This window comes from Gallinula chloropus, assembly GCF_964237585.1.
Source record: "Gallinula chloropus genome assembly, chromosome: 4".
Lineage (NCBI taxonomy): Eukaryota > Metazoa > Chordata > Aves > Gruiformes > Rallidae > Gallinula > Gallinula chloropus.
Genome location: NC_140088.1, coordinates 88,141,463 through 88,426,665, shown reverse-complemented (window position 1 = coordinate 88,426,665; position 285,203 = coordinate 88,141,463). Strand labels below are relative to the sequence as shown.

The 285,203-nt window shown below is 47.0% G+C and overlaps 8 protein-coding genes across 17 annotated transcripts; 3 read left to right on the top strand and 5 right to left on the bottom strand.

Annotated features, from left to right (window-relative positions):
- Positions 1-10,627: 10,627 nt before the first annotated feature.
- ST3GAL5 (ST3 beta-galactoside alpha-2,3-sialyltransferase 5) lies at positions 10,628-27,448 on the bottom strand (the record flags this gene model as incomplete). Of its 3 annotated transcripts, none has more annotated exons than XM_084263096.1 (7): positions 10,628-10,891; positions 12,064-12,222; positions 12,892-13,078; positions 14,386-14,729; positions 17,673-17,787; positions 19,357-19,501; positions 27,412-27,448. In XM_084263096.1, the coding sequence occupies 7 exons, from the start codon at positions 27,446-27,448 to the stop codon at positions 10,628-10,630; spliced, it is 1,251 nt and encodes a 416-aa protein (XP_084119222.1). The 3 variants fall into 3 exon arrangements, with proteins under 3 accessions (XP_084119222.1, XP_084119223.1, XP_084119224.1); XM_084263097.1 differs by having other exon boundaries at positions 19,390-19,501; XM_084263098.1 differs by lacking the exon at positions 27,412-27,448 and having other exon boundaries at positions 19,380-19,433.
- A 29,121-nt stretch (positions 27,449-56,569) lies between these two features.
- On the bottom strand, positions 56,570-93,857 carry POLR1A (RNA polymerase I subunit A; the record flags this gene model as incomplete). Its single annotated transcript, XM_084263595.1, has 34 exons — positions 56,570-57,530; positions 60,453-60,617; positions 61,819-61,936; positions 62,661-62,861; positions 65,389-65,664; positions 66,483-66,599; positions 67,694-67,808; positions 68,958-69,115; positions 70,110-70,245; positions 71,036-71,203; positions 71,860-72,074; positions 73,404-73,625; positions 74,272-74,437; positions 75,163-75,245; positions 75,450-75,602; positions 75,902-76,000; positions 77,061-77,219; positions 77,339-77,421; positions 79,578-79,761; positions 80,206-80,349; positions 81,141-81,332; positions 81,755-82,009; positions 82,435-82,662; positions 83,414-83,536; positions 83,734-83,907; positions 85,686-85,848; positions 86,407-86,509; positions 87,613-87,699; positions 89,756-89,865; positions 89,981-90,066; positions 90,862-90,969; positions 91,063-91,212; positions 91,985-92,189; positions 93,781-93,857. The coding sequence occupies 34 exons, from the start codon at positions 93,855-93,857 to the stop codon at positions 57,430-57,432; spliced, it is 5,124 nt and encodes a 1,707-aa protein (XP_084119721.1). The 3' UTR covers positions 56,570-57,429.
- A 211-nt stretch (positions 93,858-94,068) lies between these two features.
- Positions 94,069-117,383, top strand: PTCD3 (pentatricopeptide repeat domain 3). Its single transcript, XM_084262944.1, has 24 exons — positions 94,069-94,166; positions 95,651-95,700; positions 97,537-97,576; positions 98,567-98,612; positions 99,325-99,393; positions 100,203-100,307; positions 100,740-100,863; positions 101,757-101,866; positions 102,567-102,640; positions 102,911-102,998; positions 103,110-103,170; positions 103,757-103,839; positions 104,461-104,605; positions 105,582-105,632; positions 106,521-106,604; positions 108,772-108,800; positions 109,176-109,279; positions 110,326-110,404; positions 110,479-110,569; positions 111,851-111,936; positions 113,203-113,351; positions 114,495-114,536; positions 115,922-116,080; positions 116,750-117,383. The coding sequence occupies exons 1-24, from the start codon at positions 94,072-94,074 to the stop codon at positions 116,829-116,831; spliced, it is 2,046 nt and encodes a 681-aa protein (XP_084119070.1). The 5' UTR covers positions 94,069-94,071; the 3' UTR covers positions 116,832-117,383.
- Positions 117,384-118,218: 835 nt separating this feature from the next.
- Positions 118,219-142,253, bottom strand: IMMT (inner membrane mitochondrial protein). Of its 2 annotated transcripts, XM_084262907.1 has the most exons (15): positions 142,115-142,253; positions 134,793-134,869; positions 134,167-134,356; positions 131,945-132,065; positions 131,229-131,309; positions 129,849-129,950; positions 127,501-127,637; positions 125,745-125,848; positions 124,403-124,538; positions 123,658-123,787; positions 122,939-122,953; positions 121,272-121,495; positions 119,949-120,080; positions 119,449-119,578; positions 118,219-119,157 (listed from the first exon to the last, which is right to left on the bottom strand). In XM_084262907.1, exons 1-15 carry the CDS (start codon positions 142,157-142,159, stop codon positions 118,550-118,552), a joined length of 2,232 nt encoding a protein of 743 aa, XP_084119033.1. In that variant the 5' UTR covers positions 142,160-142,253; the 3' UTR covers positions 118,219-118,549. The 2 variants fall into 2 exon arrangements, with proteins under 2 accessions (XP_084119033.1, XP_084119034.1); XM_084262908.1 differs by lacking the exon at positions 122,939-122,953.
- A 208-nt stretch (positions 142,254-142,461) lies between these two features.
- On the top strand, positions 142,462-145,098 carry MRPL35 (mitochondrial ribosomal protein L35). The gene is made up of 4 exons (XM_084264001.1): positions 142,462-142,641; positions 142,770-142,941; positions 143,946-144,090; positions 144,746-145,098. The coding sequence occupies exons 1-4, from the start codon at positions 142,608-142,610 to the stop codon at positions 144,932-144,934; spliced, it is 540 nt and encodes a 179-aa protein (XP_084120127.1). The 5' UTR covers positions 142,462-142,607; the 3' UTR covers positions 144,935-145,098.
- An 801-nt stretch (positions 145,099-145,899) lies between these two features.
- On the bottom strand, positions 145,900-216,257 carry REEP1 (receptor accessory protein 1). Of its 7 annotated transcripts, XM_084264139.1 has the most exons (11): positions 216,101-216,257; positions 188,354-188,426; positions 185,116-185,192; positions 182,616-182,736; positions 180,899-181,012; positions 173,473-173,523; positions 167,926-168,097; positions 160,959-160,994; positions 151,847-151,986; positions 149,168-149,235; positions 145,900-148,782 (listed from the first exon to the last, which is right to left on the bottom strand). In XM_084264139.1, the coding sequence occupies exons 1-11, from the start codon at positions 216,130-216,132 to the stop codon at positions 148,728-148,730; spliced, it is 939 nt and encodes a 312-aa protein (XP_084120265.1). In that variant the 5' UTR covers positions 216,133-216,257; the 3' UTR covers positions 145,900-148,727. The 7 variants fall into 7 exon arrangements, with proteins under 7 accessions (XP_084120265.1, XP_084120267.1, XP_084120268.1 ...); XM_084264141.1 differs by having other exon boundaries at positions 145,900-149,235; XM_084264142.1 differs by having other exon boundaries at positions 145,900-149,235; positions 151,847-151,911.
- A 16,707-nt stretch (positions 216,258-232,964) lies between these two features.
- KDM3A (lysine demethylase 3A) lies at positions 232,965-265,095 on the top strand (the record flags this gene model as incomplete). Its single annotated transcript, XM_084262859.1, has 25 exons — positions 232,965-233,135; positions 235,868-236,023; positions 238,097-238,207; positions 239,788-239,890; positions 240,760-240,884; positions 241,374-241,446; positions 241,531-241,619; positions 243,764-243,915; positions 245,001-245,563; positions 246,826-247,027; positions 250,706-250,920; positions 254,095-254,247; positions 254,451-254,546; positions 254,848-254,975; positions 256,333-256,519; positions 256,962-257,131; positions 258,470-258,706; positions 259,139-259,310; positions 260,232-260,322; positions 260,881-261,011; positions 261,677-261,796; positions 261,883-262,022; positions 263,448-263,624; positions 263,722-263,856; positions 264,310-265,095. The coding sequence occupies 25 exons, from the start codon at positions 232,965-232,967 to the stop codon at positions 264,388-264,390; spliced, it is 3,978 nt and encodes a 1,325-aa protein (XP_084118985.1). The 3' UTR covers positions 264,391-265,095.
- A 2,295-nt stretch (positions 265,096-267,390) lies between these two features.
- On the bottom strand, positions 267,391-282,615 carry CHMP3 (charged multivesicular body protein 3). The gene is made up of 6 exons (XM_084263319.1): positions 282,524-282,615; positions 277,103-277,163; positions 272,426-272,605; positions 269,947-270,068; positions 268,685-268,799; positions 267,391-267,920 (listed from the first exon to the last, which is right to left on the bottom strand). Exons 1-6 carry the CDS (start codon positions 282,566-282,568, stop codon positions 267,787-267,789), a joined length of 657 nt encoding a protein of 218 aa, XP_084119445.1. The 5' UTR covers positions 282,569-282,615; the 3' UTR covers positions 267,391-267,786.
- Between the last annotated feature and the right edge of the window lie 2,588 nt (positions 282,616-285,203).

The following is a 285,203-nucleotide window of genomic DNA, read 5'->3' as shown; positions in this document are numbered from 1 at the left end:
TGATTTCAAGCATCATCTTTTCAAGCAAAATGAGAAACCCCACGGATCGTGCTTCTGCAACCTTAAAGTCCACCCTAAAATTCTACCTGCAGAGGCCAAAGTTAAAAAGTCTGTGAGCAGCAGCACTGAGCAAGGCTGGATTCCCACCAAGTATCACAGCCAGAGCTGGCTGGACAAAACAGGGTGGGAAATGACCTACCTTTTTCCTCCCTGAGCCAGGCACAGATTTTTACATTGTTTATGAACTCATAATACCTTTTACAACTCTCCCCATGTGTCAAGTGTATTTCAAGTTGTCCATAAGCTACCTGGGGGACCAAGGGGCAGAGGTCATGCTCTGTAAGCTTTATTTCTTCAGCAAACCTATAGGAAAAAGAAAGAAAAAGCAGGGGAATAGTTGTCATTAAAGATACCCACAGCTTGTTCAAAACCCAACTGGAAGCTAGATACAGCCTGGAGCAGAGGCAACACCCTGAAGAGCAGCCAAATCCCCTCTCACTCATCCCACTTGCCTGCAGTGGGCATGACCACCTGAAGGCACATCAGCAAACTGCTCTCCTTTTGGAATTGGGACCCCCATCTAAAGGCCTCCCAGAGATGATGCAAAACCAAACAGCTGACCTGCTAGAACACCCATGGGTTTCAAACTTCCCCTAGTGCTCTCCACGGGCAGCTGGAGGTTTTCCATGGCTCTTCTGCAGGAACTCACTGCCAGACTTGCAGATCCTCCCACAGCCACGTCCATACACATATCAGAGACGGTGGGTGAGGGGCCTCAACACCCAGTTGCATCCTTCTTCCTGTATAAGAAACCAAAACCAGTGTGTCCTCTGTCCTTCCAGGGAGCTGCTACCACAAGGGATGACTGTGGGCAATACCTCTGGCTTTGATTTCCAGCTGCTGTTAGCAGGAGCAGCCCCATGTCATGAGCAGCACGTTCCACCTCCTGTGATGTTCCTACTCCCTTTAATGAGATGATGAATTGAGCATCGTTTTGTTCTCATCCAACAGCTCGTGCAGACAGGAGGAAAAGCCAGAGCCAGAGTAAAACTCTTCCAGGTGTGTTTGCTGCGTTCCTGCACCTCACAGCAGTGTTCCTACCGCTGCTGGTTGAGAAGTGATATGTTCTTGGCTTGCACTTTTCATGGCAGCTTTACACTGGGAAACATCTCTGTCAGGACTGGGAGTCACACAGGAATGTGTTTTATTTGGAGCTCTGTGTGTTGATGATTGTCAGCTGCTGGGTTGAACATTGGGATCCCTTCACAGGTATGTGGGGATGCTCTTGTACTACACCAGGTGTGAACACTTGGTGGCGACTCTGGTTTTTGTGGGCTGTAGAGAGAGATGACAGCCAGACTCTGACCTGGGAAGTGCTGTTTGGAAGAAGAGTGGTGTGATCCTCCCTGTCTCACCCACAGGGGATTGTCCCTCTCTGCTCTGCCCTCGGGAGGCCCCAGCTGGAGTCCTGTGTCCAGAGCTGGGGCCCCAGGACAAGGAAGATGTGGGACTGTTGGAGAGGGGTCAGAGGAGCCACGGAGATGCTCAGAGGGCTGGAGCAGCTCCCCTACGGAGAGAGGCTGAGGGAGCTGGGCTGGGTCAGCCTGGAGAAGAGAAGGCTGTGGGGGGACCTCATTGCAGCCTTCCAGTCCCTGAAGGGAGCAAAGGAACAGGAGGGGAATCAGCTTGTTCAAAGGGCAGATAATGGCAGGACAAGGGGGATGGAGTGAAGCTAAAGCAGGGAAGGGTTAAATTAGATATTAGGGGGAAGTTTTTTCCAGAGAATGGTGAGGGGCTGGAAGGGGCTGCCCAGAGAGGGGGTGGGTGCCCCGTCCCTGGGGGTGCTCAAGGCCAGGTTGGCTGGGGCCCTGGGCAACCTTGTGTAGCTCCAGGCCTGGAGGTTGGTGTCCCTGCCTGTGGCAGGGGGGTTGGAACTCTGTGATCCTTGGGGTCCCTTCCAACCCAGACCAGTCTGGGATTCTATGATTACCTTACCTCCTCTGTGCTGCAGGCTTCATAGGGTGGCTCCTCCTTTGCCTTGCCCAACCACTGTAGGTGCAGGATGCAGCTGAAAGCAAAAAGCCCATCTGAGAGCACAACGAGCTCCAGAGCAAACCCTCTCCAGCCAGGCTTGGGCCAGGCTTTAGCAGGGAAGTGTTTTACAGTGTCAGGGTCCATTGCACCCCTTGGCTCCAGCTGGCTGCTCCAGGTTTCACACATTATTTTCACAGGAGGAGAGAGAAACTAAAGGAAAGTGCAGGGAATTCTCCTGCAGTGTTTGAGCATCCTCTCTGTTTCTGCACAATGCAAAACCTCTTGTGCCCCCTCGTCTCCTAAGCTGACATTCCCAATCACCACTCAAGGAGAGGGGTAAGGCCAAGCACCAGTGCTCAAACATACCCAAAAATGTATCTCCAACTAAATAACAGCTTCTGCAAGCTGATAAGCCATCTTTTCCAGGACTGTGATTTTAAATGAGTCCAAGAGATACTCTAATTTTGGCCATGATAGAGCTCAACACACAGCTCCTTCTGAAGCAAGAGCTTTCAATTCCCTACCCTCTGCTCCGAGCATCCACTTCAGCCACAGGAGTGACTCTGAGCCCAGTTTTATGGCTGGGCTTTACTTTTTCACAACATGTCCTATAAGTAGAGCTAAAAAACACTTCAGGAGGAAGGGTGAGTAACCACAACCCCAGCATCAGTGTCTAATATCATGTATTGAGCTGAAAGAGCAAGGCTGGAAAAAACACTCCCTTCCTCCCTCTGGGGCAGTTAAATCCATCCCCTGCCCACTGTGGGATCAGCTATAGCTGCAACAGTCCTGGCTGGAGCTTATCCAGTTCAGCCTTCAAACTTTCCAGTGCTGGAAGACCTCCCAGCACAATCCATGCCAATGCTTCTCTAATATCATGTGAGAAAAATCTTCTTGCTGGACCTAAACCTCCCAGGATGCTATTTGTGTCCATTACATCTTGTCTTTTCCCCAGGATGATGAAGAGGGAAGAAGGGAATCTCTCCATCACTGAACGTTTGCACTGTCTTCTCCGGGCTGGTTGGTCTCTGTTTGCTCACATCTCCTGGCCAGCCATGTTTTTGGAGATTCCAAGAGTTTGGTTGCCTTTAGACATGAGGCATGGAGGACTGAGTCAGGCTGGACAGACCTTCATGCATTATTAGTCCAACTCTCTGGCAAATGGAGCAACCCACAACGTATGTAGCCACACTCCCCACTAGAGCTGGAGACTGTTCCCTTCCACAAACCACTACACAAGATTTCTGGAGTATATACACATGTCCTTCTGGCTGGCAGAAGAGCTGCTTTTCCCCCAACACACTGTTTTGCTTAAATTTCTGCTCCACGTTCCTGAATGCAGAGTTTGGACTGAAAACAACAGGAAGGTTTTCTCAACCAGAGCACAGGCATCTCTTACGCCTGATGAAACTGCCTTGGAGTCTCTTTGTGCTGCCAAATACAGAAGGGTTAGGGTGAATTAATCAGGCAAACGCCCTGTACCCTCACCTTGGTACAGGTGAAGCCCTACCAAGTGGGAAGGTACACCCCTAAAAGCGACATAACAGGTTTCTGTGTGACACCCTTCACTGTGCCTGTGGGGAGCCCTTTGCTGCTCTGTGAAGTTGGCTCCTCACTGGCTTGGTCCACATCCTGCTGGAGTCAACCAGCCTCTGCATTCTCGTGGGTGAAGTCCCAGGTGACCTCTGAGGCAGCTCACAGCCAGGCACTAGGAACCTCTACTGATTCCAAGTCTTGTCATGAACAGCCCTCACTGCGAGCACCCACCACAGCTGATTCATCCATGACAGGACTGACTCCCCACTACAAACTCCTGGGCTCACAGCATTGCCAGGGCTGCTCTGATCTCCTCCCTGTTTGCCTGTAGCATCTGCTGAAACCACCTCACGCAGCGAGGCAGCACCACTGAGATGAGCTGTGACATCAGCCACTGTCAAGCGAGCTCTGCCTCAGCAATTACCTACTTCAGCACGATTCCTGGGGCCCTGGGTTAAAGCCAGGGCTCCTGAGGAGTTTACTCCCCTCACTATTGCCCTGTTACGGCTGCCCAGCCTTCCCCACGCAGGTAAAGCTCAGCTTCCTGAGATGTGGAGTCTCCATCTCTGGAGAGATTCCAGCCCTGTCTGGACGCCGCCCTGTGTGCCCTGTCCTAGGGAGCTGCTTGGGCAGGGGGTTGGTTGGACTGGATGGGCTCTGGAGGGCCCTTCCAACCCCTGTGATTCCATCATCCTGTGGCTGGGCTGACAACTGGGTTCAATACTCAGCCACGGGATGGATACGAGTCCTGATTTCACGCTCCACTGGTGTGCCAGGGAAGGCGAAGGGCTCCTTCCCGCGGCCTGCTCTCCAGGCCCAGCGCCTTCCTCCTGCCGTGCTGGCGGGAAGCAGCACCCCGCAGCGGGAGGCGGGCTGAGGCCGCAGCCTGCGCCCACCCGCCTTCGCAGCACGACTGACAGCGAAGCGCTAGATGGGGCTACGAGCCCGCTTCTCACCTCCAGCCCTTCTGGAACCGTGAAATGCTTATTGCCTGAGGCTGAGCTGCAAGCCTAAACTGCCCGCAGGGAGCCCTCCTGGGCACTGCTTTCACTGACCCCTTCCCCGCCTGTGCTTTACACCATGGCGGCATCTCTGCTCTGTGTGCCTCCAGAGCTGCTGTCAGGCCTGGGGACATCTCTTTGGGTACAGGGCGAGGTTTCTAGTGCAGCCTGAGCCGTTATAGGGAGTGGTTGGGACCGTCCCCTTGCAGCAGGAGGGTGCAGCCCAGGACACCCCCCCCAAATTCCTCCCCAGGCTGCTGAGGTACAAGCCAACATTCACCCATCAGCTTCTGAGCAGGGAGCAAGCACAAGCTGCTGGTTAGCGGCGTGAGACAGTTCATCTGGGGGGGGAAAGTAGCTTTAGAAAACCAAGCCTGAGAAAGCCTGATAGGAGCAGCAGTGACAGGTTTCAGCCCCTTGTGACCAATGCAGAAGAAAACCCCCTTGGGTTTTGAGCTGAGATCTGTCCTGATTAACTGCTCATAGAAACAGGAAAGAACTTGCTTGAAAACCAACCTCTCCACCCAGCCACAGAAGTAAAGATGTTCACAGTAATCTTGATACTCAACTGTTAGAAGACACCAGCCCTTCTTTCATTCTGAAGATTTTGCATTTAAAAAAGACGTGACATGACAGCTCTGGTAACCTGCAAACTTCTGTCCTGGACAGAGCAGCACAGAGGGGTCATACAACTGCCCTGCACCCATGTCTTGACCTTTTCCTGCAGGTAACCCCACAGAAAATACCTTTGCATCCCTTGGGCACCGTTTCTACCTGAACTTCTGCAGCTGGTCAGCCTCAAGAAGGGGTCAGAGAGGTCCCACAGCCCAGTGGGGTACAGAGGAGTAAGCAAGGTGGTAGCAAGTGAGCCAAACAGCATTAAGAACCTCCCAAACTTATCGATGGCCCCAAATAAAGAAAGCAGAACCAAAGGTGAGGCAAGGGGGGGAAATGCTGAGCAATAACCCAGCTCTTGCAGAGGAAAAACTCTTTTGAGGCTTCTCTCTCAGCTCCATCCTTGACTCAGCCTGAGGTGGTGAAGAAGTAACTCCACCTTGTGCAAAATGTGCCTTTTATTATTATTATTTTAAGCTGAGGTCAGGTAAAAACAGGCTGGACAAAGGGAGAAACCAAGGAAATCTTGGTTTCTGCTTCCCTCTCAGGACTGGTTTGCATACTTAAGGCTCAACCAGGGGCTCAAGACCTCCGTGAGCTACAGAATAATTCTTTCAGCTACAGCAGGAGAGCAAAGATAGCTGTGAAGGAAGGGTGCAGTGCTCAGCACCACAGCTCCTGCCTGTATTTCTAGTTTTTCTATGTCAGAAAGATGGGAAAGGGGAAAAAAAAAAAAAAAGGGGGGGGGTTGTTTTGCTTCAACTTGCCCAAAATATTCCTGTTGACCTTTGGCAGCCCCTTCCACTGAGCAGCTCCAGCACTCAACCGCTGCCAAAGCTGCCCTGTGCAACTAGAAGAACTTCCTTGCAAAGGCCAGGGCTCCTTGCTGCCCCAGGAGGGAGCAGGAGTGGCAGCACTGAACAAAGCAGCTTTCTTCTCCTCAAAGGTCTGCGTAGGAGCGTGGAAACAAGTTGGTTTTGGCCTGAGAACAAAGAGGCAAGGCTGTGAAAATGGATGAGCGGGCAGATGACCCCAGGAGAGAGGTAAAGCCACCTACATTCAAGCCTTGCTCAACCCTCCCAAGCCTGAGCAGGCTCTAATGCTGGTTCACAGGCTGGAAAGTGCAAGTGTGAACTAGTATGAGGATTTCAGTCAAGGTTCAATCACAGATGGGGGTTGTTAAACCACAAAAAGGTGATACACAAGAAGAAAAGGGTTTAATCAGCTGGGACAGGCAGGTAGCTGAAAGGTTAACAAAATCTAGTGGCACTGGCTCTCTGCTCCCACCCTGGTATCAATACAAACCACAGAAGCTGTCACAGCACTGTTGATTTAATGCCTGTTTCCTACCTTCACCAGAGGTGATGGTCAAGAGGAGAGGGCACAGAGAAGAGCAAGGAGTAAAGGTAGAGCTTGAGTAGGATTCTCTCACAGCAGCGTACAGGTTTGTCACCAGTGCTATGTAGTCCAGGAGAGCCAGGAGCCACTGTGGCTTCTTCCCAGGAGCAGCAGGGAGGATGATTTATGTGTAAAACATGGGAAGCTTCAGTCAAGCAGCAGGAGCACTCACCTTGTGTCACCAGCCTCCCTCCCTTTGGCCAGGGACATGCTGATACACAGAGGAACCCTCCATACCCAAGTCTGTGATCCATGCCACCCATGGGCACGTGGGTGGGTGTCTCAGTCCCTGCTCACAGGTCTGTTCCAGCTGCTTCCTCTGCTCCCCTCTCCCATCTCCTGCTGGAGTTTGATTGCAGCACAAGAGCTCAAGCTATTGGCACACACCCACCTGCTGAAGAGGCCGAGCTGCTCTTCAGCTCTTTATCAGCATCTCAACAGAACCCCAGGCTCTGAACATCTGGTTCCCACATCAACCATTCACTGACCACAGCTCACAACCACCTCACCCAGTTTGGTTCTTTCCCCCTCTGCACCCAAGTGGCTCTATGCTTCCTCCTGCAGCTGACACACATCGTGGTACTGTAATGAACTGTAGCCTTGCCCACCTTTTCCAAGGTGAAACAAGTTTGATTCTGGCACAAATAGATCACCTGGGTGCAGGGCTCCTATAAAACTTTGAAAACCAGCACCATAAAGTCATCCTGGGCAATTTAAAGTCCTCATTTGTTTGAGGGGGTTGGATATAGCCAAAATAAAAGTAAGCTGTTCATCTCTTTTGCTGTTCCCTAAGCTGCCATGCCAACCTGAACATACTGAAAGAAGGAAAAAAACTCCAGCACCCTTTCAAAAATTATTCAGATCTTCAAAAGAGTTTCAGAATTGTTCAGTTCTGAACGAATTTCTACTCACCTCACCTGACAGAACACAGTGTAACAGATTGTGCAAGCACTTAACAACATCCTGAAGTCAAGGGAACAAAGCTGAAGCTATGTTCCCTGCACAGGAACCATGAAACAACTTCAGAACCAGACCAGGTCAGAGACAGAACTGTGACAGCTCCTGTGCAGAGAGGAGAAGTACAGAGAGAAATTCTGATGTGGAACACAATGGCTTTATCACAGCTCCCAAATTCTTTGTTGACTTTTTAAACAAACACCCTTCAGGCACATCTACCAGGGATGATGCTGATTCTTTGCAGAGCAGATGATCTGGGACACAGCAACACTGAGACACACATGGCTTTTGTTTTTCTCTCACCCCCAGCCTGAAGCACAGAGCAGAAGCTGCTGTCTGTCCCCACCACCAAAGGAGACACTCCCCTGAATGTAAGGCCAGTGCTGTGACCCAGACCGAAATATGCTCAGTGTGGAGATGGATTCTCTCTTCCAGGTACCAGAGAGATACAACTCCACTGCCAGGGATTCAAAAGGCACAAATGAAAGGAGAAAGAGTCACCACTGGCCACTAGCTCCCATCTTCTTGAGTGCCTGGGATTTCATCAGGACTTTTTCCTCAATGGGCCAGTAAGACATGTAAAATCCTTAACAGATGAGACAGAACAAACTGCAAACTGAGAGACAGATGTGTAAGTAGAAAGTGGTTTCATCAGTTTATTGCTTTTTTGCAACCTGAACTTTGCTGCCATTTCATGGATGGTCAAGTCTGTACAGGTGTAATTCAACACAATATACAGTACCACAGGGAACAATGGTTTATCACAAGCTGTAGAACTGGTGGGGAAACAATCTAATCCTACATCAAAATAATCTGAGAATTGGACAGTGAATACAGCATCTCAAAAAACCCCAAACTATCAGCACTTAACATTAATCAACTGATTAATTTGAAGTTACTGAGCAAAGGAAACTGGTGAGGGCTTGAGTGCTCTGAAACACACAGTCTGAGTGTGTTCAGGATGTCCTCCCAACACACACCTCCTGAAGTCTTCCCAAATTTCACTCATACCAAATGAAACTAAAGTACTTTGTTTCCAGTTTAAATACCAGGAGAAAATAATTAGAGCATCTTAATATATTAACTAAAAAAAGACTATCTGTATAAAACTTCACATATGAAATATTTTAAATTAAATAGAATTATTATACTTACAAGAAAAACAGACTAGAAATTTATTGCTAGTACAAACAACAAAAAATAAATCCATGTGTTTTCACAGAGGAGAAGTTAGATTAATATTATTGCTATATACACAGACAGTGCCAGAGACTAGAATCCCATTTTCAAACTTGCTCACCATCCACAACTGGCTTTCAAGGACATGCAGGTTTAGGGGGCTTGTGAAAGATGAGGTCTACAACTTTCTCCAGAGTTAATTCTTTATGATCTGATGTCATTTTATTGCCTTTTAGTATAACATCCAGGCAGTCTGCTGCTCCTGCCTTCTAGCATTATCGTTCATTAGAACTTCTTGTCATTAAAAAATAGTCTAAAAATAAAAATAACCCCCCAACCACCCTAATCTAGCTTTGCCACATGAGCATTTTGAAATTTAAACCTAGGATGACGTTCATGTCTTAGCCTGTAACAAGAAGCAACATGGGGATGGTCACCATGTGGAGAGTCCATGACTAGGAAGAAGGTGTCTGAAACAAGCTTTGATCAGTTTGCTAACAAGCTTTCCTTCCCAGAGCAAGCATTTCTCACACCCTGCAGAGTGGTAACACTACTCAGTGCAGAGTCCCACAGCAACACCCACTGCTCTGCTAGGAACAAAGAGAAAACGAACACCCAAACCCACGTGCAGAGCTGCACAGCCCAGTTTCTTTGCCATGCACTGGTTTCCAGTCACACAAAGGTACATATACAGCTTTTTCTTTAATCACACTGCTTTCAGCAGCTCTCTAGCTTCCTACTAGATCATACCACCTTCTCAAAGTGATTTTCTTAACCTATATACTCACCCAACTGCTGCCTTGAAAGCTCATCTGGGATAATCAACAACAACCTCTCCCTCAAACAATCAACACTGGAGTTCAGAAGGGTTATCATCATTGTAAACTATTAAAGTTACAAGATCTGTAATAGATTACTAAAGGATCATAAAGTAAACCAAAGGAAACTTTAGCCTGATAGTAGATTCTACTGTTGCTCAATAGAAGATACATATAAACTGGAGTTGGATAGAACCCACAGTTCTTACATCACCTCAAAAAAAAGGGGGGGAAGTGGGAATAGACAGAGATTTTGTGTTAATGTCACTTCTCTAATTGGAGTAGCTGAACTCTGTTGAAAACCAGCTAGTTAGAAACTTAATCTGGGTCTCAACTGACAAAAGATCTGATTCAGTTAAGTCTCCTACCAGCTAAATCATCCTACAGCGTGCCCTGGGCCCAAACATGCCTCATGATAAAGCACAATTCCAACCCAATTCATTAATAGATTATCAGTGATTTGAGTATCAACCATGAAAGCCAAAGGACTTACTATTCAGTTGTTGCCACAACAGTCCTTTTCCCTTCGCCTCCACTCCCACTTTCCTCCTCCACCTCCCAAAAAAATATTAGCACAAAACCCAAAAGAATATAAATATTTGAGGGGGAAACACAACACTCAAGTTGCAAGAAATTAAGAACTCAAGAAGCATATGCCCTTCTTCTCATGTTATGCACAGAAAGGAGTCACACACCAAGTACTGGGTTGACAAAAGGAGTCCAGTGGAAAATACCTCCTGTAATGCTGTTAGACAACACAGGCTAGTGTTGTGCACAGCTGAAAACAAAACAAGGAAACCTGCTTTTCTTCAGACAACTAAAAACATTAAATATTTTAAATGGGATCTCTTTTGAAGTTGTATTTACATACTTATCCACCAAAATGTGCAAAGTAAAAAAAATGACATCAAAATAAACTTTAAAAGTTCCAACAACTTGAACTTGACATTAAAAAACAACCAAAAGGCAGCAGGGATTCCACACCCATTCTATACACACCTTAAAGAACCACTTAAGACAATGAGACAGTTGTTCCAGCTGAACCTCTGGGAATGTTTAACGAGCCCAGAGCATGCCACACTTCCATCACTAGCTGTCTTTGCCACAGAATTCACAATGTATCCCACCAGTGAGGTCCTTGATAACTTTTTCTTTGATGAGTTTCTGCAGGAGCTTTGTTTCACTTGTCACGTTGTGCATGGTTTGTCCCTTCATGGCAGCCATGCAGAGGTTGTTGTAGTAGTGCAAAGGGGCGTCGGGCTGGTCCAGGGCATAGCCAAATCCTGCTAAGCTCACTTCATCACACAGATGGGTGGCCAGGACAACTGCTGTGACCCCAATTGTAGGGACATTCTAAGAAGGGAGGAAAAAGAAGCCTGCTGAATTCAAATACATGCTCCTTTTTAGAAAGAGTTCACAAAATTTAATGGCTTTGGTCTATTCCCTCACTTAGAGCTTTAACCAATTAATCAGTCAATTAGAACTAAAATCAATTGCAACTAAAACTGAAAATAAATGAGTAAAACTAAAGCCTTCAAGGCAAATACAGCTTGAGGTGTTGGTTGCCAGCTCTCAATCTCTTTCTGTGAAGGAAAATGCCCTATTACTATGCAGTTAAACTGCAAGTGAACCCTCAATCCAAACACTCAATTCCTGACACACAGTTAAACTTGACATTTCTTGATGTAGGCTGACTTCAGTCTGAAGCAACAGCCTTTTCCTCCCTGAGTTACCCAGGAATAAGGCAAGAATACTACAATTCAACTGTAAGATATGTAGCTTGGTAAGTTACATTACTTTTTATAAATGAATCTAAGAAGATCCTTCAGACACTTGTGAAATAACACTACCACTAAATGCTTTCACACAAGACAAAAAGATGGTCACTTCATATTTTTTAACCCCAGAGAATTAGCAACATCCAGTTCCTCAAATAATTAAGAGTAACCAAAAAAAGCAGTGATAATTAAACTGGGCATTTCATCCCCCCACACCATTGCTGGATACAGCCCTGAGTTGCTATTGAGCATGCTGGCATACCCAGCAGATCAGACAGGGGGAAGGTTACTTTATGCTGGCCTGGTTTCCATACTCTTCCTTCCATGCAACTAGAGACAAGTCTGTCTTAAGCAGACAGCTGGTCTGACTTAACAAGGCTGCTCTTAACACTAATCAGATGTGTGTTTTGAGTACCTGACACCAGCCACAAGGATGTGTAGGCGAAGACACTTAGTGGAATGAATTTATATCTCGCTGCATCTAACAGTTTGATGAAACAGGCCAGTTCATGTCAGTGTGCAGAGGCAAAACACTGCATCTAAAAACATGAGCTGAATCCTACTTTGATTTTAGACAATAAAATACAAAGAGAGTCTTTCAAGAGCTTGTTAATTTCCCTATTACTTAAGACCAACACTGAAATCATGCAGAGAAACTCTAAGGAAGGAAGAGCCCCAAACTTTTTTCCAGCTTCTTATTATGCTTTTTATTTTATTGTCTCCCTCTCCTAAAAGGGAACTTCTTACCTTATCCCAACCCCAGAATTTGGACCGAGGTTCAGGGAACTGCAGGATGTCCAAAGCTGTCTCTTTGATGATCACTGGGTTCAGAATCCGAAACTGCTTTGATGCAAAAGGAATCTTCTCAGCAACCTCCTTCCAAAAGAAGAGTCGTACCCACAGAGGCTGAGAGAAAGGCAAAGAACAGTTCAGCAAAGGCAAAATTCTGAGGCTGCAAAGTGGGTGGCAGACAGTACACAAGTCACAGAATTCTAAAGAAACTCAGGAAGAATCCCAGCCATAGATACAGACTGGGAGAAGAGCTCCTGGAGAGCAGCCCTGCTGAGAAGGACCTGGGTGTCATGGTGGGTGAGAAACTGAACATGAGCCAGCAGTGGCTCCGGCAGCTCGGAAGGGCGATGGGATCCTGGGCTCCATCAGCAGAGGGGTGGCAGCAGGGACAGGGAGGGGATTGTCCCTCTCTGCTCTGCCCTCAGGAGGCCCCATCTGCTGGAGCCCCAATACAAGAAAGATGTTTCAGTTACATATTAAGGGCAGTTATCCCTATCATAGCAGATATTAAAAAACAAATGGACTGGCATCCAGAAACCTCACTTCTGTTTCAAGTTCTGCAGGCTCAAACAAATCACTTAAACCTAACATAAAACAAATTCCACTGCAGTAAACAGCAGGTATATCCTATAGCTTGGTGCAAACCACTAGTATCCACAGGGAAAAAAGCTTGAATGTGAATGTCTGTACTCCCTGTAACTAGGAGACATAGCTTAAACCCCACAAAGTTAAATAAAAGATGGTCAATCTAATAAAACAGGAAGTAACATTAAGTGTACCTACCAAGGTTTCATTTTTGACCATTGCTTGAAGCCAATTGAAATCAACACTTTTAAACAAAACAGCCACAAACAAGCTATCAGGAGGGTACTCATGTTCTGAGAGGGGGGCTCCTTCGGGGTAAGTCATCCGTATGGTCGTTTTGTTGCCGACATGATCTGTGTATCCTTGAACTGGTGCATCATTCAACCTAACAAAACAACACCCCAGGGAGAAACTGCATTTAACAAACATGGGTTTAAATCTCGTTAAAGCATCAGGCATGAAGCAAAGAACTTGTAGCTGACCCACAGATTTTTATGAGAGGGCAGCGTTTGCTCAGCATCTCAGTGTTCCTCACCTCATCCCTTATCTTTGAGAGGAAGCCAGTTTTATTTCTGTGTTAACTGCTGTAAGTGCAGAAGAGAAACTGGAATAGAAAAGCAACTGAAAACAGCACTGTAGCATTTCATATTCATTGCCTTGTGCCAACTCAGAGAAACTTAAAAGCAGAAGGGAAAGAAAACACACAGAAAGTTACCTGGGTTATCTTTTCTTTATAAACTTATATACATATACACACACACAAAGATGTTCAACTCCCTTTGACACAATGTAATGCATCCTGTGGGTTCAGATCATTCCAACTCCCCAATAACTTCAGGTGCTAGTACTACACCACTGACAAGAACAGCATCACCCAGCTCCATCAATTCTGCAGAATAAGTCCCACAAACCTTCTGCATCAACAGAAATGTCACCTTCACTCTGCCAGCCCTAATTTAAGTTAAATTCAAGCTGTCTGGCCCTCCACACGGGAACAGGAGAGTTTACCTTTGTATAAAAAGACATTGACTCACTGTATTGAGCCTTCCCTTTTAAGGGGATCAAGTCTTAAGTTTACAAAGCAGCTTGGGAAAACGCTTGTATTAATTTATTTGTGACTTCACATCATTCAAAATACAAAGGAGGGTTCAAACAGTAACGTTCAGGAGGCAGAAATCCAGAGCATGTAGGCATTTAATTCAGACCTTAGAAAAGATGTATAATCACAGACAGCATGCACTGATCTTGTAAAGATAAGATAAACATCCCATAGACAGTGTGTAAACAAACTGTAGACTGAAACACCACTTATTTATTATGTTTGAAATAGCTGTTAAAAATAATCCTTCAAATATGCAGGGAAAAAAGGCAGAGCCAAGTCCTAAAGCCTTCCTTTGAAAGCTTAAACATATGAATGGATAAGACCAGGATTATCTACTCATCTGTGATTTCACTTATCTCTCATCTCTGCCCATTTTTCTGTATCTGAACTCCACAAATAATTACACTGAATCCCCATCTTGTGAGCATGCCCATTTTGCTCCTGAGACTTCAAATTCCATCGTCACAAGGCAGGCTCTCAAAAGTGCCTTCGGAAATAGCCTGCAAGTTGCATGAACCTTGGAGACACATTCCCACCAAGCCAGCTGATGAAGTTGAAGTAGTTGGAATCCTTAAATGGAAAATACATACCTGATAACAATATCAAACTGATTCAGTAAGTGACCCAGCTCTGATCCATGAAGAATTCCACCACTGCCAACAACAACACAACGCTTACAGTGTTTTGACTTCAAATCTTCTGGTAAATCATGCTCAGGTAAGAGTTCAAGGAGATTTTTAAGCTTATCAAAGAACTTGTGAAATCCAAAAGGAGGTTCATATTTAAATAACCCTTCATCTTCATGTATATTTTTCCTTACAAAGGGAGTGATGTCCATGCTGTATTTCTCTGCAAATAACTTCCCCATTTCTTTCTTGACGTGGGAAGGCCGGCACTGTTCCTGCAGCGCGGCGCTGGCGTACTGCTGTGCTCTCTGGAACAACACCACACACACATGACTGCAGTTAGGAAAGCTAGCTCCAGGAACATGCAAAACCTTCTTCATGCAACCCACCAGCTGACCCCCAGTAGTTTAGCAAGGACAAGGGTTGATAAAGGAAGCTTAAACATGGAAATAAAAGCCACTTTAAAGCGTTCACACTACTGCGGACACTAACCAGAGCGGGGCGGAAAATCTGCAGAGGGATGTCTCTCCATCCAATCACTTACAACTGGAGAGAAGTTATTCTAAAGAGTAAGTTAAGCTACTAAAAGAGGTAAGTTAAAATGAGCTGTTTGGGAAAATCAGTACTGTCACTTACAAAAACAGATTAAACAAAATCTAGACATCCTTCTACCCACCTAATCCAGCAGCAAGCTTGCAAGTGGGGTTCTACTCTGGTGTACAAATGCATGGCCTGATTTCTACCTGCAGTAGGATTTTACCAGAGATACCTACACTGGGTAAAAGTTGTCTGAAAGAGCAGCCTGAACTTGCTTACTAATCAAAATAAAACAGTATTTCTTCCAGAAGTATTGCTAATGACTAAAACACAACAAGGTAGGTGTGTTTTAGGTCTTCCTTCAAAGACAAGTCACCAAAATAAAAGATCCATACTGAATAAAAAAATTAAGATGTCAGATATAATTACACATTGATCATAGAATCACAGACTGGTCTGGGTTGGAAGGGACCCCAAGGATCACAGAGCTCCAACCCCCCTGGCACAGGCAGGGGCACCAACCTCCAACCTGGATCTACATCCATCTGATCCATCTCACTAAAAAAACCCAACCAAACAAAAACCAACCCCAAACAAATCCTATTCATGTCTGGTTTTTTAGAAATCTGAAGTTGCAAGCCAGAATCTAAAGATAACCACAGTATCTTTGCTGTTTTTCTTCTATCAGCTAAGATTAAATCCTTTCACATGTTCTCTTTCCTGACCTTTCCTGCCCTATAATAAAAGAAACCACGAGCCAAGAAGTGGACCAGAGTCAAGATTCAAACCCAGTGCTAACTCAGTTCCCCTCCTGCACTGCTAAGGAAAGGGAAGCTTGTATCTGGCTACACAAAGAGGAAAGTTGTGCTGCTTTTATATATTTATTTCTTAAACTAGAGCCAATGGGATCCTGGGCTCCATCAGCAGAGGGGTGGCAGCAGGGACAGGGAGGGGATTGTCCCTCTCTGCTCTGCCCTCGGGAGGCCCCAGCTGGAGTCCTGTGTCCAGAGCTGGGGCCCCAGGACAAGGAAGATGTGGGACTGTTGGAGAGGGGTCAGAGGAGCCACGGAGATGATCAGAGGGCTGGAGCAGCTCCCCTATGGAGAGAGGCTGAGGGAGCTGGGCTGGGTCAGCCTGGAGAAGAGAAGGCTGTGGGGGGACCTCATTGCAGCCTTCCAGTCCCTGAAGGGAGCAGAGGAACAGGAGGGGAATCAGCTTCTTCAAAGGGCAGAGACTGGCAGGACAAGGGGGATGGATTAAAGCTGAAGGAAGGAAGGGTTAAATTTGGTATTAGGGGGAAGTTAGTGGTAAGGTGCTGGAACAGGCTGCCCAGAGAGGGGGTGGGTGCCCCATCCCTGAAGGTGTTCAAGACCAGGTTGGATGGGGTCCTGGGCAACCTTGTGTAGCTCCAGGCCTGGAGGTTGGTGTCCCTGCCTGTGGCAGTGGGGTTGGAGCTCTGTGATCCTTGGGGTCCCTTCCAACCCAGACCAGCCTATGATTTTATCACTGTTCCATAGAACTGCCTCTGCCACTGTTTCAAAGGCTTCTGCGAGTCTGGACATAAACACCACACTTCCTCCTGAGCCAGCACAACTGAGCAACTTCATGCTTTGCTTTGCCATCAAGAGCCAGAGCATCTTTCAAAGAGCCTCTTTAAGGATGGCAGTTGTGCATCCTGCATCCTCATCAGTAAAAGTTAGCATCAATCATCTGGCAACTGTCCCAAACAGTTGTCAATCAGCTACTACCCAACTAGACAAAGAGCAATGCTATTTCCTTATCCTTCATCTAGCATATACAAAATTAATCTTGGAGACAGCAATAAACACAGTCTAGGCAGTCTTTATGTTTGCTTGGTTTACAGCAGTGGCTGTTTGGAAGCAAGAATACATTACTGAGAAAAGTAATAAGTGAAATGACAAGAAAAGGGGAAGCAGAGAGGCTCAGAAGAGCAAAAACTTGCACTGAGAAAGGTGGGAAGTGGGAGAAGATCCCAAGACAGTGCAGCAGTGCCAAGTCAAGACTGTCTTAAATCAGCACTTCTGTTTCAAATTGAATGTCTCAATGCTAAGATACAAAGACAGAAACATAACTCTAAGCCAATCATAAAGACCAAGCAGGTTAAGTACCAAAGGCAGAGAAACGTCAGCAAGATTGAAGACAAAGCTTTATTGGTGTCTGCTACACCAGCTGAAAAGCCACATGCAAAGGTAGAGTTGAAGGAGCTGCTCTCTTAAATAAATCAATGAATTAGGAGCTGCACCCTGTCACACATTTGACCTGGGATTCCAAAAACATCTGAGGCAAAGCAGACTAGGAAAGTGGCTTTGGTAAAAACAAACCTTTGGTTTAATGTGTCAGATTTAGTGCTTTTTCTCATGTTACTTTGCATTTGCATCCATTACCAGTGTCACATGCACTGACACAATAGTAAGATGACATGCTGTCCTGTTTTCAAATGTTATTCTTGACAGTCAGAATTACCTCCTTTCACCCATAAAAATCCAGTTTCTCTATGCACTTCAGTTATGTCTCCTCAAGATCAAACCACAGGAGTTCTAATGGCATGAAACAAAGCAAAATCTATTTTCCCATCACAGGATAATTTCAGCATTTTAGCTCTTTGCTATAGATCCTTATAACTTTCATATTCTCCATTAATAACTTCATTTTTTTTAAAGCCAAGTGAAAAAAACCACCAAAAAAATACCAACCCTTACACGATCGAGGTCCACATAGGGCATTTTTGTTCTGTCACATTCTTCAGGGCCAAAATGGAATTTGAGGACATAAACAAAGCTCCCTCCAACCACAAACAGTGCAAGAAGTCTAAAAAACAAACCAGGGGGTGAAAGGGTATGAGAGAGGGGGGAAAAAAACCCAAAACATCTTTTTTTCAGCAATCCACCAACTGTTAAATAAGTATTTTTAAACAATACAGTTGGAGAATTTCATGTTAACATTGCATTTGATTCAAAACAAGAGAAGCTTTGTTCACTGCAAGTCTTTCACAGCTCTGAAGAGCTACCTGCAGGGAAGTATGAACATCTAGAGATGTTTTCATAATGAAAATATTGCATATTGACATTCAGATTTAAGCAGTTCTATGCCTGCCTAATGTACTTTAAATGCATCTCTGATGAGTCTCCTCACAAGGAGGCCAGAAGTGACTTGTTTTCCTACTTGAAGGGGCAACTCTATTTTGAAATATGTATTTTCATGCAAGTTAAAAAAAAGAAGAAACAGGATGGATGTTCAAGTGGCAAAGGTTTGGACCAGTGGCCACCACTCACAAGCAAAACTTCCAACTCTCTGGCAGGCCAGAATGCAGAATTTAGATGCTCAGGTTTATATCAGAGAAGCCCAGTTCAGGCATGTAAATCCCCAAACCATGCAGGGGGGCAGGGGAAGAAGGCAAACAACCAGCCCTTTAAAAACCAGTAACACTGATTAACCATATTTTCGATCTCATTTCTCAATCCTAAGGAATCTCACTGTTGAAGTCCAAATAGTCACCTGGTTCATTTCCTGTCTTAACTGGTTTGTAAAAATTACATCATTATTTGTTTAGAGTTGTGGTGGTTGATCAAGTGTGTAGTTTGTGCTTTACTATTAATTTCCTATGGTTTCCTAAGGACTGGATATTTATTTAAATGTCTTTTAAAAAAATATACAATCTACTAAGTGCTGATTGCTTCCTGAAACTCTTCCACATCAAGTTAATACAGGTTTCTATGATTTTCTAAAAAGCTTGTGCCATATGTGCTAATAGATGCAATCACAGAGTCACAAGGTTGGAAAAGACCTTTAAGATCATCAAGTCCAACCATGCCCATCCCAAGCTAAACCAGATCCCTAAGTACCTCATCTACCCTTTTTTAACCACACCCAGGGAAGCTAACAATTCATGTAGCAGAGGCATCTCATTAGGAGATTTTTAGGTTTAAAACATGGTTCTTGATGTACACTAACACACAATTCCAATTTGATGATCAAAGTACAACAGAGTAATGAAGGTTTTATGATGTAGCATTCTAGAAATCTTCATAAAATGAAGATTCCCTCCCTACTATGAGGGAATACCTCCCCAAAATACCCACCTAACACCCACTACCCTTCAATTTCTTCAATTTCCAGACTATACAAGAGCCTCAACACTGTTATTTCTGTGGATTAGAAAAGATTAGAAATACTTGTGAGCTAAGTAGTGGGATCTCACATTGGCTTGGGAAAGCAAGTACTCCTACAAGAAAGGCTAGGCTAGTCAGGGTGTTTTAAGTGCCCCAGGAAAAGCTGTATGCCTCATCCTCTATTTAGTTCCTGCTGCAAATCTCACCCCTTGGTTTTTGCATCCTTTTGGTAACTGCCCAGGCTAAGGGGACAGACACTGACCTCTACACTGCCATGACAATGACACTTACTTGCGAGTACCTTTTAAAAACCAGCTTGGTCTTCTCATCTTCATATGCAGCCACCTTACACCATTGCACAGGAGGTGAACAATCACTTTTCAGCTTCACAGATTTATTGTCACTCAGCATTGCTGTAAAAAAGGGGAAAGAAAGAAAAAAAAAAAAGAGAGACATTTTACCATATCCTTTTATGACTCAGAAATGTTCCTAGGACATCCCATGACTGTTAACTGACTCTGCTTCCCAGAGAGGACTAGGATTTTCAGTTATCATGTTAGGAATATTGACTCACTCCTGATGTCCTTGTGATCAAGAATATACTCATTTTAGATACATGGCCAGGACATCATTCTGAAAACCCAAGCATCTTGCCTGCCAGGTACATGTCTCTGCATTCTTCATAAGCCTGAATCAGCTACTGTCAAATATTGTTTGATCCTGGTCAAACACCAAGATGTTTGAGCAATTAGACTCCAAATCAGAGGGGAGGAAAGAAAAACTATCTACATAGTATGCTCAGTCCCAAATGAGAATGTCCAAGCACTGTGCTACACTGCAAACCCTGTACAAACCACCTCATCCTCAAAAACAGGAGTCCACATATCAATCAACTCCCTGATTTCCCTGAGGGTAAGCAAACCTCTCTCATCTTCAGTCCAAGTCTACTGCCAAGTTCTTCAGAGGCACCAAGGATGTGGTCAGCAACTTCAGTAGCAAGCACCAAAGAGGGTGTGCAGGAAACTCTGCCTGGCACACAGCAGGACCAGGAGGCTGCCAAGATAAGGACAGTTTCTGTGCACAGCAGCAGAAGGGCAGACAATGGCAGGACAAGGGGGAATGGATTAAAGCTAAAGGAGGGAAGGTTTAAATATGTATTAGGGGAAGTTTTTTCCAGAGAGAGTGGAAAAAATGGAACCACCACTCAAAGCCTACCCCCAAGAGCTTGCTTGTTTTGCCCCTGAATGAGGAAGGGATACAGGGATCGATATTTCCTGCCTCAACAACCTCCTGAAGCAGCACTCCTTTGGATCAGCCAACCAAGGAAAGGTGCAGTCTGACCCTCCACAATGAAGGATTTCAGCCCTACTTGTCCCTTTGATCTCAGTGCTTAACCCACTCTGCTCTCTACTGCAATGACATTCACACTCTTATGTTCTTTTGCCAGAAGCTCCATTACAAGGACTTTAAATCCCACCAAAAAAAAAACACCCCACCACCAAAACACCCCCATAACCCATGTAGGCCTAAGGAAAAGCTTTTATCTAGGGACAGTTTTGTATATTCTCTTTTATTTTGACACCTGTATATAAATTTCAGGGATATCTAATTCAGAAGGTGACTCTCTTTGCACAGCCATCCTTTCCCAGTAACAAATCTGAAACACATGGTGTAAAGTAAAAAGCCACAAACCACCATGGGACAGTGTTGAGGTAAAGGAGCTGGTGTTTATCACTCCTAAAGCCTTTGAAGAGCAGAGTACAGTTAAGCAATGCTTTCTAGAGTCACACACAAGCAGTCATAATGCCCAAAACAGAGCAAGGCCAGAAAAAAAAGAGCCTACTTTTTTTTAACCAGCAGTAAAAACTTCACTACCTATACCACAAACATTAAGTAACTTCTTAAAATACTAGTAAGAACCTCAAATTACCCACCTATAGCAGTATGTGTTAATTGCACAGGCTCTGTCACACCCATCTGTAGGTCTTTGTCACAAAGCAGCAATATCTTACTAAAAGCTTTGTAGTTGTTCTGAAAGCACTGTACAGCTGAGGCCAGTGTTGTTATATGCTTGTCTTGGAAGAGGGTAAATGAAACCTAAGGGGTGACATCCTTAGGTCCCCCAGAATAGCAGCAGTTAAGCTGGAAGTCAAACCCAGCTCCAGTCTTAGAATCCCAGACTGGTCTGGGTTGGAAGGGACCCCAAGGATCACAGAGCTCCAACCCCCCTGCCACAGGCAGGGACACCAACCTCCAGGCCTGGAGCTACACAAGGTTGCCCAAGGGCCCCATCCAACCTGGCCTTGAACACCCCCAGGGACGGGGCACCCACCCCCTCTCTGGTGTGATATTTTCTGTGCCCTGTGGAGATAGCAATTGGCACCTATTGTTCTTTGACAACACAGCATGCAGAGATGCTACCACAGATGGGCTTTCCATGCAGCCTTTCAAAACAAAAGAGGAGGCTGCAAGAGATCCCAGAGGTGAAGAAGGAACTGAAGAGGTGAAGAGTGATGAAGACAGAAAGGGATTAATGACAATGCAATAAACGAGTGCTATCAGAAAGTATTCCCTGCCTCTGGACAAAGTTAGTTCCACTTGTTCCCGAATGGGTCTTTCACTCATCCTGGATGTACAAAAAGGAACAATGAAACAGGCTGCAATTAAACATCTCAGCACATCCTGAGCCCAACTCTTAATATTTAGAATGCTCAATAGTTCTAGTTTGGGTTTTTCTGGGGAGGCTGGTGGGTTTTTTTCTTATAACTGAAATAATGTCACTTGAAATTTCACTTGTTTACTTCAGGTTGACTTTTGTCAGTTGTTTGCTTCAGATTTTTCCTTACCTGATCACATCTATATATAGTGACAGATACATGAAGTCAAAATATATCTGTCCAGCACAGCATTTTTTATAAAGTTTATTCAGGGTTTGATCCTGCACTCTCATTTGAGTCAATAAGCACCTTCCACTTATAGTGATCAAATGAGCAAGGTCAGCAGAGCCCTCCTGTCCCACAGTCTTCCTGAGTTTTAAAAAAACACACCTGAGATTTTAGAGAGAACCATGGCAGTTCAGAAACCAGCACCAAAGACACGCTGTGCCCACACACATAGTTTGTAGTTTGGTGAGTCATTTGCATACAGAAGATGCCTCAGGAGTAGCAGGCTGTACTACAATCACATTTGGCACTGACATCTCCATAGCAACTCACCGTGGTGTAATCAGTGAGGACTCAAGGGACTTAAGCTCAGAAGATGAAAAGCAAATTTAAGTGATCTGTGTAAAGCTGCTGTGAAAGCTCCATGGTCCACCAGTCACAATACACTCCAAGGCTTCTTGTGGTGTTGTTCTTCTCACCTTCATTTGCTTTTGTCTCTTTGTTATTCTTAAGTAGACAAAACTTCCACACTTGGAGTATTTCAGAAGCAATTAATTTATAGGTCTTCAGGATGATTTCTATTTTTTTTCCTGTGGGAATGCTAAAAGCTAAAAAGCAGCATGTGTCAAGTTGAACATGACCCCTGCTGCACCCTGAAACACAGCATTTGGATTTACCCAAAGACAAGGACTCTCAGTCCCCCTTTTCTGAGTGCCAACAAGGTTACCAGGCATGGAGACAGGATCAGACCAGCCTGTATATACCCACATCCCTCAGCATCCTCTCGTTAAGCCACCAGAACCATAACCCCACACTGGGCATCACCCTACCAACTCAAGCACTTAAACACCTTTCCTTCCCCTTCCACAGACCAAAGTTAAGCCAAGCACTTCTCCTCCCCTGTCTCAGTATCCCTTATTTTTGCCACAGGTTACATGAAGCCTGTCCCAACTCCCCTGGGGAGGTGGCAGGCAGTGCAGTAGCTTGGGTTCACATCCATAAAGGTTTCTGTCTGCAGCTCTCCTGTGATTCCCAGTTTTTCTTCTGCTTCTCCATGCTTCTTACCAGCTTACCTGTTCTGACATAGCTGGCCCACAAGTCCCAGATGCTGAATTTGTATTTCAAACCTATGCAAGGATCAGAAAAGGCCTTTTACTCTGGGCCCACAGTGACAAAATACTTGGGGAAAAGTGGGGAAAGAAGAGGAACAGACAAGTTATCCTACATGAACCCCTCCTGGTTGGCGAATCTTTCTGTAACACAATAAACACTGAAATACCTTTAAGACTCTTGTTCAATGGTATGTGATAAAAATTCCTTAAAACCACAAAGAGATTAAAGATTTGAGGCAAATGTATGAGGGGCACACACAGGCATGAGAGACTCTTGTATCTGTAGCAACACATGTCCTGCTGGATATTTATCCTCAAATAATCCCCTGATCATCACCCTACCGCTTCCTAGCAAGACTGGTCACAAGACATGACAACACTGCAACTTAGGAGCTGTTGTGGGCTGGAAGCTGACAACCTCCCAAAGGAAGAAAAATTGGAAATTAATTTAAAAATTAGAAACTCCTGCCAATTATTTCTTCTGTTGCAACAATATAAACCCCACAGTAAAGTTGGTACTTTAAAATTTTCACAATATTAAATATCTTATAAACTTTTCTTTGATTATCATCTTCTTGGACATCTGATACTATTGAAGGAAAGAAACATTTGACAGACACACCTTTTCTGATGAACAGTTGTTGGGCCTATTGTTTTAGCTAATTTAATAAAGTCAACAGAAAGAATAAATAAATAAATCCTTGATGGCAGAATAGTCCAGCCTACAGTGTGGTTATAAGCACCTACAACAGGACATTGATTACATCAGTGTAGAAGGTGTTTTACAAAATGAACTTTGACTGGTAAGGCAAATCTGGCAATAACAAGACAAAAACAAAGTAATCTGTACAAGCTGCAATTCATTGGCTCAAGATCGGCCTCCTCAGCACATGAGAGCCGAGGATTGCATGCTACACTTGTGGGCCCAACTGGGAGAAAGTGAAATCATAGAATCCCAGACTGGTCTGGGTTGGAAGGGACCCCAAGGATCACAGAGCTCCAACCCCCCTGCCACAGGCAGGGACACCAACCTCCAGGCCTGGAGCTACACAAGGTTGCCCAGGGCCCCAGCCAACCTGGCCTTGAACACCCCCAGGGACGGGGCACCCACCCCCTCTCTGGGCAGCCTGTTCCAGCCCCTCACCACTCTCTCTGCAAAGAGCTTCCCCCTAAGATCTAATTTAACCCTTCCCTCCTTCAGCTTTAATCCATCCCCCTTGTCCTGCCATTATCTACCCTTTGAACAAGCTGATTCCCCTCCTGTTCCTCTGCTCCCTTCAGGGACTGGAAGGCTGCAATGAGGTCCCCCCGCAGCCTTCTCTTCTCCAGGCTGAAATGAAATGTTCCAGCACTTAAGGTGGCAGTTTATACTTTGTGACAGATGAAAACAGGACCTGAATTTTTTCTGACTCCTAAATGAGCCACGGAACATCAGCGTTCCAGCCACGAAGGAAGAAAGGAACAAGTTAAAGCACTGCTGTTGCAAACATTCTGGCATTAAAAAGATACGTTTTATTTCTTGCAGAGAGAGATTTTTGAGCCCACATTACTTTTTTTTTAAGAGCAAATCATAGGGTTTTTATGTTACTTGTGTCAGAAACAGTGGGCTGTCTACTCAGGGTGCTCAGAACCTGAGGCCAGCCATGCCTGGCTGTATGGCTAAAGCTAGCACACGCAGAGGCAGGACAAGCTGCAGTGCTCCTCAGACACTGCTCCTGTGCACAGCTTGCATGCTCCTTCCCACAGCACATCCTCCTCCCCAAGCCCACAGACCCCAACTTGCAGAAGCACTGTGCTGTGCCAGCACTCTGAGAAAGAGTCACACACCAAGCCAGGGAAAGAAGTGAGCAGAGTGTTATCATCAGCACATCACCCACAACCAGCTGGGTGAGTTCGTCTAGCAGGAGTGGAAGATCCTTCTGAGCCCCTTGTGAGGAAGCCAAAACAAATCAGGTCTTTCCTCTTACATGGGACACCTGAGGAATAAGTTTTCCCTAAAAGAAATGGCTGGAAATCTTTACTGGGCTAAGGAAACATGCCAGCAGACTTACACAGCCAAGATGTTTCATATTACATCTGAATTATGCAGCAGAATAGCACAGAACAAGTGGTAATTATGGAACAATGTTAATAGTACAGCAGCATTTTTACCACAGTATCTTCCAGTACTCTGAGAGAGCAGGGTAAAAAAAACATAAATAACAAAACACCACACAAGAGGGGAGATGCCAAAAGCCTCTCATGGAGAAATGACTTAAAAGGAAATTTCAGTATAGCTAAGAACATTGCTGGAACCAATTTTAGTGCTTAGCTTCTGAATTCAAGACTTCAAGACCTAAGAGTGTGGTAGGAAGGTGATGGAAGAGCAGCTCCCCAGGAAAACAGAGAGCTCAGCTTATCTAGCTTTGGTGTATCTAGGGGCAAAGATCTCAGTCTGTTTTGGTAAAGACCAATGCTAAAAGCAAACAATTCCACCAAAAGGACAATGTTAACACACTGGAAAAAGTGGACATAAATAAAGGTGGACTACAAGCAAAAGATTCTGAGCAGCAAAGGAACAGCTTTCCCACAGGAGTAACGGAAAATAACAGCCTACATAAGGTCATTCATAAATTATTAAGGGTATTTCTTAACTTAGGGCCTGCTGCAGGTAACTCTCCTATGTCCACATTACCACCATGCAGTTTTGAAGCACTGGATGCACTTGCTGCAGATGCCTTTACTTGGTTTGACTTCAGTTTCGTTTGGACACGCTTGGAGTTTCAATGTTATTCCATGACAACTCTGAAGCACTGGCTGGGTCTTCAGTAATTCCACCTTTATCAAAACTCCAGACCTACTTCAGTTTCCAGGCTCCCTTACGTAAACAAAACCTGCCCTACAAACACCCCAACTCCCCAGCAATCTTGGCACATTCCACATCCATCATCTAAACTGATTTAGGTGAAGCCAACAAAATCAAACACTTTCAAGTCTGTTTTCCTCAGTGAAAGGAAGTTTTTGCTGTTCCACTTTGTCTTCCTACATCCTGCCCTTAACTGCCTATCAATCATTTGGCCTATGGCATCACGACAGAACAGAGGATGCTAAAACCCCAGGAAGTTACAGGAAACCCGAGGCAGGAGGAGCCCATTTCTCATCAGACCCAACAAAGCAAACAAGACACCAAAGCACTTGCACACACGCAAACCCTCCAGCTACATTTTGACCTTTCAATGAATTTCCTTGCATTTGTTGCCTCTTCTCTTATTAGTAGAGGGCTTGGGAGACTGCTCAAGGTTTCCTGCTGCGTGATGCAGGAAGGAGATAGCAACCTTGCTGCAGCAAAACACGTCGAGTAACACTGTCCACAGGAAAACTGCACACCACTTCTCAAGTGCATCTGTACAGCCTCACTGTAAGCTGGGCTGGAAAACAGGTATCCAGTTTAGGAGCATGAAAGGGTATTTATCTCAAGTTTTCTTTAGGGAAAAAAAAAGGAAAGCATCTTTATTTACCCTTTTACCCTCTGAGGAGGAGGCAAGCACAGCCATTTAGCAGCAGCCTTTACCTCCAGCGATTTTACAGGTCTTTCCCATTATTTTCCATAATTAGAACTGCAAAATAAACATCTCTCCTCTACCGGCTTGGTACTCTGATCTTATCTGCTGGAATAGAAAAGAAAGGAAGGAGGGGGGGTAAAACCACCCCAAAAGAAAGCAGCTCTGCACAAAAACCTCTTTTCCCGAGCCGAAGGGAACAAAACGGGTTTGTCAGCAACAGAAGCCACTACTCGCTAGGCTGGAAAAGGCACAACCCCCAGAGAAAAGCTGCTGCAACCCCGTCCGGACGCTGAAACCGATCCGTTTTCTTTCCAAAGACCCGCTGGCGACAGGCAGGCTCCCGGCGGGAGAGGCCCAGGGCAGAGCCGGCTGCCATCATCACCCACCTGCTCAAGCACTGGCTGCTGCCGCCTCAGCGCCCCGCAGACCTCCTGGGCCCGGCCTCGCCTGGCAGCACAGGCGCCGGCGGGCACATCCCCCGCAGCCCCACACCGCACCGCACCGACCCCCCCCGCCTCACTGAGGGAGCGACGGCCCCGCCGCACCGTAACTACTACCTGCGGGGCCCGAAAACGCCCCTCAAAGCCAAACGCTGGCGCCTGCTGCGCGCCTCGGGCGGCACCTCAGCCCCTTTCCCGGCAGCACCGGGGCACAGCGCCCCGGCCGCCCACACCCGCAGACCCCGCGCCGGCCTCCCCCCCCGCCTTAAACACCCTCCCCCCCCCTTCCAAATTACCCCAAGCCGCCGCCTCACACCGCGGGCAGCGGCTTCTCCGCCGCAACCTACCTGCGCCGGGCTGGGTCCGGACGCCTCGCCTCCGCATCGGGGCGGGAGCGGGCGGCGCGGCCCCGCCGCAGGTAACGGCTCCTCGGGAGCCGGTGGAGGGGGCTCGGGAGGGGGGGGGGGGGGCGGAGGAGGGCGGGGGCGCCGCGGCACGTGGCGGAACGCAGCCAATGGGGGCCGAGCTGGCGCCGCAGCGGGGCGGGAGGAGCGGGGCCTGCGCTGCCCGCCACCGGGGGGAGGCAGAAGCGGCTGGGTGGGCGCAGCGGCCTAAAGGGGAGCTGGGTGATGGCGAAAGTGCCTCAGCCTTTTTCCACTCCCCAGGGGGGTTTATTGTGGCTCCGCGTCCCGAGGCGGACGTTTCCCTGGCCTTTCTCCCCTCATGAAATCGTGGTTTTGGGTCTGTTTGGGCTTTCCCGACGCCGCATCCAAGCCCAAGGGGCGTGAGGGGAACGGTGACACACAGACACCCACAGACACACACAGACACCCGGCCCCTCAGCCCGGACGCGTTTCCCCTTGGGGGAAAATGAGCTGGGTCCCAAAAGGACAGCATCTCAGCTGCTCCTGCTGCCCGTTACGCTCCCAGGAGCTCGGCTGCTTGTGGGGGGGGGCTTTCGGGCCGCCCTGCCGCAGCCTTAGGGAGCGGTTGGGGCTTTGAGGAGGGGCGGTACGCCTGGCAGCCTGGCTCAGTGGTGGGCTGGTGGGAAGGGTGGCTTCACTTGTCAGGGATTCAGAGGGACCTTGCAGACCTCCCTGACCATGGGGGGCAAGTCGACGACAAAAAATACCCAACCCACAAACCTGAAAAACCACCGAAGTAGAGCGAGAAAGCCCAGGCACCAGCTGTGGGGGAGAGCGGATCAAGCAAGCAGAGAGATTAAGTCATTACGCGTGGTGCTAGCCAAGGATTTGGGTTATTTATTTGTTTTGTTTTGTTTTAATAGCTGCTTTATTGCCCTGGGATCTTAAAATTGCTCTCCGGCTTAGATGATGGCTGCAAACAGGAACAGCCATTCCCAGACCTTGGTGGCTGCTGATTTACGAGCGCTGGTGTTACGGTGCATAACCCGCTGCAGCAGCCATGTCAGGAGAGCCGAGGGGATTCGCTTCCTCTCAGGCAAGGTGCGGTGCAGCCGGCCCTCCAGCATCAGGCACACTTAGAAAGGAGTGATGCAGTAGATGTCCACATCCCTACGGAGAGAGGCTGAGGGAGCTGGGCTGGGTCAGCCTGGAGAAGAGAAGGCTGCGGGGGGACCTCATTGCAGCCTTCCAGTCCCTGAAGGGAGCAGAGGAACAGGAGGGGAACCAGCTTGTTCAAAGGGCAGAGACTGGCAGGACAAGGGGGATGGATTAAAGCTAAAGGAGGGAAGGGTTAAATTAGATATTAGGGGGAAGTTTTTTCCAGAGAGAGTGGTGAGGGGCTGGAACAGGCTGCCCAGAGAGGGGGTGGGTGCCCCGTCCCTGGGGGTGCTCAAGGCCAGGTTGTCTGGGGCCCTGGGCAACCTTGTGTAGCTCCAGGCCTGGAGGTTGGTGTCCCTGCCTGTGGCAGGGGGGTTGGAGCTCTGTCTTCCTTGGGGTCCCTCCCAACCCAGACCAGTCTGTGATTCTATGATAGCTTGCCTGTGAGACAAGCTGCTCTATAAGGAGATGTGAAAATAACCGTGATTTGCTGGCAGGTACATATGTTCCCATACTGTAAGGGATGGATGAGCATATGTCCTGAACTAGGATGGTTTAAATGCTTTCAAATTTTACAGAAGATTAATGCAGATGTATTTTTATCCATATATTACTCTTTTCTTCGCAGTTCTTCCTAAACTATGTCTCTTGATCTCCACAATAAATAGTATATCACTTTTGTGTTCTGTTGGCTCTTTGGTGACTTGATTTGTAGTCAGTCCTTGATAATTTGATTTGTTGTCAGTCCTTGATAACCTTTTGTACAATTCAAGAGCAAATACACGTCAGAAACAAAGTATTTCCTTCTCCATTCTTTCAGCCCTCCGCATAACTGAGGACAGAAGGTTTAATTAAGATTATCACTTAATGCTAGCACTTAATTGCAAGCAACCATTCATCGACCAAGTTTGGACTCTCAGGTGAAGCCAGAAGAGGTAAATAAAAACCCCAACTATACAGCCTGGTATGCACAAGGGTGTCCCAGGTCCTGTCACATTGGCCTTCATCCAGAAAACAACGAGGTTTGCAAACAGCCTTGAAGCAGCTACAAGAAAAATGCAAAACCAAAGATGAATGCAGGAATGATTTCAGTGGATCAGAAATAAAACCTTAATAAAGCATCACTGCAAATGAAAAATGGCATCCATGGGGAAAAAAGAAATAGCAGAAAGCGTTTCAGAAGAGTTTCATTTCCATCAGAGAGGAAATGAAGTGTTAGAAATAGATTCCTTCAGAGAGGAAATGAAGCGTTAGAAATAGATTCAAATCAGTTTTGACTGCTCTATTTGCATCACTGCAGTAAATATGTTTGGATTTGTGACCTGGCAGAGGTGTGAACTATGCTGCTGCCACTGCCTCCTGCTCCTGCTGCATGATGTGGGCTTTGAAACACTGCCTGCTCTTCTGCAAGGGGAGGTGGTGGACATCAGAGGTGTGCATGGTGGTGTGCACCTAGCTCAAACATTATACAAGAATAGTTCCTCTGATCTGGGAGTTGTAGTTACGGACTCAGAGATCACTTAAACATACAGTTTAGGCATGGAAAGGGGGTTTTAAGTGCACCTGGACATTTCTTTGCTGATTAGGTGGGAGCTAGGTACCAGAACACTTCTGAAAGCCCTGCCACATCCATCCTCAATACCTTAACTGTAAGCAAGCCTGAGAACACCATCCCCTTGGTGTCTGCTAAAAGACAATTTATTGGGGTCTGGTTTTATGTTTGTGTGCATCTGTTCTTTTCTAAGGGTTTGGGTTTTTTTTAGAATTGCCTTATTACCTGTATTCTTGTTCTAATTGTTGTTTACCTGTATTACTGTGAGCTGGTGTCTAGCCACTTCTGTAATCTTTACTCTTCTGTAGGAGAACTGGGATGCCTTTCAGTCTGTGTTGGTGAACAGGAGCGAGCCACTGCTGAATCAGAGACCTCAGAGACCTCAGCTCTGAGCATAATTAGGTCCAGACAAGGGAAATGTTTTTAGGCTCAATCATTCATTTTGCCTTCTAGGAAACAGTCTGAATCATGGACTCTGCTGCTTCCTTGTGCCACTTTGATGGGTGGGGTAAGGTAAGTCATCACTTTAAAAGGATGCTCCATTTAAGTAAATGGCTCTCTCTTATTATCAGTCTTTGTAATTATTTCTGTGGCACAGCTCTAATGGTTTTATTAAGCCATGTTATGTCTTGGTGTTTATTCTGATTGATGAATGAATTGCAGAGTGGTGACACTGCTGCTGTGCTAGAGAAGGAATGCTCAGACTGTCCAGCTGTAGTTCATAGGAGAAGACCTTTCTCTACAGAGTGCTTTTATAACTAGGTGTTTGTTGTTTTTTCCCACAGTAATTTAAAAAAAGGGGAAGTTTCTCCTGTGGTGAGACATAAATTGTGTTCTGAGAACAGTGTATTAAATGATGTCAGTCACCTGTGTAGGTGGGACCTGCCCAGTTTGTGTGGATATTTATCATATGGTGCAATCCCACTCTACCACCTGGAAGATGGCTTCTTCTGCAGCTGGCAATGAAAGATACTTAGTGCCAGCACAGAGAAATGAAAAGACATTCTAGAAACAGCTAAGGATGAAGTAATGGAGATAGGACTCCACAGTTGAAATCCATGCAGCCCAGCTTTGCTAACAGAGGATTATGCAGCGTGCCTACATTGGGATAATTATGCAGTATGCACATACCCCTTTGCCATGTGAAACCATGGGCTGCCTGTCTTCTTTCAAACTGAAACAGGAGCCACAATGTTATTAACCTCAGTGGGAAGACAGCCTCAGGTTTTGAAAGCTAATAGGAAAAGTGAACAGTGGGATTTGTTCTGTATTATTGCACTGTTGAGATGTAAAACTCAAAGGCAGCACAAGGCATGCCAGTGGATGAGTGAAGAATGTTTAGAGGCTCTACCAATTACCAGTGTAACTCTGTCAATAAATAAGACAGTGGATTGAAGTTCCAGAAATAGATGGGGGAAAAGGTAGTACTAGGGCTGATCACCAGGCTAGCAGCCAAGGGGGGGAGATCAGAGAGTCTGCAGGGCAGGAAACACAATCGTGTCTTCAATAATTCAAAGGTAGGTTGGGTAAATGTCAGGGGGAGGGGGTGATACTGTATCTAACTGCCTAGAAACTGCCCATGACCAGGAGTTGGGAAACCAGAAGAGGAAAAGAAATGCCCCTGGCTTGTTCTAAAAAGAGTCATAATATTATTGACAAAGAACCACACTGTGTCAGTAACTGTAACATCTTGGGATTCAACACCCTCATAACACACAAAAATTTGGTAGAATTCTGCTTTCTTTTCAAAAAAAGCACAGGAATATCAAGCAAGACAAGCATTCCATTAAACCAGGACAAACCTCCCAGTAAACCAAGACAAACCTGCCCTTAAAAAGGCCCTAAAAGGAATGCCTGAAAGAGTTAAATCTTCATGGGTGGCATGGAGATGGTTTAAAGCCGCTGTTCTGGAGGCAGAAGAGGTGTAGCAGAAAAGGAGAGTTTCCAAAAGGAAGGCTGTGTGAGTAAAAAAGCATGGTATGTGACATGACCAGATGAAGAAGGCTTCCCTCAGCAAGCACATGTGTGTCCAGGTTAGGAAAGGACTGTAACCTCTGATGGGTTCAGTATGAAAGGCTGATAAGCAGCCAGAAAAAGGAGCTCTGGGGCCAGCTTTAAAGATACAAAAAGGAATCACACAGAATCACAAGGTTGGAAAAGACCTTTAAGGTCATCGAGTCCAACTGTTCCTGTCCTCTACATCAACTGAGAAGATGAAGTCTTTCTCAGAACAGATCAGGAAGCCTGCCAGAGTTTGACTGGCTTGCAAAGCAAGTAGTCTTAAGATGCAGGAGAATCATCTGGAGAAGATAGAGCCATGAAAGAAGAGCTAAGTGGAATTTTGCATTGGTGGATAAACTCCAATACTGGGCAGTTTGTTTAAGGGGAGGATTTGGGAAAACATCTCTCAGGTTTAAGTGGAAGTATAAAAGACAAAGGAACACGTTAACAAAAAGAGCAGTAGCCAACTGCTGAGACCAGATGGTGTTCAACCAAGAGTTTTCAAGCAGCTCAGAGCTGAAGTAGTACAGGTACTGAGTCCTGTCTCTAACTTATCACTTAAAACTACCTCAGCGTCAGGGGGAGCTGGAAACTTGTTCATGTGACACTAGATTTTTGAAGGGATTTCAGCAGAGATTTTGGAAGTTGGACACCCAGAAGCCTGACATCCTTACTAAGCAAAGAAATGGAACAGAAAAGACTTAGTGGGCACTTGAAGGTCACACATTAGAAGTCATCATGGGTTTTGGTGAAGAAAATTCATGTTTCACAGATTTATCAGCTTTCTCTGAAGAAGTAAAAATGCTCATTGACCAGAGAAGATTCACTTCACCATCTGTGATGAGCTCCAAAAGCACTCAGTAAGATTCCTCTCCAAAGGAAGTAAAAGGCTGCTAATGAACATGAAACATGGGCAAGTAACAGATAAAAATGGAAGTGAATAGTGATGTACAGAATGTGCTGATGATACTGAGCGACTGTCATTGACTGGATGTTAATAATAGACTTGGTGATGAAATGACAGGTGAAAATAAAAGAAGCTGGAGCCTGGAGCTACACAAGGTTGCCCAGGGACCCAGCCAACCTGGCCTTGAACACCCCCAGGGACGGGGCACCCACCCCCTCTCTGGGCAGCCTGTTCCAGCCCCTCACCACTCTCTCTGGAAAAAACTTCCCCCTAATATCTAATCTAACCCTTCCTTCCTTTAGCTTGAATCCATCCCCCTTGTCCTGCCATTGTCTACCCTTTGAACAAGCTGATTCCCCTCCTGTTTCTCTGCTCCCTTCAGGGACTGGAAGGCTGCAATGAGGTCCCCCCACAGCCTTCTCTTCTCCAGGCTGACCCAGCCCAGCTCCCTCAGCCTCTCTCCGTAGGGGAGCTGCTCCAGCCCTCTGGATCATCTCTGTGGCTCCTCTGACCCCTCTCTAACAGTTCTACATCTTTCTTGTATTGTTGGCCCCAGCTCTGGACTGCTGTATAATGTTTAAACCCATGTGCATTTTCAGCACTGCCCATTATTAAAAAAAAAAAAAAAGAAAAATCTCATTAAAAGTCTTTAATGTGTTTGCTTAATTAGAAGCAAAGCAATGCCTGTAGGTACACTGCCTTTCTCCCTTCCAGGGGAATGCAGGTTGTCAGTGCAATCCTAAATGTGACCTAGGTGGAAGCAGTGATGTCATACGTATTGTGCAGTCCTAGAGGAAGGTAAAGCACTGTGTTGCAGAAAAGGCAGTGCTCAAAATGGGTGGGTGCAAACCCATTTGTTACTCCTCAGCCATCTGAGCTGGCATTATGAATTAGGGGGTAACAGGACAGCAACATCCATGCTTCCCATTTTCACTGGTGCAGACAGGCTTAGGACTATTGCAGGAATGAAGTATCAATGCCAACATGTGTTTTATAGTGGTGATAGATACAATCCAGATACAACCTCTGCTCTATTGAGCTTCTTTTTCCTAGAAGAAAATATTTTCATGCAGTTCATGTCATTTCAAGTCTATTAATAATTGCACAAAGCCTTTAGAGCAGAGGTTGTAATGTGCATATTAATAATGCATCTGCAGAAAAAAATATATTAATGCCTTCCCAAATGCTCAATTAAGCAATTACCTTATGCCACAAAGCATTTTATGAGGTGATAGATGTCTGTGAGTTATTCTGAGAAGTCTGAGAGTGGATGTGGAGTGAATGGGGATGGAGAACAGGATGTGGAGCAGCCAGAGAGGAGACAAGCATCCAGCCGGCTGTGACAAACGGCTGTCTCCATGGCTCAGCTGGCCAGGAGGTGTGTCTTGGCCACAAGACTGGGGACTGTCACTCCTGGGAATACTAAATATGGTCACATCAGCCTGAGTGTGCTTCCTCCACCCCAGTCTGACCTCTGTTTCCTGTAACCTGCTCAAGAGAGAGCTGCCAGTGGTTGGTGGCAATGGATGAGTCTGGTCCTCAGGGATGCCTCCTGCTCAGGTGGATTTGTAGACAGATAACACAACAGCCAAGGGCTAACAGAGCAGCACACCCACCCACCCACAGTGCTGCTCAGTGTTTGACTCAAGGCAAATCTGGAGGAAATTAACATCTTCAGTCAACGTGCAGATATGTCTCTGAGTCAGTCGTCTTGCCCCATGGATAGTGAGCAGCCCAAGAGCCCTTTGAGCTCTCCTGCCCAGCAGTGGGCTGCACACCAGCATCTCCCCTTGAGCAGGGACACCACTCAAGGTTGCACCTCAAGGTTCAGAGATTCTTTGTCACAACAGGTTCTTGGTACGTGACCAACAGCATGATAACCTTTAAAATCTTGGCTGACTGATATGAAGGATGAATTGTGCATATAAAAACCTTTAGCCATAAACTATCAGTCAAGTCTAGGACTAGGACTGGATCCAGCTGCACCTTGACTCCTCTCTGAGACAGAGTTTAGAGAGCAAGGATGTGCTCTCTGCACCTCATGATGCCACAACAGGAAGGTCTCCCTGATGGTTTCTTCTGACCCTGTCCTCTCTGAGGTGAATAATGGAGTGTACCTTGCCATTGAATCCTGTTAAACCACTGTTGCATTTGCCACTGAACTTTGTTAACTCCTGGTTTGTATCGATAAAAAAGTTACTGCTTCTCTCTTGCAAGTGAAGATAGTGACTCCCTCCCTGACACTGAACCAAAAGGAATTTTCTGGCTTCTTTCTTCCCTTTCTTTACCTCTCCCTCCCCTCGGCCCTTTCAGGGAACATTCATGTTAAAATGGAAACTGCATCAGCCTGAATCAGGAAGCAAAAGGAGCAGGTCTGTAGATTTGTTTAGCAAGCTTTGTATCGAATTTAGGTAATTTTTGCCTATTTTATTCTAGAACATTACTAATTCCTATGCAGCTCCTTTAGCACTTATCTTTAAACCCCAGTAAAAACCCCTAATACAATTGTCTTCTTTCCCCTGAGTTTTGCTTAGGCAGATTGGTAGATTTCTCCAGAGTAAAGCAAAAGCACTTATCACCTGCTGGTTTGAATTTCACCACTGGTTTTGATCAGCCTGTTTACTTAGCATATCTTCTGTACCCTTTGGCATATCTCTGAAGCAGGGACTTAAGAGTGTTTAACGGGAAGTATGTACACACCACAGACCACACTCTTTTGGTGCCACTCAGTTAAGCAAATTTTCAAGTCACCTTCTCTACCATTTTTTACATAAGGTACCCTGCAGATTCACAGAATCACAGGGGTGGGAAGGGACCTCCAGAGCTCATGGGGTCCAACCCCCTGCCAAAGCAGCTCCCCAGCTCATATTGCACAGGGCGGCGTCCAGACGGGGCTGGAATCTCTCCAGAGATGGAGACTCCACACCCCCTGGGCAGCCTGTCCCAGGGCTCCCTCACCCTCACTGGGGAAAAGTTCTTCCCCATGTTGCTGTGGAACTTCCTATGCATGCCCCAAAGCTGCCCTATCCCTGTCCATGCTCAGCTGCACAGGGGAGAGAAAATACAACCGAAGGCTCATGGATCCAGATAAGGACAGGGAGATCACTCAGCATTTACCATCACAGACAAAGCAGACCTGACTTGGGGAAATTAGTTTACTTTTTTACCATTCGAATTGATTAATGAGAAATAAGCCCAAACCTTAAAACCCTTTCACCCCACCCCTCCCTTCTTCCCAGGCTCAGCTTCACTCCCTGTTTCTCTCCCTTCTCCCCACCAGTGGCACAGGTGGATGGGGAATGGGGAATGGGGTTTGGGGTCAGTACATCACACCTTGTCTCTGCTGCTCCTTTCTCCACAGGAGAGGACTCCTCACACTCTGCCCCTGCCCCAGCATGGAGTCCCTCCCACGGGGTGCAGACCCTCAGGACCACACTGCTCCAGCATGGTCTCCCACAAAGTCACAAGTCCTGCCAGCAAACCTGCTCTGGCATGGGCTCCTCTCTCCACTGGGCCACAGGTCCTGCCAGGAACCTGCTCTGGCATGGGCTCCTCTCTCCACTGGGCCACAGGTCCTGCCAGGAGCCTGCTGCAGCATGGGCTTCCCATGGGTCACAGCATTCTTCAGGCATCCACCTGCTCCAGCGTGGGGTCCTCCACAGGCTGCAGGTGGAATCTCTGTTATCATCCTCCATGGGCTGCAGAGGGACAGCCTGTCTCACCATGGTCTTCTCCACAGGCTCTGCTCTGGTGCCTGGAGCAACTCCTGCCCCTCCTTCTGCTCTGACCTGGATGTCTGCAGAGCTGCTCACACAGTTGCTATGAAATTTTGCTGTTTGGGGTTTTTTTGGGGTTTATTTTTGTCCTTCTTAAGTCTGTTATCCAAGAGGCTTTGCCACCATTGCTGATGAGCTCAGCCTTGGCCAGTGTTGTGTCCATCTTGGAGCCAGCTGGGATTGTCTCTGTCAGACACAAGGAGCAGCTTCAGGCAGCTTCTCCCAGCAGCCACCCCTGCAGCTCCCGTTACCAAAACCCTGCCAGGCAAACCTGATGCAGAAATTGTATGGTTTGACATTACTCATATCTGGAGATGAAGTTGGGGTGAGGAGGTTTTATCCTAGAAGTCTCAGGCCATGAGAGTTTCTGAGCATCAACTTAATAAGCTACCACCACCACCAGATCCAGCCTGGCTAAAGAGGGCATTTTAGCACCTTAGAGCAACAATTTCATTGTTTTTAGCCACAAATGACTAGGTTTTTTTGCAGTAAATCTGCAAATAATAGCAAAAGTCATCTAAAACCAAAACAAAGCCCCCTTTTAAGCCCCTTTTTCATCAGCAATGCTCTAAGCCTTGTGTTTTATTATGTGCTTTTAAGTGACATTTCTCCAGCCATCATGTAGCAAACTGTGATAGGATCAGTGTCTTGCTCTTCCAGCTGGAAATCACACTGCCAACAATATTTATAACCACGAGACATTGCTGTGAGGCCAGTTTGATGTCCAATCCTAATGATAATTTCCTTGTTTTATAATAGCTTATATCCAGTGCTGTACGTGCAGCTGGCCAGAGCCTTCTCTCTTCCCCATTTTGAGGGCATGTGAGGTGCTGCATCCCTAAGAACAGTGGGGCTCCTTGTGAAATGCAGCTGCCTTTTTCTTTTTTGCCCTCCCCAACAGTTACTGTGGTTTCTGTGAAAACACTAGTAAAAAATAATTCAAGAATCAGCCTTAATCTTTATCGTTAAGGAAAGAATTCACTTTGTTCAGACCTGCCAGGTAGGGCACATGCAGTTCTCTGATGTTTAATATCTTGGCTTGCCTACAGCCACTTTTCAAGCCCCTGGCAGCACTGGGAGAATTCATACAGAGATTTCAGCACACAACTGAGACAAGAGATCTCACCTTCCTGCAGCTGTTTACTTCCCCAGCACAGTTTGGCAGCATCCCCCTGGTTTTGCTGCCACGTTTGTGTCTCCTGCATTAATCACGCTGCTTCCCAGCCTGCACAGTGCAACGGGCTCTGCTCTGCACAGACCACCATGCGAGCCTGGCCACGGTTCCAGTGGCTTTCTGGATGTGCCTTCTCTTGGCCTTCAGCCTGCTTTGTTTGTCCTGCCATAGGATGGATGCAGAACACAGGTTGGGCAGAAAGTATTTGCTTTCTCCTTTCATGCTTTGGCTGCAGACCAGGTGCACTGAGCAGCCATTCTTGCAGTGACAGTCTTGTGCCTTAAATCCCCCTTCCCCAGACTGCGTTCCTGGGGCTGCTGCAGCAGCAGAGTGACCCCCTGCCATCTCCTCATCCCCAGTTCATTTTGCTCATGAGCATGCTCTTGCAGCTGGGAAGGGCGATGGGATCCTGGGCTCCATCAGCAGAGGGGTGGCAGCAGGGACAGGGAGGGGATTGTCCCTCTCTGCTCTGCCCTCGGGAGGCCCCAGCTGGAGTCCTGTGTCCAGAGCTGGGGCCCCAGGACAAGGAAGATGTGGGACTGTTGGAGAGGGGTCAGAGGAGCCATGGAGATGATCAGAGGGCTGGAGCAGCTCCCCTATGGAGAGAGGCTGAGGGAGCTGGGCTGGGTCAGCCTGGAGAAGAGAAGGCTGTGGGGGGACCTCATTGCAGCCTTCCAGTCCCTGAAGGGAGCAGAGGAACAGGAGGGGAATCAGCTTTTTAGAAGGGCAGACAGTGGCAGGACAAGGGGAAATGGATTAAAGCTAAAGGAGGGAAGGTTTAAATTAGATATTAGGGGGAAGTTTTTTCCAGAGAGAGTGGTGAGGGGCTGGAACAGGCTGCCCAGAGAGGGGGTGGGTGCCCTGTCCCTGGAGGTGTTCAAGGCCACGTTTTGATCTTCCAAAACTCAGACCCAACCCCCAGAAAACATACTCCAGCCCTATATAATTAAGCCTTAGCAGCTTGTAGAGCACTCACTGATCCAGCCTACTCACTGCAGTGTACAGGTAATTTTGTCTTTATTGATTATGTTTAACAACAGCAATTACTGGTCAGGGTTGGCAACATTGGTTATGATGACAAAAAAACCTGACATACCTTCACAGGGAGGGAAACAGAAACCAAAGCAACAAATCCCTCATTAAAGTGCTCTTTAGCACTGTAATGCTAAAGAAAAGGCAGCAGAAGAGCCAGTAAGAGTGAGCTGAAGCCAGACTGATTCAGATGGGTAGCTCAGATCACATCTGCAGCTGTAGCCATGGGCAGCTTGAACCAATGCATTCCCTGTTCTCCTGAGGTCTTCAGATTGAGACAGATGCTGTCTGAAAGGGTTGTTTGTTAATAAACTACCCAGCCCATGGCTTTCAGCTGCCCTCCTGCCCAGAGTCCAGTGGCTTCTCTGACAATGTGTGCCTTGTCATACATTCATCACGTGCTATCACGTCCTTACGATGAGATATTCGCGTCTGATGACTCAACTCGAGCCCACGTGTGCTGTCCACGTGGGATGGGAGGCCATCAGAGCACAATATGGGGCAGAAAATTCTCAGGTTTCTATAGAAGATGCATTCAGTGTGACCAGTTTATTGGCACATGACGTAGTGGCTGCAGTGTAGATGAAATCAATTGAGATGTCATTGGTGATGGCCTGGCAGCAATTGGCCCTTGTAGCTGGAGTTCGTAAACCAATCAAGTGTGTATTATTGGGTGGCATTGGCTGTGGTCTGGCTACATTACAGTGTGCACTAAATGGAGCCTAATTTGCCCTAAGTAATGCACACCTGCACTGCAAGGGCACTTACCCTGTCTTAACTCCTCCTTGAGTTGGTTTAGTTTTTGCCTGCAAATGACTGAATTCTAGTGTAATTGCTTTAAGGAAGGGTTAAATTGGGTTAAGCACATCTCCATTATGGGCTCTCCCAGCTTTAATTAGGTCAATTTAAAATCAATTTGGAAAGCTTGCATTGACTGGTTTAGCTGATGTAGATCAGAATCTGAATATGGTGAAAAAGCTGAATAAGGCATTGAGTCATCAATTCATTGTTTTGTATGGCCAGGCATCAGATTGTCTCATGGGCCTAAATTTACGGGTTTTGGTAAGCCCAGCTCTATGAGAGCATACATATCTCCTGGGGATGAAATCAGCTGAATATGAAAGCAGCTTTTCCCACCATGCTGCTTTAGAGTCAAGTCTGCCTGGGTTTCGACTACTTGTTTCTCACTAGAGCAAGTTACACACTAACCACAGCTGAGTCAGTAGCCTTAGCCTGATGGGAGCTCAACCTGCCAGGAAGGACATGAAGGTGATGGGGGGAAGAAGCTGTGAGGACCACCAGGCAGAAATTCTGGGGCTTTTGGTCCCCAGCCTAGTGGTTTCGACAAGGAAGTCAAGAAAATCATGCTTTATGTTGAAAGGAGCTTCAAAGCCATCTAGTTCCAAACCCCACTGTCATGGGCAGGGACACCCTCCACTAGCCTAGGTTGCCCAAAGCCCCATCCAACCTGGCCTTAAACACTGCCAGGAGCAGGCTGCACTGAACCGTGAGGCGAGGCAAACCCCCAACGGGCATCCATGGCAAGGCTCAGGCAGGAAAACCTCATTGCTGGCTGCAAGGGTCTGAAACATGGCCCAGAGTCAGAAGGGGAGACCAAGGCAGTGCATCATGGCATGGAAACATCCTTCTGAAAAGTCACCTTCCCCCAGAGCTGTAGCCTTTTGGGAAGAAGAACCACAGAGCAAAGACACAGCTCCTTGCATTTCAACAACGCTGCCCACCATGTCAGCCAAGAACTTGGTACGGCAGGAGCAGCTCACTGACACCACTGTAACGCAGACGAGCAGTGCTACAACCTGGAAATCCATTCTGGCTGGTGTTGGCTGAGTTGGCATTGCCTTGAACCAGTTACTCATGTGTGCAGTGTCAAGCAGTTGTAAAACACCCCTGTATCTCACAGCCAGGGGTTGGAATAGCCACAGGCAGCAGGGTCAGGCACAGGCTTCAATCTGGCACCTCCGCTGGGCCAGGCCAGAAATCTCCATAGCTCGGTCCAAATCCCCAACAGTGCCATCAAAAGAAAGGGCAGGGGATGGGTGATCTTTTCTCTGTTGTTATTTCTCAGCTCTTGCCAGCAGTGGTGTAAGGATTTCCCCAAGCAGAGCTGTAAACAGGCCAGCGTGCCCCAGAGCTGCCGAGGGCCCGGCTCCTCTGTGAGCAGGCCTCAGCTCTTCTTAAACCATTTCAGACTTTGCATCACTAATGTATCTTGTGGCGAGGAGTCTGTGTTTTAATGACTGCTGGGGATGAAATTGTTTCCTCTTCTGCAGTTAAAGCTGTTTCCTGCCAACATCCTCCCAAAGGTGAAGCATGGACTGCCTGGGTGAGAGCCATGGCGCTGCCGCTGGGCCAGAGGATGTTCAAAGGGCAGGGGTCAAGTCCCACATGCTCTGCAGCTATTTTTAAAAAAACCCTACAAATCTGGGTGGAAAAAGAATGGGAATTTGGGAATCCATTTACCCAGCACCTGGGCCAAAGGGTAAATAAGCAGGAGGAAGGTGAGGGGCAGGGAATGTCACTGCCATGGCTTCCAGGCTGGGCTTGGAGATGAGGGTTCCATATCAAAGCTGGATTTGGGGTGAAGCCAGAATATCCCAGATCAAACTCTGCCAGATTTTTCAGTGTGTGTTTCCCCACTGAAAGCAGACACACTGGAGGAGGATAGGTATCAGCAGTTAATTTGTTTAAACCAGGATGATGGTGGTTTTTGAATTCTCAGCCAAATAAGTGTTTGGGAAAAAATACTTCTGTGTTATTTTCCTCTCTCCTCTCTTAGTGGTTGGACCAGCTTGTTCTCCACCCGCCCCCAGCCAAGCTTCCCAGCTGCAACATTTAAATCTCTTCATAAATGACGTTTCCCATAGCTTTCCATCACTGGGGTGTGTCTTTTCCATCTCAAGGCTCTGGTTTTCCATCCTTAGAGGAGCCAGAAAACCAACAACGTTAGTTTCTCCAAGGAATTCCTTGCTCTGCCTGTTCATCAAACTGGATGTAAAGACAAAAGGCCTGTGCAGCACCATGAGGACACTGGGCTCTGGTGCTTCACAGCAGCTCATTCACAGCCTCGCAGAGGCACCATGAATAGAACTGTCTTGATGCACACAGTGGCAAAGCAATTGCACTCACAGGTGTTCAGGCAAATTTCAAGGAGATCATTTGCATAAATAGTTATTCTTGCTCTGCAAAGAGATTGTGGCAGTTAGTTAGCTTCTGCACTGCTGGGGAATCAGCTTTTTGAGAGGGTGGACAATGGCAGGACAAGGGGGATGGATTAAAGCTAAAGGAAGGAAGGGTTAAATTAGGTATGAGGGAGAAGTTTTTTTCCAGAGAGAGTGGTGAGGGGCTGGAAGGGGCTGCCGAGAGAGGGGGTGGATGCCCCATCCCTGGGGGTGTTCAAGGCCAGGTTGGATGGGGCCCTGGGCAGCCTTGTGTAGCTCCAGGCCTGGAGGTTGGTGTCCCTGCCTGTGGCAGGGGGTTGGAGCTCTGTGATCCTTGGGGTCCCTTCCAACTCAGCCCAGTCTGTGATTCTATGATTCTATGAATTCATCTCTATGCATTTGTACTTACGTGCATAACTATGCAGACTCACAGCCACACGGTTTGTTTAAAGCCTGATCAATAGGTCCAGCACCTCTGTTCTGATTTGCTCATCAGGAATATTCTTTGCATCTAAATCTTTCATGAAAAGTTGAAGTGATGTATCTATATATCTTTCTCTATAGATCTCTCTCTAGATTGCCATACATCTATGCCATAGCATATATACACATATATATCATTACATGTATATACATCTGAGATAGCAGCTTGGAGATAGCCTGTTACGCTGCTTCTAAACAAGAAGTGGCCATATAATGAATTTAAATATTTAAAAGAGAAAAGAAAAAAGGAAGGACCAGTGAGGAAGCAATCTGTATCTTTCCTAAGGGCCGTAAGGGTAAAGGTTTCACACCTCAGCTCAGAGGCAGGGTGTCTAAAAATAGCATGGTGCCCCACAATCAGCATGTAATTACCCTCACTGTGCTCCAAAGTCTGAGAGGTGACAGTCACAGCTACATGCAAACTGCCTGACACCAGGCAGAAGCCACCCATGAACTGTCACCAGAGACATCCCCAGCTGCTCCCCATCACTCCTACATGCAGCCCCAAGCAAAACGTGGCGGCACAACATGATGGAGAGGGAGTAAACAGGTTGGAATAGGAAAGGAAAGCAATGTCCTAGCTCTAAGCCATTGGGGATGGCTGTGGAGAGGTGAGAAGAGCTCCACATTCTGCCCCCTCCTCTGTAATTAGCTGTCAGCTTTACACACAATGTATAAAACTGCATGTGGGCTCATCGCTGTGTTCCCATTCCAGGAGCTGTGCTGGCAACGGGCAGGTTTGATCTTCCACTGCAGAGCCCCTCTCTCAGCCTGCAGAAACACGTGGGGACACCCCACAGCTGCTGCAGGGACGTGAGCAGCACCAGGGCCCTGTCACCCTGCACACACCTGCAGAGCCATGGAGGGGAAGAGGAACCCTCCTGCTCGTTCTGCTCTGTCAGGCACACGCTGCTTGGCAGGGGCATCGCTCCCCAGCCCATCACAGATGGGTCTAGCAGAGTGAAACCCTGCCAGAAGCATGCCCCACAGACTACTGTTGAATAATACACACACACACATATATATTTGTATACTATTTTATATCTTATATGCATAAAAGTGTTAACAAGGCAGCTGCTCATGTCAGGATCCAGCCCGGCAGTGGAGCAGTGGGAACAGCCAGCCCTTTTCTAAAGGCACCTTCATAGAATCATAGAACCATAGACTGGTCTGGGATGGAAGGGACCCCAAGGGTCACAGAGCTCCAACCCCCCTGCCACAGGCAGGGCCACCAACCTTTTCCAGCTTTCAAGCCCTTTACTACTAAATAAATGAGATGTTTCCTCAGTTTTAATGATCCCTGATATCCCTCACCTGAGGCTACCCAATGACATCTACCCACCCAGTAAGATTTCTTGAGAGTAACACATTTGGAGTTTCCTTATACTTCTGCCCTTACCAATCTGAGTTGGTGTGTTGAAGAGCTTAGCAGTAACCATCACATTAAGGATATTCAGTTCCTGCACTGCCTGCCCATCTGGGGCTAGCTCTGTTTTCACAGGGCTGCCTCAGCTGCACGGGGCCCCTTGGTGAAGGACACAGCCTCTTCAGAGCTCATGGGCTTGTAGAATTACTCCACTGGAGGGTAAAGATGCCCAGTTCACATCTGTACCCAGATTCTCTGCAGGGTAAGTGAAGAGGTGCTGGAAATAATGTACTGTTTCACATTTAAGCATAGCACATTCCTGATGGAAACCCCCAAAACCTCCAAAATCTGGTTTTGGGGTGACCTCCAGCCATGAGTCCTCCCATCTGTAGTGTGCAGCCATCCCCAGGTCCCAGAGATGGAGGATGAGAAGCAGCACTGGGGCTGTGCACAACCACCCACCTCCTTACACACCTCTGAACAAAAAGCAGTCAGAGGGTGCTGAGCGTGGCCTGGCAGGACACAGGACCTGGATATGTCTTGGCAGAGTCCTGGGGACCTGTGCTGTCCCCCATGAGAGCTCTTCAGGGCCACCCTACCACAGCACAGCCAAAACCAGCATCCAGGTTGCTCCTCAGACAGTTCTAGGAGAGACCATGCACTTCCACCTCTTGTCCACAGCAGCCCTGAAGGAACTTCTCAGCATGTTGCCACCACCTCAGCAAATCATCTGCTGGACCCCACTCCCCAAAGCACCCCAGAGAGAAGGAAACACAAGGTGAAGAGAGAGTTTTCAGCACCTGCTGAACATCAAACAGACAGGCTTTAAACACTGTTGTGTTTCCAATGTGACTCCACACGTGTGTGCCCACACAGGAGGCAGCACCACGGTGCAACACCACATGTGTCTGGCTGAAACACCTTGAAAACCCTTTTATTAAACCACATGCAAGAGCCTCAGGGTGCTCTGGGGTCGTGGCAGCAGTTCATCCTATTCACTGGGAAGTACTCAGGCTTAGAGGACACTGCTGCTTCTCCTAATAACGAGAGGCTCCTGAGCTGGCATGGGAGCAGGACCAAAACCTCTCCACAAGTCACTGGGGAGAGAAAAAAATAAAGCCCTGGGCTGTGGAAGAGTGTTCCCTGTGAAGAGGGGGATGAGTTTGCTGGCAGAGATCTAGCAGACATGTGGGATCCATCTCGGAGATCTCCCAGGCTTATTCTGGGAAACCTTTTCCCCAGGGAGATGTCAGCTGTGTCCTCGTGCTTGTGGGCTGCATCAGAGCACTCCCAGGAAAGCATCAGCTGTAGCAGCAGCCTGGCTTCCTGATCATCACCCTGAGTCCTACAAACAACCTCCAAATAAGTGCTGCCACCATGGGGTTTAGTTTTTGGAGGTAGGTGCTTTCCACCACCGACCTTTCCATGCCATACAGGAGTCATCAGCCAACACTGGGAAAAACCCAGATGATCTAAGGCAGCATCTTGGAAGGTGATGCTAAATCAAGCTTGCAGTGCTGGGTATGGATAAGGATCTGCTAGGAATTTAAGCTATTGAGTGATGACACCTAAAACTATTCCCCTGTTCCTTTCCCTCAGGGGCTTGGTTGCTTCCTGAGCATTCTGCTTTCTAAAGGTTTAGTGTGAGGAGTAATTGCCTGTAAAACACTAATGAGACCAAGCCTAATTGATGTCTGGGAATTAAGTTAAACCTCTTCAGTGCATCATGGCACCTCTCTCTCCTGGAAGGGAGATTATCTGGCAGATGGATGGGCTGTTTGCTTGCCAAATACGCTGGTTTTCTGGTCAGAACAGAGCAGAAGATGAGTGCAGTCTGCAGGCCACTAATGTATGTGCTGCCCAAGTCCTCTGCCACCTGCCCAGGGTTTGCAGAAATAGCATCACACACCCTGGAGGCTTTCTGAGCTGACCCACAATTGAATGGCAAACACAAGCAGTGAAGAGGCAGGAGGACCCCAAGCTCTGGGTCTTCCTTGGATCCATTGTCTTGGGGTCTGGGATCATTTTCTCTGCTCCCCTGTGGCTCGTGGGTAGGAAAGCAGCCTGGGAACCCCTGTGCTAAGAGCACAGGCTGCGTGCCACAAGCTGGCCAGAGAGCTGCTGCAGTCAGCAACGTTCCCACAGCAGAGGACTCGTGCAGGATGAAAGCAGAAATGCTTCTGACCTCTTCTGTCTTTAGCAAGACAACACAATAGTCACAGTTTGGACAGGTTGCTTCCTCACTGTCGTTCTTTCCTTGCCACGCTGAGCAAAGCAAAGGGTGGCTGTAGTTTGCTGGGTGCTGAGAGAAGGGCTGACTCAGAGCCACCAGCCAGCTCTGCTGGGTCCCTGCTCAGTTAACAAAACCAGCTTTGAGGCCATCAGAATTGAAGCAGGAAAGGACAGCAAATGCAGTCAGGAAGGATGTTTATCAGCCTTTATTTAAGGCTGGTGGCTTCTGCTGGCCCATCTCACAGCGCCTGCCTTAAAGAAGTATCAACTGTGTCACTGATGAGGATCCCCCATGCCTGGGGGAGGCATTTGTCTGAGATCACAAGACATCTGCTTTTGGGCTGGGAACAGAGCCCAGATCTTGTGAGCATTAAAAACATTCGCTGTAACCACACAGCTTTTCCCTTAGCTGCAGCTTTGAGTTGCTCCTGCTTCAGTGCATTAAACCAACCTGTAACAAGACCAGAGTGGAACAGGCTGCCCAGAGAGGTGGGAGATGCCCCATCCCTGGAGACCTTCAAGGTCAGGCTGGATGGGGCTCTGAGGAACCTGATCTGGGTGAAGATGTCCCTGCTTATGGCACAGGGCTTGGACTAGGTGACTTGTAAAGTTCTCTTCTAACCCAAACTGTTGTATGACTCCATGGGAGTGAAGGCTGAGATGCTCTGCCCTGACCTGATGGCAGGGCAGTGATGAGGTGATGCCTGGTGAAGCAGCTGCTAAACAATGCAGCAAGACAAACAGTGACAGTTCTGCTGCTGAAGCAGAACAGAAGACAACCCAAACCACAGCATGAGAATACCCAAGAGGGCTGAAAGTTCCCCCTGCATTGCCCCTGTGCAGCGCAGCACAGCTGGGTGCTGCAGGCCGTGTTGTATTTTCAGGTCATGTGCTGAGGTGATTCATAGGGGACTACATAGTTTGGGCTGGATCCTAAGTTCCCATCCCCCTGTCATGAAGGGTGGCTGGCAGGCAGCTGCATGGCTGTGAGGAGGCACAGTTCAGAAGTCGTTTTCTCCCCCAGCACACCCAAGGGTCAGCTGCTCATGGTTTTTTCTGGCGTAGAGGAAAAAGCTTGGCAGTGGCACAGCAACCTTCACTCCACCTCAAGGGTATCAAAACCAGCAGACTTTGCTTTAATGGGAATGACAGCTCTTCACCAGTCCATTTTCCTTCTCTCTCTCCCTTGGCACTGGGAGAGATCCTAGGGTGTATCCAGGATTTCTGAGCCTGTCACCCCGAACAGCCAGTGGAAATAAACTCTTTGACAGATGCCCATCTAAATCCATCCCAGGTTCAATGATACCAGGTCTGGCAACTCCTCGTCTTTTAAACCACAGAAAGTTTTGCTAGGAAGCCAGAGACACACCACAGAGCTGATGCTGCTTCTCAGATACATGTAGGATACTTCCAGCTCCAGGAAGGAAAGCAGAGAGGCACTGGGAGAGCTTCCCACACCTCCATGCCCCCCCCAACCCTCGCTTATCCAAGACGGTCCCTGTGTAAATACAGAGGTGATGGCTCAGTTGGCACCAGGCAGCTGCCTTGGGTGGGTGTTTGGCTCTAGCATGGGATTTCCAACTGATCCTGGCAAAGATGGAGCATATCAATTTGCCAGGAGGGACTCTCAGTCTCAGGAAAGGCAAGGTGTAGTTTTCAAAGCCATTTAAGCCCTAGGAGCGTGCGCCCACCCCAAGTTTTCCTTCTATAACTGTAGGTGGATGTTCCTCAGATGGTTTATTAAGCAGTGAATCAACCCTCTCTTACCTACTGGGCTCCTCTGCTAATTTAAGCCAGATTCAGAAAACACATCTTGGGGGAGGAAAAACAAATAAACTAAGAGAGAACTACAGATGTTGAAAACAGTCTGGCTTGTTTTCTTCTGGCACAATCCTCTTTATATCTAAAATCATGTAAAAAAATAGGGGTATCTTAAATAGGTCATCTGAGTAGAGGCCAAGGATAAATCTGCTGGTTGACTGCAAAGAGAACGTTGGGGTTTGTTACAGCAGGAACACTTACCTCTTGGTGTGACATGTCAGGCTCTGGGGGTTGTTTGGGGGCTGTGTGGTGATGCAAGGAGGTAAAAAGCTGAAGTGGAGCTGACTCTTTGGGATGTCTGCATTCCTAGCATCCACGTTTCCCCTTTCTCATCTGTAAAAACCTTGTTTTAAAGGATCTATTTGTCCTGCACAGAAGGCATGGTTCTCAGGAGCCCAGATCCTATTGCACAGCCCTTTCACCGTGGTGAAGACAGCTTTCCTTCCCTGGAACAACTCAGCATTTCTAAGAAAACAACTGAATCCCATTTGAAACACTCCCCTTTTCAAAAATAACCACAAACACCAGGAGGAGAAAACGTTTTTCCTTGTGTGGCCTTGTAGGACAGTGGGGAACAGAGTCCCAGCTGCTGACCTACCTTCACGGTCAGAGAGGCTCTGGGAAGCAGAAATCCCTGTGGTACAGCTGCTGGGCTGTGACATGGGGATTGAGCTGTAATGGGGGAATCCCAGCCTGGTTTTTACACCCCATGGCCTGATCAGGTGGATGTGACATCGGTCCTACAGCCATCCCACCCCAAAAAGGAAGGAGCAGAGACTCATTCCTGTAAATATCTTGGAGTGGAAATGGTTTGGGATGACAGATCTTGGCAAAAGAGAGTTAAAAATAAACTCATTTCAGTTCCCTAAATTTGAAGCATGGGAATTTCCCTGGACAGAAGGGAAAAGAAACCGGTAACCACCCTGCAGCCAAGGTCACAGGCCACTCAGCTGAGGGGAGGGACTGGTTTCAGTACTGATGACACGGAGATGGCACACCCTGACACGGCAAGGGGCCAGCAGCAACTGGAAGCCACTGGGTAGCAAAGGTTTGGGTCAGTGAGACCTCATAAGTCAAGGTGAAAGGGGTAGATCCTGCCCCTGCTCTCACCACTTGCTCCAGGGCACCCAGCATCTGCTGGCCTGTTAAGCAGGAGCACACATGTGGGCACTGGCTCCATCCCCAAGGAAGGCAGATGCTGTGATCTGGCTGTACCAGGGATAACCGAGCAGACCCAAAGCCTGGTGGGTGGAGGAGCAGATGCATCAGCATCTTAAAAGAGCTGAGTCAGCAACCCTTTCCTGTCCAGAGCCCTGGCCCAGCCCCAAAGCATGAGGCAAAGCACCAGAGCTGCTGAAGGAGCTTCAGGTACATAGTGTTGTCCCCAGTGTTGCCCCCAGCAGCGATGTGTGTGGGAGGAAGGGATGAAATGGGCACTCCCTGCCTCCCCTGGCTTGGGAGCATTTGCCCTCACTTGCCTACAGCAGCAGGATGAGAAGTTGGGTCCAGCCCCAAACTCTTGCCCAGGCTGAGGCTGGCAGGAGCAGGAATTGCCTTTCCAGCTCTGTAGCTTTACCCCCAAATTAAAGACCATGAAGTGGCAGCTGATCCCCAAGGGGGGGCCAGGGGCACTGCCCTGTGCTGTAGCATTATGCACAATCACAAGGGTACGCTGGGTCTAACACACCCCTCAAATTCTGCACCTTCCAGAAACAATCCAGGCTCCAGAGCAGAGGAAACACAGCCTAACAGAAAGCAGAGGAACCCTCTCTGCTGAAACATTGATTTTCTTCCAAGGTATGGCCCTGGGATTCTTCTGCAGAGCTGTTGTCCTGTCAGCATTCAGTGTGCTCTCCTGGCCCTCCTGGGTTTAATGCCCCATTAATAATGCAGCTCTGTATTTATTGCAGTTCACGTTAATGTTCCACTGTTACTTCTTGATCCCTCATTATTCTCTCTGGAGCACCAGGCAAGGCTCCAAACCCCAAACAACAGCAGCAGGGTTACTACAGCCCAAGCCACAGCCCCACCAGGCTCACGGCATCCCCGCTGAGGAGGATCATTTATCTTCCCAAAGCTGCACCCAGGAAAACGGGAACAGCTCCACATCCTCTGTGATCAGATCTCAACTCTTCCAGGGCAGTGTTGGACAGTCAGATCTTTCCAGGGATCTGAGCCAAAAACCTGTTATTACATCATTAACAGGCAGCTTGCTTAATCCTGGCTCCGTGGCACCCGGCTCTAACAGGAGCAGGAACAGGCTGTTGGGCTGGAGGAAGCACTAAGGATGCTTCCCTTAATCACCCTGCTGTTGTTCCTGCTGCCCTTGGGCCCTGTGGGCAGCAGAGCTCTGTGGGTACCCTCACTTTTCACCCCACAGCACTCTGAGCACCCCATTATACCCCCCCGCTCCCAGTACAGCTCCAGCTCAGCACCCAGGGGTAGGCAGCATACTACTGGTGCCCACCTCCCACCAGGAGCATCCTCAGGTCTCACCAACACTGCACTGCCCTGAGTGACTCAGACCCCACAGAGAAAAGGCACCACTGATGGAGGTGGGGGGTTGCCTCACCTGGGGGTTACAGTGCTCCAGAAGCCCCTTTTCCCTGAGGGGCTTCCACCCCCCAGCTTCCACATCCCAGGAGAACGCCTTCAGGTCTTGAAAAAAGGATAGTTGGGATCTTGTTTTGAGGCAGGATTCTCCCCACCCTTTTAGATGAGGCTGCTCAAGCACAAGGACAAAAGTTTCTTGGGTTTTCCAAGAAATCCCTGGTTTCCCCTCCCTTCCCCTGGGAAGGGGGAGCTGACCATCCTCCCTTATCCCTACAAACAGCACACTACTTCCAGCAGCAGCCAGCTCTTGCAGGGCAGGAAAACCAAAGCTTCCATGTCCTGAGCTGGTGTTTATGGCACTCCCAATGTGGGCTTGAAGCCCACTGCAGAGTCCAAGGCAGGTCATCTGCATCCTCAACCCTGGGCTCACAGGCATGAGCAGCCATGGTTCACCTCTCTGGGTGTACTTTTGAAAGAAACACCAAACTGGGGGTTTTCAGGGTGAAGCATCACTGGTGCTGGTTAGCATGTGATAAAACAGCAAGGAAAACCAGGGAGAGAAGACATTCCCACTGCTTCCTTCTGGCCAGGTTAGCAGGTTGCCACACAGCAAGCTGTGGGGGGTAAGTCTCTCACCTACAGACTCCAGATCAAGACTGCCACTGAAACCTTCACTATCCTTGTTAGATCTCAACCCTTATGGGCAATGCTCACAAGTTCTCCTGTCTGACCTAATCCCAGAGTTTGCTTTGGTTGGATTTGCCTGGTGACCACGATCTGACCTTGTGTGAGGTGTACCTGAGGTGTCACATGCCCTTGTACTTGCCAAACTCCTTCAGCACATCAGGGAGCTTCCAGATGTGGGTACTTACTGGCAGGTTTCAAGTGGTTTGTCCAGAACAGCCCCAACAATCAAAGAGCTCTTCAGACTGTGATGTTGCCACAGCATTGGGAACCAGGGGCTGCAAAACAAACCTCTCTGCTCCCTGTCTTCTGAAGCTTCACTTCTGGGATGAAAGCAGCCCTGACTCTTGCTGCTATCCATTCTTGTTGCCCAACTTTTGTTGTAGAGTTTGCTGCCAAGCACAACTCTTCTGCAGTGATTTATTAACCTTGAGCAGAGGTTGCTTTCCAACTGCTGCCCAAGCACAAGTTGAGTCCCTGTTTCCACCACGCTGAAGATGTGTTATCCCAACCTCACAGCTCACTGATCCGGAGCAGCAAGTGGGTGTTTCGCACCGTAGGATACAGCCCATAATATACACCCATGTGTGACCAGAAAACAAGGATATCACTGGCTTCTTTCTGGCTAAGTCCTACTATAGCTTCTTAAAAAGCCTCTTCCCCTGCCTTTCCTCCCTGCAGATGCGAACCAGCCCGTGCCTGGGATGAGCCTTCAGTCGAGCTTAGAACCTTCAGCTCTCCAGACAGACCCTTTGCTGGTATTAAAGGAGACAAGTGACACTGTCAGTGACATTCTTGTCTGTAAATTGGGAGACATGTAGATTTGACAGGTGAACCACTCCCTGAATAAGGAAAGCTCTAGACACTGAAGAGTTGAAGTCAGTGGCACGATGCCCAAGTGAAGACCCAGTGGCAAAGTGGTGTTCCTCAGGGACATCTTGGTTGGAGACATGGACAGTGGGCTCTAGTGCACCCTCAGTGAGTTTGCCAACACCACCAAGCTGTGTGGTGGGTTGACATGCTGTAGAGAAGGGACAGCAGAGGGACATGGACACTGTGGAGAGCTGGGCCAGCTATGTGAAGTTCAACAAGGCCAAGTTCAAGGTCCTGCACATGGGCTGGGGCAATACCAAGCAGAGCTACAGGCTGGGTGAAGAATGGATTGAGAGCAGCCCTGAGGAGGAGGACTTGGGGATGTTGGTGGAGGAGAAACTCAACATGACCCCAGCAATGTGCTTGAAGCCCAGAAAGGCACCAGTGTCCTGGGCTGCATCCCAAGCAGCGTGACCAGCAGGAGGAGGGAGGGGATGCTGCTCCTCTGCTCTGCTCTAATGAGACCCCCCTGCAGCGATGTGTCCAGCTCTGGGGTCCCCAGTGCAAGAAGGACATGGAGCTGTTGGAGTGAGTCCAAAGGAGCCCATGAGGATGCTCAGAGGGCTGGAGCACCTCTGCTATAGAGACAGGCTGAGCCTGGAGAAGAAAAGGCTCTGGGGAAACCTTAGAGCAGCCTTCCAGTGCCTGAAGGGGGTACAGAAAAGCTGGAGGGGGACTGTTTCAAAGGACAGGGAGTGACAGGACAAAGGGGAATGGCCTTAAGATGAAAGAGGGGAGATTTACATGAGATATTAGGAAGAAATCCTTCCTTGTGAGGGTGGGGAGACACTGGCCAGAGCAGCTCTGGCTGCTCCTGGATCCCTGGCAGTGTTCAAGGCCAAGTTGGGTTTGGGCACGCTGGGCTGCTGGGAGGGTGTCCCTGCCCATGGCAGGGGGTGGGGAGTAGATGATCTCTGAGGTCCTTGCCAACCCAAACCACTCTAGGATTCTTTCACACATAGAAAGCAGGCAATTTTTGGAGCAACCTTTTCTTCTCTCAGCCCTCTCCTGTTTCTGCAGGCTTTGAGTAGCTTGGCGCCCTGCACTGCAGCAGACAGCTAAGAGAAAGGATCAGAGAAAGGATCACTCCCAGGGTAGAAGCTTTAAGAAAGCAGCCAGTGCCAGCACAGCATCCAACTTCTGCATCTCCTACAAATGCAGGTGCAGCATACATGCACAAGCTGGGGGAAACCACCACAAGATTTGACTGCTCACTACTCACTTTGCATCATTGCTGGTAAGTGTCAAAGGAACAGCAGAGAGGTGTGAAGAAAGGTGCATCCCAGGGTGACCCTAAAGAAACCACCCAAAACCAGCACGAAGAGTTCTCAGTGCTACCTGATGTGTTTCTTCACGACTTCTTACTCATCAAGCTTGGTCTGCTACCACAGAGAACAAGGTCTCCTCAGCAGAAAAAAACACCTAAACCAAGCAAACCAAACCCCACACTGAGTTCTGATTCAGAGCAGTGAAGATACTTGAGGCAAAGAGTTTCTTAAGCTTTCCCATCTTCCTTAAAACCTGCAGAGCTCCATTCTCACATTTTACAAAGGCTTTCTAGCCTGTTCTTTTGGCTTTACCATCACAATTCCCTCCTCTTTGTGAAATCACATCTACTGCCATCTCTCTGGGTTCCTTTATGCCCAAACTGGCACCATTTGTCCATTTTATCTCATTTCCAAGCAGCAAAAGCCCCATCCATTATTGCAGCCTCCCCCCAGGCTCCATGTGAGGGTAGGTAGGCAGTCTGCAGCCTGAGAGAGCTGTGCAGGGACAGGAATCAGTGCAAGGAGAGAGAAATGTTGAAAGGTAGATGATCCAGCTAAACAGAGCTCCATGCTGCATGGGAAGAAGCAGAACTCATCTCGCCACAGCAGCACACCACTTGCACTTCTACTTTCTTCACACATACAAATCTGAAGCAAATCAAAACTCCTCCTGTCTCAGGAGCAGTTTAGGTGATTCCTAAAGCAGGGATTAAGAGCTGCCCCTCCTTCACAGCAGACACCAAGCCCATCTACATGGCAAAACAGGCACAGCTCTCCAGCCTTGGAGACAGGAGATCCTACCATTGTCCCTCCCCTGTGACTTTTGCCCATCACCAGGAGCAGACACTTCCTTTGTTCTCCTAAGCAGGCACGAAGTGAGACCTGAATTGCTACATTAGGGACTTTCCTGCAGCATCGGTTCTTTCCACACCATTTGGAAGAGTTTTTCCCCATACAGGTCTGTGACCATATTTTAAAGGCCACTCAAAACTGAAAGCAGAAGTTGGCTCATCCTGCCACAACCAGAACACATTTTCCAAAAAGCTCTATTTAAAGAATCATCAGTATTAGATCACAGAATCACAGACTGGTCTGGGGTGGAAGGGAGCCCAAGGATCACAGAGCTCCAACCCCCCTGCCACAGGCAGGGACACCAACCTCCAGGCCTGGAGCTACACAAGGTCGCCCAGGGCCCCATCCAACCTGGCCCTGAACACCCCCAGGGATGGGGCACCCACCCCCTCTCTGGGCAACCTGTTCCAGCCCCTCACCACTCTCTCTGGAAAGAACTTCCCCCTAATATCTAATCTAAACCTTCTTTCCTTTAACTTTAATCCATCCCCCTTGTCCTGCCAGTCTCTGCCCTTTTAAAAGATCACCTGGGAGCAGGACCAATGAAACACCTACTGAATTCATCACAGGTTCTGGACTGTTCCACAGGGATTGAGGACTGTCCACACAGCCTGGAGCAGCCAAACAACAGCCACCTCAACACACTTTCTCACACACACACAGGTCTCATTTACAGGCACTGCCCCACCCTGCTCATTTAGCACCCACACCCTTGCTTCCCCCTAAAGCAGCTGCCTGACTGCTGCCCCAGCACCACACAGGGGTTCTCAGCAGCGCAGCAGCAGGCAAGCCTGCCAGGATTGCAACACCAGCCAGGGGAGCTTCAGGCAGCACCAGAACAGCAAGCTGGTGTCTAGAAAAGGACATCCCTCCCCCTCCACGCTCTTCTCAGCTGCAGCACAGAGTGATTCCGTGTCCACACATTTCAAATGATCAGAGTTTGTATTGTGCCAAATGTCTCAAGCCAAAATCTAAGGCTACAAAGTTTGCCTGTGTTTCAGGGCTCTGGAACTGTGAGGGCAGCTCAGAACCAGGAGACAATCAAAGCAAGGGTCACAGAGAAGTCATCTGGACACCTGGATGAATGAGTTAGGTCCAATTCTTCAGTTAAAGGATGCCACATCTCCATACAGAAATGGGGCGCAGATGCTCTTGACCACAAGCCTGTGAATACCCCTTGGGGATTCTTCTCAACAAATGGTCTGTAACAGCAGAGACTGGAGCCTGAAATTAACAGTCTTTCTCTGTTACCACATTTGTTGTTTCCCTTCTAACCATCTGTGAAACTCTATCCAGCCAACTCTGACCCAGCTGTTCAGAGAATGACACGGTTCTTGAGACATACCCAGCAGGTGCTAAGATCAGAGAGAGACACAAGGAAGTCTTTTACAAAAATTTGAGAAATGAAATGGAGAGCTCCCAGCCTGATGGATTTGCTAAGCTTCAGGGCAATTTGCAGCACCTCTGACACAGTTTTAAGAGGCTGAGGGAGAATGGAGGCCATCAAGATACTCCACAGAGGCTCTTTCACAATCCCAAGCTCACTGCCAATGTCTCCTGCTTTCTGACCCGATCTGATCCCCTTTAGTGCTGCTTCACTGGAAGCAGAAGCTCCTCAGCTGGCTAAGTTTCCACTCACTGAGGAGTGCCACCAAGAGGATGGGGGTTTGAAATCTGTTAGAAAACTTGCCTATATGGTAATGAGGAACCACCAAAGAATTTTAACAACTTGCATGTGTTTCATACTCATTAAAATCTAATGTATGCACAAGAAAGTCCCATTTCTAATGAATCACAGAATCCCAAGGTTGGAAAAGACCTTTGAAGATCATCAAGTCCAACCATTCCCATCCTAAGCTAAACCAGATCCCTAAGTGCCTCATCTCCCCTTTTTTAAACACACCCAGGGAAGGTGACTCAGCCCCTCCCTGGGCAGCCTGTGCCACAGCCCCACAACTCTGCCAGGGAAGAGCTTTTCCCTCCCAGCTGAGCTGCCCCTGCCCTGGGGCAGCTTGAGCCCATTGCCCCTTGTCCCATCTCCTGTCCCCTGGCTGAAGAGACCATCACCCGCCTATCTGCACCCTCCTGGCAGGTCAGTGGAGGTGGGGAGAAGGTCAATGAGCAGCTCATGTGATTTTTAATGGTAATTGGAATCAAAGCAATGGCTGTTGGCCACATGACAAAACTCCCTGGGTAACACAGCCACATAATAGAGCCTTCAGAGTATTTCTCTGCAACGTCCTTTATTAAAGAGCCTCTTTGATACAGAATATTTAAGCAAAAATAGTTTAAAAACTCTGCTTTGGTTAATATTTACAGGAGCCTTTTGTGTACACTCTTACAGCAGCTCACAATGCTATTTAAGAAATCAATCTTTATCAAATGTCAGGTTTCTCACTGTGAGTACATCTCACAACCATAAGAGGAGGCAGTGGAAAATGCCTAAAGGAACCAGGAAAACTCTGAATTCTCGTCTTCAGCTTCTGAAAACTGTGTCACAGACACATAGTTCTTAATAAATGAAGTAGCAGAACAGGAAAATGCACCCTCTAAACCTTATGAAAGTCACAGCAGTGCACACAAGTGCAGGAAAAGAAAAGGATCTGCTGCAAGCAGAGTGTTGAAGCTTCAGCACCATGCTGCCTGGCTGTGCTGGAGTCTGAGCACTGTTGCCAGTGCTGGAAATTTATTGTATAATAACTGTGTGGCACCTGGTTCCAGCCACACAGATGGGATTCTGCTCCAAAAAATAAGACAGCATGAATAGATTCTGCTTTAACTTCTGTCTGTCAAGGCTGTTGCACAGTCTGTTTGAAGCCCAGACAGACTCCTTTGTTTTATTCTTTGTAAACCATTAATCTCACTTTATCCATTAATGAACAGCAACTAAATGTTTCTTTGGATCAAAGAATAGCTCCCATGGGTGCTGACATTCTCATCAAACACAGTAGGCTTATCAGGTATCCAGATGAACCAACCTGTTGGCACAGGGAAGGTGGCTGAGGACATGGTACATGCCCTTGCTGCAGAGCACACAGTTCTCCTGCGATGAGCACACTGGTCAGAATCCTTAAGTTATAACCCAAACACTATGTAAGGGGTTGCTTGAGGTCAAACAAACCAGTCCCTCCTTTAACAACTTTCCCAACCACCAGGCACGCAGAAGGGGATCTCAGTTCATCATGGGCACCTGGAAGAGTTCAAATAAAACAGTGTTAGGATGTTTCCAAAGGTTTCCCAGCGCTGAGAAGAAAGCATTTTGGTTTACATGCCACACATCACCTGGTTCAGGCCCTAGTTTCAGAAGGGCACTGTCACCTACCCTTCCAATTGGGTTTGTAATTGAGGGCAGGAGCCCAAAGCTCTTCCTACCCCTGGTTACAAAAACCAGGCTCTCCTCCTGATCTTTTTGTGCAAGCAGAGAATCAGGGCACACAGGACTAAACTCACCATGAAAAGACAACACATTCCAAATTCTAAGAGAACACAGATTTGACCTCCTGGTGAACACATTTTGCTGATTAAATAGATGGCTAAAAAAAAATATGCCAGTGAGGCAGAAGCAAAAAAGATTCCCTTTTCATTGCTGCCCTTCTCTTTTGTTAGAGTGAATCCTTTTGATGTGGATTTTAAACCCTTCTGGCTCAACAGGAAGAGAACTTTTCACTGGAGAGACATTCCAGGAATTCCTCTGATTTTGTGGTTACTCACTGCAGTGAAACAGTGTCACAGCCAGTTGGAAGCTCTCCAGATGACATGTCTGGCTGGGACTGTTTTGCTTTCACTGGTTTTATAAGCATCCAGGCTGGTTTTCATTCAGCCTAACTACCAGGCAAGGTGAAGTTTTGTCATTAGAGCAGCTGGGAGATTAGAAATAAAATTGTTAAACTCTTGATAAGTTTGGTTCATCTTTAGTCTACTGAGCAAATTGTACTGAACCCTCTGTCACACAGAGGCTGGAGGGGAGAGGTGCTGCACCACAGCCCAGGGTATGGCATGTGCCTGCAGTGCTGATCTCAGCTACAGCTGAGTAATTAAATAGCTAAAGAGAGAAAAAACAACCCCCTTCTTTGTTAGTTCATTAAACAAAACAGTGATAACTGCCCTATTTGCTCATATGGTCTTAACAAAGAGTCCTTCTTCCAAGAAACCAGACAAAGGGATCTCACTTCTCATGAAGGCTGAGCCCAGATGGGCAGCCTGCTGGGTCACACCTGCTGCCACCTCTTCTAACCTCAGCTGTGTGCAGTGGTCACAAGCTTCCCTTCTTACTGATCAGGGCCATACACAGGCCCCCTTGCAGTATCTCTCTGAAGTTATCAGTTACATCAAAGCAAATTAGATCCAGACTGCTGCAATCTGCATTCTGACTTTGATTTCCTTTCTCAGGGAAATCAGTAACTCCCTCCACTCGTACTTGGTGTGGTACTTAATCCCCTGTGCCCTTCTGTCAGGCTCACAGAATGAAAGGGGTCAGGAGGGACCTTTGAAGACCATCTAGTCCCTGCTAAAGCAGGATCACCTAGAGCAGGTTGCACAGGATCACGTCCAGGGGAGGTCTGAGTATCTCCAGAGGAGGAGATACAACAGACTCTCTTGGCAACCAAGTATACACTTCCATAAATATAATCACATTTCACTTGGCAAAAACCTTATCTTACTTCTAATTTAATGTGTGTTATAAATCCAGACAGGGAGTGCAGCTGTGCAAGAAACATCCTCTTCTATCCAGTTTCACCCCAGATTTACACTTCCCCTTTCTGATTTTCAGATGAACTAAGTCAAATATAGCCAATACCATTCATTAGAACCCAAATTACCTTCCCAGAAAAGGGATGAAACAGTATTAACAAAAAGGAATTCAGCAGTAACATCTGTGCAAGGCAGTGTAAGATACCAGCTAAGGAGAGAGAGAGCTTTTCCCATTTGTATTAGGTAGCAAAGGCAGCAGCACAGGAGCTTTCAAGAAGGAAAGCATCCAAGAAACCAAGACCATCAGTGAAAGGGAGATGTAATTGGCAACCAAAGCATGAGATCAAGCAAACTGCCTAACAACAGACTTAAAGCCTTTTGCCTAGACTCCTAAATCATAGAATCCCAGACTGGTCTGGGTTGGAAGGGACCCCAAGGATTACAGAGCTCCAACCCCCTGCCACAGGCAGGGACACCAACCTCCAGGCCTGGAGCTACACAAGGCTGCCCAGGGCCCCATCCAACCTGGCCTTGAACACCCCCAGGGACGGGGCACCCACCCCCTCTCTGGGCAGCCTGTTCCAGCCCCTCACCACTCTCTCTGGAAAGAACTTCCCCCTAATATCTAATTTAACCCTTCCTTCCTTCAGCTTTAATCCATCCCCCTTGTCCTGCCAGTCTCTGCTCTTTCACACAGCTGATTCCCCTCCTGTTCTCATGCTCCATTCAGGTATTGCTGCAAACAGCTGCTGCTGTTTCAAATCCCCTAAGTGATCCCTGCAGCCACGTGTTGTTCTCTACACCTTTCAGAGCAGCAACTAGAGGCCAAAAAGGAGACTCTTGGGCACCTCAAATGGCACCAGAAACCTGCCATTACAGACATGAGTCTGACCCTTTGTGTTTGAGGGAAAAAGCAAAGATGGTAAAGTACTATAAAGCAGAAGAAAATCAGAATTGAAGGACCAACCAGGACTGTTCTCACAATAAGATGCTGAATAGTGATGTCAGAGAAGAGATGGAAGTTTTCATAGGGGAGTTTATTCATAGAGAGATGAAAACAAAGTAGAGGTGGCAAGTCTAATGGTAAAAAAAAAGCAGAGTCAGAAGCCCTTTGAAAAACTTTGCTGTAACAAATCTTAATGATATTAAGGTTTGTTATAAAAATGCCTATCCAATTCTTAAAGAAAGGAGTCCCAGACCCCACAGATTGCACGTGGGAGCTGACTCCATTTAAGCTGGCAGAATTTTATTAAAAGCATCTGGAACATTGTCTTAGGCAAGGGTTTAATTAAAAATTTAGCCTCTGGCATTTTTTTTTTCCCTAATGCAATTATGCATTCCTCAGACTAGGGGAAAGTTATGAAGGAAACAAAGAGTAAGTGAAAGGGTGCAGCAACAGAGTTCAGACCAAATCTTTTACCCATCATTGTTGCTTCCTTCAAGAATTTGTAGCTGGTTTCAAATGTCATCTGTTGCAGAGGGGAGGAGTTGGACTGGATTCCAAAACGATTCAGTGGCTTGTAAAACCCTTCAAAGCACATGTAGTCTGCCACAAGTGAAAGGTGCCGAGGGTCAACCACAATGCCTAAGAAGACAAGAAAGAGCAATCAGAGACCATTCATGGGTTAAGGTTTGATTTTGGGGTTTTATTCTTTCAATAAATCAGGTCTAAATTAAACCCTCTGAATCTAATCTACAAGGAAAGCATCTCTGTTAACGTTCTTCTGGCAGCAGCACCTCTCTGTGTGTAGCTGGTGGAACTGTTCCCCTCAAACAACCAAGAGGGGGAGACCTCAATATAATACAAACTGGCATCTCTCCAGGGAGACTGAAGTGTCAAGGATCCTGTAAGGCAGCAGAGTTTCTCTATGTAAGATCAGTAGGGTCTGCATCACCTTGGTTTACACAGATTGGATCACACATCCATCCATTTGTGATGGGACTGACAGAGCTCTACCCCTCAACTGGCACCAGCATCAGAAAGGTTCTGGTATTTTCTGTGCAGGATAGTCAGGCATCCTTAAAAATCCTTTAGGCTAAAACCAAATAGCACTTAATTTTTAAACAGGGCTTGTTGAGTCAGTGTAATGGGGGATCATTAACAGCTCTGTCAACATTTATCTAGCTGTTCTTGAACAACTTGAAGGTCATACCATTCTGGGCAGCCAGTTGGCAAATCTATTTGATGTAACTGGTTGCTAAACATCCCACTGTATTAATCTTCATCTTTTCAATAGTTTAGTCCATGGCAAGGCTTAGCTCACTTAAGGCAAATTCAGCCTGCCTAGCTTTAGCAGCCTGCAAAGTCAGGCTTCTTCCCTAAGCTAGTTAGTTGCCTGGACTCTCTGAATAATCTACACAGACAAAACATTCAGAAAATGCAGCACAGCTATTTTAGGAAAGGTATAAAAACTCAACTGCAGAGGGAGCTGAGACTCCCACCATCAAAAAGCTACAGCAAGGCAAGAATAAACTCATTCTCATGGCCACTGTACAAGTCCAACAGTTGGTCCTCTCAGGGACCTTCAGGCTTGCAACAAATAAATATGCCAGAATAGAAAAGCTCTGTGAAGGTGGGACACACATTAACTTGTCTGGTGAATTTTCTACTAATTAAATGGAACCTAATTAATGGAGTCTTCACAGAATGCACTACAAGGACTGAAACAATGGAGAGGTGCAACTTCAGGATACACACAGAAAGGAAAAGATCATGCAAAACTCTCTAAGTACTGTGGCTCTTAAGAGAAATAATGAGTATTTTTAAAGCTACAAAGAACTCTTACCATAAACAGCAAATACATCTTTTATTTCCTTTATAATCACCCTCAGGGCAGACTCAATTCCATAGGTCTTAGCCATGGCATGAATATCATTGGAATAAAGTCTGTTCAGGTCCAAAATCTGAAAGCAAAAAAAATCAACAGATACAAGTTAGCTCCTCAGTATTTCCAAGTGATTTAGGCTAAGCTAAAATAGCTTTTTCCCACCATTTTTCATTAGCTTAAACAGCACCAACAGTTGCAGAGAAAAATGATCCTGGACATTTATGTAAGAGCTAGTGATCACAGCTTTATACATGAACTATACATAGATAAGAGTGTTGGAATCAAAATTCACCCCAGGAGAAAATAATCTGAAATTAGAACAAGCAAAAAAAAGCCAACCATCCCAAGGAGCAGAGGAACAGGTTAAAGTCTTCCAAGCAACACAGCTCAATGCCCAGTCTGTCTCAGCCAGCCAAAACATTTAGCAAAAGCAGCAGAGAAGATGTAGCTTAAAACAATCCCTTATTTGTAGAGCCATGGGCTAGATGGCACAGAACTATTCATCTCCAAGTACTGCAATTCATTTAGATGGAAGAACTCCCTCAAGTAACATTTAGAGACACAGTTATAAGCACGGTGGGGAATTAGCTGTCATTAGACACTGGGCTGCTGCACTAAACCTGATTTGCAAGCTGCCCTTGAGAAAAGGCTCTGCTGAGCTCTGACCACACCTGGGGGTAAACAGGAGGAGAGTTTAAGGGCTGAAAAGGCTGCACATCCCTCCTGTTAAATTTCAATGGCATCCATGGACCGTGGTCTCTCACAAAAGATGACTCAATTTGGGATTACAGGTGACATACCTCAGAGTATTTGAACAACTCTGCAAGGTTGATCCCCTCTGTGTGCAGAACCAGCTCCTTCTCTCCTTGCTCGTTGGTGCTTTCATTCAGCAAGCATCGTGTGATCCCCTTCACCTCGTGAATGACGGTGCTCCGGGCGAGAGACACAAGCAGGCAGGAGAGATCGAAGTACACCTTCCTCAGTGGGAGTGTGATTGACACCTGAGGAGGAAAACCAGTGCACTGCTCTGTAAGGAAACCTCACCATCAGGTTTGGCAGCCAGCCTCTTCTTTTTAGGCAAAAAAACCCCCTCAGACAACAGCACTGGAATTACCCAAACCGTGTCCTGAGGAACACAAGCACCTGAGCGGAATTAGAGCTGGAGGATGCTAATTAGAACACCCCATCCCAGGACCTCCTGTAGCCACACTGCTTTCAAGGGCTCTGAACTTACATCCATGGGGGATTGGTTTTTAATTGGTCTGGTTTGGGTGTTTAGACTTGTTCCCTTCTGTCTTTCAGGAGGATGGCTCCAGTTCCTCAACACCTGCAGCTTGTTTGATTTTGTTGCATCTTCTGACAGTCTCAGAGCAGTCTAAGCTCATGTTAAAGACACAGGGATTTGTGGCACGAGCTCTAACTGGTGGTGTTTAACCCAGCAGGCAGCTAAAACAACCACAGATGTTTCCTCACTCCCTTCCCAGTGCAATGGGGGGGGGGGAATAGAACCCCAAAAGACAGTGACAATAACAACATACAGAAGACATGGTGCACAGCACAAGTTCTCACCACTCAAGATCAATGCTCAGCTGGTTCCCAAGCTGTGCTGCCTCAGGCCAGCCCACCCCCTAGTTATGAAGGGAACATGGTATCATATGGCATGGAATATCCCTTGGGCCACTTTGGGTCAGCTGTCCTGGCTGTGTCCCCTCCCTGCCTTCTCCTTGGCAGGGCAGCATGAGAAGCTGAAAAGTCCTTGACTTGGTGTAAACACTACAACTACCTAGCAACAACTCAAAACATCCGTGTGTTATCAACGTTATTCTCATCCTAAATCCAAAGCACAGCACTATGCAAGCTGCTGAGAGGAAAATTAACTCTCTCTCAGCTGAAACCAGGACAACTGTAAAGCTGGGGAGGCAGACAAAGCTCAGCTGTGGTCAAAGGCAGCTCGTTGCTGGATGGGTTTTAGGAGGAATATAGGACCAGAATCAGGAGAAAACTGCAGGATAAAACATAGAGCTAGAGCTGATGTTTCACAGAATCATAAGGTTGAAAAGACCATTAAGATCACTGAGTCCAACCATTCCCATCCTAAGCTAAACCAGATCCCTGAGCACCTCATCCACCCTTTTTTAAACACACCCAGGGAAGGTGACTCAGCCCCTCCCTGGGCAGCCTGTGCCACAGCCCCACAACTCTGCCAGGGAAGAGCTCTTCCCTCACATCTGCTCTGCCCCTGCCCTGGCCCAGCTTGAGCCCATTGCCCCTTGTCCCATCTCCTGTCCCCTGGCTGAAGAGACCATCACCCACCTCTCTGCACCCTCCTGGCAGGGCAGGGGAGGTGGGGAGAAGGTCTCCCCTCAGCCTCCTCTTCTCCAGGCTGAACACCCCCAGCTCCCTCAGCTGCTCCTCAGAGGATTTGCCCTCCAGCCCCTTCCCCAGCCTGGTTGCCCTTCTCTGGACTCACTCCAGGACCTTAATGTCCTTCTTGTGGTGAGGAGCCCAGAACTGGACCCAGCACTCGAGGTGCAGCCTCACCAGTGCCCAGTCCAGGGGCACAATCCCCTCCCCAGACCTACTGGCCACACTATTCCTGACACAAGCCAGGATGCCATTGGCTTTCCTGGCCACCTGGGCACACTGCTGGCTCATATTCAGCCTGCAGCCACCCAACACCCCCCGGTCCTTCTCTGCCAGCAGCTCTCCAGCCAGTCTCCCCCAGCCTGTAGCGCTGCAGGGGGTTGTTGTGTCCCATGTGCAGCACTCTGCACTTGCCCTTGTTAAACCTCATCCCGCTGATCTCAGCCCATGTGTCCAGCCTGTTCAGATCCCTCTGAAGAGCATCTCTACCCTCAGACAGACCAACACTTCCTCCAAGCTCAGTGTCATCTGCAAGCTTACTGAGGGAGCATTCAATCCCTTCTGGAAGCATTAAAAAAATTTGTTAAAAATGGGGGGGAGGGGTTGTGTGTGTGAGAAATGTCTCTGGATCTATAGAAGCCACATTCTTGCCAAAGTTTTTCAGTTGCACCATCACATTTGATCAAGATATTCTGTCCCCTCTAGTTACTGTTTCATACAACTAAGCATTCCAGCTTTACTCATCCTAAATTCCTCCACGAGTAGCTGTGCCTCCCAATATAAACCTCCCCTTCTGCCCAGCACCTTGAGGGCACATTGTTCAACTGCCTCTTTCCAAAGTCCAGTCACCATTTTCATTCACTAAGAGCTACACATTGTTGCATCATATATTTAAAGATCAAAACACAATAAACCTGCCAGCTACCTTAAAAAATAAAAACAAACCCAAAAAATGAAACACCAAAAACCCCCACAAAACAAAACCCAAACAACTTCATCAGAGGTTCTGAAAGTCAGGAGTTGCTAAAAATGATGTCAAGAAGTGTCTTTGCACTGCCCCTTCTCTGTATTAATGCTGAGAAAAACCAGAAGAGGTCCCTTTGTTATGGGAGCCACATGCAGCCCCTGCCCAACCACACTCACTTCCAGGCAGCACCATCTTACCTCACACCACAGTTCATGTTCAGTGTCAAAGGTGTAATCCTGTACTGCTGGGTGGCTGTCCAGAACAGCATTCACTCTCAGCTCTGCTGACTGCAGCAACCTATCTCTCTCTTTCTGAGTCTGAGACATAAAGGAAAGATGTTGAGATTCATCACCATCTGCTCCAATCTGATCTTCTGCACTGGGAGTCTGTTCTTTTTCTGACTCAGCATCCTCATCTTCTTGATTCTCATCAATATTTTCTTCCCCATTCTCTTCTTCACTCTCATAATCAACCTGCAAAATGATGTTGTATTTATCAGAGCCAGAACAGGTACAGGAACAAAGCTCACCACAAGCAGTTTTATTCCTGAATATTCCTGACAGCCAAGTTGCAAGGATCTCACCTGTGGCACAAGGAAGATGCAATTCTGTTGTAAAGAATATAATAAAACAGATCCTGCTCAGTGTCTCCTCAATCTTGCCATCATTCCTCCACACAGTCAGGGATGTTACAGGTTATTGGGACTGTGGCAGAGCTTAGTTTTCTCCCTCTGAAAAAGACTCTTCCCCTAATCCAACTCTGCTAATGGGAATCCCTCAGGTTTTCCAATTGCTCTACCCTGTTGCTGAAACTACAGCAACCCAACTTCTAATTAGTCATTATAAAGTAGTCAACAGGGAAGAACATGCAGAGCCAGGGAGAGTATTTATTTAAAACCACTGCAGAGTTTTAAAAACAATTAACAGCGTGAAATCAGCCAGAGGTAAGGTTATGGTGCACTACAGCACAGACAGAAGATTGCCAAGCAATGGCTGAAGAACAAACTCAGGTCTCTTCCAACTCTAACTTGCAAGTTCTGTATTCAAGGACAGCAGTGACCAGGCTCAGCTATGATGACCACAGCCACCATCAGCCTCAGAGCCCACACCTTTGGCTAGAGATTTCCCTCCATCCTGATCCATACAAAGCAGAGACTTTCCTGTCCCATTTCAGGTGGTCTGGGTTTTATTTTCAGCCTTCTGTTTCAAAGGAAGCTTTCCTTCCCACCTCAAACCAAGGCAGAGAAAATTGGTAATTAAAGGACAGTGCTGAGCACCTATGAAGTCATTACCTCTTCTTCTTGGTTCTTCCTCAGTTTTGCTTCTGTAGCATCACCATCCCCTTCATCAGCTTCTGCATCAACAATGTTCTCTTCTTCCTCTGCTGGAGCTTCCTGACTATTCAGTGTCTAGAAATCCACGACAGACAAGATAATCAGGCTGATTCCACTAGGAAGCATCAACTGCCTCAAAAGGCTTTAGCCAAACATTTGCAATTACACAATCCCTTGTTCAATGCTCTGCCTTTAAGTTAAGGCCTAGAGATTAATTTCTATAAGCTCACTACTGCAAAGATATCATGTAATTACAACTCACAATAACTTTAACATTACACAACATGAATGTCTGCAAGAGAGGTAAGTTATTGCCCTGCTTATATGACAGTCCTTGTTGGGAGAGGGGTGGAAGGAGGTACATGCAAAAGCTTTTCAAAGAAAAAAAAAATAAGGATACCTTCTCCAAGCTTTGACAACCACTGCTACACAAGACATTGATCTGGGAATCACCATAAAAAGGACATTGAGGTCCTGGAGCGAGTCCAGAGAAGGGCAACCAGGCTGGGGAAGGGGCTGGAGGGCAAATCCTCTGAGGAGCAGCTGAGGGAGCTGGGGGTGTTCAGCCTGGAGAAGAGGAGGCTGAGGGGAGACCTTCTCACCACCTCCACTGCCCTGCCAGGAGGGTGCAGAGAGGTGGGCGATGGTCTCTTCAGCCAGGGGACAGGAGATGGGACAAGGGGCAATGGGCTCAAGCTGGCCCAGGGCAGGGTCAGCTCAGATGGGAGGGAAAAGTTCTTCCCTGGCAGAGTTGTGGGGCTGTGGCACAGGCTGCCCAGGGAGGGGCTGAGTCACCTTCCCTGGGTGTGTTTAAAAAAGGGTAGATGAGGTGCTCAGGGATCTGGTTTAGCTTAGGATGGGAATGGTTGGACTTGATGATCTTAAAGGTCTTTTCCAACCTTGGGATTCTGTGAGAGAATGTGGAGTAATATGCTTTTATCTCCTTGAGGCAAAACACAGGCATGTTCAGAGCCTGAAGTGAAACGACATTTAATACACAGTAGCTTTAACATCCTTGTTAGTTTTATGAGGATGCAAAGACAGTTTACACAAAGTATTTAAGTCACTATTCACACACTGCATGTTTTGCATTGTAACACGCTGCTTTTTTCCAAATTCAGGTGCTCAAAAGCAGGTCAAGGCCTTTTTCAGGGGATGTTTTTCTGTACCTTGTCTTGGTCACCATCTAAGTCTTTCCGAGTGGCCTTCCTGGTGCTGACCTCAGTAAAAGATGCCATCTTTGCATGCTTCCTTTTAATTGCTTCCAGAAAAAGTTTGAAGAATCTGAAAGAAGCAGCAACCCTGACTATGTCAAAGCTCAGCAGTTCCACAGTCAATTACAAGCTGTCAGGAAATTCATTTACTTTGTTGAAAAAGCCAGTCAGCTCAGGGCTGGATATACTCTGGTGAATGCAAAACTACTTCTAGGAAGGAAGAGTTAAATTGGATATTAGGGGGAAGTTCTTTCCAGAGAGAGTGGTGAGGGGCTGGAACAGGCTGCCCAGAGAGGGGGTGGGTGCCCCATCCCTGGGGGTGCTCAAGGCCAGGTTGGATGGGTCCCTGGGCAACCTTATGTAGCTCCAGGCCTGGAGGTTGGTGTCCCTGCCTGTGGCAGGGGGGTTGGAGCTCTGTGATCCTTGGGGTCCCTTCCAACCCAGACCAGTCTATGATTCTATGATAAGGCAAGTAATTTTTCTTCTCATTCCTTTAGGGATCAAAAGGTTGGTAGCATTTATCTCACAATCACACCTGCAGCCACACATCCAAAGCTTAAAAGGACAAACTCATTTGGATATAAAATCCACTCAAATTGACTTTCAGAATAGATGATTTACAACTGGACTTTTTTTTTTCCTGTTTTAAACCAACAAGCCACATACAAATTAAAGGAACCCAGCTTGAACTCATGTGGCCTGAAGGAAGAAGAAATCAATGAAGCCTTTCTGAAAAATAAAAATAGCTTGCAATAGACTCTTATGATTAAATGTTCCACTCTTAACTACACAAATTTGGCCAGACATGGGGGGAGAGGGGGAAGAAAGGGGGAGAAAAGTGTAGGCCTTTTCTGATTTATTTAAAAAATAAAAATATTTAAAAAAAATAAAGTTTAGATCTGTTCAACAAGAGCACCAAGAGATACTTCAAGTTCTCAATCCTATTTGATGGTCATAAATGCTTAAGCATCCAAAGGTAAAGAATGAGATGATGCCTATATGGCTCTTCTCTGAGTATGCTGGAGGTGTGAAAGATCTGCCTTGGCACAATCCTGCACTGTCACCACCATTTTATTCAAAGCATGGAAAGCAATTGTGCAGATGCTTCTGCAAGCACATCTGCAGGAAGCTGTTGCTCTGAAAGCCACAGCAACAAGACACAGTGACCCTCAGGAACCCACTGAACAGCAAGTGTTAGTGTATCTGAAAGCACATCCACCTTGTTTCCATGAAGTGCAGGATCATCCTGGGCTTCACACACTTCTCCTCTCGGTAATACTCGTGGGGCAAGAAATGGAACTTGATTTTGTAGAGATGGTGTTTGTTCTGCTTGCTCTTCACATGCAGGGATTCCTCTATCTCAACTTTGTGCAAGACCTGCAAAAGCCACAGGTTGGAACGTTACTCCTTTGAGGAAGACACTTCATTCACTTCCTGCCACTCCAGTGCTGTCCCTACCAGACCAGAATTACCCAAGGCTAACGGCCAAGCTTTCCTGGAGGTTTTGTGGCAGCTCTTGGGAAAGAGCTCTCTACCCTACTACATACCTTTGATGCTTAAATACCTCCCAACACTTAGCTTAGACAATACTGGGAGAACAGCCACACTTCCCACCCAACCCTTTGGTGAGACTGTACTTATTAGTGGGCCAACAGCTTGGTTTTACTGACCCACACTCACTGAGCATTGTGGTGTTTCAGCCTTAATTCTATCCTTGCTGCTTTGAACCTGAAAGTGTAAAAGAGAAGAGGGTAGGGCATGCAGGAGAGCACAAGAAAGACTGCACTCCTAGGGAGAGAGGGAGCACAGAATACAACACACTCCAGTATATCAAGTCTCCAAAGAGAAACATGTTCTGCTTCTACTGAGCAGAGGCACTTGTATGAGATTAGGAAGGGGAGGGGGATGAACAAAAGTCTCTCCTGTGCCAGTCATGGCCAGATTAGCTTGTTCCTTAAACACAAGACAAAACCCCTCAAATTCTAGAGTGATAAAAAGGAGCTTGAGAAAATAAAAAAGCACAAACAAGGCTATGGCAGCAAGCATAAATCCTCCCTGCCACTATACTACTGCTAGGTATGAACTATGACCTTCCTCCACTTAGGTTCTCTGGAGTTTGTAGTCTGTGACAATGTCTACAGGTTCAACTGAGTCTGAGCCTCACACAGCCACAGTAACTGCAACTCCTTTCAGGGCTCCACTTCCCAGCAGGTATTACAGGTTCACTATCCAAGAAGTGAAAAGAAAGGACATCTCACCCCCACAGCTAAGCTTTCAAAATGGAAAACTGCTACCAACCCTGCTACCATGAGCTTAAATAGGAAATACTGTTTTGCAGACTCTCAAAAGATACACTGAATAGGAGACTCACCTCAGCTAAGCACACTCTTGTGAGCTGTTTCTTCAGCTGCTTCACCTTCTTGAGAGCCTTCTTGGTGTTGAACACAGGAACACTCATCATGGGTGTTTTAATATTTGCACTGGCTACCATCAATATTTCTCTCAACCTTTAAATAAAGAATGATCACCCAAATTAAGTGATAAAACCACTATGCAACTGAATAAATATCTAGTTCATTTAATTAGGTAGCATGCAGCAGCCTCCAGTTCCAGCAAAGCCATATGCCCCAAGGGCTGTGGTTACCATTGCACTGTTCCTTTTCACTCTTCTGGTTCCTTATCAGGAGCTCTGCTGCCTCAATTAGATTACCCCAGTTACAGGAAGAGAGGAGAGACAGTAACAAGTTGAACAGAAGAATTAATGCTGCCTGTTTCCCTACAGATGCATCCCACACCTAAGTGGGAGGCCGTGGTCAGAACACTGTCACCATGCAGAAGACCCAGGGGAAACCTGGCTGCTCTAAACCAGGTCTGTCTACACAGGTGATAATGGTATTAAACATGCCAGATTTCATAGTTGCAGGGAGGTTCTGTGTATGAAAGAAATAAGGTTTGAAAGTCAGTGAGGGGAAGAGGCCTTGGCTGAGGGGAAGAGGCCTTGGCTGAGGGCAAACCCACAAAGCACCAGATGCTGGACTGAGCACACTACAAAAATAAACCAGCCACTGGTTATGTATCAGGTAAGAGGCCTCCAAAGAGATTTTGTGTCTGGAAAATCAATCATAACAACTGTAAAGGTATAAAAAACATTAAAACAGTTGTGAGCAGGCACGATTTATGGTTAAACTGAAGGATCATTTGCCCTCAAGATTACACATACATGTGCCAGGGAGATTAAGCACTCTTGCATAAGCACCAAAAATGGCAAAGGAGTGATTGAGAACACAGCTTTCTTACCTTGGAATACCCAAGGTGACATTCATTTCACCCCTGCCAGCAAAGTGGAAGGTGTTCAGTGTCATCTGTGTGGAAGGTTCCCCAATACTCTGAGCTGCAAGAAGACCCACAGCTTCTCCTGGGTCACAGAGAGATCGCTGCCACTTTAAATAGAACAAATCCTTTAATCTGAAGACAGGAAATAAGAGGTTGTTTAGATCAATGGACAAGATACAGAACTCTGAAGGGACTGAAACATGGTTCAGTTCAAGAAACCTACTTCTGGCAGCCAATTTCTCCTGGTAGCTTGTGGATAAATGCTCTCCAGAAACTGTAAAATTGTCTATCCCAATCTGACCTGACAAACACAGCCCACTAACACAGAACTGGGGCCTTGGCCAAACCATATTTTACTTCTGCTGTTAATTCCCAAATTGTCAAAAGAGAGTCCATTTAGTCCCACTTGCTCATCTTAATTCTGTGCTAACTCCAAGGTGCAGCAAGAGCATTTTTTTTGGTGTATAACTCTTACCATGAAGCATTACTTTGTGTGTAGGGAGACATCAGTACACTGCCATTATTCCACAAAGCCTTTGCCAAAGCCCTTAGCAGCACAGAGAATTCAGGTTTGGAAGAAACAGATAACCAGGGCCCTCTCTGCTGCATGCTAAGTACACTCAGCTTTCCAGAACCATTCTGAAACCCACAACTGTGTTTCACAAAGCTTGCAACAAACCCAAGAATTGATAGAGACTTTTGATCTTTAACAAACTCAGTCCAAAATTAGGTTTGGATGTAGTTTGTTTTGGCTCAGTGGAAAGTAGTAAAGATGTAGAAGTTATCACCTGTCAGAGGAAAGTGCTGAGCAGGTGTAACTTCTTCTGTTCTCAGATTCCCACTGGTGGATGTAACCTTCAAGTCCATTTTCAAATGTTTCTGAAACAGATCCAAAATGAGTGTCTGGACGCCAGACACCAAGGCTGGGGTCAGGACACTTGTTTGTCTTCTTCAGATACTTCCTTCGTTTCTTCTCATCTAGCTCATACCACATCTTCAGTAACTGGAAAAAAAAAGGGGGGGGGATGCTTTTAAGCAGGCTGGTTTATCCACAGTGAGACCACAATTAAATAGCACAGCAATCAAGCAATGGAGAAGGAAAGGATTACCTGCATCAAACTTTTAAAAGAGTGTATGTTACATGGAACCACAGAAGGGTAGAGGCAGTTTGCATTTTGTGTCTGTACATAAAATGCCCATTAGAAACCATAACATACAGGTTAGTGCCCTGATGGTACAACAGGCTTAAGTTAAGAGTACATTTTTCAACACTAGGCAGGGCTGGCTCAGCTCCTTATTATCTAAATAGGCTCTCAGCCTGTTAGCTAGCAGGTATCTGTCCATCCAAGAGATCTATTCTACACAGAGTAGATTTCTTGGATGGACAGATACCTGCTTTTGGGAAAAACACCCCAAAAAACCAACCCACCACCAAAAACCCAAACAAAAACCATCTCCCCAAACCACACACAGTCATGGTCTATTTTCTAAAAACAGTTTTTGGACTCTGCCCTAGCACTAGGGCCCACAGGCTTTAATAACTGAATCTCAGCTTCATCACACAGAGCTGACACATGATTCCTTCCAAAGGTAGCTTGTGTAAATAGACTGTGAAACACTTTGGGACACTTGGGCCAGGTGGCCAAGAAGGGCAACAGCATCCTGGCTTGTGTGGCCAGGATTAGGGAAGGGGTTGTATTCCTGAATTTGGCACTGGTGAGACCACACCTTCCTTGAGTACAACATTCAGTTTTGGGCTCCTCACTACAAGGAAGACAGAGCATGCCCAGGAAAGGTCAATGAAGCTGGTAAAGGGCCTGGAGCACAAGTATTATAAGGAGCAGCTGAGGGAACTGGGCTTGTTTAGCCTGGAAAAAAGGAGGCTGAGGAGAGACTTTCTCACTCTCTACAACTACCTGAAAGGAGGTTGTAGCAAGGTGGGTGTTGTTTCTTGTTTCTTCTCCCAAGAAACAAGCAATAGGATGAGAGGTGATCAACTTGATTTGTGCCAAGGGAGGTTTAGGTTGGATATTAGGAAAAGTTTCTTCAACAAAAGGGTTGCCAGTTACTGGAACAGGCTGCCCAGAGAAACAGTTGAGTCACCATCCCTGGAGGTATTTAAAAGATGTGTAGATGTGGTTCTTAGGAACATGGTTTTGTGGTGGACTTAACAGTGCTGTGGTAATGGTTGGACCTGATGATCTTAAAGGTTTTTTCCAGTATAAATGACTATGATTCTGTAAGAAGCCATTAAAACCAAACCAAAACCAACCACCCTGAATTCTGCAACCTTTCTAAAAGAGCTTGGTCAATTCAACTGCTTCTTTGTTACCTGTAAAGTAGCAGGATCTCTTCCATTTTTGATTTCTCCTCCTGGATTCTGTGCTTTTACAAATGCCATTTTCTTTTGGGAAAACAACAGAAAGCCTCCTTCTCTTGGCACAGAAGTTTGGTGCCTGGCTCGCCACTTTTTGATGGCTTTGAAGTGCTGCTTAGCTTGGTGAGACTCCATCCTTGCTAAAGCTTCATCCAAGTGGTTTGTCTTCTGGATTACCTATAAAACAAGTTATCCATATGAATATTCTTCTCTCTGTTCACTGTAGCAGAAAAAGACAATGTAAATTGAAAAGGTCACCTGCTGGCACACAAAATGTTCAGTTGCTGTGTAACAATGTAAAAAAAAAAATGGTTTTCAACCCAACTGAGAAAATTCCTTATCACCTTTTAGGTGATAAGGAATTGCCATTCTTTAATAACCAGTGATACTGGCAAAAGGAAGTTAATCATAGACTGGTCTGGGTTGGAAGGGACCCCAAGGATCACAGGGTTCCAACCCCCCTGCCACAGGCAGGGACACCAACCTCCAGGCCTGGAGCTACACAAGGTTGCCCAGGGCCCCATCCAACCAGGCCTTGAACACCCCCAGGGATGGAGGTGATCAAATTTGACAGACAGAAGAGCAGAATCATCTGTGCTGACTCAAACTGCAGAGTTAAAACAGACAAGCACAGCCAGAGTGCTTGGTGCTCTGTTGAAACTGAGACTGCTTAAATTATGCCACAGACTTAAGATTCACTTCCATGTTTTGAACACAGTGGCAAATAAAAACACTACTGGATCCACCTGGATATACCAGATAACTGTGCATTTCAACCTTCCCCCTCACCCCCACACAAATAGTTCAAGATTCAGGTTTCTACCTCATAGTTTTCTGCAATGAAAGGGAACTGCTCGCGTTGGAGGAACTGAGTTTTGGGGATATCAAGCCCATCTTCTCCATAGAGGAACTGCACCACACTGCCATCGCTGTCTCGGACAGTCAGGTCGTACTGAACTACCAGTCCTTCCAAGTGTTTGATGATACACCTGTTCCAGAGGCAAAACCCAAAACAAAGCACACCCCCCTGCTGTTACAGAGGCTACAACAAAGCAAGAAGGATGATCTAACTCTAACATGAAAAACCCTCTTTGCTTTATTAACTTCAGTGCACTTAAGGGCTGACCAGGAATTCTGGAAGCCAAAAAGCTTTCTGTGTTGCTCCCTCCAGTTCCCTTAGACTGAAGTGACTTCAAATGAATTAGCAGATTACTCTCCATTTTTGCTGTCACCCTTAAACAGCTGTCTTGAAGTTGGCATGCCTCCTTTACAGCCCCTTGCTCCCCTTGGTAACAGTTAAGAAGTTCCATCATCCTCTATGTACTGGGGATTTCCCTTGGATCAAGACAAGGGCCACACAAAGTGGAGAAGAAAACTAGAGTTGCCTGGAATTTGTACATCTTGTAACAGGAAAAGATTTCTCATTGCTGCTGCTGTATGCCAGAGAGAAGTTAGAGATGATAAAGTTCCACTTGATCTACTCCTCTAAAAAGTCAGCCTTAGAACAAACATTCAATACTGGGTCAAGTAAACACTTTCCTAAAATGCAAGTACACTGAAGTAATCTAAGCAATATAGGCACTTCTTCCACTCTACAGTACTCTACAAAAACAAAACAAAACAACCCAAAACCAAAACAAACAGAAAAAACCCCAACCTACAAAACAAAAGGACCTTCTTTTTAAAGGGTCATATTCTAAGCCAAGCCTCTTACCTTTGCAGGTATCCAGAACGGCTGGTTTTGACAGCTGTATCCACCAGACCTTCCCTGCCAGCCATGCAGTGAAAGAAGAATTCCTAAACATAAGCACAACACCATCAGCACTCTCCTGAGAAGTACAAGACTGGCAGTTTATGCTCTCTCTCTCTCTCTCAAAGGCTACATATGAAGGTAGAGTGCAAAAAGCTTGGGTTTTCCTCTAACTGCACACAGTGCATTAGAACACCAAGATTTAAAGAAGCTTCAGTACAAGCAACAGCAGTAAGCAGTAGGAGACTTACAGAAGGTTTGATCCCAGTGAGAAATCTGCCAGTCACAAATCCTCCTGAGCTAGGGGAAAAGTCGTAAGGCTGGAAACATGGCAGGGATTTCCCAGATGCCATCAGTGGAGGTCTTCGACCTTCCAATTCAATCTGGCCCAGCAAACAAGAAATCTAAATATGGGCAGGAAGAAAAAGGAAACATCACCATCACTTTTCCATCTCACTTTCTGCTTGCATGTACTCAGCAATTATTCTTTAAAAACACAACCCTAAATACTCTTTAGCTCCATGTTGACACGTTCATTAAATGTTCTTGCTACTGATGGGCAGGAAAGGCATGGAGATCCTATCTGGTCTTATTAAGTTATCCCAGCCCTCTAACCCATCCTCACCATTTCCATTCTCATTCTCTAAATATATTTCAATACAAAGAGATGTGAAACTAATTGTTCCTATTCAGTTGTTGTTACCTGCATTGTATTTACAGTGGATCCTTTAGCTCCTGACTGTACCATCAACTGCAAATTGTTCTCTGGAAACCTCCTGTGGAGACCAAGGGGCATACAAACCTAAACAGTCATGGTGGGGGGAAAAGAACAAAACCAAACCATCATTAGTAAGAGTAATCAACCAAAGTGATTCCTGTCAAAGGCTTTAGGAAAGTGAAATGATGAGCAAGTCACAAACATTTCTATTTATAATTTTAGAAGAATCCCAGACATGGATACAGACTGGGAGAAGAGCTCCTGGAGAGCAGCCCTGCTGAGAAGGACCTGGGTGTCATGGTGGGTGAGAAACTGAACATGAGCCAGCAGTGGCTCTGGCAGCTGGGAAGGGTGATGGGATCCTGGGCTCCATCAGCAGAGGGGTGGCAGCAGGGACAGGGAGGGGATTGTCCCTCTCTGCTCTGCCCTCGGGAGGCCCCAGCTGGAGTCCTGTGTCCAGAGCTGGGGCCCCAGGACAAGGAAGATGTGGGGCTGTTGGAGAGGGGTCAGAGGAGCCACGGAGATGATCAGAGGGCTGGAGCAGCTCCCCTATGGAGAGAGGCTGAGGGAGCTGGGCTGGGTCAGCCTGGAGAAGAGAAGGCTGTGGGGGGACCTCATTGCAGCCTTCCAGTCCCTGAAGGGAGCAGAGGAACAGGAGGGGAATCAGCTTGTTCAAAGGGCAGAGACTGGCAGGACAAGGGGGATGGAGTGAAGCTAAAGGAATGGAGGTTTAAATTAGATATTAGGGGGAAGTTTTTTCCAGAGAGAGTGGTGAGGGGCTGGAACAGGCTGCCCAGAGAGGGGGTGGGTGCCCCGTCCCTGGGGGTGTTCAAGGCCAGGTTGGCTGGGGCCCTGGGCAACCTTGTGTAGCTCCAGGCCTGGAGGTTGGTGTCCCTGCCTGTGGCAGGGGGTTGGAGCTCTGTGACCCTTGGGGTCCATTCCAACCCAGACCAGTCTGGGATTCTATGATTCTTATTCAGGGAGGACAAGGTTGACATGCACTGGCAAAGCAGCATGTGAAACCTCATCCTGGGGACAGGCATGAAGCTCCAGTCTCCAGAACAGTCAGGCAGCTCTCATCAACAATAACTTAATAAGAAAGTCTCCAAACAAGATGAGTATAGGCAGATGCCTTGATGCCAACCTTGTTAACTTCATTGTTGTAATTGTTTACTTCCTCCTTGAATTTCATATCAACCATGTTAAAATCCCTCTGGTCTTTGCAGAGATGGGCATCCTGCCATTTCCCTTGGACCTCCTCACATGATGCTGTTTCTGGCAAATTAAGAGCAGCTCTAACAGCCTGAAAGTAAAACATGGGGAGGTTTAGGTGCTAAGCAGACAGGATTAAACAGGACAGTATTTCAAGAGGTTTTAATTGGGGAATGAGGGGAATGAAAAAAATCTGCAAGACAGCCTTACTTCAATACCATGCTGGGTTGACTTCTCAATGATTTTGTCTCTTTTGTGGTCAGCTTCAGGTTTAACCAAAATATCTTCTATCCCTGTTAAAGAGGGGGGAAAGGCCATTTAATGATATAAATTTTAAAAAAGAATCAAGGAAGGAACCAAATTTGGTGTCAGGGTTTTTGAGAGTAAGGACCTGGGAAAGAAACTCACAATTCATTTAGAAGATGTGGAGATGTGGCACTGAGGGACATGGGTTAGTGGTGCCCTTGGCAGTGCTAAGTTCATGGTTGGACTTAATTTTAAAGATCTTTTCCAACTTAAATGATTGTATGATTCTAACAATAATTGTTAGATATCAAGCTAACTGCAGTTTGACAAGAAAAAGAACTCTGCCTGGCTTTGAAAGAGAAGGCACAGGCTGTGAACAAAACAACCAAGCTAAGCAAGTAAGGGTGTAAGATGACCTCCTGAACTTAAGAAATCTGAAACAGTGCCTGTAAAATCTTAATGGGTGCACTAGCACAGGCTTGTAACAAGCTTGTTACAGGCCAGCCACAAACTGCTTTGTCTCTTCCATCCACTTCTAAGTCCCTGTTAGCTGAACTTGGCAGCATCTGTTGTTTCCTAGCTTTTTACAAAGGTGAACAGACCCTAATGATAACAGGGCCAGGAGAACAAGAGGTTAGCACAAAACAAAGGTTGGAACCCTAATTCCTGCAGGCTACAGAGACCTGCCAAAGTCTCTAACATGGTCACTAAAATGACTGGAGCACAAGATGCATGAGGAGAGGCTGAAAGGTGTGTTTGTCCTTTAGAAGGTACAAGGTAACACAATTTTCTTCAAGATAAACGTGTTGACAATCAAATGCTGGCACAGGGACCCAGAGAGGTGATAGAATCACCATCCCTGGAGATATCTGTAACTTGACTGGACACAGCCCTGCACAAACTCATCTGGCAGGACTTCCTTTGAGCTGGGAACTGCATTTGGTCACCTCCAGAGGTTCCTCCCAGGCTACATGTATGGCAGTTGTAGGGGGACAAGGGGAACACTTCACTAGTGAGTTGCATACACATTTACACAGCAGAGGAGCCTGTGGCCCCATCCTGTGTCCCTTCATCTTTAGTCATTCTGTCCAGCCCTGCTTTTATTTTTCTCCCCATTAAACCTTATCTTTTCTACTCCATCTCCTTCTCCTTCCCCTTATTCATCTCATCCCAGTGTCTCACTTTGCTCAGTCCCAACTTACCTCATCTTCACCAAATCCCAGCCTCCTGCTCCAGCCCCACTTCTCTTAAACTACCTAGTTAGCATACCAGGTTTTTACACCCTAGCTCCTAAGATATTTTCTGTGACTTACAATCAACTAATCACCTTCCTCACTTCAAGAGATGTCCTCCCCTTTCTCTTGGCTCACAGCAGTCTTTTGGTTCCTCACTACTGCTGTCTACCAGCTGATGGTGTCTACATAACTGTAAGTGGTCATATTGTGCCATCAGATGAAAGCCAATTTAAACCCTCCTGCTGCTATATGCTGCATTTCATTAGGATCAAGCTATCTTGTAAAGCTCTATGTGGTAAATTGAAATATTTCAAGACAAGAGAGTACAGCAAGGGACAAACTTCAACCTCCTGCTGAAGGTGTTTGTGTATGAGTTTACAAAGCTATAATGGAGGTCAAACATTTACCAAAAGATTTACAGTAGAACAAGATATGCAAGACTTCACTATTAACCCCCCAAAGTTCTTCCATCTAGCTTTATTTGTTGTTGTTTTCTATAGAACAGGATTTTTTCAGAGAAGTGAAACCAACACAGACTCCCTGGAGGTTGGTGGCCCTGCCTGTGGCAGGGGGGTTGGAACTCTGTGATCCTTGGGGTCCCTTCCAACCCAGACTAGTCTGGGATTCTATGATATAAACAGAATTTCAACACAAGATAATTTGCAACGCTTTGACTGGGCAGGACTTGATGGACATACTCAAGATTATACTTTGTTTATGGCCAGAAGGCCAGCCATGCACCAACCCAGGGGAATAATAAACCAAAAAGGAAAAAAAAAAGGTTGTGTAGCAGCTATCCCACTCAAGGACAGTCTTGCAAAACTTTGCTCATCCAGTTTTAAGCCCAAGAATGTTTCTCTCAACTACAGGAGATCACAGAATCACAAGGTTGGAAAAGACCTTTAAGATCATCAGGTCCAACCAATGTTGTACTAAGGCACAAGTGAATTAGTCCTTGTGCTACTCACCCATTGTAAATCCCCTGTACAGCTGCAGGTAAGCAGTAAAGAGGCGTCCCAGACACGTCAGCACTTTCCCACTAGTTTCACCCCCATAGATTTCATAGCAACAGTGGACCAGGCCATAGGCAGAGCTGCCAAAGTGAGCTTTGTCCAAGACTCCACACAGTAATTCCCCATTTCTAATAATGACCTGAAAAATAAGACACAACTGATCAGGAAAACAGCAATATGGATCTTCCTAGGAGCTCTGCAGGCTGTTCTGTATAATCAGCATGGAAATAGGTTTAAGTTTAAAAAGCCCACATATGGGTGAACAGCTACATATGGTCAGGCGACCTCTACTTCCAGAATTTATAGTAGAAATAAAGCTTCTAACACCATCTGTATTTTCCACTTTTGAAGTCAAACAATGGTCTAACAAAACCAGATGGAACCTGTATCAGTCAGCACCAGAACAGGCTTTTTCCTGACCTCCAGGCCTACCCTCTAATCACCACCTCCTGGCAGTAATCGCTTCTCAGTATCTGTTTTCCACTTGGCCATCCCCTTGCTGCCCTTCCCGTTCCTCTGCTCCACGCACTGTTTTATCACCATACACCCCAGCCCAGCCTCCAGAGCTGTTGCCCCAGCTTACCTGAGATTCACACATTGAATCAAGATTCAGACCCCCCTTTGCAGGTCCCTTCACCCAGGCTTTGCCCCCAATCTTTGCCTTCCCAGTCAGATTCAGCGGGATGTGTTTTTCTGGAACGATGTTTATTAACAACGTAGAAATAACCTATAAAGAAGCAGGAAGAGTGGCAGGAACCATTTATTCCTTATATTCCCTTCTCAACATGAAGAATTTGGCACAGAGGAGAAGAACAACATCCTCTATGGATTTTTTGTCCCACTGAAGCAGAGCTTTAACAGCTCAGAAATCTTTTACAAGACAGGAATATCTTCTTGCTGCTCTAGCCTTTGAGAGATCAATAAGCTGAGACACATCATTACCCAGAAACATGGCACCAAAGATTTTTTTTCCCAATAATTAGATATACATGCATATTTAAAAAAAAAATATAATCATTGTCTGTTGGAGAAAAAACTGGGAGAGAATTTCCCCTCTGCAATGAGACATAATACTTGGATTGAATGTTAAACTCTCTTAGATAACAGAAAAGGAAGAACTCACTTGTGCTTCCCAAATATTACGTCAACCTAATGATCATCTCTACCAAAAGGTCAAACACACCTACAACCTCTAAGTTCAGAAATTTCAAAGCACTGAGTGGCACAACTTCACTATGATCAACAGCTCCCTTCTCTGCTCCCATGCCTGTAAACTGCAGGGCTCTACTTTTATCTGCAACAGTGTTCAGAGAAGCAACTAGCAGCACTGCTCTAATACTGCCATTTCAAATGCAAGGTGACTCTCACAGCTCAGTCACACACACCAAGATCTATGTGGTGTTGATTAGGTGATGGGATCTGGCTTTTCAGCAACCTTCAGCAGCAGAGGTTTAAACATTAGCATTCTGCTTACTTTGGCACCACCCACATTCCTTAACCCAGTAAATTATAAACTACCTGCTTTCCTGTCCATAATCTCTGCGGTTTCAGAATGGCAGGAGGAAAGATTTTAATCCTTCCTTTTTTGTCTGTTAGTCCTCTGTAAACAAGCTCCATATATTGTTCTCTGGTGAAAAAGCAGCTCCGGATTGTCATGCTGACTCCAGAAACCATGTGATCCTGGATCAAGCCAGGGAGTGGCTTCCCATCCTGAAGAGAGAACATGAAAAAGGGTTGAGGGGGTAATAAGTTGTGTCCTAGCAGCTCCCAACATCACTCCAGTGGGAGAAAAACAATCAAGTCATTTGTAAATAACAACTCTTCACAGCACAAGTCTCTACAAAGTCTTTTATGGACACTGAAAGGAACAGGATTGTTTGGACATGATGTGCTTTTTCTAGAAGAGAGCAACTGAGTCTGAGTGGATGAGAAGCAAGAAAAGGTCTCAAGAAGAAGAATCTGTTGAGGGAAAGCAAGACTGGCAGGAAGCAGAGACAGAAAAGGAAAGAGGAATAGTGAAAAATAAGTAATAATTTCAAAAAATAATGAAACCAAACTAATTTATTATTAGACAACACAAAAAAATATCAAGCAATGTGGAGGAGTAGGTTTATGTGATCGTTTTTACTTACCTTTGGAACTAGATACTGTTCATCAGTAAAGGCTAAGGTGTAGGCCTCTGCTCTCCCCAGCTCGCTCTGGGGAAAGTGGGCATTCATTTCATCACCATCAAAATCAGCATTGTAGGCCTTGCAGTTGGCATAGTGGAGCCTCAGCACTTTTTCCCCAGGCAGGATTCTGGCCCGGTGGGCTTGCATGGAGGGTCTGTGAAGGGTGGGCTGGCGGTTCAGTAAGAGGACATCTCCGTTTTTAATGTGCCGACACACCTGCAAGGGAATTTTGGTTGCTGCCTGTAAGGTGCTTCCACACATGCCTCCCAGCTGGAGTCCTGTGTCCAGAGCTGGGGCCCCAGGACAAGGAAGATGTGGGACTGTTGGAGAGGGGTCAGAGGAGCCATGGAGATGATCAGAGGGCTGGAGCAGCTCCCCTATGGAGAGAGGCTGAGGGAGCTGGGCTGGGTCAGCCTGGAGAAGAGAAGGCTGTGGGGGGACCTCACTGCAGCCTTCCAGTCCCTGAAGGGAGCAGAGGAACAGGAGGGGAACCAGCTTGTTCAAAGGGCAGAGACTGGCAGGACAAGAGGGATGGATTAAAGCTAAAGGAAGGACGGTATAAAACAGACAGGGATGTCCTATTACTTTTACAAAGCCACCCCAGGTGTAGGAGGACTGCACAAGCCCTTTCTCATACTCACAATCTTCAGTCCTGCCTGGGGTGCACCTGAAGAAGGAGTGAGAAGCTGCTTAGCTATGGCTTCCCTCTGGGTCAGGCTGCTGGCGCTCAACACCGTGCGAGATCCATCTTCATTAATGACCATGGAGGCCCCAGGGTGAACCTTCGGTCCATTGATGACAGCCTGCCTCAGCTCTTTGACATTCCAGGGTGTAACAGGCTGAGGATAAGTCAGTTTGGTAGCAAATACCTAGAGAGGGGGGGAAAAGAGGTGAGAAATATCAAGTTGTTGGCTTAAAACAGTACTAAGCCACTGAGAAAACAATGGAAACATAAATTACTTTAAGCTCTTGGATGTATCTACCAAATAAATACATTTGTTTCAAAATCCTGTACCATAAGAACAGAAACTATGTCCTTTTTATGATCTTTCATAAAAAGGAAAACTCAATTAGCAATTAAGAAGAAAAAAAAACCCCAAGAATAATCTTAGATTCTGCAAACAAATAAATACAGAGAAAAAGCCTCTTATCACCAGGTCCACAACTTGCAGATAGGCAAGCAGAAAAGATGTTATCATGAAAAGCTCCAATTCAGGCTTGGTGTCATCTCTGTGGTTAAAAAAATCATTAAGGATGAATGATGGTGGTGATGTCATGTTCTTCATGGCAGCCATAGCTGTACAGCTGTACAAAGCCCACAGGAAAGCCAGGATCTCCTTGGAAAGTCTGTACCAATTCATAATCCCAGGAAGCAAGCACTGCTGCTTCTTTTTAAATCCTTTTTCCCCAGATGTGGTGTTCAGTGTAACAGCATGAATTTCCTGCTCTTCAAGGCTCCTTTTTTATCAATATGCAGAGGGAACACACAGCTCTGACACACTGTGAGGGAAAGAGAGCCAGAAACTCTGCAATTTAAATCGTAGTCTTTGTAGCTGGAAGTGTTAACAGTGAATTCAGTCACCAAAAACCCAACCCCCCAGCCCTTCACTTAATTCTTACCATAGGGATGCCAATCTCATTGGTACCAATGTACATATCAGGGCAGATGACTGATCGAGCAGCAAAATCCACACGCTTCCCCATCATGTGCTTGCGGAACAGCCCTTCCTTCTTCTCCAACAGCTTTGAAAACACATGACAACCATTGAAACGTGCAAGCATGCCACACCACACAGATTCCCCACACATTACAAGGATGAGCCTCATGAAAACAGCAACATAACCACCACAAATGTTTCACTTCTTTCTTAATCCATCAGCTTCTCTTGGTTTCAATGCCTGTGAGCCGCCAAGTCTCTGCGACTCTGCCTGCTACCCACCTGACGGATACCAGGGTATTTCTCTGTCATTAGTTTGTCCATGTCACTGTCAAACACAATGTTGACATGGCTCTGAAGGCGAATCCAAGCGTTGTACAGCTTATCTGCGATGGTCTGTCCTGGAATCGTTGTCAGGATAGAATGGTCCAGGGGTTCGGTGTTCTCTCCAGTCTCCTACAGAAAGCAAAATTAGAAACTTAAGAAATGCTTTTTATTTACTGGGCTGAAATCATAGAATCACAGAATCACAGGGGTTGGAAGGGACCTGGAGAGCTCATCGGGTCCAACCCCCCTGCCAAAGCAGCTCCCTAGGACGTATCACTGAGATAGGCGTCCAGGCGGGTCTTGAACATCTCCAGTGAGGATGACAGTGTTCAGTAGAAAATGGAACATTGGCCACTATTTTGCACCTCAGTAAACAGACAAATTAAAAAAATAACAACTTAAAAAAAACCCCAAACCCCTAACCCCAAACAATTAACAATGCAATCTTTGTTTTCAGATTGATTACAGCCAAGTGCCTCAGACAGGTCTGCTGTCATGCTTTATAAACTGACCTGGATGGGACACCTCCAAACACTACAGCTACATATACCAGTGGAATTTTAAAGGATGATTGCTAATCAGTAAAGTAAGTGACAGTCCTCTTTCCAAATTAGATGGTTTTGGTGGGTCAGTCTGTGCTGTGAATCACGGTGCTACAAGAAAGTCCTAATCTTATATAAAAAATATTATAAGCCCAAGAGCTTTTATTACCTACATCCCTTTGTTTTCACAGTCTGAAAGTCTTCAGGCCAGTCACAGTGGAAACACATTAACCTTCTCTCAGGCCAAAGGTTTTAAGAGCATATCTCCATCTAGTGGCTAAACTCTGAGTAGCTAAAAACGTTTTAAAAGCGTTTTCCACTTGGGATGTAAATCAAGTTCAGCTGAAAACTAAGTCCACTATCAAAGAGCCCTCTGTAATACAATTCATGAACAAAACCAGAGAGAGGCATGGTAACACATGTTATTTACCACTATCTGGCCATGTGAATGAGTAATTAGCAACAAGCTTTGTCCCGAGGTGATGTTATTGATGAGCTTTTAGGTTCTGTTTAGATATCAATGGTCAAAACCAGTAACGATCACGACTGGCACAACTAGGCACAGAAAGCAAAGCAGCTTTATTCCCCCATCATTTTTCAGTTGATGAGATGCTGGAAAAGTTTAATGATGAACTGTTTGTGCCATCCATATTTCAATCTCCAGCAACAGGACATAAGAAGGACATTGAGGTCCTGGAGTGAGTCCAGAGAAGGGCAACCAGGCTGGGGAAGGGGCTGGAGGGCAAATCCTCTGAGGAGCAGCTGAGGGAGCTGGAGGTGTTCAGCCTGGAGAAGAGGAGGCTGAGGGGAGACCTTCTCCCCACCTACAACTACCTGAAGGGAGGGTGCAGAGAGGTGGGCGATGGTCTCTTCAGCCAGGGGACAGGAGATGGGACAAGGGGCAATGGGCTCAAGCTGCCCCAGGGCAGGGGCAGCTCAGCTGGGAGGGAAAAGTTCTTCCCTGGCAGAGTTGTGGGGCTGTGGCACAGGCTGCCCAGGGAGGGGCTGAGTCACCTTCCCTGGGTGTGTTTAAAAAAGGGTAGATGAGGTGCTCAGGGATCTGGTTTAGCTTGGGATGGGAATGGTTGGACTTGATGATCTTAAAGGTCTTTTCCAACCTTGGGATTCTGTAACAGGAGCCCGTTATGTCTCACATACAGTAATAAAATACAAAAACCATGACTGAAGGAATGTTTTTCCTTTTGCAACAAGCAGGTGAGTGGAAAGAGGTATGAGAAAAATGCCAAAACAGTGACACCTATGGAGAACATCTCAACAACAACCAACAGCCCAGGCAAAAACTGTTGTTTGGAACTCAACCCACACACCCAAAAAGCAAAGAATAAGACAACCAGCAAAACTTACTGCTTGGATTTCTTCTTCTGTAATTTTTATTGGCTGGCATTGTTCTTTTGCCATGAAAACCAAGAGCTTTCGTATCACTTTGGCATCCTTCATGACAGCCTGCAAGTTCACTGTCTGCCCGTTCGTGAAGAGTCTGTCCCCAACACGATTCACAGGGCGGTATCTGCAGCAAACCAGAGTGATTAGAGAAGATTAAAGCCACATGAGAAACCTCAAACATTCTCAGCTAAGTCTTCAATGCATGAAAGATATTCCCTATAAATTACCAGTGAGCATCTAAATATTTGTGCATTTTACTGGGACAGTCATAAAGGAGGAATGGTTCTTTAGCAAGAATTCCTACCACTATTGCATAGTTAAAATAGTCAACAGTAACTTAAAAATGTATTTTGGGATTTTAATAATTAATATTTAATATTTTGTATCTATATAAATAGATTATTAATATAAATTGTGTATATATTATCTAATGTTTGTATAAATAGATAATGTTTATAAAAATATTACAAATATTTGATATTTAATGCTTTGATAAACTCATGAAAAGTTATAATAAAGCTTATAATCAGTAAATGGGATGGAATTTTTATTTATTAATTTATTTTTACACACTCCCCTGACACTTTAGCAGACCAGTGTACTATAGATATCTGCATCTCTAACTCCTACATGCACTGAACCCCATGATTTCTACAGAAGTTTTTTTTAGGGAAAGTTTTACCTTGAAGGTGGAACCACAAGCAGATCTAAAAAAAACATGTCTGGGCTGAATCCTGAACTCTCATGAGGATCCATCCCAGGGAAGAGATAACGCAAAAAAAATCCTAAAAAGATACCAGAAAAGATGAGTTTATCACTGGTATTGTTTGGGAATCCAACCCCCTCCCACCCAGATGCATTTGGTCAATCCAGCCCAAAAGAATCCAAATTAAATAGGAGCAAACTGTTTAAAAATAAAAAACATTTAGGCAGACTTTAGAAATAAACTGCAGATTGACAGTACAGGGAACTCAAGAGACTGCTAAATAGAATCACAGAATCACAGGAGTTGGAAGGGACCTCCAGAGCTCATGGGGTCCAACCCCCTGCCAGAGCAGCTCCCCAGCTCATATTGCACAGGGCAGTGTCCAGACAGGGCTGGAATCTCTCCAGAGATGGAGACTCCACACCCCCTGGGCAGCCTGTCCCAGGGCTCCCTCACCCTCACTGGGGAAAAGTTCTTCCCCATGTTGCTGTGGAACTTCCTGTGCTCCAACTTGCAGCCATTGCCCCTTGTCCTGTCCCCACAGACACTGAAAAGGGGCTGCCCATTTCCCCTGCATCCCATCCTTCAGATATTGATAAACATTAATCAGGTGCCCCCTTAGTCTTCTTCTCTCCAGGCTGAACAGCCCCAGCTCACTCAGCCTTTCCTCACAGGGGAGATGCTCCAGGCCCTTCAGCATCTCCGTAGCCTCCTCTGGACTCTCTCCAGGAGATCCCTGTCTGTTTGATCCCAGGGAGCCCAGAACTGGACACAACACTCCAGGTGGGGCCTGACCAGGGCAGAGCAGAGGGGGAGGATCCCCTCCTGTGCCCTGCTGCCCACACTCCTCCTGATGCCCCCCAGGATCCCATTGGCTCTCTTAAATACACTCTCAGTCTTTAACCAACATAACTGTGAGCAATATTAGGTTCAGCACCATACAAACACCACATTCTCTGTAAATAACAACTGTGATTTGTGGGAAGCTATGATTTGAGAATAGCTGATCAAGCTACTAACTGAGTCCAGCTCTCTGCATTCACTGCCAGTCCTCTCGTTGCAGCCAGGAGCCCTTAAGACAGAAGGCAAAGATTTGACAGGGAATTCAGGTGGAACATGTGCAGACTTTGTCCACTGAATGACACAAAAAACAAAGTTAACACTGCTCTTAACAACCATCACCTTCATTCTTCCACAGAGCCAGGATGTATTCTTTGGCAGTCATTGGTGTCAGGTATCCTCTCTTCCCTAACTGGCTTTCATCAATAGCTGAAAAATTAAAAAAAATACATAAAATATTTATTTACCTCAAAAGTTTGTGGGTTTTTTTTTCTCCTTACAGTGATAAGTGCTTTCAGCTCAGAGAAGGAATGGAAATACAGAGAAAATACACTGGCTGACATCTACATTGAAGTATTGTTAATGTATTTACTTTGGGGATATGAAATTAACCCAGGATGGAAAAGGCCATTTCTGTAAGGGTTATCCCTATAACTAACTGAAACAAAACTCAACACCTACAGTGTATGCTTTATTTGATTAATGGTGAGCTGGACCCCTTCTTCAAATGATCTCATTCAAGCACTACCAGTAAGATCAAGGTTCCCATGAAACACCCAGCTGGATGAGACAATAGTGACAGTCAGCAATCCATCTATAAGTCAGAGTCTGTGCTAGCTGTATCTTGGCAAGGAAAGAAAACACAACACATGGTTTTGCTACTGAAAGCAAAAAGTTTGTTGGTTTTTGGGTTTCTTTAACACAGAGATTTTATGTTCCAATTTCCACTTCTCCTGCAGGCCAGCCCCTTGTGTCCCAGGGAAGCTGGAGTATACAGCTTGAAATAAATCCCCATGATTCTTCCATGACCTCAGCTAAAGTTTCCTACGGTTCTTTTGGCTAAAGGTCCAGAAATACAGATTTTCAGAGGCACAAGGTTGGAAAAGACCTTTAAGATCATCAAGTCCAACCATTCCCATCCTAAACTAAACCATATCCCTAAGTACCTCATCTACCCTTTTTTTAAACACATCCAGGGAGGGTGACTCAACCACCTCCCTGGGGAGCCTTTATTTTCATTCAAAGCTTCATTCTTTCATACAGAAAACCTTTCCATCCTGTAAACACAAACATACCAACCCATTCCAAGGTTAGAAGCACTCTCTCTGAGACTCAATACAATGAGCAGCTGTGGCAGAGGCTCTGCAGCATGTACATCTTGTTTCAGAAGATAAGACTTCACTGAAGTGAAAGTCACCAAGAGGTGTAACAGCCTTGGGTTTTGTACACTGCCAGGAAGAAGACATTTCTTGCCCACACTTCAGCTGTGATTGTTAACAGAGACTGCAAGAACATGCCTGGTTTTGAAGCTTTATGTGCTCTAAATCCAACAGCTCCACAGGCCCTCCAGACCAACTCTTTCCACTAGCATAATAAAAGCATGTCCCAAACTTTGGGCAGTCCTAAAGGGGCTCAGATAAAAAAGCCCAAAGCAGTACCCTATAATTTAACAGTTCTCATTCAAAAGCAGTAACACTGGGATATACAAACTGCCCTGCCTCTGCTGCATGTGTTACTGAGAGGATGCTAAGTGTGCTGTGGGTAGGATGTTAAAACAGAGGTCTGACCTTTCCTCTTCAAAGCCCATCACTGGCACTGTGCTTCTGCAGCCACAACTCATTCTTTAATTTAATTTAATCCAGTATTCAAACCACAGAGTAGCAAATGGAATAAGCTCCCTATATAAAGCTTTTCTATGGGTTAAACAGCTCACACACAAAATGCTTCAACTCTACCTGGTTGTGTAAATGACCAAGGATAGAACAAGAGGGAGAAAGTGAATTTAAAGTAATTCAAACACTAGCTTAATTAAGCCTGGAAAGTGTCATCTGCTTTCTTTTCTGTCTTCTTTAAGAGGAAATTCTTCTGTAAGAGTTAAGATGACTTGATTTTCTTTCTGAAGTAAGGTTGGTCATCTTCCACCTAGTTCATTTTTCATCTAAGTCTCTCTATTTTAAAAATGGAGCAGAAAATTGTGTACCTGCTAAAAATGCATGCCCCAAAGCCACACTGGAGCTGACATAGATTCTACCTGTATACTTCTTTTTCCTGACATGTAGACACTTAAAGCTGCAAAAGCACAGAAGGCTGGCAAATAGGGAAATGCAATGGAGTCAGGTACTCCCATGCTGCTAAGTTTATGTTTTTGGGTGGGGGTGTGTTATGAATTGGTCACAAGTGTGCATAGTCACTGCTAAGAGTCTGTGCACCTTAAATACAGGAAAATAAGTGCAAACATCTTTGAGAAGAAGACAAAACATTTTACCTGCTGGCTCCTGCAGAGCACCTTCCTCTCCTGACTTGTGCAACACAGTGGAAGGATAGGTTACTGTCAGCTTGCTGTTATGCTCTTTTCGCACTAGTGATCTCCTAGATCTTCAAGGGGGGGAAAAACCAACCCAAAAAAACCCCCAAAGACAGATAAAAATTAATGCATATGATCACAGCATTTACATTTACACTGGCTATTTAATTCCACAGTTAAACTTACTTGCAGTTTGGGCATTTCTTTGAACTCATGTGTGTTTTCCAGAACTGTGCTATCAGTCTGTTTCTACACTCACACACGTTTTTGACCTGAGTAAAAAGAAGAAACACAACAAAAAACACCTCAACTTAAAAATGTTACAACATCTGATATGAAGAAATCATGAAACACTGCATGATTAACTATCAACACAAACATTATTAGCACCAAAGCACACACATCCCTGTACTGATTTGATTCATGCTCTTGAAGGGAGCAGAGTAACAGGAGGGGATTCAACTTTTTGAAAGGGTAAATGGCAGGACAAGGGGGATGGATTAAAGCTAAAGGGAGAAAGGTTTAGATTAGATATTAGGGGGAAGTACTTTCCAGAGAGTGGTGAGGGGCTGGAACAGGCTGCCCAGAGAGGGGGTGGGTGCCCCATCCCTGGGGGTGTTCAAGGCCAGGTTGGCTGGGGCCCTGGGCAACCTTGTGTAGCTCCAGGCCTGGAGGTTGGTGTCCCTGCCTGTGGCAGGGGGGTTGGAGCTCTGTGATCCTTGGGGTCCCTTCCAACCCAGACCATCCTATGGTTCTATGATATGATTCTATGATCTCTAGGGTTCTTCCATCATCTTCCTGTATTTGCTGGAAACATACACTTCTCAATGCTCATGAAATTACTTTTTAAAATCATTGCATATATAGTCTTGGCTTTTCCAGTTAGTACTGAATTTTAAAGCTTTTCTCTACTGATGATTTGAGAAGTTGGAAGGTCTCTAAATCTAAGGCAGTTCAGACTTCCAGGACAAAATCTAGGGTCCACACAGTCAAAGACACACTTTATTCTCACACTACTCTTTTGAAAGGACAAAACCTGAAATCCCAGGAGAAGCACTTGTACTTACATTTGAACACTCATCTCTAATTTGGTAGCTTTGTAGTATTTCCTCAACATGGTGATTTAATTCTTCTTCAATTTCTGAACCTGTAGCATCTGCACACTGCTCTAAAAACTAAAAGGAGACAGAATAAAGTAAATCTAGAGCTATCCTAACTTAAAGAGGACTATCAACTCAAAAAGGAATGGAGAAATAGACAGTACTTGCCCTGTTCAGAATGACTTCAAGATCATGGACAGCATGAAGCAAGCCTTTCTCCAGAACCTTCAGCTGGCTCAGCAGTAAATGAACCACAGCTCGAGTACATGTCAGCATGTGGCAATTCAAACAAGAACCTCGAATCAGAAGGTATAATTTCTGGAAAGGAGGGGAAATAAAGTGATTAAAACTCTGCTCTACACTAGGGTTCCCACACCCCATGTGCATGGAATAACTGCAAAGCTACAAGCAGCATGCACCTGACCTCCAGATACAGCAAAACTTCAGATCATTTTTATTTTACTTATGAAAATGGATGGATTTTCATCTATTTTAGCATTTTTCAAGTCCCTCCTGCTGCCAAACTTACAATACTATACTCTTCCATTTACTTGGTGTAAATGTTACATCACTCACCATATTCTTGGGTCTTAACCACACTGACCTAGTTTGCTGGCATAAACTACTCTGGAATAAAGAGGGTTTACTGGGCAGAATGTACAACACAACTATTCCACACTCAAGCAACCTGCCCTGAGTGTCCAGGAAGCACTTGGACAGCTGCTCATGTAAGTTTGTAATAGTAGTTTAAAGGAAACAGCTAATAATTTTTATTGTGCCATCTACTTTTAATTAAGGCATGAGACCCTGCAGCCAGTCACCCAGTTTAAATGACCAACAATCCCCCTTGTTTGTTAATAGTGAGTAAAATAAACTACAAAAAGTAGTACTTTGCAAAATTCTAAGGAGTCTATTTGTACTAAAATATCACAACACAACAAATCCTTTCTACTACACCTCCTCTTATTACAGTAGACCTACACTTGAACTAGGAGACAAGAGAGATCTGGGCACTGTTACCATTTTCAAGGACTAAACTGTGACCCCCAATACCCATTTCACCAGCAAGGCAACAACTAATCATACATACATCAAAAAACAGAGGATTGTAGACAGTCAGAGGCAGTTCTATATGGCCAAAATGACCTGGGCAGTTGCTGAAGTTCTGCATGCAAGTTGCACACACTTCTTTGGAGTCTGGAGGTCCCAAAGCCAAGTCATACAGTCCATTAATGGCTGGATTCCCCACATTATCCAAATATTGAGGGTTTGTTATGGGTTTTACACTCAGTTTCCTGAAGTTGAAAGAAAAGAACAAATAGCAGCAGCAAACAGCAACATTATATACATTTGAAAAGTACAACTAGAGTTGACATTTATATCTACAGGATCTTTTTTTATTGATAAAAATGTCATTTTGAAGGCAGTTTGTCCACATAATAGCAATTTCTGTATCATTAATGTAATTAATTGGGTACAGTCATTCACACCACAGTAAGTAATTATTTCTTTTACATCTCTAGCCATTTTATTAATAAGATAACTTTGCCTGTGTGTCCACTCAAGCAGCAGGAGAGCTATAAAACCAACAAAAAGACCCAAACAGCTGCATGCCCATGACTATAGGCAGTGCTATCATCACACCAACACTAAAGACAGCTCTCTAGAAGCCCAGGAGAGACAACCTGCTGGGAAGAAAACCCAAACCTGTGAGACAAAGACCTCAGCTCTGTGATACTTCTGTGACTCAGGAGAGTCCAAAATGCCCTCCCAGAGAGGTCCTGCATTAATTGATGAAATACTTAATTGTGAAGGTGGCTGTGATTTCAGTTACATCGTTTCAAGTCCTTTTCTTGTTTCAGATCAGCCCATTAACTCACCTGTGCAGATGTCTAGACACAGAACACCTGGAGCAGCCAAGGAATTCATGGCTTATGCACGGGGCTACAGGTGGGCACTGCTCTGGTACACAAGAGTTGACAACTGTGGCACAAACTTGAGTTTCACAGACAGGCTGTGGAGTCTCCTTGGCTGGAGACATTCCAGACCCACCTGGATGTGTTCCTGTGGGATTTAGTCGGGGTGAAAGGCTGTGGAGTCTCCTTGTCTGGAGACATTCCAGACCCACCTGGATGTGTTCCTGTGGGATTTAGTCGGGGTGACCCTGCTCTGGCAGGGGGGTTGGACTGGATGACCTTTCGAGGTCCTTCCCAACTCCTGATGCCCTGTGATTCTGTGATGCTTACAGCGGTGCTAAAGCACCTGAAGGCTTTTCCCCTCATTGAAAGCAGCAAGGAGCCTTCCATGCCTGACACTCGGGATCCTGCCCACCCTGGAACACACCCAGCCTTACCATGGCTCCTCCAGGCTCTGACAGGTGCTGAGGTGCAGGGATGGGGGGAAAGACAACCCCCCCTTGCCCTTCAGCTGTGCCCTGAGGCCTCTGCCCCTGGCAGCACATGTAAACGGCCATCTTCTCCTATCCCCGCTGCCAACGAGGGGCTCTCAGAGGACGGGGGCTGCCTCCCTGCCTCCTCACAGACCCTCTCCCCCCGCACCCCCCAGTCCCACACAAGATACTCGCTCCCCTTCCCGCTCCTCCAAGACCTCCCGCGTCCCCAGCCCATAAAACGGACCTGAGACCCCCGCCACAGAAAGCCCATCAGCCCCCTAACCCTGAACGACCAGGAGCGCTCAATTGCCGCCATCCCAGTAGCCGGTGAGGGCCCCGGCATAGCCAGACTACGTGTCCCAGCAGGCCCCGCGCCCACAGCACGCAGCGGCCCGCAGGGCGCTCTCGCGCAGGGCACGCCGGGAGTTGTAGTCCTCGGCAGCACCCTCCGGCTCGGGGAAGAGGGCAAGTCGGCGCCTGCTGCGGGTCCTCACCTGATCTCCTCGGCCGTGTACATCCCGAAGGAGAGCCCAACCAGCCGCCGCCACGGCACCACTTTTGGTGGCTTCATGGTGAAGGAACGAGACTCCCCCAGCCAACGCTTCACCCCTCGCCACAACCCGCGGTCCTGCGCCACGGGAAGCACCACGCGGTCCCGACGGGCGGGGGGGGGGGGGGGGGGGGGCGGGAAGCAGGCGGGGCCGGGCGATACCACCGCAGCGGAGGGGTGGCCGCTCCTCGGCGCGGCAGTGGTACAGCCCCGGCTTCCCAGCGGGCGCGGCGGCATGGCGGCGCGGCGGCTGGGGGGCGGCTCTTGGCAGCGAGTGGTGTTGCTGAGCAGGCGGTGCTGCCTGCCGGGCAGGAGGCGAGAGCACTACCGGTAAGGCGGCGCCGCCGCCGTTCTTCCCGCAGCCGAGGGAAGAGACAGACCCGGCGGTGGGGATGCCGCGGGGAGGGGGGAATGGAGAGGGCTGGGGAGTTGAGGCGGGAAAGGCCGCGCAGGAGCAGCCGCCGGGTCGCAGTGCGCATGCGCGGTGGCCGCGGGGCTCGGTAATGTGGGTGATGAGGCCTTAGGGGATGGTGTGGGGCTTGGCCTGGCCTGGGGGAGGTTCGTAGGGTGCGTTAGGTTGGAAAAGGCCTTTAGAGGCCATCTAGTCCTGCTCCTTTGGAGTAAGCAGGGATGCCTTTGTCTAGATCAGACTCCTCAGGGCTCTGCCAAGCCTGGCCTTAAGTGTCTCCACGGATGGGGCCTCCACTGCCTCTCCAGGCAGCCTGCGCCGGCATTTCACCACCCTCATAGCACCTTTGCCGGGCTTTTTCCCAGCTGCTGGTGGGCTCCGCAGCTCAGAGCCGCCCCGGAGAGTGAGTTTGAGCTGTTAAGTGATTCCTGGAGCTGAATCTGGTGAAAAATCTGGTGAGGAGGGGAAGTTGCTTTCAGGCTATGCCATAAGTGAGGGGGTTCTGCCTCTGTGGCTACTCTTTATAGGCAAAATGCAGCATCTGGCTGGTAAAATCATACCTAAGATGCTTATGGGGCAGATAAGAACAGCTAGAATTATGCAGTAGCACTGTGAAGCACGGAGGTATGAATGGATGTTAACAGCATCCCCCTCGCTGTTCAGGTCAGTGTTGAAAGGCATGTGAATGCCAGAGTTACAGTAAGGCTGCAGTGTTGGATTCCTTCATGAGCAAAATGAAAAAAGAAAACCCAACCAAAACACAAACATGTGTTTTAATATAAGCTGTAGTTTGTGTTAAAAGCAGCAAGAAAGACTTGGGAGCTGTGTCCTTTGAGTCTGAGCTGCACACCAAGGTGCTTTGCAACACGCAGCAGAACCGAGCTCATGTGGATGTACCTTTGCAGCTGTGGTGATGTGAGTGTGCTGTTGGCAGCTCTGCAGAGGCTGGGCACCTGCAAGTCAGTGGGTCTGATTTCACTGCATCACAGTTCAGGGTCTCCTGCTCACATAAACACTACTCTGGTCTAAAATGTTTGAGAAGAGGTAATGCTTTTAGCTAGCTGCTGTCTCTAAAACATAAAGTGTGTTTTCTGATTCATGATAAGGATTTCCTTTCTTTCTAAGATGCAGGGATTTGTGAAAACTACTTTAAAGTCATGAGAGCCCCAAAAATAAAGAATTACAAATTTTCACTGAATAGTTTACTGTCTCTTGAAATTAGGACACTAAGAGAAGCATCAACTGTGAGTTCTATGATAATAACTTTGAGTAATGAATGAGCAACATTTCCAGTTACTTATTCCCTTCAGCTTTTTAATAAATTCTGACCTGTGGTACAGGATTTCTTTAATCTGCTTTTGCTATATTAATGAGGCTACTATAAATTCAAAACTCTGGTTTGCAGGTGCTCTTCAAGTAGTACAGCTCTTGGGAAGACTGGGGAAAATTCAGAAGGTATGTCATCTTAATTGCTAATTCGTTGCAATTATTGTTTTTGAAAAACCTCCACACAACACAGATTGTCATGAAATGAGGAGAATACTAAATGTTGTCCTACAGTTCTTGCATTTCCCACCCATGCCATACCCCCATCTTCAGCTCCTTGAGAGCAGCCCTGCTGAGAAGGACTTGGGGATTCTGGTAGATGAGAAACTGAACATGAGCCAGCAGTGGCTCTGGCAGCTGGGAAGGGCGATGGTATCCTGGGCTCCATCAGCAGAGGGGTGGCAGCAGGGAGGGGATTGTCCCTCTCTGCTCTGCCCTGGGGAGGCCCCAGCTGGAGTCCTGTGTCCAGAGCTGGGGCCCCAGGACAAGGAAGATGTGGGACTGTTGGAGAGGGGTCAGAGGAGCCACGGAGATGATCAGAGGGCTGGAGCAGCTCCCCATGGAGAGAGGCTGAGGGAGCTGGGCTGGGTCAGCCTGGAGAAGAGAAGGCTGTGGGGGGACCTCACTGCAGCCTTCCAGTCCCTGAAGGGAGCAGAGAAACAGGAGGGGAATCAGCTTGTTCAAAGGGTAAATAATGGCAGGACAAGGGGGATGGATTAAAGCTAAAGGAAGGAAGGTTTAGATTAGATATTAGGGGGAAGTTCTTTCCAGAGAGAGTGGTGAGGGGCTGGAAGGGGCTGCCCAGAGAGGGGGTGGGTGCCCCGTCCCTGGGGGTGTTCAAGGCCAGGTTGGCTGGGGCCCTGGGCAACCTTGTGTAGCTCCAGGCCTGGAGGTTGGTGTCCCTGCCTGTGGCAGGGGGGTTGGAGCTCTGTGACCCTTGGGGTCCTTTCCAACCCAGACCAGTCTGTGATTCTATGATTGTGCAGTGATTTCCTGGCTTAATTTGACAGCCCTCACCACTGATCAGCTCTGTGCTCCCAGAGCATGAACCTCAGGTTTTCTTTGAAACTATAAATTCCACCTTAATGCTGACAGTTTCCTTCAAGTTCTTGACAGTCAGTAACAGGTCAGGGAAACATCAACACAAGAGGCAGTGGAAAAAGTACCTCTGCAGACCCTGGCTCTGGAGGTTTTAATCATGAGGTGCCACATAGAACCAGGCTATAGCATTCCTTCCCTCCAGCATGTCAACATAATTGGAATAAATCAAACACCTTTGCTCTGGTGTATAGCACACTGGGTAATGACCCCACTTGTGGGACAGCAGCACCACACAGCCTGGTGGTGTTGGCAGACTTGCTAAGGATGTGCCTGATCCCACTGTTCACATCTCCAAGAAAGATGTTAAACAATGCCAGCCCCAATCCCAAACCCTGAGGAACACCACTTGCCACATGCTCCTCTCTGGATGAATTAGCAAAGATGCTTTCCTAAAAGACTCTAGCTGCAGCTTTGGGGGCAGTTGGTGTCAGGCTGTTGAAGAGAGAACTTGGGAGGGCACTTTGCTGCACTGTTCAGGCAGGCTGAGCTGGAGAAGCCAGATGGGCAGAGCTGGTAGACTTTGAATTGGGGGACTGAATGTGGGATACCAAGGGACTGGTGTATAGGTACAGCATAAGGATGATTGAAGAGGCTTGGATGGGTAATCTCTTTGAAGGTACAGTGGGTATAGCCTCTCTGAGGTTGATTTACCCTAGGGCTCTAATCCTTCTAGACACATTGTTAAGCTCCCTGTCAGCCTTTTCTATTACCAGTCCAGTAAATTATGGCCTACATTACACTATGGGTTTGAAATCCTTGCTTTAGTACTTTCAGTTGGATCAGCTTAAATTGATCAGTTGTCAGAAGGTCAAGATCTTCAGGCATCTGTTTGATTCTAATGACAGTTTTAATACTATTTCTCAGTTACTCAAGAAGAAATTGTGCTTCCACGGAGGAAAACCTGGTGAGTGTTTCCTGCTGGGATATCTCTGTTGACCTGGAAGAAAACTCTTGTTAGCTAAATGCAATCTGTCTGCCAAAGCTGAAAAAGAAAATTCAAGTTACCTTATTCCTGGGCTTAAATCTCCCACCAATGTCTTTCCTGCTGACTGGGAGCTTTGGGAATATTTTTGACTCTTGCAGTCTGGGCAGAGTGTGTACACTCTGTTCCTGACTTTCCTTCTAAAAACAGTTACAAGGACTGCATTTTTCAGCATAGAAATCTGTAAAAACAAATTAGTTTGGCTGCCTGCACATAGATGTGCTTCTTTCAGCAAAATAAGCTTGACCATTGATAGCTGGCTGAATAAATCCTGTTAGAAATCATGCAGCTGAGCAAAAGCTGTTTTGTTGGAAGCACCTAAGGTGAAATTGCATGTCATAGAGGAAAAACTAAGTTAAGAGTCAAATGGTGCTGGCATGTAAACCTAAAATAAGACTGCATTCACCTAAACACTTTCAGTGGCTTTTCCTTCTTTGCTTGAAACACAGCCAAAGTCTTCAGGATCCACAGGAGTTCCAAGAAATCTAGTTTTTGTTTTGTTTTGTTTTGTTTTTTTTTTCCTGCCAAGGCTTGTTTTGGAGAGAAACTCATGTATCCACCCCTCAGAGATGGGGGACTCTGAGAGGGGCATTTCATGGAATTCTTTCTGTGTCACTTCCCTGTGTTCTTTCTTTGATAAAGTGTAACATGGGCATGAGTGGTAGCACAAAACACACATGCCCTTCTGGTTTTCCTCCAAGTCTTTCCTGTTTCCTGTGGTTGTTCCAGAACTGAGACTGTTGTTGCAGTTGGATTTTTCCTCCCTTTGTGAAAAGTGCTATTTTCTAAGTGCAACAAACACCATTATTTCCTGGAATCCTTATGGGCCAGGATAGTCCTGTGCTAGGTCTGCATACAGTGTGATGTGTAACATTCACAGCCAAGTATTAATCAGAGATCCTTTATGTTTAGGGATAAACTAGCAGTTCTTCAGACATTGGCCTCCACTGTGAACAGGGTGAGTTCTTCTGTTTCTCTTGGAAATCCATCGAGCTGTCCAGTCTCACACAGTTGTCTGTCACTCCAGAGGCTCAATCTTCTCCTTTGGCTGTAAATGAAAGATGGGACTTTCACATCTCTTTTTTTCACAGGGTTTTCCCTTTCCTTCAATGTTTTTTGCTGAGTCCTTAAAGCCTCATTCCAGTGCTAAGAGAGAGCTGTTAACTACCAGTGAAAGCTGTAATGTTTGGATAAAGCTTTTGCTAAACAAGTTCCTCTACCAGTTCAGCTTCTCAGTCCAGACTACTTCTTCCCAGAAAGTAAACCTTGCAAAGAGCCATCTGTGTCTACTCTGGCTAGGCAACAGCTGTAAATGCTGTGATGCCATTCCTTAATCCTGTCTGTCTTTAATTCTGGAAGCTGATTCTGATCCTGCCATTCTCCTCAGCTCCACTGGTTGGGGTCCTCCTTGCTTTGCAGAGCGCTCATCACGTGCCATGTTATACTGAGGACCCCTCTGTTGTGGCTGTGTTAGCCTGCACTGTGTGTGGAAGTGCTTTTTGAACCATTTCCAAACAAGCTGTAAACATTTTGACAGGAGGAGCTTTTGTAAAAGGGGCATCAGGTGTTGGATATGATGGCACCTTAAACTCCATGGGGCAGTGTGATATGCCTACAGCATGCCTGTGTGTGTAACTACATGTTTCAATCCTGGGTTCTCCTTTCTGCAGGATCCTACTGCTGCTCATTACATGTTCCAGGATGACCCTTTCCTTATGCCAAGAAATACAGCCAACTCTGTAAGTGTTTCCTTTCAGATCCATGACAATGAAAACTCTTAATTGGAGTCTAGTTTCAATTACAACAGAAAATGAAGTGTCAGATTTCTTTCAGAATTTTCTTCTCTGTGTATTTCTGAATGCATAATGCCTGTAGCACTTCTCTGGACAAATCCACCCTGCACATACAGTTTCCTTCCTGCCCTTCTAGCTGACTGCAAGCTAGTTGCTTACTTGCTGAGTTGTTTTGTTTCTCCATGTTCTTAGTCCATTAAATAACTCCCAATAGTAATTCTTCAGGTGAGGCATTCAGCCTGTTATAACTCTGTTTGCATACCTTGGGTATAGACTCTTCAGTTCTTCTGCATACCAGAGGTGAAGCCTTTGAGAAGGCTGAAGGCACCCAGCAAATGTGAAGAGTTTTAAAAGAAACAGCAGAGGAGGGCCTGACTTTAGAACTTGAGGAAAAGAGGTGGATGAGAATGAGGTGATGCTCTTGGACATGATAATCAGGGAGAGGAATGTTGACTCCTGTAACTAAAATAAGCAGTGCTTTTGAGCTGGAGGCAGTAGTGCAGTACTTGACACATCTGGTACACAACTTTGTCCCTTGACTAAGTAACAAGGGAGTAAAGAGTAGACATTCTTCTACTGACATAAATGTTTACCTGGAGCGTCCTCTTGTGCTTGTGTTTTTACTAAGAGTTGAAAATGAAGCAGGAGTTGAGTTTTTATTCCATCACAATGCTTGCTGTTACAGCAGATGGTTTTTCCTCACTCTCAGCCTTTTATTTGGATGTTTCTTCATCTTCTGTCCCATTCCTCTGCAGCGTCTGTTCTCGTTGTCAAAGGAGTCTGGGAGAAATGCTGCAAAATACATTATCAACCATTTTCCTCAATATTTTGACAAGATCTTCTCAGAGCCCAACGTATCAGTAAGCTTTTTTGCTTTCAGTTTTCATTGTATTTGTGCTTTGTCAGGTAGTGCAATAAACTCTCAGGCTGGTCCAAAACTAACATAAAAGGCTGGTTTTGTTAGCTGTTTCACAGGCAGCTATGAAAGCAATACTGTATTTCCACTATGCTTCAGAAACTGACATTTTTCATGAGGAATTCAATATCATACCAGCTTCTTTTGATAAAAGTAGGAAAATAAATGTTGTTTAGATGTTGACCTACTAACCTGAAAGTGAGAGATCAGGGTCTGTGGTCCTTCATCACCAAAAGGACTGCTTTTGTTAGGCTGGGACAGTTGGGAGATGATCAAAGATGTGTACTGGGTGATGGGTAAGGATTCTTGGTTAGGGGTTTAGTGATGGTTTAGAGCAGGTTTGAGCTTGTTTCTAACTTGCGTTCTTTGCTTCTAGTGCTTGATGCCTGAGATACTCACACCTCAGATTGAAGGAGTGAGTGAGGAAGCTCTAAAAGAGCGTATCCACCTCAGAAAGGTGAAAGAATCCGTGGACCTGTTCGATCAGCTCTTACAGGCAGGTATGCAGTCACCTGCTGGAGTCTGGGGTGGACCTCTAGTTAAATATTTTAGTAGCTGGTGCTGCCTATGGAGACAATTTCATAACTGCTGCTGCCTTCCACAGCTCACTGTGGACTGGTGAAGTGCTTCTCCAGAATTATTGGGCCTTTTTTATCTACACTGCTGGTTTGACATATCTATTTGCTGATAAGAACAAGTGGTTTCTCTATCAAGAAGCAGATGACAGGAGGCTTTTTCCTTCCCTTCCAAAGTAGAAGAATTGTGATGCACTAGAACAAGGCCTGTTACAAACAGATGTTATGTGTTGGGCAGAGGCCCTTGTGCAGCAGCAGCTTTGTACTGAGCACTTTGCTGTTGTTTTGGACTGGTGTAGCATACCAGCTGAGTGCCTTTTCTGTGGAACTGCCCTCAGTAAATGAGTCTTTCTCAGTTCTTCCTTAATTTGGACCTTATCCCTGTCATGGGTGAATGAGGAGGAGGCAATAGAAAAGTGTAAGTGAAGGAGGAAAACTAACTGAATGAAACATGCAAAGTGATCTTCACAACAAGGTGTACCCTAGGAGTAGTTGGTAAAAGCACTAGCAGTTTTAGATGTTGTGTTGGGCTTGTGCTTCTCCACAGTTTTGGCTACCAGCTGCCACTTCCCTCTCCTTCTTGATAAGAAAAATTTCATTAAACAACACTCTAGTTCAGTGTTAAAATTCTGTCCTGCTGTGATTTGGTCTGGAAGCATTAGTGTGGCACCTGGGTTTTACAGACTTGCTAGAGATCACCTTTATGTTGAAAGAGAGCAAGGTGGTGTAACTGGATGTTGGAAAGTATTCTGATACAGCTGTAGAGTGGTGTGTTCTTTACTTTCTCTGTGACTGTTGTAAATCATCATTTTCTATAGGTACTCCTGTATCTCTGGAGACCACAAACCGCCTGTTGGATTTGTTATGCTTCTATGGAGGTGGAGAATCCACTCCAGAGGAAGGAAAAGAGGATTTGGAAGAACCAGAGGTGTGAAAAACCTATTGGTCTCTTTCTTTCATATGTAGGGGGTGTGTTACAAGGTGGTGTTAATGTTTGTGTGGTGTGACTGCCTGCCTGGGAGATGCTGTGAGCTGGGTTGGATGCAGTCAGCATTCCCAAGAGATATGGGAGTTAGAAAAATCCTGTGTCTGCTGAACTAAGTAACTGGAACCCTGTCTTGGCTTAGTTCTGCTGAACTGTGTTCAAATAGCTTCTGACAGCCTGGTTTTTGTAGTTGGCCTGCAAAGATGACTTGTAGTACCTCTGGCATAGATCAGCTAGGTCATTTTCTTCCAGTCTGAACCGTATCAACTGGATTTCAGTGCAGCTGAGTGCTCCTTGTGTGACCTCAGTGTCACAGGGTACAGTATTAGATGGGTTGCACAATACCCATCCCTTGGAAGGCTGTTGAGGGACAAAACACCCTTTACAGAGTATTTGCTGTAGTCCCATGATTCCCACCAACCCAAGAAATACACAGAGTTTACTCTGTTAGCATGTTTACTAACAGTATCCTTCATCTAGTTATTGCTTCCTGAATATTATAGTAGAAATGATTTTAATGTGACCCATTAAAAAACACACTTGGTAGCTGCTGAACTTCTGGGGTGTTACCAGATCACATCATTTGAAGTTTAATCCTGACTTTGAATTCTCAGAAACTTACTTCTGCAACAAATCTCTGCAGGGGAATGCTTCAGAGCAGAAGGCTCCAAAGAGACAGCTGCAAAGAGGTTCACAGTTCTCTGGCTGTAGATGGAGGTATGGAAAATGTTGCCAATATTCCTGTATCCAGTAGATTGTGCCCATGCTTGGTTTTTCTGAAACAGATTTCAAGACTGTGTTGCACCAGTGTTTGCTAATCTTTTATAGAATGTTGATGGGATGGGATTCTAGTAGATACCACAAGTGCCATACCCTGAAAGCCAGCCTGTGGGATACAGCCCCTTATTTTGTTCTGCATGTGGAATGCTTTGCCTGAGAGTACCGTTCGTTGAGTTCCTTATCAGTCACCTTGTTTGTTGATTCCAGGGAGAACAACCATGCTGAAAGAATATTTAAGATAATGCCAGAGAGGAATGCACACTCCTACTGCACCATGATCCGTGGAATGGTGAAGGTAAAGCTGCCCTTCAGTGCTAGGAGGGCTTCTTCCAGCTTGTGAACTCTCACACAGCCACAGAGGTAGTTAATTTGTGTTGTGCTCTTTTGTTTCTTTCATTTGGTGCAGCATGGGGCTTCTGCTAAAGCTTATGACATGTACATGGACTTGCTGAATGAAAGACTCAAGGGTGAGTGTCTTGTGGGTTGGCTTTGTGGGCTTTTCAAGTAACAGAAGCCTGTTGTTTGGTAGGTGGGTGTTTGTTTCCTGGCAATGATGATTGGCGCAGGGGTACGGACCTCAGCTAGATCATGGGGGCTGAATGCAGACTGGGTGTTCCAGTGCAGCTGGCATGTGGCTGGCTCACTGGAAGCAGGTTTGCATGAGACTTCGCCAGAAACTGAGCCATCTTACAGCAAACTGTTCCCTGTAGAAAAGAGCTGTCAGTTAAAATGTTTGGGAGACAAAGGGAAATGGGCAGCCTCTTCTCAGTGGGCTGTGGGGACAGGACAAGGGGCAATGGCCTCAAGTTGGAGCACAGGAAGTTCTGCACCAGTATGTGGAAGAACTTTCTCACAGAGCACTGGGACAGACTGCCCAGGGGGGTGTGGAGTCTCTACTTCTGGAGATATTCCAGACCCCCATCTGGATGCCTCCCTGTGCAACCTGTCCTAGGGAACCTGCTTTGGCAGGGGGTTGGACTCAATCTGGAGGTCCCTTCCAACCCCTGCAATTCACTGTGATTCTGTGAACATGAATTCCCTTCTATTTCCCAGCTGATGTGCACACCTTCAACGCACTGATTGCAGCAGTCCCATACCTGAAGGAGAGGTTCTTAGAAAGATGGGAATTAGCCAAGGTAAGGAGGTAGGGCAGAAGAGGTGGGGAAGGAGTAAGATTGTTGGGGCTGGACCTGCTTTGTCAGTAGAATTTTCCAATTGTTAGAAGACTGAAAACAAGAGCTTTGTACAAAGGCAGTAGTATCTGCTGCAAATGAAGCACACTGGCTTAAACATAAAGCTAACTATTGAGGAGTGGAAAATGTACAGAATCCAGCTTTGCCCTTGGGAATGATTTGCCTTGTGAGAACATAACCTGATCCAAGAACTGCCCAGCCAGAAAGTAATTGGCAAATTATGTTGGGAGATGATACAAAAGAAACAATTTGAGGTAAAAACTCTTCTCTGAATTGTGACATAACATGAGTAACAAAAAATAGTACGTAAATTAAAACAATCCCATAATGTTCTGGACACAATGCTTCAAGATCTAATCTCACAAAACCTTATAGTCTCATTTTTTTGTCAGATCAATGAAAAAATAGATGGTGCTGCCATAAGAAATGATCAGTTGAGGTAGAGTTGTTCACTGGAAGGGGGTGGGAAGGCTTAGGCTGAGGAAGTGCATGTATAAGCTAGTTGTAAGCTGAACTGTGATCCATGACATGTGAAGAGCTAAGGATTTGGGGGTTTTGTTTAAGGTCTTCCTGAATCACATGGCTCAGCAGGAAGTGCAACCAAATCTCCTGACTTTTAATGCTTTACTGAAGACTCTGAGAAGATGTGGTGGTGTAGGCAGAAATATGTCTTTATTGGTAATAAAGGAAATGGAAGCACTTGACATAGGTAAGAGAACCAGAATGGTGATTGTATTTCAGTGCCACTGCCAGAATGGCTAAGAGTGCAGCAGAATCACGTGGGGATTCCTAATTTCAGGGAAGAAGTCCAAAGCTTGTGGTAAAAAGCTTTCCTCACTGTGTTCCCAACTTCCCTATTTGTTTCCTTTTGCAAAAGAACTGAGAGGTAAAGAGTCCTGAGCACCAGACTGAGGTCACTCAGCCACCGGTGTGTGCGGGTTTCATACCAAATCATCATCTTCAGCCTTTGTTTGGTGTTGCTCACCAGTTACAGTGTAGTGTGTGCACTTAGCCCCTTAGGTCAAATAATGAAGCATATTGATGCTGTAGTCTTTTAGGTTAGGAGCATGTTTATCATTATGTTTTAACCTGCAGTTTCCTCTAGCTCTTCAAGGAAAGGAGTGCATACACAGTGGGGTGTCCTGGCCCACTGGGTCCTTACTGTGGTCCTGCTGGAGAAATAATGTACATGAGTATGTATTTGCAGCAGTCAGGTAGCTGAGTCTGTTGGCTTCCCATAGCTGGAGATTTACTTCACAAGCCACCCAAGCCAGTTCAGGTCTCTACATCTGCAGGTTTACAGGGGAAAAAAGCTTTTGATCTAGATAATGGGTTGCTGATGCCAAGTAAACATTGCAAACCACAGAATGTTGGCATGGCTGATTCAATGTCTTGTGGAGTCCACTTGCTGATACACCAAAGATAAGTTCATGAGCAGAATTAAAAGCTGGTCATGAAATATTTTTGCTTTTAATTTAGAGCAGGGGAGCTTAGCTGTTCCCCCTCAGATACCATCTTGCCCAGCTGTAGGTGAGGTCTGGTCCAGCATTAGGGTGGATGAGGATGGAAATGATAGAGTAAATTTATGCAAGCTGCCTTAGTGGAAGGGCTGGAGGCTGAGTTAGAGCTCAGGCCTAAAGCTCAGCCAAGAATGTTGAAGTAATTTCCCTGTTTTTGCTTTTCAGAGCCCAGCCTTGCAACGTATGAACATCTTCTCTTTATGTTTTATAGAGGAGGTATGTGCAATATCAACTTGCCTTTGAAGGTTTCCTCTTTAACATCTGCTTTAAACACTTCCCATAGGTGATGGGTGAAGGCAGTTGATGTATGGGTTAAAAGACAACCTGCAGTCCCAGTGTTACCTGTGCAATCTGGTTCTGTTTGGGTGAAGAAAAAAGCTACAGAGGACCATAACCTCTTACAGGGAGGGGAGATCCTTGGGCTTTGAGAATGAGCAGAACTGGAAAGCCTGTTTTTTTCTCTAGTTGATAAAGCTAAAGAGTACATGCTACTCGGTCTCTGTGGAAGCTGGATCTGACTACAGAGCATCTGATTTCCTGGACTGTGTCACTCAAGGCAAGAAATTGCACAGGGATCCTGTTTATCTGCAACCCTTCTGTGCATTGGGACTGTCTTGAAATATACCTGTGTTAGGAGGAAGGAGCCCTACTGTGGGTGATCCTTTAGCCAAAAATCTGTAGGCATGGGAAGAGAATAGACACAATGTGTTATAAGAAATGTGGAGGAACTGCTCTGGGTTCTCTCTGTTGCTGTTTTGAGGGTTTTTTTGTGTATGAAATGCATTGCTTTGCCCAGTGCCACAGTCTAGCAGACAAACTTGCCTTTCTGTTGGATTCCTTGCTGGAAAGTATTTGTATCTTTCTGAATCTGCCCTGTTGTGTTGTGAAATGTGGCAACAGTGGGGCAAATTTTAGTGCAAATGAAATTGCAGCTGGCATGGAGCACCACAAGGAGGGGTACAGGTGGGAGAATCATGACACTTGTTTGGAGTGATGGTGTTTTTCTCCATCTCTTTCCATAGAATGTTTGCAAGCTGAGGCTTTTTACTAATAAACTGCATAATACAACTGAGATGTGGCATTTCTTGTCTGTTTGTCCCACAGCTGATCTTCACCCATCAGGCATCATCTCTGAGGTGCTAGATGATGTTGAAAACAGGAGCTTCACTCCCCAGGATCCTGATGATGGTAGGGACTTCAATGTATTTGATAATCTGTACTGCTTAAGCTTGGGTAAAAAGGTACCTGGGGAATTTCAAGTGGTTCTACCCTGCTAGAAGGAAGTCATGCAGCTTCCTTGTAGCAGTCCCTTTGATACTTTTTGGAGGCAGAAGAAATTGCAGTGCCAGGAAGGTGTGCTGTGCACTGGGGCACTGGCTTCTCTGTGGAAGCAGGAGCTTGCCCAGCGTGAATGAGGTCTTGAGTCTCACACTGTAGGAACCTCAGAGCTGTTGACAAGACTGGTTTAAGGAGAAGCATCTCCTAGCAGCATCATGAAGTGATACACATCTGGTGAACAGCAGGTTTTTGTGGTATGGTTTTGAGTTCCTCTTCTAGTTCTTCCTGATGCTTTTCAGAAATGGTCAAGAAATAAAACTTGATGCAAGACTGAAGGTTGGGTCTGTGGAAGGGGTAGATTCTGAACATCCCATGTCTCCCTGGCTTTCTGCCATGTGTGTGCACACAGCTTTGCCCTAGGATGTTCAGAAGCCTCTCCTTGCATACAGAAGTAGCAATGTGAAGACCAGTGTGACAAAGAGGGGTCTTGTAGCTGTGCTGTGTACAACGTGGTGTTAGAAAGTGGCAGAAGCCTGTCTTTAGCAGCTGCTGGCTCTGTATGTGATGGGGTGAAGAAACTATTGCAGTGCATGCCTCAGGAAACCAGGGAGGAGCTGGTATGGTCTTGGCCACTTAAAGATAGGTTAGGAGATGTTATGTTGGAGTAGCATTGTCCCAAAAGTGGGAACCAGTGTGCAGTGCACCAGTGTACACCCAGAGCAGCAGTGTTTACCATGTGTCTGCACAGAGGTGGGTGCTGGCTGGTAGTTTCACAGTGAGCACACCAGCACACAGAGTCCACAACACGTTTATCTTGTTACAGGAGTAGAAAAATCCACCTAAACTTAGGCTAATTGGTCAGTAATTACCCCAGCACCTACTGTTGGTTAAATGAGCACACATACTCCTTGAGGATGTGCAAAGGGTCTAATTTTCACAGTCCTTCTATTGGGTGGGTGGTCATAACCCCCTCCAGCCCCACACCCACCCTGCCTTTACTTTTCCCCTTGTTACTGCTGACTTTTGCTGGCTTCAGGCCTCCCTCCCAGTCACCCAGCTCTCAGCACCTTCTGGGGCAGGCAGGACATTCTCTCTTTCAGTTTTTCATCTCTTCTTCAGGGGGAGCCCTTAGCAAAGCAAGCTCTTAATCAGCTTTTCAGCTCTTCTTCAAAGGTGTAGTTAGCAAAGCAATGCAGTGTACTCAACCCTAAATTTAACAGTGACCAAGCACTAACCCACACACATTTCTGTCCCTGTAAAGTGAAAAATTCTACTTTATAGATATCAGGAGCACATTAGTTTGTCCTACCAGCAGTTTTATTTTGTCTTTGGAAAAAAGCCTGGAAACAGTGAGAATGTTGTGCAGCTCTTCTGTTTGCCTCTGCCCTGCTGTGTGAGTTGCACAGTGTATTGCTCTGGCTCCAAACTGCTGCCAGATGTAGACCATGGTTGTACCTGCTCTGCTCCTCCACACTCTATAGAAGTACTGCTGTGAGCAGAGGTGGGAAGATGGGCTTGCAGAGAGATGTCTTGCCTGAATTATGGGAGCTGAATGAGGTTTTTCAGAAAATTACAGAACTGTAGGGGTTGGAAGGGACCTCCAGAGATTGGGTCTGGCCCCCCTGCCAAAGCAGCTCCCTAGGACAGGTCACACAGGGCGGCGTCCAGACGGGGCTGGAATCTCTCCAGAGAAGGAGACTCCACACCCCCTGGGCAGCCTGTCCCAGGGCTCCCTCACCCTCACTGGGGAAAAGTTCTTCCCCATGTTGGTGTGGAACTTCCTGTGCTAAAAAAAAAAATGGGGACATTTAGATGAGATATCAGGAAGAAATCCTTCCCTGTGAGGGCAGGGAGGCCCTGGCACAGGCTGCCCAGAGCAGCTGTGGCTGCCCCTGGATCCCTGGCAGGGTTCAAGGCCAGGCTGGATGGGGCTTTGGGCACCCTGGGCTAGTGGAGGGTGTCTCTACCCACAGGAGGGGGGAGTGGAACTGGACAATCTGTGGGGTCCCTTCCAACCCAAACCATTCAGTGATTCTGTGGAAGTTTGAAGCTAACAGACTTGGTTTCTCCCTTCCAGCTAACTTTTTTACCACTGCTATGCAAGCGGTAAGTACCTGTTTGCTGCTGTCAGAATCCCTTTTAGCCCTCCAGCTGTTTCAAATTTGCCTGTGAGTTTTCCAACCTGTCACAGAAGATTCTTTCCCTTTTTACTAATGTTCATCACCTCCTGTCACTTCCCTCCATAATTCTGCAGTTCTTTTCTTGATGCCTCCTGCATTGGTAGCTTGCATGGTAGAGAAGACTGCGTAAGGCCCTGCCTCTTCCTTGTATTGATTAAACAAAATGCCTTGGCAGCCACTGCATCCTGTTAAAAATGTTTGCTGTCAGCTCATTGCTTCATAGCTTGGTGACAGTGAGTCTCTGGGGGATGTCTTCAGTGTTACATTTGGTACCTTTAAAATCTTACTGGCTCTATTGCAGTGCTGTGATCTTAAGGATCTCAAGCTTGCCTATCGGTTAAATAAGGCCTTGGAGAAGGGAGACAACTGGAAATTCTTGGACATGGATCGGTTGAATGTCTACTGGTGAGTGAAATGTGGCTTACATGCAGTGTCCTGTGCGTTGTCCAGGGTTCAGATGTTCTGAACACTTTGTTGAACATTGGCTGTCCATCTTATGGGCCATGTGGGACAAAGTCCTTCTGAAGAACAGTGATAGCTCAGGCTCTATTTTCAGTTTGTGGCCTTGCCCAGATGGAAATAAAACTCTTGCAGCATCAGTTTAGCTGACTCCCCATCCAAGATCTATACCAACCAGTTGTACTTTCTACAATCCTGTCATCCACTTTAGGGGGTGACAGCTTGGGAGGTAACATCAAAATAGTGTACCACCCAGACCTAGCTCTGCACAGTGGTGCAGTGCAGCAGGTGTATTCAGACCCCAAACTCCCGTGAAGTTCCCTCATTTTGCACTGTAATTGTGCCCTCTGAAACATCTTTACCATCTTCTCCAATGCCATCAAGTGCTGCAGTCACTGAATGTAATTAAGTACTTGGAGCATACTGGTTTGATGAAAGGCCTGCTTAGGCATCAGCACTAGAGATGATCCAATAATCAGCAAGATAAGATGCAGTTTCAGGGCTGGAATGATTCATATGATTTTTACCTTATTTAGCCTGTAAATTAATTAAGGGAAATTAATGGAAATTAATTTCTTGGCATAGAGATATCTTTCCTAGCCAGTGCATTGGGTCAGGGTCCCAGGTTTATATTGCAAACTCCCACCAGGAACTGGGTTACTACATTTCCTAAAGTGGTTCTTAACCCAGGGGTGCATTTGAGAGTGATTCAGACACCTCAAACCTGGTATCAGCCAGGGAGATGGCATTTTTTTAAGACTTTTTAAAATGCAGCAGTTCATTTCTTACTAATTCTGCCAGTTACCTTGTGTCAGCATTAAGTTCTGTCATCAAAACAGCTACTGCTTATTTGGAGTATGGAGTGTCTCTCATACAGGGCGATTTCCCTGATCTGCAATACAGATCTGGTCAGAATCATCACTTGCTGGTGCTGCTGTATGGTTTGGTTTGTCTGACCACTACTGAATTAAAACATTTTTCCCCTCTTGTAGGTCAAAATTCTTCTCATTGTTGTGTATGATGGAACAAATCGACGTTGTGTTGAAGTGGTACAAGGAAATGTCCCCTTCAGTAAGTCTTGATATCTTTAGCATGGAGAAAGGGCCCAGTTACAGTTCACTGAAGTGATTCTCTTCCTTCTTCAGCTCTTCTATCCAAATCCTAAAAATATATTGGACCTGTTTCAAGCACTGGATACAGCCAACCACTTGGAAGTGCTCCCTTCGGTCTGGGAAGGTTAGTGATAGCCACGTGGTGGCTACCTATGCAGTTTGCTTGGTCAAAGCCAGGAATGCAGAGGGGGAGGTAGTGGGGGAATTTCCCAGTGCTCAGAAGAGCCACCATAAGGTGCTTTGGCACGAGGGTCATCATTCCTTAGTGTGGAGGCTTAGAGGCAGAACTGATAGCACAGGCAGAGATCATGATTACATTCCAGTGTCTTGGAAAACTGAGTGCTTCCCAGAGAGCAGTACCTTAAACAACAGCACAGCTTTACAGCATTTAAATTCTTTGCCCATTCTTTGCAGCTTAAGAGGAGGAGACAAGAATGCAGATCCAGGCTTCAGCACCCAGAAAATACCCTGCTGTTCCCAGCTCTGAGGGAAAGATGGGTTCTTCTGGGGTTCCCAGCCAGAGTGGTGACAGCACTAAGCTGCAGTTACAATTAAAGCTTTATTTGCCTCACAGGATTTTATGACATAGTATAGAATTATAATCAGGATAACACAGGATTTCTGTAAGGGAATCAGTGTGGTACAAATTTGTAAGCAGCACAGTACAGCTTACAGTTTCTAATTACATGGACCCTCTGTGGATCAGGTCAGACCTTAAAACTTGGTTTGCTCTATAAACATAAAAATCATAATCTAGCCTTGAAATATGTTTTTTAAAAAAAAGCATATGAGTCACCACTCAGTCCTCAGGCTGGTTGGCTGGGGCCCTGGGCAACCTTGTGTAGCTCCAGGCCTGGAGGTTGGTGTCCCTGCCTGTGGCAGGGGGGTTGGAGCTCTGTGATTCTTGGGGTCCTTTCCAACCCAGACCAGTCTGTGATTCTATGATTCTCAGAGACAATGGTGGACATGTCCCTGGCCACCAGGCTGTCATGGGCCTCGCTGTCCAGTTCAGCAGAGCAGCAGTTCAGGTCCCAGTTCCTGCTTAGGGGCTGTAACTGCTTGATCTTAGGGAACTGCTGGGTGTGCTGTTCCCTGCTGCTCTGTGGTCATTACCACCAGGCTGGCTGGGTGCCTGGGTCCTTGAGGGCTGTTAAGGAGGGGTTTAGTTAGCCTGGTGCCTGGAATCTTGAGACCAGCAGGGAGGGGAAGAAGTGTGTTTGATTCATCTGCTTGGTGCACAAGACCTTCAGGGCCTGATACTGAGGGGGAAGGGAATAATAGGCGACCTCAGTCACAGAAAGTGGCTGTTTGCCTCATAAAGTGGTGTTGGTTATGCTAACCATGTTATCAGGTGTTGGGAGCAGGGGCCACTGGACACATGTAACTGCTGCTTTTCTCTAAACAGATATGAAACTGCTTGGATTCAGTAGGAGACAAGAACTGTTGGAAGAGCTCTTGTCTTTGATGAGCAGGGACCAGCACCCCGAAGAGGTAAGGAAGCTGCTGTGCTGTAGTCCTGGTAAGCAGCTCAGCACCACACCAGCAGATCACACTCCTCCCCAGTGGGATAGTGGAGAGAATTGGGAAAGTAAAAGGGAAAACTCATGGGCTGAGACAAAGACAATTCCCCAGGGAAAGCAAAAGCCTCACACACAAGCAAAGCAAACTGAGGAATTTCTTCCCCACTTCCTATCACAGGCAGGTGTTCAGCCACCCCCAGGACAGCAGGGCTCCAGCACATGTAACGGTGACTTGGGAACACAAACACCTTCACTCTAAGTTGTCTCCCCTTTCTTCTTCTTCCCCCAGCCTTATACACCAGGCATGATGCCATAGGGTGTGGAATATCCATTTGGTCGTTGGGGTCAGCTGTCCCTGCTGTGTCCCCTCCCAGCTTCATGCTGGTCACACCTCCTGCCTCCTCACTGGTGGGGCCAACTGGGGAGCCAAAAAGGCCTTGAGGGTGCATAAGCACTGCTCAGCAATAACAAGAACACCCCAGCACAAACCCAAACCACAGCCCCACACCAGCTACTATGAAGAAAATTAACTCTCCCAGCCAAAACCAGCACAGCAGCTCACTGAGAAGTGATGTGTCCCCGTTGTGTGCAGCATGCAGACTGTACTTAGTGCTGCAGTTCAGTCCCTGGTTGGTCTTAAGAGGTCCAGTTCCACTGCACAGGCTGTTACAAGAGTTCCAGATCTGTGTGAGCTTCCCAGCCCTGCTAAGCCCTGCAGACTGCCTTCAGCCTACAGAGAAACCTCAGAGTAATAGGAAAGGGGATCACTCCCTACCAGGGTTTGGAAGAGTAATCATAGAATCACAGAATCACAGGGGTTGGGAGGGACCTCCAGAGCTCATGGGGTCCAACCCCCTGCCAAAGCAGCTCCCCAGCTCATATTGCACAGGGCGGCGTCCAGACGGGGCTGGAATGTCTCCAGCCTGACCAGCCAGGGGCAGCACATGGCAGAATTCAGGGGGTTCTGGGGAAGATGTCGTTGCAGTCACTGGCTTCTCAAGCTGAGGAGTGTCAGAGGTGTTAGGTGTACTGCTGAGGTCTGTCAGTGCAGCTGTCCCTGCAAAGCTGCCTGGGAGCTCACCTGCTGGGGACAACTGTCCTGACAACCGTGAGCGATTTGCTGTCAGGGGGTAACTGCAGTTAACTGACAAATGCAAATCACACAGGGGACAGACATCTGTAGGGGGAATTACACTGGAAAGGAGGTCTTGGCATTAACAGCACCATCTTTTCACAGATTCAGCAGGCGTTTGCCAAGTGTGCTGAAGACATCAAAGCTGTCCATGAGCAGAGTGGGAGGGAGGTGGTGGCCTTGGAGTGGACGGGCAGTGCGCTGGGACATGTCACCCTGCTCTTCTCCAGGGCTGGGAGAACACAGGATGCTTGGTAGGTGTGTGGGTGCCACGAGCTCTTGGCTTCCTGACACTAACTCAGGGCTTAATCATGAAACTCAAAAGCTGATGGGAGAGGATAAACCTTGCTGGGAATGTGATGGGGGTTTTTGTAATGTCACTCATTCTTGCCACTGATTTACAGTCACCTGTCTTAAACATCCCCTAGAAGTGAATGTTGCAACTGCTTAGAGCATCGTTTGGCTGCTTCTGATGAGGCAGGGTGCAATTATTGCTTCACTAAGCACTGCTGACTTCCTACAGCTTCCCATTCTCCAGTCCCTAACTCTTTGGAATTCAAACTGCTAAAGAGAGTAATTACAATTAGACCTAATTAAAACTCTCAAGAGAGTCTTTGTTAGAACTCTGCAGAAGCTGGAATTTACTGTCCTACATGCTCTCCACGTGAAATGCAGGTTAAAATAGAATCATAGAATCATAGAATGGCCTGGGTTGGAAGGGACCCCAAGGATCACAGAGCTCCAACCCCCTGCCACAGGCAGGGACACCAACCTCCAGGCCTGGAGCTACACGAGGTTGCCCAGGGCCCCAGCCAACCTGGCCTTGAACACCTCCAGGGACGGGGCATCCACCCCCTCTCTGGGCAGCCTGTTCCAGCCCCTCACCACTCTCTCTGCAAAAAACTTCCCCCTAATATCTAATTTAACCCTTCCTTCCTTCAGCTTTAACCCATCCCCCTTGTCCTGCCATTGTCTGCCCTTTTAAAAAGTTGAATCCCCTCCTGTTTATACGTAGCCTCCAGCGTGAGGTTCTGAGCTGTTTCCTGGTAGGTGCAGATGCTCTCTGCACTGATGCATTTGAAACACCAAAGGGGCGAGTACCCTTCTAAAAATACATAATGTTTTACCATTAACTTGCCAGCAGCTACACTCCTTATTTTGTCTGCTCTAGTTAAGACTTAGGCTGTGCTAAACCAGCCCATGATACTGGCTGGTTTACACTGCATCCTTGAGAAGAACATGGCGTGGGATCTGTTTGAGATCTGTGGGGAATGATCATTTGTGAAATTGATCTTGCCTGTGTTTCACCAGGGGTTTACCCAAGAGACCTAATACCTGTCCTGTGTTTCCTGTGGGGTGTCTTTTGTTTTGATTCCTGTTTGTTTTCTTCTGAACAGGAAGATGATGGAGCATTTCCAGAAAATCAATCGGATTCCCACGTGAGTACTTTTAGGTTCTGATGTCATGTACTGAGTCTTCCCTTGGGCTGAGATTTTGCATTTCTAGTGTGACCAACAAGGGTGGTCTGCATCTTCCTTACACTGTGTGTGTGCATGTGAGCAGGGGTGCTTGTGTGCCCCTCTGATGGGTTCTGAGACTTTTCTGTCTCAAAAGCTGTTGAAAAAGCAAACCAGGGGGTTAAGGAGTTGATCCTCCAGCTATCACTGAGTGAAGTTTTGGGACAGGGAGAACAGTGCCACTGATGGCACTGGCATTGAAATCAGCCTAAGCAGTGCTCTTGGGAACCTCTCATTTCCCATGTGCTCTGAGTAACTTTAATGTATCATTAACCACGGTACTTTGAGGTGTCTGGATTGCTGAAGACAAGCTTATCAGGTCACATCTTATGTGGTACCCTGCTAGGCTACAACTGGTAGCTTTTCTCAGGACTTTGGGGGAAGAAATGCATTTGAAGCAGAAAGTAACTTGTAAGGACTAGTAATGTATCTAAAGCAAAACCCAAACCTACTGCTTGGTGCTGAGGGAAATGAACACTGTAAACCTGATGTTGGAGATGGAATTTCACTGAGATGTACAATGTTCTTGGTGGCTGCCTGTGCTGGGGGAGGTTGAGGAGCCAAACCCCACTGGTAGTGCTGCTCTGTTCTGCCACTTGTGGCTGGTGTGGCCCAGGGAAGCCTTGATGCTGCCAAGAGCTGTCAGAGCCCCCAGCTCAATTTGTGGAACAGGGAAAGGAGAGGAATTCTCCTGAAATTGTAGTGTAGCTGATGGCTTGTGGGTGTCAGGGGTCATGAATATGAAGGGGGAAAAAAAGTGTTTTCCCTGCTGTTACCAAATGGGTCAGAGGCTCTTCTGGTCCCCTCCTTCCTTCTCTGCTGAGCTCCCTGCAGCACCAGATGTGGACACCACTGTGTCCCTGCCCAGAGGCCAGAGAAGTGGCTCCAGCAGCTCTTGGCTGTGACAAGGGAGCAGAGCCAGAGAGCAGTGCCAGCACAGACAGCACAGCAGCCTCTGGCAGTGAGACACCTGCCATCAATGTCAAGTGCTCTTACATCATTCCTCTACAACTGCCAGCCATGTAAAAGAGGGTGAGGGCCTGATTTGGGGACTGTAAAGAGAGGAAGGGTATTTAGGCTGCTGCTGAGGTGGGATCCTTACCCTGAGCAGTGAGATGCTGCCCCAGTTTTCTGCTAGGACAGGATTTCCCAAGCACAGCACTACAGGGGGAAAGCTGAGGTGAAACTCCTGGCAGGAGCAGAACTGGGCTGGTTGAGCCATCACTAGATCTGTCATCTCTTCTCCCTCTCGTTGTCACTTCACCTGGTGCCCTGTGAACAGTCACTCTTTGCCTTTGCTTTTGCAGTGACCGGGTGATGGATGAGTTCTTGAACTGTGCTAAACAAACTAATTCCCCAGATGAGGCAATTAAGCTGGTAAAGCTGGCAGCATCCCTCGGTCTGTCTTCATCTCAAAGGCTGAAAAGCAGAACAGAGACGGAGTTTGAACTCTCTGAAGAGCAGAAGTAAGTTGGAATAATAGTTCATGGTGCTGCTGAAGGGGTGGAGTAGAGAGGTGCAGTTGCCACAGAAAAGCTTCTCCACCAAGGTGGCAGAGAACTGGCTGTGATCACCTTTGTGTTGACTGGTCAATTCACACTCCCCAGACCCCCTTCAGTTTCTGATTCCGTGCTGCATCCAGCCCACCCAGGAGGGAAGGTACCTTTCCATGATGGGATTAGCCTCAGCCACTGCCCAGATCTGCTGTCACCTCTCTTGGGCTGTGGCCACCTAAAGCACGTGGGTTGTGGGTATGTAAAAGCAGGAAGTGGTATGGGATGGCTCTGCCTGTGGCTCACAGGTCCTGAGGCTTGTGGTCAAATGTGTACGTCTCACTAGCCACTGTTTGTGGCTGAGGTGATGGATGCAGCCACGCTCTGATGATGACCACAGTGTGGAGGTGGTCCACAGGGCTGATGAAACAGAAGCCCAGCACCCCTAACAGCTGCCCCACTGCTTTCTGGGTAGCTGAAGTAGTTGCTTTTCCAAAAGGGGTATTACCACCAAATGCTAGGCACACCTGTCCTTTGAGGGCCATGCTGGTCTCTTTGGAGGGGTGTTACCTCAGTTTTAAATCTCTTTTCAAGCAGAAAGTCACAGCAGGTGACTGATTCTGGACTGTTGTACATATGCAGGAGGACGTTGGAGAGCATCAAGTCAGACAGCGACAGCAGCGACAGTGACAGTGACAGCGACAGTGACAGTGACCGTGACTAGCTGTCCCTCGTGGGAAGCCCAGGAACAGCCGCTGCCTTGACACCAGGAGGCTTCTGCAAGAAGGGAGGTAGCTGAAGGGACGGCTTCTGGGAGGGGATGCAGCACTGCTGAGTGCCCCACAGCCTTCTGCTACGGGACCTGCTTGGAGAGTATTGGGTTCTCTCTGGAGTGAACTGGACACTGGCTGGTTTCCTCCCCTTGGTAACTTCGAGGCCAGTGTGGGTACAGCAGCAGAAGCTCTTCACACCACTGCCTGGACACCTTGGCTGAGATCCTAGAGGGCTGCAGTGGGAGGAGTGCTGCTGCCAGCAGGCTGCTCAGCCTGAGCAGGACTTTGCTCAGGTCTCCTGTGACTGAACCTGGGCCAGGTTGTACTTCTTCCCAGATAACTTCAATGAACTGCTTAGTGTGTATGTAAATACTGCAGGTGATGCATCACTGGTGGTGTTACCCCTCCTCCTTTGTGGTGGTTTGGGACAGGCCTTGGATGGGAGGTGGCGAGAGGCTAGAATTGTACAGCAGGCGACTGTATCTAATAAACAGCTGCCATGAACTGTGGCTGTGTGCTGATAATCCCTGAGCAAAGCCAGAGTGGGGCAGCTGCTCTGTGCAAGAGCAAGTAAAGTTCCTGTGGCAAAGCTGGCAGGGGCCTGTGCTGCAGTCAGCTCCTCACTGCAGCGCTGCTGCTCTTGGCTGGACGGGTTGGTCTGAGGTAATGAATGACCTTCAGTGGTCTTGTTCCTGACAGGACTAACTCACTCCTCCATCCAGGGAGGAGCAGATACAGCTGAGCATCCCTCTCCTTACAGGCGTGGTGGGGCAGCGGTGCTGTTCAAGGTGACAGCAAACCCCTCTGCCCTGGGAGTGTGCGAGGGGTACAGACAGGTTAGGGGGAGGCAGAGTTGAAGAGCTCTCAGGGGTGGTGATAGGAAGCAGCTTGAAAGGTAGTTATTTCAGCAAGTGGGTACTAAGTGTTTGCTCAGTCTCTCTGCTGATGATGGCAAGACTTAAGGGAAGGGTAAGAGAGGGAAGGAGCTTGGCCTCAGCTCCGTGGGGCTCCTTTCTCTTTGGCTGGACCAAAGCATGGCTGTAAATGCAACTGATGCAGCTCCCCCCTCCAGCCTGCAGAGAGGCAGAAAAACACAGGGGTAGCCCACTACAGTAAGTTACAGCTGCTTTAACTCTGGGTTTTACTTTTAGAGGGTTTTTGAAACTGTGCAGATGCATGAACAGTGGTTCACTGAGCACCTCAGAGACCTCTTGCTCCTTGCAAGGAGTAATGGAGAGACATGAGGCGCAGTGTGCCTTTAGGGCATGGAGAAAGGCTGCTCTTGCACTGCCTGACTGGATTTCATTTTTAAATAGGAGACTGAACAGCAAGAACAAGTGGTTGAAGTCTTGTTTTATTCAGCTGGGAGTGGCAAATCATTAATGGGAGGGTACAAACATTTTGGTTGGATCACAAGCCCGCTTGGTAAGATGGGAAACAGAATCGTTACACAAACTGTAGAGAAGCTTCCTGAAGTTGGTTGTCATCATAAACTCAAACCCAATACAACAGGTGGTAAAGTTAAATACAGTGCAAGGAAACAAGACAGTACCCGTGCTTCCAATTACCACTTCCAGCTCCTGTCCCACAGCTTGGTTTGCAACCCTTAGGACAGCGAGGGATTTCCTCCGGCACAACCCACCGGCTGAACCACCCCCACAACTACAGCTCAGTGCACCTGAGTTGTTCCCAGCCCCACAGCGCTGGCGTAGGCTGTCAAGATATCCACGATCTGTTTTGTTTCCAGGGTCATCCGAGCTTCGGTCAGCCAGTCGTGTGCCACCCTCCGAGACTCTCCTCTTAACTGGTTGACGAATTTGGCTGCCAGCTCCAGATCGCCGCGTTCGATGCAGTACGAAGCGTAAGACAGTAACTTAAACGTATCCAGGTCATCGGGGCTGAGCTCGGCCGGTGGCTTCAGCTGCTGAGGGTGAAACACCAGCAGCGACTGCAGGTAGGACAGGAAGTATTGGTAGAGGCTGTTCCTGGTTTCGTCGATCATAGCCACTCGCCTGGCCAGTTTTTGGACTGTGTGGAAACGGGCCCGCAGGGCCTCTTCGCTGTACACCCCCCGCGTCAGGGACTCCTGGGGCAGAGCTGCTGTCAAGGCTTCTGTAAAGGCGTTGTCGGAACAACTGGCTTTGATGGCCTTCACTGCGCTCTCCAGAGGTTCGGTGGGACTGTCCCCAGAGGCTGTTTTCATGCAGTATTTGAGGGCTTCCACAGACAGCCACAGCTGGTGGGCCTTCCTGGCTTCCTCTTCCGCTACTGCATGACCTGCAAAGTAAGCAGCAGAGAAAGGGATGCTCAGCTGGGGGCATGAACACAAGCAGCAAAAGCCACCCCTCCAAAAGCCACCCCCTCAAGAGCGGCTGCCCCCAGGCACTGCCTCTCAAAGCAGCTCCATCCTGCCCCTGAACTGCAGAACACGACAGCAGCTTTGGGCTTGCACCATGGGGAGCTGCTGGGTGCTCAGCCTTGTAGCACACCCAGGCCTGTGAGCTACTGCACCCCCAGGTTTGGGGAAGGGGCCTGTGGTCCTGCAAGAAACACCATGTCAGTGCTCACTCTCAACCGCCTGCTCGATGCCTTTCAGCCTGGCGTAGGCAGTGTTTATATCCAAGGTGAAGTTGTCCAGCTGTTCCTGAGTAAGGCGTCTGAACTGCATTTCCTGTTCGCTGAGCTTCTCCGACAAGTTCTGAGGCAGAGGGAGACACGTGTATCAGACCAGACACAGCCCTGTCATCAGATCCACCTCATGCTAAACATCATTTCACAGAAACACTGTGCTTGCTGAAGACAACTCACATCAAAAGCCTACCAGTAATAAGCCTTATTAAAGTGCAGTTAATGGTTACTGCACTGGGGACCATCAAAAATTTCTCCCCTGTAGCTAAGGGGCCCCTTCTGGCCAAGCTGGAGTAAAACATGAGGTACTTCTTCACACCAAGGAGGCCTCCCTCCCCAGCCCACACTTCTGGAAGAAGGTTTGGGAGTCTCATCCTTTGGAGGTTTGCAAGGGCCTGGATACCCCAACCCCAATTCCCTTGGGGACTCTTCTCCCTTACCTGCTCAAATTCCACCTTCAGTTCCTGCTCCTGGATCTTCAGAACGTCTCTCAGATGGTCTGTGTGGGCAGCAGCCTGGCGCCGCAGCTGGGTCCTCATTTCACTCTCCATCACCTCTCGGACTTCCTCAACCTGTCCACACACAGGCGGTGATCACATCACTAGTTTCCATCTGCTGGTCACACACTGGGATTTGTCACCCACCAGCGATTACCCAGGTACATTTTATGATGTAAGTGGCCTTGAGAGAGCCCATGTTTCATTTTTAAACTGCTGAGGTCCATTTTCTGTCCTAAGGAACCTGCTTTGGCAGGGGGGTAACGGCTTTAAACTCGAAAAGGAGAGATTTAGGTTGGATATTAGGAAAAAGTTCTTGACTAGGAGGGTGGTGGGTCACTGGCACAGGTTGGCCAGAGAGGTGGTGAAGGCCCCATCCCTGGAGATACTCAAGGTCAGGCTTGATGGGGCTCTGAGCGACCTGGTCTAGTGAAAATGTCCCTGCTTAGTGCAGGGGGTTGGACTAGATGACCTTTAAAGGCCCCTTCCAACCTTGCAGATTCTGTGATTAAGACAAACACCTACTCTGACCCAGTAAACCAATCTCCATCAGCAGCTGGGAACTGTGAACACATCACAGAATCACAGGGGTTGGAAGAGACCTCCAGAGCCCATGGGGTCCAACCCCCTGCCAAAGCAGCTCCCCAGCTCATATTGCACAGGGCGGCGTCCAGACGGGGCTGGAATCTCTCCAGAGATGGAGACTCCACACCCCCTGGGCAGCCTGTCCCAGGGCTCCCTCACCCTCACTGGGGAAAAGTTCTTCCCCAGGTTGGTGTGGAACTCCCTGTGCTCCAACTTGCAGCCATTGCCCCTTGTCCTGTCCCCACAGACACTGAAAAGGGGCTGCCCATTCCCCCTGCATCCCATCCTTCAGATATTGATAAACATTAATCAGGTCCCCCCTTAGTCGTCTTCTCTCCAGGCTGAACAGCCCCAGCTCACTCAGCCTTTCCTCACAGGGGAGATGCTCCAGGCCCTTCAGCATCTCCGTAGCCTCCTCTGGACTCTCTCCAGGAGATCCCTGGTTGTTTTATCCCAGGGAGCCCAGAACTGGACACAACACTCCCTGTTCCACTACAATTTTACCACTCCAACTGTGGAGAAGTTTCCTTGCCCAATCTTTCCACTCTCATCCTGGGGGTCAACCCTATCTGAAGTCTCCCACCACTCACAACATCCCAGCTGCTCCTCCCCGTGCTTCCTCCAGCTCTCCTACATCCCTTTTGAGCCAGAGATCCAACCAGGTCCCTTAGGCCACTGTACCTTCTTCTCCTGTTCTAGTTGGATCTCACTTTTGTGATGCTCCAGCGCTTTGGCCACAGCTGCCTCAAATGCTTTTTTATCTTCAAGTTTCTGCTTCTCCAGGGCCGACTCGATGTGCTGCTGCTCCCGCACCCGCTGCTCCGCCAGCTCCCTGTTCAGCTGGTCGATGCGGCGATGGGCGTGGGCGATCAGGGAGTTCAGGTCGTCTGTGGACAACTGGCCAGCTAAAGGAAACTACAGGGCGTCAGGAAGGTACTCAGAGCCTCCATGGGGTTAACACCGAGTTTTAGGAAGGGTTTCTGAGCATTTCAAGCCTGTGCTCGTCCCCACCCGGTAGCATTTCCCAAGCCACAGCTATATGAGCAAGTGGTTTCTATCTAGAAGTTGTCTCAGCTGCTTTGAAGTTATTCACAGCTATTCTGAACAGCCCCATATCTGTGTCACCCTCACACAGAGGGGACTGTCAACAACTCAGTTCACTGCTGGGTCTTCACACCACCACGTATGTTGCTCATGGAGCAGCAGGACATGCAAACCTGGTGCTGACTGGTACCTCCAGCTGGGTACAAAGCTTATGGAAGTGTGACCCTGAAAACACCCAAGTCAATGGGAGATGAGAATTAATGTTCCCTCTTCAACAGTTCTCCAGACCAACTGTTCCCAGTGGGGTTTCTTGCCCCCATCTGCACCTTTCAGGTTCGGCTACTCAGAAGAGCAGTAGAGGTCACAACCACATTGTAACCAAAACAAAACACTGTTTGCTATTTTTCTGCTGGGAGAGGAGGAGGACACAAGCCAGATCTGCAGCATCTGTAGCTCTGATGACCTGAGAATAACACAGGCTCTGTAAGATGCTGCAGCTCGGTTTGCAGGGGCTGCCAGTTAAATCATCTGTCTGGGAAACCAGCAGAAGGGCTGAAGGACTTGACTTGAACTTCACATGCTTTGGACCTTGCACCAAGACCTTCCCACAAGGTCCGACAGCCACTCTGCTGGTGAGCACTGGAGGTTTTAATTAGGATGCTCTGATTGAAAAGGGAAATATAAATATATAAATTGGAAAGAGGGAAATACAAATAACAAACCAACCTCACAATCAAAGAGTTAGTCAACACTTCCAAAATCAGTGCTGCAGATTAAATTTGGAGGAACAAGACAGCTTCAAATTAAACAAATCTGGTTTTGAGGACCCAGCCCTCTGTGGCTTTAAGAGAACACCTTGAGAAAAGCCAGGCCTTTCAGTGGCATCAGCAGGTGCTGGTGGCTCCAGTGCCTGCTCAGGCCAGGACTGCTGCCAGATGGGGCCTGCCTGAGGACAACCACCACCACAAAGCTTGACTGGAACTGCTCAAAGCTTCTGTTTCTCACTGGGATCTCAGCAGCACGCACTGACCAGCTTAAATCCACTAAGAGAACCTAAACCTGGCTTTCACGAGCCTGCAATCACCCCTAACTGGGAAGTTTCATTAGACAGAAGGTCTGTGGTTTAAGCTACACATGTAAAAATTACCAGAAAGGATCCCAAAGCCTAACTCAGCCCAGAATGTTTCAAGAGTGGAACATTTCACCCCTCTGTGGACACTGCCCAGCAGTCAGACCGATGGACACACGTTAACAGGAGGACAGAGATGACATGCAGGAGACCAGAACGAGTGGGAGTAACTCACCTAAGTCAGTTATCTCTGCAACAGAAGGAGGAGAGGTTGGAAAGGTTAATGCACATTCACTACAGCAAGTCAGTCGTGCAAAAGTACAACAGAAATACTAAGAGCTTCTTATCTGTGGTCACTGCACCAGGGATGCAGGGAGAACAGCATGCTGAGCATGAAAGCCTCTCTGCTTCACCAGCAAGGTGTGGCCCAAAACATTCCCCACCACTGAACCCAGAGCTCACAGCTCAGCTCAGCCAAAGCAAGGATACAAGCTTGAGGTAGAGCAGTGCAACAGGATGCTGGAAGTTTAAGCCTGACCTTTCCAGGGTCTCATAAAGCAAAGTGGTTGGTTAAGAAACAAATCCCAAGTGGCAGTGAGAGTCATGGACACTGAGTGCATGGAAGTTACCAGGAGGTTCCCCATCCTCCCTCAGAAGGGCAGCAGTCACAAACCCTGGGATGTTCTCCCTTTACCCTGCACAAGGCAAGGCAGCTCCAGCTCCAAGGTACCCAGGGAATACTTTTTCTTTAATACCCCCAAAGCAAACTCCACATTTAACTGTGTTCCCCAGGTGCAGTAGGTACCTGGGTGTTTGTTGTTTTGTGAGGGGTTTTTTAAACATACAGAAATTGGGATGCTGGGCAGGGTATTCAGAGGCCAGAACTGGAGAAGCACTACCAACACAAGTGACTGGTGTGTGACAAGCACAGTGTCACCCAGCAGGCAGACTTACTTAGCCCCTTCCAGCCAGGCTGCACGTCGGGGGTGATGCTGTCAAGCTCTTTCTGAAACTCTTCTCTAGCTGTAGCCACCAGCTCGTGGTACTGAGCCACTATCTTGGCCTCTGACTGTGCTGCCTGAACCTGTAACAAACAAGGAGGAGATGATGTTTCAAGGCAAGCATTGAGAACAGGGGCATATATAGTTGCAGACCAGGTCCTGAGTCAGTGGCAGATATTGTTATGCTCCAGCACAACCAATGCAAACTCCCTTGGAGGAGAAAACCCTCCCTGTGATAGCAAACCTCTTCCTTCAGCAGTGATTCGCAGATCCACTTCTCACACACACACTGTAACCAGACAGCCAGTCTGTAGCCCTGGCAGGACTGAAAGGACCTGAACGCAGTTTGGATCTTTAAAGACCTCTCTCTGCTTTCAGTTACAACACAGGTCTAGAGAGCCAGCCCTGTGAGGGCTGCCCCCAGGACACTCTGCTGTTCCCACTGCTGGGCTCCATCCTCCACTCCAGATGCACCTGATGGGTGGTGCAAGGGAGGTGAATCCCACCTTCACATTTCTTCCCCAGCCTTCTGAGCTGCACCATGATTTACCCATCAGAACCACAGAAACACAAGAATGGTTTTGGTTGGAAAAGACCCCTCAAGATCAAGTCCAGCCACCTATCCAGCCCTACCAGGTCCAACCAGCAGAGTTTGCTCCCTCTCCTCCCCAAGCCCAGGGTGCATACAGCAGCATTACCTTTTTCACAACGTTATCCAAGTCAACTATCATATGATGCAGGTTTTCTTCTGCAGCCACGATGTGAGGTTTGGCTCCAGAGATCTGGGACTTCTTGGCATCCTCAATTACCCCTTTCATCTTCTCCAGCTCTTCTCTGGAAAGAGAAGCAGCTGCTAATTACAACACGTACAGGTCATACAAGGTAACCCCTGGGAGAAGCTGCCTTTACACTGTCTGCATCTACAGCTACAGGGTAACTCCAGTGGTGCTTCCCACCTACCAGCTCTATCGCTGTGATGAAAGATCCCCTCCTTTCTACAGCCTGAAACCTAAAGACATCCATGTGCCTAACTCCATGTAAAATGAGAGCTGTTTACAGTGCAATTAGTACTCAACACTGAGCTGGAGGGGGAAGATGAAGGAGTTCACTGAGAGGAGTTAGTACTAGTAAAGCTGAGTTACTACTACATGGCAGATGTAACCACCACGTAACAGAGGATCAGGGAAACACTCAACACAGGCAGCTTACTCCTGATGAAGGGTTTTGGATGTGGTGGCTGGTGGAGCTGAATGAGGATGGGAGAAAATTTATAGAGCTCTGTAAAGAGAGATAATTTCTGTTGCAATTAGTAGCTGCTTTCCTCGAGCATAACTGGAGCTCAAGGAAAAGGTATTCCTTTTCCAAGTCCATTCAAACCAATGGAGGCTTCTAATGACCTCACTGCAGGAAGGAAGTTTAAAATAAGTAAACAAAGTAAAGCAAAGGCCCTCAGCAGAGCAAGAGAGGATGAAAACCAGCACATCTGGGGTTCACACTGGCTTTGTTTTACTCTCAGAAACCTCCAAACACCCCCAAACTATCGTGGGTCAGCACAGCAACTTCAGAGAGAAGGAAGATGCATAACTTAACTGGCAACTGTGCTACCTCACAGATGCTGTTGCCCTCAGCCAGAGAAGCAGCAAAGGGTCTCCAGATTTACTTCTGTCCTCATTCCAAGGGCCCTTTGAAGATATTGATCCATCATCTTCCTTTTGCTGGTATGATCCCCACGTGGTGTGTCTAAACACTGGACTCAATGCACATCCTGACTTGGCCTTACCAACACACTATCTAAGTACTGCAGAGACAAACAAGCTCTTAAAAATAGAGGAGAGTTTCAGACTCTGGTACAGTGAGGACCATGAACACCTCAGATACACTAATGACTAATTCAGTTAGTGGTGTGTGTATCAAACCTGTCCCTGATTTGGCATGAACACGGGTGACTGAAGACTCTGTGGAAGCTCCTCTGCTGCCTGCCAGCCCCCGTGTGGGTGAGGTGAGCTCTCCACTCCACAAGCCTGACATCGAGGAACTTACTTGGCTTTGAGAAGGGCGTCAGCAGCTTCATCCACCGCTCTCCTGCGATCCTTCAGCGCCTCCTCCAGGGTGCGCCACTGGGACGACTTCTTCTCCCCGGCAGCCTGAGGGGCAGAGATGCCCGATCAGCCTCATCCCAACCGTGAAGTGTCACCAAACACAAATGAAAGCCTGTAAGGACCCCGAGCTGCTGCACTCACTCATCACTCACTCACTCACTCACTCACTCACTCACTCACTCACTCACTCACTCACCAAGCAACAGTTCTGTGGTTTGCCAACAGCAGAGCTGGAAACGTTACAGACACATTTTCCCTTCACAGAATCCCAGACTGGTCTGGGTTGGAAGGAACCCCAAGGATCACAGAGCTCCAACCCCCTGCCACAGGCAGGGACACCAACCTCCAGGCCTGGAGCTGCACAAGGTTGCCCAGGGCCCCAGCCAACCCGGCCTTGAACACCCCCAGGGACGGGGCACTCACCCCCTCTCTGGGCAGCCTGTTCCAGCCCCTCACCACTCTCTCTGCAAAAAACTTCCCCCTAATATCTAATTTAACCCTTCCCTCCTTTAGCTTTAATCCATTCCTCCTTGTCCTGCCATTGTCTGCCCTTTGAACAAGCTGATTCCCCTCCTGTTCCTCTGCTCCCTTCAGGGACTGGGAGGCTGCAATGAGGTCCCCCCACAGCCTTCTCTTCTCCAGGCTGACCCAGCCCAGCTCCCTCAGCCTCTCTCCATAGGGGAGCTGCTCCAGCCCTCTGATCATCTCTGTGGCTCCTCTGACCCCTCTCCAACAGCCCCACATCTTTCTTGTCCTGGGGCCCCAGCTCTGGACACAGGACTCCAGCTGGGGCCCATTTTCCCTTCCAATGTTTCCTCTTGTTTAATTCTTCATGTTTTATTCCACAGCCCCTTGGCTGTGCAGAGGAGCTCGTGTGAGGATCACTGCATCACAGAATGGTTTGGGTTGGAAGGGACCTTAGAGATCATCCTGTTCCAACCCCCCTGCCATGGGCAGTGCCACCTCCCACTAGCCCAGGCTGCCCAAAGCCCCATCCAGCCTGGCCCTCAACACTTCCCACCACATTTAGGAGGAAAATCTCTACATGTATTAAAACACTGTAATACTTTAGAGTGGCTTTTAAGCTTCATACTTTTAAGTACTGTAATACTATAGAGTTGCTTAATTTAAATTAAGTGTAATACTTCACTCTTCAGATACCTGTTTTTCTAACCACTAGATTAAATCTCAAATGCTTGCTTGGTTGCCCATGTGCCCCTGTTAAACCAGAACTGAATGGGAAGCAGCAGTTTCATGTAAAGCCCAGCACTGGCACACCAGAAGCACAAACTGGTATCACTCATCCATCCATCCCACCTCATTTCCAGACAAGAAAAGAAGATTTTGGCAAAGGGAATGGTTCAATGGAATTACAAGGTGGAGAGTAGGACACTGTGACTACATCCAGGTAAAACAGGGGCTTGGGAATTAAAATACAGTGAATTAAAACATGAAGATGTCTATGAATGTATTAACTTGAACTTTCCTTCTTGCAAAAGGGAAATAAAGGAGTTGGGTGAGAGAAACAAAATTCAAAAGCAAGCCCACTGTTCTCACTCAACTGGACAACAGTAAAAGAATTCAACTGTGACAGAAGACAGACATTGCAGGAAATGCTTCCAACTTCACTTGTGAAGCCAAAGTTTTGTTTTAAAATTCATTTAAAACCCAGTGATTGTCCCCACTTGTGCCTTTACCTCAGAGTTGTCCATGGCCTCCTTCAGGATCTGGGAATGGGCATTGACTGCTTGCACAGCAGACTCCTGGGCAGTGATGGCCTGAAGGGTCACCCGGGCTGTGGCACTCAGGGCTCCTTCCAGAGTTGCTGCAAGGGCTGGAAAAAATTAATTAAATGAATTAAACCATCAGGTGAAGAACTGTAGAATTAGTAAAATGACTCCTTAAATCCCCTGCAGCTCCTTATGTTGTTTGCTCTGGTCAGCTTGGGACGATGCTTGCAGCCTTCAGGAGGAGGAGGCTGGCAGGACCATGCTGCTCATTTAGAGGAGGAGTACCAAGGTGGCAATACAGCCCTGCAGCAGGGACCTGCACCATCTTCCTGCAGGAGGTATGTTTAACCCAGTAGGCTTTTTCCATCTTCATTTGTGACAGTGGTTAGGAGAAAACCAGCATGTTTTTCTGTCTTCTGCAAGGAGGGTACATTCCAAACACAGTTCTCCTTCCTAGCCAAGGTGGTGGTGGACTCAACTATCTATCCTTACTGGTATAGAAGCAGAAATGAGCAGAAACCAAAGCAGGAGTGAATCAAAGTGAGCAACATCTGTTTCTGGAGTCAGATGTTTATTTCTAAGTAGGGAGTGAGTAAATCCACCTTTCCAGTATTTTTTCCTCTGGACTCTTCCAGTGTAACATTTCCATTTCTTCACTAGTACAACAGTCCTTGTAGAAGCAGACAAGCAATGCCAAGGCTCTGGTTTCTGTTCACATCACTCTTGTACCCCAGGGAAAGTTCTGAACACAAGCAAGAGGCAGCAGACCTCAACCTCCATGTCTCCTCTGAGCCCATTAGGTCCAGGCTTGTGCACCCTTCCCATCCCTCCTATGCAACAACAGCCCAAGGTTGGACACTGGCTGAGCATCAAAGCCGGCCACGTGCTCAGCAGTCAGACAGGTCACATCACACACAGAGACCAGAGAACAGCTGTAGCTCCCACAGCAGCTGGGGCACATCCTGTATCACAGGGTCACCAGGTTGGAAAAGACCTTTAAGCTCATCAAGTCCAACCATTCCCATCCCAAGCTAAACCAGATCCCTGAGCACCTCATCTGCCCTTTTTTAAACACACCCAGGGAAGGTGACTCAGCCCCTCCCTGGGCAGCCTGTGCCACAGCCCCACAACTCTGCCAGGGAAGAACTTTTCCCTCCCATCTGAGCTGACCCTGCCCTGGGGCAGCTTGAGCCCATTGCCCCTTGTCCCATCTCCTGTCCCCTGGCTGAAGAGACCATCGCCCACCTCTCTGCACCCTCCTGGCAGGGCAGTGGAGGTGGGGAGAAGGTCTCCCCTCAGCCTCCTCTTCTCCAGGCTGAACACCCCCAGCTCCCTCAGCTGCTCCTCAGAGGATTTGCCCTCCAGCCCCTTCCCCAGCCTGGTTGCCCTTCTCTGCACTCGCTCCAGGACCTCCATGTCCTTCTTATGGTGAGGAGCCCAGAACTGGACCCAGCACTCGAGGTGCAGCCTCACCAGTGCCCAGTCCAGGGGCACAATCCCCTCCCCAGACCTACTGGCCACACTGTCACAGACCCCAGCCCAGACCCTTCCCAACACCCTGACCAGAACCACTATCAAACACATTGAGGCAGCTGCTCTGCAGACAAGGACCCAGGGACCCCAGAAGATGTCAGCATCTCTGGCAGCACTTAGGGGGCTGCAACTGAAACACAGTGTCTCAATTTCAGAGCCACAGCAGAAGACAGACACAAAGAAACTGGGGAGCAAATGCCAGAGGGGCACTAGGAAGGTCAGGGGATGGGAGTATGACAGTGGTGAGAGGCTGAGGGACCTGCACCTCTTCTAGCCTGAAGGAGAGAAGCCAAAGGGGTACTTTAGTAATGCCTTCCACATCTAAGGGAGCATTAAAGGAGAGGCTGAACCCCACTCCTGAGAAGTGCCCATAAGGGGCAAGAGGCATCAGATCTGAGTGCCAACAAGAGAAATTCACTGCATGTACCCAGTTCTCCAACATAAGAAGCACCAGCAAAGCAGCTCAGAGGCAAAACAATCTCCATCCTCAGAGAGCTTCCAACCTCCAGGGGAGAAGGTCCAGAGCAATGTGCCCCAGCTCTCCAAGCAGGGGGATGGACTAGAGACCTTGGAGGTCCATTCCAACCCCAAATTTTCCATCATTCTTTGACTATCAGTTACTTCTTCGTGGGTGGAAGAAGCTTCACCACGTCTCATCCTGCCAGCACAAGACAGGGACAACAAAGAGATGTGTAGGCAGCTCAGAACTCTAAAGCCAAGCCAGGCCAACAACTCTCCTGTCAGGTATAGCACATGCAGGAAAACTGCCAGCATGGACTTACCAGCTATCTTCTCTTTCTCCTCTTTGTCCTGCTGAGCAAGCCGGGCTGCAACTTCCTCTGGTGACCGTTCCTTTACAGCATGGGAACCTTCCTGCTCTTTACCTGTTTGGGAGCAGAGACCCTGAATCAGTACATTCTGTATCTATAGAATGGATTCTATAGAATCTATATATAATCTAGCTATAGAATTGGATATCATAGAATCCCAGACTGGTCTGGGTTGGAAGGGACCCCAAGGATCACAGAGCTCCAACCCCCTGCCACAGGCAGGGACACCAACCTCCAGGCCTGGAGCTACACAAGGTTGCCCAGGGCCCCAGCCAACCTGGCCTTGAACACCCCCAGGGGTGGGGCACCCACCCCCTCTCTGGGCAGCCTGTTCTATTTGTTAGTACCTGTAGGGAAGTATCTTTCTTTCCAAAGCTGATTTTTATAGCCAGTATCACACAATAAATCTGACTTCTCCACAAAGCCATGCTGAAACTACCTCAAGCTTTGTTATACCCATAACTACACAGGCCAGTCTCTCAAATCTTCTTAAAATTAAACCCAGCAGCATGGGTACCTCAAGTGCATCTGTAGATTTGACATTGTTTGGTTACAAAATACAGAAGATTCAGGAGTGAAAGGCACAGTAAGAACTTTTGGAGCCAAGTTTAATTTTTATGTGAATATCTGTTCTTATTTTTCTTCAGTTTTCTTCTGCCAAAGTAAAGAAAGATTGGAGATGGAGCCATGGTGAATCACAATTATACTCTATGCCCTAGCCTAAGGCTACTTAAAATGCCTGTAAGAGTGAGCACTGACCTAAGAAATTCCCTCAATACCCACAGCGAGTCTGTGTCTGAGCTGAGGAGAGAGAAAAGCCAGACCTCTCAGCCTCATCATGCTGCAACAGAACCCTTCAGGTTACCTTCTAACAAGGCTGGAGCTGACTGAAGAGTGGCTGACTTACAGCTGGAATACCTTCTATACAATGTGTTCACACAGGAGGAAATTCATGTAGGCTCATCCAAAAGAGCCCAGCACACAGAAGCTAACAGTTCTTTGTCAAGCTAAACAGTAAATGCAGTGTCCTCACTTAGCCCTGGGCAGACAACACGTTTCTGAGCAGTGATCAGGAAAGGCAGAGCTGAGGCAGTGTGGTGTGTACAAGCTCCAGTTCAGCATCAAGTCAGGCTTTTCCTTTCACCTGCCACCAGGAGCAGCTCCTTAGCCTGCTAAAAATCCTATCAGCAGGCGGTGGAAGTCCCCCTTCTGCACCAGGCAGGAACACACCACGCCTTTAAAAACTGACAGGTTAAGAGTTTATTGCACTCCAAGCTCAAATTTAAGAGGGTTTTGGGTTTTCTTCATGTTTTTTTCTGTGATGTTTCTCACCTTCTTCAGTCTGTATCCCTGGAGCTGGCACCGACACGGCTACGCCCGTTGCGGAGATGATCTGTGCCGCAGCCTTGCCAGCTGTTGGGTACAGGTACAGAGCAAAACCAGTCAGCACATAGGAGCTACAACTCAAGAACAGGGATAAAGCATTTTTTTCTCCTCTGTAGAAACAGTATTTGGACACTGATATTATTATTTCCAGGAAAAAAACCCAGATAATTTCCTGGATAACCAAGCCCTGGGTGTTACAGACACACGGCCGTGAGAGATCAGTGGGTACAGAGGTCACAGCTGCTCCTCTCTGAAGGGGATCCACCTGATCTGACCTCATAGTAGCTCAGTAAGTATCCAAAATTAAGCTTTTTCTTCTTGCAAGAACAGGAGGTAAATGGCCTGAGAGTGCAGCACCCAAAGCGCTCTTCCTGCAGAGTCTCATGTCTAAACTACACAGGATGGTCCCTGGTTAGCTTAGATTACTGATGTTCTATCAAGTAAAGAGGTTTCCTTAAAAAAATGGACAAAAAGGAAAGAAAAGCTAAGCTATTTTAGGCAAATTTTCTTAAGACTGGAAAGAAAATAACATTAATTCTAAGAAATCACAACTTACTCATCCCCAACCACTCCAAAGGACTGTTTTAATCTGCCCCAGCACGTATGACACAGGAGATCATCAGTTCTTCTGCTTCTCTCTACATGACATGCTACACACTTACCTTCTTTCTCCTCTGGAGGGGCAACAGCTTCTGTTTTGCTCATCTGGGATTTGCTAGCAGGCTGTTTAGACTCTTTCATGACTTCTGCTACAGATGAGATCTTCAGAGGACCCTGCTGTATCTTGAAAAATCAGGAGTGCCATTAGTTTTCCAAACAGCTTGTCTCTCTCAGATTCCATCACAATGGCCAAGGACATCTCCATGTCCAGACACTTGCATCACACCATCTAGATTTCAAGGCAGTGATGCTCTATCATTTCTTGCTCTGGTTTTTATTTTAGAAGGAATCTTTACACTTCCCACCTCTCCAAAGCTGAAGGTACACAGCAGTGCCAGTTCTCACTACAGATAAATATTTATTCAGGTGTATATATAAAAAGCAAATCATTTCATGCCCCAAATATTCCAAGCACTCCTGAGTGCATCAAACACTACAAATAATGCAGACACTATACAAATCACATGCACTGGAAGGTCTGAAACAACTCCAGAGAGCAGATTTCACTTCCTCAGTATTATTATCTCCTGGGTATATTTAGTCCATACAGGTATATCTTAAATGAGTTCAGCTGACATCTCTTACTTCAAAGCTCTTGGAGCACTTATTGACAGAAGAAGTTAGACCATCAATCTTCCCTAACCAGCTTCAGTCTTTCAGGTGAGTACCCCAACAGCCTGCTCCCTCAAATGTCATGTTTTTTGTCCACCAACACTTATGGGAGTCACCCCTCCCATCCTGACCAGTTTCTGAGCTTTTTTTTTTGAAGCTGAGTGGGAAAAAAAATGTGTAACTGCTTTAAAGACACAGGAGTGCAAGGACAGTGTAGCTAAAAGCAGAATAGAAAGAGTTTTGGTTGACTGACATTCCCCCATTTGTAAAGAACAACTTTAATTCCAATCAAAATATGTTGGGTATCTTGAAGATCAGGTGGCTTCTGGGAGCTCAGGACCACCCCAGCCAGAGCAGCTTTTCAGCATTCCTGGATAAGAGGGAAGCATTTGCTTTCAGATGGAGGAACAGAGAAACTTCCAATTCAATTTCCAGAGCTGTGCTGAAGGCAGCAGCAGGTTTTCCTCTCTGCAGGGTCATGCCACTAAGATTTCATAGTATGGTGCTTACACATGGTGCTCTACCATTCAACCTTTTATTTGTTCAAAAAATATTCTCAATTCTCTAAAATAATTTCAGTTTAGAATATTGTTTTCTAATCCTGCTACATCACTAAGTACACTGAGGGTCCAGTAAAGGTTAAACTCTAACACTGCCTTCCCCCTTCCCCTCCCAGATGTATTTCTGAGTTACAAACTGAGCAGCTACTCAATTACTGGATTATTTTACTATAAATACAAGTAACAGGTTTGCATCCCACAGCCCACAGTCATGAGATGGTAACAGGAAACACACAAGCAGAGCTGTTCTGCAGCACAAGAATCACACAATCACAGGGGTGGGAAGGGACCTCCAGAGCTCATGGGGTCCACCCCCCTGCCAAAGCAGCTCCCCAGCTCATATTGCACAGGGCGGCGTCCAGACGGGGCTGGAATCTCTCCAGAGATGGAGACTCCACACCCCCTGGGCAGCCTGTCCCAGGGCTCCCTCACCCTCACTGGGGAAAAGTTCTTCCCCATGTTGGTGTGGAACTCCCTGTGCTCCAACTTGCAGCCATCGCCCCTTGTCCTGTCCCCACAGACACTGAAAAGGGGCTGCCCATTTCTTCTGCATCCCATCCTTCAGATATTGATAAACATTAATCAGGTCCCCCCTTAGTCGTGTTCTCTCCAGGCTGAACAGCCCCAGCTCACTCAGCCTTTCCTCACAGGGGAGATGCTCCAGGCCCTTCAGCATCTCCGTAGCCTCCTCTGGACTCTCTCCAGGAGATCCCTGTCTGTTTGATCCCAGGGAGCCCAGAACTGGACACAACACTCCAGGTGGGGCCTGACCAGGGCAGAGCAGAGGGGGAGGATCCCCTCCTGTGACCTGCTGGCCACACTCCTCCTGATGCCCCCCAGGATCCCATTGTCTCTCTCAGCCCCCCTGGGCACACTGCTGGCTCACGGCCACCCTGTCACCTACAAGCTCAGAATTCTTAAACCTTCTTAATCATCCTTACATTCTCAGCAAGCAGCAAAATCAATCAGGATTGGGAAACTGAGTGCAGAAGCTCACTTTAAAAAAAAGCAAGAAAGCCACCAGGGAAATGGGGTGGGCTGGGAAGACTCACCGGTCTCTTTGGCAGGGGCACAGGCTGCGGAGCAGGACCAAGCGCCAGCTCAAAGAGTTTATCAGAGTAGGGCACAGCCTTCTCCACGCTCTCCCGGAACTGCGTGTCGTAGCTGGCATACAGGACGGTCCCACCGACTCCTCCACCCACAACCAGGACTCCTGCACCAATGACTTTGCCTGCAGAGACACTGGGAGGAAGGGGAGAGAAGAGGAAGGTGTGTAAATTGGATTACATGATGAACACCAAAGAGTCTGTCAGGCCTTAGCTTAGAGCTGGGGACAACCACTCTGCCCCAGAAGCTTGCCAACAAACTCAGCCCCCACTTTAAAGCACTTTCAGCACCAGCCAAGCCCTGGTACCACAGTGGCTCATGACTAACCCAAAGATAACACAGCCACACACAACATCCCCTCTCCATGCTGATCACCTGGATTAGTCCCATTTGGATCTAAGTGCATCAAACAAGGAGCACACAAACCCAGGAGAGCACGAGTTACTCCACCTCCACCTCCCACCACGACCAACATGCTCTCAGGTAAAACTTAAGGAGCAGATTCCCACCTTAGGTCAATTCACCAGGAGAACCAATTCCACCATCCCCAACCCCAAAACCTCCTACGTACCCCGACTCTCCCGGGGGGGTGGCGTATCCGCGGCACAGGCGCGAGGGACGGAGGGATGCTCTCCCACATCGGCTGCTCTGCAAGAGGGGGGGAAGGGGAGAGTTACACCAGGAGCACATGTAAACACCTCCTCACACCAGCAGCACTTGGCTCCACCACCACCACCACATCTTGCACTCCCTCTGAAAGCGGCTGCCAAGCCCCAGAGCAGCAATGTAGGGAGGCTCTTCAGAGGGATCTGGACAGGCTGGACCCATGGGCTGAGACCAACGGGATGAGGTTTAACAAGGGCAAGTGCAGAGTGCTGCACATGGGACAGAACAGCCCCAGGCAGCGCTACAGGCTGGGGGAGACTGGCTGGAGAGCTGCTGGCAGAGAAGGACCGGGGGGTGTTGGGTGGCTGCAGGCTGAATATGAGCCAGCAGTGTGCCCAGGTGGCCAGGAAAGCCAATGGCATCCTGGCTTGTGTCAGAAATAGTGTGGCCAGTAGGTCTGGGGAGGGGATTGTGCCCCTGGACTGGGCACTGGTGAGGCTGCACCTCGAGTGCTGGGTCCAGTTCTGGGCTCCTCACCATCAGAAGGACATTGAGGTCCTGGAGCGAGTCCAGAGAAGGGCAACCAGGCTGGGGAAGGGGCTGGAGGGCAAATCCTCTGAGGAGCAGCTGAGGGAGCTGGGGGTGTTCAGCCTGGAGAAGAGGAGGCTGAGGGGAGACCTTCTCCCCACCTACAACTACCTGAAGGGAGGGTGCAGAGAGGTGGGTGATGGTCTCTCCAGCCAGGGGACAGGAGATGGGACAAGGGGCAATGGGCTCAAGCTGCCCCAGGGCAGGGGCAGCTCAGATGGGAGGGAAAAGCTCTTCCCTGGCAGAGTTGTGGGGCTGTGGCACAGGCTGCCCAGGGAGGGGCTGAGTCACCTTCCCTGGGTGTGTTTAAAAAAGGGTAGATGAGGTACTTAGGGATCTGGTTTAGCTTGGGATGGGAATGGTTGGACTTGATGATCTCAAAGGTCTCTTCCAACCCTGTGATTCTGTGAATGTTGGGAGGTCTTTCCCGTGCAGCTTGTAGGTTAAGGCCTTCTGAAGAATAATTAGGCATTTTGAAACACCAGAAAGAAAGATGAAACAAAAAACAACCCCACCAGCCCCAGCTTATTGCTGCATTTATATATTCCTGGAGCACAGCAGGTTCATTCAGAGTCTCCCCAACACCCTCGTGCTGGAACAGCTCAGCTGTGAGCAGCACAGAAGACACCAGCAGCTGTTTAAATACTTAAAAACTATGAAAACTTATTCAATAGTAAAAGCTATTTTCATTTCAAGAAGTTCTCCTTGAGCTCCAAAACCAACACACCCTCTTTAAAAACACCAACACCACCCTCACTTTGCAGGCAGACATCAGGTTAGAACAGAAATTAAATTACTACATCCCATGACATTCTACTTCACAGAACCCACATCAGCCAAGATTTTGATCTACTTGATATTTTAGCTGAAAATTAAGATTTACCAGAAAGACTAGTTAAGCTACTCCAGCCTGCAGGAGGGAAAACACTCTGTGTGTGTGTCCCCACACATGCAAATCCCTGAGAGAGGAATAAAAGCCTCACAGGAAATCAGAGCACAGGGCACAAAAGGAACTTTTCCCACACTTGAGGGATTTTGGGCAACTTGATATTTGCTATTTTTAACTGGAAAAAAATAAAATTAAACAACTAAACTGGGAGATGTTTCAGGACAGCATCAGCCCAGAAGGTAAGTTTCTTTATTTCCTTTTGCATAGGACAAGCCTTGTGGTTTAGGTTCCAGGCTTGTCCAGCAGTGTAGAGAGGGAAGGCAGGAACACTGAATTCTTATTCTTTCCAGAACAGCAGCCAAAAATTTTTCCTTAGTCACAAGAGTGTGTGCAGAGCAAGAGGAAACGTGCTCTTCTTACCCCTGAGACCTTGGCAAGCTCTGGCTGTCCTCTGAGGCTGATTTTCTGCTTTACAAGGGACAAACAGAAGGCAAAGTAATAAGTATATTCTGTAATGCTCCTGATTATGAGACTTGAGTGCCCCAGAAGCACACACTGGGGCTTCACCAGCCCTTCCACAAGGCACCCCACTAATAACAGCCTCCCAGATAACTGATCTCTTGATGTGACTCCTACAGTTGACCTTTTGATGTCACTTCCAAGCCAGGATGTTCCAGGATCCTCATTTGTATCCATCCTTCACCAAGGTGAGAGGAACCAAAGGACAGGTGCTTCCTCTGCCAAGGGGGACTCTCACTCCAGAACACATGTGGTAATGGGAGTGGTAACTACACCCCAAACAAGCTCCCCACCAACTCCTGCTTTCCACGTGCTGCACGAGCAGAAGCTCCTGCAGCTGGCCAAGGGGAACCTTCAGGTCCCAGTGTTTTGTGAACAGAAGCCCAAGCCTCTTTTTCCTCCCTCACACACAGACACACTACTGCTACTACCCAAAAAAATCACTGTTTTCTTAACTATTTCTCTTTTCTTAGAGAAGCATTGCTCTGGTTTGGCCATCACAATCATATTGCTCTGTCACTGTAATTCAGAAGCTTACAGGTGGCTTCTAATCCCTCCTTTGCATCATTTCCAGGGGGTTGTCCTTTTTTTTTTTTCAGGCCCCTGTTATTTATTTGTAACAATGCCTCCAAGGATTGGGAGAAACACATCACCCATGCATTGCTATGTCCTGTGACAGGCAGAGATAAACCACTTCCCACCCTGCAGAAGAGCAGGTACAGAAAGGTGCTCTGGATAAGGCATCACACAGCACAGATCACTGTGGCAAGGGCTGCTGGTGCCACTTCTTCCTTCTTGCAGGCTCATTGTTTCACCAGACTTCTTAAATTCTCATTATTTTACATCCATTTCCTACTGTCACATCATCACAAGAATCACTTTGCAGGGCAGGCTGCACCTTCACCCTGGTTAATGTTAAGGGGCTCAGTGAATCCCATATTTGATGTTACCCACCAGAGCCTGCCCTGGGAAACACCTGGTACAGACACAGCACAGCAGAACATCACTAAAAACAGTAAAAACAGTAAAATCTGCCTTGCAGCCACCTACACACAACCTGCACATGGGACAGAACAACCCCCTGCAGCGCTACAGGCTGGGGGAGACTGGCTGGAGAGCTGCTGGCAGAGAAGGACCTGGGGGTGTTGGGTGGCTGCAGGCTGAATATGAGCCAGCAGTGTGCCCAGGCAGCCAGGAAAACCAATGGCATCCTGGCTTGTGTCAGAAATAGTGTGGCCAGTAGGTCTGGGGAGGGGATTGTGCCCCTGGACTGGGCACTGGTGAGGCTGCACCTCGAGTGCTGGGTCCAGTTCTGGGCTCCTCATCACCATCAGAAGGACACTGAGGTCCTGGAGCGAGTCCAGAGAAGGGCAACCAGGCTGGGGAAGGGGCTGGAGGGCAAATCCTCTGAGGAGCAGCTGAGGGAGCTGGGGGTGTTCAGCCTGGAGAAGAGGAGGCTGAGGGGAGACCTTCTCCCCACCTACAACTACCTGAAGGGAGGGTGCAGAGAGGTGGGCGCTGGTCTCTTCAGCCAGGGGACAGGAGATGGGACAAGGGGCAATGGGCTCAAGCTGCCCCAGGGCAGGGTCAGCTCAGCTGGGAGGGAAAAGTTCTTCCCTGGCAGAGTTGTGGGGCTGTGGCACAGGCTGCCCAGGGAGGGGCTGAGTCACCTTCCCTGGGTGTGTTTAAAAAAGGATAGATGAGGTACTTAGGGATCTGGTTTAGCTTGGGATGGGAATGGTTGGACTTGATGATCTTCAAGGTCTTTTCCAACTTTGGGACTCTGTGATTCTTCATGTGTAACTCCAAATACCCAGACACAGGACACACCATCCTCTGCATTCACTCAGCTAAATACCTCCTAGTCACCAGGCTCAAGCATCTGGCCAAGAATCTGCACAGAATGAAGCCTGCAAGACATGTCTGGTTTTCCACAATGTGGGATTTGTGTGCTTGAAGAGCAAATCAGAGTCTTCAGGGGCAGTTTAATCTTTGTTATGACACAGGTTAGGTGTGACAAGGCCATCTCACACACAACTCAAGCTGCCTGCCCACAATTCAAGCCCTCTGCCAAATACCACCCTGCTGTACACAAAGCCCTCTCTTTCTCCTCAAAGAAAGCTGCAGAAATCCCCCAAATAAGGGGAGGGTCCCTGCAGCACTGCACAGGTAACTGAGAACATCCACAAGGTTGCTGTGATGGAGACCCACATCTCTCAAAGCCACAACTCCAACCTCCTTGGTAAGAAGCTTGCTGACCCTCCAGGCACAGGGCTCACAGCAAGAGAGGGTAAAACTCCTCCCAGTCTCCACCACGAGCTCTCTACTGGGATTTTCCTCAGACTTTGATGCTGCTCTGGCTTTGGGGAGCAGCAGTTGCTGTGCTGTGCCCTGACCCAGCCACGCTCTGCTTCCTGGCTCTCTCAGCCTGCTCAAGCAGCTGAGCATCCTCAGGGAGCTGTTACCCTGCAGCCCTCCCCCAGCTCTCCTTAAATAACCCATGATGGAGCACCTCAACATCCCAGACCCACCTCACTGTCAGCTCCCACACAACATACATGTAAATAGAACTCCTTCCCATTCTTAAACATTATTGCTACAACTTGCTACTCCTAATATTAAACAATAATTAAGAAGATACAAGATATATCTCTCTCTCTGGGCCATAACAAAGCACAGCAACCAAGTCCCACCAGCCAAACAGCACAGAACCAGCACGGTGCCATCAGTCTCTCCCTTGCTGTGCCACTGGCAGAGGGATGCTGAGGCTCTGTCTGAGCTTTAGGGAGCTGAACAGAGCAAGAGAAACTCAACATAAATAAGAAGAAGCCAGGCTCCCAATAAAAAAAAAGAGGGATGAGAGTGCTGAAGGGGTGGCAGGAAAGACACCAAAATAGGAGACAGGTTATAAGATACAGAAGGTGTGTAATTGTGACTTCAGGCAGCACAGCCAGATGGAGCATCCCAGTGTCACTGCACTGGTGCCCTTCCCAGGTCTGACAGCATCAGCACCTGCCTGACAGCCTCTTAACCTGGTGGACTTACTTCCATGATGGGAGCACTCCCTCCTTGTGGGAAATGACCTAGCATCACCTCAGATGAGGTTAGCATTTTCTGCTCAGAGTCCACCATTCTGCAGCTCTTGCAAGACAAGCACTGAAACTACAACATGTGTTTCTTGTTTCCAGCTTCTGGCTCTTCTGGCACCCAAAAAAAGCTTCAGTTACAGACAGTCCATGCTACCAGTGACAGGTTTCATGCCTACAGACTACCCTATGCCACAATGTGTGCCCTCAGTATTGAATAAAAAGCAAAATGTGTAAAAAAACTGTCTCACTGCATGCCTGCCTCTGCTGTTAGAGCTGAATCTCTGCTGCATTCGGTCTCACTGGGATAACAGAAGCAGGGATAAAGGGGAAAATAAAGGAGGAAACAAACAGCCAGGTTACAGCTGTGGCACCTCTGCTGTTTGCATGGTTCTTCCACAGGACTGGGAACACAGGCATGGCATGGGGCTTTCTAACAAGATGCTCACAGGGGGTTAAAGGGCACTTGCTAACCAAATGCTTGTTAAGTGGGGGCTGATGCTTGTTCAGGGGGGGCTTACTAACAGGATGAAGTGCCACAGTGGTAAGGTCAGAGCTGACCTTGCACAACCAACCTCACTTGAACAACTCCAGTGTTTCTAGGGTAGTTAGTCCTGAGGGATTGGTCTCCTTGAGACAGTTTAAAGCTGACCCAGGGCTGAGAAGAAGGAAACACCCCAATTATAACTGTGCCACCTGGAACAACCACAGCTATGCACGTGCCAGGGGAAGGAGGTGAAAAGCTCAACCTGAGGAAGACTTCCAGCCTTCATCACTGAGATTCCCTCCCTGACGACCACCACCATGAGGCAGTGCACGGGGGTAACTGGGAGGAGCTTCTGGAAACAACTTCTTGGGACTCATTTTAAGGCAAAGTGGGACAGGTTATACACATGTACAGCTGTATTGGGAAACTCTAAGGGGAATTGCCATGCTTGGGGTGCATGTTTGTGGTGGAGCCATCCCAGGTGCTGGATAAACATTCTTTAAAACACAAACCTTCTTGATAACTCTGGGAAGTCAGTTTCTGGGCACCAGGCAGGCACCTGCAGGCACAGCCCTGGCTCTCCCAGTGCTGCCACAGCCTCCCTGCCCGTTCCCTCTTCCAGCCTGCCCACAGGCAAAGGGCCCTCGGTGACACCCACCTGCCACAGCCTGGGGTTTGTCTCCTCAGCTCCCTAAAACTTCCCCTGCACACCCAGAGCCTTATTTTAGCAGGGATCAGATGACCTGGCCCGGAGAAGCCTCCGGCCTTAGAGAGGAGGGGAGGGGAGGGAAGGCCGGCTTGGGCCGGGGAGGGCTGGGGGCTGAACGGGCGCTGGAGGCTGCGAGCACAGGGGGAGGGAGGCGGGACGCCGGGGGGGAAGGGGAAGGGGCGTCAGGCGGCGACGTTCGGCACTGCCAGGCAGACGGGGCCTGGGTGGAGGCCTCGCCTGAGGCGGCCCCGCACCCGACACCTGGCGGCAGCGGTCCCGCTCTGAAGGACGCGGCCCTGCGAGCCCAGCGGGGAAGGGCCGGGAGGCTGCGGGTGGCGGCGCAGCGGAGGCCGCGGCGGGGAAGGCAAGGTCACGTCCTTCCCCCGCCGGGCCTCCCCGCCACCCAAGGGCCGGCCGGCCGCCGCCGAGCCCCGCCGAGCCCCGCTGGCCGCCGGCCGCGACTCCTCACAGCTGCCCCGAGGCCGGGACAGGCGGGAGGGACGGCGGCAGGGCCAGCACCGGCGAGAGCTGCCGCGGGGACTACAGCCCCCAGCATGCAGCGCGCCCCGCAAGCCCCAGAGGCCGCCCGGTAGGCGGCCCGCCGCAGACTACGAGGACCAGCATGCCTTGCGGGCGATGCGCCCCTCGGCCCCGCGCAGAGCCCGCGCACCGCACGCCGGGATTCGTAGTACCCACCCTATTCGCCGACGTCCCGCCCCCTCCCGCCCGGGCGCCCTATTGGCGCTCGCGGCCGCCACTCAAACCTCAGCATCCAATCGCGGGCCGCGCATGCGGAGTCATTCAGAGAACAGCGCGCTACGATTAGAGGACGCGCCGCGCTCCGTGTCCCCGACCCGCCCCCCCGCGCTGCCGCCGCTCGCCCCGCCGGCGGGCCCGGCCCGGTCCCCGCAAGGCGGGCGGCCAGGCCTCGGCTTCTAGAAGGCACATGACAGGGAGAACGGCTCCCGGGACTCCCCTACGGCTGCGCGCCGCCCGCCGCAACGCTCACCTGCGCGGCCACAGCGACCCCCGCTCGGTGGCACGCCCGCAGCATGGCCTCGGAGCCGGCGGCGGCCAGGGGCAGGCTGCAGGAAGGCGCCGTGCGCGGCAACTCCCAGCGCCGCCTGCCTCCGCCCCCGCGGCGAGGAAAGGGGGGCGCGCATGCGCGGCAGCCGCTGAGGGGGGGGGTGCGCTCCCGCTCCGCCGCTGCCGGCAGAGAGTGACAGGCAGCGCTCCCAATCAGAGAGGGCAGAGCGGGACGTATGCAAATGACGCACCCCGCCGGCGTGGCCCGTGTCAGGGGCAGCTGGGGGGAGAAAGCGCATGCGCGGGGTCACGGGGGCGGGTGAAGCGGGTCTGGGCTGTGGCGCTTCTCGCCGCGAGGACGGGGCGGCCTGAAGCCGCCTCAGGCAGCTCTTTCTCTCTGCTGGGCGGGGCAGCGGCGCCGCCTCGCCCCGCCCCCGGCGCAGCGTGACCTTGGCGGGCAGCCGGGGCGCTGGGACATGGCGGCGGCGGCGGCGCGCGGGGCCGTGGCTGGTGGGTGGTGCGCGGCGGGGCGGCGGGCGGCCATGTCGGGGCGGGGGCCAGGGGGCCGCCCGCGAAATGGCGGCGCGGGGAGTCCCCGCAGGGTCCGGCTTCCCCCTGAGCCTCTGCCCCCTCCGCAGGGATCCTGCGGCGCTGGGCCCCGCGGGCTGCTTGCGGCCCCGGCGCGGGACGCGCGCTCTCCGGCCTCTCGGCGCCCTGCGTCAGGCAGGTGCGGCCACCGGCCCCGCTCTGGAAACCGCGGCTGCCCTGGGGGAGCTGGGCCGGGGGAGGCGGCTCCTCGGTCCTCAGCAGGTACAGTCCGTGCGGTGTGCGTGGGGGGGTGTAGGGCTGGGGCTGTGCCCGTGAGGGAGGCTGTGCGTGAGGCAGGCTGTGCGTGAGGCAGGCTGTACCTGGAACGCCGTGTACTGACACAGGCTGAGCAAAGGGCCGCGCTGTCACGGGCACTGTGTCTTTTGCAGTCTGGAAGTACTTCCCAACTATAGCAGCGACAGGCAGGCGCTCACCCTGCAGTGTTTGGGCGTTTGTGGGCAGGCCCCACCTGGAGTGTTGTGTCCAGTGCTGGGCTCCCTGGGATAAAAGAGACAGGGATCTCCTGGAGAGAGTCCAGAGGAGGCTACAGAGATGCTGAAGGGCCTGGAGCATCTCCCCTGTGAGGAAAGGCTGAGTGAGCTGGGGCTGTTCAGCCTGGAGAGAAGAAGACTAAGGGGGCACCTGATTAATGTTTATCAATATCTGAAGGATGGGAGGCAGGGGGAATGGGCAGCCCCTTTTCAGTGTCTGTGGGGACAGGACAAGGGGCAATGGCTGCAAGTTGGAGCACAGGGAGTTCCACAGCAACATGGGGAAGAACTTTTCCCCAGTGAGGGTGAGGGAGCCCTGGGACAGGCTGCCCAGGGGGTGTGGAGTCTCCATCTCTGGAGAGATTCCAGCCCCGTCTGGACGCCGCCCTGTGCAATATGAGCTGGGGAGCTGCTTTGGCAGGGGGTTGGACCCCATGAGCTCTGGAGGTCCCTTCCAACCCCTGTGATTCTGTGAAATGAAAAAAGTAGTTCTGTGAGGCCTGGCTTTGAGGTTGCCTGGAGTCTCTCCACCACGGCCCTGAGCATTCACACAAGCATCCTCATGCATCACTGTGCTGCCATGCTCGAGGAGCTCTTGTTAACCTCCTCCAGACAAGTCACAGCCAGTCCTGGTTTCTCCTCACCTGGAAAAGCTGGTGCCTGCATCAGAAGGATGTCTCATTCCTGTTCTGTTCTCCCCTTGTTTTGGGGGTGGGGTTTGTTTGTTTTTGCCAGTGTCACATCTCTGCTGCCCAGTATCCTCCAGCAGCCCGCGAGGGCTCTGACCTACTGCAGCCTGCGGAGTGGGAAGAGGAAGAGTGTGAAAGCTGTCACTGAGAGGTTTCTCCGGCTGCACAATGGCCTCTGGGTTAGGAGAAGGGTAAGACCTTTTCTTCTTTAGGTAGTGCAAGCATCTTCGCAGTCAGCGAGCTGTTTTCCTTCCATTAGAGGGCAGCAGCTGGTATGGAAGTGGAAAGAATCATCTTCCTAAAAGTGGGGGATTGGCCCTGGTTTGCTTGCCAGGTAGAACTGTTGGAGAGGGGTCAGAGGAGCCACGGAGATGATCAGAGGGCTGGGCTGGGTCAGCCTCGAGAAGAGAAGGCTGTGGGGGGACCTCATTGCAGCCTTCCAGTCCCTGAAGGGAGCAGAGGAACAGGAGGGGAATCAGCTTGTTAAAGGGCAGAGACTGGCAGGACAAGGGGGATGGATTAAAGCTAAAAGAATGGAGGTTTAAATTACATATTAGGGGGAAGTTTTTTGCAGAGAGAGTGGTGAGGGGCTGGAACAGGCTGCCCAGAGAGGGGGTGGGTGCCCCGTCCCTGGGGGTGTTCAAGGCCAGGTTGGCTGGGGCCCTGGGCAGCCTTGTGTAGCTCCAGGCCTGGAGGTTGGTGTCCCTGCCTGTGGCAGGGGGGTTGGAGCTCTGTGATCCTTGGGGTCCCTTCCAACCCCGACCAGTCTGTGAGTCTATTGCTGTGTGAGTGTTTGTCTTTGCAGCAACCCACTTACAAGTGTTCTGCGTGTTCTTCTCCTGACAGGCTGGTTACAAGAAGAAACTGTGGAAGAAGTCATCTTCCCAGAGGAAGCGTTTGAGAGAGCTGGTGCTGTGCACCAGGACACAGTGTAAACTCCTTGATAAAATGACCACTTCTTTCTGGAAAAGAAGGAATTGGTACGTTGATGATCCCTACCAGAAGTACCACGATCGCACCAATCTTCGAGTGTAGAAACCTTGGTTTCCTTTTTGTCCCTCTAGGAAAGAGGGGCACGTGCTAAGGTCTTTATTTCAGAGCATAAATCTGTTAAGCCTGTTTCTTTTCTAAATAAAAGTATGAATATCATGTGGCCAGAGTTATGGACAATGCCTAAAATAAAGGAAGGCTCCAGATTATTTTGAGCTGCAGTTGGTGTTTCAGTGACAAGAGGTAAGCTGTTCTGACATCTGTTTGGCTTCCTGTGGTTGTGTGTAACAGATGTACGTTGATGAACAGTCCAAACATACTAAAAGTGAGTTAGTTCCACATAAATTGATCTTAAAATTTTTTAAAGAACCACATTTCAATAACCCCAGGGTGTGTTTTGCTGTGCCTGTACTTAGGGGTAGCTCACTGAGCGGAGCCTTACTCGGGGAAGGGGAGAAGGGAGAGTGGGGACCTGCCATGGTACCAGACAAACCGTCACCATGTCTCCATGCTGGAGACCACAGAAAAATCCTGTGTTCCATGGCTACATCCAGGATTTGGAAGTGATTTAAAACTACTGACCCCTGATTTCATTCCAAGAAAGCACCGTTCGCATCCTGTGTTGGTTTCTGAGTAGTGCAACGTTCTTCAGGCCTGCACTGCCTCCCCCAGCAGCGAGTTCTGAGTGTTCTGCTTGCTCTTTAAGCCTACTCACACCTTACACAGCGTAGCTCTGCTCACTGTGTGTAGGGAACAAAGCCAAGGGATTTCTTACAGGATCCTGCTGGAGTGTATGATGGATGCAACTCTTTGCCAAGGGCTGCAACAGAATTTTTCCCTACCAGGGGAAGAATGGAGTTGCTTCTAGTTAGTTAATAATTCACTAATAATTAACCCATTACTAAGTAGCTAGTCATGGTTATCCCACCTGTATAGCGAGAGAGAATCTGCTGTGCAATGAATTCACTAGTTACTCAGAGTGTTCAGTAGCTGTATTTGTTTTTCCAGTTCATAATACAGAAAGAAGTTCTGAAGGACATGCAGCACTTAGTGAATACATCTATATACAGTCAGCCAGAATTGAGATAAAAATAATACAGCCATCAAAGTAATTATTCTGGCCTGCCAGATACATTGAACAGACTAAAGAGGTTTTTCCTTTTTTTTTTTAATCTTGTTTTTTAAAGTTGTTTGGTTTTTTTTTTAAAGAAAAGGTTAAGACTTTATTCCAGATGTAGATCAAGCGGTGTAAGGAAACCAGCGAAACATCAGCCTTTGGAATACTGGTGTCGTGGCCATCCTGGCGAGGCGTTCAGCAGACCCTTTCCTCACAGATCTCTTTCTACCCAGCACGGGAAGGAAATCACGTCAAGTGCACGATTAGGACCCTTAAAGAGTTGGTCTGAACACAGATCCCAGTGCAGTGCCCGCTGCTGCTTCAGAGGGGGCGCTGGAGGCAGAACGGGTACCCGAAACGAAGAGCAAAGAGGAGGCTGCGATTAGTGAGCAGCCGGTCACGAGTACAAGGGTTTCACCACGACATGAGAACACAGAGAGCAGGCAGAGGCAGCAGGGTGCTTACACGAGGCCAGGGAGCATTGCGTGTGTCTGAGCAGCTTTCTCCCTCGAGTTCCTTCTGTGCTGGGCTTGCGCTGGCAGTTTGGATCAGCCTGGGATTAATTCTGAGGTGACAGGGGTACACGTGTCTGTCTGGGCTGGATTTGACGTGATGCTGATGCAGCAATTGGCAATGGCTGAAACTGCGCTGATACTGGCCCCACGGCAAGAAAGGAGGTGCTGAGGGCTGCTGAGGGCTGTGCTGGGAGCTGCACCGAGCTGCTCAAGCTTCTCAGTGCTGCAAACTCTCCTCTGCCGGGTGGGGTCAGCATCAGTGCAGCAATCGGGCTGGTTCCTTGGCAGAGAAAAACTGCCCCCCCAAAAAAACCAACCCCAACCACCAAACCCAACCTACTTCACGCCTGGTGTGTGTGTGTGTTCTGCATGAACACCAGCAGTGAGAGCCAAGTGACAGAGCTGGGGCAACGCCTGTAAACAACCTGTGTGAGGAGGATGAGGAGTAGGAAAGCAAAGGACTGGTCTCTCTCCTGCAGACAGAACAAACACAGAGTGTACAGGGTTGGGGGTTCTCATCTATCTGCACACAGATCTACAGCTCCACTGGTAAATTGATACATTTCTGCCAGAGAGATGGAAAGGTTTGTTTTTCTCTCTTATACAGTGAATGTTCTGAGTGATATAAGGCAACGCCCTCGTCAGCTACTTCACCTCAGCACTTCAGAGATGCCAAACAGTCAAGTTTACAGTAAAACTTGATTAGACACACATTTAATAATTTTAGTGAGAATCAATGTTAATACAGCAGGGCTGAGGATAGAATTTGTCAGAAGTTCTGTTGCTCTATGTTGTTGGGCATGAGTGAGTGCAAATTTGTCAGCTCCTTTCTTTATCTTCCAGCAGCCCATCACAGAGCAGGGAAACATGGCTTGCTTGCAACAGGATTTTAGTTTCTGCTAAGGCTGCAGACAGGTTTTTATTCTATTTCTTTTCAATGTTTGCCAAAAGAAATCAAATAAACTCTAAAGCTGCTTAAAAATAAAGCACACAGGCTTAGGTCCTCAAAGCTTTTGCTGAGTGTCTTCCAAGGACCAACTCCTCCTTAGAGGGGTTTGTTGGGTTTTACAGTTTACTTTCTGAAGGCTCTTTCCTTCTTGCTCATTGCAAATTATGACTGATTTAGCACATGTAAAGGAAATAAAATTCTCAGGCAATGAGACCAAATACTGTGGCAGACACCAGAAATACCTGCTTGCTCTTTCCACTTCCCAGCCAGGTCAGATAAACATTTGTGCGTGTGTTGTCTCTTCCCCACGTGTGTAGGGAGCTCTGGGGGGAACCTCAGCCAGGGACAGCTGGGATAGTGATGCAATCCAGCAGAGGGAAGGTTTTCAAAGGCCACTTCAAATTTATCTCTGAGCCTGATGCAAGCTGGCTCTTGGCATCCTGCTGCACCTGAACTGGATGAAGAGGACTGTTCATCCTCCAGCCCGTGTACTGATCAGTGATGGCACGTCCTACGTAATGCTACATGTCTTTCTAGTCTATGTGACAGGTCCAAAAGCAAACACAAGGGGCCACGTAATTAACTGATGTGTGAATCTCACATGCTCAACACTTACAAGAGACACCAACTCGAAGCACAAATACACAAACCCTACCACGTCTTCCTCTTCTTTTGTATTTCTCCTTTATATAGGGATACAAACACAGCACTCCACCTGGTTCTCACCAAACTCCAGGCTACAGGAGAACCTCCAGGCTGGCTCAGACCCAGCACCCTGTGCTGCTCGGCCAAGTAGAATGGGCAGCACCTCGCTGGGAGAGCAGAGCACGGGCACTGGCTCTGCTGCAGGCAGGGGAGGGAGGTGTGATGCCCCTGGAAGGGTGTCACTAAAGTGACCCCAGCTTGTGTGGCTGCAGCTGGCACCCACCTGGCTCGCTCACGCTGCTTTAGGACTGGCAGTAGAACATTTGTCAGGATGCAATTGTTCTAGCCACCATAATTTTCCACACAATACTCTCCTGGCTCAGGCTGATAAAAGGTTAAAACTCCCCCTTCATTACATCATGGAAGCCATTTATTTTCTCTTGGGTGTCTCTTCCTTGTCCTCTGTAAGTGGTTCTGTCTCTCTGGGTTTTAGGGTAAGGGTTTTCTCAGAACAGGTGATTTACTTGCAGGAAGAGAAACAGAGTTGCAGCTCAGCTTAATGAGTATCAGACATTTTGTACAGCCAAAGTACTTTGCCATTTGTTACATCCTTCAGAGTCTGGAGGAGGGAGGGAGGAAAGAGAAATCCAGGGCTCCTGCGAATCCACTTCATTAATGGTAATAATAAATAATAAATACACTGTCAATGCATCATCATGAGTAACTGAGTATGCCTGTTTCTGCTGTGCATTCACAGAGCTAGAGCTATGCAGACACAGAGGGGAGCTGTGCACACCCAGCCTCACAGCACTCCTGGGAGTGGGTGTACACCCCGCGAGCCAGACCAGGCTCCGAACCCCGGGGTGTCTGCCAGACCATCCTACCCACCACCAGAGGAACAGGAGGATACAGGGAGAGGAGAGGGAAAGGCCATGTCTACAAGGCTGTACATCAAAGCACATCCATCCCACTGCTGATCCCTAAGGAGTAGCTCTTTAAGGCAGAAGAGAGACATTCTGTGGATCTGGGTGCTATTGGCTCGTTGCACTCACATTGTTTCAGTGGCAGAGGACGAGGTACTTTTCTTCCTGAAGCGAGGTCTAAGGGTCCTAGGCGGTGCCTGCAGAAAGGGGAGAGAAACTTCAGTGGCTCAACAGGAAACCTCTTGTCTTTCCTTTAAACTCACCCATCTTTGAGGGACCTCTGTCCTAATGGTCCCGGTTCCAGGCATGGAGTAAGGGAGAAGCAGGTCTTGGCGCTGTGGATCATTAATGAGGAGTAACCCCTTTGAAAAGTCATGGTAGTCTTTTAGCTGGGTTACACCTTTCCCCTCCAGTGCTTGGTGAGAGGTGCAGCTAAGGATTGCTAGTAAGGGTGGAAGGAGCCAGGACAAATTGGTGCCATTTACAGCAGCTCTTGGATCAAGAGAGCAAACTGGTGGCAGAAAGCCAGCTCTGGGGCTTTCCATGCCACCCAGCCCCTCTGAGGACACACCTCACAGCTCAGGGGGGTGTTACAAAGGGTCCCCAAGGTGAAACACACCAGGACTGCAGTTCTCACAGAAGGTCAGCCCCTCACTTGGGAGACAGGCCAGACACAACCCACTGAAAGGATTTTAGAAGCCAATAATTGCAATTCTGCCTTGCAGTCAGCTGATGCAGAGAACTTTAAAAAGGAGCCCTCAATGCCCAGGAGGAGCCAGACCAGCCCTGGGAAATTGGTCTGATGTGATTAACCCTCTTCTCCAGACTGAGACAGATATTAGGGGGATACAGATAAGGGGAACAAAAATCCACATCCAAAAAAACCCTGGCCAAACAAAACCCACCCAAACAACCCCCCCCCAAACTCCCAATCTGCAGTGCATCTTCTCTCAGGTGAGATCTGGCATGGCATTGTGTCTTGTGAGCTTCATGAAAGGAAATGTTTACCAGATGTTGTGGAGAACCACAACATGCACCCCTGCACACAGCCTGGAAAGCTTTTCTACTCCATATCCAAAGCTCTCTTTCCTTGCACAGCATCAACCTTTTCACCTGTAAGACTACAAGGATCTTACCACTCATGAGGACTTTGTCATTTCTCTTTTATAGGACTTCCCAACCCAGGAGCATGCTGTGTTCCCACATTACCATGATGCAGCAAGGTGAACTATTCCTATAGATAAGGAGCTGCAGTATGGTGAGGTTTGGTTTGGTTTGGTTTGGACTCCATCTAAATCTCCATCTCTTCCAGCTTGCCCAAAGTAGTTTCTCACAGAGATGGGATGACTCCAGCACCTCACCCCATCTTCCACCCCTGAAATCTTACTCCAAGTCCCTACTGTGAATCCCAAAAGCACAACAGAGCAGGATGGGATGGCTGCACCCAGAAAGGCACAGCTGGAGGAGAAGAGCTGAGGAAGAAAGCAGCCAGGCACCCCACACCACACCAGGCTCCATAGCTGCTGGCTCAGGGCTGCTGACACAGCAGTGGCTCCTGCAGCTTGGAGAGGGCTGCTCTTTGGGAAGCCACATGGCTCTTATAACAAAGCAGCCAGTAAAGACTCTTCAGTCAGGAATCAAAGAAACATAGAATGGTTTGAGTTGGAAGGGACCTTCAAGGTCCCACCCCCCTCCCATGTGCAGGGACTCCCTCCACTAGCCCAGGCTGCCCAAGCCCCATCCAACCTGGCCCTGAACCCTGCCAGGGATCCAGGGGCAGCCACAGCTGCTCTGGGCAGCCTGTGCCAGGCCCTCACAGGGAGGATCTCTCCTTATGTCTCATCTAAATATATACTCTTTTAGTTTAAACCTGCTACCCCTTGTCCTATCCCTATATGAATGAATAGCTCTGCCTGCTTTGGGAGGCCACTGGGCAGTTCTGAGAGCAGCTAGAGAGGCTGCATCTTTCCATGGCAAGAGGAGAGCAGCCCAGCTTTTGGTGAGAGCTCCCAGAGGTAGGACAACCCACCAGAAGGACATACAACTGCTACAGCCAAACCACACTGCTCCTGCTCCTTCATACTGAAGGGTGGAACAATCCCATCTCCCCCATGGTGGAGATCTCCTGGCTTAGATCTGAGAGCTGCTGGCTGCAGCTCCATCACCCTGCCCAGATCTAGAAGAAGTCTTTGCCTACAGCATCTCCCACTGAGGTTTAATTTCCTCCACAACAAACTGCTGCTGAAATTGCTTTTGGCAAGCCCCAGTGTGAGATCTGCATCTCCTTTAGTTCTTTTGTTTCCATGAAGCCACTTAAAGCACACTTCTTTACAAAGTCCTGGAGGAAGAGCTGCAGTGGTTTCAGTGGGGTTTGGCTGGGTGTGAACTCAGGCTGGAGGGGCTGGGGTCTGAACTGGGAGGGCTCCAGCTGTGGGTGCTGGCTGCTCTCACCTCACCATAACTACCCTGGCTTGGGAGTGAGAGTAGATTTTCCCCTACAGAAATGAAAAGTCAAGCAGCAGTTGATACTCAAATCCTCTCACCCAAATACCTCCACGTTAGCACGTGGTCCAGAGCTAGATCTGAGTTTTGGAATTCAGATCCAACCCTGAAGCCCTGTTACAACCATCATCTCCAGAGGCACCAACTCAGACTTCTTTCAGGAAATCCAAAGTGAGCATAGACATAGCAAGACCCACCCTTGAAAGACCAGAAATGTATTGTGGTTTTAGATCAGAGACAGATGTTCATTCAGCTGAAGAGTCAAGGAATGTCACAGAAGGAGGAGCCTTGATAATACTGAAGTACCTCAAGGGGTTGATCCTTCTTTTTGGGCCTTTGGTTCATGGATGGACAATCCAATGAATTGTTCTCTTCATCATCTGAGAACACAGAGTCTTTTGGTTCACAGTTTGCCTCAGGTGGCTTTTCATACTTATTGTCCACACCTATTTAACGTGGCCATTTGCAGTCTAAATGTGAAGACAAAGGATGAGGAAATCAGAGACTGTTTGATTCACACTCTGGCAAATGCCACCTCACTGCAAAGCCATGCATCTCCCCAGGATTAATAGGCAGAAGGTTCACACACCACACTCCAGTAACAGCAGCTGTGGGGTTAGAAACCAAAAGGCTCTTGTTTATGAAGAAACCTCATTTGGATTATTTTACAAAGAATCCCAGACTGGTCTGGGTTGGAAGGGACCCCAAGGGTCACAGAGCTCCAACCCCCCTGCCACAGGCAGGGACACCAACCTCCAGGCCTGGAGCTACACAAGGTTGCCCAGGGCCCCAGCCAACCTGGCCTTGAACACCCCCAGGGATGGGGCACCCACCCCCTCTCTGGGCAGCCTGTTCCAGCCCCTCACCACTCTCTCTGGAAAGAACTTCCCCCTAATATCCAATTTAAACCTTCCTTCCTTTAGCTTTAATCCATCCCCCTTGTCCTGCCAGTCTCTGCCCTTTGAACAAGCTGATTCCCCTCCTGTTTCTCTGCTCCCTTCAGGGACTGGAAGGCTGCAATGAGGTCCCCCCACAGCCTTCTCTTCTCCAGGCTGACCCAGCCCAGCTCCATCAGCCTCTCTCCATAGGGGAGCTGCTCCAGCCCTCTGATCATCTCGTGGCTCCTCTGACCCCTCTCCAACAGTCCCACATCTTCCTTGTCCTGGGGCCCCAGCTCTGGACACAGGACTCCAGCTGGGGCCTCCCCAGGGCAGAGCAGAGAGGGACAATCCCCTCCAAAGAACTGAGACTGAATTCACAGCCTCTGACATTCTGCAGGTTGACTCTAGCAAGAGATTTTTTCTTCATTTGTTTGCCTGAGGGATAAATATCTGATTTCTTGAATCACTGATTATTCCATCCATGGTTCCTGCATCTACAGCATCCAGGAGGAGTGACCTCTAGAAGGCACCAAACGAGCATCCTGAAGCCCTCTGGTCAGTACAGAAAGCTGCCTGGGATGCAGAAATATGAAGCACAGCAGCACCAGCAGGCTTGAAGCTCAGAGTGCTGAAGCCAAGCATCCAGTCTGAGATCCACTGATGTTAACCAAAAGCTGCAACAGGCATTGACTGGACCCTCAGGAAGTGGGGAGGGGTCTCTTCTGTCACTCTGGAGTAAATCTTCATCCACTGATGGATCTGGAGGCAGATCTTCACCCTGTTACTTCACCCCACTAATGCCTGCTTGGTGATTGTTATCCCACCTTTGTGAGCCTGCTCATGTCCACACCACCACCTACTTGCTGCCTTAACCCCAGACAGTGAAGCAAAGTGGTGTTTTTAATGGCCAGTCCAAAGCAAGAGGTACAGCCAAGGGCTCCCACAGTGACCAAGCTTCCTGCATCTCCACAGACAGCTGCTTACCAGCAGGGCTGGAACTTTCTTCTCTCCTTAACTGATAGTCAGATTTTGTTTTCATTCTAAACCATGTCAGGAGCTTAAATGTTTGCTGCTTCCTCTGCATTAATTGCAATTAGAGGCTCCATACTTAGACTGCTGTAGGAGCACACGTAGAAATAATGCTCTCTGCTTGTCTCAGCTGGACCAAAGGCTAAAACCAAAGAAGATCCTTAAACATCTAACATTTATTAATCTGTTTAGGCCTTCAGGCAGCAAAGAATGGAATTCTCCAACCACTCTTTTAAGGGAGAGACAAGGGAAAGTGATTTGACCAGCAGGTCACTAGGGCTCTCTCCAGTGCCAACTTCCAGTCAGCAGATACAGGTTCTCAGTCCCTGCCTCCAGCCCAGAGGATGCAGATGCTGCTCCAGAGCATGGTGCACAGCATCCTCTGGCCTCTGACCCTGTGCTCTACCCCCTGTATCAGCATTTGCATGGGCTGGCTGGCTGGCAGACACAGAATCACACCATCACACCATCTCAGGTTTCCAGGAAGAGCTGGAAGTTGACTTTTTTTTTTTCCCAGTTGTTCTGAAAATGCTGGTAGCCACATGTCAGAGGGAACTGGGATAATGCTGAGCTGGGGGTTCCCTGTGTATGACTGTAGCAGTAAGGCTACACCATGAGGAGAATTAAACCTTCTCTAGATCCCACAGCAAATCAGCACAGGACCATTTAATTTTAATTACCATTTTATCCTTCCACTTGGGGAGTGAGATATTCAGAGGAAACCTGATTTAGGCTGTCTTGGGGAAGAGAGCTGGTCCTTGGTGATTCTCTATGCCAACAAAAAATGGAGTCAAGTTTGTTTTAACTGTCAGCATAATCCTGAACTGGACATGCCCAAATCTGCAACCCCAGAGGTCCCTCAGCTGTGAACTGCAGGGTGAACTTTGTGGAGGTTGTTTCCAGATAGTAAAAGTGGGTCAGGACTTCTTTCAGCTGCCTCAGTGATGTTTGCATGGTGGCCCAACAACACACCCCTGGCCACAAGCTGCTGCAAGAGGACAGCAGCTTCCCCCAGGAAAAAGAGCACTTTGACCCCCACTGGAAGGTGGGCTGACCCCCTCTTCTCCCCTGAATGAGGCACTAAAATCCAGCCAAATGCTTCTGCCTCACTGAACTGGACAAGGGAAGAAGTGGGTCCATCCCAGGCCTTTCCACTCCATTCCTGACCACTGACAAGAGCAGACTTGGAATACACAAGGCTCTTTCTTTAAAGCCTGGAGCAAGAAGGGAGGATTCCCTGTCCATCCTGCCTCAGGGAGGACGTCAGCATCATGTGCAATCCCAACCACCTATTGCTCTGGGGTGCCAGACCTTGTCCCACATTTGTGGGAGCATTATGCAGTTGGGGGACTGGAGGGAACTCAGCTCTGAAGGGAACTCAGCTCTGAAGGGCTGCTGCTGCATCAGCACCAGCTCTGAAATGGGTTTAGTGAGCAGCAAGGACAGGATAAAACCCTGATTTTCTTATGCCAAGAGAGTCCACTGCAGGAGAAAAGGTAAAGCAGTGGATTACCCAGAGCAGTAAGCCAGTAAGCACAGGGGTGAAGAATTAGTGAGAAAGGAGATGGAGGTTTGAAGAGAATGGATGGGCTCTGGGACACCAAGGTTTGCTTCTGAGGAAGGCCAAGACTAAGGAACAAAACAGGCTGTCAGGGCTGGCACAGGCTTCTTGAGGACAGCACTTGGCCTCAGGTGACACGTGTGTTTCTAAGAGCTGTCTGTAGGATCCAAGGCTGTGGGGCCTCAGGCACTATCAAGTGTCCCCAAAGTGGCAGAGCCAGCAGCCTGTGCTGCTCCAGGGAAGCAGCTGAGAGTGCCCAGGATTGTGTCCCAGCCAGGAGGTGGCTGTGTAAACACATGGACCATACACCAGACATCTTCCCTGGTGCCCTTGTCTCAGAGCAGGTGGTGTTGTGGGTCTCTTCACCTGTTGCATTTACAGCTCCACAACTTTGCAGGGAGGAGCAGAACTGCTGCAGAAACAGGAGAGCAGCTGGGGTGTGCCAGGGTGAAAGCTGCTGCCTCCTGCAAGTGTCTTTTCAGTAGCCAGACCAGGTTACACTCCTCTCTTTGCTAAGGCAAAACAGAGTCTGATGAAAACAGTCTAGGGAGATGGACCTCTTAATTCCAGTTCCTGTCATTCTATCCTAATTCCTTCAATGGGAACCAGTATAACCAACACACTGGGTGGGAAGCCCTGAACCTGGGCATATTCCAAATTAAAGTAGAGATTTGAATGCTCTGCAGAGTTGGGATCTAAGTTACCAAACACACCACAGGGAACAGCCCAGCACAGAGAAGGGGATTTAAATTGGCCAGATCATCAGTGTCTTTAATCTCTGTGATTCCACAAGGGCTAAGAAATCTCACTTGTGGAACCCCTTCTACAGCAGCAAATGGGATTCAGCAATGTGGTGGTTTTTTCACAGTCTCCCATTCAGGCTCTGATCTCTGCTGCTGGGTAAATCCAGAGGGACTTCAGTGGACATTCACAAGTACAATAGAGGTCAGGACCTGTTTCAGATGAGCAAATGACTTTGATCTAGGTCCTCTGAGAAATTTGGACACAAACATGGCTAAAGGAGGCATCTAGCACCCCAATGCCTTTGAGAGAAGCTAGAACCCACCTCCCCCCAACTCTACCCCCCTTATTTTTTGGGGCACAATACTACTACTTTGCATCAGTGTAATTCCTCAGGAGCAACAGGGTAAAACCACAGTCACAGACTGCACAAGCCAGGAATCACATTATTGTAACAGCAGACAGAGTCACTCCAGAGCTGAGCCTTTCCAGGGGCAATTCATATAAAGAGGTTTACAGACCACTTCACAAGAGCAAGAGAACAGATATTTATTATAGGATGGTGATCAGCTTCTTTTCCCTGCAACAAAGATAAATTTGCCATCATTTCCAAAAGACACTGACCCAAGTCATGTATTTCCCCAACACTTTTCATTGCCACACCAAGATGTTAGGAGCAGCCAACTCCACCAGCATGTGCTGCCCAGGAACCACAAGCCAGGGGCAGACATCCTTTCCAAAGCTGAAGTCAAGTGCAACCAAAGCAAACAAGTCTAATCACACCAACAAAGTCATCTGTTAATCAAAACACACCCCACAAATGATTAAGTTATTAAGTGCTAGGCTCTTTCAAACACCTCAGAAGAAAACTCATGCAGTCTGTAACACTTACATCAGAGTCCCATAACATTTACATAGAGAAAAGGAAAGAATAAACTGTTAGGGGAAAACATTTGGCTGCAGAGGGGGGAGGAACATTGTTCCAGAGCACAGAAATCTTCAGTGGGGCTTTCATAATACCTGTGATTCAAACTGAGTTTATTAAACAATTACAGCTTTAACTTTCTGTTGGTAAAATGCAAGTGTACTTCAAAAAACTACTGGTTTTCTACTAATTTTTTTTCCTTCCCTGAAATAACCAAAGTAAATCTGAAAGTATTTTTAAATACCCAGAGAAACTCCCAAATTGCCCTTCAGAGGTACCAGTGCAGAGTGTTGTAAATTATCCCTGTGATAAAATCTGATTCCACATTCAGCAAAGGGAAGGTTTCAGGAACAAAATGCCTAGAGCAACAGAAAGTTGTCAGTCTTTAAGTTCAATGAGAATAAAGGTTAAAAAAACTTAAATCCCTGGAAGAAGAGCTGGAAGGAAAACTGGCTAAGAAAAAAAAATGAAACCACCCACATTATTTGAGTTAGTTCAAATATAGTTGAGCAGCCCCCTTGATGCAAAGTCAGTTAGTTTTTTAAGAGTACTTTCCACAGTAATAATCTCACCTGCAATTTGTAGTATACCACAGACAAGGGGTTGGACACATATAATACACCAATAAGGTGTTTTGTTTAAAACACAATTAAGCAAATGTCCCATTAAGGTCCTCTTTGAGCTGTACTGCTGACTGTGTGTGAGCCCACACCTTGTCTTCAGGGTGCCAATCACACATAGGAAGAGATCCAACATGATTTTCTAGGAAAAACTCCAAGAAATGGCCATATGCTGGAAGACCTTGTGGATGGCTGGCTGAGCGTGGTGGCCAGGCTGACCATCAGTCACTGCTGAGCTGTGGTTTTTAAGACATACATTACTGTAGCAGTCACTGCTGTGGAGCACAACCCAGTGGTGCACACTCAAAACCAGGGATCACTGAGCATTAACATCCCTCTGCATGTTTCTTACAGGTTCCTGATCAGCATTTTAGTAGCACATGTCCCCTCAGATCCATGCAGCCCCAGCACCTCTCCTGTTACACAGCTGATTCTTCAATATCTGGCAGATAGGTTTATTCTCTACAAGGATTAAAGTTGTTTCTCCCTCTCAACCACACCACAGGTCTCTGCCACAGCACCTAAGAGCTGTTAGTTGAGAGAAAACCACCCAGCAAAACATCTGTTAATTCTTAAATGCCAGTTCCAAGCAAGCTTGTTTAACTCTGACCAGCACTGAAGCAGTTACCAGGCACTGCCAAGAGACACACACACAGCCCTGGAGATTTTCACCCTGTCCTTCCTAAAGGGGAAAAAGAGCTCTTATGAAATTGTACTGCTGTTCCTTGATGCTGCACAGCCTGACTTCCTAGAGTGAATAAAGAAGAGAGAAATCAGAAACCTTTGTCAAGGCCTGGAAAGGGTTCTGCCAGCAAAGGCCTGCCACTGAACAGAGCAAGAAGAATCCCAGGCTGGTCTGGGTTGGAAGGGACCCCAAGGGTCACAGAGCTCCAACCCCCTGCCACAGGCAGGGACACCAACCTCCAGGCCTGGAGCTACACAAGGCTGCCCAGGGCCCCAGCCAACCTGGCCTTGAACACCCCCAGGGATGGGACACCCACCCCCTCTCTGGGCAGCCCCTTCCAGCCCCTCACCACTCTCTCTGGAAAAAACTTCCCCCTAATATCTAATTTAAACCTTCCTTCCTTCAGCTTTAATCCATCCCCCTTGTCCTGCCAGTCTCTGCCCTTTGAACAAGTTGATTCCCCTCCTGTTCCTCTGCTCCCTTCAGGGACTGGGAGGCTGCAATGAGGTCCCCCCACAGCCTTCTCTTCTCCAGGCTGACCCAGCCCAGCTCCCTCAGCCTCTCTCCACAGGGGAGCTGCTCCTCATCTTTGTGGCCAGGAAGAGCTGGCACAGAAGCTGTCCAGGAGACACACCAAGTCTCTGCAGTGGAACACACTTGCATTTAGTGCAGCTGCCAGAGCAAAGGAGGATGAGTGTCCTGAATTGTGTCAGTGCTTTGTTATGTGCAGACTGTGAGGCTGTTTGGAGTGAGCCAGCTGGGCAGGAAAGAGCTCTTCTGTGGAGCAAACAGCTTCAGTGGCAAAGGAGCACATCACTGCTGATGCTGCTGAATCTGCTGCTTTCCAGGGGAGCTCAGGCTGCACTCAGCCTGGCCTTCAGCCTCTGCACAGATGCATACTCCATGGCACTTGTAGGACACATCCTCATGACACTTTCTCTCAGGAGATCACCTAGGGAGTAGGCTGGGCAGGCTCTGTTCTCACTAGCCTGTGCTCTCCTAAGAGCTGTAGGGGTGTCTAGGAGTCTGCCAGTGAGAGAAACAACTGAGCTTCACCCACAAGAGCATTAAGGCAATGGCTTCTGCCAAGAAGGCTGTGTCATGGCTCTAGACTGGTCTTTCATAGTCCTGCTTGAGGTAAGGCTTGACTATCTGTCCAGTTAGATTATCATATCAACTCTTTAGAAATAAGTACTGTTAACATCTGTACTCTGAAACTGCTTCAACAAAAGTCTGCACCAAGAAGAGGGAAGTGCCAACAGTTCAGGACAACTTAGTCCTGTCTAAAGGAACTTGGCTTCTTTCTTCCCTCTGCTTACTGTGTTGTTGAGAGAACGTGTTCACATTACATCAGCTCTCTAAGCCACCAAAGCTGCACTCACAAAGGAGCATGTTAAAGGGCTGGCTGTTGCCTGAGAGTGCATTAATGCATCTATTGCCTTGGAGACAGAGATGGCAGCCTGTGGAGACAGAATGAACCCTCTATGAGATAGAGCCTCAGCATAGCCCTATTGACATGGTCCAAGGGCCTGCATTATGTCAGGGGGAACAAAATAGTAAGACAAGCCAATCTGAGAGACAGGGTACACAATCTAAACCAGATCAATGGGTCTTTGGGCCCAATTTGTAAACATATTGGCCTGATTACTCCTTTACCATCATTAAATGACTGTCCCAAGATTAACTCATGACTAGGAAGCCCTTAAGGATTCAGTGATGCTTTTTATAAATGCAACTTTTAAAGTCAAATCCATAAAATTGGTTTAAGCTAAAATTAGAAGGGTGCTAATAAAATACACTGCAAATACCAGTGTTTCTTGATTGCTCAGATACCACCTCAAACAGGCTCCCTTCTCCTGCACAGTGGTACAGTCAGCCCAACTGTCCAGAAAAGGACAACAGAGAGGGTGACAAAGCAAGAATGAGGTTGGTTTTCCACCTTTGCAGTGTGGAAGGAGACAGTGCCAGGCTGAGGCAGTGAGCCTCCAAGCACTAACACTGCCCAGGGCTGCAGGGCACATCAGGTGCCAGGCAGTGCAAAGGCAGAGCAGCAGTGGCTGCAGCAGGGTGGCAGCACTGTGAACCTTCAGCCCCTCTGCTGCTGTGCCCAGGTTGATTGCAGTGTGCAAAGTAAACAAAAAGCACATGAGATGAGAAGTAAAGGAGTTACAAAGCTCTTTGGCTTCCACCAACAAAGAAACGCAGCCAGTCTGGGTTTCTTCTTTCTCCCTAGACAAGCTGCTTGGCAGCTCCATCTTCTGGCATGCCTAAATCAGAGGCCTCCCCTTCCTTTCATCTGCCAGTGGGATAAAATGCAGGAGTGATACAGCTCAGCTCTTAGCAACCAAGCTAATAGGCACAGCACTGAAAAGACCACAGGCAGCTAAACCCTTTGCTACACTCCTAGGTTTGTAAACACAAGCAATGCTAGGGACAGTGGGGCATTTTCCAGAAACAGCTCTAGGACAGACCAAAGCAGGGAGAGTCTGTTCAACCCTGGTTTGTCACAGCAGGGTCTGCTACCAGGCTTTGTTATATATGCTGCTCACCCCAAACACAAGTGTCTTCTCCACCAAGATGCCAACCCTTAGGGAACAGCACAAAAGGGGGATGGGACTGAGGGAGGTTGGTTTTTGCTGCATTCCTGGTGCTTTTACACTAGTACTGAGGGATACAGGGCAGAGGGGTTGCACTGGCGCAGCAAGAAGAGTGGTTACATCTTCTAGAACAGGAAGGACTAGAAGTTTTTCTCCAGAGAAACACTCAGTGGCCTTGGGTAACACAGGTCAGTAAGGTGAGAAGCACTGCAATGCTTGCCATCAGCACACACACAGCTCACAAACTTGCTCACAGCCTGGGTTTCTCCTGGTTTTGTGCCCCTGGTGTTACACAACCCAGTGAGTCCAAGCAGTAGGAGCAAGCCAGGCTGTGGAAGGCAGCCATGCCCAAGTGTGGGGGCAGGAATCCAGCACTCACCTCTGAGGAGTCGGCACACAGAGCAACACGTGCACACTGGAAGAAGAGCTGAGGGTTAGGAACTCATCAGGCTAAGCTGCTACCCCCCAGAAAACACTTGGCAGGGTTTGCAGGTGGACTTTGCAGGCAGTGTGTGTGTGTTTTAAGAGATGATCATCTCTATTCACCAGCTCACCAGCACAACCCCAGGAACGTGCATCACCCCAGGCTGTGTGCCTAATGGGTGTTAAGGCTGGGATTACACACTGCTCCCTGCCTCTCTCCTCAGATCACTAACCAGAAATAACTCCTGACTAGAGGGGCCTGGGAGCATGTGTAAGCAGTGGGCAAGGCAGCTGAAAAGGCTGTGGGACAGTAAACACAGGCTGCAATACCAGGACTTGTGTTGCTACCTGCCTGGGTGTTTTTTTCAGTAGATTTAGACTTCTACAAGCACTGGTGCAGCCATCCACATGGCTGCTGAATGAAAACTATCCACAGATCCCTGCTCTTCCTAGAGCAGAAGTGTGCTGAGGACTGCTGCAGGAGTTATATTTTAAGGGAATTACCATGAGGATGAAAGCAACCAAGCAAATGACATGGCACCCTCCAGTGCAAATGCAGGTGATTCACAGCTGTTCAAAGAAGTGTGACCTTTACAGCTTTATCTGGTGGATAGTTTGAGCTCCAGGAAACAGCCTAGAAAGAATTCCCAGTTTGAGCCTTCCATTTTAATTCTCACAGTGGCATCAAAGAAGCTTTTGGAGGAAAAAAAAGGGTTTGAGCTCTGTGCAATTTCTTTGGTCACAGTTATCCAGCACTGAGGTTCTTCCATAGTTTCAGTCATTTAAAACCAGCATAAACCAGTGCTGCTGCTGAAAGCAGATGCTCCAATTGTCCCTTGTGCTCTGGCCTCCACTTTCCCTTGTCCCATTGCTGATGTCTTTGGGGCTGCTGTGTATTGGCTTGAGGATCTGACCCAGGTCAAGAGCAACGTGGAAGCAAGGAACATTTAACTTGAACCAGCTCCCTGACCAGGGTCAACATATATAAATGAGATTTAAATATATCTAAGGGAAAGCAAAGGTCATACCCCTACCATTTCAGCAGGAGTGCTATACACTATATACCCCCCCACACACACTTTGCAGGGTCTGTGTGCATTAAGAGATGGGTTATTACACATCTTTCTGGAGGTTTTCTGGCTGGTGAGGACTGAGCTATCCAGACATATCCTCTGGAGAGGGTCACTCTGCAGTTTGTGATCAGCTCTGGACACTGACCCTCCCTGCTGAGGTAAGTCCCACTGACTCACCCAAGAGCAAGGCTGGCCTCCAGTGCCCAACCCACGTTGGAGGCTTCTGCTGACATCAGCAACCATGAGAGATGTTTTCATCAGGTATGGGACTGAGCTGGATGACACAGTGACCAGTATCCAACTCCTCAAAACCCACACGTCACTCACCAGCCATTTCAAGGGAACAAGTTCTGATCTGTGCTGCCCAGGATGCTTTTAATTGAATACTGTAAAATCAAGGAGCACTGCTAATGAAGGCACATCCGTATGTGGATTGTTACTGGACATTTGCCAGAACAACAGGATTGCCTTGAAAAATATTTGGAACTGTCGTTCTGGAGTTTCCAGTTTTCCACAACAATGAACAGCCACATGACATTTAGCATTCCCAGAGGAAAGGGGCACTTCTGCCTCTGGAAGCAGCACAGGCTGGAACAGGCATGGAAGCTAAAATATCCTAGACTATCCTCAGGGTGCCAGGACACTAAATGGAGAAACACTGAACTAAAAGCCAAGTGAGAGATCAGATGGAGGGCAGGTGGTGGGCCTGCTACGTGCAGGAAGGGTGGTTGATGTGTCCTTGGTATGTGTCAAAGGAAGGTGAGGCCACACCTTGAGTGCTGGGTCCAGTTCTGGGCTCCTCACCATCAGAAGGACATTGAGGTCCTGGAGCGAGTCCAGAGAAGGGCAACCAGGCTGGGGAAGGGGCTGGAGGGCAAATCCTCTGAGGAGCAGCTGAGGGAGCTGGGGGTGTTCAGCCTGGAGAAGAGGAGGCTGAGGGGAGACCTTCTCCCCACCTCCCCTGCCCTGCCAGGAGGGTGCAGAGAGGTGGGCGATGGTCTCTTCAGCCAGGGGACAGGAGATGGGACAAGGGGCAATGGGCTCAAGCTGGGCCAGGACAGGATCAGCTGAGATGTGAGGGAAAAGTTCTTCCCTGGCAGAGTTGTGGGGCTGTGGCACAGGCTGCCCAGGGAGGGGCTGAGTCACCTTCCCTGGATGTGTTTAAAAAAGGGTAGATGAGGTGCTCAGGGATCTGGTTTAGCTTGGGATGGGAATGGTTGGACTTGATGATCTTAAAGGTCTTTTCCAACCCTGGGATTCTGTAAAGGTGTGCACATGCTTCACAGGAGCAGCAGCAACACCTCACATGCTGTGTGTAGGGCCAGCAGCCACACACAAATCACAGTATAAACAGCCTTTGCCCCTTCATGTCATCTGCACGTGGTTTTTTGATGGGGAATGAGGAGGAGGATGAGAAGGGTCTTTCTGTGGGATGGGTGTGAGTACACCCAGAGCACTGGGAGAACCTGAAGGCCACTATACACTGAGTGGTCCTGAAAGATAGCAAAGGGAGAGGGGGAAAAATAAAAGGGGGCAGCAAAATGTAGAGGAAAAGCAGAATAATTTCCCTTGTCCCAAAGGCAACTCTTGCATATTCCATCACTTGGCTTTGTAAGACAGCCTTTGGCAGGCAAAAATAGCCCTTTGCTGTGTCTGCATGTAGTCACTGCTAAATGCCAAGTGCTTCACACAGTGCCTTGTGTCAAGAGAGGACTCAGAGTCACAACTCCATCTAAGCAGCACCAGTCACATTATAAAAATAAAACTGGAAATGAAACAAGCTGAGTGGTTATTTAATGTAGCCTGAGTACAGTGTGCTTCTGCAGCCAGTTTTTGGCCACAGCCAAAGCCTGCTTGTGTCAGGAGAACCTTTCTTGGGGTTCACTGGACTCAGAAGCATGCCCAGGGGATGTGAAACCAGAACCTGAACCACTCCTGGTGCTCACTAGGGGTAGTTGGAGGGGTTCATACCAACAAACCTGAGCTTCAGCAGTCTCATCTGTGCAGGGAAGACAACAGACCTCTCTCCACCCACCTGTCTTCCCAAATCTCTTTCAGATATTGTATCTGCTCCTGAACACAGTTGCATGGCAGGATTGGAACTGGGCAACACAAGTTCCACACCAGATCTGGCTGTGCTTCCACTGCTAAGGGAGTAGGACACATTTAAACTCCTGAAACCTCAACCTTGCCTTACTGCAGGGAGGTACTTCCATGCACCATTTGTTCATCAGCAAAGCTGGCCTGAGGAGCTTCTAGTTCCTGCCCACTTGATCTCATAACACACTTCCCCAAGAGTCTCCAAAAAAGTTATTTTGGAAGCTTCCAGCAAGGTGGATTAGCAAATCAGTCTGAGGGGAAAATAATCCCTTAAAAATAGTAAAAGAAAGTATTTTTAATCTGGATCAAAAGCTAATTTAATATAGGTCCCACAAGTGCCCCTAAACTAATTTAGCCAACAGGAAAAAATAGGGGAATGTGACTATAAAAGTGAACACTCCAGAAATTAAGAACAGCAGTGCCAGGTCAGATGAAAAGTCTGGTCAGGTCTGTCACCTGTCACTAGCAGTAGCTGGCAGCAGCTCTGGAGGACAGTGTATAATAAGAGGGCAAGAAACTACAGTACTTCCCCTGCTAATTCACAGGGCAGGGACTGCCACAGAGCCCAAGAGCAGCAGGGGAGCTCCCCACACCCCTGCAGGTTTTGCTGGGAAAACTTAACAGCAGGAGAAAAGTCCTGTTTTTCCAGGGGAGGGCTGCTGCTTTAGGAGCACAGCTACACCATTTGCAGGATTCCTTTAAAGCCCACACCATTTTACTGCTGGATAGCTTGAGTGACCATAGTTATGCTGTTCTATCACCTGAGGGTAGCACTTAACATCTCTTTATCATAAGGCTGCTACCTTCTCTTTGACATGTCTGTCTCTCCTGATTGAGACCCTGTGCTAGATGGAAAACACATTCTCCAGCCTTTGTGCATCCCTGACAGCCATACAGGAGAAATAAGCCCTGAAAGCACTCCCATAGGCACTCTGTGTGCACTCCTTCCTTCAAGACTCTGACCCCTGAAGGACTCACACGCTGCCCAGCACAGTGATGCCAGTCTCAAAGCAATAAGGGTTGTGAGTGCTGCAGTTGTGCTTGGCTTTTCCACCAGGAACAGTGGCCATGGCCAAGCAATGCCACCTTCCTCAGGGAAAGCAGCACTCCTCAACATGTCTAGGCCAAGTAACACTTTGGGTTCCTGCTCCTGTCAGAGTTACTGAGCAGCTGTGGATTCTGGCAGTGACTTTGAGAGCTGCACTCACAGAGGATTGTACCAGGTTGGCATGGATGGGTGGAGGATGTAGGGAAATGGGTGGAAGAACAACAGCCATAAGAACAGCATCCAGACCAGCAAGTCAGCAAGATCCCAGCACACCCACACACAGCTTTGGGGACATTTTGGTAGAGTCAAGATAGAGCATTGTTACTACAGACAGAGAATCTTTCCAGGATCAATCCACTGGCTGGACTTTTCCACAGGTATTTCAGATGTTTTCAATCACTGAAGTAAGGTGTGCAGGGAAGGCAAGTAAGAAATCTTCCAAGATATTGACCTTAAAATGCACAAGCATCTTGTTCCACAGACAGCTTTCAGGGTCTGGGGGTGTGAAGTACAATTTGTTCTGGTTTACAGACACACTGAGGAGCAAAGGTACACTCCAGGTGGTACCAGTATTTTGCAATAAAGTGAATCCAGGTGTCCTAACTCCCAGTCTTGCCTCCTAACCACCAAACTGCTACACCTGCAGCCAGAGGACCTGTTCCTTCAAGCTTTCCCTCAGAGTCCCCACAAAGCAGGGCTCCTACTCTGACCCAGGGTACAATGTTTGCCCCCCAGACAAGTTCTCTGTTAAAGTCCTTTCATGTATTCCTGCTACTGCTTCCAGGCTTTCTAACAGCTGGTTAGAAAGACCTTTCACAAGAAAGGTGAGGTCTTTGATGGGAGGGTGACTCAGCCAAACAGACCATCTGAGGTATTTTTGCTGACTCCCTCTGTTGTCAGAGTAACTAAGTCCCATTATCTCTGAAGCAGGAATATAAAGAGAAGTCTAATGTTCCTGTGAGACAGTGGGGACAGCTGACATGGACATTTGTGTTATCTGAGGGCTTTGGGGCAGGAAAAAAACAGCTGTGTGTCAGCTCTTCTGTAGTGACTGCTCCTGCACATGCTCCTATGGGTATGTTACATGTGTATATAACATACTAAAAGGCACTAACAAAGGCTGTCTGCCCCTTAAGTGCAACACTCCAACTAAATGCATGTGAGGTGGAGTGATGGGGCAGAGTCTGGCTGCTGGATCACACACCTGTGCAATAGCTACAACTCTGATCAATTCACCCCTCCAGCCAATCCTGACTACACACACAACTGCACCCATGCACAGCAGCACAGGCACTGCTGAGAGCAGGACCACACATTTCACTTGATCTGCTTAAAAATGAGAGCAAGACTGTGGCCAGAGTCTTCCACACAGCACGATGCCACCACCAGTGAATGAAATCATCCCCTGGAGGTGTCTCTCTGTGCTGCCTGTGGATGGAGAAGGGTCCTACAAGCTCTTAGATCAGAGACCTCACTGATATCACTGAGATGGGACAGACAGTTATCAGCTGTTTCAATTTACACATAAAGAGAATTTATTCAACAGATGATGTTAAAAATAATCAAGCAGAGAATTCTGTGAGATATAATTCTCAGAATTTGTAAAAGGCTTGAAGGTCACTCCTCAGGAAGGATGAGACAAGACAATTCTAATCCATTCCAAAGCAAACTAGAGAGGGCAGCAACCTACACAGGCTGGAATCACAGGGAATGTTTGCACAGCCCTCAACACACACAAGCTGAAACTGCCAAATTTCAAACCTGCCAGGATGTGTTTCACAAGCTACAAAGTGCAACACACCTGCCCCTTTCTCATCACAGCAGTCAAGCTGCATGATCTTTGGTGGTGTTTGGGATCTGGAAGCTCCTGCTTGGGCTAACCCTCCATGTCTCAAGTTCTGAGATCTAACCTACAGAGCTGTCTCCAAAGAAACCTTTTGAATCCAGGCTCACAAAGATTTCTGCACCTAAGCTCGAAATAAACTTTTGTAACTAAATCTTTGGGAATGGATCCCATTCCCACCACGATGTTAACTCCACTTGTCCTTTCAGAAATTGAAAACAAACCACTGCCCTTCAGAGAGACTTGTTTTCCATAGCAGTGCTTATGCAGACATCCTTTGTATGGTAAATGCCTGTCAGGTTTTTGTCCTTGGTTCTAGAAGTGCTTTCTATGGACTTTATTTCACAGTAAGCTTCATGATTGATAAATTTCTGGAACTACAGCTACCATACAGCTCAGAAGAAGCACGAGCAGGCCTCATCCAAACCTGACACTCATTAGAACCTGCATTTATGTTTAGATGATGTAAGACAGACAGGATGTATCACAATATGGGGGCTTGGATAATAACAACCACTGCCCCACTACTGTACCTCCTTACCCCCACTTTCTCCTCCTTGAAACCCCCCCACAGCTTGCAGCCCCCAGCCCAATTTTTCAGCTCAAGTTGCAAGGACTGATACTGGTTCCCTTGCACACTCAAGTCCAGCCCTTGGTAACAGCCAGGAACAGTAACCATGAACCTATGACACAGTTTTCTCTCCAGTGCCAAGGGATTCCAGAGCATGTCTGCATCCTGGGAACTCTGCTGTGTGCTGCCTGCAGTGTCTGTGTCTATATAGACCTGCCAACTGCATGACTTCATTCAGCCAGGTGATATCCCACACCACACAACACTGAGAACAATGCTGGTGCTTACCTGAGCTGCCAGTGCCTTCCAATGCACTTCTGGATGCTTTTGGCTGGCTCTGTTTGCTACTGGTTCGTACAGTGACCGAAGGAGGAACCGTGCTGCTGCTGCTGTCTCCGCGAATCGTCGAGAGATCCTGCATGCTAAAGCTCCTCAGCCTCTCAGACAAGGCCCCCTGCCCCTAGTTAAACAAACAAGCAAATAACACACACAAAAGTTAGATTCCATAGGCCATTTTGAGCCTTAGCTCACTGAAATCTATCAGTACAATGTGAAGAGGGGAAAAAAATGGCCTGGAGTGCCTCATTCTTTGTCCTCTCTAGGTTACAAGCATTGTTTCCCTCTTTTTGCTCTTCCTTCTGGAGTGGTTCTTCTGCCCATTCAAGCTTTTGATGACAAGCCTCTCTCATTCTTCAATTTTACCTCATTTACCTCAATTTTCCCTTCAATTTTCCCTCATTTTACCTCAGACACATCTGAAAGGGCAGGTTAGTGATGTATCTTTTTAGTAGGTACTTTTCTTTATTAGGATCTGACTCAAACATACACTTGGCTTCAGGAACAAAGTGAAACAGTCTGCATCAAAGTAACTCCCTTTTAAAGTTCATAACCTCTGATTATATTCCCCCAGCAATTCTCAATCATACAGACATTTACAGAGCACAGAAAAATTGAAATTTTTAGGTGATAAAAAGTTATTATTAAATGCAAATAAATATCCCAGGGCTTTATTATGTAGTTTAAGAAATAAACTCACTTGATAATCTTCCTTCTAGACCAGCTCTCCATCAAGCAACAAACATATTCCTTGGTGAAAGGAACACAGCTGTTCCTTGTAAAGGATGCAGTGGTTAGAAGACACCTTTCACTAAAACTACATCCCACCAGAAAGTTGACCAGAAGTGTAACTCTTTCTGAATTCTACAATCCTCCTACCACACCACTGCCACAGAGCAAGGATGCCAGAAAGCACAATCAATACAGACCTATCTCTGCTTCTCTGGTGGTTAAATTAAGTGGAGCTCAGAAAATAAATAGCATAAGTTGTAAAAAGTACATTCAAGTTTTAACATTTCATTGAGTGGAGGAGGGAAGGTCTGAGAGATACTTCATAGAATATAGTCTTGACAAAAATACTGAAAGAAATAAATAGAGCCTGATTCTGAAATTATTTCTGCTGGCATCACAAAGGAGAAATTCAGTATATGCTTCAACTGAGATGAAACCAGAAAGCTGGCAAATGACAGTAAATATTGTCCTGTTTGACAAAAAATAGCCAGATAAGGCACATGTAGCAACTCACACACCACCTTTGTTTGGACTTGTCAAAGCAGTACATAAGTGGGACCCTAGTCTGAGCTCTGACAGAGGGCTCTAGGCTGGGGCGGGACCAGAAATACATCCCTGCTCCCTTCTGGGCTGCAGATTTCAGAATCCTGCCCATAAAACAAAGGAGCAGGCAAGAGGCCAGTGGGGAGCACACTCTGGTACAGGGACTCATTCTGACCATCTCCAATCAAAGGCAAGACTGGACACATCCCTTGCTAAAGCAGTTAGGCAGCACTGACTATGTTCCCTAGCACACTGGTGTCAGGGAAGGCAGCAGGCCTGCCAGCAGCCTGACTGGCCTCACAGAAGACACAGGCCCTGGCAATGTCCTCCTGTTCCCATGAGACAGGAAAAGTTCCTCATGCTGAGAGGATTTTAATAATCACATTCTCAAAACACAGTGGCCTTGAGGACAGGGGTACAGACTGCCCTGAACCAAGAAGGTATTTGGGAGCACTGAATTCCTGCACATCCTACTCTCAGTACCTAGTTTAAAGCTAACACAAGACACCCTGCCCTACAGTCTGACCACACCAGACAGACCCCTGGTGAGAGCAAGCTGAAAGCAATCAGACTACTAAATAACATTTCCCTGTTGCAGGACAACCAGACCAGCAAAGCCAGAGGGTTAGTGAGTGATGAGCTGCTGGAACCTGAGTGCTTTACTCCCCACACACCATCAGCTGAAGGGTCAGCAGTGCTCAAGCTTTTAGCAGCCTCCCAAGCACTCTGCTCAGCCAGCAAACCCAAATGCTATGTCATTCCAGCAATTTATGCATGTGGACATGAGTCAGATTAGAGACAAGATTCCTAAGTCAGACCAACCTGGCAGGGAAGATGACACTAGCACACCCTTTTGCATCAAAAGTGAAATAGTTATGGTAAAACTCTTGCACTGCAACTTGGGATATAGCAGCATATAATGATCAAAGGTCCCAGAGATAGCTTTGGGTCCATTATATTAGCATATAACATGTACAACCACAGCCTTAGACCTGTTGCCATGGCAGCTACACTACACAACTTTGACTTTCTCCTGGGAAAAGATTTTTAAAAAAAAGCCCAAAAGCTTTTCAAAGCTTTTCTTGATCTTTGCTTTAATTTCACCTGAGTTTGTAACAGCAAGATAAACATTGCTCATCACCCAACAGGCAAAATATTACTGTTCCTACCATTCTGTGAAGCAGCTTGTCCAAATCTCAGAAAGGGCAGGAGCAGCAAAGGCTGAGGCTGAGTGAGGACACTGAGCATGTGAAAGCTGCTGCCTTCCCTTCCATTCATTTTCTTGTTCTTTATGCTCTAGGAGCATAACACATTCACAATTTTTTCCCCAGTTGCCACATTTCTACCTGATCCCAAACAGAAGCATGACAGAAATTAGGATTGCAACAGAATCAGGATGGTTTCAAGGTAAAATGGAAAAGGTTACCAATTTTAACTCCCCTGTCAGATAAGCAGCTGCTGTGTATGAAATCACAAACATTTGGAAAGTCAACACTGGGAGGGTTTGCAGTGCTGTATGGAGTTGTGTGTTCTAGCCATGAAGACTTTCTCCAGCTATAATGCTTATTATTCCAGACTTGTAATTCATTAACAAAAGGAAAACCAAGTGGACAGCTTTATTTCACAACAGACTAGATCCAGCACAGCACACCCCTTGGGCAGTGTGAAGACAATCTCATGGAAGATGAAGAGCAGGTGTTTTGGGGATTTTTGGTTTCCATCTTGGCTGTGATCACACAGATGCTCTTCCAAGCTGCTGTGGACATGGAAGTTGTCCTAGGAATTTCAGCACACTGTGTGTCAGTGCAGAAAGAAGATCCAGGTCGTAAAGCTGTGTCTACACTGCAGGACAGAGGCATGTTTGCAGTGTGTCCAAGTGGATCTAGGTTAGTTTTATCCTAGAGGCCATGACAGCAGCAATATCCTGACAGTAGCTGTGGTAACATCTCCACTGTGTGAAGAGCAAAACAGCACAGTGGTATTATATAGCCTTTAGAAAATGGGGACTGAGGGGGCTGTGGGACTAGAGATGGCATCACCTCTCACTCTTCACTGAACCCCAGCTCCCTGTCATTGGGCTGGCTGTGTTGGACCTGTATTTTGGGGACTTCATCCTCTAGAAGATGACATGGGCATAAAGTGGTGTTGGAAAACTGAGCCTTACTCTCCCTGGGTGCAAGGCTGCCTGCCTAAAGTCAAAATGTACCTTACCCAGCTTCTCCTAGGACACAGACTGTCCCCATAAGCATACCTGACCCAGGAAACAGTGGTTTTGCTAGATGAAGTTTGGTGGCAACAAGTGGGAGCAGCTGTCTCTGTTCCCTGCTCCCAAACTGATCTGGTCATCTTCTCTCTAGGAAAGCTCATCCCATAGGTGAAAATACAACATGAGCTCAGAGCAAGCCTCTTCAGGCTTCCTTCACCTCTTCTCCCAGGATCCACCAGCCTCACTGTCCACACATGGGACAGTTCTCTCTTTACAGGGGCAGGGAAGGACCATGCTGGGGCAGAGCTTGGTGCTACTGAACAGGACAGGAGACAGATCCTAACAAGGACACAGTAACTGCTGTCACTTGGTATCAGCCTTATTTATACTCATGACACTACCAATAGTAGTAGGGCACTGCTCAGGGCACTGCCCATCAAGGCACAGACAATTAAGCTACTGCAGCCTAACTGTGATTCTAAGGGGAGTTAAAAGTTCCCATCTATAGCACAGCCATTAATCTAAAAACTAATTTAGGTGGATCTCCCTGCTTTGGTCAAAAGCACAACTGCAGCATAGTGTCTAAGTAAATAAAACTAACCCTAAAATATAAAAATCTGAAATTTATATAGTAAAGTCCCATTAAATATGGCCCACATATAGACAAAGAGCAGTGCTTAGATTTCACCATACCTTCAGTCTGACCACCTGAAAGAATTCTGTACATATCATTTAGACTTCAGAACACCTTGAAAACCTACAAACTCCACTTTGCAGCTGTGGAAACCATAACACAGTATGGTAGAATGTCACAAATCAGGAACCAAAGAGAGTCAAGTCATAAAAGAGAAGCTTTTAATACAGTCAGTGTTAAAACAGGGTGGCACCTTCTGGCCTTTTGTATCTTAGGATCAGTAGTTAATAGACAGGCAAGGGAATGCTAAGTCACACTCACCACACTTACAGAACAACACTAAACCCATTAATGTCCTCTTTTTGCTGTAACTTTGGTTAGCAGTTCCCCTCCACACTAGCAGACATGTCATCATGCATGTTACAGCCTCCATCCTGCAAATGTTTACTACAAGGTAGAGTGTACAGAGTACTGGAATGGTTTGGGGTGGAAGGAAGCTCAAAGATCATCCAGTCCCACCCCCTACTATGGGCAGTGACACCCTTTACCAGTCCAGGGTGCCCAAAGCCCCATCCAACCTGGCCTTGAACCCTGCCAGGGATCCAGCAGCAGCCACAGCTGCTCTGGGCAGCCTGTGCCAGGGCCTCTCCACCCTCACAGGGGAGGATTTCTTCCTCATATCTCCTCTAAATCTACCCTCTTTTATTTTAAAGCCATTCCCCCTTGTCCTATCATTCCCAGGCCTTGTAACCAGTCCTCCTCCATCTTTTCTGCAGCCCCTTCAAGCACTGGAAGGCTGCTCTAAGTTCTCCCTGAAGCCTTCTCTTCTCCAGGCTGAACAAGCCCAACTTTCTCAGCCTTTCCTCATAGGTGAGGAGCTCCAGCTCTCCAGCATGTTCCTAGGATGCCAGTTATGGCTACACTGTGAGGAAGACTTCCCCAAACACCTCTCCAAATGTTTGCAGTGATGCATCTTCCCTCCTGAGCCAAGTTCTGGCATCACTAGCTCCACTGCAAATGCCTCCATCCTAATGGTACCCCATCAGTGGGACAGAGGCTCCCTTTATCTATTAGCAAGGAAACAGCAGCAAACACAGCAGCTTGGCCAATGCAGCAGCAGCAACCTGAGTTAGATGAATCTGCCATATACAAAGCTGCCTGCCTGGTTGCTGGAATCTCTCTGATGGCCAGCAGAGGACTTGGAAGGTGTTTTGCTGATGAGATCAAAGACAGGCTTTTAAAGCTCAGCACGCAGGATCTACCCTCTAGAAGCAGAGCAGACAAGCATCTGGCTTTAGCTCAATCTCAGCTGAAAACAGTTCAAACTAGTCTAAAGGGGAGGTAGATGTTAGTTAGGGGTTAAAATAAGCACTCAGCAGATTACCTGCCCTTTTTTCTGGTCCAAATACAAGTGTAAATGAAGTAGCTGAGAGACCTAGCAAGGGAAAAAAAAGAGCCATTGTGGCAATGCTTATAAAAGCTCTGAGGAGGTCTGTCTGTAAGGATTGAGGTGAGACATGAGCATGACACTGGCACCATGTGCAGGGACTCACATAAACATAAAAAGCAAGGACACCCACCTGTGGACTACACCTCTGAACACAGGTTTTCTCCTCCTCAGCTTTCCCAGAAAGATGGAGCAACACTCCATAATCCCAGCTGACAGGGTGTTACCTAGCAAGCATGATTAAAGCAAATTGCAGACACAACAGGCTGCTGCTCCACACTTTACACTTGATTGACGTTTCCCACTGGAGAAACCCCCAGTGTCTGGCCACTTCTGTAATCCAGACTTAAGATCATTAAGAGCAGAGGGCATTTATGACCAATTTAGGCACAGGATTAAGTGAGGGACACGTGGCAGTCACTTTAGTCCCAGTGAGTGGCAGGTCTGAGAAGCAGGGTCAGTGAATGGGAGCTGGCAGGCAGAAGTGTTACGGTGCCTGGCTGCAGGCAGGCCCTGCTCAGAGCAGCATCACTGGTGTCATGCTCTGAGCACAGGCCTGAAAGGAGGAGGAAAAGGCTTCTGGCACCACACAAACACAACTGTGCAACACCCTCATAGCCAGGGCCTGCACACCGTGCCTGGCCTGCAACATCCACCCAGTTTGGAGACATCAGACAGCACTGAAGAGTCAAAGGGAAACCAGATGACGTTAATGTGGATGGTGGAAAATTGATCCCATCCACCCTTTTTTGTTTGTGCAGTTCATTTCCTCTTCTGGGAAGTGTTTGTTATTGTCTCTCCCAGCTTGGTCCCTCCATAGAAATGCATTGTTTGGTTTGCTGTCCTGTGCATTCACTGGCTGTTGTCTGCTTCTTGGAAACACCAACAAAAGACCCAACAAAAGATCAAAACTGGAAACAGCTACTTGGATGGTACTTGAACTCAAATAGTGTTGGGGGTTTATTGATTTGGGAAAAACAGATTCTCAATGACTTCAGGAGGGAAGAGACATCATGACAGGAACAGTTCACTATACAGCTATGTTTCAAGAAAGCCAGTTGTAGTTCCTCTTTATTGGCATAACACAGCTCAGCCATGAGATCTTTGATTTGGGATCCCAAATGGAGAGCCCTTAAAGGAAGCTGCTTTCAAAAGCAGCATGCTCAGCCCTTCTGAGATAACACTAGTGGGGCCCAGGAGGTTTCTCAAACCACATACTCACTTCTGCAGCCCTCAGCCATGTTACAGACTAGGGCACATGATGTGGTCATTACAGATACTGCACTAAGCAGACTGGACAGAACTGTTCTCTGCTATGTTTGATAAGCAAAGGAACATTATTCCTCCAAGCAGTTGGATATCATAGTTACAAAGATACTTTATCCAGCATCTTAAAAAGAAGGATGCTCCCCAGCCCCTGCCTCCCTTTCCCAATTCAGTGCATGTGCATTTCTCCACTGCCATGCCACAAAAGGCAGCATCTCTGTCTCACACAAGCTTTTACCTCAAAATTCAACAGCAAAGAGATCTCAATTCTCATGGAAAATTAGGGCTTTAAATACTGGCTGTCAGGCAGTTGCACTGGCTACACCAGCCAGATACCAGCAATGAATGAAAAGACCCTGTTTGATTACAGAGGATAAAGTCTAAATCATCACCAGCACCTCCCTTCCAGTGCTTCGGTTTAAAAACCAGTTGGAACTAATTTAAAAACCAGTAAACACACTGGGAAACTTCCCAAGTTTCTTGTGTGAAGGGACCCTGACGTAGCCAAGCTGTGACCCTCCAGGAAGTGGTGAGGCCAGAGGTGGAAATGGAAGTCACAGAGCTGGACCACAGAGGTGGCTGCGAGCTGAAGCACTTTGGGAACTGCTGACACTGCACTCCTGAGCATTAGAGAGGTGGATGAGCATAATGAAACCCTCCTGCCTTTGTCTGCATGCCTGGTCCTTTTAACTGATAACCAGAGTGACTGCTGGCTCTGGCAGCACCACAAGCCATGCTTCCCCATGCATGAAAGGCTCCTGGACTGTTTCTCAGACTTATTAGGCACAAACAGGCTTTTCATCGATGCCAGTCATGCATATGCCTGCTCCCTCCACCTCATTTATCATCTCCTGCCAAGTCAGTGCACCCACTGCCAGCTGCACACTGTGCCCCACTCCCCTTCCTAAAGGTGGGCACAGAATGGGCCACAGCACAGCTGCTGTGCAAACTGTCCCTGTCCTACACACAGGAGGGCAGAGCAAGGTGCATTGTCAGAAACCTCTGGGTTATGACGATCTGTTGGCTGTGGGATGTTTTCTGCAGCTCTTGTTTGAAAAGCAGAGCTGAGGCTGCAGCTTGGGGATGGGTGAGTGTGGGGAAAGACATTGGCCTGTTTGGTAGAGTTAATTTGTTTAGGGTGAGGAATGAGGGTATGTGCAAATAGGATCTAGGAAACCCAGGAGCTGGAAAGAGAAAGTCAGAGAGCTGGGGGGGTGTAAAACTGGAGAGCCAGAGGAAGCAATGGCAGGGCTGGGCAGGGTCCTGAGGAGAAAGGCAGGGAGTAGAAGAGATGGAGATTGGGGACAGGGCAAGGCAGCAGGTGGTGGGAGGCTCAAGGTAATAGGCAGAAGATGAGCAAATGCTGGGAGCGTGGTGACAGGGAGGGAGTTCATGGGAGTGTACTGGAGGAGGCTGGTGCTGCCTCCCAGCCATTAGCATCTCTCTCCAGTGCAGCCACACACATCCCAGCCACTTACACTAGAAACCTGACTGGTGCCAAAGAAAAGCTCACTTATGCCCAGACCTCCAACTGATGGCCCCACTGCCTGGCCAAGCCCTTGCACCTGCCTCACCACCAGGGATGTAACAGCCCTGCCACAGCTCCCCTCTGCTCTGACCCTCCTTCTCCTGCTTCTCCTCTCCTCCTGAGATGAACTGGAAAGGTGATGTGGTCAGTGCTCCAAGTCCTTTGAGAGCAGGAATGGCTGAACTTGTTGGAACTAACTGAAAAGACACAAAAAGCTCCAAGATTTACCTGCTGGTCATCTAATCCCACCACTTAAGGCTGACCCAGTTGAAGTCACAGCATGTGACAGAATGACCAAGCAATGAGGACAGGATTACAGAGCCCCAAATGAGATTATGCTCCTTGGTGGGGGGTGCAAACTGCTGGGGGTAGGGAAAAGGTCCTCATTGGGCACCTAGCAGGGGTAATAAGACCAGATCCAATGTTCAGTCTGTTTAGAGAGTATCAAAAATAGACTCTCCAGAGAGAGAAAACACCCGAGCGAGCCAGCTGGGCAGGCTCAGGGTACTTGGGACACTGACAGCTCCTCAGCCTGTAAAATGAATTGGCACAGGTTTGTGCCAGTGTTAGCACAACTGTGACTTCAAAACAAAACAGAGCAGGGGAAGGGAGCAGGAGGAAGGGGAAGAGAGAGACAAGCCTGCACTTGACTAACTTAAACTGTAAGCTATTTAAAAAAAGAAAGGGAAAGGGCCAGGGGATTGGAGATAAGGAAGGTGTGGCTGTGCACAGCTTGCAGCATCTTAGCCTGGGGTAAATATTTAAACAGCAGCTTGTCACACACAAACCATCATCAAAGCTCCAACTGCTTCATGCTGCATGGATGGGTAAGAAGAATGAAGAGATGGGCCTGGCCCAGAGATCTTATCACAAAAGATCATAACAGATCCCATGGGAGCACAAGGAGATCAGTTACCACAACTCAGAGAGGAGGGGGCTATGCAGTGGGAGATGTCTTCAAGGGCATCTCCTTTAGGTTTAAGATCACCTGCTGAAAACAGGTCTGTACAGAGTATACTTTCAGCTCAGCATCTCACTGCATAGTTACCACCAGAAGATGGGGACTTCTTCAGTATAAGGGTGGTGGGTCACTGGCACATGTTGCCCAGAAAGGCAGTGGAGGCCCCACCCCTGGAGATATTCAAGGTCAGGCTTGATGGGGCTCTGAGTGACTTGATCCAGTGAAGATGCCCCTGCTTAGTGCAGGGAGGGTTGGACTAGATGAGTTTTAAAGGTCCCTTCCAACCTAACACATTCTATGACTTGGAAAGGCTGAGGGGCCATTTCTTAAACAGAAAAGCATCTTTTGCTTGACCATTAACCCAAGTGAAGCAGGAAACAAGACAGATCCTTACGTTCACCTGCAGACAAAAGCTGTGTTTTCCAAGGGAACTGCAGGAGCTCAGTGCTTCTGAGCATATGGTCATCTCTAGGTTTCAATTTTAACATGATCTGTTAAAGGCTGAAACCCAATGAACCTGTTCAGGGCTCAGTTTCCCATCTACACTCACCACTTATCACAGTCTAGCAGGATACCCTTAAATCTTGGCCTTGGGAAAGCCCAGGTAAGCCTTAGAAATACTATTCTTTCCTCCCTCCCTGGACACTTCCCCCTAAGGACAGCACTGTAGTCTTGCCTGGCATCTGTCAGCTCAAAGTGTTCTCCTGATAATTAGACACTTCAACTTCTCTCACAGTGGATAACTGAGCTCTGTTCCACCCCCCTCTCAAGTGAGCAGAGAAGGGCGTTGACACACATTTGACAGCAATAGGAGCAGTTACCACTTGTAGCAGCTTGTATCACTCCTCTCAGGGAGCAGCTCCCTTTGCAGCAGCAGGGACAGCTACCTGGAGACACATCCACGCCTGACCCATCACACTTTGCATCCTGAATACCTGAGGAACTCCAGCTCAGCACTTCTGTACCTCACACACCAGGCTGTAAATCACAGCCATTCAGCTCTCCCTGCCTGAAGGGCAGCAAATTCAGTCTGAGAAGGGCAAGGGACAGAAGCTGCTTTAACCATTCCTGACTTACAACATGAAGAGTGTAAAGGTATTAAGGGTGTGGTTCCATGAGCAGCAGAGCTGATTTGTCTGCTTCCCATGACCAGAGATAATCTTGCTTCACATTCCTCCAACCCTACTCCTCACAATACAGCTCTGTCCCTTCCCATGTGCTGGTTCAGGCACTTAGGAGACACGTTGGGTGGCTTGAAATACACTATTCCTTTTCTTACTTTTTCTGGATTAGCTTCCTGATAAGGATAACCTGAGGAGATACACAGAGCTGGTGCACAGTAACTTACTGGGAACAGGAGCATTACTCCATTTTGGAGGAGGAGAGCTGTCAGATCAGCTCCCTCTGTCTCTTGGATCCACACCCTGAAGCACACAGAAGCATGCAACTTGCTGGAGACCACATGCCTGAAGTGGTGAAGGAAGCCAGGAGTCTTATTTTTCCTATTCAGAGTAGTTTAAACATCAAGGTTGAAACAAGGGTATGAACTTGCTCCTGTCAATCAATCAATCCAGTAACAACCTCTGGATCTTATCAATAGATCATTTTCCACCTCCCTAAAGTACCATGCAGGAAAGACTCTTCTGGTCCATTTACAGGTTGCAGTATTGTAACTGTTTGCTCTCAAGTTCAGCTGGCAGATGTGGTGTACAACAAGACCACACACAAGCCACAGAGTTGCTTTCTTCCAGCAGTGAATGGGTACCCTTCATTAACCCATGCAAAACAACAGCTTCATTATACCCTGGAGACTCTTTCCCCTTCTACCCAGCTTCCTGCTGCCACTGGAGCCACGTTTCAAGGCAGTGAGGTTCTTCAGAAAAACACCAGAAAAGCAGAGCAGTGGGAAGAACAACACTGGTGCTGACTGTTCATTCAGGCTGAAGAGCTGATGAAAACACTGTTGCAGCTCTGAGAGGAACAGGTTAGCACTTGGTCTGGGATGCTGTTGAGCTTCACGTGCTCAGAAGCTACCCAAAGAAGAGCCAGAGTTTCTCTGGGATTCACACATAGTTTCTATCTCTGTCCTAAAAACAGCTCAGGAACAGAAAGTCTGCAGCACCTTGTAGGAAGGGGCTCAGAGCAAAGCCAGTGCTGCAAAACAGGCATTCCCAGAGCCTCTTTATGTCTGTGGTGTGACTTCTTCATGCTTACACAGCAGCAGAATGTAAAGCATCATGGAGGCATCACACAAATGTTGTTTTCTTGGGCATGTAACACACAGTTTTGCCTTAGCTCCACATTTACCTCAGGTTTCAGTCTGGGTTTGGATTAGCCATCAGTCCCTGGGCTAGCAGAGCCCCCCCAAGAGCAACAGCTCAGAACTGAGCCAGGCCTGACAGTCACAGTCTGCACAATGCTTGGCAAGGAAAGGGGAGGTAGTTTTGGGGGTTTCTTTGGAACAGGATATAGCTTTTGCATATCCTTGTGACTCTACGTGTGCATGGCACACACATGCAAGGGCTTCCTGTTTTTATAACACCTTTCATTCAACACATTTTATAGACTTCATGGTATTTGGCTTCCTAAGAATGTATTATGTATTTTTACAGGACAAGACATACTAAAATGATGTGCCTGAGGTCAAACAAAATGCATTTGATAGAAGAAAATAATCTTAACTCCCATTCACATCATTTTCCTAATGGCAGCACTCACCTCACCCGTGCATTTCTGCTCTTCCTTTGCAGGAGGCATTGTATCCAGCTGTATAAAAGGCGTAGCTTTTATACAAGGCTTGCCCCCAGGACACAAGGGTACAGTCAGAGTGCCTATCTACCCTAAACCACAATAATCCATGGCCAGAAACCAGGACCACAAAATGCTGTTATCAAGTCCTTGCAGCTTTTATGCAAGCAAAGCAGAGATAACAGCTACAGAGGACACACTTCCTCAGATGAGACTACTCAGCCAAAAAGCAACTAATGCCAATTCCATTCACTCCCACAAGCGTGGCTCCACAGAATTATACACCAGGTATGTTATGTGTAAGTCTTGCAGATGCACTTCTAGCCTTCATGAGCTTCAGATCACATGTGCTTTCCATCAGTACCCAAATTATAGGTCACTAGATCCTCCATACTTCTCAATAATTCATCATAACTGAAAGACTGGGGTGCAGATGGCCTTCCCCTTCACTGCAGAAGGTGCTGACCAGAAGAACTATTTCCCTGCCAGGGTGTTAACTGTGTTCACCTAAGATCAGCACCGTTCATGGAAGTGTGCTCCTGTTCTGACAGCAAAAACGAAGAGCACAGGCTGTGATGAACAGCAGAGCTGACACTGTCACCTGGGTACTGATGGGAATTATGGAATTCAAGAGGCCTGGGGCAGACCTTAGTCTTAACCCTTCATTTCCAATCACCCATGGATTCACTGGACACCACACTTTGCCTTCACCCCACGAGGCACCTGAGTGGCTGGTGAAACGGGAAATTCAGAGGCGTGACTGAAACCAGAGAGACTCTCTTCCCCCTCTGCACGGTGGCTGCAGCTGGCAGTGGATGCAGAGGGGCTGCCGATGTCGCCGCGCTGCGCGAAGCCTTTACCTTCGAAGCCGCCATGACGGCCGCCGTGGCCGCCACGTTCAGCCCCCGCTTCCCGAAGTGCACGAGGGCATCGTAGCTCCGGTCTTTCGCCTGGACGAGGCAGTCGTCAATCTCCTGTCACAGAGACAGAACAGAAAGGGGACAGGAAGGACAAGTTCAGTGTGGTCTGAGGCTCAAACTCTTGGTAGGGCCTGGTCATCATCTAGGAAGGCTGACGTCCTGCATCTCCTCCACCCGGGCTGAGGAGAGGTTCAGGCAGGGTTTGCAGAGAGGAGAGGTTTGCAGGGGAGCAGCAGCTCCCATTGCCAGCTTTGGGAGCTCTTTATTCCATGAATGGAAGGCTGGGACCCAAAATTGGGATAACCCCTGCAAAGTGCAACCACCATGTCATGGAAGCAGGACAGACAGGGCAGAGCAGAGCAGGGTGTCTCAGGAGACATCTGCAGTCTATGGACTCTAAAGACAGATTGGATTGCCCCATAGTTAAAGAGGATCTCATGACACTGGGTATAGTATGAGCTTGCACTGCCCTGGGTCCAGAACTGGTGGTCTCAGGACTATCTGGGATATCTCTGCACATCACTACAGTGTTCAGCTTCAACATGCCCATGGATTTGGCAGGTCCAGAGCTTCTGGACTTCAGTGCTGCTCAATATACAGTGAGATGGTTTTGGGAGCTCCTGCCTGCACCCTCTCTCCCTCAAGGCACAGGATTCTGGATGATAATGGATGGCAGACTTAGTACTCAGCTACTGGGTGTGCTAGGTTAGCATGACCTGGAGGCTGCAAGAAGCTGCTGGCTGTTTGCTGACTCCCTCCCTACTTCCAGTAGATAAGAGGTGGCAACCCAAAATACACCAGCACATTGTGTGTAATCACAAGTTTCTGTGAAGCAAAGAGACAACAGACTGATCCCCACTCTGCCTCTCTTGGATAGGACTGAGGTGCTGTTCATGCACTGCCCGTGGCTAAACAGAGGTCCTCTGCTTCCATAGCTGCTGATGTGGGAAACAGTTACTTCTCAGTAGTCTGCATATTGATATCTGACTGACAGCTATTCTTGGGCTGTGTATCCACACAAGCCAAATGGATCTGCCTGACCATGTCCCATTCACAGCCACAGGAATCTCCTAGGCAGTCAAGTGATCCAAGCTGCAATGCCCCACTCCCCTCCAAAATTAGCAACATGAATTTGAGCAAGGCATTTCTCAACCCAGAACCTCAACAGGGGCCATGCCTGACTTCAGCATGCTATGCATCCCCCAGCCAGGCAAGTGCTTACTAAGCCCCTTTCAGACAGGCTTGGCTCTGTCTCATCACTGCACAATGTTTTAGTCAGAGCTGGAAACAAAGTTAAGGAGCCCTGGCTGCCAGGCTGTGTTTCTCTGATTCTTATACCCAGCCCATAGTGCTCCAGCTATATTCAGCACAGTATATATACACACAGAGCAGCTCAGGAGGTATTTTTATCCCACTCCCAACTTCTCCAGCACACAAAGGTGAGTTAATACATGAGAGTGTGCTGAACAAAGGCCAGTATTTAAAAACCATGGCCACCACAAAGAACTAAAACACCAACCCAAAAGGAAATGATCAGATGACAGAGGAAAACAATCAACAGCTCCCAGTCCTTCCATGACAATGAGTGATATGAAGGCTGGAGTAAACACATAGTAGACCAGCTCCACCCAGAGAGGACCAGGGAACCTGTAATTACCTTTTCTTTTGAAGACAGCGTAGGATGAACAAATTTCCTGTACAGGAGGCTGGAGCCTTTTGTGTATGGAGACAGCAGCCAAGCTACAAAAGCTATTTTGAGTTCATAATAGAATGGAAACCTAGAAGAAAAAGAGCTGTTAATGTCTGCTCCCAATTTAACCTCTGCCCTTAGAGATGTTCAGCACAGGAAGGGACTGGCCAGTCTAACTTAGGGCAGCTTTTCCTTACCAAAGAATCCAAAGAATAGAACACATTCACTCACCTTTACACATCTCAACTAGGCATGGGAGTGAATCTTTACTTGGATACCAGGGCTGTTATTTAATGATCTGGAAGGGACTCTGCTGTGTGATAAGAGCGGCTTTCTACATGCAAAGAGCACAGATGCTGCCTTCATAGCATCCTCAGTCATTGTGAGGGAGCAAAGAGCAAACCAACAAATCAGTATTTCATTGATATAATTACACAGCTTTCATCTCTCCAGCTTTCTGCTTTTAAAATAACACTTATCTGACTGAAACTGAAATATAGGAACCTTTGTTGTCCAAGCAACATGCAACATAAAGGTGCAAACCTTCACTGGGGCTTTCAGTTAACCCTGAAAAACACGCAGGGGACAAACTAGCAACAGGAATCGCTTTTGCTGTAACAAGCCAGGGACTTCCTGACATTAGAATATCCAGATATTTACAACATCTAGAGCTCAAGGCTGGCCAGCTAGTAGTAGAGTGCCCAGGTGGCCAAGAAGGCCAGTGGCATCTTGGCTTGTATCAGAATTAGTGTGACCAGCAGGTCTAGGGAGGTGCCCCTGGACTGGGCACTGGTGAGGCTGCACCTCGAGTGCTGGGTCCAGCTCTCACCATCAGAAGGACATTGAGGTCCTGGAGCGAGTCCAGAGAAGGGCAACCAGGCTGGGGAAGGGGCTGGAGGGCAAATCCTCTGAGGAGCAGCTGAGGGAGCTGGGGGTGTTCAGCCTGGAGAAGAAGAGGCTGAGGGGAGACCTTCTCCCCACCTCCACTGACCTGCCAGGAGGGTGCAGAGAGGTGGGCGATGGTCTCTTCAGCCAGGGGACAGGAGATGGGACAAGGGGCAATGGGCTCAAGCTGGGCCAGGGCAGGGGCAGAGCAGATGGGAGGGAAAAGTTCTTCCCTGGCAGAGTTGTGGGGCTGTGGCACAGGCTGCCCAGGGAGGGACTGAGTCACCTTCCCTGCATGTGTTTAAAAAAGGGTAGATGAGGTGCTCAGGGATCTGTTTTAGCTTGGGATGGGAATGGTTGGACTCAGTGATCTCAAAGGTCTTTTCCAACCTGGTGATTCTGTGATCCTCACACAGGCAGGCTTGACACTACCCTTTGTAGGCAGGGGCAAGCAAGAGCAGCTCAGAGACCCTTGCTGGCTGTGACCCAGACAGGCTCCTGCTGTGCTAGTACAGCACAGTCACAAGACATCTGGGCCCTACAGCATCCAGGGCTGACCCAATGAGCCGCTGTGATGCTCTACTCTGAGCATGGATTTGCCAGGTTGGTCTTCCACCTCACTGAGAATCTCTACGACATACTTGATTTCATAGGCTGGACAAGCCCTCTGGCTTTCCTCCAGAGACCCACACAATACATCCTCCAAAGAACAAAGCTCCAGATGAACACACTGGAGGTAGATCTGCATGCAAATTAGATAGAGACAATGATGTCTTTTATCTCCTTTTCAACAGATCTGACACGTTGCCAAGGACCCTGATTTCCTTTGTCTGGAAGATTCACTGGAGGCATGTAGTGCTGTGCAGGAACAGACTTTAGGTGAAGACCTTGCACTACAGTTAAATTTTCACCCTGAGTCCACTGATCTCACTGGTTTCCACTAGAGAGGCCTTACTAAAAACAGCAACCAAGCAACAACCATTTCCAAACTTGAACATCCCAGTTTAAGGAACTGAATCTGAATTGGGTATTTATGTGCTCTCATCCTGACAGAGGTCACCAGGAACCTTTCCACTGGCAGCCAGTATGGGCTATCACTGCCAAACATGAATTGTTTACATCACACTGTAAACCCAAACTAACTGGGAACAAGCCTGGCAAAACATCCTGGGAACATCCATCCCATGCAAGCAAGTCCTGTGCTGCAGGGCTGTTCCTGCCTGATCCCTAAAGTCTCTGTTTTGCCTGTAGGACTCAGCTGGGTAAGCCTAGAACTATGCCTACAGCTAAAGTTACTGTTGTTTACTTGATCTCTGCAAGCATCCAACTCAGCAACTAGCTGCTCTTCCCTCTGACAGGCAGGGAACTGAGACTCCTGTAATAGTTCCTCACTAATGAGAGACCACTGAGCAGTTCTGTCCCCTTTCTTGAGAAAGGAAGCATTGGCTCCCCCAGGCAAAACCCCTCTCTGCACCTGAAGCTGTTAACCCCGTGTTCAGGGGTGTCCCTTTGCCACCCCTCTCCTTGTAAAAGCTTTCCTTTTCTCTCTCACACCGAAGCCCCTCAGCCACCCAATGCTCACCAGCAAAGAAAGATATCCGTGAAGGTCTCTGCTGTTGTGAAGAGGGCGAAGATGATCCAGTACATCATCCATTTGACCTGGGAAACAAGAACACCAGCAGGGTCATTTTTCCCTAAGGGACTTGTAGCATCTCTTGCAGGCACAAGTGCACAGGGTAACTCTCAGAAACAAAACCAAACCACCACCAAACCAAACAAAAATAATTTCTCTCCCACCCCATCTATTTAATTAAACTAAATCCATAGTAACTGCTGTGGATTTGAAGCTGCCAGAGCTACCCCCACCTCAGCACATAACGTGCCAGATTTGCACACAAGCCCCTGGGAAGGAAGTCTGTGGCCTTTAGGACTGGTCTCATGAAAAGAGCAACAGCCTCTGTTCCTACAGAGGAAGCTGCACTGGCCAGCACAGCACCACAGCCTATCACAGGGCACTGAAACATCTCACTGGTTTAATTTTAATAGCAGCAGTTAATAGTAGGGTGTTGGCCAATTCTCAATTAAGACAAAATGTAATTACTTGCATAATGTCTATCACCAGGGGAAACTAGCCCATTCCATGATCCAGGGCTGGAGAGCACAATCAGCTCCCTGCAACTCACTGAATTGATGTGCAGCAGTTCAGTCATGGGGCCTCCCACATCCACACCCTGAACCCACTGCAGTGACAAGGGCAAGCACAGCAGCTTGAGCCTCTTACCCAGGGCTCAGGTGAGAGCATGTTCCCTCATACTGAGAGAGAAAGCATGTTTGCACTGTCACTGTGTTCAACTATGGTAGCTCCACTGGGGGACAGGCTGGTGGGTGATTTATGGACCTTCGTGGTGATAGTGAGACACAGAAAGAGGACTGCATCTTGGTCAGAGAAATCAGAGTATCTTGAGTAATTTGGCAATCTGGGGGGGTTTGTCACTAAGCACTGACATTTAAAAGCACAGCTGAACTCTTCTGATACATGCAGTAGTGGTTCTTCTTGTGTGAGGAAAAAACAATGCAGTTGTCACATGCCATCAGCACTTCCAGTGATTTTTACCAAGTGATGTGGTGCTCCTCTCCTGTGGCACTGTCATCACAAAGATGAATAATTTCTTTATTCTTCTACTAGAGAAGAGAGAAACCTTTTATTCTGCCTCATTTCTTCCCCCATTGTAAAACTCTAAAACTTAAGAATTGTAAAGCTTTAAGAATCTGTCTCTCCAAAGGAAAAGAGACAGTAATACAGGAGTTAATTTAACTGAAAATCGTTGCCTAATTAGCTATAGCTGAAAATGGAGATCCCTAAGCAGCTTTGCTGGAATGTTAAAAAGCTTAAGGAAGTAAAATCCATGAAAATCCACAAATTAAAGAATTGGACCTAAGGCTGGGATAGCTACAGGAGAATAAAGAAAGGCCAGAAAGGAGGCAGTACAAGAGGGATACCTGCAGCAGGTGCTGCTCTGGGGAAGGGAGGGTAGAGGTGGCAATAAATCTGGATCTCACCAGTTTTTAAATGGCTTGCTCCATCTGCTCCCCAGCACAGTGGGGACAGTACCTGTAGTTTCTCTCCATCTCCCTGCAGATACTGAATTATTCCCTGAGCACCTGTCACTCAGCTATATAACTGCTCCCCTGGGATTTCTATTTATGTTCATAAACGTATTTATATTTATTGTTAGCAGCAGAATGGCACTGCCAAATGCCTGAGAGCATTGTCTTCCCAGGGCAGCTCCTGTCAGACTCCTTACACAGCTGTGACTCCCTCAAAGCCTCCCTGCCAGCACAGTTCTGCCAGACATCAGCAAAACTCTGGAACACAAACCAGTATCTGGTGTGGGTGGGCTTGGATCAACCTAAAACATCAGGTATCAAAGTGACTATTACCAAGCAGAATAAAAATCAACTGGAGTGATACAAATTGTAACAGGTAAATGAAAGTTTGCATTATATTTGTATAAGTTACAGCTACCCTTTATCTTTTTTTACTTAAAAAAAGGTCAGACCCCTAACAGACACATTGCCACAGCTGGGGGGTGTGTTAGATGGAAAAACAACAGCAAGGTCAGACCAGCCATTCCCACACTTGGGTCATGACTCTGTGGGTCTGATGCGAGTTCCTCATTTGCAATTGCATTTCCAACAGGAATTGGGGTTGGACTAGATGACCTTTAAAGGTCTCTTCCAGCCTAGTACATTATGTGAGTCTATGAACTGGACCTTTCAACAGAATCCCTTCCAGAAGAGGCCTATGGATGTGCTAAGCATCAGTGGCAGGCACAGCCTGGAGATGGCCAGTGTGTATCTTCAGCATTTCCAAGCAAAGGGTGTACAAGCCTTGAGAAGCAGAGCTGTGCAAGGGTTACAGGGATGTTTTGCTTTAAATATCTGACATGTTCTGTAACATTTATGATGCCCAAAATATCCAAAACCACTACCTGAAGAAGGGGACTCATAGAAAGGAAAAGTCTCAGCAGTGAGTGAATCACAGTTTGAGTTTGCAGCAAGGATGTAACTGGATAGTAATCTGTGTTGTTACCCAGAGGAGAAAATGGGCTGCTTATCTCTGGGATCTTGAGAAGACTGAAGAGTTGAGACCTGGAGGCTAAGCCAGGTTTGTGAAGTTAACAGAACTCACCTTATGAAAGGCACTACAAATCCTCCAGGACCCTAACAGCATCTAAGTGGCTTTGATCCTCCCATATTTCAGTTTCCCTGATGACCCCATGTGCCTTTAGAAACGGAGGCCCAGAGAAGATTTTTCCAACAAAAGGACAAGATAGGACACCCAGTTGCCAGAGCTGCCTGTAAATAGGGCGCTCCACAAGGCAGGATGTTTCTATCTGAGGACTCAGTCCTATGTGCTTTGAGCTGCCTCCTCTGATCCTTGTTTTGAATGAGCAGTTAAACCTTCAAGGTGTTTTGAAAAGGCTTTGATTTATCCTGCTCTTCAGAAACAAAGGAAAACACACAAAGCTCTGGATGCCAAACACTTCCTAAGTTGGCTGTATATAGCTTGCACCACCAGAGGAACAGCACACATTTGTCAGAGACTGCATCAACTCTGCAGAGCAGCCAGAAGCACAAACATAACTCCTTATTTGAGACTTGTGCCTAGCAATCAGCCAGGCCACCTTCTGGCCAGTCTTCAGGCCCTTGCACTGGTTTATGAGCTTTCCCAGAACACAGGCAACACTTTTATAATGTCATGAAGAGCAATCTTAGAAAACAAACCCTACAGCACAGCCACAAACCTCATTACTCACATATTCTTTGATGTCCTTTGATTTCACTGCTTTGTAGGAATAATATGCAGGGTAAAGAGTGCCAAATATAAGCCTGGAAAAAAAAGAAACAAAAGAACAAATGGATTAAATTGATTTCCTGTCAGAGTAAGTTGTGGGGTTCCCCCCACCCCATTAAATGTGTTTCTTGCACTAGCAAAAATTGTTAGAATTTAATTCAAGCTTGAGTGCACTAAGTACAGCACAGGAGTGACTTTGCATCACTGAATTCAGAGAAGCTATTGTCAGTGACAGGAATGAAGAGTAGGGATTCAGGTTGACTTTCCTTTTGCAATCGTTTCCATAGCCATACCCTATGAGTTATACCCAAACTCACCAAAATAACAAAGCCCCCCCCAAAAACCCCACAGCACTTCAAAAAAGGAAATTAAAGCCCTGATTTTAAAGTAATCTACTGTGACATCAGGAATATAGGAGTGCTGCTTTCAGGGGCAAGACAAAATGAGAATCATTTGTCTAAAAATCCTTTTCACCTCTATTCAATACTCTGAAAAGCTGGCAGAAGATAAAGCAGCATCCAGGTTCTACAGGGGAAGGGTCTGAATGCTGGGGCCTCATGCTGCATTAAACCAGCTAAAGGGAAGGGCCCTGCACTGTTTAGTAAAGTCAGTTTGGGCTCATCAAATGAGGAGAAAATTTGCCCACCAATATAGACCAACAAGATCAGGTCTTAAAATCCCAGCTCTACTGTTCTTTCAAGACAGTTCCCTTTCATTTTCAAATCTGAAAACGATGCTGTCAGCTCCAGGATTTCATGCAAGAAAGAAACAAAGATCTGTAAGTTAAAAATAGAGCTACTGGGGAAAAAAAAAAGCATTGAGAATTTTTTATACTAACTCCTCTCTGCCTCACTGCCTAGCTGCTTATTCACTTTGATTGCTCTGGACATAAGCATAGGCTTGTCAAATCCACTTTGCCCTGCCCAGGTTTCAGTCAGTTTTATTCCATGCAGTAGGATGACTCTGCAAAGCCTGAATTTAATAGATTGCAGGGGAATGTTTACTGGCTTGCAACTTACTTGCTTAAAATTCATACAGCTGTTTCCCCTGCTCTTGGGAATGGAAACGATCAATGTTTCCATCCCTAATTGTGGAGCCACATGGACCCACGGTCGTCTCTTCCATCCTGCCAGTAGCAATTGTGTGCTGAGGGCCTCATAATTACAGTTGAGTCCATTATGTGCATAAGACATTAAAAATTAACACTCTGGGATATGGTGTACCATCCTACTTCCCCCAGCTCAAGGAGGTATTGGTGAAAGAACGGGGTGAGCCAGAACACATCTTGATTTCCCAAGCAGCCAGGGAAGACAGTTTGTCTGCTATTCATTGTGCTCACTGCAGCGTGGCTGAGCCAAACCTGAAGCACAAGGCAGACTGCAGGACACCAGCCACTGAGTGGGGAGATTCGGGACTTTACAGAGGCTGAAGCTTCTTCAAAAAGCTGGAAACTCTCAGCTCTGAACCTGTTTCACCCACAGGGGCTGTGCTAGATACAGGGATTGGATAAAACACTCAGAAAAATTCTGGGAAGCCAAATGTGACCTGGGGGTGCTGGTGGGTGACAGGGTGGCCATGAGCCAGCAGTGTGCCCTGGGGGCTGAGAGAGACAATGGGATCCTGGGGGGCATCAGGAGGAGTGTGGGCAGCAGGTCACAGGAGGGGATCCTCCCCCTCTGCTCTGCCCTGCTCAGGCCCCACCTGGAGTGTTGTGTCCAGTTCTGGGGTCCCTGGGATCAAAGAGACAGGGATCTCCTGGAGAGAGTCCAGAGGAGGCTACGGAGATGCTGAAGGGCCTGGAGCATCTCCCCTGTGAGGAAAGGCTGAGTGAGCTGGGGCTGTTCAGCCTGGAGAGAAGAAGACTAAGGGGGGACCTGATTAATGTTTATCAATATCTGAAGTGTGGGATGCAGGGGAAATGGGCAGCCCCTTTTCAGTGTCTGTGGGGACAGGACAAGGGGCAATGGCTGCAAGTTGGAGCACAGGGAGTTCCACACCGACATGGGGAAGAACTTTTCCCCAGTGAGGGTGAGGGAGCCCTGGGACAGGCTGCCCAGGGGGGTGTGGAGTCTCCATCTCTGGCGAGATTCCAGCCCCGTCTGGACGCCGCCCTGTGCAATATGAGCTGGGGAGCTGCTCTGGCAGGGGGTTGGACCCCATGAGCTCTGGAGGTCCCTTCCCACCCTTGTGATTCTGTGAGGTTTTGTCCCTTGCAGCATCTTAAAAACAGCAGAACCAGGTAAAGTAAGGAATGCACAGACCATAGACCGATCCTGTTCTCACTGAAGCTAATAACAAATATTCCCTCTGAGTTTAACAGTAGCAGGACCTAATCCAAAGCAGGTAGAGCTCTCAAAAGGAAGAAAGCTCCACAAGGTTCAGAAACTAACAGCTGAGCACATGAATGATTATTTTTGGCTCTCTTTATAAAAGAGACCATGTCTGTCCTTCCCTCTTGGCCCAGCTTCTTCTCACACTTCTATTTCCTGCAAATAATCACGGAATGATTGATAATTGTTTCCTCAGTTTGTGATGGTAACAGAAAGTCACTGGACCCAGAAGCAGCAAACAATTTACAGAATCATTAGAAAAGAATTAATTGCAGACAATAAGCATTTGAAAAAATTTCCTGTGAGGGAAGGAAACCAGGCAATACTTTTGCATATGCAGAGGAAGAGACAGTTAATAAGGTGATGTGCTCTCCCTAAATTGGAGGTTGAGGGTTTCACTGCTTTGCCTTGCAGTGTGTTGTGTGCATATATGGACATTTATTTCTGCTACAGTTTACCAGACTGGAAACTGTTTTGAGGAATGTTGGATCCCAGTCTCATCACTGCTGAGGTTTACAACGTGGCTTGGAGTCACTTCACCTCTGGGTACACCCTACAGACAGTAGGCAAAAGGTGTTCAGGGGTTTCTGTGAAGCATGTTTAGGGTTCTGGAGACACACACCTGCATGTACACATATTCCAAAGAGTCTCCTGAAGTTCCTGTCTTCACTGGGCTTTGGATCAGGCTTGAGTACAACTGATTTACATATACATGTCAACCTTCTATCTTCCTCAGTTCCTCTCCCCTACTGCAGACAATACATCTCCCTTTATCATTCAAGCTTCCTGTGCAATTAAAGGTACTGTTGATTCCTGCCTGCCTTCATCCTCACGCTCAACTGCTGCCAAATCACTCCTTCTGCACGTTACACACCAAGCCAAGGCTGATTCTTCATCCCTCTGCCCAAGACACTAAGTCATTCCTTGTCTAAGTCTCCTTTCCAGCCCCCCTTACGTGCTTTACTGTTCTCTGTGCCACCTGGACCCACACACAAGTTCAAACCTCCTCCCTGCCTCTCTCACACACATAAGTTAGTTACCCTTGCCTGTATCAAGCTCAAGTAACATTCTTATCCCTTGCCTTCCAGTGCCTGAAAAACACTGTTGCTCCTACCTGCTGTGGGACCACATCCCACCTCAGTTCCTTCTCTGCTTTGAAGACTAATACCAGGAGCTTCTTACTCTGCTGTTCCTTGTGTGTCTTCTCCCATACCTGGCAGCTCCTGTGCTCCTTACTCCTCCACTGCATAAATGCCCATCACCTCTAAACCAAGGTGTTCCCTGACAGTTATCCCAACAGCACACAGTTTGAGAGGCAGCAGCCCAAGCCACAGCCATGTCATTCCCACGTTCCTCCTCACCTCTCTAACCTTCTGCAACACTCCAGTTCTATCTGATCTCTGAACCACATCAAAAGACCTTCAGCTTTCCTCCACACATCCCCAAAATCAAAGTACAGACCCCCAGTTCCCTCCAACAACTGCCAGGTGACCTGGAAACCACATGTGCTATGGCTCCTTCCACAGCACACATACTGACTGCCTGGCCAGTGCCTGTGAGCTGGCAAGCCAAATTCACCACTTACCTATGGAGCTAACACTACAGCTCTTACCTCCTGGTGCACACTCTTAAGAGATAATCTCCTATCCAGCAGATAATTCTTATGAATAATGTAGAAACTTAGTATTTGAGACCTCTCTGACCCACCTATTTTGGCCACAATCACTTTGCAGATCTAAGAGCTAGCAGCAGTGGAAAAACAGACTGCTTAAGCCTCATTTCCTTAGGAAACCAGGCTACACGTTCAGGGTCAACCCACTCCCCACCCATTTCCATCTTTCAAAGCTCCTTTGAATGAGCTGTGTACCCTGGAAACCCTTGGCTCTTTCACCCTATGTGCAAAAGCAGAGGCAGACATCCTGCTCAGCAAACCAGGGCTTGATGCAGCAGTTGCTACTTTTAAAGCTATAGCAATGTCTCCCTATAATCCAGGCTGAAACACACCCACCCACCCCTTCAGAGAATAGGGAAAGGCAAGGAAGCAGTGACATTCATCAGCAAGTTGGGAAAAGTTCACTTGCAGCACTACACAAATAACCACAACAGTCTAACTTTACACTGCTCCATGCTGGAGGTCTGCATCAGTTATAATAGCCTTGAAAAAGGACAAAAGAGCAGCTGTAAAGACATCACTGAAGAGTCAGCTAATTGTGCAACAGGAGGCAAAAATCTAAGTAAAAGGTTAGTCTTCCTATAGAATGGGATAAGGATTAATGCTGAAAATCTTATAATCCTATTAGGCACAGCAGCAATCCCCAATCTGGACCACTACATTCTGGTCATTCTTTGTCAGAAGGGACACAGCAGAGGCAGAAGGGGAAAGGAAAAGGGCAATGAAAGTGTGTGGAAGTACACTGGGAAACATCCATAGGAGCAGCTGTAAATGCTGCAATTGCTTCCCTTGGAAAGACAAATAACAGGTTATTTGCTCCTACTTCTGATGCAGTGTGAGGGGCTGTTCCACTGAATCAAGAGAGAAAACTCAGAAAGGAAGGAAGAATTCTCTGTATCACCAGGACTTTACCTGGGGAACTGAGTAACTACATTTATTTATATAATTACACCACACAGGATTTGGTTTTGGTTTTCATTATTCAAGTTTACTGCTAAATGAGACAGGAAAGAACAAAGCTTCCCATGTAGTGGTTTGGTTTTCTGATTATCAGGGGAATATTAAAGCAACTGAACTGTTGGTTCCTTTAGCAATCTCTGTCATATTCCAGAGGAGTAGCTGCATCATTACCAAACTTCATTCTGTTTCTGCTTACCAGGTTCAGCCACAGCCAGCCCTGGCTACTACACATCCTTCTGTTCCTTCTCTGCTTGCACAGTGATCTGAGCATCACAGAGAGCACAGGCTAACCCAGATGTGACAATACTCCTCACAGCATCAAGCTTACAGCCTTGGGATCAGCATCAGAGCTGGTACCAGGACCTGGGAGGGCTCCACATAACACCCTGAGCTCTGATGGGGTGGTCATGTTATTTTCCTCATGAGGGACATGGTCCTACAGCCATTTACCTGTAAAATTAACCCTCACATTCCATTCAACAGCCACTGAAGTTAAAGGAAAAACTCAACAATTCTTGGCCAGGACTCAGGTTACCCCCAGAAATTCCTGCTTTATCTTCTGGACAGCAACCTATTGTTAGAAATATACCAGCACAGTGCCATCCACATCCCAAGCCATCTAAGTTTTACTCATCCAGTTACCATGCCACCAGTGGTGTTTGGGCTGCACAAACATTTAGAACCTTGTACCACTGCAACACAAATAGAACAGCCCTTATTTTTGCCCATAAATACCTAATGTTTAATAGAACAGCCCTTAGTTTGCCCATAAATAACAAATGTTTTCATATCATCAGCACACAGCAGCCAAGATGGCAAAATTCTGCACAGCCACAGGGATGGACACATTTAGGAGTCAGTGAAACATTTCCTATTTCCTCAACATGTTCAGTGGGTTGTGCGTGCTGCTTATGCAGAGAGCAGCAGCTGAGCTGTCAGCAGGCCAGCATTCCTCACTGAAACAGCCAAGGAGAGTGCCAGTAGGTTTGCATTCTTCATTATCAGCCCAAATTAACGTTCGTGCAGCGCTGCAGATCAAAAATAAACAGCACTGTCTTTGCACCAAGGGTTCCCTGTTCAAACCCAACAGCTGTGGTGTGAAAATAAGCAGTGTACAAGGTGAGGGAAAGGGTTAATGTGAGCCTCTTGACAGGCCAAATGCCTGATAGCCAAGAAGGGACTGGAGTGGAAGAAGTACCCCCTGCATGGTAGACCAAGCTGGTATTCTCTAGAAGATGGCTCCTACAGGTTCTTTGTGGTTATTCTGCAGCAGAATAGGTCCTGCATGGTGGCTCCAGGGCAGACAGGGACTTTCCTGTTCACCCTCAGGGCAACAGCTGACACCATCCTGGTGTCAGCCTGGGCCACTCAGTACACGTGGATATCCAGCCACGCCAGCACAACACCCCAGTACACTCCAAGAATACCAAAGGCATATGGTGCTTCACTGGCAAAAAATCCCTGAGGGAAGCACTGGACCCTGGCACTCCTGAGACAGCTACACTTCAAACTCCATTTGCAACTGGGATCAAACATCCACCCAGTTGGTTGAGTGCTGCCAAGGCCAGCTGCACCCCTGTCACTCAGCCAGTCACACACTGCCTCCCTGGGTATTAACAAGGTGTAAAGTTCCTTGAACAGTCGTCCCTCTGCTTTGGGAGACATTTCTCCCCACCTCCTGGGTGGGTGACCTGCTTAGCTCTTCTGTGCTGCTGAGACCTTGTCCTCACAAGCAGTCCTGTAGCACCATCACACCCCACAGCGCTGAGGAAACAGAGGAGAACTACATGTCTCAAAGAAAGACACTCCACTTTCCTTCCAGATCCCCCTCTGACTTCTCAGCCAGGCTACTCCAGAAGCCAACCACACACTGTGACTTGGTTAACATAACTGAAGAGCAGGTGAAACCTCATCACTTCTCTTGGTGAGACTGTGGGGTAAGGAGACGCCCGACTGTCCTTCCAGCTGAAATAGCAGGAGCAGGGGCTGTCCTTGGTGCTTCTAATTTAAGCAGTCTTGATCCTCCCAAAGCAGCACATACCCCTCTCCAGTTGACAGCACCTTTTTTTTTTTCCCCCCTCAGCCAAGACATTCCTGACATGGGAGCTGGAAGACAGCCAGGCCCAAACAGGTGAGGAGACATGGTGAAGGGGATGGGTGGAGGAAGTGGCCTTGGCCAGCCTGGGGCAATCACACAACTACAACCCCTATTGAGATCCTACATCCACACTTGCCTACAGAAGGCAAACCATTTACTTTTCCCAGTTCCTGTTAGAGACAGAAATAGAAATGCTAAAATAATGATACTACAGATGGAGAGACCTATGAAATACTTGGATTGTAAAGATAATGTATCTGATGACTGGTAAAACACAATGTTCCAACCAGAAGCACCAGCAGTGAAGGATCTCTCAGGGTTGATATTTACACTGACACCCTTGAGGATCGTATTTAAAGCCCAACCAAGACTAAGCAGGTACTTCTCCCTTCCCATGTTTATTGTTCCAGCCTGTCTTCAAACTCAGGCTGAACTACACACAAGCTAATGCTTCAAAGTTGCTTTTACAGCCCTTCAGCACAGAACAGGCCTGTGTGGCTGCTATAAACACACCCTCTGGCTCTGTAGCTATTTTAGGAAGCAAGTTTATTGCAGGTAGGTGACTGAGTAAGCTGGTCTGCTCTACTTCACACTGCGTTCAGTGGAGCTGCCTGGCTCACTGGAGATGGGCTACTCACCAGCAAGGGGAATGTGTGTGACCCTGAGGCAATGCTGTGAAGGGTGGGTCTGTATGGACAGTGGTGTGGGGCTGGTGTGGGGCCCTGACCCCCGGGGCAGGAGCTGTGGGTCGATAGGAACGCCACGCCTGGCACACACCAGAAGGCTCCAAGCAGCTGTCTGCAAGAGATAGTGTTTCATGGGCCTCACTGGAGGCATTTGCCCTGTCACTGCTCCTCCTCTCTCTGTGCTTCAGCTCAGCAGGACTGAGGGAGAAAGCAGCCCATGGCACTGAGCACACAGCTCCCATTACATCCTTCAGAGCCTTTTGGGGAAAACAAATAATCCAGAGTGATGCTGAAGGGAGTAAAACCTGTGCCTTTTAGAGAAGAAAACATTCTCTGCTACGTGACCGGGTCAGGTCTTCACTGCTCCAAAAAGGAAGGGCTTAGTTAGCATCTCTGTGCCCCTGATGTTTTCCCTATCCAGCACTGGCCATACAGTCCCTGCTTTGAGCCCCCTGCCTTTTTCCAAACCAAATGAAATTGGTATGGTTCAGTTGGGAAGGGCTGCTTTTCCTGACTCTAGAGAGGGAGATGTTTATGTGGAAAAAAAGGCTTTTTTAGAAGCACTGACATTATATTCCAGAGATGACAGATGGTTTAAAATCTGTATTGTGAGTTAGCCTACAGATTTATGGTAGGCTCATGATACAAAAAGGAACAGAAAGAGACATATAACCTAACCAAACTGATTTCTAGGCTAAAAAAGAGATTAAAAAATGGATCAACAAAGCAACTCTGCATTATTTCCATATAAAACCACAAAGACCACACTCCAAGTGTTATTTTGGAGTTATTTTCACTAATGCTATGTGAATCAACTTTTAGGAAGCATAAACACATATAAAGAACCTGAACTTAGAGCATAATCCTATACCCCATGGATCCTAAAACCCAGTTCAAGTCTTCCACCATCAAACTGTACGAGCTGCCACTGCCTGAGGAGATGGTGACGAAAAAAAAAGCTTCTGTTGCTCTATTCCTCACTAAAAAGCAGCTTCAGACTTCTCATGTTTTACTCATGGGACTGAAAACAGGGATAAAAACATTAAAGGAAACTAACTCGTGCAAATGAATTGCAACAGGAGATCTCCTTATAGTAATGTTCATCCTCCCAGGGACAGATCATTACTACAAGTGCTTAACTATGTGCAAGGAACGTTTTAGCTCACCAATGTGATTTTAAAGCCAAAGCAAAAGGCCTGTCTGGTCCAAATATTCAGCTAAAACCATTGATTCCCATGGTATCACCATCAGTCCTGGCTTACCAGTGGTTCAATCCACTGACACGAATTGAGCAGTCTCAAAGCTACTCTGAGTAGCATCAGGCTTCAGAGATGTCCACAAACCCTTAGAGGAGGATGGAACCCCCAGTTAGATCTGTACACTAGCCAAAGGGAAAAGTGGGGTACAGGAACAGATACCAGGTATGGTCATCACCAGCTTGGTGCAAAACACCAGGCAGATAACATCTTACTACTGTCTGGATGTTTCTATAAACATACCAGTAAATTAACAACAAAGAGCAGAACTCCTGGCATCCCTAACTGACCTTAACTTCTGACATCTCTGAGGACTACAAGATTAACCTAAACAAATAGAAGACAAATCTTTTGGAGGGATCAACCATACTGAAGACACATAGGACCCAACTCAAGCATAAACTCTGTGTCCCAGAGCTGGTATTTCACTAACTCACTCCCAGTTAGTGGAAAAACAAACAATTAAAAAAAGAAACCCAACCAACCCCACCTTTAAAGCATCTCATTTTGATAACAAAGGGCAGCAATAACATTAGTGACCTAAGTATCAGAGGCAATCAGCACCTGCATTGATTTCTGATTATTTCTGTCTCATGTTTTATCTCTATTTTAAGTTATAAGGACAGTGAGGCACACTTGAAATTATACAAGAAGCTCATGCCAGACACATAAAGAGCACAGTTTTCCACTCCAGTTTTAAAGCAAGAGTGTAGAAACACTGAAGCAAGATGATTCTCCTGGCAATTTCAGAATCTTCAGACCATCCTGATGGTTTCATTAGTACAGTATCAGAATGCCCCATGCTATATATAACAGCTGTGACATTGCAGGGAGTTCATGGGCCATGCAGAGCACATTTCTCTTTATGGCCCACAGACACAGACTGGGATTTCTTCTGAGGACTGTAACAACATATTAGGGAGGGGCTGGGACCCTGCTTTTTCACTAGACCTGCTTTTTTATTTAAAATAAAAAAAGGGGGGGGGGGGGGAAGAAAGGAAAATAAGATACTATCATACAGCTTGAAAGAGACAGACTTCTAGTCTCTTCTCTCATACATTTGACAAGTAGTTCTAGTGTGAATTTAATAAGAGTTCTTTCCTCCAGGGTCTTATTTCATTCATCCTTTTTAATCCCTTCACTTTATATGGCTAATAACAGCATCCTAATGAAATGCATGGTACAGCTGAGATAAACAAGGAGGGAGAGTTCTCCAGCTGGAGCTAAACAGCCTCCAGCCTAACCTAAACATGAAGAAGAATTTGGAAGGTAGCAAGTCTCTGTGCTGAAGCCACAGATCACTAATAACCAGAGCTTCCAGCTACACCTCTGCACTCAGCTTCAACTACCAGTAAAATTATGTCTCTAATTAAAATAAATTAAAAGAAAAATGACCACTTAGTGGATAATCCTGAATCACAGAGTCAGGAGGTAGGGGTGCCTAAATAATACCCTGAAGAACACAGAGGGCAGACAAGCCTTTGGCTTCTGTGCCAAGGGTCTTCTTCACTAGGACTCACTGGAGAGCAAGAGAACTTCCTCTAAAGTAGACTCCAGAGGAACCAGACTCACCCAGCACCTAAGGAGCATCACAGATCCCCTGGCAGATGTAAATCTTCAGTTCATTTTCTCCCATATCAACAAACAGCATTTTAGATATTTAAAAAGCCCATCAATGCTAAACAGAACCACTGTAAACACCTTCCTTCCTCACAGTCTTGCTTCTGAGAAGAGCAAAACCAATGTGACACATCATTTAGTGTGCCACTGGAAACTGTTGAAGTAAAAGAATGGTGAATGTAATATAAGAAATAGAAATGTGTCCTTTAGACTAAAATCTAAGAGTTATTTAAGTAGGAAGAGATCTCTACAGGTCTTTAGACCAACTCTGAGTTTACATCAGGTTGCTCCAGGCCCTGTCCAGTCAAATATTTAGTATTTTCCTCTCCAGACCCCTGTCCCAGTGGTTGCTTACCCTTGCTTTGAAGATCTTTTCTTTATATCTAAACAGAATCTCCTTTGCTGCAACTTGCACCCACTGCCTCTCAACTTTTCACTGTGCCCCTCCACAAAAAGCCTCGCTCCATCTTCTCTGTATCAACCCCCAGGTTTTTGAAGACAGCACTAAGATCTCCCCTTCACCATCTCTCTTTCAGCTCACTCACCCATCCTGGTGCTCCAGCCCCCTGCCACTGGATTCACTGCACCTTGCCAGTGGCCTCCTTACACTAGGGAGAACCCATGTGGGACACACTACTCCAGGCAGGTGCTGGCTCACACTTGCCAAATGGGGTGGTGGTGGGGAGAAGTCACTTCTCTCAGCTTGCTGGCTAACTCTCATCCTAAGCCCATCCTGTACCAAGACCTGGAAGAGAACAGCACCCTTCCCATCTTCATAGGTGCAGAAGAGCCAGGGACTCACTCCCTGAAGGAGATTTTTCCCTGCTGCTTGGAGAACCTGCTCGCTCAGCCACACCACACCCTTTCCTTTGCAAGCAGTGCCCTCCCCAAGGAGCTAAGCAGTGACAAAAATACTCTGAAAACGCTCCTTTTAGCCAACCCCAAACGAGCTGTTGCACAGTACAGACCTCACTCAGCCACCTGTAAAACAAAACTTGACCTCCAAGGGAAGCATGTAAAGGTTATCACATTGTCTTCACTCTGACCCTTAACACAGACTGGGATGTGCAAAACGGGTCTTAGGGAGATGAAATTAACATTTACAAACCCTTACTGCTTTGATTCTCTTGCTGAGCCATTTTTGATGGGCTAGAACAGCTTAATTTCCCTTATCTCTACAGCCATAGAGTCCCAGGGTAAGCTGTGTGTCACTCCCTGCCCAGCGTCACTGCCAAACGCAATGGTTTGACGGTAATGCTGTTGCAGGATCTATTATTGCATAAAGCCTCTAATAAGAGGGGTCATTATCAGCTTATTTACTTCTGTGCCAAATAACATAGCCCCAGGCACCTGTCTGGAGATAAAACAACACATCCTGTCTTTTGGTGGAGCTGGGAACCTCACAGAGAGGGTAAATCACCCATCCACAGAGCTAACAGTTATGCTAAGATCATTTTTAAAAGGGTCAGAGGCAGCAAAGCCTTGATCGAGCTACAACTTATTTAAAGGGCTTCCTCAAATGAGAAACTCCACTGCAGTGCCTAAATTCATCCCTTAGCAGCTGCAGAACTGTATTTTCAGGTTAAATGAAGAAAGATTACATGAAGCTCATTCTAAGAGGAGTTATATTCAGCACTTTCAAAGGGTTCACTTCCATGAGTAACAGGACAAATGCACACTCCAGGATCCAGGAAACTTTAATTTCTCTGACCAGCTACTAAGCAGCTTATTCAGGAGTGTAACAGAGTGCATAGCAGGACCCTGGGCACAGAAACAGCACCTGTGTAAGTTCTCAGTAAGTTCTCTCCAAGCCTTTGGGAAATACTTACGTGTTCTCATATCCTTATTTCACAGGCCCAGCTGAGTATTGCCCTGGTTGGGCATTCATCAGGCTGTGCTGATGTACACAAGCTACATCTATTGTGCCTTTAACTCTCTTGGGTTGGGCAGATTGTTGTCACTGTTTCTGGCCTGGAGAATACCATCAGACAGTGAGGGTGTGCTAACATACAAAAGAAGTCTCTAAAATCCATCCCATCCCCTCAGTAACCCTTGCTTGGTGCCCAGAACCACAGCTCAAGCTAAAAATGTCTGACCTGCAGTTCACTTTGCAGGTGCATGTGACAAATACAACTCCTGCAGTTTGCAAGGGATTCTAAAATACCTTTGTTCTTTGCTCAACAAATACACACATCAAGATAGAAATATTGCAATTTCCTCACATGCTTCCTCACCACTCTGGGATTTTTGTTAAAACATAAGGCTTCTCTTCTGAACTTTGGAATCTCTTTACATCTATTTAACTTTCCTATATCACATTAACCTCATTGCCAGATATTATTCTGCCACAAAAAGGCAATTATTTCCCAGCTCCTCCCAAATAATTTTATCTCATTAAGCATCTCCAGGTTTTGTATTTCTTGACCAACATCTGATTTGTTTAATTTCTGGGTTTTTCCTACCTTACCACAGCTTATCCCTGAAACTTCACAGGTTAAACACTTTCCAGTTACACTGCTGACTCTATAGATTTTAGTCCCTGTAGTGTTTTAGTAAGTGAACTTTGGGTCTTTAATTAAAGATGAGACAGAGAAAGGTATTTCTTCCAGGTTCCATCAATTTTCATAGCACTACTGCTATTCATCTGCAACAGAGTTTTTAATAACCAGCTATTACCTAAAGTGCAGGAGAGACTTAAGAGCAAGGACAGCTATCTACTGAAGCTGCTCACAGTGCAACACTTCATACTGTCAGCTTCAGGATATCAACTGGAAGTCACAGAAGGGATTCCAAGTGTAAAAAGAATCTTTAGAGATGCCTGAGACACAAGCAGTTTTCAGAGAAGACCAATATCTAAAGGTTCCATTGACTGTGCTGGAAATTAAGCAGTCTTCACCACTGGAAACCAGTACCTTGGTCAAAGCCCAGGTAGAGTCAATGAAAAATCTGGAAAGAGGAGTCACAATTTCCAGGTTATGCTTCTGTGCCTGTACCACCACCATCATTACACTCAGATGACCTCACTAAGTGAGCCCAGCCCAGCATCACTCTGCCAATTCTCACATTTTTTCCTTTTAATCTCATCAGGTGATTTCTTGGAAGTGATTATAGGAACATCTCAGCTCAGAATAAATTATCAGACTTAATGGTTTCTCAGGAAAGAGCACAGAGTCTTGCAAGTTCAGAGTACAAATCAAAGGATCTGATGCACACAGATACATATATGTCCACATACTATAATAATCAGTATTCTCAATCCAGTCTCACAATTTAAGAGGGAAAGGGAGTTGATTCAGGATTTCTTAATGCCTCCAGACAGCAGCATTGCTTCCCAGATATTCAATCTTCTTTCTGACAGAAGATGTCACGTTCCCATTTGCATTCAATTTTTGATCTCTCCCAGGCCTCTCATATCTTTCTGAAACTCAGGCTTTGGCTGAGAGCATTAGAGAGTAAAAGGGATAAGCCATGCCACTCTTCTATTCTGCATTTCCCAAAGCACAAATGTGTTCAGATCAAAGCCTGTGACACAGGCATAGCTCCAGTCTCACACCATGAGGAACAGCTCTTTGTTTTGGGCTTGGATAAAGAGCTAGCATGTTGTATAATTCAGAACCATAAAAGCTTTGCCTCTTCTTTCTCTTGGCTTAGTGACTTCACCTCTTTTCCCTTCTCACCTTCCCTCACACATATATACACCTTACAGCTGGCAGCTACTCAAAATATGAAATATAAACTGAGGCTTAGGAGCCAGATGGAGACCTCACAGAAATAACTTGAGGAAAGCAAAGGCAAAGACAGCCAATGCTTCCCAGTTCATTACAGAGATTTCTAAGGGAGCAGCTGCTTGAGAATGCAGCTTGTACTTTTTGTAGGAACGCCCACGCTGCCTGCTAGCTTATGTATGCTTTGCCATCACTTCTTATTCATTGTAATCCTGCTGGTTTAAATGCCACAGTCCAGGGCTTGTTCTCCTTCCCAGGCAAAGAGATTCACAGAGAAGGATGACAGTGTTGCAAGTGCCACCCTCCAGGAAAAGAAAAAGCATTGCCATTTTGAAAAGAAATGGTTAATTGTTTCAAACACAAGATGCAGCTGTATGAGATGTGGCTTGAGAACTGGGTCTTCACCCATTTATGGATTGACTGCCCAGAGTGACTTTTCTTGGGTTTAAGAATATACCTGAAACACAACAGTGTTTGAGCAGGGCTGTGATTTGTTACAGCCAAGTATCTGCAAACCTCAGCAGAATAATAATTGGGAAAGAATGCTGAGCTATTCCAGTGGCTGTGTAGCACATCTGAGTGCAAAAACCTCAGGACAGGGTATAGCAAAGAGAAAAAACATCTAATCTAAAAGTAAACCCTGGAGAGGAAGGGGGAGAACATTTTACAGAGGGGGTTATAATGAGATTAACAAATCATACACAAGCTATAAGTAGACTGGCTTGGTTTCCAGTACCATGCAAAATCTGGCATAGTATTTATGTACTTGAAATGCACGTCCTGCCTCATAGACAGCAGGCAAGATCTCTCTGGTTGCATGCAGCCTCTTACAGAGCCCTGCTCATTCTGCAGTGATCTAGGAATGCAGTCTGTATAATCAGTCATGTATGTCACATCCCCCCTGGGCCCTGGAAAAAGCTGCCAGCAAGCAAAGCAACACTGAAAAGGATTTAAAATACCCAGGTTCAGAGATACAAGCCAAGAGCTGATGGTAGCAGGCAGCTGTGGTTAGCTAGAGTGGGTGCTGCACAGTGCAGCACGGTAACAGGTCTTCAAGGGTACAGGGATGAAGCATGAGAGGTGACAGAGTTTCTCCCTGTCTGACACAATTAAAGTAGCTTTTAAAACACACATGGTTGGGTAGTCTGCAACAAGGCATTAGGATTATCTTGACTGAATCTAAAGAGAAAATGGTCATGTTCTTCAGCAGCAGCTTTCAGTGGGTATTAACATTTGCTAGGGAGAAGCTCAATAGTGAAGCTCAACAGAGCTCCAGTTCTGAGGGCAGACATATCTTGCTTACAGGCTTTGGGATAACCCCTTTGATGGGCACTGGTTGTTGTACAAGCAAAGCCACATGCCAATCTAGTGATGAAATTCCCAATAGAGAAATAAATGGTAAAATAACTGTCCTGACAAAATTACATCCTTGTGAGCCCTCTATTCTCAATCTGTCACCCCTCAAAGGGAAGTTTAGCTTGAGGCTCATAAGGAACATGAGTCCTCTGTCTTCTTGAGCTGGTCAATTTTCACCCTATAATACTCAGTTTTCTAGGCTCCAGCCAGCACATTTTACAAGGCCCTCACCTTCCTGGGCTACAGATATCACCTTGGGATTCTGACCTGGGTAGGTTTACACCACTCACTGACTCCAGCAGAGCTGTACCCATTAACACAACTTGAAGTCCTGGTATTGGCTTACAGATGAAAAAAATTACTGAGGTTTGTGTTGAATCAGCATTTTCCAGCAATTTATTCCCTCTGCCTGCAGAGCATCCACTCCTGACCCTTCAGGTTTACCACAAGCCAGGGCTGTGAATTGTGGCAGTTCTGGTTAATATTTGACAATGCATCACTTGCTTCCACTGACAAAACAGAGAAGCTACAAATATTCCAGATGTTAAGTGATTTTATTTCCCTGCCTCATATATTGTGTGGTTTTGGTTAGAAGGTGACACCAAAAGCTTTTCTCTTAAATTCCATCCTTTCTGTTAGGATGATCACGTTTCATTTCACAAGGACTCTCTAGGTCTGATGACTGTAAGGCTTCTTTGAGTATATAAAGTGATACATTTATTTGATTGCCAGATTAAAGAGTGCAATTCCTGTTAGATCTAAGAATCTCCAAATCTTTGAGCAAATCTGTGTTTACCCAATTATCTCTAAGTGTTCAGGTGCAAGACCATCATTACACATTCCTAGCAGTCAGCTGTATCAGAACACACCACAGTCTGAGGATCTCAAAATGCTATCCAAATACTGAAACAACTTCATCTCATCCCAGGAGATGGGAGGCAGGACTAGCACAGACACAGGTACAGGCAGCCAGGCACAGAAATTCAAGTAGGCCTGGTCAAAATTACCACAGCAGCATGTTACAGGTTCCTAACAGCCAGAGATATACATCTACACATAGGGATCTATCTAGGAGAGCAAGATGATATCCTAAGAAAGGATCATTAGATCCCAGTTTCTCTCTAAATCATTGGAGTCAGCAGGATATTGGTTTGACTGATGGCAGCCTGACAGCTATGAAGAGAGGTTAGCACAGTATAACAAACAGGAGGAAATCCCAGCAACATGTATGCAGGAAACTATTTACTCCCATTTCACTGTCTACATTTTTAAGGTATCTGTTTTAAATAACAGCTTCCTCTCTGCATTTGATCCTACAAGACAGACCCTTTCTGTATATAGGACAGCAGAGTGTGTTGCCATGGAAATTATCATGATCTACTTAAATTCAACAAATCCAGCCTTATGGGGTATATTCCCCTGAGTACCTCCATTTAATTATTAATGTTCTTTCTAAATAGCAACATCTTTCTGCTTTGACTGAAATTCTTATAAGCAGAGTGAAACAATAAACCTGGAAAGTGGAATCCTTTGTTCAGCTGCAAAACAGGTTCAGTTAAGCCAGGAAAGATACAAACAGCCTCCAAGCTGCCCTGTCAATGTGCTTCAACCCAGACCTAGATTGATCATCTAGAAGGGACAAAGTCTCTTTCAGTACCTGTGTCCATTATGTCCCTGGCCCCTTTGCTGCAATTTCCAGAAAAAAAACACCAAAAACCAGTGGGATAGTGGGGTTTTTCTCCAGACACACATGTTCAGTGGAATCTACACACTGATCTTCAATTAATTTCCATATAGCCACAAGTCTGGAGCTCATTCTCCAGTCATGCATGCCCAGTGAAACCATTCAGTCTTTTCCCATTAAATATATCACTAAACCCAAAGCTGTTTAGCCTCAGGGCAGCTCCAGCATCCATCTTCTCCTTCCAGTGTCATCATGAATTCTGCAGGTTGATTTTTAGGAGCCAGATGGTGTTAACTCAGGCTGATCTAACATGGGATGGTTTCTTGTGGGTCACTGTTGTGGTTTAACCCAACTAGCAGCTAAAACAAACACACAGCTGCTTGCCCATTCCCCCCACCAGTGCAGGAGTTGGGGGAAGAGAATAAAAAGAGTAAAACTCATGGGTTGAGATAAAGGCAGTTTAATAGCTTAGAACAGGAAGATGATGGTGATAACAGAATACACAAAACAAGTGATGTGCAGCATAATTGCTCACCAACCACTAGACTGATGCCCAGATCGATCCAGAGCTGCTGCACTCCACAACCAACTCCTCCAACTTATATACTGAGTGTGATGCAATACAACACAGAACATCCCTTTGGCCAGTTTAGGTCAACTGTCCTGGCTGTGCCCTCTCCCAGCTCCCTGTGCACCTCCTGCAATAGGTCATGCCTCCTCCCTGGCAGGGCCTGGGAAGCCAAAAAGCCCTTGACTTCATTGTAAACATTGCTCAGCAACAACTAAACATTACTGTCATACTGCATCCAAAACACAGCACCATACCACCTACTAGGAAGAAAGTTAACTCTATCCCAGTCAAAACCAGTCCAGTCACATAGTGTGGGCAGTTTAGACATGCATAGACACACCTCCTCCAAAGTCCCCAGCAGAACAGGCAGCAGGACCCTTCCACGAGCTGGATGAGGCTCAAGAGCCTCAAACTGCTGGTTCACCAAAGGGCCAGAGGCAGAGCACAGCCCAGAGCAGCCCTGCAGAAGCTGCCCAAGGCAGCACAGCAACCTCTTCACTATGGCTGTTCAGTGGGACCTCCAGCCTCCCCACATGCTCACAGCAAGAATTAGGGCATGTGCATCAAAGACATCAAGAGAAAGGTAGCCATAAAAGTGTTGTGATGCCAGGGGAAGGTCTTCTTCCTGTGACTGCTGTGTTCTTAATCTTGACCAGGTGTTTCCCATCTGTCCTCCATAGGAGGGGACTCCTCATGAAATGCCACCTAAGATTCCTGGTTTCACTGCTCCATGAGTGCTTCTCAGGGACTGACAGTCAGGAGAGCTCTGCCACAAGAGACTGGTTTTCATCAAACACCCCAGAGTCTCTGATCATTGGCTTGAAAATTTCAGCTCACAACTCATATTTATGTTGCCCCTCCAATTCTACTCCAGAGCACGTGCCTCATGCTCACAGTAGAGCTGATAATTTAGATGGGCAGAAGTTACCACTAAGCCTATTTTACAGCTACCAAACTAAGAAAGAATAACTAACCTGCCCTCTTCCCAGAGCCCCACTGAATCCAGGCTCTTAGTATTGCCACACAAAACTTGGAGCAGAAGTCCTTCCCTCCTTCTTCCCATGAGGATAGTTATTGATCATGGACTTCACTCCAAAACAGGAGGTAAGAAGCATCTGTCAGTTTTTGGCTTTCCTCTGAAAAAAAGCCCAAACTTATTCAGGGGCTGGAAACAAGAAATAATTTAGCTCAACTGAACTGAGTGAAAGGAAGCAACAGTATGAACTCAACAGAAGGGCTTCTTGAGCAGGAGCTGCAACTGTTTGTTGACACTCATGGTACTGAATTGCTCAGTAGACTCAGAAGGCTATGCACGTTGCCCTGGCATCCCTGAAACTCATCCAAAAGAGCACAGAACTCCAGACATGAGGGACATTCTTTCTGGCTCATCACAAATATGTTCTTCAATGCTACTTTTGTTGTCCTGTATTATTTGCTATCTTGGAAAGCAAAAGAAGACTGTTGGCTCCATGTGAGATGGGGGAAAGATGGAATGCAGCTTTAACTGGTTGATTGGTTCTTTCTCTGGAATGTGGTTGTTTATTAGTAGTAATTAGTGTATTAGCTGTAAGGGACCCAAGAAGCAAGTAGACAGCATTTGAAGAAACAGCCCTTTACTAAGCATGACTCCAGGTCAGCATTACCAGCTGTCCCCTCATTGCTTCCAGGAGTCAGTCTCTGACTTGACACATAATTGGCTGCCTCCCTATCAATGTGTGTTCCTTCTGAAGCATAATCCTCACTCTTCCTTTCTACTTACTGTACAACCAACTTCTCTCCTCCTTCAGTACCATCCTTGACCCTCTTCTGGCTATGGATGTTGGGCCCCTGCATCCAGCTCTGGGGTCTCCAGTACAAGGCAGGCATGGAGCTGTTGGAGTGAGTCCAGCAGAGGCCATAAAGACAGTCAGAGGACTGGAGCACCCCTCCTGTGAGGAGAGGCTGAGTTGGGTTCATTCAGCCTGCAGAAGGCACTGGGGACACAGCAGCCTTGCAGTGCCTGATGGGGCTACAGGAAAGCTGGAAAGGGACAGGTTACAAGAGTCATAGGACAAGAAGGAATGGCTTTAAACTACAAGAGCATAGATTTGCTTTAGATATTAGGAAAACATTCTTCACTCTGAGGATGGTGAGACACTGGCACAGGCTGCCCAGAGAGGCTGTGTACACCCCTTCCCTGGCAGTGTCCAAGGCCAGGCTGGATGGGGCTTTGGGCATCCAGGGCTAGTGGAAGGTGTCCCTGACCATGACAGGGAGTTGGAACTAGATGAGCTTTTAGGCCCCTTCCAACCCAAACTGTTCCAGGATTCTACCTGGAAGCTTTTACCAGCCTGCAGGTCAATATTTTACCACCCACAAATTAAAATCCCTCATCCACCCCTTCTAGACCCTGCAAAACACATCTACAAAGAAACAAAAAGCTGGGTACCCCACTAAGGAGATATGCCTGCTCTGGGCTTCATATCAAAAGATGTATTTGTTCCATGTACAGAGCTTGGGAAAGTACCACCCATGTTTCTAGTTCTGGCATGTCACTGCAGGGCTGGAGTGCCTTCCTAGGTCCTACTGGCACAATGAGCAGGCACGTGCTGTTATCTCAGTCCTTCTCTTCAAGAGGACAACTCATGAAGAAATAAAACAGTTTTCTTTTTGTTGCTGCTTCTAGTTCATTCACACCACTCTGTTCACCATCTGCTTTGCCTGTATTTCAGCTTAAATTAGGAGCTCCTCAATGCAGGAATCTTGCCTTACTACAGGCATGCAAAATGCCAAACCAGCACTGAACACTGTAACAGTAACAGTGTCACAAAGAAATTACCAAGGAGCACAAGATCACTTTCATAAATGATTCACCTAGGAGGCAGACTTACATTATTTATATATTATTAATTTTTATATTACCACAGAACTTGGAACCAGAGACCCCATTGTCAAGGATGCTGTAAAATCAAAAATACTAAATGACAGGTTCTGCCCAAGACTTTACAATCTAAATAGCACATGAAGGATAACAACAGTACAGATCCCTTCCTCTGCAAAAGGCAGCATGTGATTAAGAATGTGTGTGGTTTAAGTGGGATTTGCCACATGTTTTGCTCATGTAGAGCCCAATTACAGCAATGTATTCCTCCACTGTTCTGTTTTATCTTACAAGACCCACCTGAAAACTGCTCAGGGCCCTGATCAAGTCAAGCACTGCATCAGATAAAAGATAAACCTTTACTCAGACCCTGGCTGCCTAATGAGGCCACAGGAGAAATTTTGATATATAAAAGTTCTAGGGCAATCTAAACTGGCCCATACTTCTGCAGCACTCAACTCCTCACCTGCTGTTACAATCAGCATTAAAGTCCCCATGATCCCACCTCTGCCTGCTGAAAGCATGGAAGCAGCAAAGTAAATGCACTGCTTAGTACCTGGAAGCAATTGCTCAAGAAGTAGGAGGCATAATTATGTGTCCCCTGCTTTGTCCTCTCTGTACCAAGCATCTCCTCTTGACCAGACAGCTCTCTATGCAACACATTACCTTTAATGGAAGCTCCTTAAGTGATGTCTGCCTCCCTCTATTAATTGCAATGAGAGCACAGAAGAATTCTCTCTCAACCCTTCCTAATCACTGGACCACCTGAACCTGCAGTTCATTTCATATCACTGTTGCTTAAGGATAAGTCAGTCACATAGAATTGTTAAAATGTTAGTATTTTACAAAATTGTCAATCAGTAGTTAATTACAAAGCTTGTAAGTAACAATGTCATTAAAAATAGTTAGTCCATAACAGACAACTGCCTGTATGAGAAGTTCTGGTTTAGAGCTGAAATGCTTCTACAGACTGTCTGATGTTTTGTGGACCACTGGTTGAGTACCTTGGATCTAAATCTTCCTGCTGGGACTACATCACCAATTTTAGGTAGTGTAATGCCTTAGTCACCTGAGTTAGGCAGACTCATTGCTGCATTCTGCTACCTTTGACACTGACAGCCACTGAGGATCCAAAAGGAAACAGGTCATTATTCAGAATATTTAAGTCTTTGATTGTTTGACCACTTCAGACACCTATTTAAGTCAGTAGTTTTGTTCTACACCTCCCACACCCATCACAAATCCATAAAACAATACACATAATGCTCAATTCTCTTGATCAGATCTCCTTTCATCAGCATACAGATCAAGGAGCCTGGAGAAAATACATTGCCTGTTGCAAGGTGCAATACTGGACACATCACCTTATTTCCCTGTGCCTCAGCACCCTTACCAGTACAAAAGCAGTAGAAATCATTGTGATGGCACAATACTTACTAAAATAATGCCTCAGAATGCTTTAATACAGTGAGACAGGGATGGTCCCACAAAAGCCAAACACTGCATTACAGCAGCTGTGAAGGCTGAGCCCCTTAGCTGCATCCCATAACTGCTAGTTTGGTAAAGCATTCTTCCTAACCAACCCAGGACTAGCATCATCTACAATGTACATGCAAGAAAACCTTCCCCTTTGGGCCCTAAGAGCATTTCCAGCACATCTGTACTTGTGCAGGAGAATCTAGGTCACAGTTGACAGAGCAGCAGGCAGGGTTATCCCCTGCAGTACCATCAGCTCGGTCACATTTCACACCAAGGGCACAGCAAATGTCACACCTGCACTGGATGCTCCTCTGTCAGTTACTGTCACCAGCAGGTCCTGCCCCCTCAGTAAAGCCATCAGAGCTGCAGCAGAGAGGTGTGTGCTGGATGCTGGGCTGAGCTGGGAGCTGCAGAGACCACTTGCTCTTCTTGTGAGGGAAAGCAGTCGTGCAAGGCAGCAAGATGTGTTTCAGGGGGAGGACAGCACCTTGCTGTGTGGGTGAGGTTTCTCAGCCAACTCTGCACCTGTGGCAGGTGGTCTGACCTTCCCACTTCCCAGCTTCAGAACATGTAGAAGAGTCTACTGCCAACTCCTTCCCCAGCATCAGCAGAGAGCTCAAGAAGCATGAGGTCCATTGCTGTACTTCTGTTGTATAATTTGGCATCCCTGATGTTGAAGCCTATACAAATACCAGAATCCTCCACATCATCTACCAGCACTGAGTAAAGAACGTGGACTGTGCAGAAGGACCTTCACACACATGGTATCCATCAGCTGAGAAGCTAATGCTGGTACAGCAATAACCAGAAGCACAGGGCTGTGAGAGAGCACGTGCTTCATAAGAACAGCTCTTGCCTATGTGAGCAGACCCTATCTCCACCCACCTCTGGTAAAAACTGTACAAGTTATATTATATGAAGCTAGAAAATTATATAAGGCTTCCTTATTTCCCATTCAAAAATCACTTCAGGCTTCCCATACACATGAAAAAAATGAAGGAGGAAGGGTTTGCTACGTTTCTCTAAAATGGATACTCTTTACTGATGTAAGCAATGCCTTTTGATTAAATCAATGTCTGACTCAGAGCACTAGGGATTTACAGCAGCTAAGGATGCAGGTGGTCAATCTCACATACCCTTGTTAAAACAGGATCACAATAACCAAGAAAGAGGAAAGTTGATAAATTGTGACAGGGAATGAAATCTCACTCATCAGTTTAAAGAGCTTCTTGGTTCCTCTTTGGTTTTGTTCAGACCTACCTACTTCCAGTGGCAGCCAGGAGAAAGGATGCCTCTGAAAAATCCCCAAATCCCTGTTATTTCCACACAGGGCCAGAAGCTCCAGCTGAGTCTGCCACCATACTTCACATGAAAACATAAGAGATCAGACAGGCTGTTACTCACACTTTTAGAAGTAAACAAATACAAGAGAGAAACCCACCATAACTAAGGCTGTGAGGTTTTTCAACCATGGAGAATATATGTAGCCATTTTATAATAGCTTATAATACATTTCTAAGCTCCTCAGAGCAGGAATTCAAATGCTTAAATCACACAGTATCATCTCAAATATCGATGACCTGTCTGATCCAGCCTCATTTCTCCTGACATCTTCCTCTGCCACGTGTTCCAGACAGAAAGGCTTTCCACAGGCAGTGTGATGTGCCCAACTTCTAGATTTAGAGCCAAAACCTCTACTTCTGTTCTGCCCCATCCCAAGCACAAAGACCAAGTTCCATGTTTCTGGGGAAAGAATAGAATTGCCATGTAAATACAATAGGGTGCATTTAGGATTGCCAGTGCTGCACACTGTAGCTAAACTGGACTGCAGTAAAGACAACAGATCCCAAATCCTTCTGCTAGAGTGGCCTCTAGCACTTGAAGCAAAATAGAATCTTCTTCAGAATGAAGAGCAGTGGATGGTAGGACATGGCACTGATCCCTTCTGGTCTATCTCAGGGAGGATAAATTCAGCACAGTTCATTATACTTCACAGATAAGGAAACAGAGATACAGGTGTTCCAGGGTGTCCTTTGAGATGTACTCAGAGATGATGAATAAAAGAGTGACTGTAATTAACCCACAGATAACGATGCCATCCCATTCCAGTTATGGTGAGACAAAGTAACAACTCCAAGATGCAACAGCTGCAATTACAGTGATCCCAGACACTCCTTGGCAGAAGAGTCACCTGTGATCTACTACCATAAAAAAAGAACATCCTGATTTCCTTCTCAGTGAGGTGAGTGATAAAACTACCTGGACAGAAGAATGAGATTTGAGATCTTAAAGGAAAAAAGATATCCAGAGATAGGATTATCTTTTGGGTTTTTGCACAGTACCTAGTGCAGATCCCAACAATAATAAAGTCTTTGACTCTTAAAACAAAACCATGGCAATATAAAACACTGCTCTGAGGGTTTTATCATTTCTCTTTTGAGAGTTACCAGCACACAGCTCTGCAGGGAGAGCAGAACATGCCAACACTCTGGACCAGCATTAACATAATGAGAAGACTTGCAGTCATCTGCCTGACTTCCCACTGAGGCAGGTGAGAAGTGTTCATAGAATGTGGTCCTTCAGCTACATTTTGAAATATCAGGTGCCAGGACAGAGACAGTAACAACCACATCTGGTAGTGTGCTTTGTTGCAACCACAAGAGCCAAAGCACAGGTTTGCTCTTTGTTTTAAAGCCCTTTCTGTTAGCTGAGTCATATCAGGCATAACCCCCCAGAGACCAGCAGAAGTCATAACAGCACAAAGCAACGTTCAGCATGACCACACCACACCACTGTCCACATAATCCTTATCAGCTAGGAAGATGTGATGAAAAAAAACCCTACACCTAAATAGATGGGCTTTCTTTTCCCCTACTCATGCCTAACCAGCTGGCTGTTCTACTTAGAGCACAGCTATCTGTACTGATGGATCAACTAGCAACTCATTTTGAGGTGAAGAAGCCAGATTAGATAGATTAAATCCTTGTTATGATCCTAATCTGAAGACCACTATACACCAAGGAGTTAGTGAGTGGTCTTCAGTTATCCTAAGAGGAAGAAAGCCTGTGCTGTATGCTTAGCTTGCCCTTCTGGCCCACGTTACACTGTGCATACACCATGAATTAATTGTAACAAAGGAGCCTGTAGGAAGCTCATGGTGGTCAGCAGCAGTGAAACCACTTGCCTGTTTTATCTAAAAGCACAGAAACAAGTTTTCTTGTGAACATCCTTTCCTTTGACAGAAGAAGTGATGAATAGAATGGTCCTTTCTTTATTTGCTGTAAGGGCTCAAATGACTAAGAGGTAAGGTTCAGATCTGACTACCCCAGACAGATCTGCATGGTGTGCTGCACCCAGACTGGAGGGCAGTTCCATGTTAGGCAGCTCAGGCTTTCCAGCCTCTGAAGGGATATCAGATGCTTCTCTCTTTCTTCACAATATCAGCTTTAATAAATGCTATTTTCAAGCAATATTCTACAGAGTCCAAGTTTCTATCTGGGATCATAACAAACCAGAGCACTTCCAGGTCCAGAACACTCTTAAAGGATGGATGTATGTATAGTACATAGCAGTGCAAAGAAAGTGGTGATCAAACTTGGCTTGCCTTAGGTGGCCTTACAAAATTATTTTGAAATTATTACTATGATTATTACTGCCATTATATTAAATTATTAAATATTTACACTGCACATTCAAATTATTTGCTATGGAAATTCTTATGAAAAATAATTCCATATCACCCTCTACACAGGTGATTTCAGACCATGACATGTTATTCAGATAAAGAAAGCTAAAGGGAACAGGAAGGTTTGCATGTTCAGCTAGTTACCTGACCACAGATGTCAGCTGCTCTACACCCTGCCCCATCAGAATTTTACCCAGTCCATGTGTCTTAGACTAAACCATGTAGTGATTTAAGTTGCCTTGGCAGACACAATTAAACTACCACTTCTCTACAGACATTCTTTGTTCTTGAGGCTTAGCTGGGTTACAGGATGACAGGTTTTTTTCAAAGTGGAAATTAGTCTACTAGAGAAAAACAGAAAAGCAGCCTTGGACAATATACACTACATCTCAGATTGCTGTCAGATATCTACACTGTTACAGTATTTAATTTAAATCATTTAAATATTTAACACACACTCCCAGAATGAAGTGCAAATCCAATAACAGCCAGCAACAGCTGCAGCTGAATCCAGATCATATACCTCCAGGGGCTGAATTCAACCCCAAAAATCTTCATCTCTGAGCCACCCAATGTCTTAGTGATACAGAGAGATAGCTAAGACCAAGCTGAGTCTTCCTTTTGATGTTTCATTTCATAGGGCAAAAGAGGAGACCTTGAAAACGCCTTTCTAGAACTATGCTAATGGTGCAACATCATGGCACGTTTCTTTCAGACAAAGAAAGTGACAGGCCCTTGCTGACCCTCTACAATAACTTAAGAGCACAACAGATGTTCTCCTGAGACTGCAGCTATATGTACCAGACAGAGAAAACGGGCAAATGATTAATTGGATTCAGCATACTAACCTTGACCAGTCATATTTCCAGGAGGGAGACAGATCACCCATCCTGCTGCCCCACCTTAATCCTAAACTCTCCCTCCCAGAAACGTTCCTAGTAGCTTTCCCTAATGCCAGTTTCTTGCTGAACCTCATCTCAGAAGGGTCAGATGAACATCTCTCTCGAGCTTGTTCCATGTTCCCCTGTTGCCTGGGAAGCATTTCCAAGGCATTTCCAGACGTTTTCCCACCTATGGAGCTTCAAGCTCTGGAAAAGCTGTAGGACAAGTGCAAAGAGCCACACGCTTCTCCTCCTATGGGGACAGCTTTGAGGGAAATCAAGAACACCTTTGGAGAGGGTGGGCGGCAAGTTGCAAAGAGGAAAGACATATTTATTATTTCTTCTACAAAAAAAACAACCCCCAGAGAAGGCAGCAGCGGTAGCGGCTGGGAGACCCCGCGGCCGCCTCTCCCACGCCCCCTCGCGAGTCCCACCAGCCGCGCCGAGCCCCGCTAACAAAGCGCCCGCTGCCCAAAATCCACGTCCATTTTCCCCACCCGCCGATGCTCTATTCCCCCCCACTCCTGACACCGAGCCCGGTCACCGCCGAGCCCGGGGAGATGCCACCCGCCCTCCTTCTCCCCCATCACCTTGCGCTACCCAGCACGGCAGCATTTCGCCCTCCACCCCGCGGTAATTTTCCCACGCTAGAAACTACCGTTTGATCCACCTATTCGCCCCCCACACACCAAGCAGCCGAGCGCACCCGTCCCTACCAACAACCTGCTAAATTTAGCCAAGTCGCCGCCACCGCCTATTCCCAGCCCGGGGGGGAGCGGGACAGGCGGCAGACACCGCACCGCGCACACGGACGGGGCGTGCAGGTGCCGGCCGGCAGTTACTCACACCACTAGCCTGGAGATGATCCATGAGACCATGGTGCTGCGTGCCGCAGGGCTGGCTCTCCCGGCAGGGAGGGCTCTCCCCCGGCTCCTCTCCCGCCGCCGGCCGCCGCCCGAGTGAGCAGGGCGGGCGGCTCGGCCATCCGGCCCCGCAGCCTCAGCGCAGCCTCACTGGCGGCACCGCCGGCAGCCAACGCGCAGCCGGGCCCGGCCGCTGAGATTGGGCAGGGCCCGCAGCCACCCCCCGCCGTGGAAGAGGAGGAGGAGGAGGAGGAGGAGGAGGAGAAGCCCCCCGCCCGCCTCCCGCCGCAGCGGGAGACCCCCCGGGCGCAAGGGGAATTATCAGGTGCGGAGGGAGGACTGGGAAAGAAAGGGCGGTGGCTGCACCAGCCGAGCCCCGGCCCCCTCCCCACGCTGCGGCACACGCGGGGACCACCAGCCCAGCAGGACACGAACCGAACGCTCTCGACTGCTCGGATGAAAATAAAGGCAAAGCTATGGCAGGGTGCCGATGGGCTTCTTGGCTATATAGCAAGAGATAGATCCTCCTCCACACCCCAAAATTTGCAGGGGAAGCCAACGAGGGTGCTGGTCCCCTGATCCAGGGGAATTCCAGTTGCTGCCACTGATGACAGCCAGCAACCTCTCCTCCACATGAGTTTGCATTAGGGTTTCTTACAGCTATGAAGCCCAGTTTCCACAAGGAACATTTGCCCACACTCAGAACAATGCTGGCTTGACCTGCAGGTTGTTCTTCCCTCAATTCCCTAAGAACCTTTGGGTTCTTCTTCTCCATTGCTATGTTGGCAAATGCCAAGAATAATTACATTGCCAAAAATCATCTTCCACTGGTTTTTTCTTCTATCAGAAACACATGTGACCATGGAAATTCCTGATACATTGTAGTTTGGCAGCAACCCTTAGATCTCTTACAGCTTGCCACCAAAGACCAGCCCAAGCTTCCCTTGGAGCAGTTGGGCTGGTTTCAGCATTAGGGTCAGGGTCCAGCCAGCCTGTCTGCACCACAGGATCCCCGACTCCACGCCCAACACATCATTCTTTCCTAGGACTGTGTATCAGCACCAAATTTTCTCCATTCTCAGGTATGTATTGAGGGTAGCCTATGAGGAACTCTTCTAGAAAGAGAATGAAGATATCAAACCAGAGGTAGCAGAACTAGGAGCTGATCTCACACCTCTCCAGTCCCAGCTGGCCACAGACATCCTCACACTCCTGGCAGGATGGAATACAGGAGGGACATTCCACAGGGGGACAACCACCACAAAATATCCAGCTCTTACCTAACACTTCTGTTCAGCTCAGTCCTCCATAACAGGATCATCTTTTGTACACTCTCTGGACGCGGTCCCCAGAAAACACACAACACCCATAGCGTGCAGATAAACCTGTAGGAACAGATATAGGAGTAGTTAAAGTTCAGCACCTCTCAAAACGCTTTCCTTGGGGGAGCACTCACACGGCCGCAGTGCTTTTCCCTCTGCAGTGGGTCCCTTCCTCCAGCAGAGGGAACTTCCACCCCACGCTGTGACCTGTACAAGCTGTTGCCGCCTCAGCCTGGGTTACAGCAGCATTCCCGCTACGGGCACCGGTGTTTTCTGGTAACGGACAGGCTGGAGGTACGGGGCCGCTACCGCACGCTCCTGCCTGGGAGACGGCAAGGGCCTCCAGAGGCAGCATCGCTACGGCCAGCATCTGGACTGCTTATACAAGCACCACAAAGACAGGACTGGGTGGTCTGCTGTAATAATCAAGTGTGAATTACCTGTCTTCTTCAGACAAGACTTCTTTGGAAAGACTGCCTTCCCTCCAAAAGAAGCCATTAGGCCATCTAGCTCAATCTCTAGAGCAGTGAGTTATCCTATGCTGTCTTGCTTACACATCATTGCCAAATAAGTACTTGGAAATCTGTTATCAAAAGATTTTCCACAGATCAGGATTCTTCAGTGTGTGATTTTAGACTGTATGTTGGCAGACAGCTCAGCGTGTGATATTATCAAGACAGATCTCTACATGAATATTTGTGTGATCACCACTCCCTGCATGCTTCAAGCACAGAAAAATGGACCAACAGGAAAAGATGCCAGATCATAGACAGAGAGAACACAGAGGAAAGCTACAACAAAACATTTTAGTGCCTTATTACTCAGCCTCATGCTCTCTTGGCTCCTTCCAGCTCACCATGTTCCCTGCAGCCCCTGCCAGTTGCCATCACCACTGGCTTGTCACTCTCTTCTTGGCAGTGATGTCAGAAAGGTTGGATGGTATTTTCTGCTCTTTGGCAGCTCTCTCTGATGGGGTAAGCATGGACCCCTCTTGTGCTGCTGCTTTTTACACAACCCATACAATACAATCACCACCTGATGGTTGTTCACTGATCTTAAGCTTCAGACCTACACAGATAGTTAACAAGGTAGTCTGGTGGTGGAAACCGTAAGGAGCCCATCAATGGGAACACTGAGAGCTTTACTTAAATAGCTAATTGGTAAACAGAGGGTGAAGGGGAGAAATACAGCTCTACTGAGTCATCCGTGGAAGGGTGACAATGCCCCCTATCTACTCCTCCTGAGCTGTGTCTTAGGATAACTGTCATACAGCCCTCTGTAACTGTTAACTCGGCGTATGACATCCCAAGCATCCTGGGAAGAGTTTGCTTGAAGAAAGCCTTTCCTTTGCTGTTAAACTGCCTGTCCCAGCCTGTAAAGAAATAATGCAGAGACACAAGAAGACTTAAAGCTGTAGAGACAGATCTGAATTAATTTAAGCAGCCAGCTCAGCAGAGAAGCCACTCAATGCTAGTGGAACATTTTGGAACAGATTCAGCACTGGGAGAAGGTCAGGCAGTGATAAATCCGTTGCATATTGCACCATTTTTGGTTTGATCTGTGTTCTCCCAAGAACAAAATAAACCAGCTTTGTTAATGAAGACAGAGCCACCACCCTTGCCCTAAATACTATGCAGCCTCCTTCTAGCAACTACTTTTCCTGAGCAGTTCACAGCTATGGAAGAGTCAGAGGCTTCCCCTTCTCCAACAATTCTGTCACAATCAGTCATTCTTCTTCAGCCCCAGGGAGGGGGTATCAGCCTCAGCTTTGAACAGCAACCACAAGGCTGTGTGGAACAAGAGTGACTGATACAAATGCATGGGGCACTCTTACCAAAGCTAGTAAAGACAGTCTGAAAGCAGCAAGCACAGTCAATTCTTACCAAAAAGCCATGCCCTCCAATGGATACAGCCTAGATACAGCCTACACAATAGGTTTGAGAAGAACAGACAACCTAGGTAGGTAATGTCCCCAGGTATAGAGAAAAACAAGGCAAGAAACCTGTGGTGATGTTCAGGTGCTAAAGTTCATGTGGAGAAAACAAAGTTAATATAAAAACAAGATACACATGCAATAGCAGCAGTGCACAGGTATAGTATTGTTACAGTACCTAAAAAGTATCAAAAAAAAAAAGATAGCTTGATCAGGCAACAGATATTTTGGATTCCATTAGGGAATATACACATTACACACACACATCTATAGATAGATATCCTCAGCATCTTGGAGGAGCAGCTTTTGGTCTTCTACCCATTGGAAGATGCAAGAGATCACCCATTCTCTACCACCTGACTTCTATTTGGGAAGCAAAAACAAATAAACCAAAACCTAAAAAGACATTGCGGGTATTTGAAGCAAAATTCCAAGAAGAATGCAGCTCCTGAATACAACAACAAGAAGTGCCCACTTCTAAAGCTACAGCCTTACTAATGGCTATAGACTTAATAGAAGGTTAATCCTACTCTATGGGGAGCACTGTTAAAGCATGTGGAGACAGTCAGCATTTCCTGGCTGCCACTTCCAGCTTTATTATTGAATTACTTGCTTCAGAGCTATGGCCATTAGCAAAGAGAGATGAAGAAATGCCTATTTTGACTCAAAAGCGGTGTGGTCTGGCATTTGAGCTGGGAACTGCAACTGCTGAGAAACACTCTTCATTCTCAATGACACAAGAGCTTGGGGAAAACATGGAGCCCAGCATACCTGAATGTATCATTTGGCTTTGCACAACTGAAATGGGACAGATTAGCCCCAAATATTCTAATACAAAACTGCAATACATAGAGCAATCACTCCAGATGTGAAGCTCTGAATATCTCAAGTCATGCATCAAAAGTGTCTTCCAAGAATTCTGTTCTTTGCTTCATGTGCCCCCTGACACATTGGAAGATGCCTCTGCCTTGAAATAAATCCATATGTCTTAGATTAATTCATTAGTGGCTGTGAGGCATCTGCAGACCCCCCAGTTCCACAGGAAATTATCCCAATTCAGCATGTTTTCCATTCTATTTCAGATCGAATAAAATGCTTTGATTACAGCATTTTATAATCAGATGAAGAAGGAACTGTATCTTAGACTGGAATTTACTTCTTCAGCCTTAGATGCCAATAAAGATATTAATAAGTTACCACTATTATTACAGCATTTCTGAGACTTAGACTAGCTTTCTTGTCCCTTTTTAACCTCCTACCATCTTGCCACCTCAGCCTAGTTATGGCACAACCATCAGGTCTATTCCATGTCTTTAGATGATCTGCCTGTCACTGTTTACATCCTAAAGATGCTGCTACAGATAGCTTACAACTAAAACGTAAAGAGCTAGTGAGTAGATCAAAGTGTTATGTATGGGCAAACAAAATGGTGATCAGAAAACAGGCTGCTGGAAGAGAGATCTGAATCAAACAGCCTCCTGGTACTGCAGGTAAAAGGAAACACTGCCTCTTCTTATGGCCATGACATACAATTCCCATATTTTTTTGAAGGATTTCTACTGTCCCTGCCAGGCAAGAACCCACTCACATATTTGATAAAGGCTGAAAACAAAGAGGAAGAAAACATGCTGCTCAGATATCTTAGATGCTTAAGGAATGTCAGATTGGGATTTCCCCACAGCAGGTTCAGATCCTCACAGTCTTCCTCTTGAGGCTTTTCTTTTTCACAAGCACTACTTCTCTCAATGTCTGCTGGAGTGAGAAGGCAAGCAGGAACTCTAAAAAGGAAACAAAACTTCTGAAAGAGGAACTGCAAGAGTGACTTCTAATAACAAGGCATACTCTCAAGACTGGAGACCAGCAGCCAGACCAAGCCTATTCTATCTTCAAAACAGGACATTTAATCATTCTGAAAAAGGGAAAGGGTCACTTTCTTGGCAAACTGCTGCAGATGATGCATGATGAGGCAAGACCAGGGGAAAGTTGCTCTTTAAGTTTGCTAGTGTGTGCCTCCCTGGGCTCTAATTATCAGCTCTTACCAGGGAGGAGTGTCTAAGATGAACAGAGATTTGGTCTGATCTGGTATATCAGTTCTTGTATTCTTGCATTGGAAAGGGGTGCTTTAATTTTGTAACTCTATAGTGTTTAACACTGACCACAATGCTATAGTAGATGTACTGAAGGATGACTCAACCATGCCCTGCCCTTAAAGCAGCCACAGAGAGAAAGGTGGAAGGTAATTAAGTGCTAGTGTGAACATGAAATTCAGTGGAGGGACATAGGGAGAAATACAGTCAATGCATGGCCTTGAGGTTTCACTGAGGCACCATGCAGCTGGGAACATTAAAAATAAGAAGCTGTAAGTAATGTGTAAAAGGGACCTCTCTCATGAGCAGAGGAGGCAATGCTTCCTTCACAGAAACAGAGAAGGAATGTGGGGGAGGACTACTGATAACCCTAATTATGACAGGGGAATGCTAAACAACCACTGCAGATTTGTCTTAGCAGATTCCAGAATTATTAGCCTGACATAATAAAGAAATTGAAAGAACAGAGAGGAAAGCAAAGTGGGCTGCTTTGCCATCCTTTGCTGAATTGCCTTGAAACAAGCAATTTGGTATCAGAGGAACTGCTCTGTTTAGCAGTATCCTGTACCTAGGTGAAGTTACTAAGCAGTTACTACAGTAATGTGGCTCTGTAAAAACATGCTGTATTAACAATATAAATGCTACTTCACTGTAAGTTTTAATAAAAACCTGCTATTGACCTTCAGGATCAATTTAAATCCCAGTGCAAACCAGGATGTGGCAACTACAGATTTCAATTCATGCAGAGCCAAGGGAGGCAGAAGGAAGTTCACTGTGCTGGCCCACGTGGCAAAGATGCCTTCCCACAGGAGCTGCAGGTGAGCAACAACCTCACTGTGAGTGCACTCCTTTCTCCAGGGGTTTTCCCATACTTTTACCAGGGTTCACCTCCTCCTGCCATACACCACAGTACACCTGCCCCTCCCATGTGTGTCTTGTTCTGTTCTCAAGGTGCACAAACCACCCACTGCTTTATAAGTGCTTTCTCTTTAGCTCTAAATGCAAGGAGAAACACTGAGTGTCAAAGCACAGGGCATATTAAAGACATTGACTCTCATACCACATATAGTCATGAAAATGAAATTCCACCACACTGAGCTAGTTCCAGTTCTATTTAATTCTGGAAAAATTAAAAAAGAATGTCAGGGAAAATATGTCTTTTTATATGGAAAAGTTACATAACATTTTTCTCTCTGCAGTCACTGTACATGAAAATCTCACAGTATCATCCTTCTCTCTCATTATGTAGCAGTAAGAACAAGTAATAACTGTCTTCCCAGGGAAAAAAAGGTTAACTTGAAAATTGAAATAAAAAAAAAAGCAGGATCCAAACAAACAGCTCAGAGGCTTCAGAAAAAGGGACAAAGGAAAAATATACCCATTGTGATAAGGATTTTCAAGTTACTTTCTACACATAATTTCTAGAGGACCTCACCACTCTAAACATTGAGCCCTTCTGAAGGCTTACATCATCTCACCTTAATGCTGCTACTAATGAGACCAGATAACGGTTTCCTGGCCAGTAACTGCTTACGGCTTGCAAAGGTCAGTGTGAGTGGTGTGGGAATGGCACAGAGAGCACTTCAAGGTTTGGTACTGGGAAGGGAGAACATTCTCATGTTTCTGAAAGATGCATGTCTGACCAAGAACAGCAGCAGTTTTCCCCCCCACAAACAGTGATCCAGTCCAACTGCTTAGCACAAGATTGGAGAAGGCTGTGGCTGAAAGTGGAAATTTGGATTCCTACAAGTTTATACATCAATATCAGAAACTACTCTATAAAGGTAATGAAGACAGACAACTACTTGAAGAAAAAAAAAAAGGCTTTGAGCTTGATCTCTATTTTCTGTATCCATCTCCAGCCAGAAAAATGGAAGTTCCAACCTCTCAAGCTGCTAAGAGAAGCATTTGTGAGCACACATTCCCCCCCTCTCCCACCACACTCCAGTAAGATTCTTACTTGCAATCTATGCAGGTGATGAAGTGGTTCTACACTCTCTTCTCCCCAGGCCCCATTTCAGCCTTCCTTTGTTGAAAATACTTCTGATGCCTACCACAGCTCAGAGACTGTCCAAGTGCAAAATACAGCCAGTGAAGAGCTCTGCCAACTGCAGGATTGTGAAGGTATATCTGTGTCCCATGAGAAGTGTGCCAGCAAATCATATGGTCTTCCCAGAATTACTCTGAAACCAGTTGGGGCACTGATAAAGGTGGTGTTGTAGTAACACAGAGCTTACTCAGAGACAGCTATATCCTCAGTATCCAGGGGTAATTTTCTATTCATGCTGAGCTCCATGCCACACCTGACTTAGCAGAATAACTCACTAATTTAGGCTGTGAGTAGCCTGTAGCCATCATCAGATTCTACCTCTAACTCAAAGCAGAGACAGCTTTGAAGCTGCATTACACCAGGAAAGGTCTTGTTTTCAGCTAATATTTTATGAAATAGTCCAGACATGACTTTGTGAGCTGTAGCTGTTATAGCACAGCAGGACACAAGACAGTTTCAACCTCACAACTGCAGCACTGGTGTGGTAGCCAGAGACCAGAAATTGTTTTAGCACTGAAGTAGTCTGGTGCCAGCAGCATATCAGCTATCAGAGTGCTGTGCAACAAACTGCATTAGAAACATCTTGCTGGTAACAGCTATGTCAAGACATTGTTCTTTTGAATGGAAAATTGGTTCTGTGGAAGTCAAGTGCACTCCTTCTATTCACTGCAGGCAAAAAGATTTGAAACCATGGTTTTGGGCTACAGGAAACATGTGTGGTGGACAGCTGCAACATCACCTAAAAACTAATCCCTGTAGTATCATAGAATGCTTTGAGTTGGAAGGGACCTCAAAGATCATCTAGTTCCACCCCCCCTGCCATGGGCAGGGACACCCTCCACTAGATTCACCACATTTATTACTAAATGCACTTCATTTAGTAATCTTAACTGCAACAATCAAGTGGAATGGAACATATTCAACATACCTATAGTGTACATGTTAGATTAACAGGATTATGTGCTGCTGATGGTAACACTACTCAATATTTATTCAGCACTTCTCTGAAGAACAGAAGGTACTTTTTAAAGGTGAGTAAATATTTGTTAATCCCAGAGAGGAAAATGTAAGTGCAAAGAGGTTAAGTAATAACACCAGTTCCACACAGTGAACCAGTAGCAACATTCCTAGAGACATGTTTCTTAAGAGACTGGTTAATATGACCTGCTCATAAAGTTCTAACAGTTACAGCACATACTGTTTTCTCACACTGAGTCTGCTTAGAAAGTAACATTTCCACTTCTAGTTAAGGCTCCATTTTCACTACTCATTTTTTGCTAAATTTGAAAGAGTCTACACAAAATATACTTGGGGAGCAAGCATATAGCTTATAATAATACACCCAGTGAAAAGATCATTCTTACCTTTACACTGTAGCATGTCTATGTGGTGGTTCAGCCCCAAGCAGTGGCTGAGCACTACACACCACTCACTCACTCCCTCCAGGGAGATAAACAGACAGAGCCCCCATGTTGGGGTAAAGGCAGTTTACTGACAAGCACTGCAAGAACAAAACCTCCAGAGAAAGCTCACACACAGTGATAACACAGGATGACCCTACACCTAGGCTGTACTCAGACTGCTCTGGAGGCACCCAGGAGTACTTCTCCCCAGCCAGCCCCTTTTATGAGGGAGTGATGTCAGGTGGTGTGGAAGCAGCCTGGGTTAACTCAGCTCACCTGGGCTGGCTGCTTGGGGAGGTTGACTCTGGCCTGGCCAGAACCAGGACAGTCTAACACCCTGTGCTAGGGAACACTGTAAAGCATTCTGAACCATTCACAGCTTATCTGGTGTCTTTACAATCCGTGTTCATAAATAATTATTTTGTGTTCTTCATGTAGAAGCAATAGAGGTGTTTAAAGCACTGTGATAAAATAATGAACTTTAAGAATAAAGCTTTCATTCTCTTCCATCCCCTTTTGGAAGATCCTTTATGGCCACAACCAATTCCTGTCATTCCTGTCTTTAGACAATATTCTTCTAACTTTCCTAAGGTCATTTGGCCACTGGAAAGCTGTGAATCTGAACATACCCTGTACTGCCTATTAGTGCCTCACACTATCATTCCCTTGCAGTAGCTTTTGATAAAGAAAAACAAATTCATTCAATGCTCACCCAGTTTGGGCAGCAACGTGTGGCACAGACATCATTTGTAGCTAGTTCAGCTTTGGCTCTCAAAGAAAGGGTGGAACATAGGTCAACAATCAGGAATCTCTACAGCAAAAGAGGAAGATCAGACATCTCTGAGGGATAATTTGTCCCACTTATTCTAGATGCCTATTTTAGTACAAATCTCCTTCTGGAGATGCTTCTGTTCATTCCCTGCAGAGCAAACCCAGACAACGAGATGGGGGATGAAGTTCATCAACTGCCTATTTTTCATATCAGCAGTTTGTGACCTACATGTTATACCAAGTGTGGCACATCCCACCTCTGCTGCAACCAGAGGCATGATACTGGCTCAGCGGTGTGAGCCAGGGAAACTAACACCTGACATATAATCATACCTTTTAAAATTCAAGGTCCTCCAATGATCTGCACACACACACACACACACCTGGCTGTATTTATAAAACCCCTTTCAGCTTTGTCAATTATTTCAATCACCCAAAACAGTTTTTCCTACTTGTTTTTGAAACAAATCCACCTCCAGTCATCCTAAGGGAAACATACAGGTTTAAAGCTACTCACACACTGCTTATGTGTCCAAGTTAGTTGGACAACAAAGCCTGGAGTAACTTGGCTATGTCTCCTACATTCTCATTAGAAAATTGCTGCTATAAATTTTATTCTGTGGTGATTTTTGCACAGGGATTAAGAGTAAGAAGCAGCACTAGGAACCTATGCTGCAGCACAAATTGCTCTGCAAAGGGATCTGGAAAATGTAATTTCCATTTTTTGGACAACTGCAGTTAGGTAATTATGCTATTTAGGGCATTAGATTTTGGGAAGCAAGAAATATTCAATTTTGCTTTCCTATGCTTTTTAGAAGAGATGAGAGAGGAGACAGACTGCAATCTTCTTTTTATGGGAATACAAGGCTGACATATGATCTCTTAAAAAAAATCCATGGATTAAATTCCTGGTTTCACTGGAGTCAATAATTTCAGTCTTAATTTTAGTCACAAACCTCTACTGCCAGAGTCTAGGGTTTGGAGAACAGCCATTAGTCTCTGACAACTGTGAGGAGATTGTTAAGGAAAAGATGGTATTAAGTTTCACTTACATGTAGTTGACTTGTGGAACTTTACAGTGATAAATACAGTGAAGCATATCATAATTGCCAGCACCAATATCAGTTTCCAGCTGCAATGCAAGCTTCAGCCTGGAATTCAGTTGTTGCCCCAGTGGCCTTACAGCTACTGCTGGGCTGCCTGGAGGTGCAAAGGAAGAGGCTTCAGCACAGGTCAGAAGAGCTGAGACTGAAAGAGCTTCAGTAACAGTCTGTAACTCACAGCTGTACCTGCTTCTTTAAGTGATACTGTTGCATTTTCTCTCTCACACACAATGCCTGTTTCCATTCCTGGACTGAGAAGACAGGAGAAGTGAGAAACAGTTTGAAGGCACTGGTGTTGGCTGCTTTGATTTTACTTTGAATAGTTTCTACTCAAAATGTCTACTCTCACACATTCTGTCTTGCATTGCCCCTTTATCTGAAACAGATGACTCAATCCTGATTTAATATTAAATATATCTTGAGAAAAATTCTCAGCAGCTGCTTCACAATCATGCTTTTTTTTCCCCCTCCCTGGCATTTGGGAGCATAAACACTTATTAAATTTTAAAAGGAAAAGGAAATTTGAAGATTAAAATAATGTTTAATTAGTAGCTATAATACCCATCATCTTTCAGGTGCACAACACAAAGCAATTCATAGGAACGATTATTGTTATCCCCATCTTACAGAGAAATGAGGTGAATTAAATTATCTGCCTAATGACACACTTAGTGTTGGATTCCAGATCTGGCTCCCAGTTCTGTGCTGCACCAACTAGGTCACACTTAGTAATACAGCATTTTAAAAAATTCCCACTTCTCTATTCACCAATATCTAGGATCTCCACCTTTCATGTTTCCCTCCCCATGCCCATTAGCTTTCACTGAGTACCACTGAATAAAAGGATAGTATGATTTAGCTCTGGTAACACTGATCAGCACAACATGCAGAATTCCCCCCCCACACACAAAGAAGAGGAAGTATTTCTTAGTTGACTCCTTGCCATGAAAAGATACTGTATTTTCCTTCTGGAAACAGAGTTACTACACTAGCAGGCAAAACATACAATGTTCTCTGCTGAACACCCATCACTCTAGCCCAAGGTAAGTGGCAGGACAAAAGAAGTTTGTTGTGAGGCTCTTGAAGCTCATTAACAGAGAACAGTTTTCCTCAGTATATTTAAAAATGTTGCTTAAAGTTCACTGTGTAGCTTTACCTAATTTTCAGTGGGGGTTTTTTTTTGTACATGGGTAGCAGCATCACTGTGACATTCCTGCTGTGCTGGAAGTCTCTGAGGCTTGATTCAGTTCTATCCATCAAGATGATATAGGTTTGCATTCTTTTATTAAAGAATGATACCCTGAACTCTTTGAATAATTAAGTCCTGTGGAGAAAAGGCTTTTTTCTTTTCCAAAACAGGCCTTCCTCATCTGGAGCAGTCAAGGAAAAACAAAACCAGCATGTAATTCCTAACCACACTTCATGTCTAATGTCTGCTCGTGGTTGTTCTTTAAAGGTTGTTGCATCAGTGTATCTATAAATACCTGCTCAACTTTAGAATTAATCTGAAAAATTTAATATCCCATCCCAATCCCCAGACGGTACCTAACATCCAATTAAATCATTAAATCATTAAATGTTAAATTAATAGTCAATTAACATTTAATAGTCAACCCTGATTTACTATCCTAAAAGTCTTCTCAGAGTTTCCTGCTTCTACAGTTGTGACAGCAGATCCAAGTCCTACTGAATCCTAGCAAGGGACTCCCAAATGCTGAGTACATGTGCTGGTGGAAAAGAGCAAGTGCAGCAAGTAAACTTGATTGGACAGCATTATAATGCACTTTGTGTCAAAATACATGCTTCCTTCAGACAGTATTGGCTCATGTAAGACAAATTGTTTTATTTTAATTTATGGTAAGGAGGCAAGCATGGAAACAAGAGACAGAACTAGCCCTGCATGTCTTGCAAAGCTGACCTATGTGAGGTGTGCTGAGGTTATACGACTGTACCTGAGAAAAGAGCTTACACTGGCTTTTATCTTTTCATGGTGTAACTGGGGCTAGATTGAATAGGAGTAGTAACCAATATACTTTAGCTACTTGAAGAGTAATTAAACTACATCAATTTTGGTGCTAGTAAATAAGACAACTTCTGGTGGTTTATCATCATTCATTCTTTCACACCATATCTCAAGACAGGTTAGAGAATTGAGACTGGTAGGTATCTTCCAAAGGCCTGCTTCTAGATAGTACAGCTAGTATTTCTGAGTCTGACCACAAGCACTTCCAACTTCAACTACTCATCCTTACACCTCCATCATGAATCATTAGAAGATAAAGCACTTTATATTCTTTTTGTTTGTACAACCTCCAATGGGGCCTTAAGAAGACCTTTAAATGTGGCTATAGTAGGGATTTAAAAACCAATACCCATAAGATCTTCCAGAGACCATTATTGTAACTACACACAAACTTGTAAGCTTATCTTACACCCTCCAAGAAGACAGTGCCCTGACAGTTCATGTTAGCTGATGGCCCTACTCCAAATCAGATGCCTCTTTCTTGCAAAGTGTCTGTGGTTGCTGGTCAGACACTTTCAGACAGTGCAAGGCCAACTTGCAAGCACAAATATTTGAATAGCACGTCCAGATTTTATGTGGCAAATTTTAGGCATGGATAGTTATAAAATTGGCTGTTGAGTTTTACTACATGTATCATCCAACTGAAAATTTTTCTTCACCCAAAGCCTCTTATTCTTTTTTTTTTTCCTAGTGATACCATGTACAAGAGAAAACTCCTACTAATGGTTGCTGAAAGGAAGAATTCATTCAAGTATGTTCTGAAGCTACTGTTTAAAGAGCACCTGTTTGCAGAGATTACTCCTTTCTTCCATAGGGGCTAAAGGCTTACCTATTAGTTCAACCCAGTAGGCAGAGCTGGCTATAAAAAGGCTTCTTCCAGGCAGAACAGGTTGAAATCTGCTGCTTTGTAGTTGAATCAGTTCTGCATGTTTACAGCACTGGTTTGGTTTGCAGGGACTCAGAGTGGCATTTTGTTCTTGAGAGAGGGCTGCATCCATAATGCTACTTTGAAAGGTACTTCTGAACATTCTGATATTTCCACTGACACACTGTGTGAGGGAGGGAGAGCATAGAAACACAAAATTTTACTAGCTGATGTTAGTTTTTGTGGAGACTATTGTGAATGCTAAGAAAATAGCCAGGTAAGGAAAACAACAGGACTTATTTTTCTATATTGCATGGTTAAAATCCTGGGAAATACATGATAAAACTATGCAACAAATTCAGAGATGCCTGTACTAAGAATTTAAAATTTTAGATCTTTGAGTTTTTGATTAAGGACTTTCCTGGTTACCCCAAATTTGATTTTTTTTTAAAGAGGCCAGATAACTTCAAACATATACTTTGTCCTGATCTACCTTCTTTGAGGAATGAAGAACGCTAGGGAAGTTGCCTTTGAATATCCCCTTTAAACTTTCCTTTATTCTGGTGCTAATGGGGGAAAATAAATAAATAAACAATCACCATTAGGCAACTGGTGCTACCAACAGTTTGATGTATTGTATCGGCTAATACTGTTCCTTCTTGCCTAGCATCACTCTTCCTGGATGTATTAATCAGCTGCTCTTAGAGGCAAAGCATTGTGTAAGCATAAAAAATCAGGATTTAAATAAGAAAGGTATACAATGCATACATTGTACAATGTATACCCTCTACAACTGCTACTCCAAGTTCCTAATACCTACAATGAAACAAGTAATTTGGTAGATTCAACTACAGCTTGCCTTATACAATCTCCATTATGTAGGTCTGGTCTATATATCTATATATTAAATAGTTAAATCTGTGAAGCAAACATACCTGTTTTTCCTTTCAGTGCCTGTGTTTCTTCAGGCTCCCTACAGTTCCTGGTATTTCAGAGGCATTTTCTAGTCTTCACTTTTGTTAGTTTGTTTCCCCTGCTGAATATGCTGCATATTAGTAGGTTCATCTTGTTGCTAGGAGTCACTGAAGAGGCCTTAAAGTTACCAAGGAATTTGGGCTGCCTGATTTCCATAGCAGTAACTGCCTCATCACAGCGCTCCAGGAATCTTTAGTGCTTTCCTGATTTCATACACCAGCACGTTTGCTTGAATGCAGCAGTAGACAAGTGGTTTGTGAAAAGTCCTGAAGCAAATTGGTAGGAAACTCTTATAAAATTCATTTAACACAAGTGTGGGATGAGCTTCTTGAGAATAAGGAGGGCAGGGCCAGAAGATAAGAAGAACACCTTGCCTGCAATGGAGCCCTTGCTGTTAGAGATGGGGACTTTTGGAGCTCAGACATTTCTTGCAATGGGAGGAACCCCAGAGGCAGCATAAGCTAAACACCAACGATTTCCAGTAAACTGGATGACTCAACAGCTTCTTGGCCTTGGGTTCCTTCACTTTTGGTCTCCTTTCTCCCACATCCTCTAGCAGTAATGTCTTGTGGTAAACAAGCAAGATTGTCTCGTTGGGTCACTGCAAAATAGAGTCAGATAGCTCTGTAATGAGTCCTGTGTAACTATTTAGTTGTCTCACGATCTTGGCTACAGCCTTTCAGAGGATCTTGCATGAGAGGAAAGAAGGACCTGAGGCAGCACAAGGCACCTCTCTGTAGATATAACTACAGAACCCAACTCAACTACAGCCAGAGCTTCTCCAAAGCCTGCCATCCTCCCGAGGAACCTCTAGCACGTGTTATTTCCTCTCCCTACATCTTATTCCGTCAGGCAGAAGCTCCATCTTCCCAACCCCTCAGCCTCCAAGGCAGCCAAACAAGATGGTGGCGTGTGAGGCGCTTCCGCCTCCCTCCCTCCCCCGGCGCCGCCGAAGCGCCAACGCGCAGGCTCCGACAGGGCCCCCGAGCAGGTGTCAGGCCCTTCCCCGCCTGCGCCTGCGCAGAGCGCTACCGCAGCGCCCCCGCAGGTGCACCTTGCCCATGTGCGCCTGCGCAAAGGCGCCCCGCAGGTGCCCCCTCCCCCTGTGCTATATCTGAGTACGCCGCGAACCGCACGTATAAGCGGCCATTTCACGCCTCTCTCCTCCTTCGGATCCCTCCGCCCGCTCCGAAGGCGGCCCTTATAGCTTAAGGCACAGCTCGCCCGAGGCAGAAACATAAACCTCGAGGCGCGCTACGGCATAAAACACGTTCGTTTTCCCGTTTGGCCCCATCTTTGAGTTCTTCGTGGGCGTGGGTGGGCTGCTGGACTCCTTCCCTCGAGGCTTCGCGGAAGGATACTAATTTTTTTTTAATCCGCCATCTGCTGAGCAACGGTTTCGAGGCGGGGCCAGAGTGGCGGGTACCACCCCCTACAGACCAATCACAGCAGGAGGCTTGGCGCGGGTCCCGCCCCGCTGGCTCGGCGGAGCCAATGAGGGCGAGGGACGGAGCGGCGGGGGCCGGGCCGCGGAGCGGGACGGGCGCGCGGGTGAGGGGGTGTGTGCGCCAGCGCGGGGCCGAGTAGTGTCGCTCGCCGCAGCCGCTGGTGCCGGGGCGGAGGGGGGAAGCGCTGCCGCCTTCGCGGAGCCCGTTGCTCGGGCTGCGGGACCGGCTGCAGGGGTCGGGCGGGGGTGTGTGTGTGTGGGAAATACAGGTGAGGGCAGGGACAGGGCTCGGAGGTTGCGCGGCGGGCGGGAGGGTGTTGTTCGCATGCCCGAGAGGCGTCCGGAAGGCGCTTGGCCCGGTCGCCTCTTTCGCTGCTTCCCCTTCAGCTACCACCCCCCCCCAGCCTCGGCTCCCCGGAGGGAGGGAACAAAGAGGCGGCGGGGGGCCGGCTGAGGAGGCAGGGTGGCGGCCGGCCGGGCTGGGTGTCTCTGGGAGCTGCACTGCAGCAGCTTCTGGTATTTCCTTCCACCCCCCCCCACCCACCCAACGGGGAGGCAGATGATGAACAGCACCGCGGGCAGAGAAGCATCCTGCGGGGGTCTGAGGGCTGGGCTTGAGCCCCTTGAGAAGGAAGGGGGGGTGTTGAGCGGAGGACGGGGGGAGAGGAAGAAGGAAGCGGCGCTGCTCCCGCCCGCCGCGGCCCCCGCGGCTGCCCTGTGAGGCGGGGCCGGGAGCGCGGCCTGGCAGCTGACCGGCGCCTTGTGTTGCTTGTTGGGTTGTTTCGGGCTTGTTTTGGTTTTGTTTTGGGTTTTTTTTATTTCTTTATCGTTTCGTTTTTTCTTCCCGGAAGCCTCCCGATGAGTTAAAATGGTGCTGAGGCTCGAGGGCAGCTGGTCGCTGCTGGTGGGGAAGAGGTTCCTCAGCCTGTCGGAGGAAGACGACAGGCCGTGGGACACCAACCGCATCTTGGAATGGCCCTGGAAGTCAGGCAAGATCCGAGCGGTTTCGCACACGGACATATCCAAACAAGACCTGAAGGTAACCGGCAACTTGTAAAGAGGCCGTCTGAAGGGAGAGTGCTTGCTTGCCCCGTGACCTCCAACTGCGTGTGTGTGTGTGTGGGGGTGTGTGTATGTACAGATATACTGCTGGGGGAGAGAGGTCGTCTTGGTCAACTTGCCTGCTTAACGTGCTGGAAAACGTGTACCTGCTGGTTCAAGCCCCCTGCGTGCGTGTCCCAATGCCAGGCATTACCTCAAACTGTTTATAAACCTGCTTTTCTTCCACCAGTGCTTTTGGAAACCAGGTTTCTGTTGTGCCCCTTGTGCCTAGGTTTTGTTTCTGAGTAATTTCTAAACATTTAGATAGGGAGCCTGCTTTGGCAGGGGGGTTGGACCCGATGATCTCTTGAGGTCTCTTCCAACCCCTAAGATTCTGCGATTCTGTGATAATTTAAGACGTATCAGTTGAAAAACCATTGGGGTTTTTTCCCTCCAGGGGTTGGATTTACTTATGAAACTGAAACACTCTTGTTGATGGGATGGGTGACTTTTTCTTTCTTGCCCTTTGAAGTGGCTGGTAATGATCAAGTACTTCTACTGTTTGAAAAACGTGCTAAATCCGTGTGTGATGTTGGTTTCTCTGTCTCTTCTTACATGGTGGCTGCTTCTTAATGATCACCGATGGGGTTTTTAAATGTGCAATCACTTACTGCATACTCAGTGCCATTTGTTACCTGCGGTTTGGGTGGAAGTCAAGGGACTTCCACAGTTTTCACTTTGAAGCTCTCAAGGGGGTGTTTGGCAACTGTAGTCACTAAAACTATTCAACCATGTCTGGGCAATTGCTGTAGCATACAAAGTACTCGCTAAGGACAAACCACCATTGTAGTAATGACACTTAGTTTACTCGTCCCTTTACTCATTTCTACAAGGGACTTTGGAGGCAGGGTGTTCTCTGACAGCAAGAACGGAGCCACCTTTCAATTAAAACTCTTCCACTGCCTTTTATAAATGGGAAGAACTTTTTGCCTGCTGATTAACTGAAGAAGCACCTGCTCCTTGTCAAACAAAAAGAAATTGAATGTGTTTCTAACGCTTTTTTTTTGCAAGTATAAACTTTGTTATGAAGAGTCCTGAGTTGTTGGAGGCTGAGCTCCTTGTTGTGATCTGAGGCAGGGGTGGAGCTTTCTCCATCTTTGGCCAGTGGGGCTGTGTCCTTGCCATACTTGGACTGAGGAGGAGGATGTTGCTGCTGCAGAAAGCTCTTCTTAAGGACCTTCTCTGGGACGTAAAAGGAGAAGGAGCACAAGGAGCACGTGCTGTTGGGGACTTTGCCGTGAGCCTTGTAACTGGTTACAGTTCTGCCAGGAGCTATTGTCTTCATGCATTCTCCAGTGAAAGTGCTACACAAGTTGCAAAGTAGGCAAAGTAGAAAGCTTTCATATCAAAACATGTCATCTCCTTCCTTTCCTCTCTTGCAGCTCTGAGGATGAGTGATGTATAGTTAGGTCTAAGATAGTAACGGGGTGGAAAAAAGTCTCTAAAAGGAGTAGAAATGTATAATCTTTTACTGTAGTGTTAAGAGGAAGCTACAGAACAGGAGGACTGTCAACTGCTTTTGAAAGAATTTTCTAAACTGTATTTTCCTGTTTGTGCAGTGTTGATACCATAGGCAAAACAAGCCATTCTAGTTCTGGTGCTGGTGCTGTTTGCTTATCTCCTTCAATTGTTTCAGTGAACTTCAAAATGACTAAATTCATTCCGGCACCCCATTAGTTTTACTGCTCCTGTCTGTGGTAATGCTGTTTTGTGTGCATGCTTTTACTTGCCTTTCCACTTAGAGGGAAGCTAAACACAGGGGAAAGTTTCTGAGAGTCACTGAAGTGATGTTTCTCTGCTGTTAATTAGTTAAATGTATTTAGATTGGATTGTTACGCATTATGGGAAGAGGGCGTGATTTTTCTGAGAACAGTGTTCTCTACCAAGACATTCCAGTTTCTGTATTCAGACAAAGCTGTATGTAAGGTCTTTCCCAATCCTTTGCTGATCTCCCCATGTTGCTGATGAAAGAAGGGTGATGCCATCCCAAAGAAAGTAGCCAAGCCACCATGTTTCTCATGAAATGACAACTGCTTTCCTCTTAAAGAGTTTGTATAGATGCTTCAGAGATTCATAAAGATAAATACCAATTAAAGCAGGCAGCAAATGGCCCTTTTCACATTATATACTTCGATCACCTTTATTGGCTTAGTGTTGTTTGTGCTTTCAAAAATTAAGTTATTCTTTGGGACTCTTAAAATATTCCTGGGAGAACAGCTTGTTAATTGAATTACTCCTAAGTTGGTGGACAATGCACGTGCCACTGCTGCATACAGCCCTTTAGAGTTTTAAGGGGTTTGTGTGTCTCTGTCTTTCCCTTGATGTTAACACACTTAACTGTCCTTGAGCAGCAGAGGACTTCTTGAGATGGGAAAGCTGGATGCATAAATACGAATATTAATGATTTATGTGATGGTAATGATGGCAAACCAGTTAACACCGGTTATTATTTATAAAATACCAGGTCAGCCACAAGTGCTTTAGTGATTGCTTGATTCTGTGTCAGAAAGGCAATAATCATGTTTTCAAAAGTGCTTATTTACTTCTAATGTTTGGGGTGTATTTTGTTTGATTGGTAGGTGGGTTGGGGAGGAAATTATGGTTTATCCTTTTCAGTGTGTGTCTGAATTTTGTGGTTAGTCACTTCTTCACTTTGTTTCCTTTCTGTAGATTTGTGTGGAATTTGATGATGAACCGTGGGAGAAGAGAAGATGGATAGAAGTCTACAGCCATAAAATGAAAGTATTCCTGGTGGAGCAAAAGCTGGTACTGGCTGAAAGAAGATCTCAAGCCAGTTCTATGTCTCCTGTCCAGTGGCCTGCAATGGTAAGTATATGCTTGGGCTAACTCACCTTGGTTCTGTAGTTCCATCTTCTAAAGACAGTGCTGTCACCAGTGTGAATTTCTCAAGTAGAGCTCCACTCCTATACTCCTGCATGTAATCTGAAGGGAGACTAAATCTCCTGTACAGCTAGGTAGAGCTTGCAGGCATTTGAAGTTGGTATGTTTTGGTTGGTAAAACAAGAAAGTGTGTTTATGACTTGGCTTCCCTCCCAAACTATTACTCTGTACGATCCTAATTCCTTCTCCATCTAGCTGCCTCCTTTCATGAAACTGCAGTTAACAATAAGGAGGAAAAGGGTGTAAGTAATAGGTTTCTATGGGTAACCTGTATTTTTATCTTAAGTTCTCGTTGCATTCTGCCTCAAGTACTGTTCATTCTTAGTAATACTTCATCTGAGACAAAAATAATTTGACTGACACAGTGACAGCTGACACAAACCTCACTTGTGAGAGTTAGGTTTTCTGTATATAAAAACTTGAGCTGTGCTACACAAGCCAGAGAACTAAGCTTTTTTTAACTGCCATGCATGGCTGGCTAGGCAAAGTAGCCATCAGACATGAGCAGAGAACATTTCTTAATGCATTGAGCCAGTATGGTTTATAGCTTTGCTTGACTACTTTGTATGTTGCTACTCACAAAAGTAGTTGTGAAATCAACTTGCTCTGTTAACTCTGCTGAAGTTGTAGTCCATGATTTAATAGTCCTAACTGTGCTTGGTATGAAGTCTGCAGTGTAACCCTGCTGCATTTTTAGCTGAGCCTTTTTCCTAAGCTAAGCTAAACAGATCTTTATTCAAAATAGGGCCAAACAGTATGGGAGGAGTGGAAAGATGAATCCTTAATTTGATTTCCTGACCTGTGCATTAATATCAGCAGTTCTACTGGTAGATTTTGCTGATACAATGTTCTTTCAACTTAGCTGTTGTCCCCTTCTGAGTACCTGAGAAATTCCTACTGGGTACTTCATTATGTGATGTGTCAGTTCATGCAGTGTACATGTTCCAAAGCTCAATTACCAGAGGAATGATGTAAGAGAGAGCATAATACTGGGGCTTACCTTAGCAAAAAAGATGACTTCTCCTTTTACCACCACACATGGCAAGAAAGAAGGGGTCACAAAGGAAACATGTGGATTAATTTATTTAAGTCTTGATGACAACTCACTGATCTAAGTATAGGGGACAGAATGTTTCTGACAAATGGAATAGCTTTGCAGAATTCTTGTAATGCCTTGCTGCTCCTGGAGAGACTCTCATTCCTCTTCTGGTGATGCTGCCCCTTTGCTAATGCTGTCCTAACTGAACTGAAAGCAGCAAAGGAGAAGGCAGTCTTTGTCTGTTTGATCAATCCTTGGAAACCCAAACACTTCTACCAAAATTAGAATTTTTTTCTCTTAAATGGGGCACAAATGTACCTTTCACATAGGGAGGAGTTATTCTTGCCACTTCAGATGTTCCAGGCTCCTGATGACTACTCACTCAGAGCTGTTACTGGACTAAACCTTGGACCTATTAGGAAAAGTTCATTTTAAAGGAAACTTTTGTTTCTTTTCTGTTGTTAAAGCCTCTGGTATACCTGAACCAACTTCATCCTTGTACAGCAGTGGTATAACAACTCGGAGGCTATCCAAGTCATCATCATACATGCCCAAACTAAGGCTTCAGTGTGTTACTAGTGAGCTTTAAGAACTTTAAAGGAAGCCATGCAGCAGGCCTTCATTGATTTGCTAGTTATTCCCCCAATCTCCCATAAGGAGGGGTTTTCATTAACATATCCACAAATAGAACTCTTAATATTAGTAAATTCTTCATGCTGAGATGAATGATTAATGATTGTTAATGACAGCCACCAACTCCCAACTCTAATAAACAAAATTAATATCAAGTATAATCCAATAACTCCTTTATTAGGCATGTATTGTATATTTTATTAAAACTTGGTTTATTTCAAGAGTTGCTTGTAGATGTGACAACAGAGAATTAGATGCAAATCTAAACTTTAATGCAAATGAGATTTTTCTTACTGTTTCTATGAGAATGTTTGTCATTTTTCTAGACTTACAAATCCTTAGTGGACAAAGCTGGTTTGGGATCAATGGTTTCAGTACGCTATCTTGGTGAAGAGAGATGTGTTTTTCTTTCTAAAGACCTTTTGACACCAATTCAGGTAACCTTGTATGGCATTATGAAGGTGGAAGATAAATCTTTTGGTATTTAATGTCAGTTGAATATATTCTAAAGGCAAATTTTAGATGGCTAAAAAACTTGGAGTGAGTGTGTATTGCCATTAACTCATAGACACCAGTATGTAGTAAAAATCTGAGGCTGACCCAGAACATGGTCACTTCAGGGACCTGGATGAGGGAGTGTATCAGGACAGCTAGACAGCTCAAGTGACAGCAATTGCATCATGTTGTTTGGGATAACCTGGAAGAGTTTCCCTTTGTCCTTGTGTACTTGACTGTCAGTCCTAAGGGAGGAGTTGTGGGGATATCTGGAATAAATCTTACTATTTAAGTAGAAAGAGATGATGTCTAAACCTAAACAAATGGGGAGAATGTAAATGAGGTGGTTGAATTCTAGTCCCTTTATTGAGCACCAAGAGGAAAGTTTGTTAGTGAAAATGATGTAGAGATGGGTTGAAACAGTTGTCCTGTGTGACTGACTGGTCAAGCAGTTTGAGGAATAGTGTCTGCTACTGGTGAAGGGTTCAACCTTTTTCTGAAACTAGTCTGAAGACATTTAAACACTCTGCATAAAGCTTGTAATAGATGTCCCATGTTGAGACTGGTGGTAGTGCCATCATTCATGTTGGGCTTTGTCTTGTTAGCAGTCAGCAAATAGATAACTCACTTTGAGAGGCTTAACAAAACCACTTAGAGCTACGTTTGAGTTGTAGGTTAACTTGCCTTTGTTGGCTCAACAAGAGAGTAAAGATTTCTTTATGTAGAAACCTTATCTCAGTACTGCAATGGAGAAGATTGGTTTTCTGCAATCTTGAGTAAGTTTCTTGACAACTAGCTCCTGATCTTTCTGCTTCTTACAGATACCAGAGCAGTGCTTGGGACAATAAAGAAAACAAAATCCTTCTTAATGGCATTCTGAGTCATTGTTAAAAACTTGCTCTAAAGGTTCCATTTTGGAATCAATTCTTAATGTTGTCAGGCAGCTTTTTTTAGATAATATAGGGGAATAAAACCCCTCCAAAATACAAATACATGTAAATAATTCATAATGATTCAGCATAATGTAGCTGACTGCTTTCATTCATATGAATGCTTTATAATGGTGTCTTGAGATGGACTGGATCCTGGTGTCATTATTGTAAATAGAAACATAAAATCTAAAAGGCTGTGTTTACAGCTGCTCAGGACTACTTGTGAAGTGCTGCTTCTGAGAATTAAAAAGCCTAAATTAAAAAGAAAAGAAGGTGGCTCGTTTAAACTTTGTTTTACTGCATTGCAAAAGAAAGCTAAGCCAGGTTATTTCAGAACTATATTAAAGTGGACCTGGAGAGCTCGCTTCAGCTGGGTTTGCTGATGGTTGTTCCAGATTGCTGGTCAGGAAATTATCTCTGCCTCAATAAATACAGTATCATAGGAGCTGAAGGAACACAGAGTAATGAGAAATTTGTTGGACTTGTATGAATCACTGCTATCTTGTTTCTGAACATGATGGGAGTTTGTTAATCAAAAGGATTATCCTTAGTGCAAACTTCTTTGTTTTCCTGTTTTTTTTTCTAACTAGGATATGGACAGTTCTAGGCTTCATCTTAAGGATGATCAAAATGTTAATGAAGAAATTCAGGCTTTGGTTAAGAAACACCTAGATGAAACACGCTTGGTACAAGGTACAAGCATGCTCTGTTGTGGTAAACTCTGGCAATAAACACTCAAGTCAAAAGGGAAACCTTTGCAGTGATGTACTGTAAATTACAATCATCTGTGTTAGGGGTAAAAGCTTTTTTTAAAAATACCATTTCTTCTTTATTTTGCAATAGTGCAAAATGTGAAGGATTATAGAATTAAGTTTCAAGTATGTCCTTTCTAAGAGTAAGAATTTAGGCATGTGTAGATGGCCTGGGACTTAGAGATATCGAATTTGTAGCAATTACCACTGAAATTATTGGGAGTTGTGGTTGTTTTTTTTCAAATAGCTTAATTTACTTTTATTCTTTTTGGTCTGCTGGTTTTATAAAACCTTCTGAAGTTTTCTATAAAGACTACTTTTTAGTCAAGCTAAAATTGTAACTTTTACATGTGCCAGCTTCAAATTCTTAGTTGCTGGGATCATACAAGCATATTTCTAGTTATATGCTGGTATATGCAAGAAATATTTGGTTTATAGAAAGATAGATATTGAAACTTTAGAGTTGTAATTTCCAGTGCTATTAAGAGAGGAAAAATTCACATCCAGTTGCTGAATCTTCATTTCTGTGTCCACTGATCTGCCTCACTGTCAAAGATCTCCAGGTCAGTCTGGTCTCTGCTTCATGCTTTAGCCTCCAGAAAACTTCATTGGGCTATTCCAGGAAGGAGGTAGCTGGAACATAGTTTTATCACCTTTCCCTCCCCTCAGCTATGTGGAAGTTGTCTCAGGGTTCTCAGTTTGTTTTGATTACTTGCATCCTGCATGCAATACTGTTTGCAAATTCATGTTGGTAACTCGTGATCTTCAGCTTTATCTGAAGTGTCCCTCCCTCTCCCTTTCTTTTTTTAGGTGGAAAAAATATCATTGGTTCCAAAATAAGAATTTATAGCCTGGATCCATCCACACAGTGGTTCACAGCAGTTGTTGTAAATGGTAATCCAGCTACAAGAACTCTGGAAGTCAACTGTCAGGAGGTAAGAACTGGGTTTGCAAACAGAGATAAGGAATGGGTGGGATCTTGTGTTTATCCCCCCCACCAAAACCATGTTTAATTCTGTCCTTGCTGTAATAAGATTAAAAAATTTGGGATCAGTGTAGTGCAGAATAACCTGTTAGCCCAAAGTGTTTCTGCATTACTTCATGCTGCTGGTGGCATCATCATATAATAAATGATCTTCTATAAAATACAACAAAGACCTGGAATTTTTACTTGAAGAGTAAAAACTCATGATCTTGGTTTCTTTGATTTCTATGTAGACAGTGCCCTGAAGCACTGCTATTTATGCAGGTTTCTATGCAGAGACACTACTACAACCCATTGTTAAATTCATCTTAGTCTTCAAAAAACCTAGAAATTAAGAGTCTAAGCTTAGTCTGTGCCACAACATCTAAGATAAATGCATTCAAACAGTGACATTCACCTCTCTTAACTATCTGCTTCTGTGTTTTTGTTCCTTTCCAAGATTCCAGCTTTAAAAACTCTTGATCCAGAGTTGATTCATGTCGAAATCATATATGACAACAATGGGAAGTGTGGTAAGACCTATTATTGCTTGTCCTTCAAATCCTAAGTAGCATACTTGTTTTAAATAGACTGATCTTGATCACCTTCTATTCCAGATAAATCTAAAAAAATTGGGAGCATGAAAAGGAAGTCATCTGAGAATAGTGGGAGCATTGATGCTAAGCACACAAAATCTTCTCCTGAGGTAATGCCTTGCTGTGTTATATATGACTGTTATATAATAGTTATGTCATTTCTCAGAACAGCTTTAAGTAAGGATTAGATAGGAAAGTGGAATAATAAATATAATCCCTGGGAGGGTGTGTTGAGTTTTTTGAAACTTGTCTAGGCACGGGCAAAACATCTTGTCCTGTGGTAATCTGAGAAAAAGTTACTGAGCCTTGAAAGCTGGGGGCTTTTGAACTGTGGTTTTTACTCCCTCCTGCTTAGGAGTTGGCCTGCCTGGCTGTGTATTCTGTAATGGGAGAAAACACAAAGCAGTTCTCAGGTTTATAACATTTGCTTTTCATCTTATTTCCTTAATGATTTTGTACTTACACCCAAAACCTTCAGCCACACTTGCATACTTTGAGGATTCAAGCTGCACAAGCAGCAGTCTGTTGTTTCTGTACAAATAGAGAATAGGACTGTTTATTTTTCTAGTACTTCCTTGTCTACATTTATTTCTTTTGTGAATGGCCTGTCAAAGGCCTCAAAGGTCAAAAGATGATGGGGGAAACTTGAGTATAGAAATGAAAATCAAAAATAAAGACTTCAAGCTTACCCTGTCACTTTACCCCAGTGTTTCAGACCAAAACCTGCGTGTTAGGCAGGAGCAGCCTTGTGGAAGCTCTAGAGTGGCTGTAGCAGCCTGGGGTGGTTGGGTTAAGTTTCAGCTTTTTGGTTTCGTGTTCCTGGCTTCTGTGCAGTCACTCCCTGTGCTGAGTCAACTGTGTAGAGCTGCTTAATGACTGGATATCATTATTAGACATCTCTAACGGCCTCACAGAGATACAGCATGAGGTAGCAAGTACAGGGTAGGATTCTTCAATGAAGACTGTGGTCCTGTGTTTGCTGCTGAGGAAGAGCCTGCAGCAAATGTGCATGAAGTAGCTAGTGCATTGCAGTCATGTTCTGCTCGTGTCCTTTCTCTAGCTCGTGCTTGTGTACCTCCAGCACCTCCTAGGTGCTCAGCTTCCTGCTGTTCCTTAGCTTTCTGCATGTTCAACCACTAAGCAGCCTGCTTGATTCATGCAGAGCTGGTCTCTCTTCCCTATTTATTCCACACGTCCTGCAGAAGAGTTATGACCTCAAATCATATCTTGTTACATCACAGTTTTTCCTTAAAGTAGCAGTTTACTCTCTTTTGATTTATTGAACTTTCTAGTTTGGCTTCCTTCAAATGACTGGATCCTTTATCTTTTTTTTTAGTCTTTGGGAAATGTCTTGCAGCTATTTTCTTAAAATGGTTACAAGTGAGTGCTCTTTCTAAGGAGGAAAACAAGCTCTGTTTGTTTCTTTGGCTTTGGTGGATGTGAATATATGGGAGTGATAAGCTGAAACCATTTTTTCATTTTTCTTAGCATGTGCTAGCACTCCATTTCTAATATGCAGTTAATTAATTCCAGTGGGGGTTTTTTTGAGAGCTTGTCTCAATGCCTGACAGCTGTGTTATACCAAAGCAGGAAGGAAATATTTTGGAGTTGATGGTAACGAGTCTGTAGTATAACTTCCAGCAGTAAGTGGAACATGTAGGAGTGGAATGTGGATGTTAGAACTGAGGAAGGAGTCCTAGAGAACACTACTGTTTGTAAAGACACTTGCTGATTTGATAGGTCTGTTGTATTCCTTCAGGAATACTAGATCTGTGAGGCTGGGTTTCTTCACTTAACACAGAGATTTTCTCACTACAAAGAAGTTCACATCTAGATTTTTGTTAGTGTTGTCAGACTAACTTTTTAAATTTTCTCTGGGATTTTCAGATGAGCTCTGAAAGCTATTTCTGAATTCTGATTTTTCCAGTTGTTTTAGAAAGATCATTGTGCTGACAGTTACAAAGAGCACAGGTTTCTATCTTCCTTTCCACTTGCTTAACACACCTTCCTCAAAAGGTTTGTTGGTAATCAGAGGAAAATGAATTAACATGAACAGAGTTTCATGGAACCTGTGAGGCCTTAAAGGACATTTTAAGGTCTTTCCATCTTCTGGATTGAATGAGGAATAGTCTTCAATGAGCATTATTAAATGCAGTGGAAAGGGCATTAATGTATCTTTAATTTTAAGCTGAACCTTGCAAAGCAATGTTTCTGTTACACTCAATTTCACTAACAGTTATAATTTCCCTTGCAGGTTTCTCCCAGTCAGGGACATGTGCAGTCTGTACCAACTGTGTTGGGTGAAGCATTGCTGGGATGTACCCCTGCTAATAAAGACCAAAGGCATCAAGGCCTGCCCCTGCCAGCTAACTCACCACCCAATCTTGGTGCAGAAACTCCTCAAGGGTAAGGAAGCAGTTTATGCTTACACAGACTTCTTTTGTCAAAAAGTAATTCAAATTCTTAGCAAAATAAACTTGGAGGTTATTTTAAAGAGCTGTAGTAACTAAGTCTTCTGTAATTTTGGCATATAAAGGTGTTAAATTAATTGCCCTGGATAGTAATTTGCCTGCCTATGCCACTGTTTTAAATCATTGATGTAGTTACCCTTCAATTTCACAGGCTGATGTAACTGTTTCATTGTACCAATCTGTAAACTGATGGTTATACATGGGTGTGGTGCATAGTTGTTTTCTTTCAAATGCATTCTTCCTCTGCCTCCAAGACAGATGGAACACATTTAGGCAGGTGTCCTGTGTATCAACTTCTTGCAGATCAAACACAGGTCCTTAGTTATTTTTTGTGGAACACTAGGGGCTTTAAACTTCTTTACTACCTCCAATTCTGTCACAAAAAGTAAGCATAATGATAGAAATAACATGACAGGAACACACCCCACCCCCAAAAAAAACCACCCACAAGAAAGTGTTGTGTATAAACTTTTAAATGTAGGTTTTTCCTCTTGTATGTGTCTTGAAAGATAAATGTTGAAAAGATGATTTCTTTTTTTTTCAGCTTTTTGTGTGTGGGAGTGGTTTTACTGCCTTCAATATAGATTTATAGTGCCAACTAGAAGTTCCTTGAGTATTACAATCTCCTTTTGCAGGCAGGCAAGTGAAGTGCATTTGGTTATACAGCTGAGGTAGTAACTGTTTAATTGTGCAAGAAGGTAGTGAAAGTAGCTGTTGTACCTAAATTTGTGCCTCCATGCACATACAGCTTTATCACTCTGCCCAAAAAAACAAACTCAAAAACCAAAACAAACCCATAAAATTCCAAAGACACCCCCAATAATAAAAAAACCCCAAACAAACAAATAAGCAAAAGCACAAACCTATGCAATCCCTCACAAATTTTAAATCTTAGTACATCAAAATTTAAAGTATATGATTAAATTGCTTCTTTTAAGAAGAATATGACTGTGTTGTGCAGCTGATGCCCTGGTTTGCTTGACACCTTTTTCTTTGATTCTTGCATGTCGTGTGTTCCAGCACCTGCAGACGAAGCTTACCAGAAACTCATCCTTCTTGTCTTAATACTGGAATTAAACCATTGAAGGAAGACCTGACAGCCTTTCCGAAAGTGGGATTTATATCTAAAGAACAAACACAAAATCTTAATGATCAAAATGGTAAATATACTTCTTTGACAACCTCAAGATCTCCATCTTTGACTGATTCAGCTAATGAAAAAGGAACCAACCTGAAAAATACAAATGAACCTCTTGTGAAGCCCACAACAAACTTTGCAAAAGAATGCATTTCTGTAAAACAGTTACAACACCTTAACTCTTCCATAGCAATACCCAGAGTCAGCAGCACTGTTGAGCTGCAGAGGACTTTAGATTGTAGACCCTCAACCTCAGATGCTCATCTTCACTCTCTTACTGAGTCTGGAGTTAAATCACAAAGCAGTTGCAATAGCCACAAAGGGAACAAGGTAGATGAACTTGTAGACATGGAATTTTTTATTAGAAGAAACTCAAATGAGATTCTTTATGACAAAAATGACAATGAAAGCTTTTGGACTGGAAGTGCCAAGGTCCAGGATAATAGTAAGTATTTTTACAACTTCTGCTGTTTGACAGTCCTTGTAGTTTCTGTGTGTCTGTATACAAAGTAGGTCCTCTGTGACATACACAATACTAGTAATTTCAATTGTGTGAGTGAATCTGGAACTTGAGTTTGTGGGATTTATTTTTTCCAAGAGCAATGTGGTAAAATTGAGAATAATGCCTTTCCCTGATTAAAGGAAAAGGACTAATAATTAATTTCTAGAAATAAATGGTTACAGAAGGAATGCATGAACAGAATGGCAGAGTGGGTTATAAAAATAAGATTGTTTGAAATGCAGATGATGATGGTGTAATGAGACTGGTCCTAAATTTTGGAAGCATGGTGAGAAAAGATTTGTTGAGAACAGCTTTGATTCTTCCAAGTGAGGTCTTTCATTTAACAACTACTCTGAAAACCAAACCAAAACCCAACAAACAAACAAAAAAAAAACCCAACAAAAAACCCAAACTCAAACTCCACCCAGCCCCCCAAAACTCCACCTTGTTTCTATATTTCCTGTGACCCAGCTTCACCTGATAAGCTATTCAAGTGAGACAGAGATGGAAAGGCTGTAGCTGGTTTAAGGAGCTAGACTACAGATGTTGTGTGTTATGCTGTGCATCTGGTGGTGTAGCAGATCATTCTGGGAACCTCCCTACACACACCCCCCTTCTTTCTTCCCAATCTCATGTTGCTTCACCTTGGATTACCATGTGCTATTCCATAATTAACATGGCTACACAGCCAGCTAAGTGGTCACTGTTTTGCCCTGCTAGGCCTCACCTGCAATGTGTGAGGAAGAGAGGTGTTTGGCAACAGTGATATTAAGGTGCTGAAGGCTGTGGCATCATGAAGGGTGAAAACAAGACTGAAAAATGGCCAGGTTGTACTTCTGTCTTCATTACTTGTGAAACAGGATTGCTCCATGCCCTGGCCTACTCAGTGCTCAGGTACTTCAGCCTTGATGGCTGAAGAGCTTTATTAAAAAGCAGATGCTGTTTTAAAATAGTCCTGTCTGGAGGAGCAAAAGGAGCTGTTACACTTGGTTCTGCAGACTGTGACTCTGTGGAACTATAGCTTGAAAAAAGTTTCTCCTGACCTGCAAAGGTGCTATCTGCCAGCTGTAAATACTTTAGCATGACTTGGTTCCAGTGCAGTGTGGAACTTAGAGGAAACATTGACATGGATCTGTCACTGCATCTTTGTATATAGAGAGAGAGAAACTGAAGCCTGTCTGACCTAACACTGCTCTTCCCTGCAGTAATTGTTCGCAAGTCAGTTTTAGCAGATGCAGCGAAATTGAAGAAGCTGCAGCAAAGTGGAGAAGCATTTGTACAGGATGGGTCCTGCAATAACATTGCACCTCACCTGCATAAATGCAGGGAGTGTCGTTTGGACAGTTACAGGAAGAACAAAGAGCAAAAAGACTCCACTGTCTTCTGTCGGTTCTTTCACTTCAGAAGGTAAGAACAATCTTTAGACCTTCATGTTCTTTTAAGTGCCCTGTATGAGTGAGCTGGGGCTGTTCAGCCTGGGGAGAAGAAGACTAAGGGGGGATCTAATTAATGTTTATCAATATCTGAAGGATGGGATGCAGGGGAAATGGGCAGCCCCTTCTCAGTGTCTGTGGGGACAGGACAAGGGGCAATGGCTGCAAGTTGGAGCACAGGGAGTTCCACAGCAACATGGGGAAGAACTTTTCCCCAGTGAGGGTGAGGGAGCCCTGGGACAGGCTGCCCAGGGGGTGTGGAGTCTCCATCTCTGGAGAGATTCCAGCCCCGTCTGGACGCCGCCCTGTGCAATATGAGCTGGGGAGCTGCTTTGGCAGGGGGTTGGACCCCATGAGCTCTGGAGGTCCCTTCCAACCCCTGTGATTCTATGTCTGAGTTGGACACCTGACCTTTTTAGCTTTTCTAAAGGGTGGCTGTTGAGCACTTGCTGTTACCTAAAACATGGATCTTCACCTTTCAGGGCAGATGAAAAAACAGCTGTTTGGTCAAAGGGACCTCACTTAGATCTGGTTCAGAATTAATAGATGTCAGTGTTTTGCTGTTAAGTGATAAGGCTAATACAACAAAGTAATGAGAGGTTGCCTGTGGTGGTTTATTTAGCCTTTAGAAATTTTTTAGCTGCTTGATTTGAGTAGAAAATATTTTTGGCAGGACTTTAAGTCTTTATTTTGCATTTCTGGGCTGTGTGCCCATGGGATAACATGAGTTTAGTTAGAGAGCTACAGCTCAGTAGTACTGGAGATACTAGTGAGAGGGTAGATTCCATCCATTTCTCCCAAAGTTTAGTGGTTAGACATGTGAAATATTAGACATATATCCACAGCTGTGGAAGAGTTGCATAAAGTGGCCAGGGACTTTTGGCTGGAATCATGGAGTAGTGATGGACAAAGCATAATTTATGTTGTGTTACTTCATTTTGTTGTACTTCACAGCTAAGAGTTTGTGCTGTGGCTTTAAGCTTTCCATAGAAACATTTAGTCAGTAAACTCATTGGTTTTCAGGAGGGCTCACATGGAAGGGACAGCAAGTCAACTTTAAGGAAAACCCAGGGACTGAGTGATGGTTGCTCTTCCTAAACCTAATCAGCAGCTTTAGATCCTTTATCCCCATCTATACCCCTGATTCTTAAGTTGAACTGTTAAGGTCTTTTGATGTTTTATCTCTTAAGACACCACAAGGAACCTTTTCAGAAAGGGTGTTCAGCTGTTACTTTAAGCCTGTCTGTAAGCCCAGGGTGGATGCTGTCAAACTGCAGTGTCTGGATGTTTTTCTAACATGTCCTTTCCTTTGTTTTCAAGTTGTGTAAATTTTTTTCCATGAACTATTTGATCTCATGTCCAGATGTTGTTGTATGCTTCTTTTTATTCCCCCCACAGCCATTTAAGCTTTGACACATGGACTATGTTTCATGGGAAGAGAGTAATACTCATGATTTTAGAGAGGAAAGGTAAAAATTCTACTTATCACAAGGCAGATGGGAAGCTTATTCCCAGTTTTGATTTTTAGAGGAATTTCTTTTGAGTTTCTAGGCAGAATAAAGAGAAGCTACAGGTCTGAAGACCTTTTGAAGAGATAAAACTGAAAGCAGAATGGCTACAAAGATAATAGAAAAAAAATACTCTCTCATTTGCTTCTTGAGGCTTGTTCTTCAGTGTGACACTGCCCCCCTGCATGTTTTGTAGCTAAAGATTTAAAGGAAAAAGATGTGTTACTAATCCATTATTTAACCTCAGATTAGAGTTTTTACTGTACTAAACCTTGGGATAATCTGACATTAATTGAAATGTTCAAAAATGTGTGAGATCAGATGTGTTTTAACCATGCAGCTGCTTGCTTATCCCTTGCCTCCAGTGGGATGAGGAGAATGGGAGCGGGGAGGAAGCCTTGTGGGTTGAGATAAAGTCAGGTTAATAGCATGAAGAAGAGAATAATAATAATACATCTGAAATAAGTGATACACAAAAGCAATTGCTTGCCACCTGCAGAAAAATCCCAACCCAATGCCCAGTCTGTTTCTGAGCAGCGATTCCACCCCCTGGCTAGCTTCCCCAGTTACACACCGAGCGTGACATGATGTGGTATGGAGCATCCCTTTGGCCAGTTTGGGTCAGCTGTCCTGTCATGCTCTCCCAGCTCCTCCTGAGAAGCTGAAATGTCCTGACTTAATGGAAACACTGTGACTGAAAAATAGTGTGGCTGGGGAGGGGATTGTGCCCCTGGACTGGGCACTGGTGAGGCTGCACCTCGAGTGCTGGGTCCAGTTCTGGGCTCCTCACCATCAGAAGGACATTGAGGTCCTGGAGCGAGTCCAGAGAAGGGCAACCAGGCTGGGGAAGGGGCTGGAGGGCAAATCCTCTGAGGAGCAGCTGAGGGAGCTGGGGGTGTTCAGCCTGGAGAAGAGGAGGCTGAGGGGAGACCTTCTCACTACCTAAAGGGAGGGTACAGAGAGGTGGGCGATGGTCTCTTCAGCCAGGGGACAGGAGATGGGACAAGGGGAAATGGGCTCAAGCTGGGCCAGGGCAGGGGCAGAGCAGATATTAGAAACAAATTCTTCCCTGAAAAGAGTTTTTGGGGCCTGGAACAGGCTGCCCAGGGAGGGGCTGAGTCACCTTCCCTGGATGTGTTTAAAAAAGGGGAGATGAGGTGCTCAGGGATCTGGTTTAGCTTGGGATGGGAATGGTTGGACTTGATGATCTTAAAGGTCTTTTCCAACCTGGTGGTTCTGTGAACTACCTCACAACAACTGAAGACATCAGAGTGTTATCAACACTATTCTCATCCTAAATCCAAAGCACAGCAATATATATATAGGCTACTAAGAAGAAAATTAACTCTATCTCAGCTGAAACCAGGACAACAGAGTAACAAGAGATTATGCTAATACATCTTCTCAAGGTAAAAATCCAGACTTGCTGTGCAGTTGAAAGCAGTTGAATCCTCCAGTTTAGAACTGTCTCTTACTGAATATGAAATCTGTGAAGTCTGAAGATGACATTTGTCTGGTAATATCAGTTGCCAGCCTGTGTTTTCTTGCTACACTTAACACTATAGGGAGCACATGTTTTCATCAGAAAGTCTACAGCATTTGGTAAAAAGGCTCCTGAAAACATGAGCAGAAGTCTTGATGTTTTGTATTTAATAGACTACTAACAATACAGATCTCACTCTTTCTACCTACTCAGAATGACTCAAGAATATCTTACTCAAATTTCAATGGATTTTTTGGGCACCTACTTCCAAATTGTTACTGAAATACAATATGTTAAGATGTTCTAATGTTTCTTATGAGTTGTATGTAGTTCTAGATTAAATTATTACTGTTACCTCCTCCTGATGTGATCCCTAGTGCTAATGAATTTTAAAAAATGTTAACTTCACTTGCTTTTCTATGAATATTTTGGAAATCTACCTTGGTATTAAAAACCCTCAAACAGCCAACCTAGTGGATTTTTAAGTACATTAAGCATGCTTAATGACAAGTATGTTTCCCTGTGTCTGTTGCAACCACTGAGTGTTAAACTCCTTGATGTGCAGTATCCATGTTTACAACTCAAGCTTTCACTCACTGGAATGAATGCAAACTAACCAAACATGTGAGTTGATGGGTTGTTTTTCTCCCCCTTTCCACAGGTTGCAGTTCAATAAGCATGGAATATTGCGTGAGGAAGGCTTCTTAACTCCAAATAAATATGACCCTGAGGCTATTAGTTTATGGCTGCCTTTATCAAAAAATGTTGTGGGTCTAGATCTTGACACAGCAAAGTATATCCTAGCCAACATTGGAGATCACTTCTGTCAGCTAGTGATATCTGAAAAGGAAGTCATGTCAACGATTGAGCCACACAGTAAGATCAACTTGTATTAAAATAAGACATATTTTATTGCTTTATGTGAAACTTTAGACTCCTGATCTGTGTGAAAATACATTGCATGCAGTTGGAAAGGTCATAGAAGATTTAAGTGTTTCCCTCTCTTGGCAGAGAGGTAATTGTTAAGACTCAGTGTTATCCAGTGTTGGTAACTCTGCTCACAGGAGCCAGGAAAGGGAAAAGTAACTCTACCCTTCATGTCAGAAGACTTTTCTCAGCTTATCAAATTACTTTTCCTGTTTCAGAGAGTGTAATTCTGTTATGAAACAAAGGGTAAAAAAAAACTTAACAGGCAGCTGACAACAACCTATTCTTAGTGTGTAAATAAAGCTTTCATTTTGATTGCAGGTTCTGTTAGATTGCTTTGGTCCTTTTCTGTTGTTCTTGCATAATGAACCTAATGCTGCCTGTCAAATCAGTTAAAAAGTAGTTGTTTTTTTCTTTTTCTCTATCTGAATTTTTCCAGTAGTGCTGTTTTGAGTGATTTTTATGTTCAGCCCTGCTAGGAATAGACCAGAGAAGGTGCTATTCATGGGGTGACTGACTGCAGAGTGCAGGCAGGGCAAACCTTGCATCTGCCAACACAGGGTTTTGTCCCCATTGGAAGCTTTTTGAAGCAAACATGAGCATACAGCTGGGGAAGGCTGTGAAGCTTGTTACATAATCTCTTCTCTGAATAGTGTGACTCTCAAAACTGTTTGGTTTTTGGATTGTAACTACCTGACTGAGATGTAGCATGGCTTAGAAAACAGTCTACCCAGTGTCCTCTGCATTTGGGTGTGATATTGATGTTGTATGAAGGTTCCTCTGCATTTGGGTGTGATATTGATGTTGTATGAAGGTTGTATCAGTTTACCAGTCACTCCAAAGTTTTGAATAGAAGAAAAACAACCAACCAAAACTGAACAGGCTTTGTGTGCCCTTCAAAAGGGGAGGGAGAACTTGAGGTATTTCTGAAATACTTGCTGTGTGTGGTCTTACCCTGGGCCACTTGGGATCTGCAAGCTCTGCTCTTTGCTTGAACTCAAATGTATACAGGCCTGTGGAGCCACAGTATCAATAGCTAGAGAGAGTGAAAGGTACAGAGGAATACTGAAACACCTGCAGGAGGGTGAAATTTGGTGTAGAAGTAATGAAACAATGGGGAGGTGTGTTAGCATAGCTCCCAGAAACATCCTCTGCTTAAAACCCAGTGACATGTGAGGTCTGGAGTTTGGTTTGAAAGGAACAAAATGTCATTAAATTCCTCTTTGACTCTTTATTGCTCTGGAATTATTGCCCTGTGTGGGAAGGAAGTAATTTGCACTCTAGATACTGATTCATCTTTGAACAGTTGAGTGAAAGAGTTGCTTACTCAGTTGGCACAGGACAAGGTAGATTCTTCTGTTACCATGACTTGAAGTTATGGTAAACTTTTCTACACAGAAGTCAGCTGAAATGACACCTCTTAATAAAATGTCTGTCTTTTACAAACTGACCTTGTCCAAAAATGTCAAAATACTTTTTTCAGATACAACTTTTTAGGGTAAAATTAATTTTGAATATTTTTGCACTGCCCAGTATGGTTCAGGGTCAGCCTTTCCCTCTCACCAGTTACCAGACTGGTATGTGGAGCCTCAACACAAACGTGCAAGGGAGAGAATTATTTGGGAGGAGTTCCTTAAAGGGTTAGTAGGAAAGCACAAATGCAACTATTCCCATGTAGTAAAAGATTAATCAGTGCAGAAAGAACAGCTTGTTAGGTCACGTTGCTCCTTGGCCACCAAGTGCCCACAGGAGACCTGCTGAAAGAGGAGGTGGGATCAAACTACAGGGAGGAAACAAAAGGGACAACATGCAGAAAACAATTCTTCATCCTGTTTTGGAAAAGTTAGAGGATTGGCCTAGAAAATGATAAATATAGTGCTTGTTTTTAAGAGGCAGAGAAGAAAGGAGGTGGTGATATTTAGACCTCTGTCTCCTGGAAAAAATTTTGAAGCAAATAGTCTGACAATCTTGCCTCCTACTTGAGAACAAATTGTGCCAAGCTATTCTAGTTCTGTTCCCTACATAGTTAATGGGCATTATACAGAAGAAAGCAACAGATGTCTTGCATCCTGGTATGATTTTTCTTTTTTAGCATGCATTAGGACATGGTCTCTCATAACTTGCTTTCAGAATTAAGAAACATTGTGGGCAGAAAAGTTTCAGAGACGTTACAAGTGTGGAAGGAGGTAGGAGGAGGCAGATGTGTGCGTTCTGTCTAGTCTAGTTTTTTCTAAGGTGGTGACATAATGAAATGAAGATCAAGCAAAAATAAGCTGTATGTAATGAGGTTCTGGAAGAGCTTGTAATTTTGGGGAAGATACAGTCAGTGTTTGGGATACTTTGCATGAACTGAAGAAGTGACTTGGAGGAAGGAATGGTGGAGTAGAATGGGTGCACAGTGGTCAGTTCCTGAGAGAACAACAACTCTCCATCCTGAGGTGGTCTGATACACAGCCATAAACATATAGAAAATCCACCAAAAGGAAGAAAATGGATTAAAGCTAAAGGAGGGAAGGGTTAAATCAGATCTTAGGGGAAAGTTCTTTCCAGAGAGAGTGGTGAGGGGCTGGAACAGGCTGCCCAGAGAGGGGGTGGGTGCCCCGTCCCTGGGGGTGTTCAAGGCCAGGTTGGCTGGGGCCCTGGGCAACCTTGTGTAGCTCCAGGCCTGGAGGTTGGTGTCCCTGCCTGTGGCAGGGGGGTTGGAGCTCTGTGATCCTTGGGGTCCCTTCCAACCCAGACCAGTCTGGGATTCTATGACAACTACTTGCCTGCTATGCTATTGAATAGCCAAGCTGGTTGTGGTGAGCTAGGTACTAAGCTTACCTTGCCAGCAGTAATTTAATTATTCTTTTGAGGGTAGTTGTGGGATTTCCCCTTAGGAGAACATCAGCAGTGTGCCAGCTCACAAGGAATGAGAGATGCAGTTGGTGCTGCACAGGAGAGAGTGAAGTAGTTTTGGTGGCTTAGACCTGCTCTTCTGAATCTGTGACAGCACAGGCTTTGTTGTGGAGCTCCAAGAAGAAAACCTGAGTTGCTAAATCACTAAGGTACTTTAATGTAGTTACATTCCCCAGGCACATCTTCTGTTCCCTTTAACCCTCTGGCCTGTGTTGGTTGCCCCAGGACAGGTGGCCTGGAAGCGCGCGGTCCGCGGCGTGCGAGAGATGTGCGACGTCTGCGACACCACCATCTTCAACCTGCACTGGGTCTGCTCCAAGTGCGGCTTCGGCGTCTGCGTGGATTGCTACAGGATGAAGAAGAAAAGCTTCCATGAAGGTGAGGACACTGACAACAGTGACAGGCAAAGGAGAAAGGAAAAAAAAAACCCTCTCTTCTGAACTTGGGAGTCAATGATCACCTTAAGCTAAAAGACAATAAGCCATTCCACCCATGTTTTGCTGTGTCAGTGATCTTAAAAAAGCTTGTTCAGAGGAGAAAAGGTGTGCTAGTAAAACAAATGTCATGGCTTTCTTTTACAGATGATGACTCTGATACTTTCTCCTGGTTCAAATGTGTGAAGGGGCAGGTACATGAACCAGAGAATCTCATGCCTACCCAAATAATTCCTGGAAAAGGTATTTCAATTATTTCATCGGGATGAAGAAAAGGTTGTAGGCTTTTTCTGTCTTTTGTATGTTTGCATTGTATTGAGAGGTTTGTTTTAGTCCTAAAGTTAGTAAAAGCTTAGTATTTATACTCCAAAGTGTGGGACAGCCAGTGTACTTAGTATTTTACTGTCTTTGACATTTACAAAGAAGTAGCAAAACTTCTTGTTCAGTGATGAACTGTGTTTGCATACTATTGCTTAAAAAGTCTTACTGCATGCTGGATGCTCTAATTATGTGTGAGCTCACTAATTACACTCTCTTCCTGCAGCTCTTTATGATGTTGGTGATATTGTTCACTCTGTAAGAACGAAATGGGGAATAAAGGCAAATTGTCCCTGTGCAAATAAGCAGTTCAAGGCACTGTCAAAGCCAACTCTGAAGGATGAATCAAAACAGGTATTGCTACTGTCTCACACTATGTCTGTGTAGTATACATTTACCTCAGCCTCCTACCTGTATTTTAAGTCATTGGTAATTGATGTCATAGCTATGCTGATCTTGACCACTACTGACAGCCCTGCTCTGTAGGGTTTTGTTCAGAACTTGTATTCAGTATTCATCTTTCTGGTTCAGGACTTGCTTTTTTGAGTTTTGGGAAAAATCTGACTGGTTCCCTTTGACAAGCTGATCCCTCAGTAAGTGACCTATCATTAAAAAATGCTCAGTGAGGATTTTCTAGAGTAAAAATAGGGTTAGACTGAGAGAAACCTTAAGAGAACAGTCATAAGAAGAGACTAGTGGGAATGGTTGTGAAGTGTAGGCTGTCCCTTGGGTCCTGGAGATCACAGAATCACAGAATTGTAGGGGTTGGAAGGCACCTTGAGAGATCATTGGGTCCAAATGTAATACAAGATGTAATACAAGATGTAATACATGCAGCATCTGAAGGAATAAGCAGGGTGGGAAAAGGACTGGAATTCATAAAAGGACTAAAGGCAAAGAAAACTGAGGGCTAGAGCAGTATGGAGAAGCATTGATTTCTCTGGGAATCCTGGTAGAAGGTTTGCTGCTTGTTGTATTAAAAACCAACCAAGCAAAATCTTACCATGTATTTATTTATAAATGGATGTAGTATTTTCTTACTTCTGAAAATAGAGCACATGTTAATGGCCTGGTTTTGCAGCATCTTGCAAGATGCCAGCTTAATTATGTCATTCTAATTTTGCTGTATGCTTTATTTGTAAAGATATTTTAGAGCAGAATGAACTTGATTTTGGTATTGGTAATTGATAGAAGAGGTGAAAAATACTCTGTGGTGTTAAAAGGAAGGAATGTGGTTATGTGATTCAAAAGTTAACTATGACTGTTTCTCCAGATTTCCTCTGTCACCATGGACAAACAGCTGCACTGAAATTTATCTACACTTCTCTTTCTGTAAAATTAGGTACTGCACTGGTGGGGTCAGGATCTGCTTATCTGAACATCAGCTTTCACTAGAACTGTGAGAATATTTGGTTCCCAGAGCAGTCTCAGAAAACACATCTGGGAAACTCAGCTTTCTGTGCTGGTCTTGAGGGGCAGGAAGGATTTTGTTGCCTGCTCTTAAAGTCAGGAGATGCTGAATCCTGCTGGATCGCAGTCTCTGGGTGACACAGAGATGCAGTGCTGACCTCTTGTGGAGATCAGGCAGATTTTTGAAGGGCCAAACCGTATTTTTGGTGAAAGAATGGATTTGGACACGAGGAATGCTTGCTTCCCCTTTCTGAGTAGAGTGTGCTTGTGTCTCATCAAGTTCTCACTTGTGTTTCTTCAGAACTCAGTACCTGGAGAGAGGACCAGCCTTCAGCAAAACAGTTTTGTCCTGAGCCCGCAGGTGGCTGCACACGATCCTCCTCTTAAGTCAGCCATTGGAAGTAAACAGACTGCTTCAGGAAATACTTCTCCATCATTAAGTTGGCTATCAAATCTAACAAGTGGAAATGTGAATAAAGAAAACAAAGGTATGTGCAGAACCAGTGACATGTAAACCCTTTGTGGCTGTTGGTCAGAAGAACATTGATCAGAGCCAGCAACATCTTGCCTTGAGAATAAGGGATCTGCCCCCTGTGATGAGTGTTCAGTGCCTGCACTGCAAAACTGGTCTGTGGCAATGCCTTGGAGTCAAACCAGCAGGGTTAAAGCTGGGTTTATATCCCCTGGATGCAGGTGTTCTTGGAAATTCAGTTTGAGAAGGTGTTTCTTTTACAATGTGTGATGTTGAAAGCTTTGGGGCATTGAAGCAAGTTAAGCAAAATGAATTTTTACCTGCATGTGTTGAGAGGGGAGGGATATCTATGTGTGTACATACATACACACGTGCATATGGAATGTCTTCTGCTCTGAAAATCCAAAGCATATACTTCTCCTGGTTCATTCCTAGATGTGTTCTCTTCTTAATTTCAGAGAAACTCCTCATACCTATTTCAAAGAACGAAAACAAACCCCTTCAGACACTCCCCAGTTTAGCCAAGCCAGCTGCAGCCCTGCAGACCTTCAACAGTGCAATACTGACACCCGTGAGCAACAACAACACCGGCTTCTTGCGGAACCTGTTGAACTCCTCAGGAGGAAAGGTACATGGACAGCTTTGTTTTACAGGTCTTTGGCAGGCTTAGACTACTCTTCTAAACCTGTGACAGCTACCACAGGCATTTGCCAGAGGTAAAATTCTGTCTTCATTTGGGAAAAGGATTTAATTGAGTGTCTGTGTTGCAGTGACCTTGCTAATGCTGTCTAGTGTGGTAGCTTCATGATTCTACTCTGCCCTCGGGAGGCCCCAGCTGGAGTCCAGTGTCCAGAGCTGGGGCCCCAGGACAAGGAAGATGTGGGACTGTTGGAGAGGGGTCAGAGGAGCCATGGAGATGATCAGAGGGCTGGAGCAGCTCCCCTATGGAGAGAGGCTGAGGGAGCTGGGCTGGGTCAGCCTGGAGAAGAGAAGGCTGTGGGGGGACCTCATTGCAGCCTCCCAGTCCCTGAAGGGAGCAGAGGAACAGGAGGGGAATCAGCTTGGTCAAAGGGTAGATAATGGCAGGACAAGGGGGATGGATTAAAGCTAAAGGAGGGAAGGGTTAAATTAGATATTAGGGGGAAGTTTTTTCCAGAGAGAGTGGTGAGGGGCTGGAAGGGGCTGCCCAGAGAGGGGGTGGGTGCCCCGTCCCTGGGGGTGTTCAAGGCCAGGTTGGCTGGGTCCCTGGGCAACCTTGTGTAGCTCCAGGCCTGGAGGTTGGTGTCCCTGCCTGTGGCAGGGGGTTGGAGCTCTGTGATCCTTGGGGTCTCTTCCAACCCAGACTAGCCTGTAATTCTATGCTAGCAGCAAGTCTTGCTTGGTGAAGGATTGACAGCCAAGTCCTAAAGCAGATGAATGCACTGAGGCTCGTGTCTGGCAGCCGTGTTAATTGGCATGTCCATTAGATTAAGAAAATCAGCATCAAGAAACTTACAGCTGGGAGGAAAAATGTGAGAAACATTCTGTGGGGGTGACTGTCTTATCTTTCCCATACCTTGTCTGCAGACTGGTTCACTTCAGAGGTTCCTGGGCTTTGTTTGCTCTCACAGACACAGCTTTAAAATGGTGGGGTAGAACACTGGCACCATGAAATTCCCAGGAATTCCTTGATGAAGCTGCATTTCTGTTCTCTGATAGAAAGGAAGTCCTGTGCAGTGCTGCATTTCATAGTTTTCTGCAGCACTGCTGATTAGTAAATCAGAGCAGAACTTCTCATGCCAGAAATGGCATTTACTGATGGTGAGTTTCTAGACAGTGAAGCTGTGGAGGCTTTTGTTTCTCTGCATGAGAAAACACGGTGCAAGTGGCAGCTACCACCTTAAAGAAAAGGCAGCAGGGGAGTGCACAGGCTTCTTTTTGTTGGTTTTAATTTCTTCTGGGTGTTTTTTTTTTCTTTTTAAATCAGACAGACAATGGACTGAAGAGTACACCCAAAATCCTTGATGACATTTTTGCCTCTCTGGTGCAAAACAGAGCCATTACAGACTTGCCTAAGAAACCTCAAGGACTGACTATAAAGCCTACGATAATGGGCTTTGACACACCTCACTACTGGCTGTGCGACAACCGCCTGCTGTGCCTGCAAGATCCCAACAATGAAAGTAACTGGAATGTCTTCAGGGAGTGCTGGAAGCAGGGACAGGTACTTCAGTTCTCCTGCTTTCTCCATATTCCTTTGGGGTGCTCAGCCCTGTGGTCAGAGTGCTGGTACAAACTTCCCTGATAAGCAGCACTCAGCCCTCAGCAGATGCACGAAGCCAACACCCTTAGATCCTTAAACACATCTATGTTTTTACTGCCTGAAATCAGTTTTCAAACACACTGCTGAACTTAGGGCTCTGTAAAAATACTGCCTCATAGCTTGAGAGAATGATTGAATGCATGGCATGGTTCTGGGAAGGCAGGCTGGGCATCTCTCTTGGAAAGTGGTATTGGCAAAATACCCACGTTCAGGTGTTTGGTACATTTTTTTTTGTATTACCTCACTCTGTTTGGGAATAGAATTTGGGTGTTTAATGGTTCTTATTTGGGTGTTTAATGGTTCTTCACAATATATTATTGTTCTTCCTCACAGCCTGTGATGGTGTCAGGAGTGCATCACAAACTAAATGCAGACCTCTGGCGACCAGAGTCCTTTAGGAAGGAATTTGGCCAACAGGAAGTAGATCTGGTTAACTGCAGGACTAATGAAATCATCACTGGAGCTACAGTGGGGGATTTCTGGGATGGATTTGAAGATATTTCATGTAAGTTGTGTGAATTTTTGTTCTGATAGGTAAAACACTCAGCAGCAATAATCTTTCTGTAGAACAAATTTATTATCCTTAAGCAGCCTCAAGCAGCATAAAAGATGTTCCAGGCTTTCTTTTCATCCTGGACACTGTTTGTGATGTAGTATCAGCATGTATGCTTGTGGGATGGGTGCACTGGGGAGGACTCTCCTTCAGGAGCATGTTTGGCTGCCTGTAGTCTTTTGGAGAAGCATTCTGAGAAAGTTTGGGATCCTCTTAGCAAGCAGGGCCACCTGTCAGCTTCTTTGCCAGGTTGTGTGAAACATACTTTGTGGAGCATTGGTGCTCACCAGGTAATTGAGTTCTGAGGTTTAATTTGCAGGTGCCTTTTTTGTTACTAAGGAACAGAAGTTATTTTGTATAAAAATGGGTTTGGGGAGATGAACATGAGGTTTTGCATTGTTTTCACTTCTAGGTGCAAACCTTTTCCAGGAGAATTAATACTTGCCATGGCATCTGGAGTTCTACTTCATCTGCTTGTGTGATGTAAATTAATGGAATTCAGGACTTGGGGCAAGAAGAGTGGGAGCTGGAAGGCTCACACCTTTCTTTTCTATCAGCTGATCTTTGAAAAGCTTTGGCTTTGCCTTCAGCTGCTCTGGCCTCCAACACAAAACAGATGCCTGAGCTGAACTGTAGGAAGTGCTTGGGGAGGGGAGCTGGTGAAGGCTGCTTGTCCCATCTGAACTCTCCTGTCCTAACACGTTGGTCACAGCAGTAATGCCCAACTGTGGTGTCGGGTGAACCTGGATGTCTGTAGTTCCACGTGAATAGTGTGCAATGAACGTGACTTTAAACTAAGATAAGGATTTCTTTGTCTTGTTTCTTTGGCTTTTGAGCCATGAAAAGCTAAGACTTGTTAATGTTTGACAACAGGTCGCCTGAGAACAGAAGAAGGAGAGCCAATGGTGTTGAAGCTTAAGGACTGGCCTCCAGGAGAAGACTTCAGAGATATGATGCCTTCTCGGTATGAGTGGACAAAGCAGCTGTTTGCCACTTGTGTGGCACCTAAATAATGGGATATAGGAATTCCCTAGGGCTCTGACACCCACTTCAGCTTGGAGCAGCAGTGGGTCACATGGGAACCAGTTTGTTTCTCAGAAACTCCCAACGTGGCTGGAAATGCTGAGCAAGTTTAATGATAAATTTTTATGTAGCTCATTGTATTTATTGTCAAGTAAATAGAGAACCTAAAAATTGCTAATGATTGGTTAAACTTAGGCAACTTCCTGAAAACCTGAGTCACTCTGAAATCTAAATTTCAGGTGAAGCTTTTTTTTGGCCAAATGTTTTAATATTCTCACTTACTCTGTTAGTTGAGGTAATTACATGAGGGAGTAGCATTACTCCAGAGAAGCTAAACCTGTTCACCTGCTATACTCTGTGACTTGCTTGCTTTACTTTCATAAGTAAAACCAACTGGGGGAAGGAGTATAGTTTCTTGACTGGAGAAAGTTGTTGTAATCTCTTAGTTGGCAGGGTTTTTTATCAGTTCCTACCATTAAAATTTGCTGTATTACTTCAGGTTTGATGACTTGATGAAGAATATTCCGTTGCCAGAGTACACTAGGAGAGGCGGCAAGCTCAACCTCGCCTCTCGACTGCCCAACTACTTTGTACGTCCAGACTTGGGCCCCAAGATGTACAATGCCTATGGTAAGGAAGCTTTCACTTTAAAGGTCATAATGACCACATGTGCCAATTAAAATTTACTGTAAATGAAATTAATCCTTGCTGTGATAGACAATTTGATTAACCCCATTGATTTCAAAGCCTGATTTTGGCTCACTTTACAGGTATTAATGATGTGCAGAGCATTGTATGATCTCAATAAGTCACATATTTGTTGTTTTGCTACTTCTGGCTGTATTACTTCTGTTATTTCTCCTTTTGGGGCTGTACCAGTTTTTAATCTCCTCTTGAGCAGTTCTCTCTGTGGCTAGTTAATCTGCTGTCACTTCAAAGCCTTTTAAAACTGTGGTCATGGCATGTTAAAGAGTTTGTGGCTAGTAAATACTGTTCAGCTGCCTTTACAGGGGAAAAAGACTGTTTCTGAGAATGGTGAGGGGGTTAAAGTGCTGTAGAAACCTTGTGTAGGACTTAGACGTGGTTTTTATACAACACACAGGCTGGTGTGGGTACAGATCCGTGTGTCAGCCTGTGAACTTGGGAAGACACAAACAAGATGGGCCAGGGTCCTGTGATGAAAGACCAGAAAGCTTTAACTTTTCAGATTGTGCCACTGACAGGGGAATAAGGTCTATTTTTGTCTTACTAATGTACCTGCTACTCTTCTTTCTTACCTTTTTTTCTTTTCCCAGGCTTAATAACACCAGAGGATCGAAAATACGGCACAACAAACCTCCACTTAGATGTGTCTGATGCCGCTAACGTTATGGTTTACGTGGGTATCCCCAAAGGCCAGGCTGACCAAGAAGAAGGTAAAGTCTTTCCTGTGTGCTGGGGGGTTATTTCTGTGGCTTGAGGTGGAGTCCTTTGGTGTAACTGCTGTGTTCACCCTCAACAGAAGTGCTTAAAACCATACAGGATGGTGATTCTGACGAGCTGACGATTAAGCGTTTTACGGAGAGTCGGGAGAAGCCGGGGGCTCTGTGGCACATCTACGCTGCTAAGGACACAGAGAAGATCCGGGAATTCCTCAAGAAGGTAAGCTGGGGTACCTTAAAAACCCATCTTCTGTCTGTCTGGGCTGGCAAAGGCACATCCTTGGACTCTTCTCCTCCTTTCTACCCCAGCTGGAACTAGATGATCCTTAAGGTCCTTTCCAGTCCTAATCATTCTATGATTCTGTGAAGCGAATGCACTAGAGCTGTATCCAAGATACAACTTCCCATGTGCCATGAATCTTGTAGGACCTGAGGAGCATAGTGAGTTGGAGCTTGAAGGGAGCCTGTATGCAGATACACTTCTCACAGCATGAGTAACAGTGTCATGTAATGAACAAAATGTCCAGCTGGTTTAGATTTAAGCAAAAGCACAGTTTAATCTTAAACTAGAGCCTTCTCACAAGCATGCATGTGAGAGATTCTTGGAAATGTCAAGAGAAATATGTGGTACATCAAGTTCTTCCTTGTTCTCCCTTTTCCTATCTTATTTTCCCCCCATACTGTTATGAGGTTTGGATTAAGGAAAAAGCACAATTTATTTTGAGTGATGGGAGTTAAAGGTTTAGTAGAGATGTGATACTACATCCAAAAGGGCTTGTTTCAGTGTTTAAATTCACAGCACGTGCTCCAGAGTTTCTTGGTGGTTCTAATTCTGGAACTACTTTGGTGCTCTAAAAGTGGAAAGAACTAAATTGATGTTTAAAAGGCTTAATGAGGTGATCTAACAACTGTTGGCCTTGTCAGCCTGACTACTGTCTTGGGTGGAAGCTCAGAGAGGCTGCAGCAGATCTGTTTAGTATTAACAAAGATAAATGTGACACTGGGCTTGCTAAGGGTTGGCATTTTGAGTTTTCACATCTCTCTCACACCTTTTCCTGTCCCTCATGGCATACTCACCTGCAGCTGAGGCTCTCAGCAGCTGTTTGTCTCCTCCCCAGTGAGTTTTGGGGCTGTAGTCCCAGGTGTAAATGATTGTCACAGCAAATTGGATTTATCCTGGAACTTCTTGGGGACATTCTCTCCCCAAAGCTTTCTACTTTCTCTTCCAAAGTGCTTGTAGTGTCCCCCAGCCCCATATCTCCTGGAAATGCAGTCAGCATCCTGTTTGCTCAGTGAGCACACTGACCAGTGCCAGCCTCAGGGCAGACACCCCCTGAATTCCAGTTACAGGCTGTAGTAGTGCAGGAGTATTGACCCCACTGTGTGTGACAGGTGCCTGCAGTGAACACACAAGTCACAACGCTTCTGCTGCTCTTTGCTGGGACCTGGGTTTCCTTGTGTTTCCTACATCTGCACTCACAGGGTGCCTGTGAAGCCAGAGGGACTGAGAAAACACAAAGCTGTAGTGAAGGAACAACTGTAACTCCTACCCAAACCTGTGTGTGCACGTGGAATATCACCGATACTTTGTGGCTCTCCAGTAAGACCAGTATATCCTAATACCATTTCCCTTGTCCCTTGCCAGGTTGCCGAAGAACAAGGTCAAGAAAACCCTGTGGATCACGATCCCATTCACGACCAGAGCTGGTACCTGGACCGGGCGCTGCGGAAACGGCTGCACCAGGAGTACGGAGTTCAGGGCTGGGCTATTGTACAGTTCCTCGGAGACGTGGTCTTCATTCCAGCAGGGGCTCCGCACCAGGCAAGGGCCAGGGACAGCCTGTTACCAGCCTGTTACCAGCCTGACCGCTTGGCTGGGCGGCTGAGCACGTGCCTGACGCTTGTTTTCTTCTCTCCAGGTTCATAATTTGTACAGTTGTATTAAAGTGGCAGAAGACTTTGTATCCCCAGAGCATGTCAAACACTGCTTCTGGCTCACTCAGGAATTTAGGTATCTGTCGCATACGCATACGAACCACGAAGACAAACTGCAGGTAACTCAGTGATGCTGAGGATGAACCCTTCCCCTCTGAGCCCTTCCATAACCCCAAAGGGGTGTTCCCACACAACCCGAGTTGCTTTGATGCTCAGATCAGTTTTAACACACTAAACCTGGAAGAGGAGTTTCCAGAGCTTCTGGAATCGTTACAGTTCTTAGTAGCTTTGAGGAAGCTTCCTGAAGCTTTTCCTGAGATCCTTTTGAAATTCTCTTCCATTGCCTTTGAATTCCCTCTCGCTGAGCTTGTGATGCTCTCCCCAAGCTGCAGCTTTCAGCTTCCACCCAGTTAGAACTTGAACCTCATTCTCACCAGTTAGTGATTTCAGTGTCACCGGTGCACATGAGGGGGTTTAAACTGAGGGGGGAGCTGGCACGGAGCTCTCTGGGGCTCTGTGTGTCTCTGGGGCTTCCAACAGACCCTCATCAACACCTCCTCTTTTCCTCCTAGGTGAAGAATGTCATATACCACGCTGTTAAAGATGCAGTTGGGATACTGAGAGCTAATGAATCCAGCCTTAGCAGACCCTGAAGTAGAAAGCCTTAACCACACACTATGAAACAGAAGCGTCGGCAGCTGTTTTAACTACTCAGTCAGGACCTCTGTGGACTTTGAGATTATATGAATGTTACCTCATCTTCCTTTCAGCAGTACCAGAGGATCGTGGTACAATGTTCTGTGTATTCTTCCAATGTTTACAAACCTGATATGTATATGTAGTAATATGTATGGACTGTGGCATACTGTGAATGCTCAGTTGCAATAGAACTTTATATGGAGTTGCTCTCCAAACTGTACAAAATACCTCCTATAGAACTGTTGGGAACTATTCCAAATTACTCATTTGACAACTATTACTCAAGATGTTGTAAAGCTCTGGTTTTTAACATTTATTTTGGGGTGGGAGGAAATTTAATAACCAATTTCCATTTAAAAAGAGAGAATGCAGTTCTGGGACTTCACATTAACATAGAACTAGCATTTAAAATTAGCTTTAAGCTATTGTATAGTAACATAGAGATGGGGCTTCACCATCTTTAGGTAAATGTATTTAAATTTCTAAATGTTAAAAGAAACTTTTAATCAAATGTCTTCTCTTTGAAATGGCTCTTTAATTTGAACTGATGTTTGATTCTCTGGTTTTTAACACTGAATGGTCTACATAAAATTCTTCTATTTCAGATAGTGTTCCTTGCCTAGCTTCTTCAATGGGCTCTTCAAAATGCAACTAGTTTGATGCAGTGCTTTGAAATGCAAGAGAAAACTGTGTATCATATACTGTTCATACTGTTTTATAAAGGATTGGAAGGCTTAGGCTATGGAATTTAGTGACAGGTCTGCTTAGAGCTCTTTTTTGTTGACCAAAGCAGGACTTGGCTGCTGCTTCTCAGCCAGTGCCAGTCCTACAGTCTGTATGGAATGAGTTCTGCAGCTTTGGGCTTCGGTGGCACTCTGAAAGGAAAGGCAAAGCATTGTGCAACTTGCCATGGGCAGAAGGGGAGAGGAGTGGAGCAGCACCCCTCTCCTCTAAGGGGAAACCAGGGCACAACAACCCTTCCTCTGAGTCCCTCCTGCTCTGCAACGTGCTCAGTAGCTGTTGGGCAGAGCCAGGCAGGGGCACCCCCTGGTTAGTGAAAAGTCCCGTTTCTGAGTGTGATGGAACAAAGTGCCAAGCCCTGTGCACACCCCCTCCCTGTGTGTCTGTACTGCTTACCCACCCCACAGAGCTGCACGTTTGTACCGTGTCCTTCCCAACCCCTGCTGTAAGTCAGGGCCTCAGACCTGCCTCTCTCCTGGTGACCAGTTACCTGGGCTTTGCCCAGGTCTGTGAGGCTGGGTGAGAAATGGAGGCAGCTGGGAGGTGCTGTGGTGTTCTCCTTGTGCAGGGAAAGGTGGGGTTCACCTGCCAGCTTAAATTCTGCTGGGTGAGACATGCCAGCCCCCTGTCTGCTTGCTGAGGCCCCACCAGGAAACAGATGGGCTTGTTTCCAGTCCCTTTGGCTTGTGATTTAAAGAGCAATAACCCCCTGATTGGGCATTTTGTGCTTCAACTACTGCTGCATCTGCCAAGGCAAGGCAGTGTTCTTCTGCAGTATCACCTCTGAGGTAACTGGAACAACCTGCCTGCTGGAGTGCTTGTGGGGAGCTGGAGCACAGGTCCCTGACCTCCCAGGGAGCACAGTGAGTCACACTGATCTCTATGCACCTGTGAAAAGGCTCATTGTTGAAGCTGGATTTTGTACTTCCTCAACCTGTGTTTACTGCAGCTGTTACCTGCTCCATCCTACCCACTCCAGCTGCTTTATTTGTCTTCTGCTGGCTTAAACATCTCTCTGGACTTTTAAGACTGGAAGAAACAGCTTGTCCCAAGCACCTGGGGGTTACTTTAGGGGCCAAGGGCTGTGCTGCTGTTCACTGCCTGGGCAGGGGAGCAGTGCTTGGCCCCTCCTTGCTTTTTAGGGCTGAGACCTGAGGCTGCAGGACCCCTGGCAGTGTCTGTGTGCTTGGTCTGTTCCACTCCTCTGCTGTTGTAAAAGGGGTGGGTAGTTACTGACAGAGTTCTCTGTTGCCAAGTCCTTAAACTCAGGAAGTGTTGTGCCTGCGTGGCTCCTGTGGCACTGACACGTCCAGGTGAGTGACACAGCAGCTACTGGCTCTGCAAAGTGCCTTTGTGTGCCCCGAGGGTAGCCTGACCTGCAGGGTTTTGTGACATGGAAACAGGAGGCATTTCATCAGCAGGGGGCAGAGCTGGGCAGGAGTACTGGGACAGCTCCCAGCCAGCAGCTGTAGCCGTTTCTAGGCTGGCAGCTGAGCAGCAGGTAACCCCTGCCAAGCAGCAGTGCTGGGCTACAGCTCCTCTCTGCAGGCTGGGGGCTACCAGGCTGTATCTGTATAAACAGTGGAAGACTGGAGGGTTAGGGACTGGTTTTTGGGTCAGTCCCAGTCCCCTCCCCAGGCACGGCCCCAGCAGCTGTCTGCCTTGTGCTTGGCTCTTCCCCCGTCCCATAGCCCAGCTGGGCCCCTCTGCCCCTGGAGAAGGGGGGAAGAGCATCTTGGCTGAAAGGGGGGCTTCCCCTTCCCTCCATCCACCCCCTCTTCCCCTCCAGACCCTGGGCTGACCCAGAGGAAAGGAGAACCACCTCCTGCCAGCCTGGCTCCCAGGCTGCTCTGCTCACCTCCTGGGAAGCACAGTCACCTTTCTAGGAGTCTGGCTCCTGGAGGTGGTCAGGGCCCTGCAACAGAGCTCATGGTGGGTCTGGAACCCTCCCCATGGCCCTTGCTCTGCCATACAGCACAGGACCACGCCAGGACCCCTTCCCTCAGCAGGGCTCTGCCTGAACAGGAGTGGCTACTTCTCTTTAGCTGTGCTGGGAGTACTAATGTACATTAAAGTACATTAAGTACATTAGAGTACATTAAGTACTAAACTTAATGTTTCGGGCTTTTTTAAGTGTTGTAAAAGCAGGAGGGAGCAGGTAGGAGTGGGTGCTGTGTGTGAGGCGAGATGCAAACCCCACCCATGGGCAGAGGGACTGGTAAAAGCAGCTTTAATAGAAGGTGTAGTGATTCCGAGAAACAAAGGTCTTTCTTACACCACCCAAGGCTGGTGGTGGGAGCAGATGAAGCCAAACTTGAAGCTCAGAACGTATTTCAGGGCTTTATATCTAAAAATACACAACATTCCACCACCTCTGCCACTGCACCACAGCCTCTCACAGGGGAGATGGGCTGAAGAGAAGAGATTCCAGCCCCAAGAAGTATATTACAGGAGTTCCCAGGAGAATAAACCCCCCAGGCAGAATAAAATAAAACATATATTACAGAAAGTGTTCTCACATATCCATCTTTGCACTTGGAAGGGGGGAGAGACGCTCCCAGTGCAGCAGAGGAAGGGAAGGCAGGCTGCACACACCTTGGGCTCTGGCCTCAGCTGCGGAGGGTGGCCAAGCGCGACTGCATGGCCTCGATGTCCTCCTCCTCCTCAGCAGCGGCGGCTGCCCCCGGGGGCTCGGGCTCAGGGAGAGCGTCTGTGACTTTACTGGGTGCTTTACCCAAGGCCCCTGCAAACGACAAGCAGGCTCGTTAGTGTGCATCAGGGCTGGGTTTAATAATTAGCAGCTTCTGGGGATGTCTTAACGATTGAATCGCTTCAGGTTCTGGAGTCGGTTGTGCAGCCCTGGGCCCTGCTGCTTGGTGCTCCCACCGCCTGCCCAGCCAGGAAACGGGACATGGGAGGGGGAACAAGCCAGGGGCAGGGCCCAGGGCAGCAGCAGAGCCCAGGGCAGCAGCAGGGCAGGAGTAGGGCCCAGGGCAGCAGCAGAGCCCAGGGCAGCAGCGGGGCAACAGCCAGGGAACTCCGCGCTCAGCCCTGCTCAGCCCCTCCCAGCTCCGGCACTCACTGCTGCCACAGGGAGCTTGGGTAAGGAGCATGTGAAACATTAACAGATTCAAGTAACTCAACCATCAGTTTAGTTACACATGAGAAACAATCAAAGCCCCTGGAGGTGCCCAAGACCCCCTGTAACTATTCCATGAGCTGCAAGGCAGAAGCTGGGGGCTGGGGCTTGGGTTTAAGGGGTGTTGTTTGTTTGTTTTGTGGGGATTTTCCCCCCAACTCCAGACACAAACAGTGCTTTACAGCCAGGAATCACAGCACAGCCTGAGACTCAGGCAATGCAGTGCAATTCCCTGAGAAACCAGCCTGCCTGTTAGTGAAGGCAAAGGCACTGCTGGGCAAGAGCAGCTCAGAACAGATCATCTCAATCACTCTGTCTCCTGACCAGAGTGGGGATGAGGCTCCACTCCAGCAAACACACACACTCACCAGCTGTGATTTCAAAAAGGATGTTGTCAATCTCCATCTCTGCTTCCTCTTCCATTTCCTCCTGATCCTCCATGCTTTCAAAGGTGTCCTCCAGCATCTCCTCTATAATCCCAGCCTAGCAGGAAAGGAAAAGACAGCACGTGGTGCCCTTGGAAACAGCAGAGTGAGAGGACACGATTCCTACTTCCCAGATCAGGCTGCACCTACCCAGGCATTTAGGAACCACTCGCTTGGGGTGCCAGCTGCCTGGAGCAAGGCTTCCCCACTGTCACTGTGCAGGGCTTGGCTGACACACTTGCCCACAGTTTAAGTGTAAAACTGGCACACAGGAAAAGCCTCAGAAGCCTGAGGATCAAACACACATCTTCTCACTTTGAAACCCCCCAGCTGCACGTCTCAGCCCAGTGTGTGACATACAACTGCAAACTGCAGTCCCAGAGCAGAACTGGGGAACGTGGGGAAACCAGTGTCTGACACTGCTGCCCTTTCTCCACCTGCATTTGAAAACAGCCCTTGCAGGGCCTGCAAGCCTGGCATGGGCAAGCAGTTCTGGTGCACAATTAGTAGCAAATAAGCTGACTTGACCCACTGGAGTAGGAAGGGGGAAGGGGGGAGCACCACCCAACCTTGGTAACCAGTGTGCCTTGAGATCAGAGCGTTCCCATCAGGTGGAGACGCTGAGCTGGATGTTTCAAACCCAGTGTCTGACTACAATGGGATTTTGAGCTTCCCACTCCACTCTGGGCTGGGCTGGCTCTTCCTTCAGGAAGGTCTCTGGCAGAGCTACAGGCAGTCACTGGGCACAGGGTGAATCCTGCTGTTCACCTCCCTTTGCCCCCCAGAGCAGGAGGACCAAGCCACAGCCACTCTGTAGTACAAGGACTGGTCTTCCCTCCATGTCCAACCTGAGCAGCTCTGTGCCAGACACCTTGCAGGAATCACCACATCTGCCTTCCCCATCTGCAGCAACTCACCTATTAACACATCCCCCTGTCCCTGGGGTTCAGGGCTTGCTTTTTCCAGAGAACCCTCCTCAAATTTCCCTGTGGACATTTCAGGTTCCACACACATTCAGTTCAAACCATGCTAAACACCCAGCAATGGCTCCCAAACCAAAGCAGCCAGGACTGAAAGACATCCTTGGCCTGAAACCTCCCCAGGCAGCCCATGGGGACACTTGAATGTCTGGACAAAGGGGCTGCCAGAGCAGTGGCAACACCCCCTCCTGTTCACCTGGCCTGTATCCATGTTACAGATCCTACCTTCATCATCTCTTTGGACAACTCCCTCATCGTTGCTTGGATCTCAGGGATTTTGACTAGGCTCTGCATAGCCTTCATGACTTCTGTGCTCTTCTGCAGCGAGCCTGCGACCCTCAGGACAGCTGTGAAGGAGAGGTATGGAGAAGCTTGAACCACCCCTGCACCACCAAAGGCAGAGAAATGAGCTCTTCCCCACAGAGACAGAAATTTGCTTGCATTCAGGCAATTTAATTAAGAATTGGGCATCCCAATTCCTCAGCCCCTGCCTGCCTTCCTGGAAAAGCTTGACTCCTACTTGGGAAAATAATCAAACCTGAGTGTTTAGCAAAGATAAATGATGCTGTGTGATTCCCTGGAGCAACCCAGATCCCCTGCAGAGAGATTCCAAGCCAGGTGCACTCCAGGCTGCAGAGAGAGCTCCCTGGGAGCTGTGCTCCCCCTCTGAGGCAGAGGTGCTGCTCAGGGTTTTGCTAGTGGAGCTCCATGTCTGGCTGCTGACCTAGCTAGTGACCCAGCCCAGCACTGGGCTCTACAAACTAACCCTGGCAGAGGCTCTGGTGCAACAGTTTCACACTGCACAGCAAGCTAGAAAATTCACACAGGAGCAGATGAGCTGGAAGTTGAGTGTAGTTTACACTGAGTTGATTGGTCCCCTCTCCAGAGGCTCTTCTCATGCACAGTGATATCACTGCACCAGAAGCTCATAACTAAGGGTACTCTGAGGTACCTCCCAGTTTCCTACACAGCAAACTCACCTGCTGGCACAGAAAGTGGTCACTCCTCCAGGAAGCAAAGTGAAGGCACAGCAGTTATTACTTTTCATTTGAAAACTCCTTTAAGAACATCACAAGTGCAATGTTAACCAGCTGCCAGCAGTCAGTGCCCAAGAGGAAGCAAGCCAACACCAGCCCCAAACTGAACCCCAGGTTCCTTCCTGTTGCTTGGGTGAGTGTATCACAACATTCCCAGGATGATGAAGGTGCTGGTAGGAAGGAGTTTTTTCCCTTTCAAAGAACACCTCAAGCCCCTTTCCTGAAGGAGGCACCTGGGGAGCCACATCCCACCTAGCATGAGATCACACTTCAGGTACAAAGGTTGGCAGTTCCCCCTGCACCCCTCACCTGGTGAGGGACACCCAGCAGCCAGCCTGGGTAATGCTGGGCTGGGGGAGCACTTGGGCATCCAGCAGCACATGAACTTCTCCCAAGCCTCTCCCTGTCTTTCATGCTTTCTGCTCTGCTCTTGGTACAGGCTACTATGCTCCCAGGTATGGGAAGTACTGCCAGGCATCTACTGTAACAGATGTGGGATGTGGAATTTGGGGAAGGAAGGAAATATGCTGGTATTTGGGGAGCACAAAGGGCCAAGCAGGGTTCACAGAGAGCTCAGTATTAAGCCCCAGGGCAACTTGATCCACCCAAGGTGGTGTAGTTTTACAAGATGAGGTTTATTTCCTTCAGCAGAATTCTCTTCACCTTACAGATCCTGCCAAATTCAGTAACAACAACAGGCTGCACATGACTACAGGGATACTGGGCACACCTTCACACTGTTCAGGAACCCATGTTGAAACCATGCCCCAAATTACTGGAAGAGAGTTCTGTCTCAGAGCACGTGATTCTCCTGCCACTGCAACCCTCAGGCCCTGAGGAGAGGAGTTAGATTGCCTGATGAGCAGAGCCAAGGAGGGGTAAGAACCCCAAGAAGCTAACTCCCCAACTACTCCAGAGTCCAGGCTGGGAAATCCACCCAGGCAGGGCAGTGGGGAGAGAGTCTCTAGAACACCCTGCAGATGACAGGGGTTACTGCCTGCAGGGATCTAGGGCTCCCTATGGGATGGAGAGGGGAAAAGAGCACTTTGCAAACCAAGAAAAACTCATTATGGAATCTTTTAAGGGGGTTGCAGGAATGTGATTAAACATGGAAAACTTTCTGTTAGATGGTTAGGGAAAGGACTGAAGGTGGGCAAAGGGAGGGATCAAGGTGGACCAGGGAAGGCCACAAACCTCAGGGACCCACAGGTTTGGGTACCAGCAACTCCAGCAGTGGAGAAGAGCCAGTTACTGCATGGCTGGCCAGCTTAGACTGAGTGTCTGAGGACAGCTACTGGAGCAACCCTTACATTGTGCATGTATGTGTGTATACACACACACACACACACACATCTCCTACTAGTGGCCCTCAGTCCCAATCAGCTGAAGAAGAAATCCAGGGTGGAGCTGCCAGTGCTGCTTCTGTTGGTGTGATGTGTTCACATGTTAAAGGCACTGCTGGGTGTGGGTGCTCAGCCTGGCTGGAGCTGGAACTGCAGCTGCCTCCCACCTGTGGGAGGCATTTCCCTGGGTCCTGAAGCCCACTGGAACCAGCTGCCTTCCACTGCTTCCAAACTCCAGCTCTGCCCACGTTTGACCTTGGTGCTGAAAGTGGAAACCCAGACCTCCCCCCGCTGAAGCCAGCAGCACCCAGCAGCTGTTCTTACCAAGCTGGTTCTTCATCCCCATGAGAACAGAGTTCATGTGAGCTTTGGAGGCGTGGAGCTTGCTGACAGCCCTGCGGGAGCGGATCAGCTCCTTGGCCAGGATCACACACACGTCCCTCTGCCCCTTCTTGGCAGCGTCCTTTATCGACCGCTTCACCTTCTCCTCCTCCCTCTGGATGTCTGGGGCACAGGGAGAACACAGCAAAGACTCACAGCCTGACAAGGACTTGGAGAAGCAGCCAGTCGTTTGTTGGGGTGGATTTTCTAGGCAAAGCATGGTTTCTGCTTGAGTTCAGACTCCCTCTGTTACCCAAAGACCGTGTTCCAGGCTGGTTTACATCTCTGCTGATTGACTCAACTGAGTATTAATAGGAAAACTCTCACTGCTAAACATCCAGCTCTGATTTCCTTTGCAGTTGAGGGAGCTGTAAAGGACTGTCTGCAGGAATATTGCTGCATAAAGCTAAGAATTCTTAAGAAGTGGAAAAGGTCCAGTAAGAACAAAGCCCACTGAGATGACTACTTGACTCACAACTTCAGAGCAAGTGACTATTAAACTGGCCTGAGATATATATATATACACACACACATATATATATAACATATATATATATGTTTAGATAAAAACCCCATACACACACAGCCACACACACACAGAACCTACAACTACTGTGCTGATTTATAAGAATACTTCTGTGCTCACCACCAGAGAGCCCCACTTCACTGTGAGGGGACAAAGCTGTCACAAGGAGTTTACAACTAGTATTCTCCAGACAGGCCTTTTACTAGCTGAAATACTTACCTGGCAGACTCCATTAGAAGCTTAACCCCTATATGCCCACCTTCAAGTGAATCTGTGGGCTGTTGTAGGCAAAATCATCACTGTTTCTAAATCCCTGAATTGTGTCTTTCTGGGGAAAGATACATTCAGAAAAATTGAAGGAGGCTGGAAAGTTCTAGACAGACAATGCCTGAGATAAAAAGCAGCACATCACTGATTAGCTAGTGAATTTACAGGGGTGTGTCCAGAACTGTTAAGAGTTAGAATCACAGATTTGTCAATTGCTGCCAAACCCCCCTTCATCCTTACAGACCTAATTGTTGCCCTCAAGCACAACTCATTGAGCCTCAACTGGATGCCCACACAAGCCTATACTTGTACTTTAGGAGTTCTGGTTTGAGTTCCTACTGCTCCTGTTTTACACACACGTGCTGTAGGTGCCCCTATAAACCAGCACCTTCAAATTAGAAGCTGCCTGGTGCCAAAGCTATGAATAATTTATCAGCAAGAACCAGTGTGCTGGTAAAGTGTCAGATCTAACTCAAAACAGCCTGGTCAAACTCTCAGTATCCAGCTTTTTATATGAGGCTGCTGGAGCAGGAATACAGAAATAAGCCTGTATGACCTGAGCACCAAACAGCAGGATTTAAAATACTACACACTAAATAATCTTCCTTAAACAACATGGGTTTCTCTAGCAGATCTGATGTGACTGTTCATGTGTCTCTGCCTTGGCAGGTAACACTGGCTGTGCACAGCAGAAGCCAGGTACCAGAGAAACCAGATGAGGATGAACAAAAGCCAGTGCAGAGTCTAGCACATGGGAAGGAATAACTGCTGGAATCAGTACAGGCTGGGGATGAGCTGCTGGAGAGGAGCTCTGTGGAGAAGGACCTGGGGGTCCTGGAGGGTGACAGGGTGGCCATGAGCCAGCAGTGTGCCCTGGAGCTGAGAGAGACAATGGGATCCTGGGGGGCATCAGGAGGAGTGTGGCCAGCAGGTCACAGGAGGGGATCCTCCCCCTCTGCTCTGCCATGGCCAGGCCCCACCTGGAGTGTTGTGTCCAGTGCTGGGCTCCCTGGGATCAAACAGACAGGGATCTCCTGGAGAGAGTCCAGAGGAGGCTACGGAGATGCTGAAGGGCCTGGAGCATCTCTCCTGTGAGGAAAGGCTGAGTGAGCTGGGGCTGTTCAGCCTGGAGAGAAGAAGACTAAGGGGGGACCTGATTAATGTTTATCAATATCTGAAGGATGGGATGCAGGGGAAATGGGCAGCCCCTTTTCAGTGTCTGTGGGGACAGGACAAGGGGCAATGGCTGCAAGTTGGAGCACAGGGAGTTCCACAGCAACATGGGGAAGAACTTTTCCCCAGTGAGGGTGCCAGAGCTCTGGGACAGGCTGCCCAGGGGGTGTGGAGTCTCCTTCTCTGGAGAGATTCCAGCTGATCTGTGTGACCTGTCCTAGGGAGCTGCTTTGGCAGGAGGTTGGACCTGATGATCTCTTGAGGTCCCTTCCAACCCCTGTGATTGTGTGAAAGCTGAGAGCAAGAAGCACAGGAACAAGCAGGGCCTGTATCAACCCCTTTCCTTTTCCAGACTTGGCAATGAATTAGCCAGGGATGAAATGGGGAGTTAAGAGTCCACCAAAAAGTGATCCTATAGCAAATAAAGAATTCAGATAGTAAGACCAAGTCTCACCTGCCAGCAAAGAACTGAAGGAAACAGCCAGATGAATGATTAACTCTAGCAAAGGCTTTGTTCCAATTTTTTGTTTGAGTCTTCCTGAGTTGTGCCAGGCAGAAGTTGCTCATAGGCCAAAATCAGAAGTTTCCCTTTCATGAAAACAAAGGCATCAAACACAGGCTTTGTGGCACAGGTGGACTTGGGAGACTTCACTGGCACCTCTCACTCACGTGGGAGTTAACAAACCCTCTGCTCAAGATGCATCATGCTCTCAACACCAGTCTCTATTCTAAAGGACAGGCAGAGATCTGTAGACCATCACCAGAAAGCCATACTTGGGGCTTCCCAACTATCATCTGCAGAAACACCACAAGCTTGAAGACACCTGTATGTCAGACATGGGAGTCTCAGTGTATCAGAACAGGTAAGAAACACCTCAAGTGCTACAGAAGAAAACACCAAGTACTCCAGCAGCACTGAGGAGTTAAGAGGTGTACTCCTGTCAGGCTAAAAACAACCATAGTATTGTGTCACTGCACCTAAATTAGCACAGGGCAGAGTGGCCCCAGCTCAATGGGTGCTTTCACTTGCATGAGGAACTGCTGGGTAGGAGATTAGAGGCACAAATATGCAAGAACAGGTCAGACCTGTCTGTGAAGGTCAAGGCCAGCTACACACCTCCAGAGAACCAAAGCCCCTACACCAGTCACCCTGCAGCACTACCAAGCACAACAGAGGCACAGAGCAGTTCACAGCCCCTGCCAGAGGGATTTGTAAGCTTGGTAAAGCACAAAGTTGCTGTATTGTTCCAAGTAGACAAACTTGAAGAGTTCAGTTCTGAAGTCACAAGGGTACCTTTCATTTCTCCAGACCTTCCAAACCCTGAAGAGCACACCCACAGCAAGCAGAAATCACTGCAGCAGCAGGAGTCCAGCAGCAGATGGTCTGAAGCAGCATGTTGCTGCTATATTCAGTGACTGCACTGACCAAGTGAGCCAAGCATTTGAGTGGTCCCAGCCCACTGGGTTCATCCCAGGTGGATCTGAGTGTTGCCACAATCAAAACACAGAACCATAAGGCTGGAAAAGACCTTTAAGATCACCAAGTCCAACCATTCCCATCCCAAGCTAAACCAGATCCCTAAGTACCTCATCTACCCTTTTTTAAACACACCCAGGAAGGTGACTCAGCCCCTCCCTGGGCAGCCTGTTCCAGCCCCTGACAACCCACACAGCCCTTCCCAGGGAAACTAAGACACATCCCAGCTCAGCATCCTCACTCCAAGGCTGCAGTGATTTCCTGTGTAAGTCTGGACAGGAACAATGAAGCATGGCAGAGTCTGACTACAGTGGGTAATGTAATAAAGAAAACAACCCAACAACAACAAAAACAAGCCTTGGGTGGCACGTGGCCACCATCCTTTAGCAGCAGCCTGCCAGCCTGGGGAAGTGTCCAGCAAAACCACACACTTCCACTTGGCCAGATGTGAAATCCCAGCACAATGTGGGCACTGCAAAGCTGTTCTGTACTTGAACAGCAATTATCTGCAGAGAGAGGGGGCTGTCTGTGGTTAGTCTAAGCTCTGAGCTGCATTTCTGTGTGTGGAATGCTTTGAAACACACATACAGAGGTGTTTAGAGCTGCTACAGTCCTCAGATCTACACCCACACCAGCAGAGCAGGCTACCAGGTAACACAGGAGCTCTGCAGGCCATGCAGAACGTAGAGAGGAGCCCAGCACTTCATGGGATCATCCACAGCAAACACGTGGGTGGTTTGGTTCCAAGAAGATGGGACCTCTAAGAGATACTTTACTCCTAAGATCAGTCACACTTCAGCTGTTATGTGCCCACTCCAGTCACACAAAGTGTCTCAGAGAACACAGAGCAACTCACAAGCATAATGACCACCACTGTACATCCATCTTCCTGGAAAAGGTGCAAACCCTGTCCTGATTTTAAAGATCAGAGGCATCTCCCTCCACCCAGCTTGTACAAGCATACAACACTTTGAAACTTGTACTTGGAGAACTTCAGAGGCATCATTTTGTAACAGAGACTAAGCCTGGCCCCAGGATTACATTCATCTTCCTTTACTTCAGAGGCAGTAGAAGACACCAGGTGATTGGATTTCACAGCCTCCCCCAATTAAAGCAGAACAAGCCCTCTCAGGCAGACAGGGAAAGGAAAAACAGAAGGTGAGACAGAAGTACAAACCTCTGATCTGTCTATCAATCACTCTCATTTCCTTCCTTATCTTCAAGGACCATTCATTGACCTTAAAAACAGAAAGTGAGAGTTACTTGAAATCCCAGCTTTAAAAATCTGCTTTTATACTTCATGCAACTTCATAATTTGATAACAAGTGAAGCACTTCAGAATGCACAAGCTCTAAGTCACGAGTGATGCTTAAATATTTCATTATTCCAAGTAAAACACCCACCCCAACATGGCAGAGAGACCACCAGTTACTACACTCCTCTGCACTTGCAGGCTGGGGGTTCAGGAGGACTCAATTTGGGAATCAGAGCTGCCCAGGTAACTTCCTGTGTCACAGAGACTTGGCTGTGCTGATGGAACTTGACACAGGGGATTTCAGCAGAAAGGCAGAAGCTTTGGCATGGGATGAGAGCACCAAGAGCATCACTACCTGTTATGTCAGAGGTCTCCAAGCCAAGCCCCTACTCAAAGCCAGACAGGTTGCTCAGGGCCTCCCATCCATTGAGTGTTGAGGTTATCCAAGGGCTGAGGCTTCTCAGCTGCTCTGGGCATCTGTTCCAGCACTTAACCACCCCTGTGAGGAACTTCCTCATGGCCAGTTCAAACTCCTCCTCTGGCCAGCTGTGCCTGTAGCCCCTCTCCTGTCACAGAGCACACCCAACAGGTACCCAGCTCTGTCATCACCACAACCCCACTGGTGGCAGTGAAAGGCTTTAGACCCTTGCCCTGTCACCTTTCCTTCTCCAAGCTAAACCAGGCCCAGTTCCCTCAGCTTCTCCTCCTGCATCATGGGCTGCAGTCCCCCAGCCTCTTGGTGACCTTCTGCTGCACTGTCCCCAGTCTGCTGACACCACCCTTGCATGGGGTGCCCAAACCAGGACACTGCTCTGCAGATGTGGCCTCCCTAATGCTGAACCACGTGCCCCAACATGATGCTCCAGCTTGCTCTCACAGCTGCCAAGCTGCCCTGCTTACTCATGTTTGTAACCCATGGGAAGCCTGGCTCTTTCACAACAGAGCTGCTGCTGCCCAGCCAGCCCCAGGCTCACAGGGATGGTTGTCCCTGTGCTGCACATCATCCTGAGGTTCCTGCTGGCCCAGGCCCCTTCTACACAGAGCTCTGCCCTCCAGCCACCCTTCCCTTGCCTTTGGTGGGGTTCAGACACAGCCAACCCCTCTACAGCTTCCCTCTTGGGACTTGCCAAGACCTCTCTGTCCCAGCACTGCTGGCTCCCCAACACAGGGAGGGGGGCAGCCCCAACCACCTCTCCAGGGAAGCAGAGACAAGTGACATCCAGCCACAAACCACGAGCACTTGTGGCAAACAGAGAAGCAGAGAGGGGCTGTACAACACACACCACAGCCAAGAATCAGGAGCTAATAGTAACACCCAAACAGAGTGGAAGCTCTGACACTGCATTTACTATTAGCAGCACAGATTTTGCACAGTATCTAAAAAAAGAACCCCTAAGATGACCTCAAATTCACTGATGCACTTGACACTGGACATACTGGTGCACAGGCCACTCAAGATGTCCAGATCACCCTGATTGAGTAAGTAGGGGTTTTTATTCAAATAAAAAGTGAAGGGGAGCAAGGGGCTGGCACTGATTTCCTCTCTGTGATGACCAGTGACAGAACCTGAGGAACAGCATGAAGCTGTGACAGGGGAAGTTTAGGTTGGATATTTGGGAGAGGTTCTTTGCTGAGAGGGTGGTTGGGCACTAGAACAGGCTCCCCAGGGAAGTGGCACAGCATTGAACCTGACTGAGTTCAAGAAGCATCTGGATGATGCCCTCAGTCCCATGCTCTGATTTGACTGGTCCTGTGTGGAGTCAAGAGTTGGACTCCATGATCCTTATGGGTCCCTTCCAGCTCAGGACCTTCAATAATTCTGTGATACCTGAATAAGCTTTATAAGAGAACTGTAAAAAACACTACTTTTCAGTAGACAAGCCCAGAGCAAGAAAGATTCTTAAACTTTTACCAATCTCAAAAGAAATGCTCTAAACAACACCATTCAAGACCAGTTGTCCAAGTATGAAATTTGCTGAAAACCCCCAAAAAACTCCCTCAAGTCCAGACACCCTGCAGAGCTCTGTGCATATACTACATTATGGGTGTGCAGAAGTTTTGAAGTGCTTTCAGAAAGCTCTTGTACCTTTTAGTTGAATCTTGTTTTATTCTAGGAAAAAAAAAACCCAAACAAGCCAACCTTTTGCTGGAGCAGTTGCAGCCTCCCCTCCTGCTGTCCAGAATAAGGCACAAAAACATCATGTAGATTCATTCCTCACCTTGGTAAGGGGCTAAGAACGTTCCTCTTTTGAGTCTGCCCACACTACATGGGGAGAAAAGTGGTAAGAGACTGAGGGGAAGCATGGCTGAACTCTGGCTGGCCAATTGTCACACCTCAAGCATACCATCTTCCAGAGACTGGCTCTACAAGCTGCACTCCAGAACCAACCAACACACACACAACTGGCAGCTGTACAGCAGGTTCCACAGATCCTGCCTGTGATGCACAGCCCAGCACAAAGACACCATGAAGCCAGCACTGGCTGCCACCAACCCCTGCTAACTCTGACAGCTGCAAGCTCAGTGATAGCTCAGGAATGAGCTGCCTCACAGGACTGTCTTCACAAAGCAGCTGGGTGCTTCTGCATTCCCTGGTCCAGCTTTGTGGGTAAGAGGAGGAAGAAATCCCACTGACTCTTATCTAGATGACTGCAGGTCAATCTGATCTCTTGCAGGACACCATGGATATCAGTAGGAACCCTGGCAGTGTGAAGGCAGCCACTCTGGGATTGGGAGTGCTTTGGTCAGCCCATGGCTCATTGTCTCAGGCAGAACCCCAGGCTGATGGGTTCCTGTGAAGTTCAAGACCCTGAGGGCAGTGAGAAGGGCACACAGCAAGCTCACTGCCCTGGACTTCAGAGGAGCTGCTTGGTAAAGTCCTGTGGGACAAAGCCCTGGAGGGAAGAGGGGCTGAGGTAGCTGACTAGTCTTCAAGGATCCAAGCTCAGGAGCAGGCATCCCAACAAAGAAGAAGCCCAAAGGCCTGCAGGGATGGACTAAGAGTTCCTGGGCAAACTCAAATGCAAGAAGGATGCCAACAGAAGCTGGAAGCAGGGGCAGGTAGCCTGCAAGGAATACAGACACATTCCCTGAGCAGCCAGGGATCAGGTGAGGAAAGCTAAAGCCCTGATAGAATTAAATCTGGCCAGGGATGTCAAGGACAAGAAGAGCTGCTATGGCAGCAATAAAAGGAAGATAGGTGAAAACGTGGGCACCCTCTGAAACAAAACAGGAGACCTGGTTACCCAGGACATGGAGAAGGCTGAGGTACTCAAGAAGTTTTTTGCCTCAGACTTCACCAGCAAGGCCTCTAGCCACATCACCCCAGCCACAGAAGGCAAAGGAGACCAGAGGAATGAAGAACCACCCACCATAGTGGAAGATCAGGTTTGAGACCATCTAAGGAACCTGGAGGTGCACAAGTCTGTGGGACCTGACAAAATCTGCAGATCCTGAGGGAACTGGTGGATGAAGTGGCTAATCTGCTCTCCATCATATCTGAAAAGCTGGGGCAGTCCAGTTCCCACTGACTGGAAAAGAGAAAACAGAGGCCCTATTTTTATGAAGGGATAAAAAAGGAAGGCCTGGGGAACTACAGGCCAGTCAGTCTCACCTCTGTGCACAGTAAGATCAAGAAGCAGATCCACCAAACAACCCTGATGTGGCACTAAATGTACAGCAGACCCCGAGCTTTAGACAGGTTGAAATGCATGACAAGCTCCTCACCAGGACTGAAGGCCTTTGCCTTGCATCATTCAGCCAGTAAGCTCTCTCCCATCAGCAGACAGCAAGCATACAAACCAAGCCAGGCTGACTCACTGTCATCACAAAAACCTCAATCTCTTCCCATCAGCAGCTACCTCCTGTGGTGCTCCAACTGCTTTCTCTAGCCCTGCTCAGGGACAGGATCCTGTGTGCAGCTGCTGGCAGGCACAAGGTAATTAGTGCTGTTTCCCCATCACCTAGCAATCAGAAATAACCTCTTCCTTCTAAAGCTATAGGGTTAGATAAAGGAGGAGAGGTGTTTCTTACTCCCAGTGGGTTGCTCAATATTGCTGTTCCTGTGTCTGAAGTCATCATGGCAGCCTGCAAGCTAAGAGCACGCTGGTGATGGCAGGATGACCCAAGGAACTCCTCCCTAGGGCTCAGACACACCTGTTTTCCAGCACCTTTGCAGGCTTTCCTGCAAACAGCTCCAAGATAACCCACAGACACGCTGTGTTACTGCGAAACAGGGCAAGCCTGTCAGTCACAGAAGGAGAGAGAGGGGTCATCAGACACAAAGCAACAAGGACTTATTGGTGCAGCATCACATCATGCAAGTTAGAGTTGTCTGGTGCTTTATCCCACCCTGGAGAGCAGCAGCCTCCAAACCCCAGTATCCTCATGAACAGTGGAAACTACAACCAGCTTGCACAGTGCTCTGACACAGGTAGAGGAAGGGAAAATACATTAATAAAAGCATTTTCCTTATCTAATGGTATTACCAAACAAGCAGCGACTGAGACCTGGTCGGTAGGAAGCAGCTGGGAATACCTGTGGCTCTCCATCTCTCCTAAGCCTTCAGCTTCCATACCTGTCACCTGCTCCTGGTTGCTTTTTCAGTACCTCTAACGTCTTGGGCGTCTCCTCCCACTAAAGGGCAGCTATCTTGATTAGCACAGCAATAGGCACTTAGGAAAAGCAACAGTGAAACCTCTCGGTATCTTCATTATTTCAATTCACTGTAGCCAAGGTTAGGGATCTACAGGAGGAAGCAAGACAGGCAGCTGGCCTACAGCCTCACCCGTGCTCCCCAAGCCCCCACACCTCAGCTATTCGTGTTTTCAAGACTGTCTTTGCACCAGGAGCGAGCAGCCACGAGTGAATCCGGAAGTAACAGAGCTAACAGCAGGCTACGAACCCAGGAGCTGCTACCCACACCCCCCCACCAAACCCCAGCCCAGCCACGGCGCTCAGGGGCACCGCTTCTTCAGCTGCTCCTTCTGCGGCCCCGCTCAGCCCCGCTCCCCGCCCGCCACCGCGGCCCCCCGAGCGCCGGCCGGTCACGGGAAGAAGCTGCGGGGCTGGAAATGAAGCGAAGCCACCGAGCGCGGGCTCCCCTCGGGGACACGAGGGCTCCTCGCCCGCTGCTGAGGCCTCGCCGGGGTACCCCCCCCCCGCCCGGCCGCAGGGGCTCAAGGAAGGACCCCCCCTCAGTCCAGGCCCCGCCGGGCCTCGCCCAGGACCCTCCGCAGCCCCGCCCGGCGCCATGGCAACGCCGCACTTCTACAGACCACCGCCGCCCCCGCCGCCTTCCAGCCTCCGCCTCAGGAGGCGGCGGCGGCGCTGCCGGGGCCTCACCAGCTCCTTGGGCGGCTTCTCGGGGGTCTTCCCGAAGAGGCCCATGGCGGCCGCCACCTCCCGCCGCCCGGCCCTTCCGGGTCCCGCTCCCCGCCCGCTGTCAGGGCCGAGCCCCTCCCACTGCGCATGCGCAGCCGGCCGCGCCCGACTCCTCCTTTCCCGCCCAGGCTCCTCTGGCACTGCCCATGCGCCGCCGCTGGCGCTGACGGGCTTCGGTTAAGGGGCGGGGGGAGCGGTATCCGCACTGCCCGGGTGCCCTCCCGGAGCCCGGGGGAGCGTCCCTGTGCTGTCTGGGGCAGTGACAGCAGCTGACAGGGCGCGTTACCTCAGCACCTGCCCTCCCCGGGTCACGCAGGCGGCGGGAAAGCACTGGGGCGGGAGCCTGGCGGCCTCCTGCTCCCGCCCGCCTCCCGCTCCCGCCCGCCTCCCGCTCCCGCCCGCCGGCCTCTCAGGGCCGAGGGGCGCGTAACCCGCTCTGCGCCTGGGTCGCGCTGTCTCTTCGCGCCCCGCTCACCTGTGAGGCGGGGCGGGGGGGGTGTCTGGAAGCAGCCACGGGAGGACAGGGGTCGGGGAGCGAACAGGCGTTGCCGGTGCAGCGCATCACGGTTACGCTTACCCTCGCCTGGAGAAGGGCGTCTGGGCAGCAGGTTGCAGTCACAAACCGGGAGGTCCAGCTCTTGTCTCCTTTCAAGGCCTGATGCTGGACGAAGGGCCTAACCGAGCCTTGAAAAGGCCTCTGGCCTGGCTACGAGCGGCAGGGAACACAGTAGCAATTCCTGAGGCTGGCCAGGGGTGATCTGAAGCCTTCTGCTCCTGACAGTGGCACAGAACACCCACCAGTCTCATTGAGCCTCCCTGCCAACACAAGCAACCTCACATCACTCCTTCCTCACGGTTTCCGCTGGCTTTCAGGCGTGAGCCAGAGAACAAACACAGCGCTTCACCTTTCAGTTAGCTCCAGACACTTGACAAATACCAGCCCAGCCAGGCAAGCGAGCAGCAAAGCTGCTCACCTTGTCAAAAGCCACAGTCTTTGCTCCATTCTCCAGATTTTATACTCATCAACATGCTGGGTAAGGGCTGCCTGAGATCCTGCACGCTGCAGGAAACAATCCCACTGTGGCTGCCACTGCTGACACAAGTAGTGTTTCATATAATATGTCCATCCAACTGCTTTTTCCTTCCCTGCTGGGACTACCAACACACTACACCAGCTGCTGTAGGTTCTGAAACAGATGCATCACCAGGAACGGGATCACAACAATTTATATAATCCGGGCTGACGGGCACGAGGGGACCAAGGCTTCAGTCACAGCGATCTGCTGGTCGTAATTATCTATCTGCTCACATGGATGTGCCCTCTACAGCTCTCCTGCTAATTAAACAGCAACCTGTGTCATTCATCAAAAGAATTGGACTAGCGGAGCATCTGAGGTCACCAAAACAAGTCTTCAGCTGAAACACAATGGTTTGCAAACACAGCTGAGCACTGGTTAAACACAGGAGCTGCTTAGGCCCAGGCTACACAAGGCCAGCTTCCAGCAGCAGAGCCATGCTCCAGGAGCACACAGCACCCCAAGGACTACACTCCCAGTCTGTGGTAATACGCCAAGGTACCACCAAAGGGCAACAGTGACACAGCAGTTTGCTTGTCTGCTTTGGTACACAAGCTACAGCTTTATTTACACTCAAGAAAGTTCTCCTCCCTTTCCCCTACTGAGATGACAAGGCAGGTTTCGACAGAGTCCTGAAACAATGAGGATTTTAACCCCAGCTGCTTACGATAAGCACTCAGGCTAAGCATCACACCACCACACAAACTGGAAGCAGAAATGCTCTTTACCCTCATTATGCCTCTCCACTGCTGTAATGACAGATAAAGGGCATGTACTGACAGGCCTCAACTGGAATAAAAATTACCCTCTGGACCACAGGAGAGCTGGTGCTATTATGCCCCTTATACCTCCCCACTTCAGCACTGCAATAGGAAAAAGGAGAGAGGAAAAAGTACTCACAATTAAAACCAGCTCTTCCAATAATTAGGAGAGTATCCTCTGGGGAGGACACCTAGTGACTGGAGGCATGAAACATTCGTTATTAAAAGGATAGTGCCCAGATACCCTGGGACAGATTCAAGTACCAGCGGCTCTGTGAGCACCTGTCCCTCAGCTCTGGGAAAGGGCAGAGTGAGACTAATCAGACTGCAAGAGGGACCCCTGTTTACACTTGTTATTATCACCTTCTTTTAATTACCCTTTCATGCCACATGGGCAAGAACGAGGGAAGAAATAAGATGAGAAGTGAAAACACCCTTCTACTTACATTGTCTTGTGTTCTCCCCCCCTTCTCTTTTTTTCCTCTCAACAATTTCCTCTCTGGGTTTTCAGCCAGATGATGCCTGAAAGGTACAACCAAAGTATATATAATATATATTCTATAAGTATATAGAAGTATATAGAGAACAGACTGAATTTTTCATGGCATCCAGCACATACCACTTTTCTCCAAGAAATCAGAAGTCACTTCCAAACACCAGCAGGTGGCATCTGGCAAGTTTTACCTTTACAAGCCACTTCTGTCACTGCGTCACAATGTTCTGCTACTTCATGATGTTTTAGTTTGAGGTTATAGAGGAGCTACCCTAGGTGGCTGCAGATGAGGGTGCTGATGAGATGGTTGG

Bases quoted from the DNA above. Each gene is read 5' to 3' on its own strand.
- MRPL35 (XM_084264001.1), top strand. From the start codon at position 142,608: ATGGCGGCGGCGGCGGCGCGCGGGGCCGTGGCTG. The intron at 142,942-143,945 runs GTACAGTCCGTG...TGTTTTTGCCAG, and splicing joins GGCTCCTCGGTCCTCAGCAG to TGTCACATCTCTGCTGCCCA. The intron at 144,091-144,745 runs GTAAGACCTTTT...TTCTCCTGACAG, and splicing joins GCCTCTGGGTTAGGAGAAGG to GCTGGTTACAAGAAGAAACT.
- CHMP3 (XM_084263319.1), bottom strand. From the start codon at position 282,568: ATGGGCCTCTTCGGGAAGACCCCCGAGAAGCCGCCCAAGGAGCTG. The intron at 277,164-282,523 runs GTGAGGCCCCGG...TCTGTTTTTAAG, and splicing joins AGAAGCCGCCCAAGGAGCTG to GTCAATGAATGGTCCTTGAA. The intron at 272,606-277,102 runs GTTTGTACTTCT...CCTGTGCCCCAG, and splicing joins GATTGATAGACAGATCAGAG to ACATCCAGAGGGAGGAGGAG.
- IMMT (XM_084262907.1), bottom strand. From the start codon at position 142,159: ATGCTGCGGGCGTGCCACCGAGCGGGGGTCGCTGTGGCCGCGCAG. The intron at 131,310-131,944 runs GTAAGTGTGTAG...TGTACCCAACAG, and splicing joins CCCTCCAGAGGAGAAAGAAG to CTGGCAAGGCTGCGGCACAG. The intron at 129,951-131,228 runs GTGAGAAACATC...GCTCCCAAACAG, and splicing joins AGGGATACAGACTGAAGAAG to GTAAAGAGCAGGAAGGTTCC.
- REEP1 (XM_084264139.1), bottom strand. From the start codon at position 216,132: ATGGTCTCATGGATCATCTCCAGGCTAGTGGT. The intron at 185,193-188,353 runs GTGAGTAATGAG...CTTGTTTCCCAG, and splicing joins CAAAGGACATCAAAGAATAT to GTCAAATGGATGATGTACTG. The intron at 149,236-151,846 runs GTACTTCAGTAT...CCCTTTCTGCAG, and splicing joins AGAAGGATCAACCCCTTGAG to GCACCGCCTAGGACCCTTAG.
- PTCD3 (XM_084262944.1), top strand. From the start codon at position 94,072: ATGGCGGCGCGGCGGCTGGGGGGCGGCTCTTGGCAGCGAGTGGTGTTG. The intron at 100,864-101,756 runs GTATGCAGTCAC...CATTTTCTATAG, and splicing joins CGATCAGCTCTTACAGGCAG to GTACTCCTGTATCTCTGGAG. The intron at 104,606-105,581 runs GTAAGAGAACCA...TTTGCTTTTCAG, and splicing joins AATGGAAGCACTTGACATAG to AGCCCAGCCTTGCAACGTAT.